The following is a 288358-nucleotide window of genomic DNA, read 5'->3' on the forward strand; positions in this document are numbered from 1 at the left end:
GGTGGCAGGCGCCTGTAGTCCCGGCTACTCAGGAGGCTGAGGCAGGAGAATGGCGTGAACCTGGAAGGCGGAGCTTGCAGTGAGCAGAGATCGCGCCACTGCACTCCAGCCTGGGCAACAGAGCGAGACTCCGTCTCAAAAAAAAAAAAAAAATTAGCCAGGCGTGGTGGCTTGCACCTGTAGTCCCAGCTACTTGGGAGTTTGAGGCAGAAGAATAGCTTGAACCCGGAGGGCGGAGGTTGTAGTGAGCTGAGATCTTGCCACTGCACTCCAACCTGGGCGATAGAGTGAGACTCCATCTAAAAAAAAAAAAAAAGTTTATGTGGAGTTCAGTTTCCTCACCTGTAAAATTGGGCCAAAAATAATGCTCCAAACTCTGTGGGGCTCTTCATCAACTCTTTATTTCATGTCTAGCATCATCTATCTAAATTTACTGCAGGCAGGCACAGTGGCTTCGGCCTATAATCCCAACACTTTGGGAGGCTGAGGCGGGCAGACCACCTGTGGTCAGGAGTTTGAGACCAGGTTGACCAACGTGGTGAAACCCCGTCTCTACTAAAAATTCAAAAATTAGCTGGGCATGGTGGCGTATGCCTGTAATCCCAGCTACTCGGGAGGCTGAGGCAGGAGAATCACTTGAACCTGGGAGGCAGAGGTTGCAGTGAGCCGAGATAGCACCACTGCACTTTAGCCTGGGCCACAGAGCAAGACTGACTCCAAAAAAAAAAAACTGACTGCATAGCACTTTCTATCAAAACAATTCCTTCTTTGTGTGTGTGTGTGTGTGTGTGTGTGTGTGTGTGCACATGTGCTTTTCTACTGTTTTATAGTATCTTTATTAAGATATTCATATACCATGTATTTCACCAGTTTATTTTTAATTGACAAATAACTGTATTATGAGGTAACAGTGTGATGTTTAGATACATGTTTACAATGTGGAATGACTATGCTAATTAACAAATCCATCACCTCACATATTTGTCTTTTTTTTTTTGACGTAGTCTTGTTCTTGTTGCACAGGCTGGAGTGCAGTGGCACGATCTGAGCTCACTGCAACCTCTGCCTCCTGGGTTCAAGCGATTCTCCCGCCTCAGCCTCCCAAGTTACTGGGATTACAGGCGCCTGCCACCACGCCCAGCTAATTTTTGTAATTTTAGTAGAAATGGGGTTTCGCCATGTTGGCCAGGCTAGTCTCAAATTGCTGACCTCGTGATCTGCCCACCTTGGCCTCCGAAAGTGCTGGGATTACAGGCGTGAGCCACTGCGCCCCGAGCCACTGCGCCCCATCCACATGCTTCTCTTTTTTGTGGTGAAAACATTTAAGATCTACTCTGTTAACGATTCGGAAGTATACAGTGCATTATTATAGTCACCATTCTGTGCAGTAGGTCACTAATGCCTATTCCACCTAACTGAAACTTTCTACTCTGGAATCAACATCTCCCTTTTCCCCATCCACCCCCACCCCTTCACCAATTTACATTGTACAAGTCAATGGTTTTTAGTATATTTACTAAATATCAATAGTCAATTAATTTTAAAACATTTTTATCACCCTAAAAGAAACCCTGTACCTATTAGCAGTCACTCCCCATTTCATTCTATCCCCTACTTCACCCCAGCCCTAGGCGGCCACAAACCTTTCTCTTTTTTTTTTTGAGATGGAGTCTCCCTCTGTCACCCAGGCTAGAGTGCAGTGGCGCAATCTCAGCTCTCTGCAACCTTGCAGTTCAAGTGATTCTCCCACCTCGGCCTCCCGAGCAGCTGGGACTACAGGTGTGCACCACCATGCCCAGCTAATTTTTTGTATTTTTAGTAGAGATGGGGTTTCACCATGTTACTCAACCTTCCAGGCTCAAGCAATCCTCCCACCTCCCCCCGCCGCCCCCCCGCCACCCGCCGCCAACACACACAATACCCAGTAGCTGAGACTAACTTCATTCCTCTTTATGGACAATATTCCATTGTATGGATGTACCACATTTTGTTTATCCTTTCATCAGTTGGTGGTTATTTGGATTGTTTCCATTTTTTGGGTATTGGAATAAAGCTGCTATGAACATTCCTGTACAAGCTTTTGTGTAGCCATATGTTTTTAATTGTCTTGGATTTATACCTAGGAATGGAATTGCTTGGTCATATGGTAACCCTGTTTAACTTTCTGAAAAATTGGCAAATTGTTTCCAAAGTGGTTTTGACTTGATTTTCCTAACGGCTAATAATGTTGAGCATCTTTTTATGTACTTATAGGCCACTTGTATATCTATTTTGGAAAAATGTCTACTCAAGATACTTGCTCATTTTTTTTTTTTTTTTTTTTGAGATGAAGTCTTGCTCTGTACCCAGGCTGGAGTGCAGTGGCATGATCTTGGCTCATTGAAACCTCTGCTTCCCAGGTTTAAGTGATCCTCCCGCCTCAGCCTCCTGAGTGGCTGGGATTACGGATGCCTACCACCATGACTGGCTAATTTTTGTATTTTTAGTAGACACGGAGTTTTGCCATGTTGGCCAGGCTGGTCTTGAACTCCTGACCTCAAGTGATCTGGCCGCCTTGGCCTCCCAAAGTGCTGGGATTACAGGTGTGAACCACTACACCCAGCCTATTATAGGTTTTTTACTTTTGTGTGTGTGTGTGTGTGTGTGTGACGGAGTCTTGCTCTGTCACCCAGGGTGGAGTGCAGTGACGTGATTTTGGCTCACTGCAACCTCTGTCTCCTGAATTCAAGTGATTCTCCTACCTCAGCCTCCCAAGTAGCTGGGACACCAGGCACCTGCCACCACGCCTGGCTAATTTTTTCTCTTTTTTTTTTTTAGATGAAGTATCACTCTGTTGCCCAACCTAGAGTGCAGTGGTGCAATCATAGCTCACTGCAGCCTTGAACTCCTGGCTCAAGCAATCCTCCCACTTCAGTCTACCAAGTAGCTGGGTCTACAGGTGCACACCACCATGCCCAGCTAACTTAAAAAATTTCTTTTTGGGCTGGGCACGGTGGCTCACACCTGTAATCCCAGCACTTTGGGAGGCTGAGGTGGGTGGGATCACCTGAGGTCAGGAGTTCAAGACCAGCCTGGCCAACAGGGTGAAACTCTGTCTCTACTAAAAATACAAAATTAGCTGGACGTGGTGGCACGTGCCTGTAATCCCAGCTACTTGGGAGGCTGAGGCAGGAGAATCGCTTGAATCCGGAAGGCAGAGGTTGTGGTGAGCCAACATCTCGCCATTGTACTCCAGCCTGGGCAACAAGAGCGAAACTCCATCTCAAAAAAAAAAAATTCTTTTTGTAGAGATAGGGTGTTGTTATGTTGCCTAGGCTGATCTCGAACTACTGAGATCAAGTGATCCTCCTGCCTCAGCCTCCCAAAGTGCTGGGGTTACAGGTGTGAGCCACCACACCTGGCTTAACTTTCTTTTCTTTTTTTTTTTGTTTTAATTTTGGAGACAGGATCTTGCTCTGTTGCCCAGGCTGGAGTGCAATGGCACAATCTTGGCTCATGGCAGCCTTAACCTTCCAGGCTCAAATGATCTCACCTCAGCCTTTCTAGTAGCTGGGACTACAGCTGCATGCCACCATGCCTGGCTAATTTTCTTTATATTTTGTAGAGACAGGGTCTCACTATGCTGCCCAGGCTGGTCTTAAACTCTGGCCTCAAGTGATCCTCCCACCTCAGCCTCCCAAAGTGTTGGGATTACAAGCGTGAACCAATGCTCCTTGCTTAACCCTCTTGATAGTGTCTTTTGAAGCACAAAAGGTAGTTTCCTTTTTTTGTTTTTGTTTTTTGTTTTTTTTTTTTTTGGAGATGGGGGTCTCACTATGTTACCCAGGCTATACTCTGACTCCTGGGCCCAATCCATACTTCCACCTCAGCCTCCTGAAGAATTGGGACCACAGTCATGGACCACTGCACCAGCTGATTTTAATGAAGTCCATTTAACCTATTTTTTTCTTTGATTGCTTGTGCTTTGGGGCTCATAGCTAAGAAACCATTGTTGGCTGGGTGCAGTGGCCCGTGCCTATAACTCCAGCACTTTGGGAGGCAAAATGCCTTGAACCCCAGAGTTCAAGACCAGCGTGGACAACATAATGAGACCCTGTATCTACAAAAAAAATTTAAAGAATTAGCTAGGCATGGTGCTGTGTGCCTGTGGTCCCAGCTACTTGGGAGGCTGAGATGGGAGGATCACTTGAGAATGGAAGGTTGAAGCTTCAGTGAGCCATGATCATGCCATTGCACTCCAGCCTGGATGACAAAGCAATACACCATGTCCGAAAAAGAAAAAGAAAGAAAAACAAAAAGAAACCATTGTCTAAGGCCATGGAGATTTACACTCTAAGAGTTTTATACTTTTAGCACTTACATTTAGGTCTTTGATCTGTTTTGAATTAATATTTTTATTGTGGTAAAATACATATAACATGAAATAACTTATTTTTATTTTTTATAAATGTATTTGAACTAAAGATGGGACTTTGCTATGTTGCTTAAGCTGGTCTTGAACTTCTGGCCTCAAGCAATCCTCCCACCTTGGCCTCCCAAAGTTCTGGGATTAGAGGTGTGAGCTACTGCACCCAGCCTGACTTAATATTTATAAATGATGTAAAGTAGGGATCCAACTTCATTCTTTTGCATGTGGATTTCCAGTGTCCCAGCATCATTTGTTGAAAAGATTATTCTATCCACCCCCGCCCACCTTTTTTTTTTTTTTTTTTTGAGATGGAATTGTGCTCTTGTTGCCCAGGCTGGAATGCAATGGCACGATCTCGGCTCACTGCAACTTTCGCCTCCCAGGTTTGAGTAATTCTCCTGCCACAGCCCCCCAAGTAGCTGGGATTACAGGAATGCACCACCATGCCCAGCTAATTTTGTATTTTTAGTAGAGACAGGGTTTCACCATGTTGGCCAGGCTGGTCTCGAACTCCTGACCTCGAGTGATCCACCCACTTTGGCCCCCCAAAGTGCTGGGATTACAGGCGTGAGCCACCACCTCCGGCCATCCTTTCCCCATTGAATTGTCTTGATGCCCTTGTCAAAAATCAATTGACCATAAATGTTAGAGTTTATTTCTGACTGTCAGTTTTATTTCATTGATCTTTTATGTCCTGATTATGCGAGTACTACACTGTCTTAATTACTGTAGTTTTACAGTAAGTTTTGAAGCTGGGAAATTCAAGGTTGTATTGTCCTCTTTATGTACTGTTGGATTCTATTTGCTAACTTTTTTTTTCAGAATCGTAAACAGCTCTTTTATTTCTATATTAAAATGATTTTTGTGGCATATTTAGCAATTTAAAAAAATTGTTATTTTAGGTTTGGGGGTACATGTGCAGGTCTGTTACGTAGGTAAACACGTGTCATAGGGGTTTGTTGTACATATTATTACGTCACCCAGGTATTAAGCCCAGTACCCACTAGTTAGCTTTTCTGCTCCTCCCCCTCCTCCCACTCTCCCTCCTCCAGTAGACCTGTGTCTGTTGTTTCCTCCTTTTTTTTCTTTCTTTCTTTTTTTTGAGACAGCGTCTTGCTCTGTCACCCCTGGAGTGCAGTGGCATGATCTCAGCTCACTGCAAACTCCGCCTCCCAGGTGCAAGTGATTCTCCTGCCTCAGCCTCCTGAGTAGCTGGGATTATAAGTGCTCACCATCACGCCCGGCTAATTTTTGTATTTTTAGTAGAGATGGGGTTTCACCATGTTGGCCAGGCTGGTCTCAAACTCCTGACCTCAGGTGATCCGCCCGCCTCGGCCTCCCAAAGTGTTGGGATTACAGGCTGAGCCACCGTGCCTGGCCTGTTTCCTTCTTTTGTTTCCTTCTTTGTGTTCATAAGCTCTTACCATTTAGCCCTTATAACATTTTGTTCTAAATTATTGCATCTCTGGTTATGAATATTTGCCTATAATTTTTTTTTTGAGACGTAGTTTCGCTCTTGTTGCTTGAACCGCCTCCCAGGTTCAAGCGCTTCTCCTGTCTCAGCCTCCCAAGTAGCTGGGATTACAGGCATGAGCTACCATGCCTGACTTTTTTTTTTTTTTTTTGAGACAGAGTCTCGCTCTGTCACCCAGGCTGGAGTGCAGTGGCATGATCTCGGCTCACTGCTCGGCTCACTGCAACCTCTGCCTCCCGGGTTCGGGCAATTCTGCTGCCTCAGCCTCCCGAGTAGCTGGGATTACAGGCATGTGCCACCAAGCCTGGCTAATTTTTGCATTTTTAGTAGAGACAGGGTTTCACCATGTTAGCCAGGATGGTCTCGATCTCCTGACCTCATGATCTGCCCACCTTGGCCTCCCAAAGTGCTGGGATTACAGGTGTGAGCCACCGCACCTGGCCCTAATTTTGTATTTTTAGTAGAGACAGGGTTTCTTCATGTTGGTCAGGCTGGTCTCGAACTCCCGACCTCAGGTGATCCACCACCTCGGCCTCCGAAAGTGCTGGGATTACAGGCGTGAGCCATTGCACCCAGTGTCTATAGTTCTTTTTTTCCTTAAAGGTCTTTGTCCACTTTTTGTATCAGGTATTATTTTGATTTTATGGAAGAGAAAAGGAAACTCTAAAGAACGGAGGAATGCAAATAAGCAGCAGCAGCAACCCTAGGGCTGAAACAGTGCACTTAAGGAAGAGGCCCCTCTAGGGCTGAGAGCCAGTGCCGCATTGCTGGAGGGGATATGGCCTTGGCTTGGTGAATGGCAGAGAAGTTCCTCTTGTGCCACACCAGTGGAAGTTGCTGGAAATCCCTTCTCTAGGACTTGCTGATAATATGCCCTGTAATGCTGAAAGGCTGTTTATAGGAGGTACCCCACTTAGAGCCATTCTGCTGTGAAACTACCGGATACTACGAAGTACCTGGAGAAATTGCTCATTGCTAGGTGGTGTAGGCTTCTGCATATTGCAGGATCTGGGCCTTGGAGAAGCTGCCCACCACCTCAGGAGCCTGGTGCTGGAGCAACATATATACTGAAGGAGCTATGCTAGAGAAGCTTGTTTGTGCCGCAAAAGCTGGCCACTTAGAAAGGCTGCACACAGCGCAGGAACCTGGCACTGGAGAAGCCACCCAGGCCGTGGAAACCTACTGAGTGAGTGAGCCTCCTGCAGTGTCTCTCCAGTGCCCTCTACTGTCAAAGCTAAACATTGTGCCAGCTGGCAAAGAAACAATATTTAAAGGGCCCATATTCATTTTCACAGAGCAGGCAATGAAGATTGAGTTTGCATCTGAGATTCTACAATTTGATAACTGGCATAATGTTCTACCTGCAAACTTTAAAACCTGTGCTTCACAACTCTTGGATATAGGGAATTATAGAAATTAAAGAATTGCTACAAATCCAAATCTATGGGATATATGTAAAGCACATATCCCCAGAAAAACTCATATATCAAAAGAAAATTCATAGCCCTGTTAAATTTTTTAGACAAATTACATTAAAGCAGAATTTATTTAAGCAAAGAATAATTCATGAATTAGGCAACCCTCAAAACCAGAGCAGGTTGAAAGATTTGTAGCCTGCAATGTGGGCAGGCAGCACTTATGAATACTTCAGGTGATTACAGCTCAGCATTTGCTTTATTTGAATATGCTCTAATCAGTTGCCCAACTGTGATTGACTGAGGCTTGGCTAGTGTGACCGGCTGAGACTCAGCTACTGTTACAAAAGTGTACTCCTAAGTTAGGCTTGTAGTTCGTTTATGTACTAAGTTTACAATTTGTTCCATAAGGACTCAAGTACAGAGGCATCCTCAAGCCAAATTTAGTTTAACAATTCCTCCATTTTGGTCAGCCTCTCAATTTTTGAGAGATTGACCTAAACCTTGAGCATTGATGCCACTCTCTGTCACCATTGCAAATGGACCTATTTGGTTTTAGTATGAAATTCACAAGTCACAAAGTCACAGCAGTTGAATAATTCTTGATGTTCTTGATGATCTAATTGAAGTGAGACCACTGAACACTCAATGGATGGCTTCATACAGACATTTAAGATGACATTTAAGATGGGCATGGTGGCTCACACCTGTAATTCCAGCACTTTGGGAGGCTGAGGCGGGTGGATCACCTGAGGTCAGGAGTTTGAGACCAGCCTGACCAACGTGGTGAAACCCTGTCCCTACTAAAAATACAAAAATTAGCCAGGCGTGGTGGCGCATGCCTGTAATCCCAGCTACTCGGGAGGCTAAGGCAGGAGAATCCCTTGAACCCGGGAGGCGGAGGTTGCAGTGAGCTGAGATCGCGCCATTGCACTCCAGCCTGGGTAACAAGAGAAAAACTCTGTCTCAAAAAAAACACAAAAAACAAAAAAACAAAAAAACAAGAGGATATAGTGTACTAGGGGGATTATTATGATGACTGTCAGGAGGATAATACCAAAAGACTGAAGAGTACTCTTCAATAGGAGTCCCTATGAACCAAACATCCAAATCAAACAAGTCAAAGTTCATACAATATAGGCATCTGAGTTCATTTGGTCATAGTCCTTGTTGAGGCACAATGGCAACTGAGGACCATAGTTCACTGTAGAGTGGTCTGATTTAAAGAGGTATCCAGTTTTGTTGTTAGCCTGTTAACACAAGTCATAGTAACCTGAAGACCCACTAGAAGAACATAAAGATTGGAAAACCTTGGAAAAGCCAAGCTTGCCATCCACCATTTAGGATGTCTGCAAGCCAACTGTTGTTTGCTCCTATAAATACATCATGTTTCCTTTTTCTTGAGACATTTCCTTAATGTATTTGGTGGCAATACCTAAAGAAACAGCAATATCAGCTGGGCAAGGTGGCTCACGCCTGTAATCCCAGCACTTTGGAGGGCCGAGGCAGGGGGATCACCTGAGGTCGGGAGTACGAGACCAGCCTGGCCAACATGGTGAACCTCGTCTCCACTAAAAATACAAAAATTAGCCGGGCATGGTGGCACTTGCCTGTAATCCCCGGGAGGCTGAGGCAGGAGAATTGCTTGAACCTGGGAGGCAGAGGTCACAGTGAGTTGAGATAGAGCCACTGCACTCTAGCCTGGGCGACAGAGCAAGACTGTCTCAAAAAACAAAACAAAACAAAAAATCCAGCAAATTTATTTTTAGAGATGCGGTCCTGCTAGGTTTCCTATGCTAGACTTGAACTCCTGAGCTCAAAGCTATCCTTCTGCCTCAGCCTACTGAATAGTTGAGACTACAGGTGTGTGCCATCATGCCCAGCTACCATCAACCACCTTTTAAATTAAGCTTTCTGTAGTAGCAAAATCAGGGGAAAGATAGGTACAAGATTCAGTTTTGTTTAGGACCATGCACAAGCCCTGAGCAAAAAGAAGAGCTAAAGCTGTTGATGTTCCTTAAGGGCTTGTTTTTTGTTGTTGTTGTTGTTGTTGTTTTGACAGAATCTCGCTCTGTCACCCAGGCTGGAGTGCAGTGGTGCAATCTTGGCTCACTGTAACCTCCGCCTCCTGGGTTCAAGCAATTCTTCTGCCTCAGCCTCCCGAGCAGCTGGGATTACAGGCACGTGCCACCACTCTTGGCTAATTTTTGTATTTTTAGTAGAGATGGGGTTTCACCGTATTGGCCAGGCTAGTCTTGAACTCCTGACCTCAAGTGATCCACCCACCTCGGCTTCCCAAAGTGCTAGGATTACAGGCATGAGCCACCGCACCCAGCCCCATTAAGTGCTTTTATTGAAAATGTATGTTGCCATCCACATTTCAGAGGGCGACTTCTACTTATCTGAACCCCTGGGAGGTCTGATTGGCCAAAAAGTCCAAGATTTTTCCCCAAGTTATGAATTAGCTTCAATTCGATACTAATAATACTCCACTATTATCAAGAGTGAGCCCCCAAGAACCCCATTGGAACTGTTCCTCAATGGAAACTAGCTTGTCTTCATATACCCAACAATTGCTCTGTTTTTTTGTTGGAGCATGAACCTTAGCTAAAGCCATCCACAAATTATGGTCCCATGGATTTTCCTGGAGAGAAAAGGAAAGGATTAGGGCAGCAGGAAAGAGGGGGTCAGGGGAGGATAAGGCTTTCATGATGCAAAGAAGTCTTGACCCATGACCTTGGGAAAGAGTCCACATCTAGAATGCCTTCTGCTTCTGGAGGGAAAAGTTCCCTCATCAGCTTTACCTGAAAGTCTCCCACAGGTATACAGCTTCAGGAGTCTCGAATCCCACAGGTGTACGGCTTCAGGAGTCTCGAATCCCACGGGTGTACGGCTTCAGGAGTCTCGAATCCCACGGGTGTACGGCTTCAGGAGTCTCGAATCCCACGGGTGTACGGCTTCAGGAGTCTCGAATCCCACGGGTGTACGGCTTCAGGAGTCTCGAATCCCACGGGTGTACGGCTTCAGGAGTCTCGAATCCCACGGGTGTACGGCTTCAGGAGTCTCGAATCCCACGGGTGTACGGCTTCAGGAGTCTCGAATCCCACGGGTGTACGGCTTCAGGAGTCTCGAATCCCACGGGTGTACGGCTTCAGGAGTCTTGAGGGGCTCCTTTGAGTTGAGAGTTGTGGATTCAAGTCTCAGAGCACTGAAGTTTTGTGGCAGAGAAGAACTTGTTATGGTCCCTTCCAATAGAGTTCAAGGACAGTCTTTCTCTGGTGTCATTTCCAAAAGACCCAATCGCTGAGTTTTGGACTCTGAGAAATCTGGTTGTCATCTGCTGGTGGGTCATGAAGGCCCCCCTTTTTTTCTTTTTCTTTTTCTTTTTTTTTTTTTTTTGAGACAGAGTCTCACTTGATCACCCAGGCTAGAGTGCAGTGGCGTGATCTTGACTCACTGCAACTTCTGCCACCCAGGTTCAAGCGATTCTCCTGCCTCAGCCTCCTAAGTAGCTGGGATTACAGGCGCCTGCCACCATACCTGGCTAATTTTTGTATTTTTAGTAGAGATGGGATTTCGTCATCTTGGCCAGGCTGGTCTTGAACTCCTGACCTCGTGATCCGCCTGCCTCAGCCTCCCAAAGTGCTGGGATTATAGGCGTGAGCCACCGCTCCCGGCCTGCCTTTTTTTTTTTTTTTTTTTTTTTTTTTTTAACCTAGTGAAAGTATGCTTTGGCATAATGCATTAAAGCCTTGCACTATTGAATCATAGCAGAGTTTATAAGAGTAGAAGATACATGAGGTTCTATTCTTAGGGGCATAGGCCTTCCAGTGACTGTTTCTTTTCTTTCTTTTTTTTTTGAGATGGAGTCTCGCTCTGTCGCCAGGACTGGAGTGCAGTGACACGATCCCGGCTCACTGCAACCTCCGCCTCCCAGGTTCAAGCAATTCTCCTTCCTCAGCCTCCCGAGTAGCTGGGACTACAGGCGCATGCCACGACACCCAGCTGATTTTTTATTTTTAATAGAGATGGGGTTGAAACCCCCATGTTGGCCAGGCTGGTCTCAAACTCCTGACCTCAGGTGTTCTGCCCTCCTCGGCCTCCCAAAGTGCTGGGATTACAGGCATGAGCCACCATGCCCGGCCCAGTGACTGTTTCATAAGGGGTCAAGTTACATTTTCCACTGAGAGGGGAATCTGATTGCCATCAAGGCCAATGGTAATACTGTTAGCCAAGGCAATCCAGTCAATTCACTTAACTTTGCCAGTTTCAGTTCCAAGATGCCATTTGTCCTTTCAACCTTTCCAGAAGACTAAAGGTGATAGCAACAATGGTAATGCCATTGTGTTTGTAACACTTTATTTTATTGCTTTATAACTTTCCGAGTAAAATTGGTATCTCTGTCAGTGGAGCTTTCTTTTCTCCAAGAATGCCCCATAAAGGAAACACATTTTTGAATAAACTTTTAGCTACTGTGATAGTATTGGCCTTCCTCCATGGAAAGCTTCTATTCAGCCAAAGAACATAGACTATTACAAGAACATACTTATATCCCATTGAAGGTGGCAATTGAATAAAATCCCTCTGAAAATGTTCAAATGGCCCATCAAGTAGCAGAAATGAAGCAAAACCTGAAGTTTTGTCTTTACAGAATTGTGGGTTTAACAAACCAAACATTGGTTACCACATCAATATTTTTTCTGTAATTTATATCATTTTTTTCTACTCCATGGTGAGCTATGGCAGGCATAACTTTTAATGATGGAAACTTTTGGCCGGGCGCAGTGGCTCACACCTATAATCGCTCCTTTGGGAGGCCTAGGCAGGCGGATCACCTGAGGTCAGGAGTTCGAGACCAGCCTGACCAACGTGGTGAAACCCCGTTTCTACTAAAAATACAAAAATTACAGGTGGCAGGCACCGTAATCCCAGCTACTTGGGAGGCTGAGGCAGGAGAATCTCTTGAACCCAGGAGGCAGAGGTTGCAGCAAGCTGAGATTGCACCCTTGCACTCCAGCCTGGGCAACAAGAGTGAAACTCCGTCTCAAAAAAAAAAAAAAAACAGGAAACTTTTTGAGATAGGGTCTCACTCTGTCACTCAGGCTGGAGTACAGTGGCATGATCTCAGCTCACTGCAGCTTCAACCTCCTGGGTTCAAGTGATCCTCCCACCTCAGCGCCAAGTAGCTGGGACTTACAGGCATGTACCACCAGATCCAGCAAATTTTTTTTTTTTTTTTTTGGTATTTTTTGTAGAGATAGGGTTTTTCCATGTTGCCCAGGCTGGTCTTGAGCTCCTGGACTCCAGCAATCTGCCTGTCTCAGCCTCCCAAAGTGCTGGAATTACGGGCGTGAGCCACCATGCCTGGCCTAATGATGGAAGATTTAAGGACTCAGGAATTACCAGGCAGCCATCCAGCCTTTTCGTGGGTCCAGGCTTCACATTGGATTTACACCCTCTTAAACACCAATCTTATTTCTTTAATTCAGGAAAGTACCAGAGTAAACAATCATTTGTGAGTTACAAAGATTAACCATTTGTGAATGGTTAAAGATCTGATTAAAGTTAATTACAATGTTAATACAATTCACAACGAAATTTGATTATTTCTCTTGCATGCAACATTTTAAAATAATAGCTAAAATTATGAATGATAACATTCTACCAGGACTATTTGATTTCTATAAATTTCATATAATTTCTAAAACACACATTAATAACACATCCATACAAATATAATTCAAAGAAGGTTTACTATTACTTATCATTTGGCAATGCTTCCCATATAATTTAATATATTTAATAGGCTCAATTCATGTGATATCTCTCTTTTTATAAGGAAAGGTATCATTCTGAGATATTCCAAAGGCCCACCTGGAAAAATTCAAAGTTAATTCAAGGTCAAGAAAAAGACTTCATTTAGATTTTGATTTTGGGGGAGTTTGTCAAACATATCAAAGATTTAAAACATTTGATCAAAATAGGATCACAGGTCACTGTGAACAATAGTCATTCATTTAACCAAAGTGACAATTAAAAGGCTTCAAAGGCAAATACAGAAAGTTACATAGCTGTAAAAAAAAAAAAAAAAAAACCTCAGCTCAAGTGTATAAAACATTTATACACTTAGCTTGGAGCTAAGGTTTTTTTTGACAACCATGTAACTTTCTGTATTTAGTCAACTTTCTGATCACTCAGTTTTCTTAAGTGACCGAAAACCCAATAAAGACAACACGAGGCTGGTTGCAGTGACTCATGCCTGTAATCTCAACAGCTTGGGAAACTGAAGTGGGAGGATCAGTTGAGGCCAGGAGTTCAAGACAAGCCTGGCGAGCATAGGGAGACCCATCTTTACAAAATAAAAAAGTAGCCAGGTGTGGCAGTGAGCACCTGTAGTTCTAACTACTTGGGAAGCTGAGGCATGGGGATGGCTTGAGCCCAGGAGTTCAAGGCTGCAATGAGCTATGATTATGCCACTGTACTCCACCCTGGGCAAAAGAGTGAGACCCTGTCTCTTAAAAAAAAAACTGAAGCACAGGAAAATTTCTTGGTAAGACACAGAATCTTTTTTTCCCCTAGGCCAATTACCTAAAAGGTAAAGAAAAATTGTTAACAATTTTCTGTTAAGATCAGAGGCCAATACTCTAAGAAAACCCTGTTGTTTTAACAGAGAGGGCCAAATTCTAGTTTTGCTATTAATGCTCAGTTTTTTAGGAAAAACATTCTAAATAATTCCCTACATCACACATAAAATTTATATCACAAGATTCATCTTCCACACACCTACAACCTTCTTATCCATTCAGGTTTTGCTCCTATACTTTTTCTCTTCTCATTTGGAACAACTAACCATTCTACTTCAGGAGAAAATTACTCTCTTTTATGCAGCCAAAAGACACATGAAAAAATGCTCATCATCACTGGCCATCAGAGAAATGCAAATCAAAACCACAATGAGATACCATCTCACACCAGTTAGAATGGCAATCATTAAAAAGTCAGGAAACAACAGGCGCTGGAGAGGATGTGGAGAAATAGGAACACTTTTACACTGTTGGTGGGACTGTAAACTAGTTCAACCATTGTGGAAGTCAGTGTGGCGATTCCTCAGGGATCTAGAACTAGAAATACTATTTGACCCAGCCATCCCATTACTGGGTATATACCCAAAGGACTATAAATCATGCTGTTATAAAGACACATGCACACATATGTTTATTGCGGCACTATTCACAATAGCAAAGACTTGGAACCAACCCAAATGTCCAACAATGATAGACTGGATTAAGAAAATGTGGCACATATACACCATGGAATACTATGCAGCCATAAAAAATGATGAGTTCATGTCCTTTGTAGGGACATGGATGAAATTGGAAATCATCATTCTCAGTAAACTATCGCAGGGACAAAAAACCAAACACCGCATGTTCTCACTCATAGATGGGAATTGAACAATGAGAACACATGGACACAGGAAGGGGAAAATCACACTCTCAGGCTGGTCTCAAATTCCTGACCTGAAGTGATCTGCCCTCCTCAGACTCGCAAAATGCTGGGATTACAGGTGTGAGCCACCGCGCCTGGCCTCTTTTTTTTTTTTTTTTTTGAGACATAGTCTCATTCTGTCGCCCAGGCTAGAGTGTAGTGGTGCGATCTCTAGGAACCTCTGCCTCCTGGGTTCAGGTTCAAGTGATTTTCATACCTCAGCCTCCCAAGTAGCTGGGATTACAGTGCATGCCACCATGCCCTGCTTAATTCTTATATTTTTAGTAGAGATGGGGTTTTGTCATTTCGGCCAGGTTGGTCTCAAACTCCTGTCCTTAAGTGATCCAGCCGCCTCGGCCTCCCAAAGTGCTGGGATTACAGGCATGAGCCACAGCACCCGCACATAATATATTTTATAGTAAACTGGTATATGTAAATAAAGTGTATCCCTGAGTTCTGTGAGCTGTTCCAGCAAATTATCAAACCTGAGGAGAGGGGTTGTGGGAACTCCAATTTTATTTTATTTTTTTTGAGACAGAGTCTTGCTCTGTGGCCCAGGCTGGAGTGCAGTGGTGCGATCTCGGCTCACTGCAACCTCCGCCTCCTGGGTTCAAGTGATTCCCATGCCTCAGCCTCCCACACAGCTGGGATTACAAGCATGCACCACTACACGCACTAATTTTTGCATTTTTAGTAGAGCTGGGGTTTCGCCACGTTTGCCAGGCTGATCTCAAACTTCTGCCCTCAAGGGATCAGCCTGCCTCAGCCTCCCAAGCTGGGATCACAGATGTGAGCCATCACACTCTGCCAATGGAGGTTTACTTTGGATCCCACTTCTGATGCCAATCTGTTAAAAGAAAAACTTCAAAGTAGATTTAGCAGAGTTTATTTGAGCAAAAAACAATTCACAAATGAGGCAATCCTCAAAACCAAAACAGGTTCAGAGAGCTCTAGCCTGCAATATGGTCAGGCAGCATTTATGGACAGAAAATGGAGGTACCGAGACAGCTCTATTGATTACAGCTGGGCATTTGCCTTATTTGAACATGGTCTCCTCGGCTGGGGGCTGCGACTGACTGAAGCTGGGCTGCTATGATTGGCTGAGACTCAGATATTAGCTCCAAAAGTATACTCCTAAGTTAGGCTTTTAGTTAACTTATGTACTAAGTTAGGTTGCAGTTTGTTCCATAAGGACTCAAGTATGGAGGCATCCTTAGGCCAAATTTAGTTTAACAGATAAAACACCCATGTCAATAAAAATTAAACAATGAGTTGGGTTTAAATTAATTACATTTCCAATTCAAGTTATAAAAAACAAAAGAAAACACAAGGAAGAAAAGAATAAAGACAAAACTAAAAAGCAATAAAGCCAAGAACTGAAAAACAGCAGATCAAAATAAAACAAAATACGGATTCTTTGAATAAAGTCAGAAAATAGTCAAGCCATGATCTAATTTAATTAAAAAATACGTGGGGAGGAGAAAGCACAAATATGCAGAGTAAGAAATGGCAAGGGAAAGAGACTATTACTACAGAGGAAGCCAGACAGTCATAAAAGACTCCTGTGCACACATACCTCTTAGCCCATTTTGGCTGCTATAACAAAATACCATAAACTGGGTAGCTTACAAACAACAGAATTTATTTCACACAGTTCTGAAGGCTGGGAGCCTAAGATCAAGGCAAGCAGATTTGGTATCTGGTGAAGACCTGTTTTCTGATTCATAGATGGTGGCTTCTACCTGTGCCCTCACATGGTGGAAGAGGTGACAGAGCTCCTTTGAGCTGACTTTATAAGGGCACTAATCCCTGTGAATATTGTCAGAATCAAAATGGAGTCACTTGTGTTAAAAAAAAAAAAAATCCCGAAATTCAGAGCCGGGAAGGCCATGAAGGCCTGATAACAAAAGCTATCACAAAAGACTGCAAAACCCATGACCGTGCAAAAGGCACAACCTTACACAAAATAATTCTGCGAGGACATCTGCCCAGCAACTGCCTGTCCAAACTTGGACTGACGCCACCCTTGTTATTGATCCTTTTAGCCAAAGATAATTATCTCAAAAGAATTATGTAATCCCTCTCATTTTTTCTTTAAAAACCTTTGTCTTCCTTTACCTCCCTCAATATGCATGTAGTTTACTATTGTGGGTATATTCCCATTGCAACACCCATTTCCAAATATGATTTAGAGAGTCTCCCTCTCTGTTTGTTATTTAGGATGACATAACATTCATGGGGCTCCACCCTCATGACTTAATCATTTCCCAAGCTCCACTTCTTAATACCATCACCTCAGGGGTTAGAATTTCAACATAAGAATTTGGGAAGGGACACAAATATTCAGACCATACCACACCTCTATGCAAAGAAATTTGAAAACCTAATGAAATGGATAATATCTCAGTAAAGTATAGTTGAACAAAATCGACCTCACTGAAAAGTTAAATCAATTTCAAGGAAGAAATACGGCATGCTATCAAGGAGCTAACTCACATCAGCATCAAGCTCAGATGGTTTCACAAGAGGATTTTATAAAAATGGTTAACAAATAAATAGGGCTATTACTACATAAATTATTCCAGAGAAGAGAAAATGAAGGTGATTTTTTTTTTGTATCCTTGACCAAATGAAGGGAAATTTCTAAATTCTATGAAGCAGGTTGACATTGATATCCTAAGCTGATAAAGAGAGCAGACACAGTATCATTTTAAAAAATGCTAAATATTGGCTGGGTGCAGTGGCTCATGCCTGTAATCCCAATACATTGGGAGGCCGAGGTGGGTGGATCACCTGAGGTCAGGAATTTGAGGCCAGCCTGACCAACATGGTGAAACTCCACCTCTACTAAAAATACAAAATTAGCCAGACATGGCAGGGCATGCCTGTAATCCCAGCTACTTGGGAGGCTGAGGGAGGAGAATCCCTTGAACCCGGAAGGCAGAGTTTGCAGTGAGCTGAGGTTGTGCTATTGCATTCCAGCCTGGGCAACAAGAGAAAAATTCTGTCTCAAAAAAAAAAAAAAAAATGCTAAATATCACCTCCTTTGAGAATAAAAATAAATAATGTTAAATAAAATGTTAGCAAACAGATTCAAATACCACATTAAGAAAATGATAAACCATGACCAAGTGGAGTTAATAATGAAAATGTGAGATGAGTCCAATATTGCAAAATCATTTTTTTTTTTCCCAGAGTTTTGCTGTTGTTGCCCAGGCTGGAGTGCAATGGCACAATCTCAGCTCACCGCAACCTCTACTTCCTGGGTTCAAGTGATTCTCCTTCCTCAGCCTCCCGAGTAGCTGGGATTACAGGTATGAGCCACCACTCTGGCTAATTTTGTATTTTTAGTAGAGATGGGTTTTCTGCATGTTGGTCATGCTGGTCTTGAACTCCTGACCTCAGGTGATCTGCCCGCCTCAGCCTCCCAAAGTGCTGGGATTACAGGCGTGAGCCACCATGCCCAGCAGCAAAATCTTTTAATATAATTAAACATATTTATAGATCTAAGAAGGAAAATCATATGATCATTCCCACATGTACTTAAAAAGCTTTGACAAAACTGGCCAGGTGCGGTGGCTCACACCTGTAATCCCAGCACTTTGGGAGGCTGAGGCTAGCGGATCACTTGAGGCTAGGAGTTCAAGACCAGCCTGGCTAACATGGTGAAATCGCATCTCTACTAAAATTACAAAAATTAGCCAGGCATGGTGGCATGAGCCTGTAATCCTAGCTACTTGGGAGACTGAGGCAGGAGAAGTGCTTGAGCCTGGGAGGCAGAGGTTGCAGTGAGCCAAGATCGAGCCACTGCACTACAGCCTGGGTGACAAGATCAAAACTCCATCTCAAAAAAAAAAAAAAAAAAAAAAGAAGAAAATGTTTTGAGAATCTGTATCAAAACAAACAAACAAAAAACAAACAAAAAACAAACAAACAAAAAAAGCTTTGACAAAAGCCAGCATCCATTGTGAAAAAGTAACAAACAAAAACCAAACAACAAAAAACTCTTGAAAAACATGATAAAAACTTATATACGTTAGTCCTAAAGCCAGTATCTTACTTAAGGGAAAACACTAAAGATCAGGAATAAGACAAGGAAACTCATTAGTTTCACTACTATCTAACATTGTCCTGGAGGTATAAGCCAATGCAATTAGACAAGAAAAGTCAAGGTAGGCATAAGAATTGGAAAAAATATATAATAAGTATCTCTGTATGCCAAAGGTATGATAGCATACCTGGTAAATCCCAGAGATTCATTGATAATGTTCAAACAGTAATAGCATTCTGCAGGTATAGTATATAAAATTAATATATAAAATTTAATAGCTTTCATACAAACAATAATTAGAGCATAATCTTGCAGGAAAAATCATTTACAATGATGACAAGGAAGATAAAACATTTAGGAATAATGTTAACAAGAAATGCACAACATGTGTATGGGAAAACTTTGAAACATAAGAAGTAGACTTGAAGCTGGTGCATGCCTCTAGTCCCAGCTACTTGGGAGGCTGAGGTGGGAGGATTGCTTGAGCCCAGGGTTTTGAGTCTAGCCTCTTGGGAAAAAAAAAAAGCAGACTGGAATGAATGGTAAAACGTTCCTTGCTCTTTGATAGAGTGATTCAACTTACTCCCCAAATTCATTTATGATATTAAACTGGGCCCCATAAAAATACCAAAAAATTTTGTTTTAATGGTATGGACAAGTTGGTATTAACTTCAGGTGGAAAATATGGAATTTTTTTTTTTTTTTTTTGAGATGGAGTTTTGCTCTTGTTGCCCAGGTTGGAGTGCAATGGCACCATCTTGGCTCACTGCAGCCTCTGCCTCCCAGGGTCAAGTGATTCTCCTGTCTCAGCCTCCCAAGTAGCTGGAATTACAGGCGCCTGCCACCACACCTGGCTAATTTTTGTATTTTTAGTAGAGACGGGGTTTCATCATATTGGTTAGGCTGGTGTCGAACTCCTGACCTCAGGTGATCCACCCGTTTTGGCTTCCCAAAGTGCTGGGATTACAGGCGTGAGCCACTGCTCCTGGCCTGGAATTTTTAATAAGTAGTATTGGGGCAACTGAAAAACCATTTGGAAAAGATAATAAAATTAGATTCATTCCTAATCCCACACACAAGAATAAACTCAAAATAGATCAGAGTTTTAAACATAAAATATGAAACTGTATGTCTAGACAAGAACTAGATGAAAATATGGGTAAATTCTATAACTTAGATGCAGGGAAAGGCTTTTAAATTGCGTCTCAAAATCCAGATACAATACAAGAAAAATAGATTCATTTAACTGTATAAAAATAAAACGTTTTGCATGACAAAAACACCCAAGCAAAGTCAAAAGATGAATAACCAACAAGGAGAAAATATTTGCAGTTTGCATCACAGTTTTAAAAAGTCAAAATATATGAAGAAAAAAAGATCAAAAAACATCCTGTGGAAAATTTGACAAAAGGCATGACTAGACAACTCACACACACAAAAGTTATCCAATGGCCCTTAAACATATATAAATATGTTCAACAACTCATAATAAAAGAAATAAAAATTAAAACTACACTGAGTATTGAATGTCATAAGTAAATGCTTTTATTTATCAATTGATTTCCCACAAAGGTGCCAAGGCAATTCAATGGGAAAAAAATAGTCTTTCAACAAATAGTACTAGGACAACTGGATATCCACATGAAAAAGAATGAAATTGGACTCTTGCTTCACATCCTGTAACAAAATTAACTCAAAATGAATCAAAGACCTAAATATAAGAGCTAAAACTATAAAATTTTTAGGAGAAAACCTTGAAAACATTATGCTAAGTGATAGAAGTCAGTTGAAAAAGGCCACTTACTGTCTGATTGCATTTATATGAAATGTCCATAATTGGCAAATCTATGCAGACAGAAAGTAGGGCTGGGTGCGGTGGCTAACACCTATAATCCCAGCACTTTGGGAGGCTGAGGTAGGTGGATCCCTTGAGGTCAAGAGTTTTAGACCAGCCTGATCAGCATGGTGAAACCCTGTGTCTACTAAAAATTCAAACATTAGCCAGGTATGGTGGCATATGCCTGTAATCCCAGCTACTTGGGAGTCTGAGTCAGGAGAATCCTTGGGCCTGGGGGGAGGCAGGGGTTGCAGTGAGCTGAGATGGCGCCATTGAACTCTAGCCTGGGCAACAAAGTGAAACTCCATCTCAAACAAACAAACAAACAACAACAACCAAAAAAAAAACAAGAAAACAAGAAAGTAGATTAGTGCTGTCCGGGGGAGGGGAAAAGTGACTTTAGTGTGTATGAGGTTTCTTTTTGGGGTGATGAAAATATTCTAAAATTAGATTATAGGGATGCAAAACATAACTCTGTGAAGATACTAAAAAACATGGCCAGGTATGGTGGCTCACGCCTGTAATCCCAGCACTTTGGGAGGCCGAGGCAGGTGGATCACCTGAGGTTTGGAATTTGAGACCAGCCTGGCCAACATGGAGAAACCCCATCTCTACTAAAGTACAAAAATTAGCCGGGCATGGTGGCTCGTGCCTGTAATCACAGCCACTTGGGAGACTGAGGCAGGAGAATTGCTTGAACTTGGGAGGTGGAGGTTGCAGTGAGCCGAGATCATGCCACTGCACCCATAGCCTAGGTGACAGAGCGAGACTCTGTCTTAAAATAAATAAAAACAACAACAACCAACAAAACAAAAAAATTACATTGTACACTTTAAATGGGTGGATTTTATGGCATGTAAATTATATATCAAAAAATTGTTTTTAAAAAACTACACTGAGATATCATTTCTCACCTGCCAGCTTGGCAAGAATTCAAAATCCTGACAGTTCACTGTATTGGTGAGTCCACAGGGAAACCAGCACTCTCCTATGGTCCAACCACCAGAGAAGGGAATTTGGCAATACCTAACAAAACCACATATGCACTTACCCTTTAACCCAATATTCCCACTAACATTCCCACTTACAGTGACTTACCCAAAAGATAACACTTCCTACAGTAGAAAACTACATATGCAGAAGTGGGGCCAGGTGCGCTCATGTCTATAATCCCAGCACACTGGGAGGCTGATGCGGGAGGATTGCTTGAGTCCAGGAGTTCAAGACTAGCCTGAGCAACATAGTGAGACCCCCGTCTCTGCAAATAATAAAAAATTAGCCAGGCATGGTGGTGCAAACCTGTGGTCCCAGCTACTTGGGAGGCTGAGGCCAGAGAATTGCTTGAGCCCAGGAAGTCGAGGCTGCAGCTAGCTGGGATAGTGCCACAGCTCTCAGCTTGAGCAACAGAGTGAGACCCTGTCTAAAAAAAAAAAAAAAAATGCAGAAAAGTTTTCATTGCTGTATTGTTTATAATTGCAAAACACTGAAAATGATCTCAATATCTAAATATAGGAAATAGGTTGAATAAACTATGATACCTACAAGGGATACTCTGCAGCTGCACAAAGAAAGAGGACAGTCTTATGTCCTCTTGTCATATGGAGTGCTTCCCAAGATATTTTGTTCAGTGAAACAAGCAAAATGTATATTTAGAAAGAGGGAAAATATGAAAACAGACATATATCTGTTTACCTTTACTGAAAGAAACATGGAAAGTATATAACAGAAAATAATGAAGTTGGTTATCTACAATCTATTGGGCATTGGGAGTGGAGAATGAGCAGAAGGAATATGGAAAGGAGTGCCTTTCTCTGTCTCTTTGTTTTTTTTTTTTTTTTTTTTTTTTTTTTTTGGTGAGACAGACAGTCTCGTTCTGTCACCCAGGCTGGAGTGCAGTGGTGCAATCTCAGCTCACTGCAAACTCCGCCTCCTGACTTCAAGTGATTCTCTGCCTCAGCCTCCCAAGTAGCTGGGATTACAGGAAGGTGCCACCACGCCTGGGGTATTTTTTGTATTTTTAGTAGAGAAGAGGTTTCAACATGTTGGCCAGGCTGGTCTTGATCTCGTGACTTCAAGTGATCCAACCACTTCGGCTTCCCAAAGTGCTGGGATTACAGGCGTGAGCTGCTGCACCTGGTCCCTTTCTCTGATTATACTTTTTTTTGGTATGGTTTTTCTTTTAGAAGCATTCTAATATTCCATATATTCAAAAATAAAATTAAGGCTGGGCTCAGTGGCTCACGCCTGTAATCCTAGCATTTTGGGTGGCCAAGGCAGGCAGATCACCTGAGGTCCGGAGTTTAAGACCAGCCTGGCCAACATGGTGAAACCCCATCTCTACTAAAAATACAAAAAAATTTAGCCGGGCATTGTGGCGGGCGCTTATAATCTCAGCTACTCAGGAGGCTGAGGCAAGAGAATTGCTTGAACCTGGGAGGCGGAGGTTTGTAGTGAGCCGAGATTGCACCATTGCACTCCAGCCTGGGGGACAAGAGCGAAACTCCTTCTCAAAAAGAAAATAATAAATAAATAAAATTAAATCAACAAGAATGCGGATACCCGAAACACCTAAAACTAAAACAAATTGATTTAACAACATTTCTGATGAATAATATAACCACATTGAAGGAAAGAAAAGAACTAATCCGAGTAACTCGGGAGCACACTATTTGTATACACGTCCTTGGTTTTTGTCAGGGTTGGGGTTGGGCGGCAAATTGCAAACAAACCCTGAATTCCTTTTTGTTAGATTTCATTTTTGTACTGAAATAAGCAAAACAACACAAAAACTATCTTAGGTATATTACAAGATTGAGCAAATGAATGGATACATTTCTATTATTGGGAGCCAGGGTTCTCATTGCGGGGGAAGGGAGATCTAAGGATGGGGGAAAGCCAAGAAATCAGTGGAGATGGGCTAAAACGGAATGTTTTAGTGTTAGCTCACACTTTCTAAAATATATATAAAAATGTTTTAGCCAAGTGTGATGGTTCATGCCTGTAGCTCCAGCTACTCAGGCTGAGGCAGGAGGATTACTTGAGCCCAGGAGGTCGAGGCTGCGGTGAGTTATAATAGTGCCACTGTACTCCAGCCTAGGCGACAAAGTGAGACCCTGTTTCAAAACAAAGAAAAAAAAAAAAAGACTGGTTCAGGGAAAATCATCAATGGATGCTAAATTTATGAAGGAAATTTTAATGTAGCACTTGATATTTATTTGACTATCTTAAAATATCTTGCCGTAGATTGCTTATTTGTTGCAAGAGAAAAAAATAGTAACTGTAGAGAAGAAAAAAATTGACAACACCTTGACCAAATGATCAAAATTAACATCACCAAAGTGGGGTAGATGGACACCTTGTGCCTTCGAATGGGATACCCTGAGAGTGATGGAGCACCACGTGTATGATGTTCAGACTGGGGATGCATAGCCTGAATGGAATCATGAGGAAATAACAGTCAAATGCAAGTGGAGGGACATTCTGTAATAAACATGAGGGCTCTATTTTTAAAAAGGTCAATGTCATTAAAGTTAAAGAACAGCTGAGAAACTGTTTCAGATTACAGGAGATTAAAGAGACACAATTCAATAAAGGACATGATTGGGTCAATGGATAAAACTGGAATATAAATGGTAGGTTAGATAAATATATTGTATTGGTGTGAAATTTCCTGAAGTTAACAACCGCTCTGTGATTACATAATAAAAGAGAATGTTCTTATTCTTAGGCAAAACATGCTGATGTATTTAGGGGAAGAAATGCATGATATATGCAACTTATTCTCAAATGTTTCCTCCCCAAAATTTACATACAAGAGAACCAGTGGAGCTGGGCTGGGTGGCTCACACCTCTAATCCCAGCACTTTGGGAGGCCAAGGGCTGGGGGTGGTGGGGGGATCACTTGAGCCAGGAGTTTGAGACAAGCCTGGTTAACATGGTGAAACCCCATTTCTACTAAAAATACACATACACAAAATTAGCTGGGCGTGGTGGCGCGCACCTGTAGTTTTAGCTACTAGGGAGGCTGAGGCAGGAGAATCGCTTGAACCTGGGAAGCAGAGGTTGCAGTGAGCCAAGATCTCGCCACTGCACTCTAGCCTGGGTGACAGAGTGAGGCTCTGTCTCAAAAAAAATTGAAAAAAAAAAAAAAAGAGAGAGAGAGAACCAACGGGATAAAATGTTAACAATAATTGCAAACAATATGTTGAAATTCAGACAAATTTTTTGAAATTATTTCCAAATAATTTATGCTACCGCATGTGTCTTCAGGTCAGCTGAGGCTAATTAATCAGTTGGATTTCGCTCCAGCAGAGGGTTGCGTCCAGGCCCACCTCAGGTGTCTCTCATCTTCCTTGAACCACTGGGCTAGGCAGGATATAGTCCTCTCATGATTAAGGCACTAGTACAAGAAAGGAGGCACAGCCAACTGCAGAAACACAGGTGGGGCCCACTGCTGTGTCACATCTGGCAACATCCCACTGACCAAAGCAAGTCACATGGCCAAGCCCAAAGTCAGAGTGGGGAAGTACATTCTGTCTTTAAAAGCAAACTAAAACAAATTGATTTAACAGCATTTCCAATGAATAATATAACCACATTGAAGGAAAGAAAAGAACAAATCCGTATGAGGACACTATATATTTGTCCTTGGTTTTGGTCAGGTTGGGGTTGGGAAGCAAATTGCAAACAAACCCTGAATTCTGTTTTATTAGATTTGATTTTTGTACTGAAATGGGCAAAACAACACAAAAATTATCTTTGGTATATTATAGGATTGAGCAAATGAGTAGATTTGATAGTAGACATTGATATTATTGGAGGCCAGGGTTCTCACTGTGGAGGAAGGGAGATGTAAGGATGGGGGAAGGCCAGGAAGTACTTAGTGGGAGAGAGCGCAAAGTCCCAGGCAAGAGGTGTGGACACATGGAGGGGTGAAAAACTGGGACCAATAATAAATAGTTCAACCTACCACAGGTGGCCAATGTGAATACATGGTAGCTATTTAGAAAAATATTTGTTAAATTACAGCAAGCCAGGAATCTAAGTTAGTAGGGATGAAAATATTGCTTTTGGCTCTGAAAGGGCAATGTCTCAGCTAACAAGTAGCAAAGAGAGAGGCTGATTCCCCCAGCCTGCCTAATTATTGAGGCATCATCTCTACTTACTGAAAAACCACGGCAAGGAGGCTGTCCAAGTTCAAGTGCCTGATTTGATCTTTCCATGGGAGGAGCAAGCTCAGGGAGATGACAAAGAACAGATAGATGCATATGATGGAATTCCACATTGTTCATTTATGCTGGGGAAATTAACCACCCACTCAGTCCTGGTCACTTGTGCCAGGGTCTTCCTTCTGATGTGGCAGGTGGGACCTTTCAAGACACCCAAGTATGGTTTTTTTTTTTTTTTTTTTTTTTTTTTTTGAGGTGGAGTCTTGCTCTGTCACCCAGGCTGGAGTGCAATGGTGTGATCTCGGCTCGCTGCAACCTCCACCTCCCAGGTTCAAGTGATTCTCCTGCCTCAGCCTCCCGAGTACCTGGGATTACAGGCGCCCACCACCACGCCCGGCTAATTTTTGTATTTTTAGTAGAGACAGGGTTTCGCCATGTTGGCCAGGCTGGTCTCAAACTCCTGACCTCAAGTGATCAGCCAGCCTCGGCCTCTCAAAGTGCTGGGATTACAGGCATGACCCACCGCGCCTGGCCCCAACTATAGTTTAGACGGTTGCTGGTTAAGCAAATAATTCGAGCAGATGGAATTGGATCTTCCTAAGGAATGTTCCTATTATCTTGTGACTTTTCTTTCTCTAGTCTACAAATAAGAAGATAAACTTTTCTCTGGATAACTGGAAGGAATCCTAGAAATCAGAGTATTGTGCCCTTTGAAAAATATTGAAGAGACTCTACAAAGTCTTGCTCTTCAACACAGTTTTTTGGATTCCATACAGAACACTCTGTATTATGACCAGACAATGGACTTACTGCCACAGTGGAATAAAGGTTAGATTTTAATCTGTGTAGTTTGTGCCTGCCCAGTATTCGTTCATTCTTCCTCCAGTAGTGATGGCCAGAATTCCCTCTGAAGAGCCAGTTCCTCCCATCTATGACTCTTAGTCCATCTGATTCTGGTGGAGCCCACTTCTTCCCCACTCCAGCGTGGTCCCAAGTCTCAGACTCAAGCCAATCAGTGCATCCCAAACCCAGGATTGCTCTAGGATGGTCATGTGATTCAACTAAGCTAAGAAGAGGCAGATCCAGGACTTTAAAAAACAAACAATAAACTCCTGAAACAACTCCCCAAATAACCAATAAATTGTTGGTTTTTTTGTTTTTTTTGTTTTGTTTTGTTTTGTTTTTTGAGACTGAGTCTCACTCTGTTGCCTAGACTGGAGTGCAGTGGCACGATCTTGGCTCACTCCAACCTCTGTTTCTCGGGTCCAAGCAATTCTTCTGCCTCAGCCTCCCGAGTAGCTGGGATTACAGGCACCTGCCACCACACCCAGCTAATTTTTGTATTTTTAGTAGAGACAGGGTTTCACCATGTTGGCCAGGCTGGCCTTAAACTCCTGACCTTAAGTGATCCACCTGCCTCGGCCTCCAAAGTGCTGGGATTACAGGTATGAGCCACCATGCCCTGCCAACCAATTGTTTAGAAGAGTCTTTTCTTCTGCCCATGAGTTTTGGAGGAAGTAAACTTGCAGCTGCTTGGAGTCCCTCAAAGGGAAAAAATTGGGGCTGCTCTCCAATTGGCGAGAGCCTACCCAAGCGGGGCACTAACAGAGGAAAATACAGCTGAGAAAGAGGAAGAATCCAACCCCTGAGAAATAATCTGAGCCAAATCCAGCAATGCTTGAATCTACCCCGTGGAATTTTCAGTTTCGTAAGTCAGTAGTTTTAAATTTTATTTCCTGTAAGTCTCAGTTGAGTTTCTCTCACTTGAGGGTAGGAAAGGTTTTATTTATCTTTGTCTCCCAAGTACCCAGTGTTAACTCATAAGGAAGCATCCTTGTGTGCCATATTAGAAGACTTAGGGCTGGGCGAGGTGGCTCAATCCTGTAATCCCAGCACTGGAGGCTGAGGCAGGCGAATCACTTGAGGTCAGGAGTTTGAGACCAGGCTGTCCAACATGGTGAAACCTTGTCTCTATTAAAGATACAAAAATTAGCTGGGTGTGGTGTCAGGTGCCTGTAATCCCTTTTACTCGGAAGGCTTAGATGAGAGAATCGCTTGAACCCCGGGAGGCAGAGGTTGCGGTGAACCAAGATCGCGCTGCTGCACTCCAGCCTGGAGTACAGAGTGAGACGCCATCTCAAAAAAAGAAAAAAGTGAGGAGTAACTGAGGGGCTGTAAGCAGCAAAGCTATATGAAGCGTTTCATGCATTGGAGCTATGGGTGGGTAGACCTTTCAAAAGCAAGCAGTGACGTGAACCTGGGAAGCGGAGCTTGCAGTGAGCCGAGATCGCGTCACTGCACTCCAGTCTGGGCGACAGAGCGAGACTCCGTCTCGGAAAAAAAAAAAAAAAAAAGCCAAGCAGTGGCAGACATGAAATCTTTACCTCATAGCCCCACCCAGCTGAAATTACACACCCTCTGACAACAGGAGGCCAGGGCCCAAACTGAGTTGTACACTCCCTGTACAGGTATGTAAGAGATAGGGCTTCTGTTCTCCCCATTCCTCCCTCTCACCATACCTGGACTGCTTTTGGAAGGAAACTTCTAGGGGTCCATGAGGCAGGCCTGCACACATTCCAAGCAGGCAGTAAAGCACATTTCATTCTGCATGGTGTCATCAGGCATTCGTTAAAGGAATATATGACCTGTGGGTGATTAAAATCTAATGAAAACAGGCATTCTCAGAATGACTTCCAGAATCCAGGCAAGAGAGCACTGTTAAATGTCTGGAAATTATTGTACAGTTAAAGCACCCACACTCCCTTCTCTCCCAGACAACCCTGGGTCAGAATTGATCTTCCCTGTCTTTGTTTTTCTACTGTGCTCATAATCTCTCAAGTGCAACACGGATCGTGATATTGTCAGAGGTGTGTGAACCAGAACAACTCTGTCTTGAATAGGGGCTGAGTAAAGTGAGGCTAAGACCTGCTGGGCTTCATTCCCAGACTGTTAAGGCATCCTGAGTCACAGGATGAGATAGGAGGTCAGCACAAACACAGGTCATAAAGACCTTGCTGATAAAACAGGCTGCAGTGAAGAAGCCGGCAAAACCCCACCAAAACCAAGAAGGCCACGCGAGTGATCTCTGGTCATCCTCACTACTACACTCCCATCAGCATCATGACAGTTTACAAATGCCATGGCAATGTCAGGGAGTTACCCTATATGGTCTAAAAATGGGAGGCATGAATAATCCACTCCTTGTTTAGCATATCATCAGGGAATAGCCATAAAAATGGGCAAACAGCAGCCCTCGGGGCTGCTCTGTCTATAGAGTAGCCATTCTTTCATTCCTTTACTTTCCTAATACACTTGCTTTCACTCTACTCTATGGACTTGCCCTGAATTCTTTCTTGCGTGAGATCCGAGAACCCTCTCTTGGGGACCGAGACCCGTTTCCGGTAACAGCATGACTGTAAAGTGGAGTTGCTTTGTCTATATTCCCTTCTAGAGGTGAACCTTGAGGGCAAGGACGGTCTTACTCATCTTTATGGTCCACTGCACACCCCCACAATGCCCTTAATACCCAGTTGTTCAATGGACTTGGTGAAATTTGTAATCTCTAAATAGGCCTTGTGAAACCAAACTACATATGGCCTGAGAAGGATTCTGTACGTCTTTATTTGAGTCTTTGTGGACAAACTGCAACCTAACTTAGTAAGTAGACAAGATTGAAAACCTAACTTAGGAGTATGCACCTGTAACAATAGCCGAGTCCTGGCCAATCCCAGTGGCCATCCTTCAACCACTCATACACTGCTGAGTGTTCAAACTGTATTCAAATAAGGCAAACGCCAACCTGTAACCAATCCGGCTGTTTCTGTACCTCACTTCTGATTTCTGTATGTCGCTTCCCTTTTTTTGTCTATAAATTTGTTCTGACCATGAGGCATCCCTGGAGTCTCTCTGAATCTACTGTGATTCTGGGGCTGCCCGATTGGTGAATTGTTTTTTGCTCAATTAAACTCTCTTAAATTTAATTCTGCTCAAGTTTTTCCTTTAACAGCCTGACTTTATTTTATTTTATATATATATATATTTTGAGGTGGAGTTTTGCTTTAGTTGCCCAGGCTGGAGTGCAATGGCGCCATCTCGGCTCACCGTAACCTCCGCCTCCCGAGTTCACGCGATTCTCCAGCCTCAGCCTCCTGAGCAGCTGGGATTACAGGCATACGCCACCATGCCTGGCTGATTTAGTATTTTTAGTAGAGATGGGGTTTCTCCATGTTGGTCAGGCTGGTCTCAAACTCCCAACCTCAGGTGATCTGCCCACCTCGGCCTCCCAAAGAGTTGGGATTATAGGCACAAGCCACTGTGCCCGGCAACAGCCTGGTTTAAAAAAAAAAAAAAATTGGGCCGGGCATGGTGGCTCACGCCTGTAATCCCTAGGCTTTGTTCTCCTGCAAGCGCTGCGCTTGAGATGACCAGTATGGTTACTAGCATCTGTAGGCTAAATTCAGCCAGCTTGGCAAGTACAGTAGAAAAGAGCTCCCCAAGGTCGGGCACGGTGGCTCACAGCTGTAATCCCAGCACTTTGGGAGGCGGAGTGGGGGAGAGGTGGTGGATCACCTGAGGTCAGGAGTTCGAGACCAGTCTGGCCAACATGGTGAAACCCCATCTCTACTAAAAATACAAAAAATTAACCGGTCGTGATGTCTCACGCCTGTAATCCCAGCTACTTGGGAGGCTGAGGCAGAAGAATCGGGTGAACCCAGGAGGCAGAGGTTGCAGTGAGCCGAGATCGTGCATTGCACTCCAGCCTGGGCAATAAGAGTGAAACTCCGTCTCAAAAAAAAAAGAGCTCCTCTTCCTCAGAATCTCCAGCAAAGGTCTAAGGATCAAGTCTTATTGGTTTGGCTTGGGTCATCTGTCCATGACTGAGCCACGTGTTGTAGCCAGGAGACTGGGCTGTACTGGTTGGTGAGGTCTGGTTCACATGCCCATTCTTGGACCAAGGAGTGAGGCTAGCCCCATCTAAATCACATGGATTGAGAGTAGAGGGAAAAGAGGTTCCTCAAAGGAAAATGAGGGCAATACCACCTGAAGAAAGGAAAATAGATTACGGATGGCTAAAATCACAAATGTCCACCATATATAAGTATTTGATAATTCATGTGTGTGTCTGTCTGTGTATATGTATGCAGACATGTAATTAATATATGTAAGCAAAAGCTAATTATATACAAATGAATTTTATTAAAATTATGTCAATAACAGTGATAATGATAGGCTACTATCAACCGAAGTTTACTTCAGTGCTAGCACTTTCTAGCTACTTTACATCCATTAACTCATGTAATCCTTATACTACCCCATGAGGCAGGTGCTACTATGTCTTCACGTTAAGGGCAAAAATTCAGATCTGCCGAAACTCAAATTGGTTACCATATTACATTGTCTCACATTTAGAAAACATAAATCAGAAGTGTACTAGGGACTGGGCATGGTGGCTCACACCTGTAATCCCAGCACTTTGTGAGGCCGAGGCAGGCAGATCACCTAAGGTCAGGAGTTCGAGACCAGCTTGGCCAACGTGGTGAAACCCTGTCTCTACTAAAAATACAAAAATTAGCTGGGCATGGTGGTGGGTGCCTGTATTCCCAGCTGTTAGAGAGGCTGAGGCAGGAGAATTGCTTGAACCCAGGAGGCGGAGGTTGCAGTGAGTCGAGATCTTGCCACTGCACTCCAGCCTGGGAGATAAGAGCAAAATTCCAGCTATTAAAAAAAAAAAAAAGAAATGTACTAGGGTATTTGATAATTTTCTTCCCCTCCTACTACCCTACTGGGTGGACTCATTCATGCAGCAAACACCAAGCATTATAATGTGTTAAGTCTTCTATCAGGTACTCCGGAGACAGAAAAGTAACATGAGATACCTGCCTGGAGGGTTCCAGTCTGGTGGGGTAGACAGACACATAAACACAGGATTACAGGGCAGTGTGGTAAGTTTTACAGCAACAGTCTCTTTTTAAAAAATTTTTAAATTAAAACAAATTTTTTTTTTTGAGACAGAGTCTCGCTCTGTTGCCCAGGCTAGAGTGCAGTGGCACGATCTCGGCTCACTGCAACCTCAGCCTCCTGGGTTCAAGGGATTCTCCTACCTCAGCCTCTCAAGTAGCTGGGATTACAGGCGTCCACCACCACGCCTGGCTAAGTTTTGTATTTTTTTTAGTAGAGATGGGGTTTCGCCATGTTGGCCAGGCTGGTCTTGAACTCCTGACCTCGTGATCCGCCCACCCTGGCCTCCCAAAGTGCTGGGATTACAGGCATGAGCTACCGTGCCCGGCCTATAGCAACAGTCTCTATGTGGAATTCTCCCTTTTGTTTCCCTTCCACACAAAATGTTCAAAACCATCTTACTGTAATTCAGTAGTGTTATGAAAAGAAGATAAAAGAATTTCAGTTGAAATAAAAAATTATTTCTGCCATAGACTTCATTGAGCATTATTAAATCCAGAAAAGGGTGATCAAATGGGGTGGTTCTGTTTAGATTTCACTTCACGATTATGAAAATGTACTTAATTCTCCCTGGCTGCCAGCTTCTAAGTACCATGTCCACTTATTCACATTTCCCATCATGTCTGTGTTCTGGTTAAATAGTCCTGGGTCTTCTAGACCTAACAAAAGTATTAAAATTAATCCAGGGATTTTAAAGTGTGGGAGAGGTGATTTGGGTGATTTTAAAGTGTGGGAAAGGTGAAATGACACTGGGTTACAATGTGCAAGTTATTACCATTTACAGTAGTCTTGCCATTATTTTGTTTTATTAAAACAAAAAAGTATAAAGTCTTAGTCTAGTGTTAGCTTGTCTTTAACATCTCCTTAAAACATGCTCATCTCTCTAGAGAGAAAAGGCCTCAGAGTCAGAACTTTTTAAATAGGCAGCTATACTTAGCTGGAACTCAATGATACCATTTCACTTTCATTTTACTTACTTTTACAGTTACCTTCTAATTATGGAACACTATAAAAGTTTTCCAATTATTTACACAGATATAAAGCTTGCTTTTAAAGAAACATATTTACCTTTTGAGTTAATCTATTTAACAGGAAATATTAAGTAAATGCTGGTAAGGTTGGGCTGTGGATACAGCAATATTTGCGATGGTGCTGCTCAACCAGCTCCCGTTTGGGAAACAGTGTCCTCACCTACTGGGTCCCATAGTTTTGGCCTTTCAGGCAGCTTTTCACAACCTTCACACCCAGCCAGATTTTCCTTTTTTGCTCTGTACCCCTTGGACATTTCGTGCCAATGTTCTCATAACTCTCCCCAGAGTCTCCCGTGGCTATTAGTAGGCGTCTTCCTGGCTAGACTGTGGACTTCTCTTATTCATTTCTTCAACTTGCCAGAAACAAGCCTGGCCCAGAGTGGGTTCCAGAAATAGGTTAGTTGTTCTTGTGTTCTTGTTCATGAAGATGGAGGTTTCACGGTTGTCCAGACAGGCTCTAGACTCAGTTTCCTCATTCTGTTTGTTTGTTTGTTTGAGATAGAATTTCACTGTTTTTGCCCAGGCTGGAGTGCAATGGTGTGATCTCGGATCACTGCAACCTCTGCCTCCCAGGTTCAAGTGATTCTCCTGCCTCAGCCTCCCGAGTAGCTGGGATTACAGATGCGTGCCACCATACCTGGCTAATTTTGTATTTTTAGTAGAGATGGGGTTTCACCATGTTGGCCAGGCTGGTCTCAAACTCCATAGCTCACTGCAGCCTGGAACTCCTGGCCTCAAGTGATCCACCCGCCTCACCCTCCCTAAGTGCTGGGATTACAGGTGTGAGCCACTGTGCCTGGCCTATTTATTTTGAGACAGAATGTCCCTCTGTTGCCCACGCTGGAGTGCAGTGGCACGATCTCAGCTCACTCCAACTTCTGCCTCCTGGGCTCAAATGATCCTCCCCAGCTTCCCAAGTAGCTGGGACTACAAGTATGCACCACCAGGCCCAGCTAATTTTTGTATCTTTTGTAGAGATGGGGTTTCACCATGTTGCACAGTGTCAAACTCTTGGGCTCAAGCCAGTATTTGCTTTTACAAACAAATGTTTTTATTTTATTTATTTATTTTTTGAGACGGAGTCTTGCTCTGTCACCCAGGCTGGAGTGCAGTGGCGCGATCTCAGCTCACTGCAAGCTCCGCCTTGGGTTCACGTCATTCTCCTGCCTCAGCTTCCCGAGTAGCTGGGACGACAGGCGCCCACCACCATGCCTGACTAATTTTGTTTTTGTATTTTTAGTAGAGACGGGGTTTCACCGTGTTAGCCAGGATGGTCTCGATCTCCTGACCTCGTGATCCGCCCACCTCGGCCTCCCAAAGTGCTGGGATTACAGGCATGAGCCACCGCGCCCGGCCCAAACCCTTTTATTTTAAGTTCCGGAATACCCGTGCAGGACGTGCAGGTTTGTTACATAGGTTAACGTGTGTCATGGTGGTTTGCTGCACCTGTCAACCCATCACCTAGGTATTAAGCCCCGCATGCATTAGGTATTTATCCTGATGCTCTCCCTCCCCTTGCCCCACTACAGGCCCCAGGGTGTGTTGTTCCCTTCCCTGTGTCCATCCAGGTGTTCTCATTGTTCAGTTCCCACTCATAAGTAATATGTAGTGACAAATAAACCCTTTCTTCCTTTACTTACAGCACTAGCAAAGAGTGGATTTGAGAGTTTCTCTCTTCCTGAGAATCTCTACAGCTGATTCCCCACAGGGCATCTGGTTTAGACTGATAATAAGCCCACAGAGTAGAGTACACCTGGAAAGAGAAAGTCTCCTAATTGTGTTTACCCTATTTGCCAATGGCAGGACTTAATCACTTAATTTCTCAAACTTGACTAACTCAAGTTCCCTCAGGGGCCAGGGGCCTGGGCCCTGGGGCCTGGCCTGATGCAGCCCGCTGCAGTCAACATTTCTTTCAAGTCTGAAGTTTTATCTTAAAACTTCAGGTGAGGTTTGAATTCTACTGCATAATATACTCTTGTTTGTTTTAATATGAAAATATCGAAAATAACTTACTGGTTAAATTGCTTAAATCTCTATTCCCCATTTTTTTTTTCCTATTGCCAATTTTTGGGTAAAAATGAAGTTTTCCACGAGCAGCTTTAGGTATCTCTTAACACACTGCTGCTGTGTGCTTCTGGGAGCCAGCCCCATGTGAAAGTGAGTCCCTGGGTGATCACAGCAGTTTCTGAATGACTTCCAGAATACACACAAAGCTCTGGACACACTCCATGCATGGACAGGCTCCAACAGGAAGTGGGGAGGCTGGTGGCAAAGAGATTTTTCAACCAGAGAGCACCTGCCTATTCATCCCAGAGTCTGGCAGAGTTAAAGGAAAGTTTAGGATTAAATAGGACGATAGAGTTTCTCTCTCTTTTATTTCACTGCCTTCCTCCCTCTCTCTCTCCTTCCTTCCTTCCTTCCTCCCTCCCTCCTTTTCCTCCTTCCTTTCCTTCCTTCCCCTCCTCTTCCTTCTTCTTTCTTTCTCTTTCTCTCTCTTTCTCTTCCTTCCTTCTTCTTTCTTCTCTTTTTCTTTCTTTCTTTCCTTCTTTCCTTCTTTCTTTCTTTCTTTTTCTTTCTTTCTTTCTTTCTTTCTTTCTTTCTTTCTTTCTTTCTCTTTCTTTCTCTCTCTCTCTTCCTTCCTTCCTTCCTTTCTCTCTTCTTTCTTCTCTCTTCTTTCCCTCCCTCCCACCCTTCCTTTCTTCCTCTCTCCCTCTCTTTCTCTGTTTTTTAGAGATGGAACTTCGCTCTGTCACCCAGGCTGAAGTGCAGTGACATGATCATAGCTCACTGCAGCCTGGCACTCCCGGGCCCAAGCGATCCTCCCGCCTCAGTGCCCATTGATTACAGGCATGCACCACCACGCCTGGCCCATAGTGTTTCTTAAGTTGGATATAAAACCTCCCTATGAGAATAAATTTTTTAAAAAATGGAAAAAACCCTTCTCTACAAGAATGTTTAAATTCTGAGTTTCCATTTCAATGACATTTTAAAAAAGATAGATTGGTAAAAGCCTGAATTTAACACTATGCAATGTATCCATGTAATAAAATTACACTTGTACCTCATACATTTATAAAAACAAAATAAGTAAAAGATGGATAGGTGTATTCTGGAGAATCTGAACGTTGGCCCCAACAACTGATTTCTGCTGGCAAGTGAATTAGGGTCTCAGGCTACGACTTCAAATTTCATGAGCTAAGGAGAAAAGAATCAAGTCCGACTTCATAGGTTAGTGATATATTTGTGCCAAATGAGTGTTGAATGCACCACGATATGCTGCTTTAACAAAGGTTTTCCTAGTATTTCCATTATAGAAAAATGAGTCATCACAATACTCAGAATATATAGGCAGATTGATTCCAAAAAACCTATTCCAATGCGGTTGCCTCCATCCTGTCAGTGTGAGTGGAGATATAATTTCAGCAAAGCTGAAAAAAATCAGTATATGTATGTGTGTGTGTGTGTGTGTGTGTGTGTGTGTGTGTGTATATGAATTAAAAATAAAAAGCGCCATCAGGTCTCCTGTTAATGTTAAGGTAAACTCTGTTGGTTTTGTGTTTAACCTGTAAAAGTATTCTTTTTTTTTTTGAGACAGAGTCTTGCTCTGTCTCTCAGGCTGGCGTGCAGTGGCGTCATCTCGGCTCACTGCAACCTCCGCCTTCCAGGTTTAAGGGATTCTCCTGCCTCAGCTTCCAAAGTAGCTGGGGATACAGGCATGCGCCACCACACCTGGCTAATTTTTGTAGTTTTCGTAGAGAAGGGGTTTCATCATTTTGGCCAGGCTGGTTTCGAACTCCTGACCTCAGGCGATCCGCCCACCTCGGCCTCCCAAAGTGCTGGGACTACAGGCGTGAGCCACTGCGCCTGGCCCAGTATTCATTTTTTACCTGCATAGTAGCTACAAGGCAACATGTTTATGTCTGGCTTATGTATATAATATACATTAATTTAAAATCATTTAAGTCTAAACACTGGGAGTCTATAAGAATTTTGTTATCTTTAAGATGGGTGGGTACAAACTCAAATTTGAAAAACTGTTGTCTTAGTCCATTTTGTGTTGCTATAACAGAATACCACAGGCTGGGTAATTGATAAAGAATAGGGATTTATTTCTCACAGTTGTGGAGGCTCGGAAGTCCAAGGTCAAGGGGCTTCAATCTGGCCAGGGCCTTCTTGCTGTATCATCCTGTGGCAGAAGCAGAAGGGCAAGAGAGACACGTGCAAGAAAGGGAAGGATCCCTCATGTCTTGGTGCTGTCGTTGAGTGACTGAGTTCTCATGAGATCCAGTTGCTTAAAACTGTGTGGCACCTCCCACCCACTCTCTCTCTTGCTCCTGCTTTTGCTATGTGAAACACCGCCTCCCCCTTTGCCTTCCGCCATGATTGCAAGCTTCCTGAGGCCTCCCCAGAAGCTGAGCAGATGCCTGGCACCATGTTTCCTGTACAGCCTGCAGAACTGTGAGCCAATTAAACCTCTTTTCTTTATAAATTACCTAGTTTCACATATTCCTTTATAGCAATGCAAGAATGGCTTAACACAGCGGTCTAAAGAGACAATGGAATATTACTGAGCCTTAAAAAGGAAGGAAATTCTGACTCATGCTACAAAATGGATGGACCTTGAGGACATTATGCTAAGGGAAATAAGCCAGTCACAAAAGGACATACACTTATATGAGGTACCTAGAGTAGTCAAACTTATAGAGCCAGAAAGTAAAATGGGCTGGGCGCGGTGGCTCATGCCTGTAATCCCAGCATTTTGGGAAGCTGAGGCGGGTGAATCATCTGAAGTCAGGAGTTTGAGACCACCCTGGTCAACATGGTGAAACCTCATCTCTACTAAAAATACAAAATTACTCGGGTGTGGGGGCTCATGCCTGTAATCCCAGCAACTTGGGAGGCTGAGACAGGAGAATCACTTGAACCTGGGAGGTGGAGGTTGCAGTGAGCCGAGATCGTACCACTGCGTTCCAGCCCGAGCAACAAGAGCGAAACTCCATCTCAAAAAAAAAAAAAAAAAAAAAAAAAGAAAGTAAAATGACGATTGCCAGGGATCTGGGGGGAGAGGAGAGGAGAATTGTGGGGTTAGTGTTTAATGGGCACACAGTTTCATTTTGGGAAGATGAAAAAAGTCTGAAGATGGATGGTGGTGGTGGTTGTCCAACAATGTGTGCGTAACACTACTGAAGTATATACTAAAAATGACTGAAATGGTAAGTTTTGTATTACGCATATTTTACCATGACAAAAAAAAATACAGTAAAAGCAGTTTAGCAAATTCATGTTCACAGCAGCAAGGACATGACGTGGTTCTCACATCTCCATGGAAGCCCCCACGTGCTTCCCAAGTGCTGTCCGCATCTTGATTCTTCTAAGAGGGACTTCCACAGGGCTCTCCAAGTGAACATTCTTATGATCCTAGATGAATGCAGGGAGAAAAATCAGCAAATCTTCAGTTCTTTCCAAACGAAAGACTAACGTGGCCTGGGACTTTGTTTGTCTATAACAGCATACCACAGACTGAGTAATTTATAAAGAACAGGGATTTATTTCTCACAGTTCTAGGGTCTAGGAAGACCATGATCAAGGCCTTGGCATGTGGTGATGGCCTTCTCGCTGGGTCCTCACGTGGTGAAAGGCGGAAGGGCAAATGGGGGATGATTGCTGTGTCCTGGCAGGGCAGAAGAGCAGCTGAAACACACTTCCTCTGTCAAGCCCCTTTACGAGGGCAACTAATTCCATTCATGAGGGAGGGGCCCTCCTGGCCTAGTCACTGCTTAAAGGCCCTGCCTGGTTTTTTTGTTTGTTTGTTTTTTTTTTTTGAGACGTTTCGCTGTTGTTGCCCAGGCTGGAGTGCAAGTGCAATAACGCGATCTCCGCTCACCGCAACCTCCGCCTCCCGGGTTCAAGCGATTCTCCTGCCTCAGCCTCCCTAGTAGCTGGGATTACAGGCATACGCCACAAGGCCTGGCTAATTTTGTATTTGTAGTAGAGACAGGGTTTCTCCATGTTGGTCAGGCTGGTCTCGAGCTCCCGACCTCAGGTGATCCGCCTGCCTCAGCCTCCCGAAGTGTTGGGATTACAGGCGTGAGCCACTGCGCCCGGCTGGCGGCCCTGCCTCTTAATACTTAAAGGCCAATGTCACATTGGCAACATCTGAATTTAGGAGAGGACACATTTGAACCATAGCAGCCTGGTTACTCCGCTGAGGATAGTAACTAACATGCACCACCCAACCCAGATTCCTCATATTTATTCACTGTAAGGAATAAACTAAATTTAATATAGTGAAGTTCTGAATAATGCTTAAAATGTAGGATCTACAGCAGCATACATGCCAAAGTATGTTCTGTGGGATGTTCATAAACGTTACATGTAGAAGAGGATTCTGTTGTCAAAGATATTTTGGAAATAACTGGATTGAACTAGGTTAAACAGCTTGTTAATTGAAGGCTTCGGAGTCTTTAATGTGCTGGTGTGTGGCCCTCCAAGGAGGGAGATTTGGAGGATATTCAGACAAGTGTTTGTCAAGTGGATTCAGCCACAGAACAGCTTTTCATGATCATGTTGAAGGAGGGTGTTCCATAAACATACTTTGGAAAGATGTCCATTTTGAGAAAAATAATAAAATAGAAGATAAATATATACTAGGCCGGGGTTGTCAAGCTCTGTAGTCCTTGGGCCTAACCCATCCAGCCGCATGTTTCTTTTCACATGGTTTGTACATTTTCAGACGGTTGTATTTTGAATAGTTATGTAAATACTTGTGTAACATTCTGGTTTTGCCCTTTGGTTTGCAAAGCCCCAAATATTTACTATCTGACCCTTTAAGAAAAAGTTTGCCAACTCCTGTAGTAGGCAATGAAAACGTCTCAAGATTTTTTTTTTTTTTTTTTTTTTTGGGACAGAGTCTCACTCTGTCGCCCAAGCTGGTGTGAAGTGGCACGATCTTGGCTCACTGCAACCTCTGCGTCCTGGGTTCAAGCGATTCTCCTGCCTCAGCCTCCTGAGTAGCTGGGATTACAGGTGCCTGCCACCACCAAGCCTGGCTAATTTTTGTATTTTTAGTAGAGACAAGGTTTCACCATGTTGGCCACACTGGTCTCGAACTCCTGACCTCAGGTGATCCGCCCGCCACGGCCTCCCAAAGTGTTGGGATTACAGGCATGAACCACCGCGCCTGGCCTGAAGACTGTTAATCTGAATATTCTACTCTTCATAGAAACAATAAAAATTATTATGCGCTATTAGAAGGGCCTACTATGTACTAGGTATGCATCATTTCCATTAATCTTCACAACAATTCTGTGAGAAAGGCACTATTGTCCCTATTTTATAAATGAGGACATCGTTTTCGAGAGGTAAAATGCATGTCAGAGCCAGAACTCAAACCCAGGTCTAACCCTAAAGCCCAGAATTGTTCCTTTGTCAGTGGTCTACAAAGTGGATTCCATGAATCCCAGCGGGTATATAAGACAAGCCACTGGGGCACACTGAACCATTGCTCTTTTCATTGTGTATTTTTTAGCATATCCTTCAGGCACGCTCAATTTTGCATATGTATTTTATTACAATACATAACAAATCAACTAAAATTGGCCTAACCAGTAGCCAATAGACAGTTTATTTATTTTAGAGGCAGGGTCTCACTGTCAACCAGACTGGAGTACAGTGGTATGATTATAACTCACTGTAGTGTCAATCTCCTGGGCTCAAGGGACCCTCCTGTCTCAGCCTTCTGAGTATCTGGAACTACAGGTGCATACCACTGTAACTGGATTTTTTTTTTTTTTTTTTGAGATGGAGTCTTACTCTGTCACCCAGGCTGGAGTGCAGTGGCATAATCTTGGCTCACTGCAACCTCTGCCTCCCAGGTTCAAGCAATTCTCCTGCCTCAGCCTCCCGAGTAGCTGGGATTACAAGCATGTGGCATCATGCCCAGCTACTTTTTGTACTTTTAGTAAAGATAGAGTTTCACCATGTTGGCCAGGCTAGTCTTGAACTCCTGACTTCAAGTGATCCACCCCGCTTCGGTTTCCCAAAGTGCTGGGATTATAGGCATGAGCCACCACGCCCAGCTGTAACTGCCTAATTTTTGTAATTTTTATAGACATGGGATCTCGCTACTTTGCCTAGTAGGCTGATTTTTTTTTTTTGAGATGGAGTCTCACTCTCTCACTCTGTCACTCAGGCTGGAGTGCAATGGCGTGGTCTCAGCTCACTGCAACCTCTGCCTCACCTCAGCCTCCCGAGTAGCTGGGACTACAGGCGTGTGCCACCATGCCTGGCTAATTTTTGCATTTTTAGTAGAGATGGGGTTTCACTATATTGGCCAGGCTGGTCTCGAACTCCTGACCTCATGATCCGTCTGCCTCAGCCTCCCAAAGTGCTGGGATTACAGGTGTGAGCCACTGCACCCAGCCACCTAGGCTGATTTTAAACTACTGGCCTCAAATGATCCTCATGCCTTGGCCTCCCAAAGTGTTGGGATTACAAGTGTTAGCCACCACTTCCATCCTCAGTAGACAGTTTTTAAGAATCCTAATAAATAGCTTCCTGTTCTCCTCCCCTGAGTTCAGAATTAATTGAGAGAGTGGGATCCGAGAGATAGAGAACAAAATGTTAGCTTTATTCTTGAGAGGGCCGTGGGAGAATCTGGCTTAGGTGTGGTGCCTGGCAGTCACGGTGTCTCAAGCTTGAATCCAAGAATTAAGACACGCTCACTGACCCAGGCACAGGCCTCCTCCCACAGCTAGGGGCCCAGTGGAATATGTATCCCTGGGCTATCTGATCCCTAGTAGGAGAGAGGCTGAGCTGTGCATACCTGCTTCCTGCTCCCCTAAATATCAGTCACTCTTTCCCAGGGAGAGAGAGAGCTGGAGCCTTACTGTGATTGCAGCTCCATTCACATGGAAGGGAACAAACCAAGCATGGGTGTATGTAAGAGATTCCCACGTAACAATATTGTACATGACATTTATTTATTAATCCATGTATTTTGTACATGTTAACATGTATAGATACACACATATATACATATACATATATACATATACGTACATATACATATATGTATGTGTGTGTGTGTATATATATATATATATATTTTTTTTTTTTTTTTGAGATGGAGTCTCGCTCTGTTGTCCAGGCTGGAGTGCAGTGGTGCTACCTCAGCTCACTGCAACCTCCACCTTCCCGGTTCAAATGATTCTCCTGACTCAGCCTCCTGAGTAGCTGGGACTACAGGCACGTGCCACCATGCCCAGCTAAGTTTTTTTGTATTTTTAGTAGAGATGAGGTTTCGCCATGTTGCTCAGGCTAGTCACGAACCTCTCACCTCAAGTGATCCGATCACCTCAGCCTCCCAAAGTACTGGGATTACAGGCATGAGCCACTGCACCTGGTCACATATTAACATTTTTATTGAGGGGTATGCAATGAAAACTGAAGTTCACTATTCTGTACTATACTGTAGAAGTATTGGAGGCCAAGTTTCACGCAGCTGAAAGGGAATGAGGACATAGTTTATTGTAGGATCTGGGCCTCCTGGATCTTTGTTATTTATTTATTTATTTTTTTTTTTGAGATGGAGTCTTGCTCTGTCACCCAGGCTGGAGTGCAGTGGCGCGATCTCGGCTCACTGCAAGCTCCGCCTCCCGGGTTCAAGCAATTCTCCTGCCTCAGCCTCTCAAGTAGATGGGACTACAGGCGCCCGCCACCACGCCCGGCTAATTTTTTGTATTTTTAGTAGAGACAGGGTTTCACCGTGTTACCCAGGATGGTCTCGATCTCCTGACCTCGTGATCCGCCCGCCTCGGCCCCCCAAAGTGTTGGGATTACAGGCGTGAGCCACTGCGCCCGGCCAGCCTCCTGGATCTTAAGAGGAGATGAACCTGGGCCTTATTAATGAAACATGTATGTTCTGTACACTGCCATTAATTTACAAGTCTCTAAAGGAAAACGTGTTTAGGAGATAGAAAAATTCCCTGCTTGGTGGCTGTTTTCTGAAATTTCCTATATGTGGCAATCTCACTGCGGGTTGAGTTGCCCTTATCCAAAATGCTTAGGACCAGAAGTGTTCTGGGTATCAATTTTTTTCAGATTTTGGAATACTTGCAGAATACACACCGGTTGAGCGCGCCTAATCAAAAAATCTGTAATCTGGGTGCTTCACTGAGGATTTCCTTTGAACGTCATGCCATTGCTTCAGATGTTGGAGTATTTCAATTTTGGGTTTTTATATTTTGGGATGCTCAATTTGTATGGGAAAATCCTTACAGACAACTCCAAGGTAGAGCAATAGCAAGTAGGAAAACTTGAAGTCAGTGAGCAGCTCTCTGTTGCAGTGAGTTACAAACAGAATTTGGGTGAAGGATGTGGCTAAGGTTAGACAGGCATTATGGTTCAGATAGAATGCAAGGCAGAGCTGAAATTTAAAATTGGACATTTTCCAGAGTTTATTACATGAAACATTACTCCTGATAGATGCTCTGTGAATGGTATCACAGTCAAATACATTTGAGAAACCCAATGTAAGTAAACCCCCTCTCAGACATTCACATTGCACACTAGTATGTAAGAGGCTGATTATGCTTACATAAGAAGTCCTGCAATAGACTTTAAACAGCAGTTCTCAAACTAATGTATCTTCAGAACACTTATTTCCAAATTCCTATCGACATTTGTTCTGAAAAACATTTTGGGAAATGCTAAGTGGGAAGATTATAGATTCGGGAACTTATGGTAAGGGGCTCAGATGCCCAAGTTCATCCTCTTACTAGCTGTGGCCATGGGTAAATTAATCTCTCAGACTGTTAACTTCCTCACCCATAAAATGGATATAATATTTCCTATCTGTAAGAACTGTAGTGAAGATTAAAAGAGATAACATCTATAAACTTCTCAACTATTAGCATGTACTCAGTAAAAGTTAGATCCTGGCTGGGCGCAGTGGCTCACGCCTGCAATCCCAGCACTTTGGGAGGCCAAGGTGGGTGGATCACTTGACGACCAGAGTTCATGACCAGCCTGGCCAACATGGTGAAACCCTGTCTCTACTAAAAATACAAAAATTAGCTTGGCATGGTGGCCCACGCCTGTAATCCCAGCTACTCAGGAGGCTGAGGCAGGAGAATCGCTTGAACCCGGGAGGCGGAGGCTGCAGTGAGCCATGACTGCATCGCTGCGCTCCAGCTTGGGCAACAGAGCGAGACTCTTGTCCAAAAAAATAAAAATAAAAATAAATGGTAATAATAATAATAGCACAGAATATAATTTTTGAACATGTAGACTATACCAGGTAAGGTGCAAAGCCCGGCCATTTCTCAGGGTGGAGCATGCAGATTATTTCCTCAGAATGGATTTTTCAGGATGCTGATTCCTGCTGAGTTTGACTTTTAGGGAGTGAAGCTGAGGAATCTGTCTTTCGACAAGCTCCCTGGTGAATCATTAAGGTCATTAAAATTTGAGAGCCATTGATTAGGAAGCGTGAGTTGCAAGACGCCGAAGAATCCCATGTGGCCCAAATGATACTGAATGACAGAAGGAATGGACATTGAAGACCAAGGACTTGGAGAAGCGTGCCCCCGTGACGGTAATCTTGGACTCAGAAACTCACCTTAGATGAGGGAGTGTTTGCAGGTATGAGAGGGTGAGACAGCTGGATCATGTTTGGCGTAGTTAAAACAGTATGACGGGGCTGGGCACGGTGGCTCATGCCTGTAATCCCAGCATTTTGGGAGGCCAAGGCGGGCGGATCACCTGAGGTCAGGAGTTCGAGACCAGCCTGGCCAACATGGTGAAACCCTGTCTCCATAAAAAATACAAAAGTTAGCTGGCAGTACACACCTGTAATCCCAGCTACTCAGGAGGCTGAGATACAAGAATCGCTTGAGCCTGGGAGGTGGAGGTTGCAGTGAGCCAAGATTGCGCCATTGCACTCCAGCCTGGGTGACAAGAGTGAAACTCCGTCTCAAAAAACAAAACAAAACAAAAAACAATATGATAGGGAATGGCGAGTGTGACACTTCCAGGTGAGACCTGAAGGAAGGTCACGGGGCAGAAATGTAGTGAGAGGGCATGTAGCCTGCAAAGAGAAAGCCAGGTTTGGTCCCTGATCATGGTCCCATTGCCGTCCCATCCCATGAGGCAGATGCCCCTCCAGCCCCAGCCGGAAAGCCCATACCATTGCCAGTCCTGTTATGATTAAGCACTCTTGGTTTGCAAGAACTTGGGTGAACCTGCTCCTATGGGGGCCCAGAACACCGCATGACTTTTTCCTTTCTTTTTTTTTTGTGACACAGTCTTGCTCTGTCATCCAGGCTGGAGCATAGTGGTGCAATCGCAGCTCACTGCAGCATTGAACTCCTGGGCTCAAGCAATCCTCCCACTTCAGCCTCCCAAGTAGCTGGGACTGTAGGTGTGCACCACCACACCCGGCTACTTTTTTTTTTTTTTAAACTTTGAGTAGAGGAAAGGTCTTGCTATGTTGCCCAGCCTGGTCTCAAACTCTTGGGTTCAACAGATCCTCCTGCCTTGGCCTCCCAAAGTGCTGGGATTACGGGTGAGCCACCACATCTTCTGTTTTTCTCCTTCTAATAGGGACACAGATTAATATGTTAATGACCATTATTCCTAAGCAAGGTCTGCAAGAAGGTCGTTATATTGTTTCCTCTAAAGAAGCATGAATATTGCATGTATATCCCTTCCCTCCAAGTTCTTTTGTTCAGGGACTCTGCTGGTTTTCTTCTCTCCTTAGGAAGGTGGGGTGGTGGTGTCCTGTTAGTCACCTGGGAACAAGGGGGCTCCACACTGGGGTTGATTTTGCTTGGGCACTGCCTTTGGGAAAGTAGTAAAACGTTAGGCAGTGCGCTCCACCTCCCAGGAGCAGATGGCTTGGGCAGTCTCTGCGGCCCAAATGTGGCTGCATTTCCCACCCCAAACCCCCACTGCACAATTTTTTTTTTTTTTTGAGACCGAGTCTCACTCTGTCACCCAGGCTGGAGTGCAGTGACGTGATCTCGACTCACTGCAACCTCCGCCTCCCGGGTTCAAACGATTCTCCTGCCTCAGCCTCCCAAGTAGCTGGGGTTACAGGCGCCCGACACCACGCCCGGCGAATTTTTGTATTTTTAGTAGAGATGGGGTTTCACCATATCGGCCAGGCTGGTCTCGAACTCCTGACCTCAGGTGATCGGCCTGCCTCGGCCTCCCAAAGTGCTGGGATTACAGGTGTGAGCCACTGGGCCTGGACCTCCATAGCACACTCTTGACCATCAGGAGGCAACGCTGGCAAGAGGTTCACCATCCTTTGGACATAAAGGAAGCTTTCCCTTGGTTTGTGGACATTGTAGTTAAGAGAATGAAGGTGCACTATGGCCCAGAGAGGGGTCGCCCCTATTTCTCCACAGTTTCCAAACATAGCTGGCATAGGTTTCTGTTCTTTGATCCCGAAGATCCCAGGCCACAAAGCTATGTACCCTTTCTCCTGCCAAATAAAATCCATAGACACTGCATCTTCACGATGAAGCTTGAAACCAGTCAAGCACTTTTTTTATTTAAAAAAAAAAAAAAAAAAAAGGAAAAAGTCTAATGGTAAAGTATATAGCCTATACATGCTACAGCTAGTTGTTCTCACCCCTCCCCTCACATCCTATATACTCATTTATTTAATGTGTTAAAGGAAACAAAAACCACCACCGGAATGCCAATTTGCCAAGAGGGTAGAGTAAGTGTGGGGATCTCCAGCGTCATCCTATGAGCAGACATGAAGTGGTGGGTGGTGCCCACTGTTCCTGGAGGGAGGTAAGAAATGGCCTGTTACTTGCTCCCCAAAGCAGGAAATGTGGGTTGTAATCAAGGTGGCCACAGTTTATTATCACCCCTCTAAGTGAAAGGGGCGCTAACAATAATTACACGGGCACAAAGGCATACATGGGCACACACTGGGGTAAAATGTGGACACCATCGTTGCATTAGAATTGCTTATTGCTGATGTAAGCCTGGTGGGGGCACCTTCTTTTTTACATGAATAGGACATCTGAAAGTGAAGGCTACCGACTGTGGCACTGTATTTGGCCTCTTTGAGGAAAGAAGAGGTTGAGCCCCTCATCCCTGATTGGAGCTAAGAAGGCTTACTTTGGAGTCGAGGATAGAAACGGGAAGATGGAATGTTGAAACATGAGGAGGAGCTCGATAACTTGGCAGAATAGCACCAGAAACCAGATGCCACCCCACGGAGCTGGGCAGTCCAGTCTGTAGAAAGGTGCTCTGAAGGAGGTCCATGAGCAGGCAAGGACTGTGGAGCCTCCGGTTCCAGCTCTGCAGCTCTGCCTGGGACCCTCGTGGAAACTTATTCTAGTTAAGAGCAATTCCTCCAGGCCAAGGGAGGGTGCCCTGCACCCTCAGGCCTCGATGCATGCTGCTCTACCTCTCATCAGCCCACAGTCTGACACGAGGTCATCTTTGGTCTGTGGTGAGGTATGGGTGTCTGCAGTCTACACAACAGCCCTGCAGAACGGGCCTGGACAACCCTTGGGGGATAAGACAGCCACACATGGCTCAGGCTGTTAGGTGTCCACTGTCACAGTCCAAAGAGAAAGGTACGGCCTCCAAGGGGGCAGCTTAAGCCAACATGTAAGACTTGGGCACGATGAAAGGACGGGGGTCCAGCTACGAATGTTTTTGTTCTTGATGTCAAGTTGCCAGCTACTGGAAGGCAGGAGCAGTTTCTTCTTTTTCCCACTCTGTGCTGGGTACTTGGGAGAGGCGAAATAAATACCAGACTGTCCACTCCTCAGCTAAGGTTCTTCTCAAGTCCTGGCACACTCAGCACTTGCTCTTTTAACGTGGCATATGTTCCCCCATCTTCCACCTGGTAATGAAATCCTCAGTGGGCGCAAACATTTTAGGGCCAAGAACATTGCCTTGGAAATTGATTCTATGGCGTGGCCTCGTGGCAGAGGTTTAAAATGACTGCTGTAACCTGGCATGGGCTCCAGCAATCCCCCAGTAGGGAAGGGCCATTAAAAGCGGTTTAAGCTGGAGCTCAGCTCTCCCACAGTCTCAGCTGGGACGACATACACCCAAAAATGGCAAAGAAAGATTCTGAGCAGAAAATGTGAGCAAAGGCCTCTTTTATCAAGAGGTGGCCTTAGACTCAGGATTTTCCAAATTTTTGGAGGTACCACAAGCTGTCCATTTGCCCTGGGATGTAAGGTAAAGTAGTCGTCACAATTGTGTTAATAAGCAGGGGTGAGGGGAAGAAAAAAAAATCTCTGCCCACCTTCTGGGCTGCCATTTGGCCTGTGACCTACTGAAATGTGTGAGCAAGGGGTGGGGGGAAGAGACACCGAAATTCAGAGGGAGGGTCACTTGATTCCCTGGAAGCCCTCCGCACACTTCCCTGCTAATGGCAGAGAAAAAGTCATGGACACAAGGGAAACAACAACAATAAAACCAAACAAACCAAAACTTGAGATCTGAGTCCCAGCTTGGCCACTACTCGGACCTTCTCCCTCTGAACCTTAATTTTCTCACTATAGATCAGGGCTGGTCCTAACCGCCTCACAGGCTTGCCGTAAGGATTAAAGGAGCGTGTGTGTTTAGGCACTGGTCACCAGCCCGGTGCTTGGCACCGTTGTCACGATGGGCCTGGACACTTTCTAGAGCCATGACTCCAGGGGAGTTCTGCATATGTGCCATCAATCGCTCACAGAATAGCGACCACAGTCCTGGATGGGGTAAATCTAAGTCCCCAGGCAAGGACAGCTAGGAGAGTGACTGGCCACCCCGACCCACCCACTGCCTGGGGAAGTGTCTACCATTGTAGGAAAAGGAGCTGGATACAGACGTCCTCAGGCCATAGATACGACTCAAGGAGAGAACAGTAAACAGAGAGGAATGTGGCTTCAGTACCCGCGGGTCATGTCAGAATAATAATTATCATCATAGCAAAAGAGAATGGCAGATTCTTTCATTTGCAGGAAAACTTTCTGCCTAGAGGAAGGCAGGGCAAGTCTGCTCCTACCCAGCTGACCCCCGGGAGGAAAGAATGAAGCAAGAGAGAAACTCCTTCAGTGAAGTCAGCAGACAGGACTCAAAGCTCTTCCAGCCAGGGATGAAGCCACACACAGCCCAGTCTACTCAGCACCTAGCACAGAGTAGACACTCACAAAATATCTGAAAATGTCGCTGAAAGGCAAAGAGCAAATCAGAAAAAAACATGTGAGTTTTGTCTTTTCAAATGTAGTCAAATCTCACATAGCTTCACAAAAGCTGTTTAAATCAAAGTGGATCAAGAACTCAGGAAAACTGCCATAGGGCCTCCTCTCAAGGGAGGGGACCCTCAAGCGGTGGCGGCCCTTCCCCACCTCCCTTCTTCCCCTGGCCGCCATCTGCCCCCAACGCTCTGGGCACAGGGCCAAGTGGCAAGTGGGCCCTGCCCAAGCCTCTCTGGGAAATGGGATTTGCAGGCCGACTGGACGAAGGGACTGAAGATGCTACAGGTGATCAGAGGAAGCTCCTCATGCAGAGCAGCCAGCGCCCACATGATAGGGGGTGGAGCTGGGAGGCGGGGCAGAAGAGGGCTGTTCAAGCAAAACTTTGGCACTGCAGGTAGACACTGAGCATCCCCCCAAAAAACTGGCTTTGTGGGTCCAAAAGTATCTCGCCTGATGAACACTGTGAACTGGAGATCTCTGGGGCAGGGCAGGGCGGGGAGGGGCGGGGCAGGGCAGGGCAGGGCAGGGCAGGGCAGGGCTGCCTCGGTCGGGTAGAATGGGAAGGGGTTCTGCTCTGCTCTCTTACTCTGGGCTGGGAGCTAGAAATGCTGGGTCCTGATTTTGCTTCTGCAGTGATTTAGTCATGCCTCTCCAGACCTCAGTTTGACAGATGACCACATCTGCCCTGGGTTTCTTCAAGGGAGAAAACAGATTTGGCAGTGCGTGAAAAAAGAAAAAAACATTACAAATGCCGGAGAGGCACAGGAAGCAGCTCTGCCTGGCCCTTGGTTACCTGCCTCCCTATGGGACCGCTGCATGCTATGCTCAGAGCCCTCCAGGCTGGCCCTCGAGGCCACCTCAGCTCCCGTTGCTCCATAAGCTCTATTCCCCAGGGGGCAACAGCTTAGAAGCAGGGAACAGGGCTCTGTGCCAACCACCAGGACCCTGGCATTCTCCTGTCATGGAGACGCAGCTGTTGAGTCCAGGGCAGCCTTTGGTATAGGCTGCTGTGGGCTGGAGGGATGGTGGGTGTGGGAGCAGCCACAAATGCCCCCTCACCCCCATCACAATGAAGCCACTTGGCCACCACTTAGCCAGCTTCTATCTCTTCCCTGCCTGGTTTGTCTTTTACAGAGGGGAGGGCACAGGCACTGAAGTCAGGCAGGCCTGGACTCAAATCCTCTTCCCTCTTCCTCCTGGCTGGTGTGTCCTTGGGCACATGGAGCGTGAGTTTCCTCATCTATAAAGGGAGGTTGTGAGGGTCAAAGCATGAATGCAAAGCGCCAAGTACAGTGTTTGGCACCCACGGGGCACTCAGCAAAGGGGTGCTCACAAGGGCACGACTTGTGAATGGGCCTCTTATTCAAACAAACTTTGAGATTCTTGCTTTAGGTAGGCAAAAATGAAATGCTCCAAGTTGGGGTGAGAATTCTCATTGAAAAGCCCTGGAGGGACCGGAGCCTGCAGCAGCAAAGTGCAGCATACGCGGGGCTGGAACCACCCTTCAGGGCTGACCATGGTCCCAAGATAGAAGGTGGGAGGCAGGGCAGCTGAGCGGACCTCCAGGCCCACTCCTGGGGGAGCCACATCCAGTGGAACCTCAGAGGCCCACGGGCCTGAGGCTTTGGGGAAGGGGACACTTTCCCTGGGACTGGTAATGGAATGCATTTCTTCAGGATGAAGTTCCTTCTGGTAGCAGGCAATTTAGGAGGAGTGAATAAAGCCACTGGGCTTTTAGAAACATGAAGAAGTTGGAGCAAAAGTCATCATGGACTGGGTTGGCTGCCCCTTACTGTGCCATGTCCAAGCCATGAGAGACCCTTGCTGGAGTTTCTCCAGGCAATGGGATCCCGTCCTGGAGGTCTTGGCGAGTCTTGGTCCCACTGCTGGGTGGCAATGCCATTGGCCAGGAGGAGTTCTCTTAAGGCAGGGATGCTGACATGGACAGAAAGCAAAGGCTGTGGGTTCTGAGCCTCCAGTGATGCTGTGATAGGAGGGATCAGGCCCAGGGGCGCCCGAGGTGTCCGAAACTCACTCTCCACCCATGGGAGGGAGGCAAGAAGTCACAGTACCCCAGAGTCTGTCTGCCTTGGAAGCTGCGTGGAGAATGATAAATTAAGAGGCGTATTAAATACGTGGGTAAAGCCAGCAAGGACCAGCGGGCCCTCTAGGCAGAAAGGGAGTCGGCTACGGCTTCTTTCTGAGATAGTTGGAAGGAATCCACCCTTCCCAGGAAGGGGCTCCGCTCAGGACCTGGCAGAACCACCAGCCACTGCTGTTCTTCTCCCGGACTTCAAACACTGTCCCTTCCTGGAAGCTGCTGGTGTCTTTGTCTCCTTCAAAGTCGGCCACGGCCACATACAAAGAGTCCTTCAGGCCGTCGGCATTGGGGACAGAGGCTGCAGCTGCTTTCTCCCTGTTTTCTCCAATCTTGCCGGTCCCCCGTGGCCCCAGGCTGCCTTTGCCTCGCGTGTCATCCTGACCCCCCAAAGAGTTGGAGAGAAAAGGTTTGGCTTTTGGAGGGACGAGGAGAGCACGGCCTGGGGTGGGAGCTGCCCTGCTTTCGTGGCCTTCACACTGTGGACCTCTGATCTCTGGGAGGGGCCTGGATGACGAAGAGGTTTTCTTTGGGGGAGGTGGTCTGCGGGGTGGGACCACAGGTCTCTGCTGGGGAGCCTCTTGGAGAGGAACAGGCACGCTCTTAGACACAGGATCTGTGGTCTTGGCTGGCCTCGGAGGGGCTCTGCAGGAAATCTCTTTTGGGCTGAGACCATCCTGTTTGCCCGTCCTGTCCTGGGCGCGGCCAGGCCCCTCTCCTGGGAGGAAGCTTCGGCTGAAGGCCACGTCTTGGCCCCCTACTGCCTGGGGGCCCTCCCCATCCAACAAGGACTTGTCTTGGGACTTGGCAGGCCTGAGCTTACTCCTGAGGTTGCAGATGTCGACTTGGTCTTCGCCCTGAGGTGGCTCCGTTTTGGGGGAAGGAGCTGGTTTTGGCCTAACCTGAGGTCTGGACTTCAAGAAGGGATTCTGGGGAGTGGCATCTGGCTTCTCCTCCGGCAGGTCAGTTTTGGATTTGGAGATGGGCCGGAGGTTGGGCTTCTTCACTTCCTTGGCCAAGACCTTGTGGCCACACTCCAGCCCCATGTCATTTTTCAGCTGGAACAGTTTGCTTTTGTCAGGTTTGGGCTCTGGCCTCCTGCTGTCCCGGGCTGGAGGGGTGTGTTTGGCTGGCATCATTGGCAAAATCATGCCTGGAGGCTTGGGGGTGGGGCCCCGGAGCTGCTCCGTCCTCTGCCGCTCCCGCTCCCGCTCCAGCAGCTCCCCCTCCGACTTGATGATGGATTCTTTCCGCGGAGGGAGGCTGGGCTTCTCCTCCATGTCAGGGTCTGAGATCTCCTCGTAGCCTGCTGATGCAGACATGTCTGAAGATGCCTTCCTCAGGACATCCTTACTGCCCTTCCAGTCTTTAGACCATGGCAACCCCGAGTCCATGACACCATGCGGTGCATCAGGCAGGGGCCGGGAGGGGCCCGTGGCTTCGCTGCCCGTGTTGTTCTCCAGCGCTGCTGCTTCCCCCAGCCGGAGCTGGGTCACCTCGTGGGGCAGGGGAGCCAGAAAGTTGGGTCTCAACGCGTTGCTGGTCTTCTTGTACTTGTCAATGAAGGTTGCCGGGGCCCACCCTTCCTTATCTTCAATCTGAATGTACCACCAGCCACTCAAGTTTTTCTCGATCACCTGCAAGGGAGGATAGAGAAAGGCACTTGGGTACGATGCCAGGGCCAGCAGATGGAATGGTTTGGCAGAACCCATGTGCAACTGGAGCTCTAGAAGCTGTCACTGTGTACTCAGCAGCTCCTCTGACAAGGTCTACAGGGACCACCAATGGAGATGTTACCATGTTCCGGGAATATCTTACATGGTGGGAGATTCTTGTCATATTGGACTCCCCCTAAAGCAGTCCATGAGATGTGGCCTTGGGTATAGGTACTTAATTTGAGAGTTGGTCTTAGGAAATACAAGTAAGGAAGTAGACAGAGAAAGAAGGGAAAGGGAGAGGCCAATTATGAGCAAGTTATTGCTCGGGGCCATGGGGCTTGATCTGCCAGGGACCCTCTGAGAGACCACAAAGACAGTGCCTCAGAACGGGTCCCTCTGGGGATGCATGCATTTATCTATTGACTCTCAGCTCCTCCCTACCCAGGGTATTAACTCCTCTCCCCTTCTGGGAAGCTGTCGGCTTGCAGGGACCTGTGTGTAGGCGCAGGTGAATTCAGGTGGATCAGAGGCACCGGCAGCGTCTGCTACAATTCTAAAGACAAGGCAGAAGTCAAAGCTACCCTTGATCCTGGCTTCTTTGGCTGAGCATCGGATGAAGAAGTTAGCTGGCATTTATAGAGGCCACAACACATGAAAGATACCTACCTTTTTTTTGAGACAGAGTCTTGCTCTGTCACCCAGGCTGAAGTGCAGTGGCATGATCTCGGCTTACTGCAACCTCCGCCTCCCAGGTTCAAGCTATTCTCATGCCTTAGTCTCCCAAGTAGCTGGGATTACAGGCATGTACCACCACACCTGGCTAATTTTTGTATTTTTAGTAGAGATGGGGTTTTACCATGTTGGCCAGGCTGATCTCGAACTCCTGGTCTCTAGCGATCTGCCTGCCTCGGCCTCCCAAAGTTCTGGGATTACAGGTGTGAGCCACTGTGTCTGGCCTGAGAAATACCTATCTTTGAACACAGGAATCACAGTCAGCTCAAAGAGATGCTCGTGTTTATATACAGGGGACCTGGAGCTGGTGGAGTAGAGTAGATTTTCATCGTGTCCCTACTTCCCTGTGGGATACACGCCTGTTGGATGGAATGGTGGGTGGAATCACTCATGTTGTCTAAGATCTTGTTCTCTGTCTCTTTTTTGTCCAGCACTGCGTGGCTGAATTCACACAGGTGAAAGGTGTGCTCGCTATTATGGGCTGAATTGTGTCCCCCTACCCAAATTCGTATGTTGAAGCCCTAACCCCCAATACCTCCAACTGTGACTGTACTTGGAAATAGGGCCTTTAAAGAGGTGGTTAAGGTTAAAATGGATCATTAAGGTGGGCTGAGTTTGGATGTATGTCCCCACCCAAGTCTCATGTTGAAATGTGATCCCCAATGATGGAGGTGGGGCCTGGTGGGAGGTGTTTGGGTCACGGGGGCAGATCCCTCATGAATGGCTTGGTGTCCTTCCCTTGGTAATGAGTTCCCATGGGATCTGGTTGTTTAAAAGTGTGTGGTGTCTCCTTGCCACTCTCGCTTGCTCCTGTTCTTGCTATGTGATGTGCCTACTCCTGCTTTGCCTTCCACCCTGAGTAAAAGCTCCCTGAGCCTCCCCAGAAGGCAAGCAGATGCTGGCACCATGCTTTCTGTACAGCATGCCCAACTATGAGTCAAGTAAACCTCTTTTCTTTATAAATTACCCAGTCTCAGGTATTTCTTTTTTTTTTTTTTTTTGCGCGACAGAGTCTCACTCTGTTGCCCAGGCTGGAGTACAGTGGCACGATCTCGGCTCACTGCAGGCTCCGCCTCCTGGGTTCACGCCATTCTCCTGCCTCAGCCTCCCAAGTAGCTGGGACTACAGGCACCTGCCACCGTGCCCGGCTTATTTTTTTTTTTTTTTTGTATTTTTAATAGAGATGGGGTTTCACCGTGTTAGCCAGGATGGGCTTGATTTCCTGACCTCGTGATCTGCCCACCTCGGCCTCCCAAAGTGCTGGGATTACAGGCGTGAGCCACCGTGCCCAGCCAGGTATTTCTTTATAGCAATGCAGGAATGGCCTAATACATGGGCCCTAGTTCAATATGACTGATGTCCAAATAAGAAGAGGGGATTAGAAAACACACAGGGACTGAGGGATGACCACGTGAGAAACAGTGAGAAGGTGTCCATATGGAAGCCAGGGAGAGAGGACACAGGAGAAACCAAACCTGCTGACACCTTGATCTTGAACTTCTGGCTTCCCAAACTGTGAGACAATAAACTGCAGTTGTTTAAGCCACCCAGTCTGGTATTTTGTTATGGCAGCCATCACAGATGTACACTGCAATTCCCTGGTAGGCTGTCTCTGGACTCGGAAGATCTGATGAACGCTCATGACACCCTGTGAGTTGGGAACTGTCACCTCATTTTACGCATGCAGAATGGAGCCTCAGGAGAGCTGAGGAACACACAGCGGGTCCTGTAGAAGGCCCGTCGATCGGAGGAGAGTCAAAGGCAGCGGGGTGGGCTTCAGAGTCACCTAATCTTGCCTCTCAGAAAAGAAACCCCTGGCCGGGCGCGGTGGCTCACACCTGTAATCCCAGCACTTTGGGAGGCCAAGGCGGGTGGATCACCTGGGTCAGGAGTTTGAGACCAGCCTGGCCAACATGGTGAAACCCTGCGTCTACTAAAAATACAAAAAATTAGCTGGGTGTGGTGGCATGCGCCTGTAATCCCAGCTACTCGGGAGGCTGAGGCAGGAGAAACGCTTGAACCTGGGAGGCAGAGGTTGCAGTGAGCCGAGATCGTGCCATTGCACTCCAGCCTGGGCGACAGAGCAAGACTCTGTCTCGAAAAAAAAAAAAGACCCTGCTTGGAGAAGGGCTGTGTCCGGGGTAAGAAATTGCAGAAGGAGCAAAGATGGCTGCGGGCACTTTGTGGCCCTTCTGGGAGAGGGATGGCAGCCACAGACTCAGCGCCAGGATGCAAATGCTGGGCTCCTGGGCCTGCAGTCTTGGCTCTGCCACTTACTGCCTGAGTGGCCTGGGGCAAGCCACGTGCCTCAGATTCCACATCACAGAAGGAAAATGGTAAGAACAATTTAACACCCACTTGTAGAATTTTTGCAGCCACAAGAGCTAATGCATACAACAGCACTTGGTAAATGCTGCTGCGATTAAATTAGAGTGGAGGTCACTGGGCCAGCGGGATGCACCTGACAGGCAGCACTTAATGAGTCCCACTGGAATCTCCAGGAAAGGCCACTGATAAATGTAAGCTGTTTATGTAAGGATGACCGGCATCTTATCAACACTTGATAGCTCTGGTAAAAATTACAGGCCACACTGGGCATACGAGTCATCGTCAGCACATCCATGAATTCAACAACACTAATACTTAAGTCTGTATGTGAGGAACTGAAAATAGGGTAATCAATATTAGATGTATCAGTAAGATTTGTCAAGCTTACACTCTTCGCAAAGTATTGTGGTAGAAGCTCTGAACATGTGTGTTCTGAACCATGATGAATGGGCGTTTTCATTTACTAGAGGGAAGCCAAGAACTACTAGGAATAAAAGCAAATGCAAGATCAGAAGCCGGGTGCGGTGGCTCACGCCTGCAATCCCACCGCTTTGGGAGGCTTAGGCGGGCGGATCACCTGAGGTCAGGAGTTCGGGACTAGCCTGGCCACCATGGTGAAACCCCGTCTCTACTAAGAATACAAAAAAAAATTAGCCAGGTGTGATGGCAGGCACCTGTAATCCCAGCTACTTGGGAGGCTGAGGCAAGAGAATTGTCTGAACCTGGGAGGTGGAGGTTGCAGCGAGCTAAGATCATGCCATTACACTCCAGCCTGGGTGACAGAGCAAGGTTCCGTCTCAAAGAAAAAAAAAAAAGATCACAAGAATGAGGGGAAAGAAAAGAGTGTGGGCTTTAAAACCAGAAAGACCTGGTTTCACAACTCCATTGCTTACTAGCTGTGTTACTAGAGGCAATTAATTTACCTAACCCCTCTGAGTCTCATCTATAAAACATGCTGATAGAAAAAAAAAAAAGAAAAACAAACTAACCAACCAACCCCATGATGCTGGTATTTTGACCTCTTGGGACTTCTGTGAAGATCAGTTATCAAGGAGGTAAGGTACCTGACACAGAAGAGGTGCCTATATCATCATCACCATCATCATCATCATCATCATCGTCATCATCATCATAACACATCCTGAAGATAAATAGCCTAGACAAGTAACTAAGGTGTTACTGGTAGCCCTACTGCTAGAATGCTGTGATTCCATTAATGAATTTTGAAGGCTAAGATAATGTTGCAATGAGCCAGGAAGCAAAACTGGAGAAGAGAAAAACAGAGCATATGGATCTATCATAAGAAAACAACATCTAGCCAGGTGCAGTGGCTCACGCCTGTAATGCCAGAACTTTGGGAGGCCGAGGTGGGCAGATCACCTGAGGTCAGGAGTTCGAGACCAGCCTGGCCAACATGGCAAAACCCTGTTTCTACTTAAAATACAAAAATCAGCCGGGCGTCATGGTGGGCGCCTGTAATCCCAGTTACTAGAGAGGCAGGAGAATCACTTGAACCTGGGAGGCGGAGGTTGCAGTGAGCTGAGATTGAGCCATTGCACTCCAGCCTGGGCAACAGAGGAGCGAGGCTCTGTCAAAAAAAAAAAAAAAAAAAAAAAAAAAAAAAAAAAAAAAGGAGGCACTCAATACATGTGTATACAATGAAAGAGTATGAAGGGGCAGATTTTTCTATAATGGATTAAAACACAATTCAGACTTTTCCCAAATCTCATCCCTTTAGCCCTTCACTCAGATAATAGCAAAGTGAAAACACAAAAGGATTTCCTTCTAGTGAAACATGAAGATACTTCAATGCCTCTGGAAGCAGGGGCCAGAGGATGCAGAATTAGCCTCTCGACTGTAGTACACAGCAAGGCCTGGGCCAGATGTGCCTGGTGGAGCTGCTGGCAAGCTGGAGTAAGGGAAAAGGAAGGAGGAGGATGGAAGAAAGGAAGGAAGGAGGATGGAGGAAAGGAAGGAAGGAGGGAGAGAAAGAAGGAAGGAGGAAGGAGGGAGGAAGGAGAGAAGGAGGGAAAGGAGGGAGGGAAGGAGGAAAGGAAGAAGGGAAGGAAAACAAAGGAAGGAGGGAGGAGGAAGGAAGGAGGGAGGGAAGGAAAGAAGGAGGGAAGGAGGGAGGGAAGGGAGGAGGGAAGGAAGGAAGGAAGGCGCGCAGGCAGGCAGGCTATAGTCCTTCCTGGAATATAGCCAGGAAGGAAGGGAGGGGCCCTAAAGAGGTATGCTGGAGTGAACTGATCAATGGTGTCTACTGCCCTGTGCCATCAGACAGTGCTCTGTGCCAGGAACAGAGCTGTGTTCTTTAAAGGAAAGAGGATGGTGACGACAACTCTTCAGGGCCTAGAAAAGCAGCCGCCACACACAACCATAGTAGGAGATCCAGGAGTATTTTATTTGCTGCAGAGATGAATAAATTGAACCTTGGCCTCCCAAGGTGAGGTGGGGGGGGGGTCTGACCAACTCTTACACATGACAGAGTGAATTTGGTGATACCTGTGATTGGCTCACCTGCTTTTGAAAGTGTCTCAAGAACCATCTTTGCCAAAGGTTTCCCCCTGGCCCTAGCTGCCATCCCCTTACTTACAGGTTTTCTTGCAAATATGAGAAAGAAATATCTTGAAGCTCTAACCCCATGAGGAAAGGAAAGAGAAATGCAGGAAGAGAATCTGGGGAACAAAGTAGACAAACAGAGGGAGTGGGAAGAAAAGGAGAGAGGAGAAGCAAGAACGGAGGTGGGAGGTGGTAAAGAAAGGCATACAGCCAGTCACACAAGACCACATACTGTGGGATTTCATCTATATGAAATGTCTAAAACAGGCACATCTATGGAGACAGAAAGTGGATTGGTGGCTGCCTAGGGGCTGGCAGGTTGAGGGGAAATGGAGGATGACCGTTGATGGGTAAGGAGTTTCTTTTTGTTCTGGAATTAGACAGTGGTGAGGGTTGTGCAACCCTGTGAATATCATAAGCCGCTGAATTTTACACTTCAAATTGTAAACTGTATGGTATGTGAACTATAAAGCTGTTAATCTCCGCCCCACCTCCACCCACCCAGTGAAGTAGGAGGTGACAGGGGAGAAGTAGGAGGTGATGCCTGGAATCAGGAATCACAAGCAGGCAAAGGAACACCAGGGCCACTCACCTCGACCTTCAGGCCTGCCTGGAAGCTGATGCCGTCTGGGATGGTTGTCTGGAATTCGGCGATGGTGTAATACTCTTCCTCCACTTGGGGCGGGATGGGCGGCTTCGGCAGGTTGAGGCCTCGAGGCTGGTACAATCACACACAGGGTTATCTCCAAGGCTAAGTGCACTCCTGCGACCCTGTGTCAGGGGAAGTCTAAGGGCCTGGGGCACGCAATCACCCTTAAGGGGGTGCTGGGGACCTAGTTGGATTCTAAGGGACAACACAAATAGGACCATGCAGTTTGTCACTCCTCGGTGAGACCTCACTGGCCCATCAGCTTTAGGGTGATGGGAAGAAACATGGGACATTTGGGTACAATCATGAGAATTTGGAGCAAGACAATATTCTCTGAAATAAGAGGCAGTGAGGGTTGTGGAGGGAGCTTAAGTTTGTTAGTAGATCTATCTGGGTTGGAAACACTGATTGATAGTGGCAGTGTCCTTGGGCAAATCACCCCCTTTTGGAGCCTCAGTTTTCTCTCCTGCAGAGTGGGCATAACAGTGTCTACCTGGTGGGGTTGCTTCAAGTATTAAATTAGTTAATGTTGTGAGGCACTCGGCACACTGCATGGCACGCAACAGGTGCTTGATAAAGAGCAGACATTAAAAAAATACAACCCCAACAGAGCAAGATCCCATCTCAAAAACCAATGCAAACAAATAAAAAAAACCCCAAAACCCAACAACAACCCATTGGGTTCAAAGTATTGGCTAAAAAGGTACCTAGAGAATTTTACATAATGGAGTATGAGCGCAGAATATCAGAATTTGTGTCTCATCTCAGCTTGGGCCTCAAGTCACCTGAGAAGACTGATCTACGACTAAGAGAAGGGCCCAGGGAGCAGAAAGCAGGTCCCGAGGCCAAACTGTCACGGGAGCACTCTGGCCCCGTGGGCAAACTGTTTCACCTGCCTGCACCTCTGTCTTTCCACCTGGGAGTGGGACTAGCATTTCTACAGCCTGCTTCACAAGGCTGTTGTGTGGACTGGAAAGAGAGCATTTCTGGAAGGGCGAGGGGTGTGTGAGGGGCTAGTGGACACCCCTCACAACCCTCAAGTCAGTGGCCACTCCCCAGTAGCGAGGGTCCACTTACAATGGTCATGTCCCGGCGAGGAGGGGGTCTCTGCCTCATCTTTGGTGATCCTATGGAGAAATGAGAGCTTATTACACCATGTGCTACAGATGAGATTCCTGAGCTGGGTGCCAGGCCGGGTCTATTTTCTCCTGCAGAAGACTGAACACAGGCGCCTGCATGCTGCTGCAACCCTCCCTGTGAGAACAGCCTGGGCAGGAAGGAGCTGCTCACGCGTGGCTCCTAGTTGGCTCAGGACTCTCTCAACGTAGCTTTTCTTGGATCTTTTCTACACAGGAATGAAAGGGGATGGTGCTGGATCCTCAAGTCATGGAAATTCTCCAGAAAGGGCAAAAAGCAAAAGTCTTCAGAATAACACAGAGATGGGTCCCAATCCAGCTCTGAGGCTCACAGCTGCTGGCATTGGACAGATGATTGGATTCTCCGAGCCACAAGGCCCTCATCTGTAGAACTGGCATAATGTGTGTCACCCAGGGCAGCGGTGAGGATGAAAGGAAACATCTGTGAAGCTCTTGGCATGTGGCAGGCATGCAGCGAATGTTAACTGCACCTGGTTTTGTGCTCTAGAACAACCCAAACGCAACAATACACAAACACACTGAACCAAACACACTTGGGCTGATGACTCAGGGGTTTATACTCTGGAGGCAGCTGCCCTGGCTCTGGGTCTCAGGGCCAGGAGGATGAGGACTTTGCAGTGGTCCAAGGCTCCTGGCTAAAGGCAGAATGTTGGCCAGGTTCAGCACGGGTCCATACAGAAGGGTAGTTTGGCGTTGGGGTGCGGAGGAGACTGCTAATCCCTTAAATTCCCATTTACCTGTCTTCTGTTAGAATAAATAGCAACAGAGTATTGGCCAAGACACTTAGCTGTCTATATAGACTTCATTTTCCAGTCACCCTTGCAGCCAGGTATTGCCACGTGACTTAGTTCTGGCAGTGGGATGTAAGACAAAGTAGAAAGAGTGTAGCTTCTGAGCTGTGCACACAGTAGCCAGTGTGACCACTGTGAGATAGCAGAAAGAATGCAACCTGGGATAGGAAAGCAACGCCTTTTTTTTTTTAAATGGAGTTTCGCTCTTGTCACCCAGGCTGGAGTGCAATGCACTGCTTTTCATTGGCTGGACTAGTAGTGAGCCGTTCTGGACCGGGGGATGAGGGCAACAAGATAGATGCAGAGTAATAAGACTCTTGATTGCCCGGAGCTGCCATATTAACCCTGAACATATACACAGACTGTTTTGTGAGAAAGAAATACATATCTAGATTGTTTATTGGATGTGTGTATATGTGTATATTCAGTGGTGGTAGGGGGTGTCTTTGTTTTAGCATCTGAATCTATCTATCTATCTATCTATCTATCTATCTATCTATCTATCTATCTATCTATTTTTGAGGGACAGGGTCTCGCTCTATTGCCCAGGCTGGAATGCAGTGGAGCAATCACAGCTCACTGTAGCCTCAATCTCCTGGGTTCAAGTGATCCTCCCGCCTCAGCCACCCTAGTAGCTGGGACTACAGGTATGTGCCACCACGCCCAGCTAATTAAAAAAAATTTTTTTTTGTAGATGGGGGGTCTCACTATGTTGCCCAGGCTTGTCTCAAACTCCTGGCCTCAAGTGATCCTCCAGCCTCAGCCTCCCAAAGCACTGGGATTACAGTTGTGAGCCACTGTGCCCAGCCTGAACCTATATACTAACAAAGACATTAAGGCTGCAGATTTTCATTTGCTCCTCTAGAGTTAATGGGAATACACCTAACCTCTTGGCCATGATTGACAGATTAGAATCACACAAACTTGGGGATGGCCAGAACCTCTGCCATAGCATGTGACAAAACATGATCAGTGACTTCTCAGGGCAGCTGAGCAAAGTACGAAACTTGGTTGACGGACTCAAGAAGTTCACTGCCACTTAAAAACAGCCGGAGAAGCCCCTGGTGGCCTCATCTCTGTGGGTAGCTGGAAGTCCTTTCTCAACAGAGTTCACCTGCCCTGCACGGCCAAGACAGGATCATGGGCATTGTGTGTAAGTCCTGGGCACCAGCGTGCCCATGCAGACATGGTATGGTAGCCAGTGTGACCAGGCCGACAACAGTAATGAACTCTACTCTCAGGTGTGTTGGGAACATTAAATGGTAAAATATACACGAGGAGGCTTTGAAAAGCAAGATGGGAGAGGCACTGTGTTGGACTAGAGCCCACAAGGTCATCTTCTTCCTCTGGCTTAGAAACGAGGCCACATGGAGCAATAGAGAGCACAGCACTCCCCAGGTTCAAGTCCCCGCCCCTGCTGTCTACTAGCTGGGGGCCTTGGGCACACCCTCTCACCCTTCAGACTCCCAATCTGTAAAACAGAAAAAGTAGTAATTCCCTCAAAGGTAGTTATGAGGAGTCAATTAGACTAATTAGAAGGTTTCTGGCATGTAGCAGGTGCTTGAAAAAGAGTAGCCAGTGTGACCACTGTGAGATAGCAGAAAGAATGCAACCTGGGATGGGAAAGCAACGCCTCCCTTTTTTTTTTTTTTTTTAAATGGAGTTTCACTCTTGTCGCCCAGGCTGGAGTGCAATGGTGCAATCTCGGCTCACTGCAGCCTCTGCCTCCCGGGTTCAAGCGATTCTCCTATCTCAGCCTCCCAAGTAGCTGGGATTACAGGCACCTGCCACCACGCCTGGCTAATTTTTGTATTTTTAGTAGAGACGGGGTTTCACCATGTTGGCCAGGCTGGTCTTGAACTCCTGACCTCAGGTGATCCACCCACCTCGGCCTCCCAAAGTGCTGGGATTACAGGTGTGAGCCACTGCGCCCGGCCAGCAATGCCTCTTGACTCAGATTCTGCAATTCACGGGCTGAATGATCTGGAACAAGTTACCCGGGGTTTCTGGGCCTCTGTTTTCTTATCTGGAGGATGGGGGAGCAGCTGGGCTGCTGTGAGGATGAGGGACGATGTGAGAAGCCTTGAGCACAGAGCTGGCACACAGGGGCCCTGATTATCAGGAGCTTGGGCGGGTGTCACTCACTCTGCTTGGCGTCACCGTCGGGCACTGGGCGGCCTTCAAACCGCCCGTCCCTCTGGCTGCTGAGCAGCTCCTTCTCCCTGCCCACCGCGTTCTGCTGCCGGGAAACACCATCCAAGTCAAGGGCACCCGGGTGGGAGGGTGAGCCAGGGCCTGGCTTCGGGGGCAAGGGCTCCCCACTGTTCTTCTTTAGGTAGGAGGCGGGGGCCCAGCCTTCTTTGCCCTGGTACCTGTGAGGAGGAGGAAGGATGCTGTCAAACGGCTCCGCCAGGCCCAAGGGAAGAAGCCTTGCTCCTACTGGGAATCACATGACAGGTCCCAGGGAGCAGGAACGACAGGTTGTGACTGCCCAGGGCAAGAGGTTGGCACACTGTGCATTTCCTCTTGATGATGCCTAAGCCCTGAGCTTGGTATTTTCAAGGCCTTTCCAACCCGGCCTCTACTTGCCCCTCTCAGAGCACCTACCACGTCCCACCCAGCCAGCAGGGCACCAGCCTGGGCTCTGAATCTCTGTGCTTTGCTGCCTCTTCCCAGCAGCCCCAGCTCTGGGGCCAAAGCCTGGCATAGACAGATGGAGATCTGTTCACGCTGATGAACATGGAGATTAAACATGCTTTCATATGGGATTAGCAGGTTGAGGGCTGGGTCCAGGGCTTGCCAAGTGTCAGTTGGCCATCACTAAACCGCAGAGTGATTGAGACCCTGACAGATCAGCTCAGTGTCCTCCCAAAAGGGAATTCAATGAGTGTCATCATCTCTTAATCCTCTGCAGGAGACATTCAGTTTTTGAGATAGGGACTCCCTGTCACCCAGGCCAGAGTGCAGTGGTTCGATCATAGCTCACTGCAGCCTTGAACTCCTGGGCTCAAGCGATTCTCCCATCTCAGTCTCCTACATAGCTGGAATTACAGGTACACACCACCATGCCCAGCTATTTATTATTTCTTGTAGAGATGGGGTGTTGCTATGTTGCTCAGGCTGGTCTTGAGCTCCTAGACTCAAGTGATCTTCCTGTCTTGGCCTCCCAAAGTGTTGGGATTACAGGCGTGAGCCACCACGCTTGGCCAGAATTCAGTTTAACAGCAATGACCAGAGGGGCCAATCTAGACCAGGGGTGTGCTGCAGTCAGTCACACCAGCTGTGACAGCCAGTTGGGCACATCTCTCCCAATCTCTACATTTAGTGACATCACATTGATAGCTTGAAATTGACCATGGTGGCAGTATTGGCAACCGGCAAACACTGTAACTCAGAGTATTCTTCCTTGGAGAGCTGGTTGTTAAATATTTACCAGCACCCACAAAACAGGTGGCCAGACCTTTGGGGAAAGTTGAACAGACCCAATGGCAGGGCTGAATCTCTCGTCAAGAATTAATTTAAGAACTAAATAGCACTGGGTTTTAATGCAAAAAAAAGGTCTTTCTTGACTGGAAGCAAATTTAAAAGGAGGTAGAAGTCTGCAGTTTAGTGTCTATCAATCTTAAAATATGCTCTGAGAGGGAATATCCTAATTAGAAAGTGCTAGGTTGTATATAACCCACACCCTCAGTTTGACACAGTTCATTGTTTGGGGACACAGAGCCGTAAGATGGGAGGCGATGTGCAGTGCTGACCGGGCTCTGGGGTGAGAAGGGAATGGGCTGAAATCCTGACGGTCACTTTCTAGTGTCAATCAAATCTTGAGATGACTGCAGCCCTTACTGACATCCTAACTATAACCTCGGGAGAGACCTTGAGTCATTAAGCCACTGCTGAATTCCAGAGCCACTAACTTTTGGGACAATTTATTATGCAGCAAGATAACATACTATTCAATATATGTTTGTTATCCTTTTTTAAAAAGTTTAAAAAAATTAATGTCTTTAAATTTTAGAGACAGGGTCTTGTTGTGCTGCCTAGGCTGGAGTGGCACCATCATAGCTCATCACAGCCTCAAACTCTTGGGCTCGAGTGATCCTCCTGCCTCAGCCTCCTGGGTAGCTGGGACTACAGGCATGCATCACCATGCCTGGCTAATTTAAAAGATTTTTATGTAGAGATGGGATCATGCTATGTTGCCCGGGCTGGTCTTGAATTCCTGGCCTCAAGTGATCCTCCTGCCTTACCTCCTAAAGTACTGGGATTACAGGCATGAGCCACCGTGCCAGGCCCATGTCTGCTATTTGATATGGTTTGGCTGTGTCCCCATCGAAATCTTGACTTGAATTGTATCTCCCAGAATTCCCACATGTTGTGGGAGGGACTCAGGAGGAGGTAACTGAATCATGGGGGCCAGTCTTTCCCATGCTATTCTCGTGATAGTGAATAAGTCTCACAAGATCTGATGGATTTATCAGGGGTTTCCACTTTTGCTTCTTCCTCATTTTCTCTTGCCGATGCTATGTAAGAAATGCTTTTCACCTCCCGCCATGATTCTGAGGCCTTCCCAGCCATGTGGAACTGTAAATCCAGTTAAACCGCTTTTTCTTCCCAGTCTGGGGTATATCTTTATCAGCAGCATGAAAATAGACTAATACACTATTACTATCATTATCCGTCTTCAAATTTAGGTTCTGAGATCTCCCTCAGGAAGCCTTCCTGACCCCCAGGCTGAGGAGCCCCTCTTCTGTGTACCAAAGTCCCCATGCATCCCTCCAACACGGCCAACCCCCTGCTCTATCACCGTTTATGAGTTTGTCTTCTGTACCAGGTGGTGTGAGCTATTGTATCTTGCTCACTGTTGACTCCTCAGCTCCCAGAACAGGGCTGGGCCCAACAGAGATTCTTGGTGTGTGTTTGTTGAATGAATGAATGAATGCAGTGCTACATGCTCAGCCTCCTGGAAATGGCCTGAATGTCCTGCCATACATCACAGCGCAGACACTAGATCGCAGGGACCTCGGCTTCCTCTCTTGCCCTAATTTCCCGTGGTCACACCCTGCCTATTGGGGGTGATCAAGGAGGGATTCCCAGGACTTTCATTACTAAAACTGGGCAAGACCCAGGCAAGGCAGGACGAGCTGGCCACCCTGCCTGCCTGTGAGGCTCTGATTTCATCACATAGGTGAAAGGGCTGTGAAAGGTGTTTGGAATGCAGACGCCCTGCTTTTACCATTGGACTTTGAGAGACGAGGGCAGATTATCAGCCTAGGATGAATTACAGTCCATGAGTGTTTATGCACCATCTTGTTCTCAGAATGGGGCGGGAGGGCGCTGTCACTCACATGGGGCAGCTTTGGCCTCCAACTCCTCATTATGAGAAACATCTGGAGGTGGAAACCAGCCTTGCTTAATGGGGTTGCTGCTATCTGTGATTCAGTGTGTTTGGAGAAAGTTTTGCTTACCATGGACTTTCAGGGAAGGATATGGGTAGGGAGGGAGGCCACACAACACAGAGGAGAAGTATCCTTTCATGGTTCAGGCCGAAACTTTACCCAGATGTGATCACTTACCGACCTCTGTGAGGCCAGAGCCCACGTGACCCCAAACCCACCCAGCGTGACCCCAAACCCACCCAGCGTGACCCCAAACCCACCCAGCAACAGTGGGGGGCAGTGGCTGGTACCTGATCTTCCACCAGCCTTCCAGGTTTTTCTGGATGACCTCCACCACAGCCCCTCTCTCCAGGTTCATTTCATCCTGGTCCCGAGCTGTGTACGGGTAGATGACTGTGTACTTCTCCTCTGTGGGGACAAAAGGAAGCTGGGGTCAGAAGAGGACACCAAGAGGCTTGGGATGCCGTAATCCCCGTGATGCCCTTGCCCGTCGGAGGGAGGATTTCCTTCAGAGAAGGAATCCTAGCCCTAGATAGCCCTGTGCAAGCAGCAACAGAACACAGGACAAAGGGTAGATCTCGATCCCTCTGAAACTCCCCAGCGCCACACACTCAGCCTCACCTGCTTCAATCTGTGCTTCGAGTTCACCTTCCTTGACCACCTTATACAGTATTTCCATGCATGGCATTCTCATGCCCCTTATCCCGGTTTATTGCCCCCCACCCATACCAGGAATTACCTTGTAACACGACATGTATTTGGCTTATTTATTGTGTTTCGTTCAGTGTGTGTCTGTTTCCTCTGCTGGAATATGAGCTCCAGGAAGGCAGGGCTTTGTCTGTCTTGTTCATTCCTGTGTCTCCAGCACTGGGCATGGTGCTTGGAATGTTTAGCAAATCAGTCAATATGCAGTAAATGAGCAAGACCTGAAGGCCGGGTGGGAGCCACCTTGCTCACACAGAGGAGGTTAAGCTGTCTGTGGCTCCTTACTAGCTCTTGCAGGTGGAGAGTTCAGGGAGAAGCTGAACTTTGGCAGTGGAGGGTTTCAGGCTGAAATCACTACTGCGGACACGGTGCACAATTTTCATTACCTTGCCGGCAGCTGATCTTCACTTTTTATTAATCATGTTCAAGTCTTTGAATCCAACCGTGCTCGAAGCTTCAACTTTCATTCGTGTGACTGGGATGTCTTCTACCACACTCTGCAGTCCCCCGACCCCTGAAACTGTGGGACCATCCTTATGGCCTCACCCTCCTCCCTGAGAGCTGCCCCTAGCTGCGTCCCTCCCACAGTAGCCCTGGAGGGCCTGGGCTCGGCAGGGCAGGTTGCTCATCGTTGCACTCTGGCAGGGTGTCCCACAGAGCTAGAACAGCTCCCACCCCCAGTGTTATCTGCTCTGGCAGCTGAAATGGAGAAAAATGGATGTGTGTCTCAAGGGAGCCCAGCAAGGCGAGGAGAGGGCTCTCCTGTTTTGGTTACATTTCCGCCCCTGGTGAGTGCCTGAGCCAGCTGTGGCCTGGTGTCATGGTTAATATGCTGCTGCAGTCGCTATCTCTTTGGGAAAATACCACATGCCGTCCGCGGCCTGCCCAGCTGGTGCAGAGGGAGGCGGAAAACACATAGGGCGTTTATTTATTTATTGATCTAGCCTGCTGACCTGCTCGGCGGGGGCCGAGCTGACTCAAGCTGCACATATCCTGTGCTCAGCACAGTCCGCCGTTCCCCTCCTTCACGGAAGCTGCAGGCTAGGCTGCTGGGCTGGGAGGGGTGGAGGGAAGAATCCAACTCCAGATGCACAGAAGTTCTGTTTGGTCCTGGTGGGAAAGGGTGCCACCTGGGTCCCAGAACGAGTGCAGTCAGTTCTCTGAGCCTGGACTCCTGGGGTCCTGCATCCTTCAGCTGAGTTGCATGGATGGATTTTCTTTTTTTTTTTTTTTTTTGAGATGGAGTCTCGCTCTGTTTCCCAGGCTGGAGTGCAGTGGTGCGATCTCCACTCACTGCAAGCTCCGCCTTCCGGGTTCAGGCCATTCTCCTGCCTCAGCCTCCCGAGTAGCTGGGACTACAGGTGCCCGCCACCACGCCTGGCTAATTTTTTGTATTTTTAGTAGAGACGGGGTTTCACCATGTTAGCCAGGATGGTCTCGATCTCCTGACCTCGTGATCCGCCCGCCTTGGCCTCCCAAAGTGCTGGGACTATAGGTGTGAGCCACTGCGCCCAGCCATGGATGGATTTTCTATCACCCGAGTCCCTCTCTGGGATCCATGGATTGCTCAGTGATTGCACACACAGCAGAGGGTGGAAGACCCTGTAGACTGCAGGCCTGCAGGGGCTTCCTCCCTAGCGTGCATTTGCTCTTCCTCTGGTGGTGCTACCAGCCTTTGTCCCCATGGCTTAGGTGAGGCCAAGCTCACCACCTCCTGGAGGGAAGGAGTAGGTGTCGGACCCTGGCCTGGCCAAAGTGTTGCAACTCCCGGCCACCGTGACTGGTTTTATGGATGGCAAGTGACCCTACTGGGTCAGTTGGAAACAATCCTAGGACTTGTGTTGAAGGAGAAGCTCTTTCTTTGGTGATGTCCCTTAAAGGTACTTGGAACTGCTGTCATCACGAGAGAATGGTGCCAACAAGCAGAGAGGTGGTGAGAGAGTCCCAGGTCCTGATGACAGTTTCAAACCCCCAGATCCAGCTCTGCTTGAAGCTAGCCCTACCCTGGGCTTTTAGTGATATAAGTCAATACACTTCCCCTTTTGCTTAACCCGGTTTACATGGATTTCTTTCCCTTGCAACTCAAATGAGCCTGAATGAAGGAACAGGTCACTGGTTCAGCCTTATAGAAACCCACAGGCATCATTTTTAACCTGAGAAACTTTAAATCCCCAAGGCCAAGAAATATCCAAGGCTCACTCCTCCCAAACCCACATGCCAACAACATACATGTCACACAAGACAGACGAGATCACTGTTTCTCACATGCAACAGGCACGGGCGGTCCCAGAGCAGGGAGGCTCATGCAGGTGCAGGGACCTGGCTCCAAACACCACACGGGGAAGAAAACTCCAAAGTAGGCACCTTGACGCCAGCTGATGGCATACAAGTCCCCTAGAGTCCGGCGGCGGCCCACGGGCCGGGGCAGAGACCAATACCTCCATGAGACTGGATAGGCAGCATGTGGGAGGAAGGGCAGAGGGCAGAGGTGAGAAGAAAGCACCACAATGTGTACAGGCAAAGGTGGCACCAAGCACATGTCCCCATCCAGGAGAGCATTACCTCTGAGTCTAATCCAAGCCCCAGGCATCTTAGGAAGACCAAGTTCCTGAGTATTAACCGTGAACTTGGGTGAAGAGGCTTCTAGTAGACATAATTCCATTCCTAGCATGATTATAAAGAGGTGTTAGGCTGAGGTGGGAGGATCACTTGAGCCCAGGAATTCAAGGCTGCAGTGAGCCGTGTTCATGCCACTGCACTCCAGCCTGAGTGACAGAGTGAGACCCCATCTCAAAAAAAAAAAAAAAAAAAAAAAAAAAGGGCCAGGTGCAGTTGCTCATCCCTGTAATCCCAGCATTTTGAGAGGACAAGGTGGGCAGATCACTTGAGGTCAGGAGTTCGAGATCAGCCTGGCCAACATGGCGAAACCCCGTTTCTACTAAAAATACGAAAACTAGCTGGGCGTGGTGGTGCATGCCTGTAATCCCAGCTACTCGAGAGGCTGAGGCAGGAGAATCACTTGAATCCAGAAGGCGGAGGTCACAGTGAGCTGAGATCATGCCACTGTACTCCAGCCTGGGAGACAGAGCAAGATTCTGTCTCAAAAAAAAAAAAGAAAGTACTACCTGTGGTCGAGGGAAGAAAATAAATGTACAAACTCAGGAAAATGTGGTCTCACTCCCATCTTCTAGCTGTGTGACCCTGGGCGAGTCTCCCGACCTCTCAGACCCTGTTTCCTCATCTGTAAAATGGGGACAGCAATGAGTGCCTGACAGAGGCGCTCTCACGGTGGTCATCATTCACCATCTCAGGGGCTCTAGTTTCCACGCACTACATCACGACCCCTTAATCTGAGTTGATTCTGATGGTAACCCCATGTTACCCCCCACAGTGCCTGGCGGGCCTCACAAACACAGAGCAAACCAACAGATGTTTTACTGAGGGGCGTTAGCTGTAATACAACTGAATGCAAAACCATATGTCAATGCTTTGCTAACCTTTGAGCACAGAAATTTCCCCCTTCTCCTCATCCTCTTTTCTGATAAAGATATGCTTTATGTGGCTCCATGCTTTCTCTTAACAGTCAACTAAAAGCCAAACAAACTCAACTCTAGGTCAGGTATTGCTGATACAATAATAACTGTTACTGGTCATTTATTGTTCTAGGTTCTTTGCATGTGGATCTCATTTAATTTTTTCAAAAATCCTATGATATAGATATCATTGTTTCCATTTTTAGATGAGAGGCTGAGGCTTAGAGAGGTTAAATTACTGGCCCAAGGCCACTCAACCAGGAAGTGGTACAGCTGAGATTAAAATTCAGGTGTGTCTGATTCCTAAGCCCCTGCTGATGAGTGAAGTGAACTCACTAACTGCCCTAGTTTTAGGAATGTTTCTAGCGGGGAAAGGGAGTTGGCTGGGACTTAGCATTTATGGCATGGCAGGAGTCACCATTCAGGACATGCGTAGGGAAGGTTCTCTGGGAAACAACGGAAGTGTGTCTGTGGGTGAGTGGAGGGGGACCCCTGGTCAGGACCACTTAAACCCACAGAGAAAGCAGAGGTTTTTAAACAGATGGGGTCAAATGTCTTGCAAATGAGCTGAAGCAGCTCCAGCACCTTGGCCGCCAGAATAATTCGAGGGAGGAATAGTGAACTGTTTTTGGCGATCAGGCTGGGGCCCTCCTGGGGTCCCATGAAAGCGTTAGGGCTCGAGCTCTGGCCAGGCTCACCTAGGTTGCTACCAAAGGCCCCTAAGAGAGGGCGGGCTTGCCCTTCATCTCTAATACCATGGCCTGGTTTCTGGTTCACAGGCCATGGAGCCTCAGCCAGTGAGCTGCTGAGACGCAGAGGCAGAGGCCAAAAGAAGAGATTGGGTGAAAAGGCAACCCAGTATAGGCGATGACTGCACAGGTCCTCCCCAGCGAGCAGAGGCTCGAGCTCCTCCCTACCTTCTTCAGGCTGCAGAGAAAACTCATCCTGCACCCCATCCTGGCCTTCGAGACACGTTGCAGGGACCCAGCCTTGCTCCTCGGCAGTGCTGACGAACCACCAACCTGGGGAAGCGAGAGTGCAGAATGATGTTAGTTGTGTCAAGCATGAGGCCGGGGGTCAGAACACAATAATCTATTCAGCCACTGTACCAGTCAATGCACAGGGTAAGGCTAAAGTTACCATTTTATTGGTAGAACACAACTACCAATGTTACCTGCTAACTGCTAAAAGCAGGTCCAGAAACTTGCTCCTGAGCCTGGGACAGGGAAGAGTAAAGTCATCCTAAACGACAACAATAAAGAGGCAGGGCACGGTGGCTCATGCCTGTAATCCCAGCACTTTGGGTGGATTGCTTGAGTTCAGGAGTTCAAGACCAGCTTGGGCAACATGACAAAACCCTGTCTGTACGAAAAATTTAAAAATTAGCCAGGCATGGTGGTGCATGCTTGTAGTCCCAGCTACTCGGGAGGCTGAGTTGGGAGGATCACCTGAGCCCAGGAGGTCAAGGCTGCAGTGAGCTATGATTGTGCCACTGCACTCCAGCCCGGGCGACAGAGTGAGACCCCCATCTCAAAAAAACAAAAACAAAAACAAAAAAAAAGTATAAAGAACATTCACTTTCACTAAGATGTGTGATGCACCCATCATTTCACTTGCATTAAATACAATCTTCACATTATCATCCCAACTGCACACATGAGGAAACTGAGGCTCAAAGAGGCAAACCGACTTGTCCAAGTTCACGTGGCTTGCGGTAGAGCTGTGATGTGTGCACGGGGCTGTTTGACTGTAAAGGCCCTTAGATGCGATTTAGCATCTGCTTCAAAGGCCTCTCACCCCGGCTCAGACATTCCCCAACGAGAAGGGCCTGCATGGGGCCTGTGGGAGGGAGAATAATGACCCCCTCCCCACAAAGATGTCTGTGTCCGAATCCCTCAAACCTGTAAATATATGAAGTTACGTGGCACTAGGGAATTAAGGTTGCTAATCTGCTGACCTTAAAACAGGGAGTTTATCCCAGGTTCTCTGGGTGGGCCTAATGTAATCCCAGGGGTCCTTAATATGCAAGAAGGAGGCACAAGTCATGGGGAGATGTGGCTGTTGAGGAAAGACACAGAGAGCTGCAACATTGCTGGCGCTGAAGAAGGAAGAAAGGGCCATGAGCCAAGGCGGCTTCCAGGATCTGGAAAAGGCAAGGAAACAGATCCTATTCGGAACCTAAAGAAAGCAATGGGGACCTGTCGATCCCTTGATTTTAGGCCAGTGAGACCATGCTGAACTTCTGACCCACAGACTATTAGATAATAAATATGTGCTGTCGGCCGGGCACGGTGGCTCATGCATGGTGGTTCTACGATTTTCTAAAGATTTGTATTTGTAAATATTTGTATGAAGATAAGGAAACTGTCATAACACAAGGATAGCAATGGCAACAGTGATGTGTCAGATACTGTCCCGAGTGCTGCACGTCCACTCCTAGCTTGCTAGATCCTCACCACAGCCTTATGAGGTGTGTATTATTATTGCTGCCATTTTACAGATGGGGAAGCCGAGGCTCAGCAACTCTCTCAAAGTCACGAAGACAGAAAGCAGCAGCGCCAGGATTCAAACCCAGGCGGTCTCTGAGCTCTTAACCATTTTCACTAATGCCTCACACACTGCTGGAGGGAGGATAAATCAAAACAGCCACTGTTTTGGAAGCAGACAAGTTGGTGGTATCTTAAAATTTAAAATATGTGTGTCCTGGCTAGGTACAGTGGCTCACGCCTGTAATCCCAGCAGTTTGGGAGGCTGAGGCGGGTGGATCACCTGAGGTCAGGAGTTCGAGACCAGCCTGACCAATATGGTGAAACCCTGTCTCTACTAAAAATACAAAACTTGGCCAGGCATGGTGACATGTGCCTGTAGTCCCAGCTACTTGGGAGGCTGAGACAGGAGACTCACTTGAACCCGGGAGGTGGAGGCTGCAGTGAGCCGAGATCGTGCCACTGTACGCCAGCCAGGGCAACAGAGCGAGTCTCCGTCTCCAAAAAAACTAAATAAGTAAAATAAAATATGTGTATCTTAGGGTCCAGCTGTTTCACTTCTTGGAATCTAACCTAAAGAAACACTGACGTGCACACAGACATGTTCACACGGGAGTACGAATACGAATATATGAACATGGCTCACTCGGGCATTGAATACTACGCAGATGTGAAAAAGTATCAGAGGAGCTAGATAGTAACTAAAAAAAGTTGCAGATCAAAATGTATACAATGACACCACTGGGTTTTTAAAAAACCCACAAAAATACATATATATACATACAAAATATGATGTGTTTGTGTATATGTACAAGTATATATGTATGAATGAGTACCTGTGTATGTGTGAGTGTATATATTCACATGTACACACACGCACACATACACACATGTGTATATAACATTTTCAAGAAAGATTCATACCTAATGGATAGAAGGGCTATCTAGGGTTCAGAAAGGGGGTTAGGGTTGAAGCTGGTAGAAAAAATAGATTTTAGTTTCATCATTAATCTTCTAAGAATAATGTATCCATGTATTACTTGGATAAGTACAATATAATTAAAAATAAATGTCATCAGTGTGTTGGCTACTTGAAGATGTACCCACTCACCCTCTCCTTCTTGCTGCCCTCTGGACATACCAACACTCTTCCTGGCCCCCACACTTCTTCCCAGTCACCCAAGCTTCCTGACTTCCTGCAAGCTGGGGGCCCAGGGCAGTGGGTGCTCCTGTCTTTACGTCCCCATGGTTGTGTCCTAGCCACATCATACAGTCTGCACACACTCATTCTCAGCAACTGGAAAGTCACATGGCCTTAGGGGCTGCTGGAGTTGGTTTCGAATTCTGGCTCTGCAGGCTGTTGTGAGATGTGGGGTGAGTGACTGAGTCATTTGGAGTCATGGTTGCATCAGCTGTGAAGCAGGGATGGCAACTCCTATGTTGAGTAACCAAGGAAGTTTGGCTGGCTGGCGCTGGTCTCATGACTAATGCCACCACCATCCAGATGATGTTAGAAACATCATCTTTCTCCTCTTCTTTGGACCTCAACTAGCCATTGGGCTGTCACAGAGACTGACCCACTAATGATAGGATTAGCTAATGTCACATGTTAGCCACAACAAACCCAGTGGTTTCCACTGCATTTTCCCAGGGAGGATCTGCTTATTTCCTGCTCTTTGCCTTCAATGGGGTGCAATGGCTGCTTTGTAGCTAAGGAAGGCAAAGGGGAAGGAAACCCACATTTTTTTGAGCATCTACTGTGTGCTAAGCCCAAGTTTAAGCACTCTTTGTATCTTATCTCACTTAATCTTTACAATCACTCTTTAGAGCCGAAGTTTTTATTTTGTAAATAAGAAAACTAACAGTCAGAGAATGAAGGCACCTGAGCCACTGTGAAATGTGGAATTCTGATGGAAATCCAGGTTAAGTGTCTCAGTCACACCACATTCTGTCCCAGACCCAGCCAGTGTCCACGACCAGTGGTCCCTGTGATGGGCAGGTAGGCTAAGGAGACAGGGAATGTGTCTGTCCCATTAGAGCCCAGAGCAATGGAGCCTTCTCGGAGACTCCCATGGGTAAGCAAAGGCAAATCAACAGAGCACATTTCCAGTGAATGCTGGACTTTGTCTGCCAGTGCTTTAGAACCAGAAGGAATGTTTATAAAATGTCAATGTCAGAAGAAATCGGTACCATCTGAGCCAAAAGGATAATGGTGAGTGGTGGCCAGGTGGGATATTCAAGCACAGTGATCAAACAGGGGCCTCTTTCTAGGAGACCCTCAGCCAGATCTATGGGAATTGGCCAGTCTGGACTGGCCATTTCAGTTTCTGAGTTTCCAAATGTTTCATGTCCTAGGGGCTCGGTGGCAGGGTAGTGGGAGAGGGAGATGGTCTAGGTCCCCACCTGACTCATTCTTCTCGATGATGTCCACCACCTGCCCCACGCTGAGGCTGATCTCCGAACTCTCCTGCTTCTGGTAGTTGGCTACCACCACATACTGCTCCAGGACCATGGGGTCCACTGAGGTTTGGTCACCCCCTGTGGATAGGAAACAGACATGACATCTGGCCACCACTCATGCATGAAAGAGCAGGAGTCAGAGCAGTAGGGCGGGTCAAGAGGACGTTCCAAATAAAAAAGCAGCAGTTACAGGACTCGTCTCAAGGGTGACTTCATCCATTCATTGTTCTATTCATGTGCTTACTCAACCACCAAAATTGACCAAGTGCTATTTGCAGGCACTGGGGGTTCAGAGTTGATTAAGATATGGTACCTGCCCTGAAGATGTTGACAGCCTAGAGGGAAAGCTCATTCATTCATACTTAGCCATCCCTCCATCCATCTGTCCATCCATCCATCCATCCATCCTCCATTATCCATCCATCCAAACATTCATCTATCTGCCGTCCATTCAACCATCTATCCACTCATGATATATCCAATTAAACACCATCATCCATCAACCATCTCATCACCCATCCAAAATCACTCGCCTATTAATCTATGAAATCACCAGTGATGTTCCAGATACTCTAAAGAGTACAACGGTGAATGAAGCAGCTATGACTCCCAGCCTCAAGTAACTCAATCTAGTCACAGAGAGAGACATGTACATAAGTATATATAAGTAATAAGATATAGAATTATGTAAGCATTAGTTTATGATAAATTGCTGGAAACAACCAGGATGCTGGGACAGAGAATGAAGGGGAAAGACAATGCTACATTAAACGGGGTGGCTGGCAAGACCTCCCAAAGGAGGTGACATAACGCAGGGACCCGAGAGAGGAGGAGGGGTCATGAGGAGAATGGGGGAAGAGCAGCGTAGGCACACTCTGAGATGGGAAAGGACTTGGGGTCTTCGGGACTGGAAGGAGGCTAGGTGAGGAAGTGCATGGGAAGAGTGGTTCTGAGTGAGGTCCCCGAGGCAAGCATGGGTCAGATCAGGCAGGGCCTTTGGGTTGCTTTTAACCTTGAAGTAGAAAGTCAATTAAGGGCTTTGAGAAAGGAATGACAAGAGTTACATCTTTAAAAAGATAATTCTGGCTGCCATGTGGAGAATGGATCAGAGGTTGGCAAGAAAGAAAGCAGGAGACTAGCTGGTAGACATGAAGTTGTCAAGGAAGAGGTGAAGGTGGCCTGAACCAGGCAGTGGCCTGAACCAGGGCAGTGGCAGCAGGAGGGAATGAAGTAGAGAGGTGCTCCAGGGAGGCTGTGCCATGGATTCAGGGTGGACAGCTTCCTGGGAGTCGTGTGGCCCTGGTTAAGTGCTAAGACATATCTGACAAATAAATGAAAAGATAATGCAGAATACAGGTGATTTAAATAGCAAGGACATCTGAGTTCAGAGACCCCAGAGAGAAGCGGGCAGCTGGGTGACTTTTAGAGCAGCAGGCTAAATGTGGGGGAAGGGCAGCCAGACATTTGTGGTCACAGGAGGGCCCTGGTATTCTAAAAGTCCTGATTCAAAATAGTCTTTCCTATTGTTCCTATAAATCATTAAAATATCCAGGAAACCCCACATTTTTGTGTCAAAATACACCCAATTGGCCAGGCGTGGTGGCTCATGTCTGTAATCCCAGCACTTTGGGAAGCCGAGGAGGGTGGATCACCTGAGGTCAGGAGTTCAAGACCAGCCTGGCCAACATAGCGAAACCCCGTCTCTACTAAAAATACAAAAAGGAGCTGGGCATGCTGGCACGCGCCTGTAGTCCCAGCTACTCAGGAGGCTGAGCCATGAGAATCTCTTGAACCCGGGAGGCAGAGGTTGCAGTGACCTGAGATCGCACCACTGCACTCCAGCCTGGGTGACAGAACAAAACTCCGTCCTCCGCTCCCCGCCCAAAAAAACCAAAAAACCAAACTAAACAAAACCAAAACCACCCAATTGTGGAGCAGTGTGGGACAGCCAGCGCACAGAGCTGACTTTGTGCATCTCTCCCCACTCTGTTGGGTGGTGTCTTGTTGGTAGCTCGAAATTGGCCATGGTGGGAGTATTTACACCACAGAAATTGGCAAATGCTACAAAGCAGGGCTTCTCCACTGGAGAGCTGGTAGTTAAGCATCCACCAGCACACCACTGCACTCCAGCCTCTGCAACCTGAAGCAGCACAGAAGCCCCTTGTTAGAACCATGTGGTCTGGATTTTTGATGTGAAAAAGCAGAATAGGGCATTGTAGCTGGGTGAAGGGTACTGCTTCTTGGCTCTGTGCCCATGCTCTGGCCACTCCCCCTCCCTGCCTGAGGGTAACAGGGAAATGGGAGGGCCTTTGGGCTGGGGACAACCCTGCTGCTTGCACTCTGCATAGAGAAAGCATGAGGAGAACAGAGGAAGAGAGAGCAGGAAAGAAACAGAAGATGCAGGCTGATGGTTCAGAAGATCGGGCAGGAAGCAGCCTCAATGAGGGTCTATCACAGCCTGCAGACAGCACAGAAACCATCCCAACACAGCTGCCCTGCAAGCTGGGTACTGCCACCCCCATTTTGTGGGCAGGAACACAGACGCTCAGAGATGTTAAGTGACTTTCTCTGGATCACACAGCTGGCTATGGACAAAGCTGGACTCTGTCCACTTGACTCCAGGCTCTTCTGGGTGTTGGGGCACGACGGTGAGAAAAGATAAGATGACGGAGGAAGAAGGGTGGTCTGAGGCCTGCGGGCTCTCCTTCCCCAAGGGCCTGGTCAGGCTCAGTCTGACATCTCTGGGTGTCCCAAGGCTTGTCTGCTATTTCCAGCCCTCTCCTCATCCTCCACTTCCCCCGAGGTCAGGTGGCAGGGCCGACTTTTTCTAGACTCAAGATGACAGTTCTCCCAAGCCAGCCCAGCCACGTGAGCAGTGGCCTGAGAGTGGGCCGCTTCACGCCCCCTTCCTGCTGGCCCCATTAACAATGAGCTTCTTGAGGGCAGTGGCCTTGACTGCCTCTGAACCACCTGGCACTTACTAGCTCTTTGAAGGTGCTGTCCAGTGAATGAATGAATGTAGGATGCTGGCTTTTGAAGGTTCTTGACTACCTGTGTCCTGGTCACTAGACTCACTCTTCTCTGAATCCAATCCAGCATCTACCCCAGGATACAGCCTACCCGAGGGCTCAAAACCCCAGGAGTGCAGTTTCCCTTCTGTCTGGGCCCTCAGGTGAGCTGGACCAGGTAAGTGTGTTTCCCTGTGCCTCAGCTTGAGAGAAAGAACTGGAAAGGAAAGAGAAAAAGCGCCCACTTCACAGCCAGGTTGGTGCCTGCACCTGCTGCCCAGGTTAATGCTCAAAGAGACATGCCCACGTCTTCCAGGCAGGCAGTCGTTGGCTGGTGTGGGGTCAGGGAGTGGCTGTGAGGATTTCCTCACAGAGCCGCAGGTTTCACACAGGAGATTCTCTGTGCAGTGCTCCATCACCTGGCTTCACCATGTCCTCATGGAGCCACACCCTCTGCCCCAAGGTCTGAGAGGGGCTTCCCTGGGGCCAGGGGAGGGGAGGGGAGGCAGATGCTGTAACTGGTCTCTGTCCTGCCCCTCCAGTCTGCCCTCCATACAGCAGCCAGAATGCTTGCTCAAAAATGCTACTCTGATCATGCCACTCCCTGCTCAGCACCTGCCATGGGCTCGGCTTGCCTTCTGATCTTGTCTTTTGGCCACTTCATCCCTGGTGCACCTGCAAAGCACAAAGGTGCCTTTGCAGAGGCTATTTTCTCTGCCTGGGATGTCTCAACCTCTCCTTCTTATTTCAATGCGAACCACCTACTCTTAGCCTCCTAACTGGTCCCTGGTACCAGCCTTGACCCTGCAATTTATTTATTTATTTATTTTATTTTATTTTATTTTTTTTTGAGACGAAGTCTTGCTCTGTTGCCAGGCTGGAGTGCAGTGGTGCAATCTCGGCTCACTGCAATCTCTGTCTCCTGGGTGCAAGTGATTTTCCTGCCTCAGCCTCCTGAGTAGCTGGGACTACACGCACATGCCACCACACCTGGCTAATTTTTTTGTATTTTAGTAGAGATGGGGTTTCACCATGTTGGCAAGGATGGTCTTGATCTCCTGACCTGGAGATCTGCCCGCTGTGGCCTCCCAAAGTGCTGGGATTATAGGTGTGAGCCACCGTGCCTGGCCATTTTTTTTTTTTTTTTGGGACAGAGTCTTGCCCCATCGCCCAGGCTGGAGTGCAGTGGCACGATCTCAGCTCACTGCAACCTCTGCCCCCAGGGCTCAGGCGATTCTCTCGCCTCAGCCTCCCGAGTAACTGGGACTACAGGCATGCACCACCACACGCAGCTAATTTTCGTATTTTTAGTAGAGATGGGGGTCTCACCCATGTTGGCCAGGCTGGTCTCAAACTCTTGACCTTAAGTGATCCGCCTGCCTCGGCCTCCCAAAGTGCTGGGATTACAGGTTTGAGCCACTGCACCCGGCTGCCATCTGTTTTCAATATAGCAGCTAGAGTGATCCTTTTAAAAGATGTGTCAGAACATGTTTCTCAAAGGTGAAGTCCCTGTGATGGTCCTTACCTCACTTGTGAAAACCCTCTGTGGCCTACAGGGCCCTGTCTAATCCCCCTCTGATCAGTTTTTTTTTTTTCAAATAGATTTGGGGTTTCACCATGTTGCCCGGACTGGTCTTGAACTCCTGGGCTCAACCAATCCACTTGCCTCAGCCTCCCAAAGTGCTGGGATTACAGTTGTGAGCCACTGCGCCTGGCCTTTTGATACCTTATTAGACCTTATCTCCTTCACTCTCCCCAATGTGGCACAGATGGCTACTTATCCCCCATCCTCTATTTCTTCTATAGTAATAGAATTCCTGAGTTTTGGCAGGGCACAGGGCCACTTGGAATAAGACTCCTTTATAGTTGGGAGTGGTCATGTAACTAAGCCCCAGACAATAGGATATAAGTGTGGAATTGTGCACATGTGCTTGGTAAGAGTCCTTACAGGAGGTAACTGGCTCTGCATCACCCTTTCCTCATTACTACTGGCTGAAACATCAATGTGATGGCTGGTGCTGCAGCAGCCATCTTGGGTCATAAGCAACCTTGGGAATGCTGGTGTTGCATGGCAGAGCAGCAAGATGGGGGCCTGGGTCCCTGCTACCATTGAACACTCTATCACTCCTGGACTATCTCTGGGATTTGAACTAAGAAGAAAAAAGTTCAATTGTTTAAGTCACAATTATTTTGGATTTTCTGCTACTTGCAGTCAAACCTAATTCACTTATATCTTTGGTTGCTAGGCTCTGACCAGTAGCATCCTTGCCAGTCCTTCTCATGCAAAGCCTGTTTCTACTGCAGGGAATTTTGCATTTGCTGTTCCCTCTGCTGGGGACAGTCTTCTCCAGATATGTGCATAGCCTTTGCTCTCCTTTCCTTCAGGTTCCTGCTCAAGTGGCATCTTATCAATGAGACCTTCCCTGCCTGCCTTGCACTGCCTCATTCAGTTTTATTTCTTCCACAGTGCTTTCAAAAACTGTCATAGGTTCTGTATATTTACTTGTCTCCTTGTTTACTTTTCTACTCTAGAATAGAAGTGCCACAAGGGCAGGGACAGTCTCTTGTTCACTGCTATATTCATACTGCCTAACGGCTCGTAGGCCCGCGATGTGTTTCGGTGCAAGGGGAGCTAAGAATGCTTATATATATATATATTCAATATATATATAATATACATATATATTTAATATATATAATATACATATATATTTAATATATAATATACATATATAATATGTATATTAAATATATTAAATACATTTTTATAATATATATTATATATACTATATATAATATATATTTTTAAATATATAATATTAAAAAAATATATATATTTTTTGAGATGGAGTTTTGCTTTTGTTGCCCAGGCTGGAGTACAATGGTGCAATCTCGGTTCACTGCAACCACCGCCTCCTGGGTTCAAGCAATTCTCCTGCCTCAGCCTCCTGAGTAGCTGGGATTACAGGCATGCACCACCATGCCTGGCTAATTTTTGTATTTTTAGTAGAGACAGGGTTTCGCCATGTTTGCCAGGCTGGTCTCGAACTCCTGACCTCAGGTGATCTGCCCACCTTGGCCTCCCAAACTGCTGGGATTACAGGTGTAAATCACCACACCTGGTTGAATGTTTTTATGTATTTTGTTTTGTTTTGTTTTTAAATATTTTTTAAGAGCTGTAAAGAAGGAGAAGAGGAATGAGAAAATGAGAAAGAATTATTGTTATTATTGGTGGTAGTAGTGATAGAGACTGTATGTGGCCTAAAAAGGCTAACATATTCACTATCTGACCCTTTAGGGAAAGTTTGTCAACCCCTGGCCTAGAACATGGATGGCTTCTTACTAGGGCTCAGTAAGTGTCTGAATGAAGGAAGGAACAGTTTAAAACTCAGCTTTGCTGGGCGCAGTGGCTCACGCCTGTAATCCCAGCACTTTGGGAGGCCGAGGTGGGCGGATTGTGAGGTCAGGAGTTTGAGACCAGCCTGGCCAACATACTGAAATCCCATCTGTACTAAACATGCAAAAATTAGCCAGGCATGGTGGTGTGTGCCTGTAGTCCCAGCTACTCGGGAGGCTGAGGCAGGAGAATTGCTTGAACCCGGGAGGTGGAGGTTGCAGTGAGCCGAGATCACGCCACTGCACTCCAGCTTGGGCAACAGAGTGAGACTCCATCTCAAAAAACAAACAAACTAACAAAAAAACCCCAACCCCTCCCCACCCCGCCCCAGCTTTAATGACTTCCTATCTCAGGGAGCATTCAAATGCCTTCCTTCACATTTCATTTTGTTTATACAGGTCTCTTTTCTACCAGACTGTGAGAATGGTTTCCACCTGGGGACCTAGAGCGCTACCAGGTACAGAGAGTTACTCATTTAGTATTTATTAAGCACCTAGTAGGTGTTTAAATAAATTATAAATTAATTATACATTAAATAAATATTGAATGAATAACTGTACCTGTCTTGTTCATTCAGCATCCAGCACAGGTGTACAACAGACATTTGTGGGGTGAATGAACACAGGATAAATGAAGACTTCTAGAAACCCTTCCTCCTCTACACAAGGCTCCAGGCATCCTTATACATTTATAATCTTATAAATTAAAGATGACTCCTTCTTGCCTACAAGTAGAAAGAAGGCTTCAGTTAAGTGAAGATCCAGTTAAGTCAGGTTTACTCTGTCCAAAAAGCTCAACTTTTGCCACCCAGTTTTAACACCTGATGGTGGCACAGTTGCACCACATACAATTTTCAGGACTCTGATGAATGCGCTGGGAGTTTCTGCACTAACCCTCCTAACCAGTGTGCCAATGGGATTTGGCAAAACTATGAGCAGTGACAGAATGACAGAACCAAGGAATCATGAGATTTGCTATAAGCAAGACAGAGAGCCAGGAAATGAGGAGGGGAGAGCGCTCTGGGCTGTGACTCTGGATTGGCTGGAGCACACCCCGGACTGGCATAGGGCTCAGGGCTGGCACTTCCTCCAAGACTTGCTCTGGGGCCAGGTCCAAGACTACAATCTCCTTGCTGTTTTTGCATGGCAGTAGCTTAGACTGCAGTTCTCTGCCATGAAGTGGTTCAGAGAATGCATGGAGTTGCTTTTTCAGCACCAGTTCTTTCAGAGCAAGTTGCTTCATTTCACTCAGAGCACTCAACTTATTGAAACTGATGAAAAAAAGTTCATTCATTTGATCTACCAGGAGTCTCAAATTAGGCTTCAGGACGTTTAGTTGTTAAGTGAAGACACCTACTGGTGGAGGGTGATATTGCAGCCAAGCTCTATAATGCCATAATAATTGCAATCTCTAAATGTTGCAGCAGGCAACTAAAGCTAAATTCTAGGAGTTGCCAAGTGTGAAATCAAAGAATTCCTAGGCAAGGATTATCACTTTTGTGGCCCAGCAGGAAATATGAGAGAAGAGGGGATGAGAAAGAGGAAAGTCTGACATTGGAAGGGTGATTTTTATTATCAAGTGTTATAAAATATTCTCAAGATGTACAGTGCCTAATCTACCACAGCAGTTTTCTGCTTGGGCATATTTTTTCTTCATGATGACATGTCTTGAATTTTTAAGATGAAGGGTAAAGGGGATTTTCCTTCCAAAAATTCACTATACTGTCAATCTTGCTGAAAGAGTCAGTAAACAAAGAATGCTTTTAAGTAAAGGTTAGAAAAATCAGGAAGAAATATGTTCCTCAAATAACTGCATGATCTCTTGACTTTTAGTGAGAAGATTCATTTTCTGCAGGATGAGCAGAATTTGAGACCACATTAGCCAAAGTCTGCAGGAGCCAGCCAGCCAGCCATGACTGGGAAATGCCAGAGGCAGATAAGCCTTTTCCAAAGCAGAGTTTTGGTGTAGAAATCTCAGGAGTTAGTCTGTCAATGTTAGATCCCTTTAAAATTCAATCCAAAAGGCTTATTCTAAAATAAAGGAAGTGTTCAAAGGTCACATAAGATATAAGGCTAATCCCAGCTTGGGTTCTTAGTTTGAATGAAGAAAGATGCTATTTTCCAACCAGTTGAACTATAAATAAATCCATCCCCATCATTTCAGGTGAATGATGTAACAGCAGTCACCACAAATTAGAGCTTTTTCTCCCTTTTCCAGACAAATCCTCTCATCAAGCCCGTTCCGACTGGACATTTGTGTTTGTCACAAACCAGAGCTGTCTCTTTCCTCTCTTCTCTACCCTCCCACACCCATTCCTTCTAGGGAAAGTCTCTGCATACTCGAAACCAGAAACTCTGCCAGCCCAAGAGTGGCAGCTCCTCTTCTCTCTGCTCTTTTCTAAGAAACATATAATTATCCCCGGGGCTTGGGAACTATTTGCAGCTTTAGCAGGATGCCATGGCTCTGGCCAGTACCTATTAAACTAGAAAGAGGAGCTATAAATGGACTGGTTGGGAAAAGGCTGAAGTTAATTCTCGACGCCATTCCTTGAGGCAGAGAGAATGACTGTGGGACCTGTGAAGTTGACCACAGGGCCCGTACCCAGGGGCAGCAAAGGTACTGGAGCTTTTGAATTTGGAATTTCTACTTGATACGGTTTGGATCTGCGTCCCCACCCAAATCTCATGTCGAACTGTAATCCCCAATGTTGGAGGTGGGGGCTGGTGGGAGGTGATTGGATCATGGGGGTGGGTCCTTCATGAATGGTTCAGCTCCATCCCTTTGGTGCTGTCTCGAGATGGAGTTCTCAGGAGATCTAGTTGTTTAAAAGTGTGTAGCACTGCCCCTCTCTCTCTTGGTCCTGCTCCTGCCATATAAAAACTGCTTGCTCCACCTTTGCCTTCCACCATGATGGAAAGCTCCCAGAGGCCTCCCCAGAAGCTGAGCAGAAGCCACTGTGCTTCCCGTACAGCCTGCAGAACCATGAGCCAATGAAACCTCTTTTCTTTATAAATTATCCAGTCACAGGTATTTCTTTATAGAAGTGTGAGAATGAACTAATACACTACTGCTGGTCAGGGGCACCCATGTATTTTAAGTAACAGTAGTAGTAATAAAAACGGCATCAAGCATACATTACTGACAATGTCCCAGGCACTGTTCTAGGTGCCTTACAAATATGATTATAAATCCTATAATAATCCCACAAGGCAGATTGCTATATCAACCCCAGTTTACAGATAAGGAAACTGAGGCCCATGAGAGGGGGTATCCTTTTTCACTTCTAGGATCTCTGTTTGCACCCCTGATCCTCATCAACCCCTTCAAACCTCCTGGCACCCTAGGAAATTAAAGAGCGCTGGATTCTGGAAGTTCTGAAGTCCACATTGGCTCCAGGTAAGGTATGGGCCGGGGCCTTTGCAGATGTGGAGGATGATCTTGGGTGGCAGGAAGAAAAAGTTGGGTCACTGTTTATATAAATGTATAAACCCCAGGGGAGAGCTCAATTATTCCTCTGTGCATACGCAATTTCCCACCTTCTCTCTCCATAATTGCTTCTGAGAGAAGAGTTGTGTTATCCAGGAAATGGAAAGCTTATTAGGAGGGAATATAATGTATTTTAGGGAGAATGGCAATAGGGACAGGAGTCGCTTGACACTGCATCTGTCATTGCCCAAAAAGGGCTGGGGTCTGGTGCCAAGGATGTCAAATGGATATGGCCCAAATCTACCGCACATTCCTGCTTCCCAGCCTGTGCCTGGCGATCCCCTCAGCCTGGGATGCCCCTCATTCTATGGAAACCTTCTGATCCTTCATCAAGACCCACGGTTCCTCCTTTCCGATCCCTTATCACACCTGAGAAGAATGCTCTTAGCTCTCAGCTACCACGTTGCTCTGTATAAAGTGGAACAAAGGCATTTAACTCCCGATAGCATGGCTAGGAAGAAGTCTGCCTCCCCTTCTCCATGAAGGCATTCTCTGAGAAAGACTCCAAGTCTCAACCACTTGGCAGTTTTTTGGTGTATTGGATGAAACAACCTCAAATACTATTTCTGGGAAATGGGATGGGGTATCAACCAATCAATCAAGCATCCATCCATCCATCCATCCATCCCTCCACCAGTTCAACCACCCCTCCTTCCCTTCCCTCCCTCCTGCCAACCATCCACCCATCCACATGACTGTATCCTCAGCATGGAACCCAGGGCCTGGTGCACAGTAGGTGCTCAGCTGGAGTTTGCCGAAAACTGAACGAAGAGAAGAAAATAGAAAATATTCTTACCAGATTTCTTTTTCCCAATGTGCTCCCTGTACAGGAAAGAAAGGGGGTGGGAAAGAGTAATGAGTCAGTACTTGCCATGTATTGACATGAGTTATTCTGCTAGGAAACTGAGATTCTCCACCCCCCACAACATCATCAGTGAATGAATAAACTCCAGGCCAACTAGAGGGACCCTGACTTCTTCAAAGAGAAAGAACTTCTCTTAATTTTCCCCCTTTGCCTGATAAGTGCTCTGGTGCCCTGGGGACCAGTGTCTCCATTTATTTGTAGACTGGAAGCCCTGGGGAGGAGCTGAAGGGGATTGCAGTTTGAAAATAGGAGTTAGGTCCTCACACTGCACTGAGCCTGATGCCTACCTCATCAGGCACAGCAGAGGTCCCTGCCCCATTTCTTGGGGTCCCCTAAGCCATAGACATGGGGCAGAAAGTGCTTGGCAGTAAGTGTACAGGGAACACATTAAAACTGGGCAGAAGTTTGGACAGCAGTGAACACAGTGCACCTCCCAAGTGGTGAGAGGGGATGCTACTATGGGCTAGAATTCACAGGGAATAATGAATAGTGAGTCCCTTACCGTCGTCACCCATGTCAGAGTTTATAAATGCAACTGTATCGGCCAGGCATGGTGCTTCACGCCTGTAATCCCAGCACTTTGGGAGGCTGAGGCGGGTGGATCACCTGAGGTCAGGAGTTTGAGACCAGCCTGGCCAACATGGTGAAATCCCATCTCTACTAAAAATACAAAAATTAGCTGGGCATGATGGCACATGCCTGTGGTCCCAGCTACTCGGGAAGCTGAGACAGGAGAATCAATTGAACCTGGGAGGTGGAGGTGCAGTGAGCCGAGACCGTGCCACTGCACTCTAGCCTGGGTGACAGAGCAAGACTCCATCTTGGTGGGGGGAGCGGGGAAAGCAACTGTATCACAAATGCAGCATTACAAATTAGGGCTTACAAAGTACTTTAAAGTAAGTTATCTCATGAGTAATAAAGTTTGCAGTGGTTGGGTTGGGATGGACATTGTGGCAACAGTAGCATTAGCTAATATTATTAAATGGTACTAGACCCAGTGGCGGCACCCTGCTGGCATTTGTAGTTCACTCATTCAATACTCACAACGATCCCAGGAAATAAGTATTATTCTTATTCCCATTTTACAGACAAGGAACAGAGAGGCTAAGTAATTTGCTCAAGGTCACACAGCTAGCAAGTAGTACAGCTAGAATTGGAACCCAGATCGAACTAACTTTTAAAAAACAGATATAATTGACAAACCATAAAACTCATCCTTTAGGCCAGGAGTGGTGGTTCACGCCTGTAATCCCAGCACTTTGGGAGGCCTGGGGCAGGCAGATCACCTGAGGTCAGGAGTTGGAGACCAGCCTGGCCAACATGGCAAAACCTCATCTCTACTAAAAATACAAAAATGAGCCAGGTGTGGTGGTGGGCACCTGTAATCCCAGCTACTCAGGAGGCTGAGGCAGGAGAATCGCTTGAACCTGGGAGGTGGAGGCTGCGGTGAGCCGAGATCATGCCACTGCACTCCAGCCTGGGAGACAGAGCGAGACTCTGTCTCAAAAACAAAACAAAACAAACAAACAAAACCCATCCTTTTAAGGTATACAATTTACTGGTTTTTAGTATATTCACAAGGTTGTCCAACCATCACCAGACCACTTTCATCACTCCAAAAAGAAGCCCTATACCTGTTATTAGTCACTTCCCATTCCCCCTCCTCCAGCCCTTGGCAACCACAAATCCTGCTTGCTGTCTCTAACGATTTGCCTATTCTGGATGTTTCATATAAATAGAATCATATAATGTGTGGCCTTTTGTGTCTGGCTTCTTTCATTTGGCATAATGTCTTTGAGGTTCATCTGTGTTATGGTATGTATCAGCACTTCATTCCTTTTTGTTGCTAAGTAATACTCCATTGTCTGGATAAACCACAATTTGTTTACTCATCACTAAGTTGCTTGACATTTGGGTTGTTTCCACTCTTTGGCTATTTTGAATAATGTTTCTGTGAACATCTGTGTACAAGTTTTTGTATGGACATGTATTTTTATTTCTCTTGGTTATATACCTAAGAGGGGAATTGCTAGGTCATATGGTAACTCCAGGTTTAACTTCTTGAGGAAGTGCCACACAGATGTCCACAGTGACTGCAACATTTTATATTCCCACCAGCAACGTATGAAGGTTCCAACCTCTTCATATCCTTGACAATACTTGTCATGTATCTTCTTTTTTGTTTTTTTGAGGTGGAGTCTCGCTCTGTTGCGCAGGCTGGAGTGCAGTGGCGTGATCTTGGCTCACTGCAACCTCTGCCTCCCAGGTTCAAACGATTCTCCTGCCTCAGCCTCCCATGTAGCTGGGATTATAGACGCCCACCACCATGCCTGGCTATTTTTGTATTTTTAGTAGAGATGGGGTTTTGCTATGTTGGCCAGGCTGGTCTTGAACTCCTGATCTCAGGTGATTTGCCCGCTTTGGCCTCTCAAACTGCTGGGATTACACATATGAGCCACCATGCCTGGCCTATCTTCTTGATTACAGCCATTCTAGTGGGTGTGAATTGGATCTAATGATATTTCACTGTAGCTTGGATTTGCATTTCCTGATGGATAATGATGCCAGGATCTTCTCATATGCTTACTGGCTATTTGTGCATTTTCTTTGGAGAAATGTCTACTCAATGTCTGGGTTTTTAACCACCATGTAATAATGCTTCAGAGCAACCTGGGAAGGAGCAGCGAGGGAGCCAAGCCCAAGAGCAGGGGCTACAGTCCTCCTGTATGTCTGGGAGGCGCAGCAGAGTCTGGCCAGGTCGGGCTGGGCTGGTGGTGATGTCCTCCCTCCAGGGATAACATCACTGAGGTTGACCTTCACAGCGCCCATGCAGAGAAGGGTGAGGGTCAGAGTGGAATGTCCTAGCTCACCTTCACTGGCATTCACTGGGTCCTGGTCAGAAAGCTACACTTGGACTGCCTCACTGCGTCCTCATACATCCTTTTGAGGGTTACTCCATTTTGCAGATGAAGATACTGACGCCCAGAGAGGTGAGGTACCAGGCCCAGGACTGGAACCCAGGAAGTCTGGCTGGAGCCCACTCTCCTGACCACCACCCGGACCATCCAGTGACTGAAGCTCCCCTCTTAGCTGCTGCATCAAGACACACTAACGAAGGTGCCACCAGCTGCTTCTACAGAAAGCACCAGCTGCCGGAGTTGCCATCCAGGCCCGTGACCTGAGCCGTGGTCTGGGCTTAAGACCCGGGCTCCTGCTGAGCCATGCACCCCTGCTTCCACTGTCCCAGCCAGAGCAGAGGAGTGGGGGCGGCAGGGGACTCTTGGGTTCAGGCGGCCACAGCATGCATTTACTCAAGCAGGTGGGTCATCTTCTTGGTGTGACATGCTTGGGGTGTTCCCAAGTTTTCCTACTCATGGCGGCCAAAACCCTCCTCCAATAGCACCAGCGGGCTAGGAAAGACCCCCAAAGTCCATGTCAAGCCCTAACATGGGTTGACCTTCAGGATCCTGACCAACAGACCAACCCCAATGGGTATAACCCTCAAGTTCACCATCCCTAAACCAACAACCAGGACCAAGCTGAGACTGCGTGCTGTGGCCCCAGAACCATCCCTTGGGCCCTCGGCAACCTCGCCATCTTCCTTCCTTTTCAAATCCTGGCTTAAAGACAGGAAGGCATCACTAGGTAAGCACCTGCCCTGTGCCAGACACCATCCTTTATGGGCAGGGTCTTGCTTAGTCCTCACAACCAAGCTGTGAGCCAGGGTAGTGACGCCCGCTTTACTGATGAGAAAATAAGCTCAGAGAAGTCAAGTCATTTGTCCAAGGTCACACAGCTGGGAAGGGACAAAGAGATTTGAACCTTCCCTTTCTTTTCAGGAAGGCTCTCAGAACCAGATACATATACTCCAGCATGATGGACGTATATAAGATATGAGATAAGCATGCTAGCTTATCTCAGCTGTTACTTGGTGCTTTCTTTGGTACAGTCTAGGCTGTGTTTTGTATTTTCAGTGGATGTTCTATTTGTGTATGCATGGGTGCCTGTGTACCCACATGTTCACGCAGCTTTTCCCACCACTGTGAAAGTCAGCAGGCCCTCTCTATCTGGCTGATGAATGAACAATGCCAGTGCCCTTGGCTGGATGCAGCATGGGCTGAGAGCTCCTGTCCTGCGCTATTTCTACAAGCCCAAGCCAGCAAGCTAGTAAGGCTGCCTCTGCCACCAAAGAGAGGAAGCCAGAGAGTGCCACAAAGCCATCATGCAGCCTCCGGGACTTCCCACCTCCTCTCGAGGGCTGGCTCACACCCCTTGTCCCCGAGTGTCCTTCCTTCTTGAATGAAGATGACCAGACTCCTCCCAAGCACAGCAGCTGCCCCTGGCCTGGCCCTCTCCCCTCTGTGTGTCTAAGTTGGTCTGATGCTTGCTCAGAGGCTGGGGCCACTGCAACCACCCTTGCCAGGGAGAGGGCAGAGGCATCCCAGCACTAACATTGGGAAGAGCCACCAGGGTGGGGCTTCTTCACCTCAGGTCCATGTACAGGATTCTGCACAAATAACGACCTCCTGAAACTGCAGGTGCTCTTCCAGGAAGAGGGAAGAAAGCTTTTGTTGGAATCTCTAAGTGGTCCAAGATGCTCCCCAAAGTTAAAGTAGAAGAAAATCTGGCTATCATTGAATTCACGGGCCCAAGGAATGCACACCAATGTCAATACTACCCTCGTGGCTGCTGTCTGCTCCTTCCTCTGCTTGGGCAATATGGTCTGCAGAGCAGTTCCAAGTGATTTTCTCCACATCTTCTAATTTGATTCCCCAAGCAACGCTGTGAGGGAGGTGTCATCAGGCCCATCTTACATAAGAGGAGACTGAGGCAAGGGGCAGAAAAACCTGCCCAATCTCACCCAGCTTGAAAGTGGCTCCTATAGGCCGGGTGTGGTGGCTCATGCCTGTAATCCCAACACTTTGGGAGGCCAAGACAGGTGGATCATGAGGCCAGGAGATCGAGACCATCCTGGCTAACACGGTGAAACCCCGTCTCTACTAAAAATACAAAAAATTAGCCGGGCGTGCTGGCGGGCACCTGTAGTCCCAGCTACTTGGGAGGCTGAGGCAGGAGAATGGTGTGAACCTGGGAGGCGGAGCTTGCAGTGAGCCAAGATTGCACCACTGCATTCCAGCCTGGGTGACAGAGCAAGACTCTGTCTCAAAAAAAAAAAAAAAAAAAAGGAAAGTGGCTTCTGTAAACTGAATTCATATATTGAAACACTAACCCCAGTGTGATGGTGCTTGGAGATGGAGGCTTTAGGGGTAATTAGGTCATAAACGTGCAGCCCCCCGGATGGGATTAGCGCCTTTATGAGAAGACACAAAGGTAAGAGGACCGCTTGAGCCCAGGAGTTTCAGACCAGCCTGGACAACATAGCCAGACCCTGTCTCTACAAAAAATAAAAAAAAAAAAAAAGAAGAGACATAAGAGAGCTGGCTTTCTCTCTCTCTCTCTCCCATGTGGGGACACATCTGCAAACCAGGAAGTGGCCTTCACCAGGCACTGAAATAGCTGGCACCTTGATCTTGGATTTCCAGCCTCCAGAAAGTGAGAAATACATTTCTGTTGAAGCCACCCAGTCTGTGATATTTTTGTCATAGCAGGTGGAACAGACTAAGACAGTAGTCAGGCAATTTTCCCTGCTGAGGGTATATCAGGCTGGGCATCTTGATCAACTCTTAAGAGACAGCGCTGGAATAAAGACAGCAATGTCTGATCATTCCAAGAGGGGCACTACCATGAGCCGCCACTTCCTGGGCAGCTGGCATAGTCTTAGAGTTTTTCCCTGTGGCAGTCACTCAGTCCTCAACATTACCCTAAAAAGTACAGCTACTCCCATTTCACAATAGAGCAAGTGGAAGCCCAGAAGCAAAGTGAGGGAGGCCATGGCCACAAAGCCCAGGAGTGGCAGAGGCAGGATTCGAACCTGGGTGTACTAGATTCCAAACTCAGGCTCTTTTCTGTCAAGTGAGCCTCTTGTGTGGGACTGAGCTTAGGTTCAGACTCAGGCTGACCTGCGGAAAATTCACCTTCACCTCTTCCAAACTGTGCCTCTCTTTCATTATTATTTTGTTAAAAGTCCCTTTTATTATTCTGAACCTCAGCTTCCTCATCTGTAAGAGAGGGATGACAGGTTTTTTTGTTTTTGTTTTTGAGACAGAGGCTCCCTCTGTCACCCAGGCTGGAGTGCAGTGGCGGCGATCACTGCTCACTGCAGCCTCAACCTCCTTGGCCCGAGCAATTCTCCCATCTCAGCTTCCTGAGTATCTGGGACTACAGGCACGTACCACTATGCCCGGCTAATTTTTTTTTATTTTTAGTAGAGACAGGGTCTGACTATGTTGCTCAGGCTGGTCTTGAACTCCTGTGCTCGAGCAATCCTTCCGCCTCGGCCTCCTAAAGTGCTGGGATTACAGGCGTGAGGGAATGACAGTTTTTATCGGGCAGTTTTGTGAGAAAATGAAGTGGAAAGGGAACACAGTAAGCTCTGTATCCTTTGATTTACCTTGTGTAGAAATTATAATTGAAGCCAGAGGCTATGAGCCTGAATGGCAGTTCAATCCTGTAAGCCCAGGAGGACTGGAGACAAAGGTGCTTTGAGACTATTTCCCCATATTTCATGATGGCGACACAAATTGGGAAATGCTTACCAGACACCAACGCCAAAGACACTAAGAACAAAAACATTAGCCAGCACGAGCGAAACACCCCAAATTATCAGATTTATATTATTCTGTATCTTTATGATTATCTTTAAATTTATGAAACTGTGTCTTGGCTCCCGTGTTGGTAAGGCATTCCCTTGTGACATCTGATTCAAAGGTTTACTGTTGCCTCTTACAGTCTCCCTTCACTCCAAAACCACGCACTTCTGTGCGCTCACTATGAGAAGCTGTGTTTACTCGCTCCGTGCTCGTCACAGGAAATGGTGCATGTTGGGATATATTTATTGCAGAAACTTAGGTCTACTCATCTGTGTGCTAGCAAACCATCAGTCCTGAGTGGTGCACTTGGAAGTCTGTGAACTCGATTTTGGAGGTCGCTGTGTGTGTGTATAAATATAAATGGCCTGACTTCACTTGTTAGAACACTTTCATGCTTTCTCCTCACAAGTCTATTTAAAAAATTTTTGTGATTCCAGCAGATCATTTCCAAAAGGGAGCATGTGCCTTTCTCGATACACATACAGTGCTTGGCACACTGCCCGCCACGCTGGCTGCTCAGCAAACTCAGCCTTGGTTACGGCTGCTGCCTGGGGCATCCAGCGAACGCAGCGCCAAGAGCAGCAGCGTCTACTTCTGGAACAGAGCCTGGCTGGTACTTTTCAGCCCTTCTCGAATGTGCCCAGACGGACCCCAAACTCTGCCCGCTCTTGCTCCTGTGACCCCAGGACACTCCCAGCACCTTGGGCTGATCTCTTTTCCCCACTGCTATTTCTCCGTTAGCCAGATCCCTTCCTGCTTTCCCCCAAAGCACCCGGGCCGGCCAGAGTGTTGGTGCGTAAGTGCGGGTAAGCAGGCGGTGCTCGAGTTTTATGTGGTGTGCACTGTGTGGCTGGGGCTGCTGGCTGTGTAGTGACAGGCATCTGGGCAAGTGGCCTGTACACTGCAGGGAGAAGCGACAGGGAGGCAGGGCTGTGGGGGGCATTTTGGAGAGCTTCGGAGCCTGGCTGGTCAGGATGAAATCCCGGCCCCGTTGCTCACCGGCAGTGGGGTCTTCGTTGGTTTGGGTTGCTCCCGCATTCACATCCCTGGCAGTTCCCGAGCACACCCACCTCCACCTCTGTGGACAGAAGCTAGATGAATCTATGGCTCAGCCCCTGCCTCACGGGCTCAGTCTGCTCAGTTCCGACACACCTCGATAAGTGCTGTGGGCAGGTGGAGAGTATGATGCGATGACAGGAGTGGCACTCAGCCAGTTTCCTTCACCTGTCAAACGGGACGATTACTACCCACTTACAGCAACTCTGAAGGCTAAGTGAAGTGCGGTCTCACAGGGGCTCAGCCAACGAAACCCACTTTTGGCTGCACTTTGCTTTACTTGGGGGTGGCTGGACTGGCAGAAGGGAGGGCTGTGGGGCTCCAACTGGGGAAGCCCACAAACAAACTTACTCTTTGGGGGGATTCAGGTCCTCAGGTCTTGTCTCAAAGAACTGCAGCACCTCATCACACTGAGAGATGTAGGGGGGCAGCTGGATGAGGGCCTGGAGAAGAGAGACGCAGGTGAGTGCAAAGGAGGAGAGGGGGCTGAGCATGGTGGCACGCGCCTATAACCCCAGCTGCTCGGGAGGCTGAGGCAAGATAATTGTTTGAACCTGGGAGGCGGAGGTTGCAGTGAGCTGAGATCGCACCACTGCACTCCAGACTGGGTGACAGAGCGAGACTGTCTCAAACACACACACATACAAACACAAAAGCAAAACCAAAAAGCAAAGGAAGGAGACGGGTGTTAGGAATGCCATATACCACCAGTGGCTCTCAAACTCGGGAAGGCACCAGAATCACTTGGAGGGCTTATTAAAACACAGATCGTGGAGCCCCACCCGAGTTTCTGATTCAGTAGTTCTGCGGAGGGGGCTGAGGATGTGCATTTCTAAAAAAGTTTCCTGGTGATGCTGCTGGTTTGGAGAACAACACACACACACAATGTATGATATACACGCATATATTATAGGCATATTTGTTCAAGTAATATGTCCATATTTAGGCAAAATCAGACCATACTGTACATGCTATTTAGTAAACCTACGCTTTCACTTAGCTATAAATTGTCAACTTCATGCCATTTCATTATTCTTATTTATTTATGTTGAGACAGGATCTTGCTCTGTCACTCAGGCTGCAGTGCAGTGGTGCAGCCTCGGCTCACCACAACCTCTGCCTCCTGGGTTCAAGCGATTTTTGTGCCCTAGTCTCCTGAGTAGCTGGGATTATAGGCATGTGCTACCATGCCTGGCTAATTTTTTTTTTTTTTGTATTTTTAGTAGAGACAGGGTTTCGGCATGTTGGCCAGGCTGGTCTCGAACTCCTGGCCTCAAGTGATCCACCCACTTCAGCCTCCCAAAGTGCTGGGATTACAGGTGTTTGAGCCACTGCACCTGGCTCATTTCATTATTCTTCTACAACATCATCTATACCGGATACTGGATTTTGTACAGCTGTGTCATACTTTATTCAACTCATCTACTGGTGAATCTTTTGGTTATTTCCAACATGCTCACATATATGTCTTAACTCACGAATCTGAAGCATTAAAGTGAAGGGACTGTTTTATGATTTGGATAGAGGTTCAAAGTCTCCAAGTTGATGAGGGGTTGAAATAGATCTTCCACTGGCCAAATTCCACATTAATCTGCCCCAGTGACTCACCGGCTGTGTAGCCCTCCACAAAGCTGGTTTATCTACTAACCTCCACAAAGCTGGTTTATCTACTAACAGGTATTCATTCAATGATTCAATGAGCATTTTCTTTGTGCTCAGCACTGCACTAGTTTCTGTGCCAAATACAACAGAAGTGCAGGGTACACTCTGCTCATTAAAGGATTTGAAACTCAGACATGGCCATCATGAATGAACAGCTCAGTTTAACAAATATTTACTTAAGCCTCCTTCGGCCCGGGCCCTGGACCAGGGTAATGAGGATGCAGATCTGAGGGTGGTTCAGGTGGTTCACACATACATTTTGTTGCACGCACCTGTGCAGAGAACACGTGTGCATATGCATGAATTGCACAGGTGATTCTGCCAGCCAAGCTGCCCAAGCAGTGCGTGCTCTGCATAAGGCTGGACTCTGTTCTCTCCTAGAGGGCCTCAGTTCCCTGGTGCCTCTCATGAGCCTTCTCACCATGCTGAGCCTGAGTCTGGGGTCTGGGCTAGAAGAGATATGTCTTGCATTTCCTTTTTTTTTTTTTTTTTTTTTTTTGAGACGGAGTCTTGCTCTGTCACCAGGCTGGAGTGCTGTGGTGCTATCTTAGCACACTGCAACCTCTGCCTCCCGGGTTCAAGTGATTCCCCGGCCTCAGCCTCCCCAGTAGCTGGGATTACAGGCGCACGCCACCACGCCCGGCTAATATTTTTTTTTTTTATATTTTAGTAGAGATGGGGTTTCACCATGTTGGCCAGGATAGTCTCGATCTCCTGACCTCGTGATCCACCCATCTCGGCTCCCAAAGTGCTGGGATTACAGGCGTGAGCCACTGCGCCCGGCCTGTGTCTTGCATTTTCTATATAACCAGCCCTTAATAGCTCACCACCCAACTCCCAAAGTGATGTGCCAACGCTGCAGCAGTACTGGGCTCTCGTGGACCAACGGAGAGATGAATGGAGGCCTCCAGTGTGGCACCTTTTACAGGGCTTTGGGGATATGTTGACCCTACACAATTATTTCTCCCATTAAAAAAATTAAATTGTGGCAAAATACACACAGTAAAAAGCTTACCATCTCACCCATTTTCAAGTGTACTGTACAGTGCATTAAGTATTTAATGCATTCACACTGCTGTGCTACCAGCACCGCCATCCATCCACAGAACTCTATTCATCTTGCAAAACTGAAACTCTGTACCCATTAAACAACAACTACCCTTCCACCCTCCCCCAGCAACCACCATTCTACTTCTGTCTCTAGGGATTGATGATTCCAGGTAGCTCATATAAGTGGAATCATACAGTGTTTGTCTTTTTGAGTCTGGCTGATGTCATTTAGCATGCTCATCCATTCAAGGTTCATGCTTGCAGCAGGCGTAAACACTCCCTTCCTTTTAAAGGCTGAGTAATATTCCATTGTATGGATACACTGCATTTTGCTTATCATTCACCTGTTGACCGACACTTGGGTTGCCAACCCTACATTACTTTGAGTCAGGCTCTAACTTTAAGCCCCCGAGCTGCAATCTGCTCCAGACTCAAAATGGATAAACACATCATGAGGGACGTGGATGGTCTAGTAGGGGACCTTCCCTGGTCACTGTCCACCCTTCCACCCTTCTGAGGGGTGACTAAAGGGCTCACCGATTTTCAAAATCAGCCTTTAAGTAGCTCCTGCTCTGCAGCAAATCCTTAAGGACTGTTTCCAGAGTTGAATCAGGGAGTCCCAGAGACAGGAGCAGGCCCTTCCCTCCCTCACCTCCTGTTTCTGGTCCCCCTTCTTTTTCTGGTTCCAAGCAGTGAGTGGTCATTCTCCTGGCCTGGATGAGCTGCTGTCTGCTCCCCCCTCCCCATGGGCCTCTTTTTCCTCTGAAATCCTGCAGCCCTTGCAGTTGGAGCCACATAATGAAGGAGCTGATTATATGCTGGACTGTGGTGTGTCCTGGCTGCTTTGTGTGCAAATATCTTGCGGCTTCCCCCCAAGACTGCAATAACGGCACTCCTCGACCTTGGCTCAGCACTGGGGGGCTCCTGAAACGTGTTCATCTGTGTCACTTTATGTAACCCTGGGAAGGCTGGCCCATTTAAGAGATGGGGAAATGGAGGCTCTGTTGAGGTGGCTTGGTCTAGAGAGTCCAGGAAAGGCTGACTGCAAACCTCTACCTTAAATCCACAAAAGGTGGCAGGGTGGCAGCTGTTCCTCCTCCACCTTCCCTACGTGCCTAAACAGTGCTGGGGAGACCCTAAATAACACGAGGGAACAGCCCGGAGCTGGCCATGTGTCTCTGTTAGAGGAGAGCTGGGTGGGTGTGGGGCATGGCCCCTGGAGGTGGTCACTGTCTCTGCCTGGAGGGGGCCTCCCAGGATGGGCAGAGGCCCCAAATGGACCAGAAGGGGAAGGGACAACGAGGCCCATGAAAACCTCCTGATGATGCCAAGTTCTCTTCTGGTTTTCAGCTATGCCTAGGAAGTAAAAGCCAAACCAAACCCCTAAACCATAAAAGAAGTCAAGTTACTAATAAAAGGCACGGCTGAATGCTTTGATGTTGGCCCATTTCGTTCGGGATGGACTTGGCTACCAGTAAAAAATGACCCGGGGCTGAGAAACCATTCTGCTTCTGAAAGACTCCAGGATAGTCCTAAGTCCTGTCAGTAGTGACAAAGAACCACAGCTCCAGCAAACTCAGTCCTGTTCTGGAAGGGATCCTGGCGCTTTGGACAGATGTGGCTGATGCAGGCACGAGAGAGGAGAGCAAGTCCTGCTTGCAGAGGGCAACAATAAAGGTCAGAGAGAACCAGCTCCTGACTCTGGCCTCGTCACTTCCTGGCTGTGAGATTCTGGCCAAGTCTCACTGCCTCTCTGAGCCTCAGTCTACTCATCTGCAAAGCGGAAATAAAGAACACCCATCTTGGAGGGCTGTGCTATAGAGTAAGTGAGGAGGTGGTTGTATGGTTTCCATCATATATTAGCTGCTTGATGGACACTGGATAACCCTGTTGGCTCTCTATACTGTCCCAGGTACAAGAATATAGTGTTTCCAAAGGCGATTTCAGAGGCAGCCAGATGATTATGTTAAATGACAATATCTTGGCTAGGGAGAAGGTTCATGTTTTCTCAATTCTCTTTCAACCTTCTTTAATTTAAAAAAGAATGCCCCAGAGAAGTAACACTTGTCTAACTCGCTTCCTGAGAGCAGGGCGGGCTCTGCAGAGCCTCCGGTAGGCAGGTAACAGCAGTTAGCTAGATTTAAAAACGTTTTCTGTTGTTGTTCTTGTTTTATTGTTTTTATTTTTTACTTTTATGGCAGGCACATGATACCCATTTGTTTTGTTTTGTTTTGTTTTGTTTGCTTGTTTTTGAGACAGGGTCTGGCTCTGTGGCCCAGGCTGCAGCACGGGGTGGGATCTCAGCTCACTGCAGTCTCCACCTCCTGGGCTCGAGATCCTCCCATCTCAGCCTCCTGAGTAGCTGGGGTTACAGGTGTGCACCACCATGCCTGGCTAATTTTTGTATTTTTAGTAGAAACAGAGTTTCACCACGTTGCCCAGGCTGGTCTCAAACTGCTGGGCTCAAGCGATCCACCTGCCTCGGCCTTCCAAAGTGTTGGGATTACAGGCGTGAGCCACTGTGCCCAGCCGATACCAGTTTTATGTTATGGTTGTGATATAAAGTTTTCTCAAAGACATATTGTTTTCAGAAGTTCAAAAAGTCAGGAAGCCCTCTTAGCATGCAAGTCAGTCTCATAATCTGAAGAAGTTCAAAAAGTGAGTTGAAGAAAAATATGAACAATAATATAGGTGGGTGGTGTACGACAGAATTCCAGAAGGGAAGTCTCAAGTGACTGGAGCCTGGTAAATACTACTGTTATGTTGCCCATAGTTTAAAATGCCACAGCATGGGCACACACACTCACAAGTGTGTACGTTTGCATGTGTGTTCGATTTAAGCTACACTGTATGATGCTTAGTTACTACCTGAAGTCCCCTCATTGAGAATGAACATTGGTGCAAGTGAAGACTCTAATCAGAAGTCCACACTTCAGAAAAGGCTGCTTCAGGACTTTAGCTGTCTTCATTGTGGATCAATGCCACAGGTCTTATTCATTAGCTTAACTGTTGTTAGAAAGAATTTTTTTTTTCTACTGGTGAAATGCTCCTAGAAATATTCTCAGACACTCTGGCCCTTGCACAAACAGAACCTGGTGAGCCCAGTATGGTACACCCTTCAGAACGGGGCCCTGGGTCTAGGATTTAGGGTTCAGCCTCTTCTTGAGGATTTTACTGTCAGACCACGGTTAGGATGAGCTGATCCTGCCTCTAGAATGTGGTTGCATCTGCCTTGAGGAAGCATTCATGCAAAGAGATGTCAGACAGACAACTGGGATTTCAAGGAGCTTCCAGAAAAACTTGAGTGGCTATTTATGAGGTGGCTTGATAATAAATACTTGTATGTGTGACAGGATTCAGCTAAGTCATATTTTCATTGTGTCTTTTGATGAACAGAAGTTCTTAAATTTAATGTATTCAAATAAACCAATCTTTTTGTGCTTGGTATCCTTTTTGTATCTTTAGAAATCCTATACCTAGAGATTATAAATATATTTTCCTAATGTTATCTCCTAAAACATTTTGTAATACTGCCTCTTACATTTATGTCTTTAATTTTCTTGGAAATGATTTCATGTGTGGTGTGAGGCAGGGATAAGTTATCTTTTTTGTTTTTTTCCCATGTGGATACCCATTTATTGAGGAATGATCTGCAAGGCTGCCTTTGTCAGTATCACAGTGCCCATCCAAATACACATGGATCTGTTTCTGGGTTTTCTATTTGTTTCAAGAGTTTGTCTATCCTTGTGCTAATACTGCACTATGTTAATTACTGTAACTTTACAATAGGTCTGGTAGAGCAGAAAGTTTCTTCCATTGTAATATAAACTTGGTAGCTAGCTTTGGGATATCATCTATAGCTCTCATCTATCTCTATTAGAGACCTTCATTTTCTACTAAAATAAAGCTAGGTATGATAGATCAAATTGGCTTCAGTTGGTTCACAACAATGTCAGTAACAGATACCCAAATGTCATGTAACAGCCTATGTAGTCTATAAAAGAAAGGGATCATTTCATCAGTTCCCTTGAAGCTGAGCCCAGGGAATCTGGCCAAAAAACTCCAAATATCCACTCTATTTATTATGTTTCATTAATAGCAGGGGGTAGTAACTTCCACGTGGCTCATTTAACATAAGCAGTTCCCTCCCTGTGGTTAGTCCAAGTGAATTCATTATCTCTGTACCATTTCAAGCATCAGGCTGCTGCTATCCTGTATTACTCTCGGATTTTAAATTTCCTTTTCAAAACCAAAAGTCCAGGAGTTGGTGAAGCCCTGGGTGCAAGGAAAGTCTGACTCTGGAGAGAAGTCAGGTGGGCTGGGCAAGAAGCAGAATAGGTTGATTTGGGCTGAGGGACAACAGATTCTGGGGAAGGTATGAACTGGAACTTCCCGGCTAGGCAAGGTGACCCTATAGTCCTTGCCAGCAGGGCCTGGACAAAAGAAGATCATCTCCAGAATTGGAATTTCAGGCTCTAGAGGTTTGGAAAGTGAAAAGGAAGAGCCGAACCTTCTTCTGAGGGCTGGGAGGCAACAGCAGCGCTGATGGCTGCCCCTTAGCCCTGGCCCTTCCTTTGTCATGAGGTACTTAGAAGACAGAAGAGTCTGGGTTTATCTGGCTCTAAGAAACACACATTTGAATACCTTGGCCTTTTGCATTTTTACTTTTTTTTTTTTTTTTTTTTTGAGACTGAGTCTCACTCTGTCACCCAGGCTGGAGTGTAATGGCATGATCTTGGCTCACTGCAACCTCTGCCTCCTGGGTTCAAGCAATTCTCCTGCCTCAGCCTCCTGAGTAGCTGGGATTACAGGTGCCGACCACCACACCTGGATAATTTTTATATTTTTAGTAGAGACGGGGTTTCACCACATTGGTCAGGCTGGTCTCAAACTCCTGACCTCGTGATCTGCCTGCTTTGGCCTCCCAAAATGCTGGAATTACAGCCATGAGCCACCGCGCCCGGCCTTGCATTTTTACTTTCTTAGAGGCCATAAGTGGTATGTGAGTGTGGAGGTGTAAAAGGCTTGAGTCCAACTCTCTAACACTCAAACCTAAAATCTTATTGTAAGTAACTTTGTTGGGCCTCCACCTCCTCATCTACACGATGGGAATAATAAAACTTACTCCTGCCTAGGAATTCGAGACCAGCCTGGACAACATAGTGAAACCTCATCTCTACCAAAAAAAAAAAAAAAAAAAAAAAAAAAAAAAAAAAAAATTGGTATGTGCTGGTAGTTCCAGCTACTCAGGAGGCTGAGGTGGGAGGTTCACTTGAGCCTAGGAGACTGAGGTTGCAGTGAACCAAGGTCACCCTACTGTATCCAGCCTGGGAGACAGAGCAAGACCTTGTCTCAAAATAATAAAAATAAAGCCTACTTCTCAAAGTGGTTGGAGAGATAAGACAAGGTCCCATCTGGCAAAGAGCAGACGCCAGTCAGGAGAGGTTTTCTGACCTTCTTTGATATCTCCTGCCAAGAGAGGGATCATTTGTCCCCACACTGCCCCCTTCTGTTCAACACTTTTTTTGTAGAGATGGGGGTCTCACTATGTTGCCCAGGCTGGTCTCAAACTCCTGGCCTGAAGCAGTCTTCCCACCTTAGCCTCCCAAACTGCTGGGATTACAGGCATGAGCCACTGCGCCTGGACTAATACTTTTTTAACAGATTTACTGTGGCATAAATTACATACCATAAAATTTACCCATTATAAGTGCACAATATCAATGTTATTTGGTAAATTACAGAGTTGTGCAACAATCACCACAATCTAGTTTCAAAACTTTTCCATCACTTCAAAAATGTCCCCCAACCTAATTTACAGGTCATCTCTGTTTCTTCTACCACCCCCAGGTCTGGGAAACCACTGATCTGCTTTTTGCCTCCATAAATTTGCCTTTTCTGCAGATTTCATATAAACAGAATCATACAATATGTAGTTGTACACATCTGGCTTCTTTCACTTAGCATTATGCTTTGGAGATTCATCCAGCTTGTAGCATTTACCAGTGTTTCATTGCTTAATTTATTTATTTAGAGCTGGAGTCTTGCTCTGTCACCCAGGCTGGAGTACAGTAGCGCTATCAAGGCTCATGGCAGCCTCCAACTCCTGGACTCAAGCAATCCTCCTGCCTCAGCCTTCTGTGTCCTGGGAGTGCAGGCTCAAGCCACTGTGGCACCCTCCCAGTGCCTTTTATTGCCAAATAAAAAGATATGTCTATTGTATGGATATTACGCATTTTGTGTATCCATGCACCAGCTGATGGACTTGTGGATCACTTCCAGTTGTTGGCTATTATGAATTAATGTTGCTATGAACACTTGCAGCCAAGTCTTTGTGTGGACATAAGTTTTCAATTCTCTTGAGTATATACCTAAGAGTGGTCATATGACAAGTTTAACTTTTGAGGAAACTGCCAAACTCTCTTCCAAAGTAGCTTCCCATCTTTTTGTGTGTGTGTGTGTGTGTGTGAGACAGAGTTTTGCCCTTGTTGCCCAGGATGGAGTGCAATGACACGATCTCGGCTCACTGCAATCTCCACTTCCCAGGTTCAAGCGATTCTCCTGCCTCAGCCTCCTGAGTACCTGGGATTACAGGCATGCGCCACCTCGCCTGGCTAATTTTGTATTTTTAGTAGAGATGGGGTTTCTCCATGTTGGTCAGGCTGGTCTCGAACTCCCGACCTCAGGTGATCCACCCGCCTCAGCCTCCCAAAGTACTGGGATTACAGCCGTGAGCCACCACGCCCGGCTTGCAGCTTCCTATCTTAAGGGCTCCAGTTACTCTCTGTTCTCACCATCACTTGGTATTGTCCTGTCTTGTTGATTATAAGCAACTCTAGTGGCTGTGTAAGTATCTCGTTATGGTTTTGTTTTGCATTCCCATAATGACTAATGATATTGAGCATCTATTCATGTGTTTACTAGTCATTCCTATGCCTTCTTGGGTAAAATTTGTATTGAAGTCTTTAAAATCGGGTTGTCTTACTATTATTGAGTTCTTTGTGTATGTTCAATACAAATCCTTTATCAGATATACGATTAACAAATATTTTCTCCCAGTCCATAGCTTGCCATTTCTTTCTCTTTTTTTGAGATGGAGTCTCACTCTGTTGCCCAGGCTGGAGTGCAGTGGCACGATCTTGGCTCACTGCAACCTCCACCTCCTGGATTCAAGCCATCCTCCCACTTCAGCCTCCCACGTAGCAGGGACTACAAGCATGTGCCACTACACCCGGCTAGTTTTTGTATTTTTAGTAGAGATGAGGTTTCACCAAGTTGGCCAGGCTGGTCTCAAACCCTGGACCTCTGTCTGCCTTGTGATCTGTCTGCCTTGGCACTCCAAAGTGCTGGAATTATAGGCATGAGCCACTGGCCTGGCCATTTTGTTAATGGTACTTTTTGAGATACAGAAGTCTATAAGTCAATTTAATTAAATTCAATTTTTATCAGTTTTTCTTTAAAGGCTCACACTTTTAGAGTCATAGCTAAAAACTCTGCCCAACTCAAGGTCATGATGAGTTTCTCCTATGTTTTCTTCTAGAAGTTTTACAGTTTTAGCTCTTATATTTAGGGTTATGATCCACTTTGAGTTGATTTTCATGCATGGTATGAGATAAGGATCTAACTTCATTTTGAGATAAGGGTCTAACTTCATTTTTTTTTAATTTGCATATGTATAGCTGTTGTGGGTTATAGTGTTTTGCTCTCCACCCCCTATTTATGTATTAAAGTCCTAACCCCCAAGCCCCTAGAATATGAATATATTTGGAGATGGGATCTTTAAAGAGGTAATTTAAAGTAAAATGAAGTCACTAGGGATGTGCCTTAATCCAATATAACTGTGTCTTTACAGGAAGAGGAGATTAGGACATAGAAAGGTACAGAAAAGACCTTGTAAAGACACAGGGAGAAGAGGCATCTCATCTATAAACCAATGAGAGAGGTTAGAAGGCCCTGCTGCCTAGACTTCCAGCCTCCAAAACTGTGAGAAACTAAATGTTGTAACCCACCCAGTTTGTGGTATTTTGCTATGAAGCCCTAGGAAACGAATGCAACAGGTGACTATCTCAACTGTTTGTTAAAAAGACTATCCTTTTCGGCCTGGCATGAGGGCTCATGCCTGTAATCCCAGCACATTGGGAGGCTGAAGTGGGTGGATCACTTGAGGTCAGGAGTCCGAGACCAGCCTGGCCAACATATAGTGTAACCCCGTCTCTACTAAAAATACAAAAAAAAAAAAAAAAAAAAAAAAAATTAGCCAGGCATGGTGGTGGGTGCCTGTAATCCCAGCGACTCAGGAGGCTAAGGCAGGAGAATCCCTTGAACCCAGGAGGCGGAGGTTGTAGTGAGCCGAGAGGGTGCCACGGCACTCCAGCCTGGGCAACAGAGCAAGACTCCATCTCAAAAACAAAAACAAAAACAAATAAACAAACAAAAACTATCCTTTTGCCAGTGAATTGTCTTGGCACCTTTGTGGAATATCAACTGATCAAACATTTTGTAGGATTTTATTTCTGGACTCTCAATGTTGTTCCGCTGATCTACATGCCTATTTTTGTCAGTACCATACTATCCTGATTACTGCACCTTGTAGGGAGTTTTCAAAATGGGTAATATGGCTCATCTAACGTTGTTCTATTTCAAAAGTGTTTTGACTATTCTGGATCCTTTATATTTCCACATACACTTGAGGATTGGTTTGTCAATTTCTATAAAAAAGCCTATAGAAAAGATTTTGACAGGGATTGTATTGAATATGTAGATTCATTCTGGGAGGAGTTCCATTTTAACAATATTGAGTCTTCCAATCCACAAGTATGGAATATCTCTCCATGCATTTAGATCTTCTTTAATTTTCATTGAAATGTTTTGTATAAATCCTGCACTTTTTTTGTTAAATTTATTTCTAAGTATTTTATTCTTTTTGATGCTATTGGGAGTGGGACTGTTTTCTTAATTTCATTTCTGGATTATTTGTTCCTAGGATTTAGAAATACAATTGTTTTCTGTATATTGAGCTTTTATCCTGATCTTACTAAACTCATTTATTTGTCCTAACATTTTTTTGATGGATCTCTTATGATTTTCTGCATAGAGAATCGTGTCATCTGTGAGTCAAGAGTCAATACTCTTTCCTTCCCTATCTGGATGGCTTTTCTTTCTTTTTTGTGTGCTTACACTGGCTAGTCCCCTAGTAAAATGAAGAACAGACATGTAAGGGTAAACATACTTGCTTTGCTCCTGATCTGAGGGGGAGATTGTTCACTGCTCCATTTAAAAAACATTTCTTGCTATTCCTACCCCTCTCCCATCAGAATCGCTAGTGATTTTAACTTGGAGAAACAAATACCAAGGAAAAGCTGCTAAACAAAATAAAAATATGCTCCTTTCCTGACTATAGCTTCAAGTCAAATGAAATATAACCAAAAGGCAGGTCTCTTGTTGTTTAGGACGTTCAAGGGACAGGAAGCTGCTGCACCATCAAACAACAGGGATTGGCTAAATAACTTTGGAAGCACGAATGTATAATGGAATACTACGTGGTCATTAAAAGTAGGCTTAAGAGGATTTTTTTTTTTTTTGAGACAGAGTCTCACTCTGTTGCCCAGGTGGGAGTGTAGTGTGCCATCTCAGCTCACTGCAACCTCCACCTCCCAGGTTCAAGCGATTCTCCTGCCTCAGCCTCCCGAGTAGCTGGGACTACAGGTGTGTCCCACCACACCTGGCTAATTTTTGCATTTTTAGTACAGATGGGGTTTCAACATGTTTGGTCAGGCTGGTCTCGAACTCCTGACTTCAAGTGATCCACCTGCCTCGGCCTCCCAAAGTGCTGGGACTATAGGCATGAGCCATTGTACCCAGTCAAGAGGATGTTTTAATAGTAGGGAAATTCTCACATAATAATTACGGCGAAAGAGAAAGAGCAACAAAATAACACACACAGAATGGTCTCAACATCATTAAGAAATGCACATAAAGAAAAGGTGGAAAGGAAATATGTAAAACCCTTAATAACTGTTGCCTCTAAGTTGAATGATAATGAATGATTTTCCCCCTAATTTCTTTACATTCCTTTGAATTGCATAAATTTTTATTGTTGAGCATCTTGTAGCCAGAAAAAGAAAAGAAAACAGAATACACCTACAGGGAAGACTGCGTGGGCATTTCTCAGCCTTACCTTACAGTATTCATCAATTGGTATCAGGCGTTTGACAGCCACGTCCCGGATGTGGCTTCGTCTGAAGAGAATCTTACCTGCAGAAGATGAGAGCAAAGACAGTGTTGTCAGGGAACAGGGACAAGCTCTCAGCAACCTGAGAGGGTGTGGACATGGCAGTTCCTAGGGTAGGTCTGAGTGGTGCCAAAATTCCTGGCTGCGATCAAGGTACCCCCACTGGACTTCCGTGAGGCTTGGATAAGCCCATGTGAGGTCCCCCTAAACCCTGTTCACAGCTTTAACGCAAGGGCTTGGGGGAATGGGACCCACGGAATAAGTTTTGGTGAGATAAGGGAGGCTGGAAGCAACTGTGGAAGGAAGCCGCTCCTACCTGATGAAGAAAGAAGGTTGGACCCGAGCATGTGAGGTCCTGTCCAACTCCAGGATTCTGGCTGGGTGAACAGTACAGTGGACAAACAGACATGCCCTCAGCAATAGTTCAGTCTCCTCCCTTCTCCTCATTCACCCTCTGCCTTTTCCTCATGTTCCCTAAACCCCCATGCTCTACCATTCTGAGCCCTCCCCTCTGCCTGGACACCTCCCCATGCATCCCCACCACCATCCCTCACAGGGGTTAAGAGTTCCTGGCTCTTTCTGACTGCACACATTATTTATTTTTACAGCACTTCTTCTGTCCTACCAGTCATGTGCTCTGCACCAATAGGAACTGACTGCGTCTCAGTCCATTTTGTGACAATAATGTTTGATAAATGTATGAATGTGGCTTCCACCTGCAAAGATGACAGATCCTTCCAGTTCCTTCCCCAGTTAGTGTTCGTAAGAGAAGGGTTTTGAGTTCTCTTATTTCACCAAATATTAACTGAGAGTCCATGACCTGCTTCACAGCATCCAAAACTCTGGGGCATGGGGCTATGAACCACCAATATGACACATGGGTAGAGAATGTGGGTCACAGGAAAACACGGGTATATACGTGATGCCACTGAAGATCTCTGGAAACATCCAAGACATTGAAATGTCATGGGAGATGCCTGTTTAAAGCAAATCAGTGGGTTCTCAGAGAGTTTAGACAGGATATCCTCTCTTGGGGAGATGGTGGCGAAGCATATGCACTAAGGGTTAAGACCACATGACTCACCATTCTGAATCTACCACACAGTCAGGGGTGGGGGAAATCAGAAATAAGATACAAAGGAGGGCCAAAGACATGGGAGATGGAGATAAGCACCTCTACCAAGCTCGTGCAGAGCAACTGGGGGTATCTATGGGTAGGTCAAGGGGAAGGTGTGGGAGGACCAAAGCTGCTCTGGAGAGCAGAGCATGGAGACCTACTAGGAGCTCTCTCTTTCTGGTCCTAGGAGGTTGGTTAAAAAGAGGAATTTGGGTCAAGAGCCTGGCAAGGTGAAGAGAGATTACTATTGATCTAAGATGGTTTCTAGTGAGATGGCTATCTCCACAGATCAAGCTCGGGCAGGCAGGGATAGGATGGCATAGAAAAGTCTAGTAAGGATTGGGCATGGTGACTCACGCCTGTAATCCCAGCACTTTGGGAGGCCGAGGTGGGTGGATCACTTGAGGTCAGGAGTTTGAGACCAACCTGGCCAACATGGCAAAACCCTGTCTCTACTAAAAATACAAAAAAAAAAAAAAAAAAAAAAAAATTCAGCCAGGTGTGGTAGCATGTGCCTGTAGTCCCAGCTACTCAGGAGGCTAAGGCAGGAGAAATCACTCGCATCTGGGAGGCAGAGGATGCAGTGATCCAAGATCATACCACAGCACTCCAGCCTGGGTGACAGAATAAGTGAGACTCCGTCTCAAAAAAAAAAAAAGAGGCTAGTATAGTAAGAATTTTCATATGACAGAACTGGAAGGAATGTTGAAAAACAACCCTACTGACTTTTAAAGATTTGCAATGCAAAGTGGTAAAGGAGATTTGCACCCTAAAAGACCATGTAGCTAATCCAACATTTTAAACAACTGGACAACTTGCTCTGGTGCAAAAGGACACTATTTGGAAACTAGGTAGACAAGGTAAATTTAAAAAAAGAGAGAAAGCCTTTTTTTTTTTTTTTTTTTGCTCATTTTCACCAATTAAAAAAATATCTAGGCTGGGTGCGGTGGCTCACGCCTGTAATCCCCACACTTTGGGAAGTCGAGGCAGGTGGACAACCTGAGGTCAGGAATTTGAGACTAGCTTGGCCAACGTGGTAAAACCCCGTCTCTACTAAAAATACAAAAATTAGCTGGTGGCACATGCCTGTAATTCCAGCTACTCGGGAGACTGAGGTAGAATCGCTGGAACCCAGGAGATGGAGGTTGCAGTGAGCTGAGATCATGCCATTGCACTCCAGCCTGGGTGACAAGAGCAAAACTCTGTCTCAAAAAAAAAAAAAAGAAAAAAATGTAGATGAATACGTATCACAAAGCATCACAAGGGAGATAATCTTTAGGTCTGGCTGCCTGAGAGCCAGGCGGAACAGAGCCATATTTCTCTTCTTTCAAAAGCAAATAGGAGAAATATCGCTGAATTCTTTTTCTCAGCAAGGAACAGCCCTGAGAAAGAGAATGCATTCCTAGGGGGAGGTCTCTGAAATGGCCGCTCTGGGAACGTCTGTCTTTTATGGTTGAAGATAAGGGATGAAATAAGCCCTGGTCTCCTGTAGTGCTCCCAGTCCTATTAGGATGAGGAAATTCCCGCCTAATAAATTTTGGTCAGACCGTTGTCTGCTCTCAAACCCTGTCTCCTGATAAGATGTTATCAATGACAATGCATGCCCGAAACTTCATTAGCAATTTTAATTTTGCCCCAGTCCTGTGATCTCGCCCTGCCTCCATTTGCCTTGTAATATTTTATTACCTTGTGAAGCACATGATCTCTGTGACCCACACCCTACTCGTACACTCCCTCCCCTTTTGAAAATCACTAATAAAAACTTGCTGGTTTTGCAGCTTGGGGGGCATCACAGAACCTGCCGACATGTGATGTCTCCCCCGGACACCCAGCTTTAAAATTTCTCTCTTTTGTACTCTTTCCCTTTATTTCTCAGACCGGCCGACACTTAGGGAAATAGAAAAGAACCTACGTGAAATAACATTGAATTACTGGGGGCAGGTTCCCCTGATATCTGGCACCCAACGTGGTCTTTTCTCCTAAGTGCATGTGGGAACCCGATTCCCTTTGGTAGAGATTTACTGGCACAATGGGGGGCTGAAATTAATATTCCACGTAACTCTCATTGTGCTCCCAGTCAGCATATGATGGAAAACATGGGGTTTGTTCCTGGGCTCGGTCTCGGTTCAAAGCATGAAAGGATTACTAAACCGCTCCCAGTTACTGTAAAAGAAAACAGGGCGGGTTTAGGTTATCCTTTTTAGTGGCGGCCGCTGCCACGCCTCCTGATCCTATCCCTTTACAATGGAAATCTGACACACCTGTTTGGATTCAGCAGTGGCCGCTCTCTAAAGAAAAACTGGAGGCTTTAACTCACTTGGTTTCTGAACAGTTACAACTTGGAAATGTGGAACCTTCTCCTTCCCCCTGGAATTCTCCTGTGTTTCTGGTAAAAAAGAAATCAGGCAAGTGGCGGATGGTAACCAATTTAAGGGCCATTAACACTGTAATTAAAACTATGGGGGCTGTCAAACCCAGCATGCCTGCTCCTGCTTTAATACCTAAAAATTGGCCTCTCATAGTTATTGATCTTAAAGATTGTTTTTTTCATATTCCTTTACATAAATCGGATTGTGAAAAATTTGCTTTTACTGTACCATCTATCAATAATCAGGAGCCTGCAGCTCATTATCAATGGAAAGTACTTCCTCAGGGAATGCTAAATAGCCCTACAATCTTCCAGCTTTATGTTGAGCAAGTGCTTTCACCAGTTTGAGCCCCATTTCCCCAGGCCTATATTCTTCATAATGATATTGATGATATTTTAATTGCTGCCCCCACTGATAAAGAATTAATTGACTGTTATCAAAGTTTGAGCCGCTGTGTTACAGAGGCTGGATTACACATCACTCAGGATAAACTTCAACAGACCACTCCTGTTCAATATTTAGGAATGGTGGTCGATAAACAACGTATTCAACCTCAAAAAGTTCAAATTAGGAAAGATTCTTTGAAAACTTTAAATGACTTCCAAAAACTTTTGGGTAACATTAATTATTTAAGACCTACTTTAGGTATTCCGAACTATGTGCTGTCTAACTTGTTTTCTACGCCGTGGGGAGATTCCAATCTCCGCAGTCCCAGGACTTTGACCCCTGAGGCTTCACTAGAACTGGAATTCGTAGAGGAAATTCCAGTTATCTAGAGTACAGCCGTTTCAGCCTTTTCAGCTTCTGGTTTTTGCTTCATTACACTCCCTTACTGGACTAATAGTTCAACATAATGATTTAGTGGAGTGGTGTTTTCTTCCTCATTCTGTGTCAAAAATTTGTCTGTTTATCTAGATCAAATGGCCACCTTAATTGGACAGGCTCAGTGTAGAATACTTAAAATTTCCAGATTTGATCTGAATTTAACTGAAGTTCCTTTATATCAGCTTGAAGTTCAAGTCGCCTTTCAACATTCCGTACTATGGCAAATTCACTTGGCTGATTTTATTGGCATTATTGACAATCATTATCCAAAGAACAAACTGTTTGATTTTATAAAAATGACGTCTTGGGTGGTCCCTCGATTAACCAAAGATCAGCCCATTCCTGAGGCCGTTACAGTGTTCACTGATGGCTCCAGCAATGTAAATGCTGGTTATGTAGGTCCTACAAACAAGCTTATTTCTACCCCTTATACCTCTGCTCAAAAGGCTGAGTTAATTGCTATAAATACTGCCTTACAGGATTTCCCCAAACCTTTAAATATTGTCTCTTATTCTACTTAACATGGGAAAGAGGATATGCTTGTGTTTCACCAGGAGATCATCAAAAGAAAACCACAGGGAAAAGACGTCCGCGTCAGAGACTGCCCTCAGATGTGGTGAGATCTGTGCCAACTCCTTAGAAGCTGGCACACCAAATCACAATGGGTCTGATTCAATCCTCCTTGATGGCAATGGAGACCCATCTAACTAATCCCACTTCTCCCGACTGCCTTTCTTTTTCTCCTTACAAACCTAAAAATCTCACCACTTCTATTAGCCTGACAATAACATCCCTCTGTTCTTCTCTTCCTCCTTCAGCACTCAATCTCGCTTACACTGGGTTTTATTTAATTATTCTCCTCCTTATACTTTCTGTCTCACCAGTTTCCTCTCACACTGATTTACCTGCTACACAAAATTATTCTTATTGGGCTTATGTGCCTTTTCCTGCACTTATTCGACCTCTCACCTGGATAGATGTTCCTGCAGAAATCTACACTAATGATAGTGTGTGGATGCCTGGAGCTACAGATGACTGTTGCCCTGCTCAACCAGGAGAAGAAGGCACTGCATTTAATGTTACCACGGGTGATAAATACCCCCTCTGTGCCTCGAACATGCATCTGGTTGTATCCATCTAGAAACTCAAGTCTGGGCTACTTATCTTCCAGAGAGATCAGCTACAGAGGAACTGGGACATTTGGTCTCCGGCCTCTCCCTTTCTCTGTTGAAACAAATGAAAGGGGGAGTAATGGGAGATACCCCATACTTTCAATATAAACCTGAGGAAAACCATGCCCTAAAAATTTTGAGGGCCCATCTAAAACTTTAATTTGGGAAGATTGTGTTAACTCACATGCAGTAATATTAAAAAATGACTCATATGGTTTAGTAATAGACTGGGCACCAAAGGGCTATTTAAAAAACAATTGCTCCTCTGGCAGAAGGGAATGCCTGGAGGCTACTTATTTTATTTCTTATCGGGAGAACGAGAATCATCATTCTACTTTGCATAGGAGGTTCAGCTTGTTCTTTCCCTTAAAATGGGAAGATAAAGGCATTACCCCCCTGAGGCCTCATATGATACTCCCCATTCTGAGCCCAGAACACCCAGAACTTTGGGAATTGGCTCTTGCCATGTCTGGATTGCAAGTATGGGAAGGGAAAACTATTCTGTCTGTTGTCCCCACTACCGTCCCCCTCTCTCAGTATCACCACAGATCCAGACATTCTGCTTTACTTATCTCCAACCTGACTGTTCCCACACAGAGTTGTGTTAAGCTTCCTTACATGCTGTTAGTAGGAAATATCAAAATTTGGACGAACAATCAAACTGTCCAATGCATTAATTGTCATTTATACACTTGTATTAACTCCCATTTTGACTCCAGGAAAAGTGTAATGTTGGTTCGGGCTCGAGAAGGAATCTGGATTCTGGTAACTTTGCCCAGACCTTGGGAATCCTCCCCCTCAATACATTTAATTAATGAAGTGTTACAGCAAATTCTAAAAAGATCTAAGAGATTTGTTTTCACTTTAAGCGCTGTGATCATAGGCCTAATTATAGTCACTGCACTGGCCACCACTGCTGGAATGGCGTTACATCAATCTATTCAAATGGCTCATTTTGTTAACGATTGGCAAGCCAATTCCACCCAAATGTGGAATTCTCAACAAGGCATTGATCAAAAATTGGCTAATCAAATTAATGATTTAAGACAGTCTGTTATTTGGCTTGGAGATTGGGTGGTGAGTCTCGAACATCACATTCAAATGCAGTGCGATTGGAATACTTCGGATTTCTGTATCACCCCGTATTCCTACAATGAGACTGACCATTCATGGGAAATGGTCAAAGGACACCTTCTAGGTAGGGAAGATAATTTATCATTGGACATAACTAAATTAAAGAAACAAATTTTTGAAGCCTCTCAAGCTCATTTATCCATTGTGCCTGGAGCTGAGGCGTTAGATCAGGTGGCAGAAAATCTTTCTGGATTAAACCCCACGACTTGGATTAAGTCTATTGGGGGCTCCACTGTAGCAAATCTTAGAATTATGTTTCTCTGTTTAATTGGCATATCTTTAGTGTGCCGGACCAGTCAAAGAATCCTGCATCAAAATTGAGAGAACGAACAAGCCTTCATCGCCATGGCACATTTATATAAAAAGAAAGGGAGAGATGCTGTAGGAAGTCAGGGACCCTAAACGAAGGGACCAGCTGAAGCCATGGCAGAAGAACATAAATTGTGAAGATTTCATGGACATTTATTAGTTCCCCAAATTAATACTTTCATAATTTCTTACGCCTGTCCTTACTGCAATCTCTGAACATACAGAACAACAAATGTCCATGAAGATTTCATGGACACGTATCACTTCCCCAATCAATATTCTTCTGATTTCCTATGCCTGTCTTTACTTTAATCTCTTAACCCCGTCATCTTCGTAAGCTGAGGATGTATGTCGCCTCAGGACCCTGTGATGATTGTGTTAACTGCGCAAATTGTTTAAACAACATGAAATCTGGGCACCTTGGAAAAAGAACAGGATAACAGCAATGTTGAGGGAACAAGGGAGATAACCATTAGGTCTGGCTGCCTGAGAGCTGGGCGGAACAGAGCCATATTTCTCTTCTTTCAAAAGCAAATAGGAGAAATATCACTGAATTCTTTTTCTCAGCAAGGAACAGCCCTGAGAAAGAGAATGCTTTCCTAGGCGGAGGTATCCGAAATGGCCACTCTGGGACCGTCTTGTCTTTTACGGTTGCAGGTAAGGGATGAAATAAGCCCCGGTCTCCTGTAGTGCTCCCAGGCTTATTAGGATAAGGAAATTCCTGCCTCATAAATTTTGGTCAGACCGTTGTCTGCTCTCAAACCCTGTCTCCTGATAAGATGTTATCAATGACAATGCATGCCCAAAACTTCATTAGCAATTTTAATTTTGCCCTGGTCCTGTGATCTCGCCCTGCCTCCATTTGCCTTGTAATATTTTATTACCTTGTGAAGCACATGATCTCTGTGACCCACACCCTATTCATACACTCCCTCCCCTTTTGAAAATCACTAATAAAAACTTGCTGGTTTTGCGGCTTGCAGGGCATCACGGAACCTGCCGACATGTGATGTCGCCCCCAGACACCAGCTTTAAAATTTCTCTCTTCTGTACTCTTTCCCTTTATTTCTCAGACCGGCTGACACTTAGGGAAAATAGAAAAGGACCCACATTGAATTATCGGGGGTGGGTTCCTCCAATAGGGGGAATTTTGGGGAAGGCATTTACCTCCTGGAGCCTCAGTCTCCTCATCTGTGAAATGGGACAGCAGCCCCTAGCTCTTAGAAGCTGTCTCCATGACACCCAGCACAGGGGTGGCCCTTAGTAGGTGCTTGCAAAGGGGCAATTACTTTAGACTTTAGATGATTCATGCACTCTGCGATTCAGAGTGCACGTTCTTTCCTCAACTCCCAGCTTTCTTAAACCTGCCTCCAGCGGGCCAATTTGTCATTTACCCACAGCAGAGCCTGAGTTGTGGCTCAGGCCCTGGCTGTGGGGCAGAACCGTGAGGCCAGCGGTAGGCATGGAAGCCAGCACCTCCTTGGCCAGGGCCTCCCTGGTGAGGTGCCACGGGCAGCGGCCCTGGCCTGTGCCTGACATGAGGCGTTTCTGTGTGCATCTCAGGGAAGGAGGGTGAGCCGGCTGCCTTCCTGGAGTGGAAAGGGTGTTCAGAGGCGAGCACAGCCTTCGGTGGGAATGGTCGGCTTTTGTTTTCCACTGTGGAGGAAGGCCAGACTGTAATTCCTATTTTTCAGGCAGCATCCTCTGCCAAGTTGGCTTCCCCAGCTCCTGCTGGGATGGAAAACTGTGCAGGCTGCTCTCCCCTCCCCCGCCTTTGTGCTAACATGAGACTTGCTTTTGTTCTGCTGACGCGGCAGTCTTGGCAGAAAACTGACCCCTAGGAGAGGGGGCGCTTCTTTCGTGCTTCCCTGCCTTGGCCTCACCCTCAGCCTTGAGGAAAAGCTAAGAGGTGGCTCAGAAGGGGTGGTGCGGGGTCCTGGGGCCCAGCGGGGTCCTGGGGTCCAGCAGGACCTCTCCAAGCCACAAGTGGGTGCCTTGAGAAGGGACCAAGTCCCTGGGAACGGCATTTTCATTAATTCTTTGGTGGAGATGGATTACGTAACCATGAAAGCTTTTAAGAGCTTGGGAGAGGGTCGGCTCAAGTTCTTCTCTGTCTTGGGTAGTTTTCCAGAGCTGGGTTTGTCTTTTATCCAGTAAAGAGTTAGAACTCACTGCCTTCCTTTCCTTTCTTGATGTAAAAAACCTACATTTGGAGTCCAGTTTACCTTGAATATCCAGAATGGTCATTTAAGGGGGACTCTAACATGTGAAACCAAGAGATTCCAAAGGCATGTCCCAGGACCCTGTTTCTGCCTTTACCAAGAATCTACTATGTGCCAGGAACTGGACCTTGTGAAGCAGGGGTCACTGTCCCGTTTTTAACAGATATGGAAACTGAGGCTCAGAGGGGGATGTCGCTTGCTTGAGGTCACAGGCTAGTCTGTTTGACTCTGAAGCACATGCTTTGGAGCACTGACATTTGGCTGCCGCAGCTGGCCAGCGGGGTTTTCTCCAGCAGGAAAGAAAATTCCAGCATGGTTGTACACTTTGCCAGTGGAGAAACTACAAATGTTAGCTTTTTTAGGTAAAGGATTCTCCCAGTGGAGGAGGCCTGGCAAACACATGCGCCCTGTCTCTAAACCCATTCAGTGACAGTAATACCTGAAGAACCCACTATGTTCTGGACTAGGGGGTTGGGAGACTGGCACTTGTGTGACCCAGGGAGTCCCCCCGATCTCTAGACCTGTTCCCTTTGCTGAAAAAAGATACTTTTTTTCTTTTTTTTTGAGATAGAGTTTCGCTCTTTCACCCAGGCTGAAGTGGTGCAATCTTGGCTCACTGCAACCTCCACTCCCTGGGTTCAAGCCTCAGCCTCCCAAGTAGCTGGGATTATAGATGCCCGCCACCACGCCCAGCTAATTTTTATGTTTTTAGTAGAGAAGGGGTTTTGCCATGTTGGCCAGCCTGGTCTCAAACTCCTAGCCTCAGATAATCCACTCACCTTGGCTTCCCAAAGTGCTAGGATTACAGGTGTGAGCCACCATGCCTGGCCTTGAAAAAGGATATAAAGGGCCCGTCCAGCTCTAAATACCTGTGACTTAGGGTGATTGTCAGATTGCTGATTTTCAGTACATAAAAATCATCATAGTAAGTGCTTGATAGCTGTTAGCGACCTGCCAGGCATTTACAGAATCATCATAACAACTTCATCATTTTAGTACCATTATTATCTCCAATTTGCAAATGAAGTCATCTACCCAAGGTGACAGAGTTGGTGAGGGGGGCATGCTGGGATTGGAACCCAGGTTGTCTGACTCCAGGCACGAATTTTGGAGCCAGCCATACCTGTGTCTGAATTCCAGTTCTGCCATCTGTGCAAGTGCCCATAGGTTCCCTGAGCCTCAATTTTCCTCATCTGTGAAATGGGTGCAGTAATGCCTATGCCGCAGGGCTGCTCTGAGGAGCAAACGAGGTAATGAAAGTAAAGCACTGAGTGACTGGCCCACAGTAGGGAGCTATTATTACACTTGAAGCAGTAACACTGGTTTGGGTAACCCCTCTCTTTGAGCTGAAGCTGTGATAGTATTCTTTGGTAAGAATTTGGGGGGATGGAGACTGACTGCCTTGGGAACAGAGACTAGGCATAATTGCATTAAATGTTGCACAGCAGCTGGTGTGCTGCCTGGTAGCCATGTGAGGTAGGTTCATAAACTTTCTAAAATATGCCCCAAGGATGTGCCGCCCTAATCCCCAAAGCTTGTATATGTGACGAGCTATTATATGCCTTCCGTTGACTTTGGAAGAGGGAGATTATCCTGGATTAGTCAGGTAATAATTGTATGAGTCCTTAAAAGCAGACAGCTTTCCCTGACCGGTGGCAGAAGGCAAAGTCAGAGGGATCTGAAGCCCTAGTCAGATTTGCTGCCCCACTGTTGGCTGGGAGAGGGAGAGGGCTCCTGTGATGAGGGATGTGGGAAGCTTTTAGAGGATGAGAGGGTGACAGCCAGCAAGGAAACAGATCTTGGTCCTATAGCTGTGACGAACTGAACTCTGCCAACAATCTACGTGGAGGCTGGAAGTAGACTTTTCTGTAGGTCCTCCAGATAAGAGCTTGGCACAGCTGACATCTTGACTTCAGCCTCATGAGACCTTGAGCAGAACCCAGTTGGGCCAAAAACCCTGCCTGGATTTTTGGCCCACAGATCTGTGAGGTAACACATGGGTGTTTTAAGCTATTAAATTGGTGGTAATTTGTTATGCAAGAATAGAAAACGAATACCATAGTTATAGAAACAGAAAGCACTCACTAGAAAAACTTTCTGAGTTCGAATTATTCCCATTTTAGAGATGGGAGAAACTGAGGATCCCAGAGGCAAAGGGTCTTCTCAAAGTCATTCATCAGCTAGTAAACGGTGTAGCATCTAATGCCAAAACCCAAGTACTCAGTCATTAAGCCACTTATGCCTAGTGTTCCATTATCGGAATGCTAAGCCTGTGGGAATTATTTATATATATTACTGCTCAAGGTCACTGCCAAGGTCTGATTTTTCACTCATGTAAAAATACAAAAAATTGCAACCTCTGGCATAAATGGGTTAATTTCTACAAATGGCTGAGATTCTGGTCAGTGGGATGGTGTCCCCTGATAAAGGAAGACAAGCTGATAAACTGTCCCAAGGGCTCTGGGAACTGTAACAGAGCCCCCAGTGTCCCAGTCTGAGAGCACCCATCTCACCTACCTGGCAGAAAGGGGATGATCCGCTGCTTGGGGTCCTTCTGTCCTCCTTCCATGGGAAATTTGTCCAACATCTGCATCTAAGTGGGGGGCGAATACCAAAAACAAAAACCTTTCATAATGCAATAAACATCATCTAGGACATTTTAAAGGAATTACGTGAAATATGTGATGTGATATACTAAAAGTTCACTGCGTTCAGCTTTCCAGAAACCCAAACTAATGGGAAAGGCAATTTCAGTTGGACCTAGAAACCCCATGAAAACAATGTTTATATCCACAGCCGCCAGATTTGTGAAGGTTCAGAGTTAGGAGAGACCATTCCCGGCTTTCCTGGGGTTCTCCATCCACAGGATCTGAAACGTGAACAATACTCTCAGGGCAACCAGGATTTCATGGACAGCAGGTCATCCTGCTCCTAAGTATTTCTGGGTTGAGGTAAGGAATAAATCATTAGCATCCAATCAATGTGGTTCGGTTCATGCTTATGAGGGCACTATATTCCCCTGACCCAGGAAGAATCCTCCAGGTCGGCTCAACAGATAGCTTTGGGCCTGGCTCTGTGCTAGAAGAACAGGAGACAGCGAGGAAAAGATTCATAATCTAGAGAGGGGACTAAGAGAACTGATCATTAAAAGGTGGTGCAAAGAGAGGGAGGTGTAGGCTGCTGTGGGGGTAGAGGTACAAGAGGGCAGAGTCCCCAAAACAAAAACCTTTCACAGTACCATAAACGTATCTCTGAAAGCTTCAGGGGCTTCATGTGAAATATCGGATTTGGCATACAAAATCACGAGGATCTGCTTCTTACTCCCCATGGGGTCTTAGGAAAGTGACAAAACCTTTTAGGACCTCATCTTTAAGTCTGCCATAAGGACACTGACTTGCAGCGTTATTTTATGGATTAAAGCTGGGCTGCGGAAGTCATTAACGCTGTTGTCAAATATTTCTGGTTCTTCTTCTGAGCACATGGTAGATTTGTACTTTCCCCAGTCCCTTGAAGTAGGATGTGGCCATTCCATGTGAGCTGGAGACATGTGTCACTTCAGGGTGGAAGATGATGACTGGTGGATGCTTTCCCACTTGCTATTTCCCTCTTCCATGGGGATTGGCCACTCTCCAGAGCCTGGCTTCTCTGCTGGCCGCGGTCATGGGATGAGGTCCAAAGACCCCAGTGACCTCTGCTGGACATGTGGCCTGAGTGAGCTATGCCAAGATGCTCTGGTTATATAGTGAGGTTATCTGCGTAAGCAGCATCTTAACCTACCCTGTTTAGTACACGGGTCAAGGAATCAAAGCAGACGGGGAGGGAGAAAGTCCCAAGCCTTGTGGAGTAATGGCTGGAATGTGAAAAGCCTGCCCACAGGAAAGTCACTCTGGCACTTAAGATCTGTCCCTCTCATGGAATAAAAGAAACTTTGAAAAGTCCAGGAGAAATACACCAGCTATTGTGTAGGCATTTGGGGAGGAAGGGGAGGACCTGAAGTGGGAGAGAACAGAGATACGTATATGAAACACCTACTATCTGCCAGACATGGGCTAGATTCTTTAGAAACATTCCCTCATTAAATCCTCGATCATTGCTTTAAGGTGGACATGACTGTCCAGGAAACTGAAGGCCTGTAGCCAACAAAGCGGAGGGGCCAGAGACTGAAGACCACTTGCTTCTTTATCATCAAATCACCCCGCCTCTGAAATGCTACAAAGACAATTAAAAAGGCCAGGGCTGCTTTCCCAGGCTGGAGCTCCCGGCCTCTTTGGTGCTGTTCTACACGATGCCCTGGGCAGGTGAGTCAGCCTCAGCTTGGCTGCGCATCCTGGAAGCTGCTGGGATGCACGGCCTTGCCCCAGAAGTCTTTAAACTTTTAAACTGTGGGTTTTTTTTTTCCTTCTCTCTTTTTTCCCTTGGTCGCTAGCTACAGGTTTATTAATCTTTATCGTTTCAAAGAACTTGCTTTTAGTTTCACTGATTTTCTTTATTCTTTTTCTGTTCTCAATTTCTTTTCTTTTTTGAGACAGGGTCTTGCTCTGTCACCCAGGCTGGAGTGCGGTGGCACAATCATGGCTCACTGCAGCCTCAATCTCCCTGGGCTCAGGTGATCCTCCCATCTCAGCCTCCAGAGCAGCTGGGACTATAGGCATGTGCCACCATGCTCAGCTAATTTTTTTGTATTTTGTACAGATGGCTTTTGCCATGTTGCTCAGGCTGTCAATTTCTTATCTTAATTACTGCCTTTCTTTTGTGTGCTTTGGGTTATCACTTTTTTTTTTTTTTGAGATGGAGTTTCCCTCTTGTTGCCCAGGCTGGGGTGCAATGGCGTGGTCTTGGTTCACTGCAACCTCCACCTCCCAGGTTCAAGAAATTCTCCTGCCTCAGCCTCCCAAGTAGCTGGGATTATAGGCGCCTGCCTAACTTTATTTTTAGTAGAGACGGGGTTTTACCATATTGACCAGGCTGGTCTTGAACTCCTAACCTCAGATGATCTGCCTGCCTCGGCCTCTCAAAGTGCTGGGATTACAGACATGAGCCACCACGCCTGGCCTGGGTTTTCACTTTCTAGTTTATTTTAATTTTTTAAATTTCTAAAATTTAATTTTTAATTGACACATAATAATTGTATATATTCATGGGGTACATTAGTAATGTTGATTCACATAATATGTAGTGATCAGATCAGCATATTTACACATTCATCATCTCAAACATGTATCATTTATTTGTGTTAGAAATATCCAATGTTTTCTTTCCAGCTATCTGAAACTATATAATACGCTATTGTTAACTACAGTCATCCCACAGTACTATAAAACACTAGCACTGGCCAGGCGCGGTGGCTCACACCTGTAACCTCAGCACTCTGAGAGGCCGAGGTGGGTGGATGGCCTGAGGTCAGGAGATTGGGACCAGACTGACTAACAGTGAAACCCCCTCTCCACTAAAAATACAAAAAAATTAGCTGGGCGTGGTGGCGGGCACCTGTAATCCCAGCTACTAGGGAGACTGAGGCAGGAGAATCGCTTGAACCTGGGAGGTGGAGGTTGCAGCGAGCCGAGACTGCACCATTGCACTATAGCCTGGACAACAAGAGCAAAACTCCGTCTCAAAACAAAAACAAAGCCAAAAACACCCAAAACACTAGAACTTACTCCTCCTATTTAGCTGTGATTTTGTTTCCTTTTACAAATCTCTCCCTATCTCCCCACTTCCCCCTACCCTCCCCAGCCTCTAGTTATCCTCTGTGCTACTTTTCACTTCATGAGATCAACTTTTTTAGCTTCCACATGTAAGTGAGAACTTTATGCTCCTGGCTTATTTCACTTAACATAATGTCCTCCAGTGGCATCTACGTTGCTGCAAATGACAGGATTTCCTTATTTTTGATGGCTGAATAGTATTCAATTGTGTATGCATACCACATTTTCTTTTTTTCTTTTCTTTTTTTTGAGACAGAATTTCGCTCTTGTTGCCCAGGCTGGAGTGCAATGGCGTGATCTTGGCTCACTGCAGCCTCCGCCTCCTGGGTTCAAGCGATTCTCTTGCCTCAGCCTCCCCAGTAGCTGAGATTACAGGCATGGGTCACCACACCTGGCTAATTTTTGTATTTTTAGTACAGACGGGGTTTCACCATGTTGGTCAGGCTAGTCTCGAACTCCTGACCTCAGGTGATCCACCTGCCCCGGCCTCCCAAAGTACTGGGATTACAGGCATGAGCCACTGTGCCCGGCCCATACCACAATTTCTTTATCCATTCATCTGCTGATGGGTACTTAGGCTGATTCCACACCTTGGCTGCTGTGACTAGAGCTGCAATCAACATGGGATGTATTATCTCTTAGATATACTGATTTCCTTTCCTTTGGATAAATGCCTAGTGGTGGGATTGCTGGATCATATGGTAGTTCTCTTTGCAGTGTTTTGAGGAACCTCTACATTGTTTCCCATGGTGGCTATACTAGTTTACGTTCCCACCAACTATGTATAAGAGTTCCCTTTTCTCTACATCCTTGCCAGTATTTTAAACATGTGGTTTTATTTGTGGTTTTGAGTCATTGTCCCCTGTTCTGTTGCCTGGTGAGGTGGAAATGCTTGGTCCACTGTCATTCAGAGACAGGTGAGGCCACAGTGGGGCCTTGCTGGAAAAGGCAGCCTTCCTTTTGTGAATCTAAGAGCTCTTCAATGCCAGCACATAGTAGATGCTCAATAAAAACGGGCTGAACTTGATGTCGATGAAGAGAGGTTGCGAGTGGCGAGGACAAGGGGCTATGCTATGTACTTTCCAGTCAATTTTTCTGAGAACCTAAAACTTCTCTAAAAACTAAAGTTTATTGATTAAAAAAAAATTGGCTGAACCAATGAATGCAACTGAGCAAACGCTTTGGGAGGCAACTTCAGGAGATGTTTGCCAAGTAACTCTGAGGAATAATATTCACATTACTAATACTAAATAATAATTAGTAATCACAACTAACACGTGTATAACAGTTCACAGTGAACATGTCCTCTCATATACGATTTCATGTGACCTTGACAGTAACTCTGTGACATAAATGTTACATTCCCCTTGTCACAGATGAGGTAACTGAGAAGCAGAGAGGGCAGTGAACTTGCCTGAAGTCACACAGCTAAGTGGTGTGTCCAGCCAGTCCATGCATCTTTGTCTAAATTCCATTCTTTTTGCCTAAGACCACTCTTTGAGGCAGCTTCAGAGTGTCATGTGAACACAAAAGTCAGCCTGAGATGAGGTAAGTTTAATATTCTGTGCACATGTCAACAGCATGCTTTCTTTTCGAAAGCAGAGCCATTAATCAGTCTCAGCTGTGGAGTATGTTAGAGATTTATAGGTTTTTGCCTAATACTATCTACTTTTTCCCTTCTCAATTTTGTTAAGACAATGAAACACCATTAAAGGGAACTTTTTTTTCTTTAAAGAATGCACCAGTAATCTGTTCACCCTAACACGACTATTTCCAATCTCCAGGTTCCTTTGGAGTCCCTGCCTGAATGTACATGTCAGCCAATGAGTCCCTGCCACTGCTGTGTTTTTCAGTCCTCAGAGGGGTCTCTACTGCCTGGTCTTAAGAAGCTGCTCTCTTGCCCTTTGTCCTGACTTGATTTTACCCAGATTAGCATGGCCCAAGGAGCTGAAAGGCTTCCCTTTGTGTTATTTATTTGTTGGAGTGGCAGATCTGGGTTTAAATACTGCATAGCCTAACCACAGACATGACTGCTGGGGACCCAACAGCCCCGGGGTTCAATCCTGATGCTTCCTCATGCCAGCTGTGTGTCCTTGGCCAGACACTTCATCCCCTGAGCCTGTTTGGCTGTCTGCAGGATGAGGGACGCAGCCTGCTCCGCGGCGGGGCTGGGTAAACGAGTGCTATGTGGAAACTCTGGGGAGCACACCAGATGCTCAGCAAGAAATCCCCGCTCCTTACACTCTGCCCATATTGAATATGTTATTTTGAAAGTTATTTGGGGATAATTTTTGGTAGTCTGTAAGGCTGTGTGGTTTTTTTTTTAATCGTGTTAAATATACACAAGAGAAGATTTACCATTTCAACCACACTTGAGTGTACAGTTCAGTGGCATTCAGCACATTCACAATGTTGTGTAAACATCACCACCATCCCTCTCCGGAACCTCCTCATCATCCAAAACTGAAACTGTGACTCCCCCCTCTCCCTCCCCCTGGGTCCTGGCAACCACTACTCTGCTTTCTGCCTCTATGAATCTGACTGTTGTAGCTACCTCCAATAAGTGGATGACACAGTATTTGCCCTTTTGGGACTGGCATATTTCACTTAGCATAAGGTCCTCAAGCTCCATCCATTTTATAGCATGTGGCAGAATTTCCTTCTTTTTTAAGGCTGAATAATATTTGATTGTGAGGCTGTGTTTTAAGGTTGGCAAAAAACCCCTCAGGACTGCCCGGGTGGCCCTGTGGCTGTAGCAGGGCTGTCTGCTGGCACTTTCTGCCATGATGGAGGTGTTCTACATCTTGCTGTCCAATCCAGTGGCCACTAGCCTCCTGGTAGCTATTGAGCAGGTGAAATGCTGCTCCTGCAACTCAGGAGCTCAATTTAAAAATTTTCTTTAATTGACTTGAATTTACATTTAAATACCCTCATGTGACTAGTGGCTGCCATCCCGGACAGTGCAGGGCTGGACTATCACAATATCCTCCTATTTAAACCACATCCAATTTGGTTTCATTTTCTTCATCACTGTGTCCAATGTCAACGGCCATCTGTGAGTTTGCTAGTTGCAAAGACTAGGACTCAGGATAAGATGCTGGGGGATTAGAGCCCTGCAAGCTTTCCTTGACGAGCTGGTCTTGGTGTGTCCAGGTTTACGGCCACCAATTGTGTCTATGCAGAGAACTGTAACACTAGGCATCCAAAGGCCTTGAAGTAGGTTCTCCAAGGGACCAGGCCCAGGCTGTCTGCAGCAGCAGGAGCAGAGGCATGCTCCTCAAAGCCTAACCAATGTCATCCTTGGTAATGAGAAAACCCACTACCCACGCTCCCCCCAGATAACAAAAGAAGTGGCGCTCAGGGCGAGGAGGACTGGAAACTGAAGAGGAAGATGAGTCATTTGGGGAGTAGGAAGGGAGAAGGAGTCACATCAAGTTGCCACATCACAGGCTTCCAAGAAGAAAGAGAGAACACTCCATCAGCAGTTTTCAAGACATCAGCTTGCGGTAGAGGGAATGCGAGACACGCTGTCCAAAGAACACGCCATGGAAGCTGGCCACCGCACGTGGTTTGCGTTAGCAGCAGCCATTGAGGCTGGACTTGGGAGGGGTTTACCCCCTCAATATCACAAAAGCCCCAAGTCCCAGCGGAGCCGGAGCAGGAAGTGGAGAAAGGCCTGGGGCCATCATGCGCAGCTGCAGGCTGGCAGAAAGCCACAAGGTCCTGGGGCAGGGCTTTCAGGGCCCTGAACACAACGGTGTCCCTGGGCCTAGTCTACCATCTGTGGTTTGTTGTCTTTGAGGATTCTGGCCCCTCCACGAGCTGGTCTAAATATCATTGTGTCTGGTGTCCTGATGGACGTGCCGCATGGAGGCTGCCACCACCTCCGGTCTGTCCGCTTCTCTCCATACTTACTGCTCCCCCTAAGTCCAGGCCTGTATTTTCTCAGTTCAACCCCCTTACTACTGTTTGCCCTCTCTTCTGCCCCACTACCTCCTCACTGGTACACGGCAGGCACCTGTTAGATATTTGTGCAAAGAACAAATGAGTAAATGAATTAATGAATGAATGAAAAAACAAATGAGAAAAAGTGGTTAACTGGTTTGGTCAGCCACTCTCTGGGAAAGGAAAAATTACATACCAGGTGGCAGCAACAGGGCCTGGACCTGAGTTTAGCTGCAACTGCCCAAGATAATCATGCCTCTTACTATTTTAGAAATAAAGAATTGCTAACTGTGTGGAAAAAGGCAACTACGGTATTTTCCCAGTGACACACCTTCCATACGGTAATAGCTTTTAGTGGGAAGGGAAAACTATTCCATTTAAGTATGCACAACACGTTGGAGGCATAGTCCAATTCCAGAAGATAATGTCTGGGAGAAAAAGTGTGTCTGAGGATGGAGTAAAGGCAGTATTTGGATAAATATGGTTGGTGGAGTCTTGGGCCAGATGTTGGCTGGGATCTTGCTGGGAAGGCTTCCCGGCCAGGCAATGCCTGCCTAGGGAGTGAAAACTCTTCAGTTCTGCCATCCCCTAGACCTGTCCTCAGAAAAGCTAGAAGAAAACCCTCCCTTCCCTTTGGCCTCTGCAGTGGAGCATGGGGGCTTATGGGCAGATAGTCTTAAAAAGTACACTTGGGGCTGTTAAACTCCCAAGAGGGCCGAGGTGGAAGGACCAGGATCTTAGAAGGAGACAGGTCAAGGCCGGGCGCAGTGGCTCACGCCTGTAATCCCAGCACTTTGGGAGGCTGAGGCGGGTGGATTGCTTGAGGCCAGGAGTTCAATACTGGCCTGACCAACATGGCAAAACCCCATCTCTACTAAAAATACAAAAATTAGCCAGGCACGGTAGCGCGTGCCTGTAATCCCAGCTACTCCGGAGGCTGAGGTGGGGGAATCGTTTGAACCCGGGAAGTGGAGGTGGCCGTGAGCCGAGATCGCGCCACTGCACTCCAGAGCAAGACTCCATCTTAAAAAAAAAAAAAAAAAAAAAAGAAGAAGGGGATAGGTCAGTCCTAGCTCAATGGAAACTGGAAACAAGTGGTTTCTGCTGCATTACTTGGGACAGTCTCTGGAGAGACAAAGGCATAGACGGAGATGCAGCCTCCACCTGTGACTTGATGCGTCCAAGAACTGCTCGAGCCGCAAGCCCCTGTGCCTAGCAGCAACCTTCCAGCACAGCGTGCGGAGCAGGAGAGGAGCCAGAAAAGCTTCTCTGGATCTCTGCAGCATGAACTTCCCCGTAGGGAGTGTTCCTTCTTACAGATGAGGCTGGCATTTCTCCCGAGGGCTCCTTCATGGGCAGAGTGACTCAGCTGGCTCTGTGCCCCCCCTGCCAATGTTGGAATTCTGGAAGATGCCCAGCTAAGACTCCTGCTCCATTGCACTTCTGCACCTTTGCACATGAGGTGTCCTCTGCATGCAATGCCCTCCCCCATTCGGTGGAGGGGCCACTCCTTATTCATTGTCAAGACCCTGCTCAGATGTCACCTCCTCCAGGAAGTGAGCCCTGTCTGAGCTCCCTGGCTAGGAGGGAGGTCCCTCTGTGAACACCTGGGTTTCTCTCTATCTGAAATAACGTGCCAATTCCCACTACCCTGGAGGCTTATGGAAAGCAGAGATCCATCTGGGTCCCTTGTGGCAGCTCGAGGTCTAGGTTAGCAAATGTTTAACTGTGCCTTCTGTGAGGGAAGCCCTGGCTCCAGTGATGTCCATGACCCTTGGCCTGGGGGACACAATGAACCAGTGGGAACTCAGAAGACAAAGGTTGCACAGTACAGTGTAGAGGGGCTCATGTTTTGGTCAGAACTGCCCTCTGCGGGATAGACTCTGCCTGTATCTTAGAGGGAGGAGCCAAATGGGCCTTAAAAAGGGGCAGCCATAGGCAGGACTCTATGTGGGTAAATCTGTCTTTCAGTAGGCAGATTGAAAGGCAATCCCAGGGCCCAAGGAGGCAGGGAGGTTAGGAGTGCAAGTTTCAGATCCAGCCACACCTGGGCTTGAATCCCAGCCATGCTGCTTTCTGGGCATGTGACTCTGCCTTTCTGAGCTTCAGTTTCCCCACCTGTGAAATGGATACAATACTGACCTCATGCCTGTGAGGACAGAATGAGATGGCGTATAAGATGGGCATCTGGCACATTCCAGTTAGTGACTGCCGATATTGTTACTACGTGGCTCAACCCAGCCACATTTCTGCTAGGCACTACCCTCAGTTCTCTGGGCACTCCAGTCATCCCCAGTGCTCTGCCTGGATGCCAACTTCCTTTGCCACACTGATGGACTCTCCAGGGTAGTCCCAAGCCAGGGCAGAAAGGGAGAATGAGAGAGGCTGGGTGACCATCCCAAGGCCGCACAGCTGGTAAGACAGAGGGAAGGACCCGACACCAGGTATTCTTATTTCAAGCCCAGGGCTCTATCCCATCTCCTGCACCCTCAGGTGAATGAGACGCGTGGTCAGATGTCAAGTAAGAGCATCAGGCATCACTATCAGGCCCTTCTAAGGTAAGCAAGTCAGGAAACCAAGTTGGAAAGTGAATCTTCATAAAGGGGAACTTCCGGCCGGGCGCGGTGGCTCAGGCCTGTAATCCCAGCACTTTGGGAGGCCGAGGTGGGTGGGTGACTTGAGTCCAGGAGATTGAGACCAGTCGGGGCAACAAAGCAAGACTCCGTCTCTACAAACATTTAAAAAATTAGTCAGGCGTGGTGGCACACACCTGTAGTCTCAGCTACTCAGGAGGCTAAGGTGGGTGGATCACTTGAACCTGGGAGTTTGGGGCTGCAAGTGAGCTGTGATGGCGCCACTGCACTCCAGCCTGAGTGACAAAGTGAGACCCTGTCTCTACCTTTTTTTTTTTTTGAGACGGAGTTTCGCTCTTGTTGCCTAAGCTGGAGTGCAATGCACGATCTCGGCTTACTGTAACCTCTGCCTCCCGGGTTCAAATGATTCTCCTGCCTCAGCCTCCTGAGTAGCTGGGATTACAGGTGCCCACAACCACGCCCAGCTAATTTTTGTATTTTTAGTAGAGACGGGGTTTCACCATCTTGGCCAGGCTGGTATCGAACTCCTGACCTTGTGATCCGCCCACCTCGGCCTCCCAAAGTGCTGGGATTACAGGCGTGAGCCACTGCGCCCGGCCTCTACTTTTTTTTTTTTTAAAAGGACCTTTTCATAGAGACTGTGAGTCTCTCTCTCTCTTTTTTTTTTTTTTTTTTTTTTTTTTGGAGGCAGGGTCTTGCTCTGTTGCCTAGGCTAGAGTGCAGTGGCACAATCTCAGCTCACTGCAGCCTTGACCTGCTAGGCTCAAGGGATCCTCCCACCTCAGCCTCCCAAGTAGCCTGGGCTACAGGTGCGCACCGTCACACCTGGCTAATTTCTAAATTTTTTGTAGAGATGGGATCTTGTTTTGTTGGCCAGGCTGGTCTTGAATTTCTGGGCTTAAGTGATCTGTCTGCCTCAGCCTCCCAAAGTGGTGGGATTACAGGTGTGAGCCATCACACTCGGTGACTGTGAGTCTCTTTTCCCACAAGGGAGCCTGGGTCATGCTCCAACTCCTGAGTGGCCTCTCTGCAGACTGTTTCCTCTGCCTGAATGTCCTGCCCCGTTGGAGGGGGCATATTGTTTTCTATCACCTACAGGCTATTTCCATGATGTCCTCCAGGGAATCTGCCACTGCTCTGTTAGTCTCCATGCACTGGCAGGACACTGATTCTACTTTCAGTCCCCAGGCTGGTCCTGAATAGCCTGGTCATGTGACCCAAGATGAGCCAATGAGACTTTTGCTTTAACCGTTGGGGTGTTCTCTTTCCCCGAAGTCACTGGGCTATCTGTGGGATGCAGCCTGGGGCTGTGGCTGCCACCAGCTGGACACCACCTGGCCTGGACACAAAGAAAGCTACGAAGTGAAGAAAGTCAAGTCCTCATTGACGTGTGGTGCCTCGATCCAGCCACACCTGAAGCCAATTTCCTTAGACTTCTCAGTTACACTCAGCTAATCAATGCTCTGTTTGAATAATCCATCTTGACTGGGCTTCTGTCATTTGTACCTAAAAGAGTTCTGATGAAAACAAGATCTCATGGCCAGCAAGTGGCAGAATGTGGATCAAAGCCCAGCCCTGTCTAATCCCAAAGCCCAGGATCTTCACCACTCTATTAACTGGCATCATCTCCTCCTTTAATCTTTATGCCAATTCCTAGCAGCACCCATGCCCATCAATAATCCTAATAGCTGACATTTGCTTGGTGCTCGACAGCCTAGAAACTGCTCTGGCACTCGCCATCCCTTTTACACTGAGATATACTTCACATACCATAAAAGTCACCCTTTTAGAGTGTTCAATGTAGTGGCTTCCAGTATATTCATAAGGTTATGCCTCCATGACCACTAAATCACTCTAGAACATCTTCATCACCCCTAAAAGGTACCCAGTACCCATTAGCAGTATCTTCCCGTTTTCCCCTAGCCTCTGGCAGCCACGAACCTGCTTTCTGTCTATGAATCTGCCTCTTTTGGACACAGATGATGTTTTAACTCACGAGAACCTTGTGAAGCAGCCACTACAGAGACGAGCCCCAGAAAAGCAGAGCGGCTAAAAGTGTGGATACTGGGGTCGCCTGCCAGCTTCCAATCTGAGCTCTGAGGCTCACTAGCTGTGTGACTTCGCGTGAACCACTTAACCTCTCTGAGCCTGGGTTTCTTCATTTGCGTAACTGGATAAGCTTGTCTGAAGGACTGAATGAGTCACTACATCTAGATGTTTAGCAGGATGGGGGCCCACATTCAGTGTCCCAGAAATGCCAGCTGTTTCTATTGTTTTCACCCCATGTCACCAATGAGGGCTCTCAGGCACAGAGGGGTTAAGGGGTGTGCCCAAGGCCACACAGCTGGAGGGTGGCTGGGCCCCAGGTCTCCTGACTGAGTCCTCTGCTTTTTCCATTACGCCACACTGGCCTTGCTGCTCCTCCACCAAGGCTCGGCTCTCCCCACACTGTTTGGGCCAAGTTACTTCTGAAAAAACCAAGGCTGCTTGCCAGACAGGAGGGAGGGGAGGGTGGAATCATGAAATCATCTAACTCCAGGGTGTTGCAGGCCCGCAAGGGCTGGTGTGATCCTGCCCTAACCTCTTCCAGCTTTCCCTGCTGGGGTGTGTGTGGGGGAGGAGGCGGCCGGTTCCACGATGCTTCCAGGATAAGCAGGACCCTCTGGAATTCCATGACTTTCCCACTCCAGCTGTCCATCTGGGACTCTGAGCCTGGATGAAGTCCTGCCTTAGACAACTTTGTTACAGGAGGGAAGCCTGTTGCGGCAACCCCCCAGTTACTACCGATTATGCTGAGCATGGAGGAAAACCTTAAGTTCTGGTAGAAATAAGAAAGTTGAGTCGGAACAGGAGAGTGGAAGGAGCATTGGCCTTGGGACAGGAAGACCCGTGATCAAACCCTGGCTCAAGCATTCCCAAAGGGTATCAGCTTGGGCAAGTCACACCTGTGCAGAGGGACGGCTGATAGCTAACGTGCTTACTGAGCCAGGTGCGTCCGCTTAACCGGCACAATAAATGCACGAGGAAGGCACTTTCATTCCTACCATGCAGATGAGGAGGCTGAGGCTCAGAAACATACAGCGGTGACCCCAAGCTGAGCCCTGAACAGGCAAAGCTGAGATTTGCACCCAGGTCTGTCTGACTGAAAGCCAAGGTCTTAAGCCTTAGGCTGCGCTGGAATAGGGAACTCAGAGAACCCAGTCCACCTTGCACAGGGCCTGGCCGCATGCCTCGACATGTCAGCAATGAACAACATTTGCATAAGCACTTCCAGGGCCCCCTTCCCACTCCGCTTCTCATTAAATCTCTTCCAGATGACTCTACGTCCCCACCTCCTCGGCAACAACTGACAGGCTCAGCAGTGAACTATGATCCAGGGCCCTTAGGACAATCAGATTCTCCCTTCTGGAGACTGGAATCAGCATCCAGAAACTCTAGTGCTTTGACAATAGGGAAGCACACGGCAGCTCCAGGTGGAAGGTGCTCACTGGGGGTTGCTCTTGGGGGATGTGGGCCAGTGGGCAACTGCAGGAAGTGGTCCAGAACAGGCTCCATGGGAGATCCTGAGGCCACAAGGACAGATGGCCCGGGAGCTGCCAGCTGGTTCCTGGCCCCTGCGAGGCTGGCTGCATTTTCTGCTCTGGGTTTCAGGGAACAATATATCCAACCCCACCCCTCTCTTCGTGCCCAAGCTAGCTGAGTGGGCTTTGCCTGGTGGATGTAAATAATTCCTGGGATAACAATCAGGTGTTATTGTTCCGTACCTCCTCTTCTGCTCCTTGGAGGTGTCAGGCAGGCAAGAGGCCTCTGAAAGCAAAATACAGGTAGCCCTCCCTATCTAGACCCTCACTGCACAAAAAGTCAGTCTAGCAACTTGCAAACATGTTTACCTAACACTCACTCTTTGAAGACCTACTATAGTGAATCTGCATAAATCACCACAGATCTGGGTAAAGAATGTGGAGGGTCCTCCATTTGTATCTCATTCATTCTCAGCCAGGACTGTGCCTCCTGCCCATGGCATCAAAAGATGCTGGCCATCACCACTGTGATCCTCCCTTCCTCTTCCCCAGGGTTTAGATCTTTCTTCCCCTGCCCCAGTGTTTGCTCCTGTCAAGTTCACTTTAGATGGTATCTTAGCATCTTTAACTTATAGCTGCTTTGTTTATTTACATTGTTTGCTGCAGAGCAGAAACAAAAATATAATTTGTTTATGATACTGTTTGATATTATTGCATACTGAACACAAAACATCACTAATGAATTCATTACATTTTAAATAATTAGGTAACTGGTGTCTCACTTGCTTTATATTATGCAATGACTCTTGGCAGTTTGTTATGTAGGCGTTTCGGGAAACCAGTTAGGAACACATTATTTCCCCTCCCCCTACAAAATAATGAAACACAAGCTCTGAAAATTCTCTATTTGGCACTGTCAGGAGCAGATTAGGTCAGAATAATGAAGGATGCCAACCTTCTGAGAGAAACTGTGTGGCAAAAAGACAGGATGATGTACAAAGGACAGAGGCAGTCTTCTGACGGCCAGGAAATGTTGACTTTACCTCTGTTCGTGGCAGTTTGTGAAACTACCTCTCTTCAGGTGTCAGTCTCCACCCTTATTGACTTCTGGGGTGGAGCAGGGACCCCGGCAAGCCCATTGGCTGCGACATTTCTCACGCATATTGATTGGCGTCGAGTTGAGCCTATGACACACAATAATGTGTTTGCTGGGATTTCTGACAAGTGACTTTTACCCTTTCCTGCTGGGTGTGAGCCCAGAGCTGTTGTATCATTGTGCAATCATGTGGGATCCGAGGATAAAGCCAGCACCATGGAAGTAGGGATTGGAATGAGAGGAAGAAGCCAGATCAGGTGGCACCAAAAAAACCCTGGATTGAGATGTGCCTGAAGCCTGGGAGATATATTCTCCTAGGACGTTCAGTTACATCCACGAAAAAACCTCCTGTTTACTTCAGCCAGCTTCAGTTGGGTTTCTGTCACTTGCAACAGAAGCATTCTGACTGAAAAGAAGACTGTCACGTCAGGATGGAGACTTGTGTTGGCCTGAGAGGTGACATAGCCCCTTACCAGGAGGCTGGGAGAAGACACATGTTCAGAAAGCCGGGCAAGTTCCCAATGTCTCCCGAGGGTTTTCTAAATAACTCTGTTACATCCTATGAGGAGGAACCATGACTACCTCTCACACTTGCTGTTACACGCCATTAGTGACATCAAGAAGAAACTACTAACCCACTGGTTAGACTTGTTTTACCCTAATGGGGATGTGCTTATACCGAGCTGTTCACATTCTGCCTGGCTCCCTATAAGACTGGTAGTATACGTGGTGTTCGTTCATTCATTCATTCATTCATTCATTCACCAAACACTGACTGGACATATACTGTGTGTTAGGCCTTGAATAAACTATTAAGGACAGACAGGAAGAGAAAGATGTGGTTCTGGCCCACGATAGTCACAGTCTAGGCAGGGAGACAGACAAGCAGACAGCTTCAATACAGAGAGACACACAGAGCTGTAGGGGCACAGAATGGGTGGCCCTCGCTGGCCAGGGAACAAAGGCAAGGTTTCCCAGGGGGTGAGAGCCCTGAAGGGCAGAAGGGGTTACTGGAGCCATGAGTGAGCCGGGAAGACACAGGAGTGTGTGGGGAGGGCAAAGGCCTGTGGAGAGAGGCCAAGGTGAGGCAGGAGATGCAGGTCTGTCTTCAGAGCTGAATGGCCCCAAAAGTCTAGACACACTCAACAAACCCAGCTCACCAGCAAACACGATTATCGTTTAAAACTTAAGTTCAAACATTGCATGCCAAAGCCATTTGGAAATGATTTCCAGATTACCCTCCATTCTGGAGCAGTTAACAGGTACCCTTTCTCTTATGGAGGAAATATGAAATATCAAAGCATAAAGCAACAAAGCACATTATTTGTGTCTCAAAAGTAATGGATGTCATTTTTTTTTTGAGATGGAGTTTTGCTCTTGTTGCCCAGGCTGGAGTGCAATGGCACGATCTCGGCTCACTGCAACCTCTGCCTCCCGGGTTCAAGCAATTCTCCTGCCTCAGCCTTCCGAGTAGCTGGGATTACAGGCACCCGTCACCACACCTGGCTAATGTTTGTATTTTTTGTAGAGACGGGGTTTCACCATGTTGGCCGGGCTGGTCTCAAACTTCTAACCTCGAGTGATCCACCCACCTCCGCCTCCCAAAGTGCTGGGATTACAGGTGTGAGCCACCACGCCCAGCCATGGATGTCATTTTTAAGTCTGGGAAATTAAAAAAATTCTGGACTCTAAAGTTGTAGTGGAATGTAAGTCCAATTAAACTCTTTCCAATTCTGCAGCTCACCAGAGACCTCAAATCCTTACCTGGAGGTCAAAAAACTTGCTGTAGCGCCGGTAAATGGCCTCGGTGGAGCCGCTGGACCACGTGACCCGGATGATGTAGACCTGCGGGAGCAACAGAGGAGATGGGTGTTAACACCAGAAGGTGGTCTCCCAATCTCTGGGACCCAGGGGGAGCACAAGACTCAGAGTCAGAAAGACGTGGGGTTCAGCCTTAGCTCTGCCAATGACTGGCTGGACAAGTTGCTTGCTGTAAGCCTCATCTCCCTCCTCAATAAAATGAGTGTAATAACCCCCAACAGAGTTGTGCAAAGGATGAATGACATCAAGTATGGGGATGCACTGGCACCACATCAGCTCAGGAGAAGCTGCTGTTTTCAGCATTGCCAGGATTCCTCGCTACCCGCTCAGTTCAGTGAGAGACAGGCTGGCTATCTTGCCAGTCATTCCTAAAACCTTGACTTTCATCAGGAGAAGTCACGGAGACATGCAGCTCTTGGCCATCTTATATTTTCCACAGGCCAGCCCATCATGCTGTCTCCACCGACGAGGACCTAGGCCAAGTTATTTTTTCCCCGAGTCCCAGTTTCTCCTGTGAATGGGGCTAACAGCACCTGCTTCCTCTGCCTCCTCTGCCTCCCAGGATAGATGTGAGGTGCTGATGAAATTAAGGATGAAGGACCATTTTATAAACCAGTGGGCTGTGCTTCCAACCTGTGTCACACGTCACGGCACACACAGAAAACAGTACATTGATAACAAACCCGGGCAAACTGAGGTGACTATTAGAGGTCAGAGGTGCGTGGCTGGGGCCTTTGGTGGCCCCGGACACACCAGGTAGACACCTAAGGGCTAAGGGATCAGCATACTTGTGACCCATTCCTGGACTGCATAAACTATCTGTTGCTATAGGGTAGTTGTGACAATTAAAATATATGCACACGTGAAAGCTGTTTGGAAACAGCAATGTCACAGAAACACAAGGCGCTCAGTGCTGTTAGAAGCCCTGGGGTTTCACAGGCAGTGTCCCTGTCCTCCATGAGGTGAGGGTTAGAAGGAGAGACAACGCATACATAAGTGAAGATGACTGACTCCTGGAATCCTCCTTCCCTACCTTCAGCTCACCCACTTGGATACGGGGTGGGGGGGGGGGGGGAGACGCACATTCTCTGTTCATGGTGATTGGTTGAAGGGAGAACATGTGACTTGAGCTGGGCCAATCACAGCCAGTAGGAGTCTGCCCTGGGACTTTTTTGTTTTGGTTTTTTTTTTTTTTTTTTTGGAGAGGGAGTCTAGCTCTGTCACCCAGGCTGGAGTGCAGTGGCACAATCTCGGCTCACTGCCTCCCGGGTTCAAGAGATTCTCGTGCTTTAGCCTCCCGAGTAGCTAGGGTTACAGGCGAGCGCTACCGTGCCCGGCTAATTTTTGTATTTTTAGTAGAGACGGGGTTTTGTCATGTTGCTCAGGCTGGTCTCGAACTCTTGACCTCAAGTGATCCGCCTATGTCGGCCTCCCAAAGTGTTGGGATTACATGCTTGAGCCACCGCGCCTGGCCCGCCCTGGGACTTTTGCTCCAACTCTGGAGAAAGCCAAGCTCTTCTCCTGAGGTTGACAGGCTGTCAGGATGTGGAGCTGCTGGGGGCTACCTATCCTCACTGGGGGTGCGGGGGAGCCTGCCTGAGAAAGGAGCCACCATCCCGATGACACAATCTAAGCTTACATCCAGCTCTGCCTGAAGCTAAATTTATTCCTGGACTGTCCAGTTTCCTGGGCCAATAATTACATCTTGGGCCACATCCACTGTCTTGAATAACTTTTGCAGCCAGTTCAAGTTGGGTTTCTGACCCACGTAATCCAGTCCAGGCTGATACCGGAAGGGGGCAGGAGAGAGATCTCTGAAGCCTGGAGCCACCACAGTGTAACTGATGGTCATGTAGGATTTAGACAGGAGAGGAAGGCAGTGGCTGTGGGTAGAGGGGAATGAGGGTAGAACAAAGACCAGCTCAGGGTGAAGCCACACTGTGCCTGGCAGCGGTTTCCACAGTGGTTTTAGCCAGAGTCTCTTTTCAAATGAGTTATTAGGAGAACATTCACATTCCAAACAGAAAAAGATAGAACAACTTTAGGGGCTGGGGCCAGACACCAGTGTGAATATCATGGACTTATAGGAGAAGGTTCTTCAGGTGAGAAGAGACGAAAAACGTTAGGATAAATCAGGACAAGGTTGGAGGTGACCTTGAATGCCACGCTAAGGAGTTCACCTGGCATGGCCTCATCAAACTCAACACAGATTATATTTCAAAACAGGGCAGAAATGGGGGAGCTTGGGCTCTAGAGTCAAGAAGCTCTGGACTCACACAATTTCCTAACTCCTGGAGCCTCAGCTTTCTTATCTGGTAAAATGGGGTCATCAAGCATACAGAGTTGTGATTAGCACAAGAGGAAAAGCTCTGAGCACCTTGCCAGGAAGACAGAAAAAGTTCATGAAACCTCAGCACCTTGCTCTCAGACCACCCAATGCCTACCCCATCCCTGGTCATAAAAACAGGCTCCTTTGACACCAAGGATTTGGGCATCCAGCCCACCCTTCTTCCTTGTTTGCGCTCCCCGTTCCTAGGTAACTCATGGAGCCAGGGAAGGGGCCATGGCATCCTTTGGGAGGTAAGAGTCAGTCATCATCTCAGAAAGGCGACTTTGTGATGTGAAAAAACGCTCAACAGTCCTGGTGTTTTACTTAACAAGAAGACTTCAAATCTGTTTCTTACCTTTCCACCCTGCTTCACCAAGACTCCAGCATGGAGATTTTGAATGGTTTCCATTCATTCACTCATTCACTCTTCAACATCTATTAAGCACCGACTGCATGCCAGGCCTTCTGCTAGGGGTTGAGATACTATGGGGAGCAAGGCAGACCCAGACCCTGCCCTTGTTAAGTGGAGATGGGCAATAAACCAGCAAACCTGCCAACATGCTGGGCAGGACCCCGAAGTCTGCATGAGGGTGGTAGGTGGGGGGGGCTGGCTACTTGGATAAGGGGGCCTTGGAAGGGAAGCCTATCTGAGGAGGCAACCTTTGAACTGAGATCTGAAGGGTGAGGAGCTGGTTGAGAGCTGAGGAAAGGGTGTACAGGGAAAAAGAAAAGTGGGAACGAAGATGTGGCAGGAAAATGCTTGCCTGTGTGAGGAACAGGAGAGTATGACAGCCGACAGTGCTGTGGGAGGAAGGGGCTGAGCCGGGGAGGAGGCAGCAGCTGATGACGAGGGGCTTGCAGGCCACAGAGAAGCGTCTGGATTTCATTCTATTGAAGAGCTTGAAGGGGTGGGGGAGGCGTGCGACAGGATCCAGGGTACGTGTTTAAAAATATCCATAGGTATCCCTCCAGCTGCTGTGTGGAAACGGCTTGAAGAGGGGCAGGGACACCAGTAAGGCATCTTTTGCACCACTGACAGGAAGTTAGAGCTGGAGCGGACCAAAGAATGCAGCTCATTGAAGGGCTGCACCTGCCAGATGGGTAAACTGAGGGTCAGAAAGGGAAAATACTGTACCAAAGGTCCCCACCACTGGGGATGCTTAAGCTAGGTTTGAATGACTGTCAAGGACACTGCCAACGGGGATTAAAAAACAAGGAAAAATTGTCAAAGAATGGATTTTTTTTTCTTAAAACCAACAAAAAGCACACTCCCATAAATGGAAAAAAAAATTCTGCTTACACAATTCATCCTTGATCTCTTGTTTACAATTTTTAAAGTTCTGAACATACAGTACAAGGACTCTGCAGCAAGCCTAATTGGTTTATTGGAATCAACCCCTGAACACAATGTGATGTCTGCATTTTTAGGCAGAGACCTAATTTTTTAACGAGAGCTGCCCTAGCGTAGGGCTTTGTCCCCATCCTGGGTTTGGGGGCTGGTGAGAGAGCACACACCCTGGGTCACAGAGCCAGCTCTGCTGCTAGAGAAACTCACAAGGCATTCACCTCTCTGGCCACCCACCCTTCTCTCTAAAACGAGGACAATAATCTCCCTTGAGGGGTAAGCCACAATAGCTAACGGAGATGGGGCCAACACCTGGCACGCACTAGGAGTGCAAGGTTGAGCTTCCCTCACAGTGGTCATTCCATGTTCCTGCTTGTCTAGTACCTTCCCCTCCCTTTGGTAACAGAATCCTGATTTCCCACGGGGAATCCCTCCTCTGGTCTTCATGAGGGGAGTGGGCATGTCTCCCTCCCAGGCCCAGCCAACCACAGCCCTGCTGATGAATGATGGCTCAGGGATGGGCACAAGACGGATGAGACCCAATTCCAGGACTTTTGATGGCACTCTCAGGGAACAGACCATTTTGCCCACTCAGTGGCTGCTGGGAGAACCTACATCAGGAATTTCCCATGGAAAGCGCCTGTCACACAGAAGAAAGCAGAGCCAGAGGGAGAGAGGAGGGCTCAGACCCCATGGCAACATTTGAACCCCTGGATCCAGCCTGAATCCGGGACATTTCCCAGATGCAAGACAAAACAGTCCTTTTCTTGTTCACACCAGTTTGATTTGGTGTCTGTTACTTGCAACCAGTGCAATCCTAACACACTAGACCTTTCCTTTTTTACATCCCCAACCCAGGTAATACTTAGTGGCTTGGTGCTGAGGAATTAAAGACTTCCTCATAGTGGTAGTATTCACAAGAGGCCAAAGATGGAAACAACCCAAGTATCCACTGATGGATGCGTGCATAAAGAAAATGTGGTTTAGACATAAAATGGGACATCATTCAGCTCTAAAAAGAGAAAATTCTGACACATGCTACCCTATGAATGAACCTTGAAGATATTAGGCTATGTGAAATAAGCCGGTCACAATAGAACAAATACTGTATGATTACAGGAGGTACCTGGAGTAGTTAAATTTATAGACACAGAAAGGAGGATGGTGGTTGCCAGAACGGGTAGAATGGGGAGTGGTTATTTTTCATTTTTCTGAGATGAGGTCTCGCTCTGTCACCCAGGGTGGAGTATGGTGGTGTGATCATAGCTCACTGCAACTTCAAATTCCTGGACTCAAGCAATCCTCCCACCTCAGCCTCCGAAGTAGCTGGGACTACAGGCATGTGCCATTATGCCTGGTTAATTTTATTATTATTATTTTTTGTAGAGACAGGGTCTTGCTTTGTTGCCTAGGCTGTTATCGAACTCCTGGCTCAAGTGATCTTCCCGCCTCAGTATCTCAAAGTATTGGGATTACAGCCGTGAGCCACCGTGCCTGGCTGGGAGTTGTTGTTTAATGGGTGCAGAGTTTCAGTCTAGGGAGATGAAAAAGGTTCTGGCGATGGATGGTGGTGATGGTTGCTAGGAAATGGCTGAAATGTTAAGTTTTATGTTGTGTGTGTTACCACGATTTTTTTTTTTTTTTTTTTTTTTTGAGATGGAGTCTTGCCCTGTCACCCAGGCTGGAGTGCAGTGGGGTGATCTCGGCTCACCGCAACCTCTGCCTCCCGGGTTCAAGCAATTCTCTGCCTCAGCCTCCCAAGCAGCTGGGATTACAGGCACCTGCCACCATGCTCGGCTAATTTTTTGTATTTTTAGTAAAGACGGGGTTTCACTATCTTGGCCAGGCTGGTCTTGAACTCCTGACCTCGTGATCCACCCACCTCGGCCTCCCAAAGTGCTGGGATTACAGGCATGAGCCACCGCACCCGGCCAAAGAAACAATTTTTTAAAGCAGATTTCCTGCAGAGATTTACATACTGCATGTCATGTGCCCTGGAAATGACACTAAAACTTTCTCCATGGCACAGCCTTCAAAACATGAGCTGCACATCTGAGAAACAACTTCTATGCAGAATACATTTCTTGAAGTCTTGGTTGTAAGGAAACAACCAACCAGATTACAAGATGGACAAAACTTAAAGAGACACTTCATCCAAGAGGACATATGGAGGGCAAGGAAGCACATGAAATACGGTCACTGCCACTAGCGAGGCAAAGTGAAACCAGGAGGAGATGCCGCTACTCATCTATCGGAATGGCTACGATTAAAAAATAGCGACAATAACAAGTGCTGATGAAAATGCACAGCAACTGGAGCCCTCATGCATTGCTGGTGGGGAAGCAAAATGCCACAGCCACTCTGGGAAGATCCTCAGTGGGTGCTGAACCACCGGGTGAAAGGCTGTTGAACAGGACACTCACACGGTGTCAAAGTATAACCCCATGATTACTTTTCCAGCCAGGGGAAAAATGTGTAACTCTACAACTTAACCAGGTGACCAAACCTAGCCTCATGGATAGAGGGACAGTCCAGTTACTGTGTGGCCCTCGAGGTGATGCAATGTGAAGTATACACAATCTGCTGTTGGTATTGTTGCCAACAATGTTTAACTTGAGCTCAAGCTCTTGACCTAGGTTCTAATTTACAACAAATATAGGAGGCAGAGGAACAAGATAAATGACATCATAAGGAAGCAGACAGATCTGGAATGGGCAATGTTCTACAAGTCAACTAGCAGGGCACAGCTCAGATGCTACTGCCTCCAGAAAGCCCTCTGTGACTGCTCCCTGCCCACCAGTATGAGGTTGGGTGCCCCTGCTATAGGTCTCCTTAGCACCCACTTTCCCATCACAAAGCCAATGAACGCTTTACTGAAATTGCTCAAGTGTCTGATTTCCTGCTGGGTTCTAAGTTTCACGCGAGCAAGGACCTGGCCTGTCTTGTTAATGGACTGCTGTATGCCCAGCACTGGGCAGGGTGGAAAAATCTAGGCTTCGTGAATAAATGGGGAAGAAAATGAGATGCCAGGAGGCCAAGACCTCACAGAGAGGAGCGCCTCTCCTCGGCAGGCCTTTGGTCTGTAGAAAGGGACCCTGGCCATGTTGCTGAGGTGGTCCTGCCCCCTTGCTTTTCCTCTCTGTCCCCTGTGCTGCTTCACCACAATCTGCAAACACCCCCGCCCCTTGGGAGCAACATGTTTTGGGGAGCAGCTGGGACTGCTTCCCTCTGCTCAAGGAACAAGGAAGCACAGAAACCACAACTGGGGTTAGAGAGTCACGGAGGTTTTCTTCTGTTCCCAGACAGGATTTGAGCCGGAATCATCCACCCTTTAAATCTCTTCTTACACAATCTCAGCAGCAGGGCCTGTGTGATCTAACCAAGTCCAGACTCTCCAACCTGATTGCAAACCCAGTTTCACCAGGAACAGAAGTCCCAGGTTTCCTCACTTCCTCTAAGTCAGCGAGAAGCCGAACTGGTGGTGAAGGGAGGGTGGGAGGAATTGGGGTGGGGTGTGCTGAGCCAGGATCCTTTTGCAGGTGGGTAGATGGCTGAACTTGGTCTCTTCCAAGTCCCCGAGCCAGCAGGCCAGGCTAACACTTCCCATGTTTTCCCAGCCAGGGACGGAGGCTCAGAAGTACAGTGCCTACAGTTGCACGGCTATGACGTGCAGAGCAGGGACTCTAACCTAGGTCACCTCTAATCCTGCCATGCCATGCCCCAGCTTGGCTGCAGCTGGAGCGTGGGCCAGCAGGGAGATGTCTGCTCACCCTCCTAACTGTCAGAGTGACCAGTACATCATCGTACTGTTCTGCGAGGCTGTGGAGTTCTAGGGTCACAATGGCCTCGATTTATATCCTGCTTCCTTCTCAACTAGCTTTGTGCTCTTGGGAAAGTGGCTTAACCCCCATGACTCAGTTTCCTCATTTGTAAAAAATGAGGTCTGCAATACTACTAACTGCAAAGTTGGGGCGAGGATGAAATGAGAACATGCATGTAGATTCTTTCGCTTGGTGCCTGGATATGGTAAATGTTCCATAAAGAGAAACTGTCAGCAGCAGCATCATTGTGAGCAGAAGGTCACAAAGGTGAGGGAACCCTTGTCCCTGCTCCTTCTCCCTACAAATGAACTTCCCACAGCCCGTCCCACCTCTCTCCATCCCACACCCCATCTCCCTGGGCTCTGCCCTCTCCACCTGTCCTTTCTGTTCTCTGGGTCCCACAGGGGTGCAGGGGGATGGCCCCCATAGTCCTGGGAACACAGGCCCACCGTGCCTGAGCCTGGGGCACAGGTCTCCCAGCTGCCAGAGAGTCAGGGCTTTGTCCCTCCCCATGGGTGCCTGTGGGGAAGGCCCTGACACCCCCACCCACCCTGGGCCTCAGTCTGAATGGAAGGGAGCCATTATCTGACCCAAATACCAACTGCCACACACTTGAGAGCCTGACTGGCGCCCGGGCTTCATCTTTCCTGGCTTTCCTCCTCCACTTACGGTTGAGAACTGTCCCAGGTCAGCCCAACCTTGCCAGGAGCTGACATTGAGAGGAAGAGTGACACTGCTCATGGATGGTGTTAGGTGTTTTGTGGCCTGGGCCAGAATAACCCTCTTCCTCTGAGGACCAACCTGTGCCACGGCCTCCAAAAGCCACTTTTCTTAAACTTGACCACTTTGAAAAGGCAGGAAAGAAAACCAAACCCCTGGCCAACGCCCCACTTGAGACCTGTTCTTTCTTTCTTTTTTTTTTTTTTTTGAGATGGAGTCTCGTTCTGTCACTCGGGCTGGAGTGCAGTGGTGCGATCTCGGCTCAACGCAACCTCCACATCCTGGGTTCAAGCGATTCTCATTCTTCAGCCTTCCAAGTAGCTGGGATTACAGGCGCCCATCACCACTCCTGGCTAATTTTTGTATTTTTAATAGAGACGGGGTTTCACCATGTTCCCAAGGCTGGTCTCGAACTTCTGGTCTCAGGTGACCCACCCGCCTCGGCCTCCCAAAGTGCTGGGATTACAGGCGTGAGCCACCACGCCCAGGCTGTAACCACCTGTTCTGCCTAACCCCCATGGCCACAGCTGACTGGCTCATGGACACCATCACGTGATCCAAGCCCGGCCAATCAGGTTCTTTCTTTTTCAGAAATCTGGGATCAGCCCTGAGCATGCCAGCTCCATCCAGAAGAGCTGCAACCCGGAGCCGTGCTCCAAACACTAGGTCTGCAGAGAGGATAAGTGAAGGAGAGGTGTGGGGAGAAGAGCGATGGGGAGAGCCTGGCTTGGCTTCGGGCAGTACTCCAGTTCCTGCTTCCCAGGCCTGCCCGCCCACCGGAGGCTACTATGACGCACAACAGGGGCCTGGGCCTTTCAGCTAATTCTCCTTTTGGCATGATGAGGGTTTTTGTGCAACTAAAACAATTCCATGAATTACAGGGGAAAAGTTCAGGCATTATCTTAGGTAAAAAGAACAAGCTAAAACAATGTAATCTCAATCTCAAAAAAATTCTGTCATGATATCAACTGTATATAAATGCGTGTGGGTGTTTATATACACAGACACCCATTGCGCACACACACACACAGTTGATGCTCATTGTTTGCGGTAGTTACGTTCTGTAAAGTCACTGAGAACACTGATTTAGCAAATACTCTTAAGAGAAATACAGGGTTAGGGTCTTTCAAGCCTATGTTTTGTTTTTGTCAAGTGACCAATACATAACTTTGTTGCGTGTGTGTTTCTCTTTAAAGATACCTTATTTAGGCCGGGCGCAGTGGCTTGTAATCCTAGATTACGCGTGTAGTCCTAGCACTTTGAGAGGCCAAGGTGAGCGGATCACCTGAGGTCAGGGGTTCGAGACCAGCCTGGCCAATATGGTGAAACCCCATCTCTACTAAAAATACAAAAATCACCCAGGCGGGTGGGCGCCTGTAATCCCAGCTACTGGAGAGGCTGAGGCAGGAGAATCGCTTGAACCTGGGAGGTGGAGGTTGTAGTGAGCTGAGATTGTGCTACTGCCCTCCAGCCTGGACAACAGAGTGAGACTCCGTCTCAAACAAACAAAGAAATAAACAACCTTATTTAATATGCATGGTTAATTCATCAACGCTGAACTCACAGTCAACAGCACTGCAACTCGTGCCTGAATGAAGCTTCTCCATAGGCACATCACAGCCATCTTGCGTTTAGGCTCACCAGACGGCATGTTAGCACAGCATTTGTGGGCCATACTAAACAGCAAAATCAACAAAAAGCACAAAAGCAGCACTCATAGACTAGGACAAGGATTCTTGTTAAGAGTATGGGAGCTGAAATGAGGGAGGAGTGTTGCTCATTCAACCTCAGCTGGGAACGTGCATGTTGGGTGACTCAAATTTTTCACCACTCTGCAGGTGCCCATGTCCGAAAATGCCCACAAAAGTGCTTCGAGTATCGCTTTTGAGTTACAAATAAATTTTAGCAAGTAGGCAAATTCGCAAACACGAAATCTATGAATAATGAGGACTGACTGGCTGGGTGCGGTCCGCCTGTAATCCCAGCATTTTGGGAGGCCGAGGCAGATGGATCACCTGAGGTTAGGAGTTCAAGACCAGCCTGGCTGGTGAACCTCCGTTTCTACTAATAATACAAAAATTAGCCAGGCATGGTGGTGCATGCCTGTAATTCCAGCTACGCGGGAGGCTGAGGGAGAAGACTCACTTGAATCTGGGAGGCGGAGATTGTAGTGAGCTGAGGTTGTGCTTTGCACTCCAGCCTGGTCAACAAGAGCGAAACTCTGTCTCAAAAAAAAAGGGGGAGGGGGGGAAGAATTGACTGTACCATATCTAAATGTATGTGCGTTTGTGTGTCTGTACACACACACACACACAGTTACGCACCACCTAACGTTTTCCAATGACAGACCACATATACAACAGTGGTCCCGTAAGATTATAACACGGTATTTTTACAAAACCTTTTCTATGTAACACAATGGCGAGTATTTGTATATTCTACTCAAATACTCACCATTGTGTTACAATTGCCTACAGTATTCAGTACAGTAACACAGTGTACAGGTTTGTAGCCCAGGAGCCGTGAGCTATACCACAGAGCCTAGGTGTGTAGTAGACTATACCATCTAGGTTTGTGTAAGTACGCACTGTGATATTCACGTGATGAAACTGCCTAGCAACACATTTCTCACAACTATCCCTGTCGTTAAATGACACATGACCATGCATATATATGTCAGTGGTTCGCTTTGGGGTGGTATGAATATGGGGGACTTTAAAAATTCTGTTCTTGATGCTCGTATATTCCAGATTTTTTACACTTTATTTTCTTTTACAATCAGAAAAAAAGATGTCACGTTCTAGGAGCACTGAAAGAAACCTGTCTGTGGGGCACTTTCTTGTCTTGAACCCCAGGCCAGCATCTTCTCCGTTACCCTGGCTCAGTCCTAGGGCCACCAAGGAGCCCCTGCCGGGTGCCAGCCCAGCCGATGGCACAGGGATGCCCAGAGTGGGGGTGGGAGGACACTGGCTCACCAGCCGGGAAGCCAGCAGATGGGCCCCAACCCGGAACTTACTATGGGAGTGAGGTTAAGTCCTTGACCTCTTACAGCCTCTCTGTTATCTGAAAAATAGAGATAAGGTCCATCCTACACCTTGCAAGCTAAGCTCTCCAGAAATGGAGAGATCTCTAGAAAGGAATCCATGTTGGTTGGTTGGAATCTCTGCTCATGGTGGGACTTGAGGGCAAATGTTCACTGAATGTTGCCCAACCCTTCACCTCCTTGCGGGGTCTAACTCCAGTCTAAGGGGATGGGGACTCCCAGTGTCCAGAGGGCCCCCATTAAGCATGCAAGAATTTGGGCACCATTTCCAAGCAGTAACAGCCAAGGAGTCAGCTCTTCCATGAATAAAGTGCTAACATTCAATAGCAGAGTAGACTAACTACAGTTAACAACAGTGTATTGTGTATTTCAAAATAGCTAGAAGAGAGGACTTGAAATGCTCTCAACACATAGAAATGACAAATATTTGAGGGGACGGATACCCCAAATGCCCTGACTTGATCATTACACACTCTATGCATGCAACAAAATATCATAAATGTCCCATGAAAATGGACAAATATTATGTATCAATAAAATATAAAAAGATTTAAGCCAGTATCAAGCTTAGAGGCTCTTGAAAAACAACAGGGCCAGGCTATAAACAGGCCAAGATACCTCTGCAAGCCCCCGGCACCCCTGGGTTAGCTGACATCCTCATCCTTGCCGACCCACTGGCCCAGATCTCTGCACGGGGCTGCAGCTCTTAGAAAGGCCCCAGAACTCCATCGATACGCTGTCCCCAGGGTCGGATGATGTGAAACAGCTGCCGCCCTGCTTCCCCTGCCTCCGGAGCTCTGTGAGCTCCCAAGTGTTCACCATGTGAACTGGAAAACAAGGTAAAAAGTTTTTGCCCTGCTAGTAAAATCTCTGAGGCATGGGGGAATGTCCTCCAGTCTTACTTTCCTTTGCAAATCTATTTGGTGGGGTTTTTAGGGTTGTCAAAGAATCCAGCTGAAATTCCTGGCTGGCATTAATTACAAGGGCTGGGGCTGCCGCACTGGTCCCATGACAAAGTTATTACATTTTGGTTCTGGGATGCAGTGGCCAATGGTTTTTTTTTTTTTTTTTTTTTCAGATAGAGTCTCGCTCTCTTGCCCAGGATGGAGTGCAGTGGCACGATCTCGGCTCATTGCAACCTCCACCTCCCAGGTTCAAGTGATTCTCATGCCTCAGTCTCCCAAGTAGCTGGGATTACAGGCATGCACCACCATGCCCAGCTAATTTTTTGTATTTTTAGTAGAGATGGGGTTTCGCCATGTTGCTCAGGCTGGTCTCAAACTTCTGAGCTCAGGCAATCCACCCTCCTTGGCTTCCCAAAGTGCTGGGATTACAGACGTGAGCCACCACACACAGCAGGTCTGCTTTCTTAAAGAAGGAACAGAAGACCTCAGAACAGGCGACACTAGCCAGGAAGAACTTAACACATTGATTTTTCTCTTTCTTTTGAATTTCATTTCCTTCTATTTTTAGCAAGTGCTACTACTGGTTTTCCCCAGGTATAGTAGACAGCTAAAATTTCCATTTAAAAGTAATTTAAGTAAAAATGTGAGTCAATTTGAAGAATACTGTATTAGGAATATATACTGTAGGGAGTTTGTGGATATGTCAAAAATTATGATGGTGCTGGTAAGATTGAGAATGAGGATCGTCCTGTGTTAGTGGAATTCCTTGCCATTCTCACTGTATCTGGAGGTATTTGTTTGTTTGTTTGTTTGAGACAGGGTCTTGCTCCCTCTGTCATCCAGGTTGGAGTACAGTGGTGTAATCACAGCAGCCTCGAATTCCCAGGCTCAAACAATTCTCCAGCCTCAGCCTCCCGAGTAGGTGGAATTACAGGCATGCACCACCATGCCTGGCTAATAAACAAATTTTTTTGTAGAGATGGGATCTCAGTATGCTGACCAGCATGGTCTGGAACTCCTGGCCTCAAGCGATCTACCTGCCTCGGCCTCCCAAAGTGCTGGAATTGTAGGTGCGAGCCATCACGCACAGCCAAGTTTTGTTTTTTTTATAGATCAACAGCTACAACCTTTCTGAAGTCAGAGCCCTCTCCTGGCTCTGCAAGCCTGGTGGATAGCCAGGAACAAATTGAGTGACTGAAGACAACATCTCAAGAGAAGGCACAAATGGGGCCGGGGCTGTTTCCTTGCAGGGGCTGTGAGAAAGCAGCATCCGCGAGACAGAACTCTGTGGTCCATTAGCAATGTCTGCCAGGGGCAGGGGCTGAGGGCTAGTGAGATGGGTGCTACCTACTTGGCATCCCTGGTCTAGATCAATCCCTCCATTTTACAAATGAAGATAGGGAGGTGCTGGCCAAGAGGTGCAGTGACTTGCTTAGGGTTACACACTCAGCTGTGGACTCTTTCTGCTCCCATGACAGTGTCTGAATTTCCTTGCAGGTTCCTTGAGCCCCTCTGGGCCTCTTACATAAGAGACTTGCCCAGAGAGCTTTAATCTGGAGGGCTCTTAGAAGTGACTCAGGCCAGCAGTGAAAACTGGCCTCCAAGAAGCCCCAGGATCCTGGAGAGGCCCCGTGGGTGCGCTTTTGGGCCATCCACCCCAGTTTCCATAGCGCAGTGCCACTTTTGGCTCTTCTCTATATGCTACAGGGTATAACCCAGCAGCCTGCTGCCAAATCACCACCAGAACTGCCTCTATACAGGGCCTGGGCTCCTTCACTGGCCACAGCCCTATTCTGCCTGCTTCAGGCAGACAACAAAGGGTTCCAGGCCTTTAAAACATTTGAAAACCCTCTTCTAGACTATCCTTTGTTCTATAGTTAAGGATATGAGGCCAGAGGGGAAAGGGACTTGCCCAAGGCCCTGTATCCAGCAGGAAAGCTGGAACCAGAAGCCAGGGCTACCATCGGGAGGTGCTGAGAATACCGGCCCTCTGCTCCAGACTGCTGTTTCTCATACCTACGAAACAGTAGAAGCCTGTGGAGATGAAGGGAGCAAATATGCTGTCTCTCATGCAGTGCACGGAGGGGCTAGGGCTTCCGCTCACAGGCTACACAGCTTCTGCAGCGGGTCATCAGGCTGTGATTGCTAAAGCCGTCCTGCTCTACAGCCAGAGCAAGCTTAAATGCCAAAGCACATGCAGCTCTGGGCTCGAGGAGTAGTGCTGGCTTCAAGATCCAGGTGAATTCATTTCCTGTAGAGAAGGGTTCAGGACTATGTCCGAGGGTCCCTAGGAATCCACAGACCCCAGTTTCAGAAGGCAGCTGTAAGAAGGGGGTTGGATTCCCTCCATCAAGCTCCCACACTGGCTAGGTTCCCAGGTGGCAGATCCTGGGAAGAGCTTGGGAGTTAGTGACTGGCTGGGTTGCAGATGGCTTGCTCTGGGAATATGCTGTCTTGGTCACACAGGCCAAAGGTGGTTAAGTATGGTCCTCGTGGGTGCCGGGGAAGGGAAAGCAACAAGGGCAAGGGAGAGATGGACAGCGAGGAGAGGGCAGGGCGGTCGGATGGAGCTCCACGGGCTTGACTAATGGGAAACCTGACTCTGCCACTCTTCGTGGACACCTTGGGTTCCCTTCGGTTCTGATCTGTTGACTGTCCCCAGCTTTGTGTCCAACATCTGGCCTATATAGGTCAGCACCTCCAACCTCTTTTTGGAACTGCAGCACCCAAAGTTTGTTTGATTTCCCAACACCCCAGGGCAGCATCACCACCAGAAGTGCTGAAGGGGGAGAGGAGGAAACCGAGGCACACAGCCATGCTGCGCCTGAGGTCGAGAGGCTGGGAAGTGGGTGGCGTGAGAGCCAATCCCAGCCCTGCCAGCCTCCAAAGCCTCTTTACTTTCTTCTCCCAGCATCCCAAGGCCTTGGGTCTCCTGGCCCCAGGCCAGAGCTTTCCGGTCCCCACGTCAGCGCCAGGAATCACCAAGCTCAGGCTCTGCAGCAAGTGACACACTGGAGGTGGCAGGCTGCCAATATTTTTTTCCCCCAATTTTTTCAATTAAGTGAATGCTTGGATTAGGGCCAAAATACAAGTGCTTGTGGTGTCTTGCGTCAGATGAGACGCTTAGGGCTGTGTTCCTACTGCACTCTGTCCACAGGGCACGCAGCGAAGGCTCAGGTGGGTGGTTGAGCTGAGGGCTCCGCTTATCCCTGTGTGCAGAAGTGTGCCAAATGGGGAAATGGGGGCAGGAGTAGGGGGAGAGGAGCAGCCTCCAAAGTGGGAATCTGATCTCTCTCCCCCTGCCTCAAACTCTTCAGCTCATTCATTCATTCATTTGGCATATACACAGAGACCTACTGTGCACCAAGCTCTGCTCGAAGGGCCTCAATCGAGAAAGAAAACACATCACACAGGCACGTGGGGCTTAGGGGCCTCTGCAGTCTGCCCCTCCTCTGCTCCAGCCTGGCTGGCTTTCTCTTGCCTCCAGGACTCAATGCCTGCTACTGCCTCTGGCGGGAACATTTCCTCTCCCTGCCTTGCTCAGCTCCTCTTCATTTCTCCAGCATCAGCCTAGAAGTCACCTCTCCTTGGAAGCCTTCCTGGACACCCCAAGTCTCAGTCTAGCTCCCACTCTCTGAGTTCCCACAGGGCTAGGGCCACCCTCTCTCAGAGCCTGTTCCTCTAGGGGTGCTGGTCTCTTTGCATTACTGCACCCCCACTGCCCTGGGGGCCCTCGGGACAGGGCCGGGTTTGTCTATTCACCATGGTCCCCCCAGTGCCTGGCGACAATGAGCTCTCAGGAAATGCCCAGTAAAAGAGACAAAAAAGCCGAAACAGGGCCACACAGTCAAAAACCAAGGTGACCTCACTCAAGGCTCTCTGTGTCCAGAGATTAACAATGCTCGTGAAATAGCTGAATGAACAGCTCTATTGCCAAGGGTACCAGAAACAGAGCTGGCTTTGTCACAGAGGGAATGCAGGCATGGGACCCAACCCAAAAAGGGAAGTCCACGTTCCACCCCAGAGTTTCTCTGAAGAGGTAATGGCAAAAAACAGAATACCCAGGAGCGATTTAAACTCCAGGGGGAATGCCTCATCCCATTGTATGTCAGAGACAGTAAAGCTGAGGGAATTCTTTGAGGTGTTGGAATTGTTCTGCAGTGGAGGTTACAGGAACCTGCACATCATAACATGGCACACCAAAAAACAAAATTTTACTGCATTACACCACAAAAGGGAATTTTACAGCATCCACGTAAAGTAAAAAATTAAAAATAACAATCATGCTTTAATGTCATTAAAAAAAAAAAAAAAGATGGCAGGGCGTGGTGGTTCATGCCTGTAATCCCAGCACTTTGGGAGGCCAAGGCGGGCAGATCACCTGAGGTTGGGAGTTCGAGACCAGCCTGACCAATGCAGTGAAACCCCGTCTCTACTAAAAATACAAAAATTAGCCGGCCTGTGGTGGTGCACACCTGTAGTCCCAGCTACTCAGGAGGCTGAGGCGGGAGAATCACTTGAACCCTGGAGGTGGAGGCTGCAGTGAGGCAAGATCACGCCACTGCACTCTAGCCTGGGCCACAGAAACAGAAAAAACAGAAAAAAAACCCCCCCAAAAAAACCCCCAAAAAAACCCACAGGCATCGGCTTTAGAATACCTGACTATGAATCCTGCCTCTATAGCCTGATGCTGCTGTGACTTTGCAAATCACCTCACAGCTCTGAGCTTCCATTTCTTCACACCTGGAAAATGGAGAGAACAGTACCTACTTTATAGGGTTGGCTGAGGGCTAAAGGCGCTAATGCATGTCAGGTGCTTGGCACACCATCTGGTCACAGACAGCTTCCAGGGCCATCACTAATAACCCGTTATGGAGATTAGACACTGGAGGCCCCAACCAACTGAGTAGCCATCTTCCTTGGGCCAACTCAAATCTTGCAAAGTGAGATATGTTAAGAGGAAAAGTCGGGAATGTCAAGCTGTAAAAACCAGGTATGTGTGTGCACGCGTGCACACACACACACACACACACACACACACACACACACACACACACACAGCTGCCCACCCTCTGGGCTCCCCTAACTCATGGAATCTTATCCAGCGGCATGGGCAGCAGGAACTATTTCCAGGGTTGGCCAGGCCAGGCATCTCCACTCTTGCCGACTGAGACACTGGGCTGGTGGAAACACTCGCTGCTCCAGGCGTGCAGCTCCAGCCCAGGCCTCTGGCTGCCAGCTCACGCACTGCTACTCGCACACATCTGGCCCGAGACGGCATGGGGAACTTTCCAATGGCAAGCAGAGGTGCTGGCAGCTGGAGCCCAGGCTCAGCCGGAACCAACCTGAAGGCTGGCTTTCTAGGAAAGTCTCCAGGGCAAGCACTTAGGGCTTGTTGAGATCTCCAAGGCTGCCAGGCCTCAGAGGAGCCTGGGCAATGAAGGAAACAGACCTGGGTGAAAGATTTCAAGTGAGGGCCTCTCTCGTGTTGACAGAGCTGTCCAGAGTGAATGGAGCCGCCAACAACAGCACCCACTATGCGCAAGGCAGTAGCATCAAAGCTGTCTTCAAGGAGCACGCGGTCGAGATGGCAAAGTAGCAATCCTGCACGTCCTCCTACACAATCACCCGCCTGGGTTTCTGCCACCCCACCGCGCATCCCCCAGGTCTGACCTCCTGCCTCCAGCAGCCATTTTGGCCCTGCCTCGATGGGGCTGTGGGCAAGGGTGAGACCTGGGGATGCTGTGCCTGTTTCAGGAGTCTAGGTGTCGGGACTTGCATTTAACGAGCGGGCAGGAGAGCTCAGGAAGAACATCCCCAAAGTGCAGAAGGAGAATTGACACATGTCATCCTCTCACCTTTCAGCCCCACAACCAAAGCCAAAAATGTCAGAGCAGAAAACTGCAGAAGTCAAGACAGTTCAAACCCAAGCTCCCACTTAGGGCTGGAAACTGGGGCTCCGACTGGCTGCATCATGGGGAATCTCAGTAGGGAGCCACCAGGTCCCGGGCCGGGGCGTCCTAGAGAATGTCCAGGGCTCTTCCAGCTGCGAGGCAAGGCCATGCCACACGCAAAAGGAAACCAAGTCTCAAGACAGCAATGGTGGAAGCGACAGACTCTGAACTGGACAGACCTGGGTTCAATCCCAGCTACAAGACTTAAGTGGGGGTCCTAGAGAAGCTAGTTAGGAGGCTCAGTTTTCCCATCTGTAAAAGGGGGGTGCTAAGAACCTGTCTCTCGGGGGCTGCTGTGAAGTATAAATGGGATTGTGCCTGTAACACCCCTGGTACAGTGGTGGCTTATAACCCCCTTCCATGTAAGCAAGAGTGAGCTCCACAGGCCCAAATCAATCCTAAAACATTACGATGAACCAAGTGAAATTGCCATTTTTATAGGCCAAATATTGACAATTTCATATGGTTCAACCTAACAGCATCCCAGGGGCTAGAGGATCTCATCTGTGTCCACTGAACTAGACTAAGAGTTAGTACTCTTCACTTCAGGATCAGGCACAGCGATGACCCTCCTTCCCCCTCATTTAGAGACGAAGAAGATACTGAGGTTCTGAGAGGTTAAGTAACGTGGCCCAAATCATATAACTGGAAAGTGACAAAGCCAGGGTTTGTACTCGGGCCTGGCTGCCTCCAAAGCCTGCAGCTTAAACACGATGACACACTGACTGCTCGGCCTGGGGCCAGCAGGGCGTTATCACATGTGATTCTGTCTCAGCACCAAGGACGTCAGTGGCTGTTGCCTTAGAATCATGGGACCTTGGGACTGTGAGGGTACAAGCAGTTAATGGCTTTGTTCAAGAAACACACTTGGGCTGGGCATTTATTCCAGGCCAGGCCCTGAACACAAAATGGGGGGGTTCACACCCTAGACGATGATGAACTCAGTGTGTACGTGTCATGATAGGATTGGTCCACTGGGGCCTCAACATTAAAGCTGGGTACCCTGGTGAGGTAACGGAAGGGTTGCCCAGAAACAGGCCAACTAGGCTGGTCTAGGATACCCTCTTGTCAATGCCCCAACCGAATCCAGCCTCATCCTCCCTTCCCACTGAGCTTGGGGTCAGGACAAGGAGAAGATAACTAGATAGGAATGTAAAGGGAGTATGCTCTCAGACCCTGGGGACAGCCACCTTTTAGGGGTGTCATAGGGGAGGAGAAGGGATTCCTCCATGAAATCACATGTGGTTTCTGAAGGCCAGATTCTGTGGGTACCCTTGGCCACTCCTGGACCCCTCCCTTGTTGGGCTCCTGATCTGCCAGAGACTAATCCCTGCCCCTGTCCCAATGTGAGCCCTGTGTGGACTTCTTTGCCATCCTACACTGTCCTCTCTCCTGTAGAGAAAACTTGGATAGTAAATAAAATGTAGGCAATTTACCATAATCACTAACAACATTTAAGAGTCTAGAATGTGCTTAATGTGCTCTATCTTAGCAATCCTATGAGGTCACACTATCCTATCATTTCCATTCTGCAGTGGAGAAATGTAAGGCCCAAAGAGGTTGGGTAACTTGTTCAACCTAGGACTCAAACAGGCTGACCGCACGGTCAGAGGTCTTAAAAACTGCCCATGTTTCCACCATCAGAGATGATGCTTTGGGCATGCTTCTTCTCGGACCCTTTTCCTATGCATAGAAATATTTTTCAAAATTATGATCACACTATATATATGATTTGGTTTTTTTCATTTGCATGAGATGGCGGTCATTTCTCCATTTCATCAAACATCCTTTGGACAAACCACTTTTAAAGATGCCTTTATAGTTCATTGTAAGGCTATATATATCATTTATTTAATCATGCCTCCAGTGACAAACATTTAGGCTACTTTGAACATTGTTTAAATTACCATACTGCTGAATATCCAAATATATAAATCTTTGGGAGAAAACAGCTACAAATTTTAAGGAGTACATCCTTAATTAGAGTCTGTTTCTTAATATGTGGTCATTCCAGATGGCCCATGTCACATCATTTGAGGTTGCTTACTCAAAATGCACATCACTAGTCAGATAAATGATGATGATGAAGATGATGATGATGGTAAAGATAATAATAACAGGTAATTTATTCAGCACTTCTACATGCCAGGAAGGGCTCTAAACCCTCTACATGAATAATCCACAGTGGATACTCTTGTTAGCCTCATTTTGTAGAAGAGGAAACTGAAGCACGGAGAGGTTCAGTCACTGACTCAAGATCACACACGGCAGAGCCAGGTCCAACCCATGCCATCTGGCTCCCAAGTTCCACCTCTTCCACCCAGAGGGGTCTTTCATCTTTTTTCGGAGCCATGAATCTCTTTGGCATCTGAGGAAACCCACGGACCCCTTCTCAGAATGACTTAAAATGAGTAAAACACATAGATCCCAAATGAAACTAATGATACTGAATTATAGCTATCAAAATGTTTCAAAAAACAAAATTATGACTATATGTACATTTTTATTAAAACCACAAATAACAGAACCTCGTGGTGGGTCTAATGACACCGTAACTTGGAAATAGTAAGGAGTATAGATGCTCTCCAGGCATCCATGCAATGACTGTCAAGTAAGATGAAAATAAGGGAATCGCTATTGGTGATAAAGTCACATATATTACTAGTATCACCACGAGTTGCTGCCTTCATTCATCATAGAAGGCAATGCTAAATTTCAGTTGGAGGTTAGTGAAAATTAAGATGTAATTCTTCCCCTTCTACGTTCAAGGACCCTCTGAATTCCACCCATGTAAAGAACCCCACTGCTAGTCGGCTTTCCCAGCCCCTGAACACCCCTTTGCTTTTGAACCCAGCTGACAGTGCACCTCTCTGTCCCAGCAGGAACGGGTACTCCAGGCCCTGTCGCAGCCCTTATCCTGTGGAGATGCATTCTGAACAGACGGTGACCTCTGTGAGGACAAGACTGTGCTTGGTCATCTTAGCCTCTCTCTGGCTCTGGGCCAGACCTGGCCCAGGGCAGACAATAAACCGACATCTGTGGAACTGATTGGAAGCCAACAGTGGCCTGAAGCCACAGGCTGCTGATTCACACCTTGGCTGAGGAGGAGGAAATGGTGACGCCAACGCGTGGGTTCTAGCTTTCTTTGCCAGCACAGCGGGCGGGGGGCCATGCAATTCTGCTTAATTAAACAAAACAGAAAATACCATGCTTATGTGCTTGAAGGCAACTTTTCCATTCAGGACGGAGGTGGGGGCTGGGAAAGTGACTATTCCCTTATTACCAGTCAGTGATAGGCAGGGGAGCCAAGAGTGATCCTGGCAAACTGCTTCACCTTTCTAAGCCTCAGTTTCCACATTTGTGAAATGGGCTAATAACAGCATCCATGTAGCAGACATGCATTGTTTTTGCCTGTCCAAGCTCCATGCCCCCTTCTCCCAGCAACAGCGCCCTGAATCTCCTTCCACAACTATCCCTCTCACTACCAGTGATTTCAGTGGGACCGTCGATCTTAATATCCCACTTACACCTGGCCCATAGGGTCAGGTAATCTGGCTGGGCCAGTCAGAGTCTCTCCTGGAACTGGACTCTTAAGTGGCTAAAAGGTCTGAAAATGGATGGATCAGCTGCCTGCCTGGTGATGTCCTAATACCTACTGGAGTTCCCACTCCCTGGATGGCTCCAGCTGCCCACGTTCTTTCCAAGACTGGGTGCTGAGCTTTCCCCCTGATTCTGACAGCCCCACCTTTCCAATACATTCTGTTTGGCTTAAGTTAGCCAGGTCTGTTTCTGTCACATGCAATCCCAGAATCCTGACTAATACTCCTTATCTCACAGAGCTGCTATGTGGATTCAAAGACATAAAGCGTGAAAAGCCTTGAGCACATCGTAAGCGCTTAGATAAATGATAGCTCTTCTATACTGTTAATAATAAAAAATTACTATTGAATCTTGAGAACAAAACAAATTTGGAGTTATTTAATTGCCCTGGAATTTCAGGATTACTACTGGCTTGCAGAGTCCCCTCTAATAACCTTCCCTCTCTCTTTCCCTCTCTCCCTCCATCTCCACTGTCTGCACATGGCTCATTTGGACAGGGGCTCCTGGGTCTGTCTGTGCTCTGCTCCCTGGATTCACCCATGAAGGGCTCTTCTACCCACCCCTCAAGATGGGGAAGTGCTTCTGAGCACCAGCTCCTCCCGCTACTCCAGTGACTGCCTCTGGCCCCGAGCCCTGGCCTCAGCCTTCGTGTGCTGTACTGGAGCTATGGCCTTCCTGAGGGGGACCCATGCCTTCTCTCCTGTGGTTCTCAGGTCAGCCAGGAGCCCCCAGGTCCTTCTGGCCCCTCTACCCACAGAGCTTCATCTCCATTATTCGAACCTCTTCTGCTTTTTCAAACACGCCATGTGCCAGGGTTTCCATTTCTTTGCCCTCCTGTTCTCTCTACCTGTAACTCCTTCACCCTTGCCCACTTGGCAGCATCCCTCCCATGCTTTGTGACTGGCCTCAGGTCACCTCTGCAGTGCTGCCTTCCCCAGGACCAGGCCCCCCAGAAGCCCAGCGCACCTGTCTGCCTGTCAGGACACTGACCTTCTTGAGGTCTCAATCCCTGCTTTGTCTATCCACATGTCATCTCTGTCGCCCAGGCTGGAGTGCAGTGGCGCAAACATGGCTCACTGCAGCCTCCATCTCCTGGGCTCAAGCGATCTTCCTGCCTCAGCCTCTCAAGTAGCTGGGACTGCAGGTGAGAATCATCACACCCAGCTAATTTTGTGGATTTTTAGTAGAGATGAGGTCTCACTATGTTCCCCAGGCTGGTACTGAACTTCTGGGCTCAAGTGATCTTCTCGCCTCAGCCTCCCAAGATGCTGGGATTACAGGCGTGAACTCCCATGCCCAGCCCTTATAATGAAGCCTTCCTGGTGGTGGTTGCTGTTTTTCCAAAGTGGTAGCTCTGGCAGCTTTGCCAGATAAAGAATAGGACGCCCAGTAAAATCTGAATTTCGGATAAACAACGAATAATTGTTTCTCATAAATATGTCCCAAATATTGCATGTTTATTTGAAACCGAAATTGAACTGGGCATTCTGCATTTTCATTTGCTAACTCTGGCCACCCTCAGCCCTGGGAAAGCCTGAGACAGGGCTGCAGAAACAGGCAGGTGAGCTCTGCCCACAGCCCCTCCTCCCTTTACCACCTGAAGAAGACCCTGGGCTGAGAGTCATGCCCGCCTGCAGGTGTGCATCTGGGCCAGCAAATAAGGGAGGAGAAAGTCCTGCAGTTTGGAGAATGGGGCAGAGGCCGATGGCTTGTGGTGGAGCTCAGGTCCGCAGGCTTCTGCAGAGGCAGAGTCCGGAGCAGGCAGCCACACGAGCCCTGCCCCCGGCTCACTGCTGGAGGCACTGAGCCTCCTGAGTCTGTCATGTCAGCTGGTTCCCGTGTCACGTCAGTGGGCAAAGGATGCCAGCTCCACCCAGGGGCCAGCTGACCCCCCCAACAAGGGCTCTAGGATAGGGACCACAGAGCCTCGGCTTCTGGGCATTACCCAGGCCAGCAGCACTCCTCCTCAGGCATTCTGCATAAAAGCTCATTGGATCTCCCCAACAAAGCCCCCTACTGCCCAGAGAAGGCTCAGGGCCAACAGTGAGTGAATGACAGAACCAAATTAGAACCCAGGCCCTGCCTGCAGAAGCCACATGGCCTTCTCAATAAACCTGTCTTCTCTTTTGGCCACTTGTGGGTGCTCACAACTCCCTGGTTGAACCCACCAGACTAACAGGCTGCTCGGGGGGCAGTGGCTCCCTTTCCTGCAGCTGCAGGGACCCACAGCTGGCTTCATCGCCAAGGGGAAGGGGAAAACTGAGTCATGCAAAGCAAGACTGCTCCCCTGACATTCCCGCTACCACAGCTCTTTCTCCGAGGAAAAAAGGATGCGCAATTTGCAAGCAGGACGTGAGTGTCACGGCAGGAACGGCACGGTCCCTCTAGCCTTCCTTGTTTGGCAGTGTGACAACTGGGCTGCTTACCGACTCGCCTGCACCTCCGGTGGGAGGCAAGAGGATGCATGAAACGCCCAGGGAAGTGGGCTGTAGGGCACATCTCTAACCTGGATGACGTTTCTGGTGCCCTGTGACCTTAGGGTACAGACCATGCTGGATCTGCAGAACTTGAGCCTACAATTCTTCCCAACCCTATTTGGCTGCAAGCACGATGGGGAAGGGCCTGGACTTGCTGAGCAAGGAGCATTTTAACTAGGAAAGCATCTGCCCAGGCCTTCCCTCGTGGTATTTTAAACTCATCGCTTTCTATTTCTCTAGCTCACGGACTGGAAAGCCACATCCAGAGACCTCCCTCTGTGGCAGGAGTGGGGAAAGAGCCTCTGAAGGCTAGTGCCTGCCTCGGGAGGACAGGAGAATCTTTTGGGACAGGATGGGGCAGCAGGATGTGGGGATCTGGCTGGAGCTGCCCCAGCTTGACACAGCTTCTTTTTAAAAATGAGCATTTGCTGTTTTTTTATTTTTACTAAAAACAAGAATATGTGTTCATTGCAGAACATTCGGAAAACAGAAAAGCACAGACAAGCAGAAAAAAAAAAAGGAATGACATTTTATCAGCTGTATTTCTGAGCTTACACAGACTCATATTTTCATCCTTCGTTTGTAATCAGGTGAAAATCAGCCTGAGCATGCTATTTTGCAAACCAGCTTTAGCTATTTAATATTCTTGTGATAGAAGATGGAACACAGTTTTACCATCTTGATGGTATTCTAGCTCATGGATATAACACGTTTTATCTTTGCATCTCTACTGATGCACTTTTAAGTGGTTACCAACCTTTTATGATCATAAATGATACTAGGTTTGTACACTCCTAATATAGTTTACCATTATCAAACCTCAATTACATGCTAGGCCCCTTTAACTCTCACATTAGCCTTATGAAATTGGAACTATTTTTATCCTCATTTTATAGATGAGGAAACTGAGGCACAGAGGCTTGTCTGAGGTCACACAGTTGGTAGGTGGCAGAGCAGGGATTTGAACCCAAGCTGTCTGATGTACTTTCTCAGCCCACTAGAGGCGCAGAATGGCATTGATTCAAAGTCTGAACTAAAGTGACATTTAAATAATGTGAAGATATGACTGCTCCACCTCCTTTGACCCTGAGACACCTGCAGCAGCACAGAGTGCACCAGAGCAGGCTGGGACTTCTCCCATTGAGGATGACCGGCCAGGTGAGCTGAGGGGCTGGTGCATTGCACCTATGGGGTGGGGTGGGGGATGGGATGGGGGAGCATGGTTGACCAGGTCCCTAGCAGAGCATCCCAGAAAGATAGCATCAACACAGAAATGCCCTCTGCTTGCCACTCACTTGGCACACATAGCTTGCCTGTGTGACAAGCACCTACTTTTTCCCAATCCAAAGAAAGCAATAGTCGTTAAAGAAAAACCTACCCAAGGGGCCTTAAGAGGGCCCTAACTCTTGTGACACAGACACAGTAGAGGACAAGAACCCCCCTGTGCAATAGGTAGGAATGGCTCTGCCTTGCTCCCGGGGGCCTATCCCAGCAGCAGCATGGGCCCAGCCTGGGGCAGGTATCCCCCAGAATGCCTCTTGAATGAAAAGACAATGAAAACTGCATAGTGTGCCTTCTGGGCAGCAGGCCGGAAAGCGGTGCAGAAATTTAGATCACGACTATTATTATCATCAATAGTACTTTTCATGACTACCATTTATTGAGTACCTTTATTTTATTTTTGCCGACAGAGTCTCCCTTTGTCACCCAGGCTGGAGTGAAGTGGCGTGATCTCGGCTCACTGCAACCTCCACCTCCCAGGTTCAAGTGATTTACTGAGTGCCTTTTATACCCGTGAGGCTCAGCATTGTGTGCTAGGTACTATGACTATTCCCATTTTACAGATCCTCACATAGTGCAAGGTCACCCCGCTCAGGAGCGCTTGAAGAGAATTCAAAGCCAGGTCTTTTCATCATGAAGGTAACGGTGGGTTGGAAAGACATGTGCTAGCAGTTTTATTCTTCCCAGCAGCAGGGGTGGAGCACAGATTCCGTGCATACATCACCAAAAGCCTGCACAACCATCCCAGAAGGAAGTCACTGCACCTATTTTACAAATGTAAAAACTAAGGGGGGGCATTCGGCCAGTTGTCCAAGGCCAGGAAGAACTTGAACCCAGATGTTTACCTCTAACACCTGAGTTCTTTCCACTCAACTTTGCTGCCCTGCCCTCTGTGTTCCCACAAAACAGGTGCCAGGGATAGGAGGAGAGGGAGGAAACTGGGGGCTGGAGAAGATAATGAAGCTAATTTGGGCAGCAGATCCATGGTTTGTTCTAGACCATTGGGCTCACCTGCTGGAGGCCCCTTAAGGGGCTGAGAATGCCAGTAATGCCTACTAAGGGCGCAATCTACTCTTCCAAACTCAGCTGCTCAGCACAGTGACCCCTAGGCTTCCGGAGCCTGGCAAATCAAATAGGGAGGTTTCAGGGCTGGCAGCACAGAGCCTGCAGAGCCATCACTCCAGGGGCACCATCTACCCAGAGCTTCCTGGGGTGAGAATGACTAAGGGCTGGCGGTGGCTTGCACTTCTTCAGTTGGGGCTGAATAAATGGTGAGATCAGAGAAGGGCCTGGGACGGCCCCAGTATCTCATATAAGGGGAAACCGGGGTCCAGAAGCCTAAGTGACCCATCCAAGGTCAGTCAGCTCCGTGGTGGAATCACAGGATCCCCCTATGTTTCTCCCAGACACAAGGGCATGTAGCCCAACTCCCACGCAGACACTCCTTGCTGTGTGACCTCAGGCACATGCCTCCACCTCTCTGAATCTGCAGACTCCTCCAGGGGAAAACAAAAAACTAATGTAATTACCTGAAGGATTAGTATCCCAAATGTATAAATAAATCCCGCCAATCAATAAAAGACAAATAACCCAATATATTGAAAAACAGGCAAAGGATAAAAACTGGTAATTCACAGAAGAGGAAACTCAGCCGATAAAGGTATGAAAAGCTGCTCAACCTTACTGGTGTGAACAAGCACCACTTTTGCACCTATTGGATTGGCAAAGACTGAAAAGTCTGATGATACGGAGTGTTAGCAAGAACAGAGAGCAAAGGGAACCCTGGGGATGTAAGTGCAAAGTTGAAAACGCACAAACCCCAAGACCCAGCAATTCTACCGTGGGACCCTGTGCAAGGAGGCAGCTGTAAGAAAGTCAACTGCTGGAAACATCCTAACAGTTCCCGGCACGAGCTTGAAAAAACAGGGGCATATTCATCAATGCCATAGTAAACGACAGTTAAAACGAACTGGAGCTAGCTGGATCGACATAGATCTCAAAAGTGTAATGCTTATTTATAGTTTTAAAACATTCACGACAATACAAGATTTTAGGGAATGTTAAAAAGGGAAAAACATTAAAAGGTCCATGGGCTGCGGTGGGAAGGGGATTGATGGCAAATGGGCGTGGGGGATCTTTCTGGGGATGATGGAAATGTTACAATACTGCATTGTGGTGATGGTTGCATAGCTCTGCAAATGTACTTTAAAAAGTGAATTGCACACGTACAATGGGTGAATTTTATGGTATGTAAATTATACCTCAAGAAAGCTGTTTAAAAAAAAATCCTATCTATTAGTCTATTTTTTGTAAGTGCATGGGAATGATCAACATCAAATGCAGGATAGTGGTTTTATGGGGGAGGAGCAGCATCGGGGAGGGCGTCCGGGGGGTTTGCATCTGCAATGCTTTATTTCTTAAAAATAAAAACAAAAAAGTTTTGAAACAAATTGGCAAAATATAGAGATGTGAAGACTTGGAAGGTATATAGATATAGATAGCTATTTTATTGTATGTATCTATATATGTGCAGAATATTGTATTACTATATTGAAAATATACCCATTTGAAAGGGACCCAGTGCCCCGCTCAGGTTACCGAGGACACTTTGACCACAGTTATTCTTGCTGCCATAAATATTCCGACCATCCTGCTCCTCTTAACATTTAAAGATCTTGAGACAGAGCAGGCCAGCATCTCCAGGCCCCTGCTGCCGAGACACTAATGCTTCTGTACATCCCTCTCCAGTGCGGGAAATGGGGTGATCCAAATAAAACCCACAAATCCCACCTGGAGCTCTTCTTCCTCCCCTCAAGCTGAAGACAAGCTAGCTGGGGAGCGTCTCCCAGGATGTCACCCTCAAAAGCCCCTCTCCATTCATCCCCAAGCCCTCGGGCTCTAGTGCAGGAAAGATGCTGGCAGAGAAAGGCAGCAGCTCCCCAAATCTTCATCTCCCTGCTTCCAACAGAGGGCAGTGGCTCCAGGGAAACGCTCTCCAAACAATATCATGGTTCACTGTCATCAGCCTCTCAGGATCTCACAGGCCCTGCATTCTCCAGACCTGGCCTGTGGCTCTGCCCCGGGCCCATGGATGATGTCTCTGCCTGCGGGTGACTGAGGCTGGGGCTGGAGAGGACGCCATTCTGATCATGGAGAAGGCACCATTTCAGAGGGAGCAGGTGGCCCAGCCCTGATGGGCAGCCCTGAACTCCGGGTGCAGTTTTCCAATGACATCTACAGCACCTGTGACCCTGTCCCTCACAGGCAAGTGAGTGATGAGCAGGTGGTGGCCGAGATGGCTGCAAATGGGGAGAGGGGTAGTGGGAAATTAGGGGGCGTAGTGAAGAGGACTCTCAAAAACTGACTTTATATTCTATGGTGCAGTGGCTCGGGTGTGATGTGTGTGGTGCTGCCCCCCAGAGGACATGCAGCAATCAATGCCTGGAGGCCTTTTGGGTGTCACAATTGGGAAGGGGGATGACTAGTTGGGTAGAAGCCAGGGATGCCGCTAAACATCCTGCAATCCACAGGACAGCCCTATAACAAAGAATGATCCAGCCCCAAATGTCAAAAGTGTTGAGTTTGAGAAACTCTGCCCTTGAGGGATGTAGCAGTATTTACACAGAAGCTAGAGCTCAGAGAGGCAAACCAACCAGTCCGAGGTTACACAGCAGAAAAGTTCAACTCCCCAGCTGATGCTGTCTCTCCAGGGTGGCTTCAGAAAGAGGGATACCAAATGGGAGTCAAAGCCCAGGCCCACCAATAGCTGCCTTCATGCCCGCTCTTTCCAGATTGTGTGAGGGGTTAGGGTGGAGCTTGGGAACAGCAGCGGTCGCCCACCACAGGGATCTGTTTCCATTGGGTTCGGCCCCCCTGCCATCAAGGCAGTAAATGTTCTCTGTTCCTGTGGATGACTCAGGCTTCAGTTCAGCCCATTGCCCCTCCTCATCTGATGAACCCAGAAGCCTGGGCTAGAAGGGAGAGAGCCCCTTGAATCACATGAGTGACTAAAGCCACATGCAGAAAAACAAGTTCTTGATGAATCCCCCTACCATGTGACTTTGGCATGTTCCCAATCAGTGACAAGATACCTCAGGACAGGCAGGCAGGGAGCTATGCCTTTAGGGCATTTAGGAATGCCCTAAGGCAGCCTGTCATGTGGCTGCTACCCCTAGGAAATGGACACCACCATCCCCATTACACAGATGAAAAAACTGAGGCTGAGGTGACACAGCTACAAGCTGGGAGGCCAAGATCTGAATCCCAATCTATGTTTTAACATAGAAACTTGTCTCAGGGGGCCCCCAAAAAGTGGCTGAAAGCTTCAAAAGACGGTTCTCAAAGCGCAAAACCTTCAAAAAACTGGCAAAGATGGAGCTGACAGAGCAGAGAATGAAAAGCTTCCAGGTTTTCACTAATGATATGAGAGATTTCCCAGTTTTTCAGAGGACTTTGCTCAGAGAAACTATAGGGGTACCGGATGTGGGAAGTGGTGTGGTCCTTTTGGGGTCCAGCGGGCCTGGATCTACATCCCTGCTTGGCTCTTGACTGTGACCTTAGGCGTGGGACCTCACTTTGCTGAGCCCTGGTTTCCTCATCTGTCAAATGGGCTTAAGGCCCTCTGCCTGATATGGGTGTGATAGGAGAGGCCAGAAGAGGGCGCGTGGACGATGATGGCCGGTCCTCGGTGGCGGTATCTATTCTCGTTTTTGCCAGCTCACAGACCTGGTGGGAGGTGGCATGGAGAATTCCAGACTTCCTCCAGTTGCCATGTTGGTGAAAACTGTCTTCATGCCAAAGAGGCAAACTCACTTACACGCTAACAGGCTCAAACAAGAAACTAAGATTTGGCAGCATTTGAAAACAGTTAACAAAAAATAAAAAAAGGAAGAAAAAAAAAGACAATTTAGCTCAGCTCTGGAATCAAGGGAAACTTCACTCTATATAAAGATGCCACAGGTCCAGGAAATAGCTTCCCACCGCCTGGCTAAGGGCTGAATAACTGGCTGCCCAGCCAATAACAATACAGACTCACACAGCACACCCTTTCTTGTGGAGAGCGCGGAGTGGGTTCCCGGCTATCTCCTTTCAGAATTTCATAGGCTATTCATGGAAGGCATGCAGATCTACTTTGTAATAATTAGTTCTTAAAAAAAAAAAAAGATCTGAAGACGACTTCCAGGGAGGCCAAGGAGCTTAATTTAGCCAGCCAACGCCCTTTTCTATTCATTGTTCTATACTTCTTTGTTAGGATTTTTTCCCTCCCTCTTACTCTTTTTCCCTTCCTGGTTAACTTCTCTGCAGCCAGGCTCCGCCACTGCCCACTTCTCACCGCCAGAGACACTATAGCCCCCTTCCCTGCTGTAATGAGGCCCTCCCCAAGGCCTCATGTGGGCCCATCACCCCACATCCCCTTTATCTCCACCTAGAACCTGCGAGGTGGTCCCAGGGCCTCCTGAATCTGCAGACGTGTCCCCTAGGTTGCTGCGGAAGCCACTTTCCACCTGCAGGTCACCGTCAGCCCCAGGCACCCCTGCTGGAGGGAGGGAAGCCCGAATGCAGCTCTATGTTCCAGGACCTGCAACCTCTGAGCCTCAGCCTTCCTATCTGCAAAACGACGCTACTGTCCCATTTTCTCAAGTCCTTGCCAGCTCCAAACAAGATTCCCATGTTCCAGAGGGAGATGCCAGGAGAAAACTTTCGTACATTTTAAAACAGAAGTTACTGGAGAGAGGGGGCAGGGGATGTTTTTAACTCTTTAAAGGCGTAGCCACTCAAATGATCCATTCCCAGAGATCTCCTCCATCGCCCAGGCCGGCTCTTGCCAAAGAACGGAGTCAAATTCGGCGATCCCTAGAGGGGCTACCTGTGGCTGGGGACTGCGGGTCTGCGCGCCTCTGGACAAGGAGGGGCAAGGCGGGCGGCCTGAGAACAGGCACTTCTCTCTCTCCCGCTTTCTGTCTCAGGCCCCTCACCGGCTGGGGCCAGACTTTCCCACAGATGAGCAGGACGGGAGTTGGGGGGACACGGAGGAGACGGAAAGGGGTACAGGAGCCGCAGGGAGGCGAGTAGGGGGGCGAGGCGGGAGGAAGGGATGGAGGGGGAGAACGAGGCAAAAGCGGGGAGGGGAGCGGAGGGAGGGAGGAGGAGTCGGGAGGGACCCGGGCAGCGCCGCCGCAGGGCCGAGGGGAGAGCAGGGGAGGAGGGGACGGGAAGCGCTGGAGGCAGAAGTTTTCCGAGCCGGGGGCCCTCGGTCGCCCCCGACGGGGCGCGGGCTCAAGGGGGCGTGGGGGCCGCGCCGCACTCACATAATGCTTGTTGGGCACCCGCCGCTTCTGCACGTCTAGCACCTTCACCTCCACGATGCTGCGCCGCGGCGGCATGGCCGCTCCTCCGCCCGCAGCGGGCCGAGCGCGGGTGCTGGGGGCGCGGGGTGCAGGGAGCGCTGGGGGCGCGCCGCCGCGGGCAGGGAACCTGGAGCTGAGCGCAATCGCAGCCGGGGCCGAGCACGAGCCGCCGCCGCCACCGCCGCCGCCCTTCGCTCGGCGCGCACTCCAGCCGGGCCCAGCCGCCGCCGCCCGCCCCCGGCCCGCCCCCCGCACCGCCCCCCGCACCGCCCCCCGCGCCGCCGGCCCGCCCCCCTTAAAGGGCCCGGCCCCGACCCCCGCCCACCGCCCGCGAACCCCGCCGGCCACGTCCGGCCCCCGCCCGGCCTTTGTCCCGGTGCTGAGCCGCCGCGCCGGGGGAGGGGACTGGACTGACCCCGTCGCCCGTTCACTGATTGACGTGTCGATTCATTCCAGCACTCTCGCTCCGGCAGCCGCCATCCACCGCCAGTTTGGAGAGCCGGACACCCGGGTTCGAATCCCGGCTTTGCCGCTTTTCCACTCTGTGCCTTCGGCAAGTTGCTTAACCTCTCTGGGTTGGGTCTCTTCGTCTAAACTATGAGCCTAGTAGTACAAGCACCATGTTTGTCTTTTTGTGTCTGGCTTATTTCACTCGGCATAATGTCCTCAAGGCTCATCCATGTTGTAGCATGTGTCAGTAGTACCGCCTGCCTGCCGGTGCTGCGCCCAGGATTAAGTGCATGTGAAGCCATTCCGCAGTGCAGTTCATGGTATAAGTGCTGGCATTCCTAAACCCACCCCAAGCCCTGGTGATTCAGGAGGAGCAAGAGACCGTGACCAGGTTCCCCCAGCCTCAGTCTGGGACATGGGGAGTGAGGGAGAGAAAAACTGCAACAAATGCGCATATGTGCAATGTAATTGCGATGGAAGCAACAAAAGGGGATAAAAGGGTGGTGACTATGTGTGAGGGGCACCTGGGTGCTTGTTAGCAAGGCCATCGATTTCCAGTTGCGGAGCAGTTAACTGCTCGCTGGGCCCCGTGGCCCCTGCTTTTCACAAATGCTGTCTTTGCATCCTCAGGCAGACTCTAGGAGGAAAAGGTGTTTTTACAGAGGACGGCCTCCAGACATTTGGACATTTCCAATGAGGCCTGAGGACCCTCTGACTTGGGAACTGTACTTCAGAAGAATGTGCCTTACAGGAATTACATCAGTGAAGGTCCAGAGTCAGGGAGCCGGTGGATGGAGCCCGTCACTGCCTGGCTCTAGGTGGATCTCACACGTTGAAGCTACCGTGGCTGGGGCAGCTCCTCGTTTCTTCATCTAGTGCCTCCTAGCACTGGCTGGGCACTGAGTCACTTTCAGGAGATGTTGGCTGAATGAATGGATAAATGAATATATAATGCATGGATGGGAGGTTTAGGCCCCTGGCCAGTGTTTTCACAGCCAGTAAGTGGGGGCTCTTTTCAACAAACCGTACGACTCTTCTCCATGCCACGACAGAGCTACTTCCCACCCCGGTCCAGGATCAGCCTTTGGAAGAGGGTGGGCTTATCCAGGGGAGGACGGCTCTCAGCCACCCTGGCCAGGCCACGTGGATGATTTGAGCTGATTCACTTTGGATCCGCCCCTCCGTTTGCTCCTCTGACTTCCTTGCCAGACTTTACCATCCTCCTCCGGCCCCAGAGGCTGGCCTGTGTGGATTTCACTGACAGCTCTCTGTCCTGGTCTTCCTGTTTGGCTTGGCCAGTGGAAGGGCCTGGCAGGAGATTGAGGGCAAGAGGAGAGAGGGAGGTCTGGGTATTTAATCCCTAAGCCCCTCCTCCCCGATTGTTTTTACCAAAGGTGCCCTTTCTCACGTGGTCTCTCTCAGGGTTCCCGAAGCCGCTTTTCTGCTCAGGACAGTGACAGTCTTGCTGTTGCAAGCCCTGGGTACTACGCCATCTTCGGTGCTTCCTTAGCCCCGCCCACACCTGTATACATTGACCCTTTACTAAACTGTCTTCATGGACCCAGCTTGAGGGTGGCATCTGTTCGGTGCCAGGACCCTCACTCATGTAATTCCTGTAAGGCACATTCTTCTGAAGTACAGTCCCAAGCCAGAGGGTCCTGAGGCCTCATTGGAAATGTCCAAAGAAGTGAAGATCTGCTTTTCTGTCCCTGCCACATCGTGCATTGCCTTATTAGGAGCCAAGCCTTCCTAATAAGGCAGAAGCTAGAGGCCCTCTCTGAATCAGCCAGCTTCCTGGGTTTTTCCGGAGAGGCAGAGAGACCTGCCCCCAGCCACACCATGGGCGGCAGAGGTGGGTCCTGCTGGCTGTGTCCGTCTCCTCTGTCTGGGGAAGACAAAGCTCCCCCCACAACCACCAGTAGCAGAAGATGCTATCCCTGCATCTTTCCGTATCTTTCCTTTGCCTTACTTTTTTATTGTAGTAAAAAATACATAACATAAAATTTAACATTTCAACCATGTTTAAAGCATACAGTTGAGTGGCATTAAGTACACTCACATTGTTGTGCAACCATCATCACCATCCCTCTCCAGAACTTTCTCATCTTCCTAAACTGGAGCTCTGTCCCTATTAAACACTGAGTCCCCGCCCCCCCCCCACTGCCCCCCAACCTCCTCCAGGCCTTGGCAACCATTGTTCTACTTTCCATCTCTATGAGTTTGACTACGCTAGGTACTTCATATGAGTGGACTCACACAATGTTTGTCTTTTTGTGTCTGGCTTATTTCACTCGGCATAATGTCCTCAAAGCTCATCCATGTTGTAGCATGTGTCAGAATTTCCTTTTTATGGCTGAATAATATTCCATTATATGTATATAGCACTTTTTCTTTATCCATTCATCTGTCAACAGTCGCTTGGGTTGTTTTCATCTTTTGGCTATTCTGAATAATGCTGCTGTGAACATTGGTATAAAAATATCTGTTCAAGTCCCTGGTTTCAATTCTTTTGTGCATATACCAAGAAATGGAATTGCTGGATCGTATGATAATTCTATGTTTAATTTTTTTTTTGAGGAGCCCCTAAACTGTCTTCCACAGGGGCTGTGGCATTTCGCATTCCCTCAGCAATGCACAAAGTTTCCAATTTCTCTACATCCTTGCCAACACTTGTTATTATCTGTTTTGTTTGTTTGTTTTGTTTTGTTTTGTTTGAGAAAGAGTCTTGCTCTGTCTCCCAGGCTGGAGTGCAGTGGCGCAATCTCAGCTCACTGTAACCCCTGCCTCCTGGGTTCAAGCAGTTCTCCTGTCTCAGCCTCCCGAGTAGCTGGGACTATAGGCGCCCGCCATGCCTGGCTAATTTTTGTATTTTTAGTAGAGATGGGGTTTCACCATATTGGTCAGGCTGGTCTCAAACTCCTGACCTCAGGTGATCCACCCCCCTCAACCTCCCAAAGTGCTGGGATTACAGGCATGAGCCACCGCCCCCAGCCTTGTTTTGTTTTTTAAGAGAGGGTCTCATCCTGTCACCCAGGCTGGAGTGCAGTGATTTTGATCGTGGCTCACTGCAGCCTTGATCTCCTGGGCTCAAGGGATCCTCTGCCTCCGCCTCCCTGGTAGCTGGGACTATAGGCACCCACCAGCACATCTGGCTATTTTTAAAATTTTCCTTTTGTAGAGACAGAATCCCACGATGTTGACCAGTCTGGTTTTGGACTTCTGGCCTCAAGTGATCTTCCTGCATTGGCCTCCCAAAGTGCTGGGATTACAGGCATGAGCCGCTGTGTCTGGCCTGTTTTTATTTCTTTATTCGTTCATTTGTTTTTGATAATAACCATTCTAATGGATGTGAAATGGAATCTCATTGTGGTTTCAAGTTGCATTTCTCTAATGATGAGTGATGTTCAGCATCTTTTCATGTGCTTGTTGGCCATCTGTTTATCTTCTTTGGAGAAGTGTCTATTCAAGTCCTTTGTGCGTTTTAAAATTGTGTTATTGGTTTTTTTCTTCTTACCTTTCTATATCACCCATTTACCTCCTAGACAACTTGGGCTTTTCTGAGTGTCCACCATAGTTTTTGGAGAACTGGGCTGGCGATGCAGTTTAGGCTGGCTGTTCAGACTGGAAAGATCCATTTAGGCTCTGCTTGGGAGAACTGAAGATTATCTGCTGATAAAAATCTCAACCCAGATGGTCACTACAATTCACTGGAACTGGACTAGTTCCTTGTCACAAACACAAAACACTTCTGCAAATTCGAGTTCATCAGGGAGCCCAAACCTAAGGGAGAACGCGAATGGAAGAGAAATCCCACTTGGAATTCAAATAGGATTCCAAGTGGGATTTCTCTTCCATTCGCGTTCTCCCTTAGGTTTGGACAAGGAACTAGTCCAGTTCCAGTGAATTGTAGTGACCATCTGGGTTGAGATTTTTATCAGCAGATAATCTTCGGTTCTCCGAAGCAGAGCCTAAATGGATGATATAGAAAGGCAAGAAGATATAGAAAGGCAAGAAGATATAGAAAGCCAAGTTGTCTAGGAGGTAAATGGGTGATATAGAAAGGCACCCCAGTGATATTTCTTGCGGTTTGCTGATGGGCTTTGTCCTGGGTTACGGTGCTTTATATACATGACCTGAATGATTGTAACAGCCCTGCAAGTTGGATGCCATCCTTTTCAGTTGCTGGTGGGAAACAGAATCTGAGTGAAGTGAAAGAGTCTAAGGCCCCAAAGCTGGTCCGGAGCAGGCATCTGGAGCCAGCCTGACTCCAGGCTTTGTGTTCATTTGGGAATCTGTGTCTAGTAGTCGCTCAGCCACTTGCCAGGTGTGTGATCTTGGGAAGCCACTTGACCTCTCTGTGCCCCAGTCTCTTTATCTGTAAGACAGGGATAAGACCTGTAGGCTTGTTCGGGCGTCTAAATTAGATCATATATTGAAAGTCCCACGTGTTTTTTATTATTTTGCTACTGGCCAAATTGACAGTTAAACATCTCCCTTTAACCTGCATCTTTATCCATTTGGATGGATACCCATTCAAATCCCAAGGCTGATTCTAATCCTAGGGCCGCCCTGAACCACATTCACTCTTTTCTCAGCTGGACCCTCTTTATAGTCCCTGGCTATGTGTCCAGATTCACCTACTACCAGTCACCTCCCTTTCTCCATGTCCCAAAAGTAGACATAACTTGTCATCTCTAGAAGAAAATAGATTCGGTTTTTTCCCACTATCAGAGGCGTGTGAACCAGAGCAACTCCATCTTGAATAGGGACTGGGTAAAATAAGGCGGAGATCTACTGGGCTGCATTCCCAGGAGGTTAAGGCATTCTTAGTCACAGAATGAGATAGGAGGTCCACACAAGACACAGGTCACAAAGACCTTGCTGATAAAACAGAATGCTGTAAAGAAGCCGGCCAAAACCCGCCAAAACTAGGATGGCAATGAAAGAGATCTCTGGTTGTCCTCACTGCTCATTATATTAGTTATAATCCATTAGCGCGCTAAGAGACATTCCCACCAGCACCATGACAGTTTACAAATGCCATAGCGATGTCTGGAAGTTACTCTATATAGTCTAAAAAGAGGAGGGACCCTTAGTTCCAGAAATCCCTGCCCCTTTCTTGGAAAAGTCGTGAATAATCCACCGCTTGTTTAGCACGTGATCAAGAAATAACCATAAGTATACTTAGACTCGAGCATCCCATGCCAGGGCTCTGCCTATGGGGTAGCCACTCTTTATTCCTTTACTATCTTAATCAACTTGCTTTCACTTTAGTCTATGGACTTGCCCCAGATTATTTCTTGCATGAGGTCCAGGAACCCTCCCTTGAGGTTTTAATCGAGACCTTTTCCGGTAACATCACCGACATGCCTTGGCATAAGCTGCTCATTTCCCCACCTTGTCTGCTGGTGAACTCTCATTCAGCCTTCAAAGTCCATGCTGAATGTCACTAATATCACTTCCTGTAGGAAGCCCTGACTCCCAGATGGGTAATTGTCTCTCCCCCACCCGGCTGCCACTGTGCCTTGTCCCAGCTGTCATTCTGGGCTGTGATTGTTTTCTTAATATCCAACTCCTTTGCCAGACTCCAAGCTCCCAAGGAGCCGGAATGGCCTTATTTGTCTCAAATTTCCCACCTTTGGCACAGAATTAGCAAAGAGAGGCCCCAAAGAGATGCTGTGGGCTGAATGAACTCATCTCTATCTCATGAACTCTAACCTAAGTCCTCAGGGACATTAATTGAACCTCCAGGGCCAGGCTTGCTGTTGCCCCTGCCCATTCCCCAGACCTCTTCACGCCATTTCCCTGTTTCACACTGTTCTGGGAGCACTGACACTTCCCCTGATTGAGGTGTGGAGTGTAGAAGGTGGAAAAGGAGGTAAATATTCCACCTTAGCTGACTTCATTCCTCTACATTTCTGTTCTAGAAGTGCATTTTGCAGGCTCGAGAGCTGTAGACCATAGAAAATCAATGCTGGAGCCAACGGACCGCAGAATTCCACATGGCAGGTTTATTTGTGATCAGGGCCACGTGTTCAAGGGGCATTGAGTCCATCGACCTGAATCAGCTTCTGCTCTTTTCGTGATTTCGGCGTCTGCCTGGCTGGCAGGCTGCACTTCTCCCAAATCCCAAGTCCCCAGGACAGATAGCCAGACCCAGGGAGCTGAGGTCTGCTCCTTCTTTTCCTTTCTCCATCCACAGTCTCTGGGAAGAAGCTGGGCTTGGAAAGAGATTCCCTCCGTGACTGTTGTCTGATTAGCTGGCATTGCAGGGTGGTCATAGCTAATGTGGCCACGCTTTCTAATGCTCAGTGGCCCGGCACACGTGGTCCTGTGAAACAGACCACAGGCTATAAGAAAGCAGGCCTTATGGCAAAATTCCAGGTGCCCAGGTTGCAGGGCAGAGCCTTGCGGGTGGGGAGGAGGTTGAGTGATGTGATAGCTCAGGGACAGGGAGAAAGAGACCTCAGCCTCCTTCATTCCATCTTCTCTCTCTTTCCTGGCTGCCAATTGTATCTTCCTAAAGGGAAGCTCTGTGGATCCTCCCCTGCTCAGAAACTCTCACTTTGCTCCTACCACTCACACGTGTTCATGAGCTTTAGGTTGGCATTCAGGGTTTCCATGACCTTGTTCCTTCTGTACTCCCGTCATGTGTACCTACTTTGTGTTTATAAGTTGTGCATCTTGGCTGGGCGCGGTGGCTCACGCCTATAATCCTAGCACTTTGGGAGGCGGGTGGATCATGAGGTCAGGAGATCGAGACCATCCTGGCTAACACAGTGAAACCCTGTCTCTACTGAAAATACAAAACATTAGCTGGGCGTGGTGGCACGCACCTGTAGTTCCAGCTACTCTGGAGGCTGAGGCAGGAGAATCACTTGAACCTGGGAGGCAGAGGTTGCAGTGAGCTGAGACTGTGCCACTGCACTCCAGCCTAGGCGACAGAGCGAGACTCTGTCTCAAAAAAATAAAAAAAAAGTGTGCATCTCTCTCTCTTTTCCCCACTTCTCAAAGGGATGTGAGTGTTGTAGTATAGCTTTTCTTGAGCATGAACCAATCGCTGTCTATAGCACCACATAGTTTATATCCGTTTCTGTATCTAATATGCCCAAGAAGTCTGCAGTGTGCATAGTATTTTTCCCATTCCAGTGAGAAAATCGAAGCTTAGAGAAGTTGCCCAAGGTTGTAACACAGGAAAATTGTGGAGCTGGGATTTGAACTCAGATCTGTCTGGCTGCTTGACTTATGTTCTTTCCATGGAGGCAAGATTTCCCTTGAGGACAGGGACTAGTGTCCACTGTCCTCCATGATGTAGGTGGGAACGAATACAAAACTAGGAAGACACCAGCCCCTGTCCTCTAAGCTGTTCTCTATCACTAGCCAGATGGGTCTTTCGAAAAGGCAAGTCAGATCATATTCCCCACCCCCACCCCACCTTTGCTTAAAATGCTCCAGTGACTTCCCGTTGCACTTAGAATAAAGAGAAAGTCCTCACCACAGCTTGCAAGGCCCAGCAGGAACTAGCCTCTGGTGACCTGTTGACCTCATAACATCCTGCTCCCTGGCACACTCCCCTGTAGCTACTCTGACCTTCTCTCCATTCTTTTTTTTTTTTTCTTTGAGATGGAGTCTCGCTCTGTTGCCCAGGCTGGAGTGCAGTGGCACGATTTCGGCTCACTGCAACCTCTGCCTTCCAGGCTCAAGCAATTCTCCTGCCTCAGCCTCCCGAGTTGGGACTACAGGCACCCGCCACCATGCCTGGCTAATTTTTGTATTTTTAGTAGAGACGGGGTTTCGCCATGTTGGCCAGGCTGGCCTCGAGCTCCTGACCTCAGGTGATCCATCTGCCTTGGTCTCCCAAAGTGCTAGGATTACAGGCATGAGCCACCACACCCGGCCGTTCTCTCTATTCTTAAAACACACATCTCTTTCCACATGCTGTTCTCTCCTCCTGGAATGCGTTCCCACCAACACTCTATCTTTCAAGCTTTCCTTTAAATGTCAGCTCTTCTGAGGCCTTCCCTAAAGTAGCTCCCCGACCTCCCTGTGTATTTCCTTCACAGCACTTATTGCTGTTGTCATCCTTTTCTTGTTTCTCTCCCAACTAGAACTCCCCCTGAGGGCAGACCAGTCTGTCTCATTAGTTTTTATCACCCAATGCCAGCACAGTGCCAGCAGGCTCTTAGTAAATAGTTGTTGAATACGTGGATGGGTGTCTTTTCCACAAGAAGGGCAGGGACCCTTCTATCCCACAGTGTCTGGTTCCTGGTGTGCTCAGCAAATCTTTGTTGAATGGATGGATGGGTGAAAGAATGAATGAGAAAATCATGAATGGACGTGTGCACGTATGAAAGATCATATTGATCACAAAAGAGTTTTGGCTTATGTTTCATGTCAATGGGCATATACTCCAGTAGTCTCTGCGGTGTCCAAGCCTGGTGACTCTCATCTTGTTCACAGAAGCCTGGAGATACCTGCAGAAAGACTAAGGGTGCTTGAAAGATGGAGGTAACCAACACAAAAAGTTAGCCGGGCGTGGTGTCGGGCGCCTGTAGTCCCAGCTGTTCAGGAGGCTGAGGCAGGAGAATGGCGTGAACCCAGAAGGCGGAGCTCGCAGTGAGCCGAGATCGCGCCACTGCACTCCAGCCTGGGCGACACAGCGAGACTCCGTCTCAAAAAAAAAAAAAAAAGATACAGGTTACCAACCTTTGAGCGGCTTGGGTGCATTTCCTTATTCAGCCACAAGGTGGCAGCCTGCCATGGCCGCCATGGCACCGCCTCCCGCAAGGAGCAACAATTAATGTTTAATAATTGCTCCCCAGTGCTTCCCATGCCCCGCATTCCCTGGGGAATCTAACTGCTTTGTTACCCCATGAGTTTGTTCCGTTGACTATAAAGGTTATGGTTCAGCCTTTCCTACTCAGAGAAAGTGCTTCGGAACATGATCCAAAAGTGCAGTTATTATGTTCGCCAGGTTAGCAAGTCTTTACAGAGTGCCTGATGCGTGCCAGGCACTGTGCTGTGTGAGGTGCTTGGGATACATCAGTGAACTAAACAGGTGAAGATTCATTTTCTTGTGGCACTCACATTTTAACAGGGAAGTCAGGCAATAAGCGATAAATATAACCCATAAGGAAATTGAACAGCCTGTTAAAAGGTGATGAACACGATACCGCTGTGAACGCAACAAACACGACGCAGGGATAAGGGGGACGGGGAGGCTGGGGTGGGGAGAATAGGAGGCAGCTTAAAATAGGGTAGAAGGTGACATTTGAGTAAAGACTAGAAGGAGGTGAGGGAGTGAGCCGAGCAGGCGCCTGGGGGAAGAGCCTTCCAGAAGGCAGGAACAGTCAGTGCAGAGGCTCAAAGGTGGGAATGTGGCTGGCAGGTCTGAGGAAGAAAAAGGAGGTCAGTGTGGCTGGAGTGGAGTGACAAGAGGAAAGAGAAGCAGGACATACGGGGACAGAGAGGCACCAGGGCACGTGGAACTTTGCAGGGATCGAGGGAACGCTGGCTTTGACTCTGAGGGAATTGGAGCGCGAGGAGCAGGACGACCTAACTTCTGTTTTGGAGAGCTCGCTCCGTCTAGAAGGATAGATGCCAGCTCTCCTGGGCATGGGCCCGGATCGCAGTCTTCCACCCCCTACCGCTCTGAGTAGGTCCTGTGACTTGCTTGGCCATTGAAATGTGAAGAGAAACAAAGTGCTTCCCCTCCAGGCAGGAGGACCCAATGGGCAACTTTGCCTCTATTCTGTGCCTGGCAGTGCTCCAGATGGCATCAGTCTGGGTCTTGGAGGGACAATGAGGAACAGAAGCCCCCTGCAGACATGTGCCGAATGTGTGAGCAAAACCTTTGTTGGCTCAGTGACTGGGCTTTTGATATTATTTTTTACTGCAGCCTAGCCTATCCTGTCCTGATTGCTAGAAGCAAGGGTAGAACGGGGCAGCCTGCTAGGGGGTTACTGCAGTGGTCCAGATGAGAGATGATGGTGGCCCAGACCAGGCATTAGCAGTGGAGATGCTGAGATGGGGCTGGATTCTAGATATGGCGAATTTTACCTCATTGGGTGCTGGATATTTTTATAGTCATATAAATATTCTCGAGCTTTGTTCTGGAATGCAGTAAAGCTATTTGGAAATGGCTTGATTCTTTCGGATCTTCTCTTTATATTTTGTTAGGCAAGATGAGAGCTGCATTTAATCTAGGGTCAACTTTTCCCCACTACTGAGGCAAGATCCTTCTGAGAAATCTGACTGATGCCCTGTGAGTTATGAGTTATGACCTTCCCATTCTTGCCGTAGGAGAGAACCACTATTCCTGGCCAAGTGTGAGCTTTTTGAGGATTTGGCTGTAATCTTTAAAGGTGGTTCTTTCCCTGGCATGCTGAAATTGATAAAATACACTGAAGTTGATAAAATACACTGTTTCATAGTTTTTCTGAGAATTCCAACTTCTGGAATTCTATAGGTCTGTTTCTAATGTCTATTGTTTCTGCCGTTTCTAATTCATTTTGTCTTATCTTCTATCTTTTTTTTTCCTGGATACTTTATTGAAAAAGCATTTATTGAAGTAGTTTGAGGCCTAATGACATTATCTTCCCTCAGAAAGGGTTTTGGGACCCTATGGCCTAAGTTCCAGGGTTGATGCTATAAAACCAAACCACAGTCTATTCCATGGCTGGCTTCTTTCTGATTTGCCCTTATTTCTAGAAGGCAGCCTGCCAGAGTCCCAGCCCAAAAGGTGGAGGTGGTTTACTATCTCAGCCCTTGACAGTCCCTAGTTCTAAATTGTGCCCACCTAGCACTTTGAGGCTGACAAGAGGGCAGTTCAGCCTCTCAAGTGGTCAGATTGACAAATGCCTCCAGCGAAAACTGGTCCTGAGTTCTTTGGTCACCAATTAGGGTTCCTTGCCTGGGGACACAAATGTGAGTTTTTTGATGATTTGGGGACATTAAAAAATATCTTTCAGCCTTTTTACTTATTTTACTATATAACCTACCATTAGTGTCATATATGCATTTTTATTTATTTGCTTATTTATTTTAGTTTTTAGAAACAGGTTCTCACTCTGTCACCCCGGCTGGTCTCAAACTCTTGGCCTCAAGTGATCCTCCTGCCTTGTCCTCCCAAAGTGTTGGGATTACAGACATGAGCCGCTGCACCCAGCCTTATTTGCTTATTTAAACAGATACTATGTTGCACTTACCCTGTGCCTGGGCCAGATACTTCTAAGCACTCTACATATAACCACTCAATCCTCACAACAGGGCTATCAGGTAGGTACTATTTTTTCCCCCCATTTTGCAGACAAGGAAATGAAGTACAGAGAGATTCAATACTCACGAAAGCTGGTAAGTGGCAGAACCAGGATTTGAACCAAAGCAGTCTGCAGAGTTCACGCACTTGTGTCCCTGGCTGTTTATAAACTTATGTTCACAACCTGTGATGGGTGCTGTGAAGGCATGGGAGGCCAGTCCGGCCTGTTGGCTGCCCTGAAAAGGTCATATTTAAGTGGAGAACTGATGGGTAAGTGTGACTGACTTAATCATGGGATTGGGTGGCAGATCAAGGGAACAGCATGTGCAAAGGTCCTGAGGTGGCCATTCAAGGAATGGTGAGAAGGCCTCAGAGGAGGAGTGTGGTGTAAGATAAGGCAGGGGTGTAATGGAGGTGGGCTTTATTCAGTGTTTTGGATTTTATCCTAAGGTCCCTGAGAAGCCTTTAGAGGATTTTTTTTTTTTTTTTTTTTGAGACAGAGTCTCGCTTTGTCACCCAGGCTGGAGTGCAGTGGCATGATCTTGGCTCACTGCAATCTCCACCTCCCAGGTTCAAGCAGTTCTCCTGTCTCAGCCTCTTGAGTATCTGGGATTACAGGCACGCACCACCACGCCTGGCTAACTTTTTGTATTTTCAGTAGAGACGGGGTTTTGCCATGTTGCCCAGGCTGGTCTCAAACTCCTGAGCTCAGGCAATCCACCCGCCTTGGCCTCCCGAAGTGCTAGGATTATAGGCGTGAGGCACCGCGCCTGGCCAATTTTAGAGGATTTTTAAGAGAGGAGTGATGGTCAGATAAATAGGCCCACACTGTGTATGCCTAGGCCTTAAAGCAGAATTAAATCCCTGGGGTAAAAGAGGTTTGTGACTCTTAGTTCACCATCACCCCAGGTCACACCAGAGAAAGCTTAAGATCACTGAGGTGAGGATTTCTTTGAAGAGAGTTTTTGGGGTGATACATTTCTCTTTTTCTTCTCTTGGTTCTCTCCCTCCCTCTTGCAGATCAAAAAAGGGGTGGCCTTCAAGACAACTGCTCGTAGAAAGTAGGGAGTCAGCCAGCAGGGAAACTGACACTTTCATCATTGCCCTCCAATCCACCCCACGTTCGTTGAGTTACAGACCCTGGAGGGCTCCAGTAGCGTGGATGCTCATTGCGGGGGAGGGGGGAATTGGGGGCGGGGGTGGAGCCAAAGCCACTGGATTCCGTCTGTGCTCTGGAAAAGGGAGGGCCATGGTGGGCTGGAGCCACCCATGAGGGCACAGCCAAGTGAGAGGACTCAGAAGACAGTGGCCTCACTTCCAGAATCTGGCCAGGCAAAAGTGCCAGCAGTTCCTTTGGGTCAAGTGCGGGCTGGGAATGTGGCTGGGCTGGAGCCACCTGGAAGCACATGGCCGGAAGACAAGTGCCCTCCAAGGGCTCTGTGCCTGGCCATGCCTGTTGGAAAGAGGCCAAGAAGTGGACCTTCAGAGCAGGGTATAAGGGGAAGCATAGAGACAGATGCCGGGGAGTGGGTAGGACAGGGCCTTAGTAGGGGACAGAGTCTGGAAGGCCTTACAAAGCTTCAGGGAGAAAGAGCTACAGATTTTCCAGAGACCTGACAGTGGCTTTGAAGACAGTGGTGGAGTCAAATCCTGCTTGTACCCTAATAAGTCTCTGCTCCTTTAATATTCAGGTACAGGCAGCCAGCTCAGGTCAGAGCAAAAAGTGAGGTGGGTGCAGCCAGATATCACTCTCTTTTTCCTTGGAGTAAATTTCCATAGCTTGCTGTCTTCTACTTGCGCTCATTTCCCTGCAAGAGGGAAGGTCTATTGCAAAATTTCTGCTCAGTATCCCCAGATTTCTAACTACTTCTTCAGTCTCATTTCCCATTAGAATCTTTCAGTTCAAGAATACTGAAATATCTTTAGAGTCTGGTAAGTTTTGTACCTATTTAAGAAACTGCCAACTGTTTTCCAGAATGGCTACACCATTTTCCATTCCCACTAGCAATGTATGAGAAATCAAATTTCTCTCCATCCTCACCAGTGTTTGATATTGCCACTATTTTTAATTTAGCTGTTCTCATAGGTGTGTGGTGATATTCCACTGTGTGGCTATAACGTTGTGAATGTTTAGTCACTCAGAAGTTGATGGCCATTTGGGTTGTTTTCACCTTTTGGCAATTGTGAATAGTGCCACTATGAATATTTGTGTCTAAGTCTTAGTTTGAATACCTATTTTCAATTCTTTACGAGTGGAATTGTCGAGTCACGTGGTCATTCATTAATTAACGTATTGAGGAACTGTCAAATAGTTTTCCACAGTGGATGTGTCGTGTAACAGGTCCATCAGCAATGTATGAGGGTTCCAGTTTCTCCATTTCCTTGCAAACACTTACTGTTTTGTTTTTTTTGTTTTGTTTTGTTTTGTTTTGATATGGCCATCCTAATGGGTATGAAGTGGTATCGCAGTGTGGTTTTAACTTGCATTTCCCTAATGACTAATTATGTTGAGCATCTTTTCATGTGCTTGCTGGCCATTTATATATCTTCTTTGGAGAAGGGTTTATTCGGGTCCTTTGCCCATTTTTGAATTAGGTTGTTTGTCTTCTTGGTATGGAGTGTAAGAGTTCTTTTTTATTCTAGTTACAAGTCTCTTAGCAGATTATGATTTGCAAATATTTTCTCACATTGTGTAGGTTGGTTTTTTCACTTTCTTGATAGTGTCCTATAAAGCATAAAAGTCTTCAATTTTGATGAAGCCCAATTTATCTACTTTTTCTTTTGTTGCTGCTTTTGGTGTTTTATCTAAGGATCCTTTGCCAAACTCAAGGTCATAAAAACTTATTTCTGTGTTTTCTTCTAAGAGTTTTATAGTTTTACTCCTTATATTTAGGCATTTGATTCATCTCGAATTAATTTTTTGTATGCGGTATGAGGTAAGAGGCCAGTTTCATTCTTTCACACGTGGTTATCCAGCTGTCTCAGACCCAAGTGTTGAAAAGAATATCTATAATGTTTTTGAGTGTATAACTTCGTACACCTCATTTTAGTGGTTGTTCTAGGCATTATATATTCAAAGCTTATCAAAGTCTACTGGTGTTAACATTTTATAAGTTCAAATGAAGTATAGAAACATTATCTCCCTTTATGTCCCCTCTCCTCCCCTACTTATAATAGCCTTAAATACTTCCTCTTCATACACTGAGAATCATATTAGACAGTGTTATAATGTTTGTTTCACAGTCAAACATAATTCAGAAAACTCAAAAGAAGAAGGAAAGTCTATCTTATTTACCTATATATTTGCTGTTTCCATGCTATTTTTTTTAAAATTCCTGATGTTCCAAGATTCTATCTTTTGTCACTTCCTATGTTTAGAAAACTTCTTTTAGCCATTCTTTTAGGGTAGGTCTGCTGGTGACAAATTCTCCTGGTATTCCTTCATCTGAGAATGTCTTGATTTCTCCTTTATTCCTGAAGGATTTTTTTTATTTGCTGGACCTACAATTCTAGGTTGGCAGTTTTCGCATCTGAAAAATGTTTTGCCACTTCTTTCTGGTCTCCATGGTATCTGATGATAAAGAAGTTGTCATTTGAATTCCCTCCCGCCCCCCCACTGGCAATGTGTTGCTTCTCTTTGGCTGCTTTCAAGACTGTCTTAGCTTTCAGAAGGTTGACCATGTGTGTCTTCTCGTGGATTTCTTTGGATTGATCCTATTTGGGGTTTTCTCAACTTCTTAAATCTGTAGACTTTTTTTTTTTTTTCCCAAAGTTGAAACATTTTCAAATCCTTTTTCAGCACAACCTTCTTTATCCTTTCCTTTCCGTTTCTTTCTCTTTTCCCTCCAGAACTCCAATGGCATGAGTGTTAGCTCTTCTGTTACAGTTGTACATGTACCTGAGGCTCTGTTCATTTTTTTCCCAATTTATTTCTTCTCTGTTGTTCAGGTTGGGTCATTTCTTTTGTTCCATCATCAAGTTTACTAATCCTTTCCTTTGTCATATCCATTCTGGTGTTGAGATATCCATTGAGTTCTTAATTTTGGTTACTGTATTTTTTTAGTTCCCAAATTTCTACTTGTTTTTTTTATATCTTCAACTTTTTTGCTGAGACTTTCTAATTTATCCTTGATTTTAAATGTGTTCTTAATTGTTTGTTGAAGCATTTTTAGGATTTCTGCTTTAAAATCCGTGTCAGATGATTCGAACATCTGTGTCATCTTGATGTTGGTATCTGTTGATTGTCTTTTCTCGTTTTATTTAAGATCTTCCTGGTTCTTGGTATGATAAGTGATTTTGATTTTTTTTTTTTTTTTTTTGACAGAGGCTGACTTTGTTTCCCAGGCTGGAGTGCAGTGATGCAACCTTGGCTTGTTGCAACCTCCACCTGCCGGGTTCAAGAGATTCCCCTGCCTCGGCCTCCCAAGTAGCTGGGAGGGACTACAGTCATGCACCACCATGCCTGACTAATTTTTTTTTTTTAGTAGAGATGGGGTTTCACTATGTTGGTCAGGCTGGTCTCGAACTCCTGACCTCAAATGATTCACCTGCCTTGACTTCTAAAGTGCTGGGTATTACAGGTGTGAGCCACTGTGCCCGGCCTGATAAGTGATTTTTGATTGAAGCTTGGACATTTTGGGTATCATAAGACTCTGGATCTTATTTAAATCGTAGGTTTTAGCAGGCATTTTCTGACGTTGTTGTAGAGGATGTAGGGGCCTCTTCCTTGTTACTGCCAAGTGAGGGTGGAAGTCCAGGTTTTCCACTTGGCTTATGTTTATGCCTGAAGCAGGGGGCTTCTTGTTACTGCTGGGCAGGGTGGGAATTCCATTTTCCCATGTGGCCTCCACTGCCACTGTGTATATGGGGTGGTCTCGTCATTGCTGAGTAGTGGTGAATGTCCTGACTCTCCTCAGGTCTCCTCTGACACCACCCCGGTAGGGAGGTCGAGGGGCACCTTGTTACCACGGGTGGGCTGGATGGAGTCCAGGCTCCCCCATAGTCTCCACTGACACAATGGAGGAGGCCTCAGGACCACCGGCTTCCTTCTGGGTCTCTCCGACACTGCCCTGGTGGTGCAGTAGGGGAGGCTTGCTACAGCTTGGCCAGGGTGGAAGGCCAGACCCATCCCTTGGCCTTCGCGGGCGTGGGCAGTGTTTTCTGTGGAGCTGGGCTAGAGCAGAGTGGTTATTATCTAAACGTTTCCTGTCTTGCCAAGCTGCCCCTTGTCTGGTCTTCTAGTTAGAGAGTGCAGACTCTTCTTGGAGCTTCTTCAGTCGACCCATTGACGTTTCTGGGTTTCTAGCTTGTCTAGTATTCAGTTTGGGAACAACCCAGAGAGCCCACCACCCTGCTGTTAGTTGGGTCCTAACATTCCAGCTGGTCTGCCTTCTTCTCTCCACCTTCCAGAGTCTTCTTACGTTTGTTTTACATCAAATATCTAGGATTTTTTTTTTGTATTTAGTGGGAAGAAGAGGGAAAAACATATTTATTCCATTTTTCTGGAAATTCTAGAACAAGGTTCTTTTCATTTTGTACCTGTTGAAACCCTCAAATGATTACTTCCCCATACTGCTGGGTTCTTGGGAGGATTCAAGATGAGGCACAGAAAGTGTAGAGCAAACAGTAAGTGCTCAAATAAAGGTCAAGAGGAGAAAGAGATGTTGCAATTCTCTCTCTCTCTTTTTTTTCTTCCAGAGTCTTGCTCTGTTGCTCAGGCAATGGTGCAATGGTGCAATCTCGGCTCACTGCAACCTCCACCTCCTGGGTTCAAATGATTCTCCTGCCTCAGCCTCCTGAGTACCTGGGACCACAGGCATGTGCCACCATGCCTGGCTATTTTTTTTTTTTTTAAATTTTTAGTAGAGACAAGGTTTCACCTTGTTGGCCAGGCTGGTCTCGAACTCCTGGCCTCAAGTGATTCGCCCACCTCGACCTCCCAAAATGCTGGAATTACAGCTGTGAGCCGCCACGCTCGGCCCAGCATTCTTATTCTTACTGTTTTGTTATTTTGGAAGCACTAGTAGTTAATTCCCTGTTCATTCAAGCTACTGCTAGATAACAGTAGGTCTGAGGTTTTGAATTATTGATAAGTACTATTTTATCTTCCCTGACATAAACTTGTTTGAGCTTTCTGTCTGATTTCTCTTCCTGTCCCGCCCGCTCATGTAAATGACAACCATTTTGATTGAGCACCTTCTGTGTGCCAAATGTGTACTCCAGCCTTGCTTCCATCTCTCATACACGCAGAAACCCTGAACCGTTAGGAGGGACTTGTTAGATCTTGGGCTGTGTTGGGGGATTTGGGAGAGGAGTCAAAGAGGTGGGGTTTTGCTCTGGATGGGCTGCTGTCAGGAAGCAGGGATAATTCAGAGTCTAGTAATACTTTTTATCTAGGAGGCAGGGGGAAAAGAGCCCAATTGCTCCGCTTGGGCGGGAGGGGAATACGTGCTGTTTAGGGCATTGCCCAGGGTCTTGGTTTTTGTCTCTGCAGGGCACAATTAAGGAGTGGTCTTTTTTTGTTCTGTTTCCTCACCTTCACAGTGTCCTCATCTGACATTGCTATTCTGTGAAACTGTGTGTGTTCAGGATGGCGTGGCACAGCCTGGCTGGAAGCAGGAGGCCAGCTACCAGCTTTTGGTGTCAGGACTGCTTCTTTCTCTTTCTCTCTCTCTCTTTTTTTTTTTTGAGACAGATTCTCCCTCTTGTTGCCCAGGCTGGAGTGAAGTGGCGCCATCTCAGCTCACTGCAACCTCTGCCTCCTGGGTTCAAGCGATTCTCCTGCCTCAGCCTCCCAAGTAGCTGGGATTACAGGCTCCTGCCACCATGCCTGGCTAATTTTTGTATTTTTAGTAAGGACAGGGCTTCACCGTGTTGGCCAGGCTGGTCGTGAACTCCTGACCTCAGGTGATCTGCCCTCCTTGGCCTCCCAAAGTGCTGAGATTACAGGCGTGAGCCACTGCGCCTGGCCAGGACTGCTTTTTTCTTTTACTTTCTTCTTTAAATCCTGCTCTCCTCAGGGGGCTTAGGTTTAAGAAGGAAAAGTCTTGCTTCAAATCTCCCAGGTGCAGGGAAGCCCAGAGTCAGCTCTCTGGTTGAATGTGGGGAGAAAAATATTTCTGCTAAGAGGAAACAGGAACTCAGGTGTAGACATGTGTTTCTGGCCTCATGGGCTTAGATGGTTTCTGCTAAGCCTAACCAGGGCCTTAATGTCAGGAATGGGAGAACTTACTAGAGAACCAAGGTTCAGAGAAGGGAAATGTGTGGTCCCAGGTAACACAGCCAGCGAGGGCTAAACCTGGATTCCAAAACATAGTTATTTAGTTTAGGAGAGTCATTTTATGCTGAGAAGGAGGATAGTATCATTTATACTGATGCTGTGAGTCAGTCACAGGCCTTTCTGTGCTAAAAAACAGTGCAACAAAATAGGCAAAGCAGAAGAAAGACATGGAAATAAACCTAAGAGGGGGGCGGCTTGCTAAACCTCCATCCCATTCTTTGCTAAATAGAGAAGAAATAAATCCAAGCATGGAGCAATGTTCTTGGCCATTTTAGAGCAGTGAATGAGCTCAGTGGGCCCTGCTCTGCCCAGCGTACATCTGCAGGTCTGTCAGTCTTTTGCACACAACTGGGATGTTCATTACACTGCCATGAGCTCCATGGATCTCAAGGGAAGAGCCCCTGAAATGGAGGACTTTAATTATAAACTAGCCCAAGCTTAGGAATCAGAGTTAAATTGAAATCCAAGCCCCATGCCTCTGGTTGTGTGACTGTAGGCAAGTTATTGAACATCTCTGAGCCTTAGTTTCCTTATCAGTAAAAAGAGGATCACAAAAGACATATTTTGCAGGGTCCCGGGGACTGAATGAGAGAATTCATGGAAAGGGCTCAGCATAGATCCGTGTACACAGCAAGCCCTCAGTGGATGGTGGCTGTTACCATTGGAGCTATAAGGTGGAGTTAAGGGACACACATTCAATTTTGTACTTTGCAAATAAAGAATAAATTTTTTTTTTTTTTTTTTTTTTTTGAGACAGAGTCTCGCTCTGTTGCCCAGGCTGGAGTGCAGTGTCGCGATCTCGGCTCACTGCAAGCTCCACCTCCCAGGTTCACGCCATTCTCCTGCCTCAGCCTCCCGTGTAGCTGGGACTACAAGCGCCCGCCACCACGCCCGGCTAATTTTTTTTGTATTTTTAGTAGAGACGGGGTTTCACCGTGTTAGCCAGGATGATCTCGATCTCCTGACCTCATGATCCGCCCCCCTTGGCCTCCCAAAGTGCTGGGATTACAGGCGTGAGCCACCGCGCCCGGCAAGAATAAATCTTTATGGTGCCCACGGGCCAGGTGCAAAGATGGACTCTATCTGAAGCCACTAAGAAAAGTCAAATTAAATACAAAAGGCAGAAAGTGTATTGTCCATGTCCATTGACCACAAAGCAATGAAATCAAGATATGAATACCATGGTTTAAGTTGAAAGCAAAAAACCCATCTACTTAGGAATGAAAAACAACAGCAACGTCAAAAGCATTCTTCTAAATGGATCTTGGACCCAAGAGGAAATCAGTAAATGTACTCTTATTGTAATTAAGAAGCTGTTGGCATTTCTGCTAAGGATCCCAGGACCTAGAGGTCCCTCTGTTCACTGGCATCTGGCTGCCCTAGGGCCGTCTTCTTTTCTTAGCAGAGTTAAGGACAGATGTGAAGGTTCCTGCAGGTGCTGAGATGTGCAGGAGGATCTGGGGATGAAGTCCAAAGCAGAGGGGCTGCCTGGGCGTGGGGCCAGGAGCGACAGTGACTGTGGCTGTGGCAGTGGCCCTCATTGTGAAGTTGATCAAAAGGAAAGTGGATCCAGGAAGATACAGGCTTTACAAATGGATGCGTGAAATGGAACTGGGGATAACTGGGAAGTCCTAAATGGAAATGGAGATCAATATGTGTTGCTTTGATTTGAATGGGCCAGGAGACCAGAGAATAGAATCAGGCATAGAACATCAAGATACAGAATGGAAAGCAAGTAGAAAAGGCATAAAAAATGGAAGAAAAAGAATTAATATGTTAGAGTAAAAGGGAAAAGGAACAATTTAATAAGAGAAAGATTAATCGTTAAGCTGTTTTTTATTTAATTAATTAATTAATTAATTTTTATTTTTATTTAGTTTTTTGAGACGGAGTCTTACTGTCGCCCAGGCTGGAGTGCAATGGTGCGATCTTGGCTCACTGCAACCTCTGCTTCCGGTATTCAAGCGATTCTTCTGCCCCAGCCTCCCGAGTAGCTGGGATTACAGGCGCCCGCGACCATGCCCAGCTGATTTTTGTATTTTTAGCAGAGATGGGGTTTCACCATGTTGACCAGACTGGTCTTGAACTCCTGATCTCGGGTGATCCACCCTCCTCGGCCTCCCAAAGTGATTAAACTGTATTTTAAAGCAAGCTAGCACAGGCAGACAATGTAACAAATCGAATGAAGAGTTGAAAGATGGATGACTGAGTTAAAAGGTGGTAAGTAACGAGGGAGGCAGGACTGCCCCGCACTGCTTAGGTTTTCACACTGGCAGGAAATGTAAGTAGTGGAAAGAACATTTGTGTAAATGTCTTTTGTGAGTTAGACTGAATGTAGAGGAAAGCAGGCAGTGAAGGCCGTGTTGACAGGCAATTGAGATGCATTTGTAACTGAAGTCCAGACAGGGATCCCGGAGTAGCAGAGAGCTTGCAGGAAGAGGCGAGATGTAATCGTGGCCAGCGATAATGGGGTTTTACAAGAATGCTGAATGATTGGAGTGAGGAACTTTTTATCCTTCATAAAACAACTGTGAGATTACATTGGAAACAAATTATTGTGGGGCAAAAAGAAACATCAAGTACATGGTATTTCCTAGAGAATTATGGCAAAATCTTGTTTGATGTGATGATTATAAGAGATCTGAACCAACTCTTAGGCAGGCAGTAGCTATTGTAGCTTTCATTTGTTGTCCAACGTTAACTGTGTGCTATGTGCCTGGCATGATGGCCATCATAATAATAGATAATACTTAACTAGCACCTGCTGAGCTCTGATTGAAGCTCTGTACATATCTTAGCTTATTTACATTGTCAGGGAGGTGCTATTATTCCTCCCATTTCACAGATGGGGAAACTGAGGCATAAAAGAGTTAAATAATTGCACAAGGCAGGGCCAGGATTAAGGTGAGCTGAGTAAGGTATTTGTCTCAGATGCAAAATTAAAAGGGGTGCCCCCCTAAGACTCTAATTAAGATAAAAAATGCAGTAAGGTTATATATATATATATATTTTTTTTTTTTTTTTTTTTTTTGAGATGAAGTCTTGCTCTGTCACCCAGGCTGGAGTGCAGTGAGAGCTCACTGCAACCTCTGCCTCCCGGGTTCAAGAGATTCTCCTGCCTCAGCCTCCAGAGTAGCTGGGATTACAGGCATCTGCTACCATGCCTGGCTGATTTTTGTATTTTTAGTAAAGATGGGGTTTCGTCATGTTGGCCAGGCTGGTCTGGAACTCCTGATCTCAGGTGATCCACCTGCCTCGGCCTCTCAAAGTGCTGGGATTACGGGTATGAGCCACCATGTCTGGCGCAGAATAATTTTATAATGTGATACCATCTATGCAAAGAAACCTCCAAGAATAAATAGAAGTTTATACCTGCATGGGGAAAGGTCTGGAGGAGGAAGACCAAGCTCTAGGAGGGCTCCAGGAGGGTTAGGAGGTTGGAGGGCAGTGAGAGAGGCCTTCAGCCTTGCATGCAATGTTCAACTTTTAAAAAACAAAGATGAGAGTTGTGTTTACTTGAGTAATTCAAATTTAATGAAAAAATAAATTTGAGAGGATTTCTATGAGCCGAATGGAGTTGTTTCCAAAATATATTTTTAAGTGCAAAAAAGTTCCTTTTTTTTTTGTAAAACCATTACAATTTATAAAAATGGAATGTGGGAAGAGTAAGTCCAGAAATAATGAAAATGATTACCTATGATAGTAATAAATGGGGAGAAAAGAGTAGAGATGAAAGAGTCACTATCTTTTTACAGTTTTTGAGTTTTGAGCCATATAAATGATTTACAGAATAAAAAATTAAATAAAAATGATAGGAGGCGACAGGCTCACGCCTGTAATCCCAGCACTTTGAGAGGCCAAGGTGGGCGGATCACGAGGTCAGGAGTTCATGACCAGCCTGGCCAACGTGGTGAAACCCCGTCTCTACTAAAAATACAAAAAATCAGCCAGGCATGGTGGCACGCGCCTATAATCCCGGCTACTCAGGAGGCTGAGACAGGAGAATCACTTGAACCCGGGAGGTTGCAGTGAGCCAAGATGGCGCCACTGCACTCCAGCCTGGGTGACAGAGCAAGACTCTGTCTCAAAAAAGAGAAGAACAAAATGATGGGAAAAGCAATAGAAACAAACGAACCTGCCTGTCAAATTGATAGCAACCACACAGACAGTGGAAGTAATTCCAGGACTGTGCGTGCACACTCTTAGTGGGCTATATTTTAAGGATGAAATAACCGCCACTAAACCATGAACTTGGTAGAGCAGTTGTTGGTAGTGGCATTGGTGTAGTTATTCGTTTGCACTGTGAAGTGGAGTTAATATATGGATGTTACTGTCAGCCAGAGTTCTCACTGTGGAAGAAGAGAGGTTCAAGTATGGCATAGGGGGCCGGGCATGGTGGCTCACACCTGTAATCCCAGCACTTTGGGAGGCCCAGACGGGAGGATCATGAGGTTAGGAGATCGAGACCATCCTGGCTAACACGGTGAAACCCCGTCTCTACTAAAAATACAAAAAAATTAGCCGGGCATAGTGGTGGGCACCTGTAATCCCAGCTACTTGGGAGGCTGAGGCAGGAGAATGGCGTGAACCCAGGAGGCGGAGCTTGCAGTGAGCCGAGATCACGCCACTGCACTCCAGTGTGGGTGACTGAGCAAGACTATGTCTCAAAAAAAAAAAAAAAAAGTATGGCATAAGGAAAGCGTGGGAGAAACCTGGGGTGTTGAATTTGATTTGGAACAATCATTGTAAGCTAATAATTAAAATTTAACTAAAACAGCAGTGAGGACACCTTTCCCCAGATCTTGGTTTCTAAAGACCATTCCTCGCCAACTCCTCAAAGAAATGGACAGGGAACATACAAGGTGGGTCTGGAGCAAAAGGAAGGGCTCAAAGACTGATGTGGACAAACTATTAATAAAAGGACAAACAGGACACAGGATCTGTTGGACGGGGCTCCGATGGTCTACTCAGGAACAACTGAAATATTGAAAGAAGAGTGATGGGAATGGCTTATCACATAGTAAATGAAAAACTCCATGAGTTTATGGTGACACTAAAAAAGGCAGGAGGGAGTTCTGTCTTACAGAACAACAGAACTAATGCATTCGAAAGCCATGAAAGAATCAGAAAATCATCATCTTGCAACCTATAATTGGTTCAAAGATCATATCAGTAAATGCTAAAACCAATAGACAGATAGGTTGTTGGAGTATAGAATATTCACATGGTCTCAAAGAATTGTCCCATGCATGAGATCAATCACAATAGGTATAGGGTACAATGGAGTGGCCGGGTGGTCTGGTGGATGCCACCTACACCAAGCATGACAGCTACCAAGGTGCTCTGTTCAGCTCTCCCTTCAAGAGGACCCACTGTGGGAAGCACATTTGATGGACAGTTCAGTGGCCGTAACTTTTAACCCACCAGTGGTCTACTCTGCTGTCACACTTAACACAGCCACAACTGAACACAGTGGGAATACTAGAACCAGGCCATTCCTGCCCTATGTGGGATTCCTCTATCAGCGCCTTGACTTGGGAACTCCCTATCAGCCTGGCCAAGACATTCCCGGAATTCTCCTGCTGTCTGGCGCTCTTCCTCCCCAGTCCTTCCCTCTTGCTCTCCTTTCCTAGGTGTTAAATGTGCACAGCACCCAAACTCTCCCTGCTGCCTTCTGCTCCCTCTCTGTCCTACACAGGTGTTTCCACCAATACATCTCTTTCTCTTGCACATTGAATCCTATCTTGGCATCCGCTTCCTGGAGGACCTGAACTGGCACACCACATGATCACACTTAGCATTGCCAGTAATTTCTGTCTGCCGGATCTGCCCCTTACATACACAGGCTCTGGCTTCTGGGTGGGTTACTTATCTTCCCTGTGTCTCATTTCTAAATCAGGATATGTATTGTACTTACTTTGCAGGGTTATTGTGAGGATTAATGAAAACCAGTGGTTTGGGTAATGCCCTCAGACACTGCATGCCTGGCACACAGTAAGCACTCGGTAAGTGTGGGCTGCTCTTATCATGAGGGCCATGCTATCTGCTGTCATATCAGCTCAGGCTGCCGTAACAAAATACCATAGACTGCATGACTGGAACAACAGACATTTATTTCTCAAAGTTCTGGAGGCTAGAAATTCAAGTTGGAGGTGCTGGCCAATTCAGATCCTGGTGAGGACTCTCTTCCTGACGTGCAGACAGCCACCTTCTTACTGTGTCCTCACAAGATGGAGAATGAGAGGGAGCTCTCTGGTATCTTTTCTTATAAGGGTGTTAATTCCATCACAAGGGTGTTAATTCCTTGCCCTCATGATGTCGTCTAACCCTCATTACCTTCCAAAGGCCCATCTCCAAGTACCATCACATGGGGTGTTAGGGATTCAACATGAATTTTGGGGGGTCACTATTCAGTCCATAGAAGTGGGACACAGATGATGCTCAATAAATGTTATTTTCATTCTTTTCGTCTCTCCTTCTCCCTCTGGCAAATAAAGCCTGGACCCTGAGTTTGACTGTGGTTGTGCTATGGAATAACCGAGTGACCTTGGCCAGAGCAGTAAACCCCTCGGAGCCTCAGTTTTCTTTTCTGTAAAATGGGGCTTCGTGGGGGTGATTGTGAGGATTAAATGAGATAGCATATGAAAAGAGCCTGGCACACAGTAGGTGCTCATTAAACCTGCTATGATGTCACCTTGGGGCTGTTGTCATTCCTCTAGGATCTTTTATCAGGAGTCCTACATTCTTGACTCCTGCCAGATGGGGGCACTCACTGCCTTCTTATTCCTCATGTGCTCAGTGGCCGTCCCTGAGAAGCGGGCTGACTCGCCACCAGAGGGCTTTGTCACCGCCCTTCAAACGATCCTCAGGCAGACAGACAGACAGACAGACAGAGGGAGTCCTGGATGAATGGCAAACCCTTCAGATTCTAATTTGTTTCTCAATCAGTTGCTTCCTCGTGTGAAATGAGGGGACAGACAGCTGATTTTTCTGAGCTGCCCATGGCTGGGACCACTGCCTCCATTCCCAACACCCTGCTGGGGACCCCGCCTTCCAAAGAACATGCCCCAGGCACACAGGTGAGCTCCTGCCATGCACTCCCCGTGAAAGGGAAGCCGTCCGGAGGCGGTGTGGCACCTGAATACACTGGAGCTGCTGCTGTCAGGGACACACGCCCTGCCCATTCATCTGCCTTCTGCGCCGGGAGCCCCCGCAGATGCGGAAGATGCAGGGAATGATTCAGCCCCAGCCTTAGTAAGTCAATTTCCACTCATTCACAACTTACGATGGTTTCACACAGGGTGCTGGATTGATGCTTCGTGTTACTCAGCAAGGCTTGCTTCTGCGAGAGGGAGGAGCAGTGGTGGTGGGGGGAACCCTTCCTCGGTGAGGCCTACTTGTCCAGCACAGTGCTCAGGGCCCTGCAAGAGTCCCAGCAGGAGAGTGACTTGCTCAAGGTCACATAGCTCAAGGGGCAAACTGGATTTGAACCCAGACTGTGGGGCTCCAGGGAACCATGGTGGGGTGCACCCCTCCCACCGCCACCAGTCTTAGATTGGCAGCCTTTTGTGGAGTGTCCATGCTGTGCCCAGGCCTGTGCGGGAAGCCTCTGGAAGACGCAGGGAGAGTGGCCGGCCTTGTGGCAAGATAGGACACATGTATTGCTATTATTGTTTATTACCACCCTCTCTAACTCTGATCCTTAGAAAAAAAGAGGCACTGAAGAAAACGAGTAAAGAGGAGCAGAGTTTCTTTTTTCCTCCCAAGTGAATGATTGAAAGAAGTAAGTTTCCCTTCAATTTACATTTCAGTTTGGGCCTTTAAAAGCAGTTCTTTTTTTAGTTGTTTGACTAAATATATCTCTCAGTGAACATTTGCACCGATTTTTGGTTGTCTTGTAATTTTTTTCCTGATGACTGGTGTTGTGGTTAGAGTCTGGGTTCTAGAGTCCTGTTGACCTGGGTATGAATTCGGACTCTGTTGCCACATGAGCTGTGTGACTTTGGACAAATAACTTAACCTCTCTGAGACTCCATTCTCATCTGAAAAACAGGGAAATTAGAGTATCTTTCTTATGTGTTCTTTGAAGAACTTTTTAAATATGCTTTTTTTTTTTTTTTTTTTTTTTTAAAGATGAGATCTGGCTATGTTGCCCAGGCTGGAGTACAGCGGCTAATCACAGGCATGATCCTCACACACTGTAGCCTCGCACTCCTGGCTTCAAGTGATTCTCCTGCCTCAGCCTCCCAAGTAGCTGGGACTACAGGTGTGTACCACTGCACCTGGCTAATACACTCTTTTTTTTTTGGTGAGACAGAGTCTCACTCTGTCACTCAGGCTGGAGGGCTGTGGTGTGATCAAGCTCACTGCAGTCTCTGCCTCCCAGGCTCAAGCAATCCTCCGGTCTCAGCCTCCCAAGTAGCTGGGACTGCAGATGTGCACCACCATGCCTGGCTAATTTTATTTTTATTTTTATTTTTTTAGTAGAGACGAGGTCTTGCTATATTGCTCAGGCTGGTCTCAGACTCCTGAACTCAAGCAGTCCTCCCACCTCAGCCTCCCAAAGTGCTGAGATTACAGGCATAAGCCTCCACACCTGGCCTAATATACTTTTTATGATGAAAAATTTCAAAAACAAATAAAAACATAGAGAATAATATAATTTGAAGTCCAGTGTACTGATCTTGCAGCTATGTCTTCAACTTCTGGCCACTCTTGTTTCATCAATTTTACTTGTAACTATTATAATATGTATCTCTAAAACAGGGGGCCCCAACCCTAGGGCCATGGACTGGTGTGGGTCTGTGGCCTGTTAGAAACCAGGCCGCATAGCAGGAGGTGAGCAGTGGGTAAGTGAGTGAGGGAAACTTCATCTGTATTTACAGTTGCTCCCCATCGCTCACATTACCCTTGAACTCTGCCTCCTGTCAGAGCAGTGGCAACATTAGATTTGAATAGGAGCACAAACCCTATTGTGAGCTGCGCATGTGAGGGATGTGGGTTGCGGCTCCTTATAAGAATCTAATGCCTGATGATCTGTCACTGTCTCCCATCACCCCTAGATAGGACCGTCTAGTTGCAGGAAAACAAGCTCAGGGCTCCCACTACTCTACATGATGGTGAGTTGTGTAATTATTTCATTATACATTACAATGTAATAATAATAGAAATAAAGTGCACAATACATGTAATGTGCTTGAATCATCCCAAAACCATCCCCTGCCCTCCCCGCCCTGTCCATGGTTTTGGACCGTGTATTTTGTCTTCCACAAAACCAGTCCCTTGTCCCAAAAGGGTTGGGGATGGCTGCTCCGCATGGTAAGGTTTTTCTTTTACAACATAACTGTTGTAATCAGGATTATAATTGTAATCCTGATGATCATTTGTGGAGGACTTACCATGTGCTGAGCCACACTTTTACAGCCCTTTGAGGTAACAGTGACTATCTTCGTCTGTAGGTGAGCACAAAGAGGCACAGAGAGGTTGAGGATTTTTCCAGGTCACACAGCAGCAAGCAGTGGAGCTGGAGTTTGAAATGAAAGCCTGTCTGACTCCGGAGCCTGTGCCCTTTGCTCTGTGTGTGCTATTATCATCAGCCTTCTGTGTGGCTTGTCTGTTTTGATTATAAACTGTTCAAGGTTAGGGCCCCACCTTAGCTTTCTGTATTTTCACAATCTCCAGCTGTTCGATGATTGTCAGACTGATCATCATCATCATCATCATCATCATTGGTTTGCACGACCAGCAAGTGCTTGTTAAATACCCAGCTGGAGGACTGCACTCAGACCCTGTGCATGTAAAAGTCACAGTCTCTGCCCTCTAAGTTTCTTATATAATCTGCCAGAGATCAGTTTAGACATAACAGCAAGATGGGAAAACTGATGGGTATCTTCCTGCTGATGAGGCTGATTTCTTCTCTGTCTGAGTGGCCTCAGATTCCACATGAAGATGAAGATGTGGGCATGAGCTGAACAGACATTCCTCTGTGTCCACTGTTGTGCCATGAGGAGTACTAGAATCTGGGGATAGTGGAGGAAATACGATGTGGGGCCTTTGAGGCCAGGGAGGGAATTTGGATTTTACTCTTAGTGTGATGGGAAACCAGTGGATGGTTTTAAAGCGTGATGCAATCCCACTTTGCCACACTCTAGCAAGTGAAATCCCTCCTTTCAGCCTCTTGGGTGGTGGGGCCGGTGCGTCCAGCCAGGTCCTGGGTGCTGCCTGGTGTTCACCCCTTGGCAGCCAGCCACGCTGCTGGCCTGGGACAGGTCCACGCATGCAGCAGACCCAGGCCCTGCTTTCCTTCTGCCTCCGGCTTCCCCGGCATCTCCATGCTGCCTCCAGAGAGGTCCTTCCAGAGGGCTTCGCCACATTCCTCTTTGTGGCTTCCATCACCTTCTAGGTAAAGTCAGGCCACTGTAGCCTGCCTGCTTGCCTGATGGGTCCCTCATGACCCGGATCCTACTCACCCTCCCGCATCGCCTCTTCCTGCTGCTGCTCAAGCTCATATGTCTTATGCTCCGGAAGCGGCAGCCCCTGTTCTTCCAGACTTCTGGGTCTTTGTCATGCTCTTCCCACTGTCTGCAGTGCTTTCCACCCTGGTTGACCTGGTGAACTCCTAATTATTCATCAAGGCCCAACCTAAAGATGACTCTTCTCAAAGCCTTCCCTGACTTCCCCATGCTTGGGGAGGTGCCTGTTTCTATTGGTGTGCTTTTGGCAGTATGTAACAGACCCCTCAACTAAAAGAAGCTTAAGCAATGAGAAATTGATCATTTCATTTAACAAGCAACCTAGAGGTAGGACAGTTCCAAGATTGTTTGATTCAGGGACAACCAGGTCTTTCTTTTTTTTTTTTTTTTGAGATGGAGTCTTGCTTAGTCCCCCAGGTTGGAGTGCAATGGTGTGATCTCGGCTCACTGCAACCTCTGCCTCCCAGGATCAAGTGATTCTCCTGCCTCAGCCTCCTGAGTAGCTGGGATTACAGGCACCCGCCATGATGCCTGACTACTTTTTGTATTTTTGTAGAGATGGTGTTTTCACCATGTTGGCCAGGCTGGTCTTGAACTCCTGACCTCAGGTGATCAGTCCGCATCAGCATCCCAAAGTGCTGGGATTACAGGCATGAGCCACCACACCCAGCCACAACCAGGTCTTTCTGCTTTGCCATCTAGGTTGTTGGTGATGACTCCCCTCATGATGACAAAATGGCTGCCACAGCTCCAGACAAATCTGCGTATGACATCCAGAGAGGGGTGGTACTTTGTTTTCCGTAGCGGGGAGGAAAAGCTTTCTCAGGAGCACCTCTGCAGACTTCCCCTCAGGTTCCCATGGCCAGGATTGGGTCATTGGCACATTCTAAACTAATTCCAGATAAGGAATATGGGATCACATGATTCACTCAAACCAATCAGTTTCTCTCTTTGGAGATAAAGAGGAATCATCTGATCAAAATTGGGGTTTTATTAGCAAGAGAGAAGGGGGAAAGGTTATTAGTTAGTGTGGTCGTTGGCCTCCAGGATGGCCCCCAGCAATTCCACCTGCTGCGATGCCCAGCCTTGTATTGCTACCTCTCACCTTGCACTGGGTTGGTTTGTGTGACCAATAGCATGGGGCGGAGGTGATGGTATTTTGCTTTTGAGATGAGGTTGTAAGCGCTGTGGTTTCCATCTTGGCTTCTCTCTTGCTAACTCGTGTGCTCTCTCTTCTCCTTGGGTTGCTTATTCTGGGGGAGGCCGTGTCTTGAGCAGAGAGGCCCATGTGGCCAGGAGCTGAAGCCCACAGCCATACTAGCATGCCTGGGAGCAGATCCCCAGCCCCTTCAGAGGCTGTGGCCCTGGCTGAGAGCTTGACTGCCACCCCCTCCGAGAGACCATGAGCCAGAGGCACGCAGCTGAGTGCTTCTGGATTCCTGACCCTTAGAACCACATGAAATGTTGGACATCTATTGTTTTGGACTGCTAAGTTTGGGGGTAACTTGTTATGTGGCAGTAGATAACTAATACAGCTGGCAAACAACAGTGGCTGCTGAGGTGCACTCCAATACCCCCTGAAATTGCCAACAGAGCATTGTTTCATAGTCTGTGTTCGTCTGTTCCCTCTACAAGCTTGTGAGTGGCTTGATTTTCCACTTCCTTGTGCACGGGGGTCTGGAGTGTGCATGTGTGCATGCTTGTGTGTGTATGTGTGCATGCTCGTGCGTGTGTGCATGCATGTGTGAGTGCATGCTTGTATGTGCATGTGTGTGCTGTGTGCATGTGTGTGCTGTGTGCATGCTCATGTATGTGCATGTGTGCACTGTGTGCATGCTTGTATGTGCATGTGTGTGCTGTGTGCATGCTCATGTGTGTACTGTGTGCATGCTTGTGTGTGTGCACGTATGTGCTGTGTGCATGCTCGTGTGTGTGCATGTGTGGGCTGTGTGCATGCTCGTGTGTGTGCATATGTGTGCTGTGTGCATGCTCGTGTGTGTGTGCCTGTGTGTGCTGTGTGCATGCTCGTGTGTATGTGCATGTGTGTGCTGTGTGCCTGCTCGTGTGTGTGTGCATGTGTGTGCTGTGTGCATGCTCGTGCATGTGTGCATGCTTGCGTGTGTGAGTGCATGCTTGTATGTGCATGTGTGTGCTGTGTGCATGCTTGTGTGTGTGTGCATGTGTGTGCTGTGTGCATGCGCGTGCGTGTGTGCATGTGTGTGTTGTGTGCATGCTCATGTATGTGCATGTGTGTGCTGTGTGCATGCTTGTATGTGCATGTGTGTGCTGTGTGCATGCTTGTGCGCATGTGCATGTGTGTGCTGTGTGCATGCTCGTGTGTGTGTGCATGTGTGTGCCGTGTGCATGCTCGTGTGTGTGTGCATGTGTGTGCTGTGTGCATGCTTGTGTGTGTGTGCATGTGTGTGCTGTGTGCATGCTTGTGTGTATGTGCATGTGTGTGGGGGATCAAGTCCACCAATCTTCTTTGAGACTCCTTCCTACTGGGTTGTCCATGGATTCAAGACAGTGTCTAATTTCCTCTGTATCTCTGAGACCTGGCATGGGGCTTGTCACAGAGTGGCCTCAGGGAATTTGGTGGAATCAAGAAAATGAATAGGATCCTGGGGTGGGTGAGAACCCGGTTGGCTGCTATGACAACTGTAGCATGGAGGACTCAGAGCAGCCTGGGTCCTGTTGATGATCTGGGAGGTTTTGCAGTAATTTTTCTGTGAAATGGCTTGGGGAGTGGAAGGCAGTTTCCATTCTCACCATCTTGGAAAGACGGTGCCCAGAAGCATGGAGCAGGGTGTGAGGAGGTGACAAGAGTGCTCTCCCAGGAACAGAGTTCTCCCACTTCCATGTCCTCAACTGTGCATTGCCATAACTACTCCAAGTCTGCATTTGTTTACTGAAGTCCTACTATGTGCCAGTCTCTTGGCTGAGCACTTTCCAATCAGCTGTGGTCCATAAGCCTCTCCAGGGTGGGAGCTGTGTCTATCTTGTCAATAACACAATGCCAGGCACATAGAAGGTGCATAATACATACTTTGTGAGTGAGTGAATGAATGAACAAATGAATGAATGAAATGAGTGAGTGAGTGACTCTGGCTGCTGCCTCACATAAAAGATAAAAGGAAGTTAGCCTTGGAAAAGTTAGGCAAAGGGAGGATAGGCAGAAGGGTGAGTAGGATGGGAAGAATGTTCCAGGCACAGGAAGCCACATATGCAAAGGCCCCGTGGTGAGAAGAAGCTTGCAATTGGAACCCAGGCTCCATAAATGGCTCTTTCATCATACCCCATGGTCCTCTGAGGTAAGTCCTTTTATTACCACCACTCTCAATTTGAAAAGTCCTTTCCATCCCTCCAAAGGGTTATGGAGAACATACAGAATAGTGAATTGGAGTACAGACTGCCTGGGCCTGGGCCCGGCTCTGCCCCTGAATAGCTGTGTTTACCTGAGGTACTTGTTTCAGTGTTTTTATCTGCCAAGTAGAGGCAACAGCAGAACCTACCTCATGGGGTTTTTGTGTCACTAAATGGGCTCATAGAATATATTATTATCTCGTGGGAAGCAGAGCTGTGCTGAGTCAAACCCAAACTCAGTGCCTTGGTTAGACAACCCTCCTTGGGGGGCAGAAGGACAAGAGCGTTGGCCATCCCCTGCTGGAGGTGGGAGCGTGCAGTCAGGCCTGTTCCAGCCTCTCTCTTCTGCCTGAGTCCCCCGCCCCTTGGTGTTGATCAGAAAGGACATTGGGGCAGAAGATTTGTCCTTTGTATGAGGCCTCCATGTTCTGAGAGTTGGTGACGGTGATGGGCCCATTGTCTCTGTTTCCAGACAGTTCCAGACAGGACCAAGCGTGGCTGCGTCAGAAAAGCATGGAGTGAGACAAAGCTGCTATTTTAAGGCAGCTGCAGGAGCTCGGAGGGTGCGCCTGTGTTCTCCTGTCACAGGCTTGTCAGAGTTGCTGGAGTGAGCTTGGAAGTCAGGGCAGAGGGGGCAGGACAAGGAGAGGAGGGGTCCTCGGCTGACTCACAGACAGACTTGGGAAAGCCAGGGTCCCAGAGGAAACCAGACACAGCAGGGGGAACTTCAACAGGGGCATCTGTATGGGGCAGAGAAAATGTTTATAATCACAGGCTGTGCAAATGGCCATAGAGATCATTTAGGCAAATGCCCCCATTTCGTAGGTGAGAAAACTGAGGTGAGAGACGCAAGTGTGGTGGAGGGGCAGAGGCTTCTTTTCTTTGTAAATCAGTGAAGCATTTTGTTTTAGATAATCACCGTATTAAATAGTTAAATAAGGTATGGCACATTAATACTATAGTCCTTTGTCATATTTAAAAAAACAAAAAAGATCTGTGTGAACCAACTTAGATTTCTAAGACTTGTTAAGAGAAAAAGAAGTTGTGAGAGAACGTGTACAGCATGTACTTATTAAAAAACAGAGGCAAAGCAAGATTTCCTATTTCAGTAGGTCCAGGTATGGCTATCAAGGCTTTGAGAAAGTTCTGGAAGGGTGTTAGCCAAATGGAGTAGGATGGTCAACCTTCAGAGGGGACGGGATGGGGAGTGTGGGGCAGGGGACCTTCACTTCATCAGGATTGTTCCAATTGTTAAGAGAACCTTTTCATGTGTTACTTTTGTCATTAAAACACAGGATACATAATATTTTTTAAAAATTGTTTTCCAAAGGCTTGTTTGGCCTTGAGGCTGGATTTGTCCAGAAAGCATTTCTCTCCTGGGTATCAAACCCTATGAAACCCTGGCCTCTCCTCTCTGAAGCCTCACCCTGCTCCCGCTCCCCCACCACACACTGGATTTTATAAAATACAGAAAAATGATAAAAATGCTAATTAAAAGACATCCACTCAACTCCTTCTGCCCGAAGGAAGGCCATGAGAAGATGCTTTTTCTCATGATGGCTCAGGCTTCCAGGAAATTCCCGAGCCCTGGGGGCAAGGCCTGTGGGGGTGCACCACCTCCCAGAGAAGCGATCAGAGGTAGGGATGGAGCCCCTGCATCCCTCTTCAGAGCGTGGGGTGCTTCCCCTTCGTCACTTCCCACTCTTTGTCTTGAGATAAGCAGTCAGCACCCTGGACATGCTCTTCCCAGAAAAACGCACAGTTTTCATTATTTAACAATGTTTGCATATTTGCTAGTTTTTCAAAATTAATTTTTAGGAGCATGAATAAAATAAGAATACATTCTCCATGATGGGAAAGGGAGTTCAGGAAGAAAAGCAAGCACCGTAGATGGGCTAAAGTCGCTTTGAACAGCCCCCCTCTCCAGGGGTAACCACTGTTAACAGTTTGGTGCAGATCCTTCCAAACCTTTTCCTAGGCATTTACATGGAGTTACTTGGACTCATAGAACTCTGTGATGTTGGTGTGTGTGGAGGAGGGTTAAACATGACCGCAGCCAGTTGTATGCATGGGGTGATGACAGTTTGCGGTTGCTGGGCTGTAAACTCCGCGTGGTGATTCCATCTTTGTCCTGTTCCTCATGGTTTCCCCCTGCCTGGTGCATGGCAGGTGTCTGCGAGGTTCCCACTCTGCCTGGCTTCCATCTCCAGGCATGGCCTCATGACTGGCACTCTGTTGCGGTGTCAGACGCCTGAACGAGCCTCTGTTCCTAACAGTGCCTCAGACGGGAGGCTTGGGGGTACGACCGAGAGGGGAGTGGCCAATCAGAGGCACTCCTGGGAGGGACAGCCCTGGAGATCGGAGCCTTGTTGGGTGGCCATGTGGCCCCAGAGAGAAGAGAAGCGGGAGGAGAAGGTTTTGTGGAAATCCAGAGGGGAGAGGGCAGGGCTGGGACTCCTCAGAACTTCCCTTGGGAAGAAATGGCGAGCTGTGATGTGGGAGTGGGCCTTCGAGGGTCCTCAGTGGGGAGGCCCATGTTGGGGGCTTGGATCACAGCCACTGGGAAGCTGCTGATGCCCTCCCCAACAGAAGTCTATCAGACATCCCAACCATGTGGAGAAAGTAGACTTGGTGACCAGTCTGGAAGGGAAAAAGAGACCATCTTTAGATATGAATAGGCCTCTTGACCAAACGAGATAGGAAAACCCACTTCCCGTGCTTCTGTGGAATTATGCTCAGATTAGCGTGGGCCCCAGTCTGAGGCTCAACACTTCCTGACTCTGAGCACTTCATGTTTCCCACCCGGCAGTAGCAGGCTGTGTCCTGAGCACACTGCAGGATCTTAGCCAGCCTCAGCTCACCTGCTCTTCAAGGGCCCTACCACATGTAAGATGGTGGTATTGAGTTCTGGAATAAACTTCATTGATTCATATGTGTTGATCATCTGCATGTGTCTTAGTCCATTTTCGCACTGCTATAAAGAAATACATGAAACTGGGTAATTTATAAAGAGAAGAGGTCTAATTGGCTCACGGTTCTGCAGGCTGTACAGAAAGCATGGCTGGGGGGAGGCCTCAGGAAACTTATAATCATGGCAGAAGGTGAAGAGGAAGGAGGTGCATCATCCTAGGGCCGGAGCAGGAGGAAGAGAGGGAAGGGGGGGTACCACACACTTGTAAACAACCAGATCTCAGGAGAACTCACTCACTTTCATGAGAACAGCAAGAGGGAATCCACCCGCATGATCCAATCACCTCACACCAGGCCCCTCCTCCAACATTGGGGATTACAGTTTAACATGAGATTTGGGCAGGGACACAAATCCCAACCATATCAGTCAGTATCAGGGTTCTTTGGTTGCAAATGACAGAGTAAAAGCTCATGTGCTCTGCTGTCCAAGGCAGCATCCTCCAGGACTTCTCAGTTTCTCTCCATTTCAGGGGTTGGCTTCTTCAGCAAGGCCCCTGTGGTTGGGTTGACCTTCCCTCTGGTCCCAAGACAGCTGCCAGCAGCACCCAGAGCTACATCTTCCTTCATTCACATCGAGTGGGAAGAACAGGCACCTCTCTGCAGCATTCCCAGCAAAGCCTGGAGTTTCCTTCTGATGGGTCATCTAGGGTCACAGGCTCTCCCTGGAGCGGGTCAGCTCAGCTGGGGCATAGGCACTTGAGGTGGCCAGGCCAGTCACAAGTCCACTGTGGAGTGGGGTCAGTCAATTTTCCTGACTGCCTCAAGGACAGTGGGCGGCAAAAGCCCTGCGCCCCTGAGGCAACAGGAACATGGAGCCTTCTCTGTGTGCCCGTGAGGTTGGAAGATGAAGCGGGTGTCAGATCATAGGTGAGGATGGAGGCTCCTGCGTCCACACACACCCCACAGTCGGGCTACCTGACCCGGGGGGAGAGGTGCAACTACCCCAGTGCTTTAAATATCACCCTGTGGTGGCCGGGTGTGGTAGCTCATGGCTGTATTCCAAGCACTTTAGGAGGCCGAGGCAGGCGGATCACTTGAGGTCAGGAGTTCGAGACCAGCCTGGCCAACATGGTGAAACCCCGTCTCTACTAAAAATAAAAAAATTAGCTGGGCATGGGGGCGGCGCCAGTAATCCCAGCTACTTGGGAGGCTGAGGCAGGAGAATCACTTGAACCCGGGAGGTGGAGGTTGCAGTGAGCCGAGATTGTGCCACTGCACTCCAGCCTGGGCAAAGAGAGCAAGACTCCATCTCAACAACAAACAACAACAAAAAAGATAAAAATAAAAATCACCCCACGGGGATTGTTGCTTTTAGAACCTAGATTTCCCAAGAGAGAATATCAAAATCTATCATTTTATGAGCGAGGAAACAGGAAAGTTATGACTTGTCCAGGTCACACAGCATCTCGGGGCCAGAGCTGATGGCAGAATTCAGGGGTTTTGACTCCCAGGGGAGTGCTCAGCTTAGGGGAGTGATCAGCCAGGCGTGTGATTCATTGCAAGAGGCAGGGGTAAATAAATGCTCCTAAGTGGAGGTGGGTGAACTATGGGCCATGGCGGGGGTCGTTCCTGCAATGTCTCTTCTGTGTTCTGGGGTGGGCGGTGGGGGCTGCCAAGGAACTAGCTGGGCCCTCGCTAGTCGAGCGTGACTCTAGGCCCTGGCCTGATAGAGTGGGCAATCCCAGAAGCTCTCTCGAAATGTGTGGCATGTCTCCCTGCTGATATGGAGCCAGAGAGATCTGCCACTTGCCAGCTGTGTGACTTTAGGCAAGTTACTTCACCTCTCTGTTGCCTCATCAGGTGTGTAATGAGACCAACCACCCTGCTTCTCTAGGGGGCTGGGGGGAAGGAATGAGACAAGACGTGAAGCGTCCAACACGGTGGCTGTCCCTGGTCAGTACCCAGGAACTGTGCATGGCTCCCCACAGGGGCACAGACGGTCCATCCTTAGGCACATGTGTTTCCTCAGGTAGCTCCTGGCTTAGTCTCAGGACTGGGCCTGAGGGTGCCTGGGAAGGAATGGGCATTCTGCCTGGCATCTGCAGGTGAGCAGGAATTGCTTCTAGAATGCCAGGCCAGCTTGGGCATGCTGCTCCTGAGGCCCGGCTGCCCACTGGCCACCCACACTCTGGGGAGGCTCTTTTCCTGGCCCTGCTTCTGGGGTTCCAAGGGGAGGCCTCGGGTCATCTGCTGGGAGCAGCTGCAGGATGAAGACAGGGTGACTCACCTGCAGACAGGGAGGCCAAGTCAAGGGATCAAAATAAGACAGAGACTTCTTTTCTTCCCTAGGGACTATGAGAAGATCGGAAAGGGACCCACGCATCATCAGTTATTCATGAGGTCTGCAGGAACCCGTGCAAAAAGCCCAGCTGGGGAGCAGGGTGGGGTGATGGTGAGAAGCCCTTCTGGACAGGTTCCCTCCCCGAGCTAAGCAAAAGCGTTGAGGTGACATGTGTCACCCGTTCCTAGAGGATCTGCACTGAAGGCGGGGCAAGCAGGACCTGCTGTACACAGCACAGGGCCTTTCTTCCCACAGCTGCGTCCTGCAGTGGTGACACTCTTGCATATAAGGGGTGGTTAGCCACATTGTATGAATAAGAACACTGAGAGGCAGGGAGAAGTGACTTTTCCAAGGTCTCACTGCTATGAAATGGCCAAACTAGGGATGAATGAAAGGCATGTGGTCATCTGAAGGGGAGTCAGGAGTTTTGGGCATCCACTGCTGCTCTGTGTGCTGTGGGTACCGCAGTGAACAAAGCACAGCTTTTGCCCTTGCGGGGCTTATATTTTATTTCTGAGGTAACAGACAATTAACAAGCATGTAAATAGATGCATGAAATAATTTTAGGGAAGGATAAGTGCTAACGGATGGGCTGAGGGAAAAGAGAAGATAAGAGACGAGATGGCATGCAGGGCCATGGGCACTGTAAGTGGCTAGGCCTGTCACAGGTCATCCCCGCAATGGGGTCTGTCAACTTACCTGACTGCTGTGCAGTCTAGGGTTGGGGACAGTGGGCAGAAAAACCCCTGTAGCAGGGACGGGCTGCTAGTTTAGATGGGGTGGCCAGGAAGGGCCTCTCTGAAGAGGTGACATTTGAGCTGAGGCCTAAATGAAGCAAGGTCCAGGAAGAACATTCTAGGCAGGATCACAGCAAGTGCAAAGGCCCGGAGACTGGAGGCTGCTTGGTGTGTTCAAAGTGCGGCAAGGAGGCTGGTCTGGTGTAGGGCATGCAGAGTGGTAGGAGATGGGGTTAGACTGGGGCTCGGGGCCAGAGGTGGGGGCCCTTGGAGGCCACAGTAAGGAAAGAGACTTTGGGAGGAATATGAGATGCTGAGGCCGCAGAGTGCCCGAGATGGCCTCCTTCCCTTCCAGGTCAGATCATTCCAGATTTCCTGGTCTCCTTCCCTCCTGAAGAACCACTGGAGGAACAAGGACTCCCAGCCCGTGGAAGGAAAGGGTGAGGGGCCCACAAGTCTGTCTTCACACACCTGAAGAGCTGCTGCCACCGCTCTCTGCCTCATCCCTGTCATTTCTTTCTCTTTTATTTTTTTGAGACTGAGTTTCGCTCTGTCGCCCAGACTGGAGTGCAGTGGTGCAATCTCAGCTCACTGCAACCTCCGCCTCCTGGGTTCAAGCGATTCTCCTGCCTCAGCCTCCCGAGTAGCAGTAGCAGGGATTACAGGTGCACGCCACCATGCCCAGCTAATTTTTGTATTTTTAGTAGAGATGGGGGTTCACCCTGTTGGCCAGGATGGTCTCAAACGCCCGACCTCAGGTGATCCACCTGCCTTGGCCTCCTAAAGTGCTGGGATTACAGGCATGAGCCATCGCGCCTGGCCTCCTGTCATTCCTTCAGTGTGATGCCCTGTGCCTGGCCTGAGAGATATGCACATGATCTTGTTTACCGTATGCCCCTCCACAGCCCTGGGAGGAGGCACACATACTGTCATCCTACATGACAGATGAGAAAACTGAGGCTCAGCCAGGCCAGGCTTACTGAAGTCCACACAGCTGGAAGCAGAGCAGACCGGAGCCAGATGTTGAGACAATGCTCTTAGCCCAGGGCAGGTCTTTGAGGACTATCACATGTCTGCAGCTGGGACCCCCTCCAGACCACGAGCCTCTCAACCCCTCCCTGAAGAGGCAGTGGTGTGCTTTATCCAGGGATGCTTGTGTCTCCAGCTTTATCCACGGATGCTTGCGTCTCCAGCTTTATCCACGGATGCTTGCGTCTCCAGCTTCCCTTCTTCTGCAGTCCGATGCTCTACCCCTGAGCTATACCCCCGCGCCTTCCCTTCTTCTGGCTTCTGGGTCTTCCAGGAACCTTGGACAACCTGTGAAGCCATTAGCACTATCAGCCTATAATAGGGAACTACGAGCCCTTCTGACCAGGGAGTCTCTGGTGAGAAATTGCATTCTAGCACCTTCTTGACTCCTTACTAGATGAGCACCCGTGAGAATGGAAAAGGGGATTCTTTAAAGTGAGAATGAAGTTGGAGCCATTTAGAACTAGATGTTAGGCGGCTATTGTGGCTGAAGTCTGTAATCCCAGCTACTCGGAGGCTGAGGTGGGAGGATCACTTGAGCCCAGGAGCTCAAAGCTGAACTCAGGGCTGAGTTTCAAAATAGGGGTTCTAGTTTGCTTCAAGGTCTGGCCACTTCTTGGATTTGGGAGCTCAGGCAAGTCATGTTTGCTCCTTGGACCTCAGTTTCTGTGTCTAAAATCCAACGGAAATCTGCTTTGCCGCCTCACAGGGAGGCTGTGAGGATCCAAAGAAAAAAGGTTTGTAAATGGGACAAGATGGGATGGGGTGTGTACTGGCAGAGAAAAAGGAGAAGGGCTGGGTGCAGTGGCTCACGCCTGAAATCCCAGCACTTGAGGAGGCCAAGGCGGGTGGATCACCTGAGATCAGGAGTTTGACACCAGCCTGGCCAACATGGCGAAACTAAAAATGGCATCTACTAAAAATACAAAAGTTATCCGGGCCTGGCGGCGGGTGCCTGTAATCCCAGTTACTTGGGAGGCTGAGACAGGAGAATTGGTTGAACCTGGGAGGCGGAGGTTGCAGTGAGCCGAAATCGCACCACTGCATTCCATCCTGGGCGACATGAGTGAGACTCTGTCTCAAAAAAAAAAAAAAAAAAACCAAAGGGGGGAAAAAAAAAAAAAAACAAAGAAGAAGGACATGCACCATCCAGACAACAGGAGTAAGATAGAGAGGTGGACACACCACCTGTTTCCCCCAGGCTGATGAGTACCAACATTCTAATGACAGGATCCATTTTTGGGCTCTGATCCTGTGCCAGGCTCTGGAAGAGGTGCTGGGGCCAGAGGAGCAACAGAAGTGACATAGCTCTGGGCTACATGGAGCTTAGGAGCAGGGACTGCAGTTTAGATAATCAAAGTGGTGTTCTGAAGGGGACACTTGTTTTTGGAGCAGTAACAGGGACATGAGCCAGTCTGAAGTCAGGAAGGACTTCCTGGAGGAGGTGACCCTAAGCTGAGAGCCAAGCATGAGGGAGGTCACAGGCAGTAGAGGACAAGCACTCTGAGCAGAGAGGGCCCAGCTGGGGAAGCCAGTGCAGACTGGAAAACCACGTGCTAACATTGCCAGAGGGATCACAGCCCCATGGAAAGCAAGGCACTGCTGCCTAGGGACATTCTCTTCTTAGGGCCTCTGGAGGAGCCAATGAAATAGGGGATCTTGCCCTCCTGGAGCTCTGGGACTCAGAGAGTTTGAGTGCTTCGCCTAAGGGCATTCAGCCTACAAGATAGTCAAGGGAAGGTTCAGATTTAGGGGAAGGAGTCTTGAGAATATACCCCGAGGACAATGAGGATACAGTTGGAGGGCTGAGGTGGATTTGTTCCTCCAGGCAATGGGGAGCCAAAGATGTTTTAGAGCACAGCAGGTTCCCAGCACCCATGAGAGCCATTTAGCTCCAGTGTCAGAAAGCTCAGGACAGTTGCTGGGGACAACATGCCATGGTCTGCCACGCCACATGCCACATTTAGTTATGGTCAGCAGTAAACCTCAGCCTTCTTTCAAGGCAGTAAGTGATGGTAGGGATGGCATCTGAGTGTAATTGGAGGTTGTTGCTTGTTGCTGTGGTTGCTCTGCCCTTTGGAGGAGGAAGGCCAGCTTCTTCCCGTGAGTAGCCTGTTCTGGGAGGGACTGGGGTGGAAGAGGGGAGCTAACATTTCCATTTCTGAGCACCAACCAGGAGTCAGGAAGGGGTGGGAAGGGGACCCAGGGCAGGTCAGGTCAGCAGGTCAGTGAAATCAGGTCTTTAAACACCCGTTTAACACTCTTTTGCAGCTGCAAAGCCCGACTTTTGGCTTCTCTGTATTTATTTTCATGGTTACCTGTTATTTACAGTGAATGTGCCTGGTCTTCTTTTTATGGTAGTGATAGGAAATTTCATTTCAATACATATATTTGAATAATAAATCTTAGTCTATTTAAAGAAGAAAAAGTCATTAGTGAATAACACAGGGGAGCTGAAAACTGGCCTGCAATGCAGGAATGGTGGAGATCCAGGAAGCCTTACCTCCTGTGGTCTTCACGGCAGCTCTGAAGCAAGGACCGTCATCCCCATTTTACAGCTGGAAAAGCTGAGTCCCCAAGAAAGTAACTTGCCCTCTGCCCCAAGCCAAGTCTGGAAGCTAAGAACCTTCCCCCCTCACCCTCCCACCTTCACCAGTGAATGAGCTTCCAGACACTCCTCGGCAGTTCAGAAATCTCCTGATATCAGGGGTTCTAATCCAGGCCCTGGTGCCACCATTGACAAACTGTGGCTTTGTACAGTTGTCTAACTCTTTGTCCTTGGTTGGTGATATGGTTTGGCTGTGTCTCCATCCAAATCTCATTTTGAACTGTAGCTCCTATGTGTCATGGGAGGGACCTGATGAGGGGTAATTGAATCACGAGGGTGGGTCTTTCCTGTGTTGTTCTAGTGATACTGAATAAGTCTCATAAGATCAGATGGTTTTATAAAGGGGAGTTCCCCTGCACATGCTCTCTTGCCTGCCACCATGTAAGACGTGACTGCTCCTCATTCGCCCTCCACCATGATTGAGAGGCCTCCCCAGCCATGTGGAGCGTGAGTCAATTAAAACTTTTTCCTTTATAAATTACCCATTCTCGGGTATGTCTTTATTAGCAGCGTGAGAACAGACTAATACAGTTACTCATCTTAAAATGGGAATAATATGTGTACCTCAGAGGACTGTTAAAAGGATTTAACGATATGATATCTGTTATTTTCCCCAATTTAAAATGAGACAATAGAATCCCAGAACCCTGAAGCCACTTGGCCAAGGTCACAGAGGTGGAAAAAGGAGGAGCTGGACGCCAGTGTAGGTAGGTCCAAAAGGCTTCCACACGGCTGTTTTTAATGATCCCATGGCACTGCCTCCCTTCTACAGAAAGCTGCCTCGTGCCCAGGTTGGGAGCTTGAGAATGTCTCCAAAGCCCAGTGGATAGAAAAGAGACCTGAACAGCATGCCCATGGGGAAGGGGCTTGGTTTTCTTCAGGCCAGAGCCTGTGGACTCTGCCAAGGTCCCCAGAAGCAGCAAGTCGGGAGTGTGGGAGGGCACTTTCCTGTGGGAAAATGTAGGGCGCTTCCACTTATAGCCTGATAATTGGGCCCAGCGAGGTCTGAGCTCAGATGATGTCATTCATTCTCTGTGGTCTTTGGGGCTGAGGAAGCCTCTAGGGAAAGAGGGGGGTGGGGGAGGAAGGGCTGGAGAACAGAGAACCTGGAAAGAATGACAGATAAAAACAGGAATCAGAGTTTTGGGCATGCATGGACTGTGGCCAAGGGAGCTTTAGAGCCGTTGTAGCAGGACAGCCCATGGCAGGAAGTGCTCATAGAATCAAGGGCAGATGGCCGGAGCCCAGTGCTGGCAGGCAGTGCTGGGGGTGAAGGAATGAAAGAGCCGGGATGCGTGAGTGAATGGTTGGCTTTAGTGTAATGCTGAGGAGATCAGTTCCTGGAAGGCAGCTGAGTCCGGGGAAGGGGTGCACAGACAACATTGGACAGAGTTTAAACCCCGGTAGAAATGTATCAGCTGTGTCACTTGGGCTAATATCTGACCTCTCTGAGCCTCCATGGAGCAGATGCTGTCAAATTCCAACCCGATACCCATTTCCCAAGTCATCCTTGCCTACAGAACCCTGATTCTACTCAGGGTGGTGATGCAGACAGCCTGGGGCCCTCTGTATTCCCAGCCTCCTTTATAGCCAGGGGTGGCTTGGGTGAGAGCCTCAGTCTCTTCATCTCGGAATGAAAATGATTATACCCCTTCTGCAGGGATTTGGGGAGGATTTAGGCTGGTACGTGCTGGGTGAGCATTGCTGAGAGCATGGCCAACTTCTGCTGCTGATGGCGGGTCTGAATTTCTGTCTCCAGCATTCGCGTCTCCAAGTGCTACTGACCCCTCTACCTCGGTTGTTCCCATTGCCTGAAATTCAACAAAGCAATCTAAACCCTGCCCAGCCATCCCAGCATCCCCATGTTCACCCCCAGCCCCCTGTCACCCCCCTCATCTCTGGAGCCAGTGGTGTGGACTTGAATCTCAGCCCACCACTTCTAGCTTTGCGTGGCTTTTCAATGACCCGACAGGGATGCTAATAGCACCTACCTCCTATGAGAGCAGGGGTGAAAATCAGCAATTCCTGTGAGGCCTATTCAGTGTCGTGCCTAGCACATAGTGAGTGCTTGTGCAAGCTGTGTTACTGTGGAGAGGAAGGCCGACTCCTTGGCCTGGCCCACCACGCCGGAGTGACCGGGTCCCTCAGCCCTCTCTAGCCGCAGCACTTGGCCCCCCATCACGCCAGTTCCCTGCCTCTCTCACACCTCCAAGGCTTAGTGCTTGCTGGTCTGCCTGGAATGTTCCTCTATTCTTTTGCCCTTTCTTCTTTCTTCACTTGGCTAATTCTGCTTTATTTATTTATTTATTGAGACAGAGGCTCGCTCCATCACCCAGGCTGGAGTGCAGTGGTGCAGTCTTGGCTCACTGCAACCTCTGCCTCCCAGGTTCAAGCGATTCTCCTGCCTCAGCCTCCCGAGTAGCTGGGATTACAGGCATGCGCCACCATGCCTGGCTAATTTTTTGTATTTTTTTTAGTAGAGATGGGTTTCACTGTATTAGCCAGGATGGTCTCGATCTGATCTCGTGATCCGCCCACCTTGGCTTCCCAAAGTGCTGGGATTACAGGCATGAGCCACTGTGCCCCACCTGCTTTATTTATTTTTAAAATAATTTAAAACAAGTCATTTTTGTACCCTTCTCTGAGAAGCCATCCCTCGCTCACCTCTTACTGGCTGGGGTTCCAGAGGCTTCTGCGCGCTGTCCAGTCAGAGGCATTCTCTCAGTGTTGCCACAGTCTGTGGTCTGAGTTTCTGCGTTTCTGTCCCTCTCAGCCCCTCCTCTGAGCTCTTCAGGGGCTCATACCCTGACCTCATCACCTCTGTCCCTCCAGGGCCTGGCTCAGGGCACCCTGTGTAACTGCTCTCATGCCTCCTCAAACACAGAAACACCCCATGGTAGCGCAGTGAACAATATGGCAGCTAGCACTCAATTTCATTGACTGCATCCGTTTCCATGCTGTCCCCAACCCTCTTCTCACCACTTTCCTGTGGGGTATGACTGCTGTGATGGTTTTGTCACCTTGGTTAGTCTACTGCGCCCAGTGGTTTGGTCCACTGCTAGTCTAGATATTGCTGTGAAGCCAGGAGTTTGAGACTATAGTGAGCTATGATCGTGCCACTGGACTCCAGCCTGGGTGACAGAGTGAGACCTGATTAGCATCTATAATCAGTTGACTTTAAGTAAAAAATATTACCCTTGATAATGTGAGTAGGCCTCACCTAGTCAGGTGAAGGCCTTAAGAGCAAACACCAAGGTTTCCCGAAGAAGGAACAATTTTCCCTCAACTGTAGTAAGGAAATCCTCCCTGAGTTTCCAGCCTGCTGGGCCACCCTATGGATTTTGGACTTACCAGCCCCCACAACCACATGAGCCAATTCCTTAAAATAAGTCTACATTTCTATCCATTACCTCCTATCAGCTCTATTTCTCTGGAAAACCCTGACGAATACAACAATCATTCCCATTTTACAGATGGGGAAGCTGAGGCTCAGAGAAATTTGGTCTCATGGCCAGTGTCATATGCCACTCAGTGGCAGGGCCTGGACTGGAACCCAGGCAGCCTCTCTAGGACCAGCATTACAGATCACCTAGCTGATGCTGGGATCCAGGTCTTTTCACCTTCTTCAGGTATTTCCAGGTGCCCAGAGCCAGCTTCCTTAGCCAGGGAAGCTGATGAGTGAAACAGCCCCTTTTCAAAGTGTACTCTTGTGTGCATTGTGTTTTCCAGAGAGACTTGGGGAAGCTTCTCTAGGTGTGAAAAGAAAAGAGGAGGGGAGGGCTGGACGCCGTGGCTCATGCTTGTAATTCCAGCACTTCAGGAGGCCAACGCAGGAGGAGCTCTTGAGCCCAGAAGTTCAAGACCAGCCTGGGAGACAGCAAAACTTTGTCTCCACAAAAAAAGATTTCAAAAAATTAGCTGGGTGTGGTGGCATATGCCTATTATAGTCCTGGCTACTGGGGAAACTGAGGTGGGAGGATCACTTGAAGCCAGGAGTTCAAGGTCATAGTGAGCTATGATCATGCCACTGCACTCCAGCCTGGGTGACAGAATGAGACCCTGTTTCTACAGAGACAGAGAGAGAGAGAGAGAGACAGAGAGAGGGAGAGAGAGAAGGGCAGGACCTGGGGACCTGGGAGTAAGTCCTTCTTTTCACTTCCTGTCTGTGTGACCTTGAGCAAGTAGCTTTGCCTCTCTGAGCTTTGGTTCCTACAGCCTAAAATTACCTCCAGACAGTGGGGCAAAGTCAAGAGATTCTCTGTGTATTGATATAGAAAGACCTTTAAGATAAAATGTAGAGGGAAAAGTGCAAAGTGTAGGACAGTGTTTCCCTTTTGTATAAGTAAAGGGGGAACTTTTTTTTTGAGGCAGGGTCTTGCTCTGTTGCCCAGGCTGGAGTGCAGTGGCATGATCATAGGTCACTGTAGCCTCGACCTCTTGGGCTCAAGCAATCCTCTCACCTCAGACCCCTAAATAGTTGGGATTACAGGTGTGCACCACCATGCCTGGCTGATTTTTAAATTTTTTGTAGCAACAAGGTCTCACTGTGTCACCCAGGCTGGCCTAAAACTCCTGGGCTCAAGCGATCCTCCTGCCTCTGCCTCCCAAAGTGCTGGGATTATAGATGTCAGCAACCACGCCCAGCCAGAAAAGGGGGATTTAAGAATATATTCTGGTATTTACATAAACAGACTCTCGGGGAATACACTAGAAACTAATAAAAATGATTCTTTAAACGAGGAGAATAGGAGCAGGATGAGACTTCTCACTGTGTTCCTTTAATTTTTGAAACATTAAATTATGTAGTAGAAAATAAATATTAATAGTTTTTAAAATGATGATAATGAGAGTACCTCCTTCAAACTGTTGTATAGTTAAGCTTAAATGTAAAAATAAATGTGAAATGCAAAGCACATAGTAGGTGCTTAAAAATGGGAGCTGGTCATCTTGCCACAGTGACCCTCCGGGGTGTTTCTCCAGGAAAGGGCAAGATGATCATAATGATGCTTTGATTTCCCGCTTGAACCCAATACATGCTTTCTGCTGAGCTGGGTCCTCTGGGTGACAGAGGAAATAGTCCCCATAGGTCCTTGCTTTCAAGGCTTTAATAATCCACCTGGAGATCCCGGACTAACAGTCATGGGCTGTGCAGTGCTCACCATTCATTCATCAAAGATTTGAAAGGTAAGAAGGGTCGCTAATGGGCAAGGGGAGGGGCTTTTTCGGATGGGAACAAACATTCGTTGAGCTGTACTGGGTGTTCCTACATACACTCCTCCTGTAATCCTCATATCAACTCTGGGAGGAGCAGTGATTGTGTCCATTTCACAGAGAAGGAAACTGAGGCCCAGAAACTTGAGCTAGGGTGTGCAAGAACACACAGCTAGGAATTGGCAGAGTCAGGCTCTGAGGCCATGGCTCTCCAGTTGCAGGTCTCCTTGTCTTCCCACTACACCACAATGCCTGGCCAGGCTCTAGAAGGATCTGGCGGGTTAAGTGAATCGTGGGTAGATGGTGGGATGGGAGCGTGGTGCAGCAGCTGAGAGTGATCCCAGGATCCCCTCTGAGGACCATTTAAACTTGCCAACAACCCTACTAGACAAGCAGAAGACATAATGCTATCTTCCCCATTCCCTCACGGATTCATTCATTCATTCATTCATTCATTTCTCCATATAGCCAGTCATTAACATTTTAGTGAGAACTAGTCCTTCCCAGGCCTTATGCTGAGGACTACGGACATCAAAATGAGTGGGTCACAGTATCTGCACCCAAGGAGCTTACAGTCTAGCAAGAGAGAAAGACCCACAAACTGAGGTAGACAACTGAATGCTGGGATTGAAGATGAACATGGAGCCTAGAGCCCAGAGGAGGTGACATTGTAGGGCAGGGGAGTCTCGGAACATGTGTGGGCATTTTCCATGTGTGGATTGGGGCTGAAAGGAACAGCACGTGGTAAGGACCAAGGGGAAGAAAGCACAGTGGGTTTGGATAACAGCTAGGGCTTGGAGTGATTGATGGGGTGCACGTGCAGAGGGAAGAGGTTATGGATGGAGAGATGGTTTGGGAAGAGTCAGACCATGAGGCATTGTGACAGAGACTGGACACCATCTTGTAAGCCACAGAATTAAGCAGGGCAGCAGAGTAGTCAGGCCGATCTGGACTTTGAAGCAACCACCCTGGGGGACCTGGGAGGAAGGTCGGGGACTGGAGAAAGAGGCCCTTCGTTCATCCTAGGGCACTCTCCAGTGCCTTGGGGTCTTCCAGGGTCTTGTTTGTGCCACTCCCCCCAACTTATTTTGTGTGTGTGTGTGTGTGAGACAGAGTCTTGCACTGTCGGCTGGGCTGGAGTGCAGTGGCGTGATCTTGGCTCACTGCAACCTCCGCTTCCCGCGTTCAAGTGATTCTCCTGCCTCAGCCTCTTGAATAACTGGAATTACAGGTGCCCACCACCACGCCCAGCTAATTTTTTGTATTTTTAGTAGAGACGGGATATCTCCATGTTGGCCGGGATGGTCTTGAACTCCTGACCTCATGATTCGCCCGCCTCGACCTCCTAAAGTGCTGGGATTACAGGCATGAGCCATCGTGCCCGGCCACTCCCCTACTTTTGTGTTGAAAAATTTTGAGATAATTGCAGATTCACAGTCATAAGAAATGACTCAGAGAGACTGCTTGTGCTTTATGCCTATTTCGCCCCAATGGTCACATTTTGTAAAATGATTCCTTTGCCGCTTTTGAGGAGGAGGAGGTGGTGGTGGGGGGTGGGGGGTGGGGGGTGGGGGGTGGGCACCAGTATGTTGAAGGAGAAATGCCCAGAGAGCTCTGGTGAGAGTTGCCTCCTTCCCCATCACCCTCCCTCTCTCTGTGAGCCAAGACTGTTTCATAGGTGTATCATGGAACAAGTTTGGGAAGCCTGGTATACGCAACTCACAAGTTCATCCTATCAACCCCTTACCAATCCCTTTGCCATCTTCTCACAGGAGCCCAGGCCACTTCCCTAGGGCACCACCCTTGACATGGCCCCATCCAACACACAGTGGATGTAGCTGAGAAGATCAACTGATCAACAGAGGGTCAAGTTCCCCTTACACCATCTGTCTGGTTGTGGCGCTGGCTGGTAGGTGCCTGTTCAGCCGAGAACTACATTTCCCAGTACTCCTTGCTTCCCATGTGACTAGTTTTCAGCACTGCAGTGTGAGCAGAGGGATCCAGGTGCTGTCAGGACGAGGGGTTAAGTAGTGGCTATGCCATCTTCTCTTTCTTCTCCCAGTTGGCTGTTTGGATGACACCAGGACAACCTTGGGGCCACAGGATGGTAGAGGATCCTCAAGATAGAAGCGGCCTGTGTCTCAGGGCAACCGTTGGAGGAAAACCACCCATGAGAGCCACGAGCCAGGAACACAGCATTAGACTTTGTATGAGGGAGAAATAAACATACGTAAAGGCTTCAAATATACAAAAGAAGCAGAGAGCACACTAGAATAACTCATCCTAGCCATCTATCATTCCGTTTCCAGAAATTATCAACATTTTTCCAAGTCTTCTTTAATATACCACTCAACTACCCCCACCCCCCTGCACTCTTTTGTTTGTTTGTTTTTTCGTTTTTGACAGAGTCTCGTTCTGTCGCCAGGCTGGAGTGCAGTGGCGCCATCTCGGCTCACTGCAACCTCCGCCTCCCGGGTTCAAGCGATTCTCCTGTCTCAGCCTCCCGAGTAGCTGGGATTACAGGCACGCACCACCATGCCCAGCTAATTTTTGTAGTTTTAGTAGAGACAGGGTTTCACCATGTTGGCCAGGATGGTCTCAATCTCTTGACCTTATGATCCTCTCACCTTGGCCTCCCAAAGTGCTGGGATTACAGGCGTGAGCCACCGCGCCTGGCCTCTGACCCCATTTTAAATTGTTTGCTGGAGTATTTTAAAGTAATTACCAGACATTGTGCACAAGGGCAAACAAAATCAAAAGGTAAATACCCTTTATCATGCTAAGCCACTGAGATGAGGGGCCGTTCACCACAGCAGTTAGACAGCCCTGACTGATGTGGTGGACTCTCTGTACCCAGCTGTGGAATTGGACATAACGGGCCTGTTCTCCTGGGCTGTGCAGTGTGCAGAGGAATGCATCTGGGCCCAAAGCAGCAAGGCTGCCAAGCCTTCCAGCCCTCTGAGAAGGAGTTCTCTTTGTTCTTCTGGCCCAGCTGCACCCAGCCCCTACCGCCCACGTCTTCCTCCTTCCAGGCTGGGGCTGCCCAGAGGAGAAGCAGACGCAAGGTGGGATGAGAAACAGAGTGTTTTGCAGACCAAGTCTGGCTTGGGATGGGCTGGGCTGGGTGTGGCGGGGTGAGGCTGTGCTAGAACACAGAGAGCAGGCAGAAGGCATGGATATTGGAAAGTCAGGGCCTAGAGCAGGGGCTGGAGCCAGGAGAGCAAAACCTTTTTTTGCCTTTTGGCTTGGCTTGTGTTCATGACCCTGAAGCTCAGAAGCTGGATGGAGCTTTGTGGTCAGAACCTCCAGAAAACTTGAGTCCATTGAAGAAGTCATTACTGAGCACCAGTAGGGCAGCTCTGTGCTGTGGGCTGAATGCTGGCTTAGCTACTCTTCCCAGCCTTGTGACCTCAGATAGGCCCCTTCAACCCTCTGAGCCACAGGCTCTCTGTATTGAAAGTGAGGATGAGAATATCAGTTTTACCTGGTCCTGGGGAAATTAGACTTGATGTACAGAGAAAGCCTGACACGCAGTAGGTTCTCAATGACTCATAGCCATTGCTATTGATCTCTGTTAACAACATGACACAAGTATAGGAGTGCAAATTTGCATCCATCCACAGAATGGACCAGGGCCCCAGGATGCTGGGCCTCACCCTCTTGGGAACTGTTTTCAGAGGAGGAGAAACAGAAAATGCATGGAGCCAAAGGGCTTGCCCTGGGAGCGGCCAGGTCTAGTTTTGTATGTCAGAGGAGCAAGGGTGGGTGGAATCCTGCAGTTCAGGGACTCTTTCCTGGAAGGGGCTGGATTGGCAACAAAAGACTCCCTCCCTTGGAAAGTAGCCTCACAGCTGTCAGGAAAAAACAGCTGTGTGGCTTCCTTTCAAAGAGGTGAGACCTCAGTCCTATGGGGAAACAGAGCAAGACATGATGGAAAACAGGAACTCCCAGGCCGGTTCTCTAGCAGGGGATGGATGTGGTTCAAAGCCCAGCTCTGCTGCTTGCTGGCTGTGTGACCTTGGGCAAGTCACTTCACCTCTCTGAGCCTTAGTAACATCATGTTTTAAATGGGATAATGATGCTCATCTCACAAGGCTATTGGGAGAAGAGGAAAAGATATTAAATCGAAAATGCCTTGCTCAGTGCCTGGTACCCTGGAAGCACTTAATAAATCATCATTGTAAATCACTCACCCCTAGGGCTTAAAATGAACCCCTGTTTCTTCTCTTAAGAGACTTTAAATATGGGAGACTCCATCGTCTCTTGTTTACCCTGCATCGACTCCCTAGATGGGCTTGTCCTCTTCCACAGCATTAAACACCGTTCCATGACATCGGCTCTGGAGATGGCATTTGAAACCAGACACCCTTGCCATTGCTGGTCACAGATTCTTGATATTACCCTAAACGGCACCCCCACCCCCAGCCCTTCCCATTTTGGGAAAGGACCTCCATTCAGCTGTAAGATCTTTTTTGTGTGTGTGTGAGTACATAGTAGATATATATATGTTGATGGGGTACAGGAGATGTTTTGATACAGGCATGCGATGTGAAATAACCACATCATGGGGAATGGGGTATCCATCCCCTCAAGCATTTATCCTTTGAGTTACAATTCAATTACACTCTAACTCATTCTAAAATGTGCAATTAAGTTACTACGGCTATAGTCACTCTATTGTGCTATCAGATAGTAGGTCTTATTCATCCTTTCTATTTTTGTTGTACCTGGTTAAAAGATCTTGATTATTGTCTTTCCCCCAAGCCCCCAAGTCCAACCCACCAGGAGGTCCTGATGGCTCCATCATCAGCATGTATCTCCCATCTCACCCATCCCCACCTCCACTGCCGCCGCAACGGTCCACCCCCGCCGCCAATGCTCCCGGCTCTCTGCTGCTCAGACCCCTCCCCACGCTCCCTGCTCTCACTCTCGCCCCTTCTACAGTCAGCTCTCCACACAGCAGCCTCACCTTTTTCTTTTAATTTTTAACAGAAATCCTAGACTTACAGAAAAATGGCAATAGTACAAAGCCTTCCCACACAGCCTTCCCTCTACTCCCTGCATTTGCTTGTCTCTTTCTATCTACAGATGTATTTTTTCTAGAACATTAGAGTCAGTTGCAAACATGATGCCCCTTTACCCCTAAATACTCTAGTGGGACATTTCGACACACAAAGACACTCACATGACTGCAGCACGGTGATCAAAAGCAGCGCTTGTGACATGGTCCTGGCAGCAGACCTGCAGCCCTGTTCACTGCTGCCTGTCTCCCAGAAGGAGCGTCTGGCTCACACATCACCTTCTGTCCTCCTGCCTCTTCAGTCTCCTTTACGTGGGAGCAGTACCTTCATCTGTCTTCACCTGTCACGACCTTGGCATTTTGAATACAGTCCAATGATTTTACAGCACTTCCCTCAATCTGGGCTTGTCTAATATTTCCTCACACAGTGAGCTTTTAAAAGGTATGGGGGTCAGGCATGGCAGCTCACGCCTGTAATCCCAGGACTTTGGGAAGCCGAGGCAGGTGGATCACTTGAGGTCAGCAGTTCGACACCAGCTTGGCTAACATGGTGAAACCCCGTCTCTACTAAAAATACAAAAAATTACCAGGCATGGTGGCACGTGCGTGTAATCCCAGCTACTCAGGAGGCTGAGGCAGGAGAATCGCTTGAGCTCAGGAGGTGGAGGTTGCAGTGAATCGAGATCGTGCCACTGCACTCTAGCCTGGGTGACAGAGCGAGACTTCATCTAAAAAAAAAAAAAAAGTAAAATAAATAAATAAATAAGGTATAGGAGATCTCCTCACTTGTCAGCTCTCAACCCTGCAATGGCTGGCTACCAAATCCTAAGAAAATTCCAACTCCCCACCAGGCCCTTCACCAGGAGGGCTTTGCCCAACTCTCTCCCTCTGCTCTCTCGACACCAACAATCTGACCTCTGCCTCAGTGCCCTGGCCCTGCCACTCCTCTCTGGGGACTGATGGGAGGTTTGAGGGGCTCCCTGTCTTCTCACTTTTCACTGACCATTGGCTCATATGAGTGCCCCCTCTCTCTAAGAAAGTATCTTAACCTGTCCCACGTGATATTGTAGAATTTGTCTTGAGCCCTGGTGTGTGACAAGGAAGATCCAGAAGGGACTTCTTTGTATGACACAGGTAGACCTGGGGTGTCATGCCCTGGTGTTACTTTTTAGCTGTGTGGCCTTGGACAAGTTACTTAACATCTCTGATCCTCTATTTCCTCATCTGGAAAGAGGGAATAAGAAGAAGATTTGAGATAGTGAACGTAAAAGTACCTGACACATAACAGGTTTGTCTTCTCTCCGGATGGTGAAATTAGACCCAGTACATCTTCTGGAGAAACTGGAAGGGGCCTGTAGTAGGTTGAATGGTGGCCGCCCCAGAAGATATGTCCTTGGAACCTGCTAATGAAACCTTACTTGAAAAAGGCATTTTCTGGCCGGGCACAGTGGCTCACACCTGTAATCCCAGCACTTTGCGAGGCCAAGGCCAGTGGATCACCTGAAGTCAGGAGTTCACCACCAGCCTGGCCAACATGGCGAAATCCCATCTCTACTAAAAATACAAAAGGTATCTGGGTGTGGTGGTGGGTGCCTGTAACCCCATCTACTCGGGAGCCTGAGGCAGGAGAATAACTTGAACCTGGGAGGCGGAGGTTGCAGTGAGCCGAGATTGCTTCACTTCACTCCAGCCTGGGTGATAGAGTAAGACTCTGTCTCAAAAAAAAAAAAAAAAAAAAGAGAGAAAAAGGCATCTTTGTCAACGTATTTAAGTTAAGGATCTTGAGATGAGATTATCCTGGGTTGTCCAGTGAACCCTGAATCCAGTGACAAGTGTCTTTAAAAGAGACACACAGAGGAGAAGACAGACACAAAGAGAGAAGGTGATGTGAAGATGAGGGCAGAGATTGGAGGGACACAGCCACAAGCCAAGAAAACCAAGGATTGCTGGCAGCCACCAGAGGCTGGGAGAGAGGCCTGGGTTGAGACGGCCTCAGAGCCTCCAGAGGGAGCCTGGTCCTGCCGACACCTCAGTTTTGGAGTTCTGACCTCCAGAACTATGAGAAAATAAATTTCTGTTGCTTCAAGCCACCGAGTTTGTGGTCACTTTTCATGGCAGACCTAGGAAACTAATACAGGAATGAACTTGGGGAAAACAACAGCGGGAAGGTCCTTGCCCAGTGGAGCCCTTCCTGGATGGCACTGTCCACACCCAGGGCTTCATTCCTTCTCCAAAGAGGCAGGAGTGGAGGGGGCCCTGAGGACTGAGAGTGGGAAATGGCCCAGTCTGAAGTCTTCTGAGCCAGAGGTCTCCCAACGTCCCTTCCTTCTCTCCCTGGAGTCTCCCTTTGAAAGGGCAAACATGAGAGAGAGTGGCTCAGTCCCTGGAGCATCACAGCTGCTTGGATCCAGGCGGAGTGGAGTTGGGGAGATGGCTGTTTGCAGAGGTTGTTTGGGGATGCTGACTGCCAGTACCCAGGGGCCTTGGGGATCTTGGGGGCCAGTGGGATGTTATAGTTCCCCTGCCGTGGTGGTGGGAAGACGGGGCCATTAATCTGTGGAAACAGGGTGGTCCTCCTGTAGCTCATTGCTTAGACAACATGGGATGAGATCCTGGGGTCCTTTTGAGACAGTTCTGCTCATGATACCCATCTGTCTCCAAATCTTCACCGTTTCCACCACATTACACACTCTCCCAGAGAACTCTTTCCCAGAGAACTCGGCATCATTAGCTCGAATCTAACACTTAGCTGCATGGCTTGGGCCTGGGATCGATAATTTCCTTGGCAGCTCCAAGAAGCAGATGCAGGCAGCATGGAGCCCATGGCCACAGGTCCTTGGTGTAATCTGTTGCCCAGGCTTAGGTTTACTGTCATACTGAGATGACCCCAGAGTCTCTGCAGTCCTCTAAAGAAAGGCTCCAAAGCTCTGTGTGAGTAGATCATAGGCGAGGTAGGGCTTGAGACCCCACTTCCTTTGCAATGTTCACTACCTGAGCTTTTTTACCCCTGAGAAAAGCCACTCCCCTCTTGGTACAAGTCAGCTGCGTCAGAAAGCGGGCTATGGCACCCACGCCAGCCTCAGATTCTCCCCACCGCACCCCCCACCTCCATCAGGGCCAGCTCAGGGGCTGCTGATGAATTTCCCTGCAAGGCTCACTCAGCGGTCAGGGAGAGGAAAGCTGCTCTGGGAATAGCAAACTCCAGGGAGCCAGGATCACAGGCACGTGGGGGAGGCAGCGGAGGTGGCTGTTTCACACTCTGTCACAATGGAGGTAGCAGTTTCCTTTTGAGGGACTGGAAATGTGACCTACTTCCTTGTAACAAGGATGCTGCGTCAGCACTTGGATGGAAAATGCAGGTGAAGGATGTGCTCCTCCCCAGACAGAACAAGAAAGAAAAAGGTCCGTGCCCTCGTTTTCGGCGTGCATTGTTCTCCCTGCCTGAAACACTCCTGCTCAACTTTTCCATCTGCAAAACCCCTCTTTGTGCTTTGTAAGCCAGATGGAGGAATTTCCCTAGGGAAGTCTCCCATGACCTGTCCGTGCTCTGCTGCCCATGCTGGGGCAAAGTCATAGCCTTTAGAGTTGGATACTGGGCTGTTTCGGCCGTCTGAGAAAGGGGCCATGTTTGCTCTGAATATGGCCCAGCCCCTAGCACTGTGGCCCGCACACAGCAGGTACTGAGTAATGCTTGCTTATCAGCTGTGGAAGGTGGGCAGGTAGATTAAACTCTCTGAGCCTTGGTGTTTTCATCTGACCACAGGACTAGTATATAATAGCTGCCTTTATCAAACTCTTTATATTGATGCATTTAGGAGGTAGGGGCTACTGTTAGTCGCATTGTGCAAAAATGCGAAATAACTTATCCAAGGTCTCACAGCTGGTAAGTGATCAGTATACCTCCTCATACCTTGAGGACCAAATGTGTGTGTGTATGTTTGTGTGTGTGGGTGTGTGTATCTAATTCAGAGTAGTCAGTGCTTGGTACATGGTAACTGCCCAATAGGTAGTTGTTTTTTTTATTACTGCTGCTGTCCTACTACTGCTCCCAGCACCTCCCCAAGCACTGATCACACCATATCATACAGTCTTATCCAATCCTCCCTGAGACAGGAAATCTCTGTGCACAGGTCTGCCCAGAGTAGATGCTAACTACATGCTAAAGGCATGAATACAATGAATAAGGAAGTGACTTTAAACCCAATTTCAACTCCTAAGCTAAAAATGTAGTTCCCAGTGAGTATCCAAGCCACTTCTATGAAAGGTCATTGTCATTGCTAAGTAAAATTTCATTGTAATCACCTCTGCAGTGTGCAGAGAATTTTTCACATTGGAAAATTCTTTCAAAACTGTAACGTCAGTTGATCCACCCAGATATGTGGCAGAGAAGGGCATTGTGCCTGTTTTGCAGATATAGTTGGCACCTGTTTTATGAAAGAGGTGGTTAATGGAACTTTTGCTAATTGATGTCCAATTCATGCTCTACCACATCCTCTGCGCAGTCTGGGGCAAGTCATTTCTCCATTCTGAGCCTTAGTTTCTACATCAACAAAATGTAAGTAATACTATGTACCCATGTCGACCTAAAGGAAGAAATTTAGGCAAAATTAATATAAGTAGAGAGTTTATTTGGGTTAAATTTGAGGACTGCAACCTGGAAAACACTTCCAAGTTACCTTGGGAAGTGCTCTAGAGAATAAAGGAGAGGCCCCAGCTTTGAAAGAAGACAGGGTTAATCAGGAGAGGGGGTGATAACAAAAGATGTTTCTCGGGAATTCTCATAGGTTAGCAGAAATAACATTGATTAGTAATTGGCTATACATTAGTATAGGCTATGAGTTATTATGTCCATGTGCAACATTGTTAGTTTAATTTATAGTTTCTTGGGGCGTTAGTGAGTCTAGAGTCCAAATAACAAGTGGCTTCAGGAGATGATTACTTAGCTCAAGGGAACGGGGTGGGATGTAACTGCTGTCTCATTCCAATGCCTCCCTGGGCCTGATAATTTAAAGGGGGCTCACATTCCTCATATAAAAAAGTTTCTTCGCTTTCTCACCCAATAGAACTGCCGTGAAGCTTGCATGAGACACTGTATGGGGGGCCGTTAATTAGGACCAAACCATCCAAAGAGGACAATGGGAAAAGCTATATGGAAAATAACATCTTAAATGTATCAAAGAGCTAATAAGAGAATAAAGAATTAGCTGACTAAAATCTAGTAAAAAATGAGAACCCAGAGAAGTAAACCTAGTATGCAAAGCTGTATTTTCCCTAAGGACATTTACTAATCCAGAAGAAACAGCTATGGTCTTGGTGGCCTCAGGAAAAAATATAAGGCCCAGAGTCTACCAAAAGTGGGGCCTGTGATAACTGTTCTCTTCCCTCCCTTTCGGCTGGGATCCCAAATGGCTATCTCTGAAAGTTATGATAAAGCATAAGTAAATGAATTCCCACAGACTTATAGGTTCTAGTCATCTAGGTCATCCAGAAAACAACAAGCCTTGAACTTGAATTAAGGTGGTTCCATGCTGGTAGAGTTTCCAGACTCTTGGTAAAAGCAAACAAAATTCCTTTGTGCAGAAAAATAGCACCATTTTAGGTAACAAATCATTCTTACAAATACTTTTTCAAATCAAATGTCTGGCACACAGTGAAAAATAGTCAGGTACTTAAGGAAATAAGAAACCTGAGTGAGAACAACAGAAGCACACACACAAAAACTTTAGTTATTAGAATTGTTAGACACAGAATATAAGGAAAATGTGTACTATGCTTAAAGAAATATTGGGGGACAAAAAAACTATGAGAAACTATATTGTACATTGAAAAAAACAAAATAAACTTTGAAAACTAAAAAATAAAAAATTAAGAACTCACAGTCTGTTTAATGGTACATTAGATACAGCTGAAGAGAAAATTAATTAACTGGAAGGCAGATCAGAAGAAAGTATCCAGAATGTATCCTGAGAGACAAAAAGACTAAATATATTTAAGAAAGAATGACAAAACACAGTGAGAACATCTAACTATTGTAATTGGAGTGGAGTTCTAGAAGGAAAGAGACATATAAAGAGATGATGGCTGAGAATTTTCAGATCTGTTGAAAAATACCAATTTCAATATTCATGAATTCAAGAAGCCCAAGTAGGATACAAAAAAAATCTATATCTTGGTATATCATAGTGAATCTGAAGAAAACAATCTTAAAAGAAGCTGGAGAAAAGGGATAGTATTTTCAAAGGAGTGATAGAACAGCTGACTTCTCAATAGCAATAATGGAAGTCAGAAAACAGCAAAATAACATCATTGATGTACTGGGGGAAATACCCCAAACCCCTAACTTAGTATACATGGAAATATCCTGTAGAAATGGAAGCAAAATAAATGCAATTTTTGCCCAAACACTCCCCAGATAAATGGTCACCAGTAGACACTCACTAAAGGTATTCTTCAGAAGAAAATAATTCCAGACGGAAGATCAGAAATGAAAGATGAGCAATAAAAGAAAAAATAGGTAAATTGGATTTCATAAAAATGAAAATATTTTGTGCTTCCAAGAACACTATAAAAAAAAGACAACCCACAGGATAGGAGAAAATATTTGCAAATCATATATCTTATAAAAATGTATATCTAGAATATATTAAAAACTCTTACAACTCAATAATAATAAAAAATAACCCAATTAAAAAATGAACAAAGGATCTGAATAGACATTTCTCCAAGGAAGATACATAAGTGGCCAATAAGCACATGGAAATATGTACAATTTTATCAGTCATCAGGGAAATACAAGTCAAAACCAGATACCTTTTCATACGCACTAGAATGGCTAAAATAAAGTAAAAGAATAACATGTTGGTGAAGATGTAGAGAAACTGGAATTTTCATACACTGCTAGTAGGAAAGTAAAATGGCACAGCTACTTCGGAAAAAGTTTGGCAATTCTTCAATAATTAAACATAGAATTACCATATGACTCAGCAATTCCACTCCTAGGTATATGCCCAAGAAATCAAAATATATGTTCTCCCAAAAACGTGTACACATATTTATAGCAGCATTATTTGTAATAGCCAAAAGGTAGAAACAACCCATATGTCCACCAATAGATGAATGGCTAAAAATGTGGTATATCCATACAATGGAATATTGTTTGGCCATAAAAAGAAGGAAGGGGACTTCTAGTTTCCAGCCCTTCATATAAGGAGCTTAGAAGTTGCCACTCTGTCTTAACAAGTAAAAAGCTGAACAAACTGAAAAATAACTTTTCTTGTATCTGTAAGAGAAGTGAGGTCACTGGGCAAACGGCTGCCCCCAAACTGGAGAGACAGATAGGTGAATATAGAGAATCACAACATACCAGAGCAGAAACCATGAGTAGAAACCTCTGTGAGAGTCAGTGCCAGGACAGGAAAACCTGAACTGTAACTGTGAATTGCTGGAGGCTTAGTGTGGAGGCTTAGTGTGGAGGCTTAGTTTGACAGTTAAAACTCCAGGGGGACCCAGTCATAGAAGGACCACCACACTTTTGTGAGTTTTATCTCCAGAAGCTCTACTAGGTCCTCACAGTGAAAAATCAGAGAGAAAATCCCCTTATGCTTCCAGCAGGGGAGGGGAAAATGAATCATTTTGAAATACCCCAGAGCAGGGGTCCCCAACCCCTGGGCTGTGGACCAGTACTGGTCCAGGGACTGTTAGGAACTGGGCCATACAGCAGGAGGTGAGTGGCAGGTGACCAAGCATTATGGCCTGAGCTCTGTTACCTGTCAGATGGGTGGCGGCATTGGATTCTCATAAGAGTGTGAACTCTATGGTGAACTGCTCATGCAAGGGATCTAGGTTGCATGCTCCTTATGAGAATGAAGGCCTGATGATCTGAGGTGGAACAGTTTCATCCCAAACTATCCCCTGCCCAACTCTGTCTGTGGAAAAATTGTCTTCCACGAAGTCTGTCCCAGGTGCCAAAAAGGTTGGGGACCACTGCCCCAGAGCATTATGTTCTTCTTAACAAGGGTTGCCTGCAGAAGAAACTATTTTACCAGACTCTAATCTGCTGGGATATATCAGAGACTGATTGACCTGTAGAAAGAGAAATACCCAGTTCCAGCCAGCGTTAGTCATCCTGTCACACATAGGGGGAAAAACAAAACTGAGACGCACTGATGAAGTTCACAGTCCAGAGGTACAGGTTCATCAAAAGACTGAGACATAGGCCAGGTGTGGTGGCTCACGCCTGTAATCACAGCACTTTGGGAGGCTGAGGTGGGTGGATCACCTGAGGTCAGGAGTTTGAAACCAGCCTGGCCAACATGGAGAAACCGTGTCTCTGCTAAAAACACAAAATTAGCTGGGCATGGTGGCACATGCCTGTAATCCCAGCTACTTGGGAGGCTGAGGCAGAAGAATTGCTTGAACCTGGGAGGTGGAAGTTGCAGTGAGCTGAGATCGTGCCACTGTACTCCAGCCTGGGTAACAAGAGTGAAAACAAAACAAAACAAAAAGATTGAGACTTAATTATAGAACTATAGAATGGTTCCCTCCCCCACACCTTACCACTACATTATTAAAGGCCGATTTACTGCAGTTACTTTTACCCAGTGCATCTCATCCACCTTTCAACAGGAAATTACAAGACATACTAAAAAGCAAAAACACATTTTGAAGAGACTGGACAAACATCAGGACAGGAGTCAGGTAAGGCTGGAATGTTAGAATTATAAGACCAATAATTTTTAAAAAAATATGATTATTATGCTAAGGGCTCTAATGAAAAAGGTAGAAGGCATATAATAACAAATGGATAATGTAAGCAGAAGAATGGAAATTCTAAGAAAGAATAAAAAAGAAATTCTAGGCATCAAAAACAGTGTAACAGAAATGAAGAATGGTTTTGATCAGCTTATTAGTAGACTGGAGATGGCTGAGGAAAGAATCTCTGATCTGAAGGTATGACAGTAGAGACTTCCAAAACTGAAAAGCAAAGAGAAAAAAAAGACCAATCCCCACCCCGCACCCACCCGGAACACACTAACCAAGAACAGACTATGAAGAACTTACAAAAGGGTGTAACATACATGTAATGGGAATATCAGGAGAAGAAAGAGTCAGAAGCAGAAGCAATATTTGAAGCAACAATGACTAAGAATTTCCCTCAAATTAATGCCAGACACTAAACAACAGATTACATAAAGCTCACAGAACACCAAGCAAGATAAACGTCAGAAAAATGGCACCTAGGATATAATATTCAATCTTCAGAAAATCAACAATAAAGAAAAAATCTTAAAAAAAAAAAAAGAGGGGGAAAATGCCTTACCCATAGAGAAGCAAAGATAAGAATTACATCTGACTTCTCCTCAGAAACCATGCAAGCAAGAAGAGAGTGGAATGGAATATTTAAAGTGTTAAGAGAAAAAACCCACCAACCTAGAACTTTTTACCCTATGAAATTATTCTTCAAAAGTGAAAAAAATAAAAACTTTCTCAAATAAAAATTGAGGGAATTTGTTGCCAGTAGACCCGCCTTGCAGGAAATGTTAAAAAAAGTTCTCCAGAGAGAAAGAAAACATGTAGGTTGGAAACTGGATCTACATAAAGAAAGGAAGAGCATCAGAGAATGAATAAGTGAAGGTAAAATGAAAAAAACTGGTTTTTCTTAGTCATAACTGATCTAAGAGATAACAGTTTGTCCAAAATAATAATAGCAACAATGTACTTAGATATATGTGTATATATATATATATGCTTATGTATGATTATATATAAATGACATGAATGACAGCTATGGTATCAGTGACAGGAAGACAGAATCAGGAATATTTTATTACTATATAGTACTTGCACTATCCGTGAGGCAGTATATTTTTATTTGAAAGTGGACATGGATTAGCTGTAAATGTATATTGCAAACTCTAGGGCAATCACTAAAAGAGGTAAACAAAAAAGTATAACTGATATGCTAAGAAAGGAGAGAAAATGGAATTATATAAAATGCTCAATTAAAATCACAAAAGGCAGAAAAAAGGTGGAAGACTAAAGTAGGAACAAAGAACAAGGGCAACAAATAGGAAACAGTAACAAACACGGTAGATATAATTCAACTAGATCAATAATCACTTTAAACATAAAAATTGGTCTAAGTACACCAATGAAAAGACAGATTGTCAGAGTGGACCAAAAACAAGACCTGAATATATATTTTCTATAAGAAAACCACTTTAAATATAAACACACACAGGTTAAAAGTAAAGGGATGGCGAAATATATATCATGCTCACACTCATCAAAAGAAAGTGGGAGTAGGTATTTTAATTTCAGACAGAGCAGACTTCAGAGCAAGGAAAATTATTAAGGATAAAGAGGGGTATTACATAATGATAAGAGGGCCAATAATCCAAGAAGACAGGAATCTTTAATGTGTATGCAACTAACAACAAAGTGTTAAAATACATGAGACAAAAACTGATAGAGCTGCAAAGAGAAATAGATGAAACATTATTACAGTTGGAGATTTAAACACCAGAAATGGATAGATCCATCAGGTAGAAAATCAGTAAGGACATACTTGAATTCAATAGCACTATCAATCAACTGGATATAACAGACATCTACAGACTGCTTCATCCAACAACTGCAGATTAAACCTTCTCCTCAAGATCACATGAAACATTCACCAAGATAGATTCTGAGCCACAAAACACACTTGAACAAATTTGGAAGAATGGAAATCACACAATATCTTCTCTCAAACCACAGTGGAATTAAACTAGAAATGAATAACAAAAAGATAACTAGAAAATTTCCCCCAAAACTTGGAGATTAAACAAGAAACTTCTAAATAACACATGGGTCAAAGAAAACTTCATGAGAAATTGATTATTTGATTGATTGACTGATTGATAAGGTCTTAGTCTATCAGGTTGGAGTGCAGTGGCACCATCATGGTTCACTACAGCCTCGGCTTCCTGGGCTCCATTGATCCTTCTGCCTCAGCCTCCTGAGTAGCTGGGACTACAGGGGCACACCACCATACCTGGCTAATTTTTGTATTTTTTTTGTAGAGGTGGGGTCTTTTCATGTTGCCCAGGCTGGTCTCAAGCTCCTGGGCTCAAGTGATATGCCCACTGTGGCCTCCCAAAATGCTGGGATTATAGGCATGAGCCACCATGCCTGGCTTTCATGAGAAATTTACAAAATATTTTGGACGAAATGAAAAGGAACATAGAACTTATCAAACCTTGTGGAATACAGTAAAAGCAACGCTTAGAAGAAAATTTATCACATTGAATACATACACTAGAAAAGAAGACCTAAAATCAATGATGAAAGCTTCCACCTTAAAAAACTTGAAAAAGAGCATATTAAATCCAAAGTAAGCAGAAGAAATAATAAAAATTATAGTAGAAATCAATGAAGTTAAAAACAGAAAATCAATAGAGAAAATCAAAATCAAAAGCTGGTTCTTTGAAAAGATCAATGAGGTTTATAGACCTCTGGCCAGGCTAACTAAGAAAAAAAGACAGAAGATACTTGTTAATATCAGAAATATAGGAGGGGACATTACTCCAGATATCATGGACATTTAAAAGATAATAAAAGATATTATGAAAAACTATACCAACCAATTTGACAACTTAGATGAAATGACCAGTTCTTTGAAAGATAAAATCTACCACAACTTACATGAGCAAAAAAGGACAATCTGAATAGGACTATATCTGTTAATGAAATTCAATCAATTATTAATAACATTGCAAAGCAGAAAGCACCAAGTCCAGATGGGTTCACTGGTGAATTCTACCAAACATTTAAGGAATAAATTATACAAATTATCTACTACCTTCTTCAGAAGATAAAACTAGACAGAATACTTCGTAACTCTCTCACTCACTCTATGTGGTCAGCATGACCTTAATACCAAAACCAGACAAAGACATTATGAGAAAACTACAGACTAGTATATCTCATGAACGTAAATGCAAAAATCATCAACAAAACATCAGCAAATTGAATAAAAAATATATAAAAATTAAATTTATAGCCCACCACCAGTGGAATTTACCCTAGGTATTCAAGGCTGGTTCAACATTCAAAAAAAAAACAATTAATGTAATCCACCAATCAACAGGCTAAAGAGGAATATCACATGATCATATCAATAGGTGCAGAAAAAGCATTTGACAAAATTCAACACCCATTCATGGTAAAAAACTCTCAAAAAACTAGGAATAAAGAGAAATTTACTGAACATTTACAAAAAAACCCTACAGCTAATATCATATGTAATGGTGAGAAACTAGACACTTTTCTTCTAAGATGAGGAAGAAGGCAAGAGTATCCCCTCTCCTTTTCAATATCATACTGGAAGTCCTATCTAATTCAATAAGATAAAAAAGGAAATAAAAGGTATATGCACTGGGAAGGAAGAAATAAAATTATCTTAGTTCATAGATGATGTGATCATTTATATAGAAAATCCTCCCTCCCAAAATTGGCAACAAAATTCCTGAAACTAATAAGCAATTATACCAAGGTGGAAAGATACAAAGTTAATATACAAAAGTCCATTGCTTTTTTATATTGAGCAAAAAACAAGTGGAATTTGAAATTTTAAAAATTACTATATGCATTAGCACCAAGAAAAATGAAATGCTTTGATATAAATCTAACAAAATATGTACAAGATCTATATGAGAAAAATTAGAAAACTCTGATGAAAGATATCAAAGAAGTAAATAAAGGTAAAGATATTCTATGTTCATGGATAAAAAGACATAATATTGTCAAGATGTCAGTTCTCCCCGATTTGATCTGTAGATTCAATGCAATCCCAGCCAAAATCCCAGCAAATTATTTTGTGGATATTAACAAACTGATTCTCAAGTTTATATGGAGAGGCAAAAGACCCAGAATAGCCAACTTGTTATTGAAAGAGAAGAACCCCATCAGAGAACTGAAACTATTTGACTTTAAGACTTGTGATAAAGCTACAGCAATCAATACAGTGTGATATTGGTGAAAGATTAGGCAAATAGGTCAATGAAACAGGTTAGAGAGCCCAGAAATAGACCCACATAAAAAGTGTCAACTGATATTTGACAAAGGAGCAAAGGCAATACACTGGAGCAAAGATAGTCTTTTCCATAAATTGTGCTGGAACAACTGAACATCCACACGCTACAAAATGAATTTAGACATAAGTCTTACATCTTCCACAAAAACTAATTCAAAAGGATCGTAGATGTAAATATAAAACACAAAACTACAAAAATCCTAGAGGATAATATAGGAGAAAAATCTAGGTGACTTTGGGTATGGCAATGACTTTTAGGTACAACACCAAAAACATAATTCATGAGAGAAATAATAAGTTGAACTGTATTAAAATTAAAAACTTCTACTCTCCAAAAGATAATGCCAAGAGAATGAGAAGACAAGCCACAGACTAGAAGAAAATATTTGCAAAACACATCTGATAAATGACTTATTCAAAATATACAAAGAACTCTTGAAACTCAACAATAAAACATAAACAACCCAATTTAAAAATGGGCAAAAGACCTGAACAGACATCTCAACAAAGAAGATATATAGATAGCAAGTAAGCATATGAAAAGGTGTTCCATATCATGTCATTACAAAAATGCAAATTAAGACAATACTACCACTACGTACCTAATAGAACAGCCAAAATGCAAAACACTGACGATACCAAATGCTGATGAGGATGTAGAACAATAGGAACTCTTATTCATTACTGGTGGGAAAACGAAAGGGTACGGTCATTTTTGGAAGACAATGTGGCAGTTTCTCACAGAACTAAATACACTTTTACCATACAATTCAGAAATCACACTTCTTGGTACATCCTCAAATGAATTGAAAAGTTATATCCACCCAAAATCTGCACATAGAAGTTTATGGTAGCTCCTATACATGGAAGTTTATGGTAGTTTTATTCATAATTGCTAAAACTAGGAAGCAACCAAGATGTCCTTTGGGAGGTGAATGGATATATAAACTGCTATATATCTAGACAGTGGGATACTTACTAAACACTAAAAGAATTGAGCTATCAAGTCATTAAAAGACATGAAAGAAACTTAAATGCATATTACCAAGTAAAAGAAACCAATCTGAAAATGCTATATATTTTATGGATCCAACTACATGACATTCTGGAAAAGACAAGGTTATGGAGTCCATAAAAAGATTAGTGACTGCCAAGGGCCTGTACGGAGGGATGGATGAATAGCGGAGCACAAAGGACCTTTTAAGGGCAGTTGAAACTACTATGTATACTGCAATGGTGGATATATGTCATTTTACATTTGTCAAAACCTATAGAATGTACAACTTCAAGAGTGAATCCTAATATAAACTATGAACTTTGGGTGATAATTATGTGCTAACGTAGGTTCATAAATTGTAACAAATACACCATGGTGGTGTGGGATGTTGCTAGGTGGGGAAATTTTGCATGACTGAGAACAGGCAGTGTACAGAAATCTGGGAAGAATTTCTATACTTTCTGCTCCACTTTTCTGTGAACTCAAAACTGCTCTAAAAATAAAGTTTATTATTTTTTAAAAAAGAAATAAAGTATTGATACTTGCTACAACATGAATGTACCTTGAAATGGTTTTGCTAAGTGAAAGAAGTCCATTATCGGAGTTCACATATTATATGATTCCATTCATATGATAGTCCAGAGTAGGGAAATCTATGGAAACAGAAGAGAGTAGTGGAGAATAGTGGGTAAGAGCTAATGGGCACAAAGGTTGTTTTTTTTTTTGAGGTGATTAAATGTACTAAAATTGGCTGTAGTGATGGTTGCACACTAAAATCTACTGAATTGTACACTTTAAGTGGGTGAATTTTATGGTATGTAAATGACAACTCAATAAGTTGTTTTAAAAAGGTAAGCATAACCTTAACACTAGCAAAACAAAAAGGAAATGAAAGAAAGAATGAACAGCAAAGAAAGTGGTAAATTTAAACGAACACCAATGGAGCCTTAAAAATATATGTAGAATTAAAATACACAGCAACTATAATACAAAAGTCAGGAGGGGGATAAATGGTGTTAACATGTTCTAAAGTCTTTCTATTTGTGAGGAAGATAAATATACAAATCAATTAGACACTGATGAGTCAAGGATGCATGGGTAAGCACTAAAAAGTAAATGACTTCCAAATTAGAAGAGAAAAAAAATCCCAAAGAAGTCAATACATAAGAGAAAATGAAACAGTTATAGGCAGAAAAAGAACTATTAGCAATTATATTAAATGTAAATGGACTAAATTATTCTCTTAAAAGATTAACACTGTCAGACTCGGGGGGAAAATACGAAACCTAACTATATGCTATTTATAAGGGTCACATCTAAAACATAAGAATACAGAATGGTTAAAAATAAAAAAGATAGAAAACGAAATACTATAGAAGTGCTGAGCAAGGGAAAACTGATGTAGCTGTGTTAAATTCCTATAAAATAGGCTTTAAGAACACACAAGTGTTCACAGCATAATTTGTAATACCCAAATATGAAACCATCCAAATATTCATTGAGAGTACAATGGATAAATTGTAGTGTATTCATACAATGCAAATGAATGAACTACTCACAACCTTGGTTCTTAAAAATATAATGTTGAGCAAATTGGAGTAAGGCACAAAAGAATACATACAGTATGAATCCATTTTTAAAAGCATTTAAAAAACAGGCAAAACTAACAATTTTATTTAGGGAGGAATAACTAGGTGTCTATGAAGGCCCCATTCAGCCTGTCCACATTAAGGGTTCTTCCTGCAGAAATACAGGGAGATTTTTGGCAGGCTCTATATCTGGATGGGCTCTGCCCATGGTAATGAAGGGCCAGGGCAAGGTGGGGAAATTTAGAGGCCAGGATGAGCCTAACAACCACATAAAAATTGAGGCTTCTTTGACCACTTCTTGCTAAGGGCAGAGAAGGTTCCAAGGGAAGGGATGATAATGGTGGAGCCACAGAGGAGAGAACAGAGCCCTTCTTATCTTCCTGGCCTGTACTGTCTGGCCCCTAGGTGCCAGTACCGGCTGCCTTCTTGGGCCACCTTTTGGGCTGGTGTGGCCATATTTAGTATCACATGACTCTTATTCCCAGCTGACTCATCCACTGCAAGCTTGGGATCCTGGACTCCACAGCATGTAGAATTAAAGGCGCTTAGGCCAATTTCCCCTCTAATGCATTGAACAAGGGAGGTCTCAATACCTGAATTGCAGGAGCAATTAGGATAATATAATCTCAGGCTATTTCTATAGTTAGGTTGGCTCAGAGTGGGGTTTCAGTAGGAACAGGGTTTTCCAACAGTGGCTTCAGCTCAGTACCCCAAAGCTGATCTTTTCCCTTATCTCCTGTGTCTGATTTGGCCACATCTGCAGCTGGTTGGGGAGCCTGCATAAGTGAGTGCTTGCACTCAGACCATCTGATGCTTCAAGTGGCAAAAGTAGAAACTGCTGGTGACGTTTTACTTGACTTAGTGATTCTTTTTTTTTTTTTTTTTTGGGACGGAGTCTTGCTCTGTCGCCCAGGCTGGAGTGCAGTGGCGCCATCTCGGCTCACTGCAAGCTCCGCCTCCCAGGTTCACGCCATTCTCCTGCCTCAGCGTCTCCGAGAGGCTGGGACTACAGGCACCGGCCACCATGCCCTGCTAATTTTTTGTATTTTTAGTAGAGACGGGGTTTCACCTTGGTCTCGATCTCCTGACCTCGTGATCCGCCCGCCTCGGCCTCCCAAAGTGCTGAGATTACAAGCGTGAGCCACCGCGCCTGGCAGACGTAGTGATTCTTACAGGGTGAAAGTAATGCATGGCTTCCCTCCCTCCTGCTCTCCTGCATTATCTTCTTTCTTCCTGCCCTCTCTTCTTTTTTTACTCTTGATTAGCATTAGGATCTTAGTTGCATATTTGCAACTGTTATTACAGAAATCAATCTGGACTTGTGCAAAAAAAGGGTTTATTGCAAGGATCCTGGCTTGGCAGCTTGTAGAAGGACTGAGGGAGAGGCTGGTGGGCCAAGGACACACAGAGACGTCATCCTCAGATCTGATTAGAACACTGCTACTGCTGTCCTGGCTGCCACTGGCCACTGGTCCACTGGACTTGCAACTCCATTCTGCTGCAGCCCAGTACTCAAGGTCCCAGATGCCACCAACTTTGTGATGAAATAGGAAGGATTTCTGCTTCTCTCTGTCTTGCATACATGTTTGTGTCCCAGATGGAGTCACTGGACAGGCTGGCTGAATTTCAGGGGCCAGGAAAACATATGTCTGGCCTGTTTGGCTTCCGTAGAGAGAGGTGGGGCTCAATAGGACTCACACAGTGGCTGTTTCTTCAAACCCAGGAAGGGGCTCTGATGTTGGGCACACAAAAAAGTGATGAGCACAGACTGCAGTGTCGTACTTCCAGTGCTGGGCACCGAGGGTGAGAGGAGAGTCAGGCACAGCCCCTACCACCAGATGGGATACAGATGCATGATAAATTGCAACATGGGGATCAAAGGGCCACCAAGTTAGCACAAAGGACAGGGAATCCAGCCTCAGTTTCCCCATCTGTAAAATGAGAGTAGTAGTCATAGTGCTTGTCTCCTATGGCTGTTGTGAGGAATAAAAATAGTATATGTAAAGTACCTTCTATTGCATGGGCACGTGTGGGGCACTGGACTAATGGCAGGTGTTGGCATTAAAGAGGCAGTTCAGCACAGTGGTCGGGAATGTTGTCATTCTCGCTTTGGGGCCCCATGGCCCTTCTTCAGATACAGAATGGTGAAGTGGTAAAGACCATAGGCTCTGGAGCCAGATTGAAACCCAGTTCTCACTCATACTAGTTACGGGGCTTTGGCTGACTTACTTTAAGTGGCCACACCTCAGTTTCCCTATCTGTAACCTGGGAGTGGTCATGATATCTCATACAGCTGCTGTGAGGATTACACAAGTAATAGCTTTAAAAGGTCTCTGAGGCTGGGCACGGTGGCTCACGCCTGTAATCCCAGCACTTCGGGAGGCAGAGGTGGGTGGATCACGAGGTCAGGAATTCAAGACCAGCCTGACCAATATGGTGAAACCCCATCTCTACTAAAAATACAAAAATTAGCCAGGTGTGGTGCTGCATGCCTGTAGTCCCAGCTACTTGGGAGGCTGAGGCAGGAGAATCGCTTAAACCTGGGAAGTGGAGGTTGCAGTGAGCCGAGATCGTGCCACTGCACTCCAGCCTGGGCAACAGAACGAGACTCCTTTCCAAAAAAAAAAAAGTCTCTGAATAGTGCCTGGCATGTGGTTACAATCTTAAATAAATGCTAGTAATTTTTATTTTTCAGAGACCTATTGTGGGCACAAAGCCCTGACAAACTCCAGACAGCCCTGTTTTTGATGGAGACAACAATCGCACATGACAACTAAAGAGGAGTAAGGCATGGAGCTAGTGAAGGCTGAGCGTGCTGTTCCGACTCTGTGTCAGCAGCCTCAAGCCTCCGGGGCACAGCCCATGTGTGTCTGCAGCCTCCCAGATGCTGCCAGCTCCCACCAAGTTCCTACTGATCCCCTACCAGCCTGTTCTGCACCCAAGCCTTCCATCTTGGTTTGGCCTTATCACAATTTTCACAGCACACCTGTCTTGCTCAGGATTCTCAGGATTTTGAACTCCACCAAAGACTTGAGGGGTAATAGAGTCAAGTGCCATCTGGCCCTCTGCCATCTTGCTCAATCCCATTCCCCAGACTGCCCCGGGCTCCTTCCTTGTTAGTTGCAGGGCAATGTGGTCTAATCTTTCTTTCCAAGTCTTTTCTTGGGAGCAGCCTTGTCATCTAGTCTGCCTTCTCCTTACTCTAGGACAGTGGTTCTCAATCAGGGATGATCTTGTATTCCAGGGACATTTGGCAGTGTCCAGAAACGTTTTTTATTGTCACAATGGGGGCTGGAGTTAGGGAAGTGCCACTGGTATTTGCAGGTAGAAATTGGGGATGCTGCTAAACATCCTATAATATGCACAGGGCAGTCTCCTACGAGGAAGAATTTTCCAATCCCAAGGCTAAGAAGCTGCTTTCTAGGAACCGTGCTGAATGAAATGGTCTATATCTTGTTACAGTACAAAAGTATAAAGAGGAAGGCAAAAATGCCCCCCAGCCGTACTATCCAGAGACAACTAGTCTTCATTTTGGTATCATCCCTCCAATCTGCATATTTACATGTAGATTTATAGATGTGCATAATTTGACAGAAACATGCTCATGCTATATGTGCTATTTTGCAACCCATTTTTTTTTCACTCAACAACATATGATGGGTATCTTCCACTGTCAACAAAAGTAAATTTGCAACATCTTTTTTAGAAGGCCGCATGGCATTCCATAGTAGGGATGTAACACTTTATTTAGACAATCCCTTATTGATGGATATTTAGATCATTTCCAGTATTTTGCTGTTATAAACAACACTGTGATGAATATCCTTGTATATACATCTTAGTGCACTTGTCTGAGTAAATCCTTAAGATAAATTCTAAGAGTGGAATTGCTGGCCAAAGAATAACATGCCCTTTTTGGACTTTTGATACTCAATGCGGAACTGCCACTTTAAGGCATATTAACTTACACAACTCCAGCAGGGCACTGGGGTACCTATCTCTCTGCTCCTTCTTCCACCCTGGATATTATAAATAGTCTTAATATGCAAAAGCAATTGTTTAAAGCATTCTAGGTCCCTAGAAACAGGAGGCATCGCACGCCGTACAAGGCCACATGGGGAAGCGCCAAGGTTCAGCAGGAGGTAGAAGGAGTGAGGGAAGGGGTTGTCCAAAAGTCTTGATTGTGGTTTCCATGGGAAAAAATGGGTGAGACAGGTTAAGCAGGTTTAGGACTGGCCGGTTTGAATAATTTCAGTGGGCTCCCAGGTGTAGGGACTGCCTCTCGTAGTCTGATACTCGGCCCTGGATTGATTAGGGCAGGAGGATATGGGAAGAAGGGGCTTGATATGGGAAGAAGGGGCTTGATATGGGAAGAAGGGGCTTGATATGGGAAGAGTTTGATGGGTAGTTGGAAAAAAGATAAAGTCCAGTTGGGCTACATTGATTGACATGCATATGGAAGGGACGCTTGTAAGGAAGGCACACTTGTTTGCTATTTCTAAAAACTGGCTAGCCCTGGGAAGGGCAGTCTCTCCTCACTCAGTGGGGCCACAGATGCCAGAGCATCAAGCATACAGAAAATAAGAAAATACACACCTCCCAACTCTGTGGTGCTGGACTGAACCTGTCTCAGGTCAGCCTGTGCACTTTTCTGCTCCCCACACCCATTCTGTGTGTCTGGGATAGCTTTCCTAGAGAGAAACCTTCTCTCCAAATGACCTCCACATATTGAGAGTCTCCTGGGGTGTAACGCATCAGTGTGCTATTTTGCTTCATCCTGGTAATGACTCTGGAAGGAAGCAGTCATTATTCCTGTTTTTCCGGTGAGTTCTGAAGAGGGGAAGTGGTTGGATCCAGGGCACGCAACTGAGCTGGACCAGGTGTCCTCACTCCAGGGCTTCTGCTCAAAGAGAAGGAGCTTGCAATAGGAAAGAGGGGAAGGTATTTAAGAAAGTTACCCTGCACATTTATCACACCTGCTGGTAGAGGAGCTGGTTTTAGCTGATGGAACTTCTTGCTGTTTGGCTTTGAGGTTCTCACAAATAAAAGCCTGTAGAGAGGCTGCTTGGTTTGTCCCTGGTCTTGTCCACTCCTCCAGCCCTGTCCCCCCTCAAGCCCATGCCTGATATCTTCCCTTTCTCCTAAATTTATCTGTCCAATGTTCTGCCATTTCAGGAGCTTGTGTCAGTAGGAGCCAACTGATGTGAGGTTGTTTGCAAGGAACAGAAACCAAACTCAAATGGGATTACGCCAAAAGATATTATTGGCTCCTCATAGCCAGTCTGAGGAAAGGCTGGGAATGGAGCTGGTCTTAGGGCCTCATGTGCCACTCGCTACTCCCAACTTTGCCCTTTTCTCTGGCTTTGGCTCTAGCTCTGGGCTCTGTGGCTTCATACCCTTCCAGGTCCATGGCCCAAGGGACAAGAAGAGTTTCTCCTGCAAATCTTGTCAGAAAAAAAATCCCAGAGAAGATCTCTGATTGGCCCACTTTGGGTCACATGTCCTTCTCTGGACCAGTCAGTGGCCAGGGGAATGGAATGCTAAGATTGGTCCAGACTGAATCACGTGCTGCCTTTATGGGAAACAGGGCTAAGATCTGTTACCAGGAGAAGAAGTTCCTGGGGGAATATTTTGGACAATTGAAGACAATATGCTTTTGACTGTCTTATCAAGTAACATGTTCACACTTTCATAAGGGACTTCTGAGGATAGAATGCCCTAATGCAAGGAGATGGAATGGTGGGAATTTCAGGCACTATGACAGGAATTTAATGGAAATATTTTTGGCTTAGGAGAAACTTGGCTTCTAAGCTTGAAAATGACTCCATCTTTTTTTTTTTTTTTTTTTTTTTTTGCCAGCAGTGCCCCACCAGCAAATTCCCAGAGTGAAAACTAGTATGTATATACTGTATTTTAGAATGGTGTGGGAGTTTATGTTTCTGAAATTAGAATGCATCTTATAATTGAAGTGCATATTTAATGTGTTACCAGGCAATAGACTGTATTAGTTAAAAATGAGAGATCTTTCACTGGATGAATTTAGTTCAAATCTTGGTTCTACCAGTTCCAAGCTGTAGAAAAGTTAAATCAAATGACTTAACTTTGCAGCAACCTCCATTTTGTGTATGCAACATGGTGCTGGTAATAATATCTACCTCACCTAGTTATTGTGAGGAATAAATTAAAAAACAGGTATGATTGAGCATAGTGCCAGACACACAGAAAAGCCTCAGCAAATATTAGCTATTATTTTATTTATCTAATATTTGTAAACCTGCAAGCCAAAATTGTAAACCTATAAGCTAAAATCAAATTAATGGTTTAGAGTAAGGGTTCTTGATTGGAAGCTGCAGAAATTGACTTTTAAAGAGAAAGGGGACTTTTAGAAGGCATATCAGGGCTCATAGAATTGATGGGAGGCTGTAGACTCAGGCTTGATAAGTGGGCAGAACAAAATAGATCTAGGGGGGATCAAGAATCAGGAAACACAATAACAGAATCAGAAACCACTCTAGATATTTCAAACGGTAGGTATTTAATACAGGGAATTCATTACAAAGATGTTGGAAGGGCTGACAAGCAAAAGAGAGAAGACTCACAAGGAAGAATAAGGCTGTTTTCTACAGGACAGGAAGCTGCCACCAGTCCCTGGGCTGGAGCCTGAGAGCCCACATGCCCCACTGAGCTGCTGGAGGTGTCACTGCTCCTGCTGTTAAAACCTCCTTACTGTAGCTGGGTAGGAATCCCAGGGCCATACTCCTGCAGATGCAGCTACATCGATGCTACTGGAAGTCCCCTGCAGTTATGCTCAGTTGTTTGCTGCTGCTGCTGAAAGCCATTGCCAGAAACCTGAAACAAATGGCTTCTCCCTTCTTCTACCTTCTAACTTCCTGTGAATGTGTCCCATTGGCAGACCCTAATAAAAGGTCATTGCAAGGGAAACTGGGAGAGAAAGTTTGCAGACTCCCAACCCTGATGGTACAGAGGAGGTAGCATGGGGGAGTGAGGAGGTGAGAGGCATGGACACCACTTAGTTTTTGTCCTTATCAGGAATAGGGTGGCCTAGGCACTTTTGCCCTGACCATGGGTATCCCTCTGGCACTTGGCACTTTGAATGCCAAGCTCTACGTAGGAGCACTTCACACACCCTGGTCAACAGGGAGTGGTGAGAGGGAGAGTAGATCCCCATTTCGATTTGGGGGAGGCCTGGGGGCCCTGAATCTTCCAGGAGCATACACAGTGTCAGGGGGTTCACAAACTGAGGTGATGGGCATGGTGCTGAGAAGCCTCCAAAAGGACAAATATTCAACTTGATGAAGTACCTCACAATCAACAGAGACTTAATGAAAACACTAGGGATGGTGCTGCCATTTTTACTAGAAGGACAAGGTAGTGACAAGACATTGGGTGAATGTCAAGAGGCAGGAGATGGCTAGTGACCCCCTAGGAAAGTGGCGAGGGTTAGAACTGACAGTACACAAGTCCTTCAAACCTGCATCTGGCTTCACTCTATGTTCAGAGTGCTGAAGGAGGGGCCAGAGGAGCTGGGTCTGCTGATGCCCACTCCAGAGGCAGGCTCAGGGCAGGCCCATCAGCACCACAGCAGGAGACAACAGCGAGCCCTCGGCAGGCACCAGGCCAATGCTTCCCACGTAGTCCTCAGGTAATCCTCGCAGAACACGTCAAGCACACACTATTAGCATCTCATTTTACAGAAGTGGAAACTGAGGCACAGAGTCGTAAGATAAGTTATCTACAATCACACAACCGTTAAGAGGAGAAGCCAGAAGTCACCTATAGAATCTGGAATCTGTTTGATTCCAGAGCCTGTTTACTGATTTTAAAGTCTGAGAAGTAACTCCTTTAGGATTTTCTAACCTATAGGTGGAGAAACGTGGACATCTTGGTGGGGGTGGGGAAATTCAGCCTACTGATCCCCAAAATGTGTTCGAGTCCTTTATTCATTCAAGTAGTAAGTGAAACTGAAAATTTCAGAGGAAGCTCCATGGCACAATAAATATCAGAAACTAAATTACATGTTGAGATGAGTTCCCCTGGGCACTTGTGAAATGATTTACCCAGCCTCTGGTGACCTGACTCTTCAGCCCCTCACTCACGTGGAGGCTGTAAAAAGGAAGCGAATGAAGCTTGGGAGAGGAGCTGGGGCCAGGAGCCCCACCCTATCCCAAGAGTGCTTTTTCTTTTACTTCAGGTCAAGAGAGAGGAATTTCAATAGAACACTTGGAGGGCTTCATCCCTGTCCCTTGCAGTCAGGGGATACAGTAGTGGGCAGTGTCTGGCTCTCGCTTGGAAAATCAACAAGATAAGACCATCTTAGTGATTTCACTGACTGCCCCAACAGCAGACGTGAAAGAGAGGTTGTGGCCGCACTGGGATTGGCCACCTTCTCGAGTTTCTTGGGGAAGGCATACATGGACATTTCCCATGGATTAGATGAGGGCCACAGGGCAAAAGGGCTGGAATGAGACCATCCAAGGTCTGTCCAAAAGGCCCCCTCCCCAGGAGAAGGTGAGCTCTTAGCAGCTGGAAGCTGGAGGGGGCAGCTGATTCCGAAAGGCTATCGATAGAGGAAGCAATGAGACTCAAGAGATGACATCACCCACATTGAGGGCCTAGCACTGGGGGGGTCTCTGAAGAACTCACAAAAGCACCCACAAGAATCAGCTTTATGCTTGCAAGCAGAGGACAGTATAAGGCAGTCCCCATCAAGTGGAACCTCTCCTGTCCCCTTTTACCTCCCCTACATTCTCCCTGCCATCCCCATCCAAGTGCAGAACAGTCATAGCAGCTTGCAAGTGAGAAAAGGGGTGAGTGGGAAGGAAGAAACTGGCCTACCTTACCTTCTTCACAGAAGGCAGGCAGTCTTCCTGCAGCAAGAGGTGGCTTTCACTCAAGCATCCTCTAAGCATTTCCAGGGCACCTGCTTGACACCAGGCCTTGCTTGGGCGTGAAGGCAGTAGGGTCATGGGTGAAAGTGAAACGAAGCTGTGACTCCAGCAGAGCCCCTGCCATCTATAAGCTCCCATTCTAGCCTAAGAGGCTGGCATAGAAAAGGTACTTACAAAATGGTGGGATGCATAATAACAAAGGCTCATCTTCATTGAGTATCTACTCTGTGTGCTAGGCACTTTGCCTGAATGCTTGCTCAATCCTCCTAACAACCTCGAGATGAGTACTGTTGTGCCCATTTTACAAACGAAAAACTTGGAGCTCCAAGAGGTTATGTGGATTTGAACTCAGTGCTATCTGACTCCAAATGTGAAGTTTTGTTTGTTTGTTTTGTTTTGTTTTTTTGAGGCAGAGTCTCACTCTTCACCCAGGCTGGAGTACAGTGGTGCAATCTCAGCTCACTGCAACGTCCGCCTCCCCAGGTTCAACCAATTCTCCTTCCTCAGCCTCCCAAGTAGCTACGATTACAGGTGCCCGCCACCACGCCTAGCTAATTTTTTGTATTTTTAGTAGAGACAGGGTTTTGCCATGTTGGCCAGGCTGGTCTTGAACTCCTGACCTCAGGTGATCCACCCACCTTGGCCTCCCAAAGCGCTGGGATTACAGGCGTGAGCCACCGTGCCCGGTCCAAGTGGCATGTTTTTAACCACTCTGCTGTAACAGTACACAGAGGAGGCACCCAGGGTGGGTGGCGTGTGGAAGAATGGGGTTTGGGGGGATGTGCTGATAAGAGAGAGAAGTGCATTCCAGAAAAGTGAATCAGCATTTTCAAAGGCTGTGTATTTGTGTGGGTGCAAGACACTGTTTGTGTAGCTGCTAATTAGCATTGATTGAGCACTTACTGCATTTCAGGCACTTTCCTTGTATTTAATCCTCACAGCTTGCTGTGTATTCTCACCGGCATTTTTAATAAAGGAGGGATCTTAGCCTCGGGGAGTTGTAGCCCAGAGACCCACAGACAGTAGAGAAGAGAAACCAGAACTAGCACTCAGGTCTGTTTCAGACTAGCCGTGTTCTCTCCACTACACCAGCCATGTGGCTGGAAATTAGCATTAATAGGAAAGGACACGGATAGTCGACTTTTGAGGGGTGTTCTGGCTGCCCCATCCAACCCCTTTTTTGGAAGTGGCCCCGTAATTTCTTTTTTAGGAAACCATAGCTCCCCAATCGTCCATCTTCTTGCTTTGAGTGGGACCCACCCTGCTCCCTGCCAGTCAATATACTGACTACCCTGGCCACAGGATTCATCGGTTCAGAGATGGGCACGTGATCCCAGCTGGTCCAATCACAGGGAGCTCGGGGGCTTGAAAAGGTGCTTCCGGTCGGAGGCTTTCTTCCTGCCTGCCCTGAACTGGGAGGGCTGGGCATGAGGTTCTTCTTCTTCTTTTTAGTTTGCAAGCATTGATTTTATTCTATTCACACTGTACTGTTATTATACAACCTGCAAAAAGTACAAAAGACTAATCCATGTTTACATGCTGGGTCAGAGCCAAGTTGCAAAAAAGGAAGACAGCACAGACAGATACAAAAAGAGCTCAGGTGTCCCGTACAAGCCACAAGCCTCACTGTCTCGTGAAGTATTTAAAGCTGTATATATCGCCACAGGAGAATCTCTGGTCTTTGCAGCAACCACACAGAGGTAGGGGTAGGAGGAGGACTAGGCTACAGCCCAACTGGTGTGAAGAGTCGGGGAGGGGGAGCCCAGGAGTGGGGGCAGAATCCTGGGCCCTAACGTGGGCATCTAGTGGGCAGCAGGGCCCCTGATTGAACCCAGCAGGCAGAGCCACTGTGGGGAGACCACGTGTTCTCGTTAAGCCGACAGACCATGCTATAAATGAAACTAGAGAGAGTCAGGGACTACTTGTACTTTCTCTAATAACCGCCCACCAGACTCACAGACACAGTGTGTCCCAGGTGGGTCATCAGGCAACTGCACTTCATGTCACAGTAATAAATAGGAGGCTGAGATTACAGTGAAAAATTCAGTGTGGACGTTTCTGTGGGATGCCACAGTGCTTATCACTCTGAATAATGAGGCATTCCTTTCAGTATCTCGAAATGCCAAGTTCCCTCCAGCCTGGGGCTTTGGCACACCCAGTTTTTGCCTGGACTGTTTGTTCTTGCACCATGTCTTCACCCAGATCCCATTATCCAGATCCTGCATGAATTCTGCTTTTCCCTGGAGCCTCCCTGGACCCCTGAGGCTTGGCTGGCAGCCCTTGCCCCTGGGTTCCCATTGTTCCTGGCTACAAAGCAGAGGTCAGCCTGCCTTGTAGCCAGCCTGTGAGCTTTTTAAGAGTGGGGACAGTTTTCCTAGTGGTCTCTCCTCTGTCTTCAGTGCCTAGCCTAAGTGCCTGACACATGCTTGTTGCCTGATGACATAAACAGAGGGCAAGAATTGTGTCTGATTCATCTCTGGTTGGGCATCACCCAGGGCTGGATTCATGGGCTTGCGACCAGTGCCATCACATAAGGCCCTAGAAAGATGGCGCCTTGGTCACCACGTGTGATGTCACCATCGTTGTCTTGAAATTTTTAATAATTTTTTTTTGAATTTGTGTTTCATAAGTGAAGTCTGATGGGACCCCTAAGCATGCTTTAGGGACTTGGAGCCTCAGCTCTCGCACAGTCCTGCCTTCCATCACCTCCCCAGGGTGGGTCAGATACCCATCCCTCCACCTCCACCCCCTGCCCCTGCCCTATGACTGCTGCTGTCCTCCACCCAGCAGGCACGCAGAGGATTAGGGGTAGGCATGCACGCTTGGTGGCATCTTTCGGTAGGGCATGGCCCAGGGTTAAGCACCACAGTGCATCTGGTGGGTGGCCAGCTGGAGGCTGTGTCTCAACCAGGTCCAGCCTTTCGCCCACCCCTGATCCAGGTACCCAGAGCATGTTGGCTTAGAGCGTTAAACATTCCCAAGGATCCCTGTCTGCGGTGGGTTGGAGAACAGGCTGTGGGAAGAGGTAGGCTTGGCTCAGCTTCCCCAGACCCCGCCCTAGCCAGGGCAGGTCTTGTCAGTCCAGTCACTGGCTGAGGGTGAACCCAGCTGCCCTCAGACTCAAGCAAGCATGCGTGTCCCGTGTTGCAGGGTAAGGCCCCAGGCACTTGCGAACTTCTGTCCTCTCCCTGCTAGTATCCCCCATACCAGAGAGAGTATCCCTGTACCCAGGAATGCTCCAGCAGCTGGCTCTGTGTCAGGTGTGTGTGTATGTGTATATGTACATATGTATGGGTGTGTGTGTGTGTGTTGTGTGTGTGTGTGTGTTCCTCTCCTCCTCTTTTCAGCCTTCTTGTGTCTGGCTTGTTTGTCTCTTGCGGCCACTTAAGGCACTCCCATAGGGTTGAGCCACATAATACAAACTGTAATTTCAGTGATTTTGATAATGCATTAAATGCTCGCTCTTTTGCATTTGAAACTGGAATTTCAGAATATAAAGCTGAACAGTAAATTCATGCCAGTAATAAAAAATTTTATTTTTTCTTTACTTAGAACATCAAATAGCAAATGAATAGCATCATAAGAAGTCAAGAGAAAGACCATGGAAGAAAGAAGAAACTTTAACAGCGCTTTTTTCATGATCTTTGAACAAGGAGCTCTAAATTATCATTTTGCACTGGCTCTGTCCCAGCTCATGTTTGTTGAGTGAACAAATAAATAAATAAATGCATACATACATATTTATTAGTACGTGGAACACACTGATTATCTTCCATTTCCTAACAACACTGTATGTAATCAGGATTGCAGGCATGTTATGAAATACTAGAATAGCTGAATATTAAAATTATTCTGGAATCATGTATGCTTATTGTTGGGGTTATTTGTGACATCTCCAAAGTCATCACAGTTTTCTCAGCATCAATGTCCTCATCTCACCCCAGTCCTAGTTCTAGTCTTAGTGGAATAGATTGTATCAGACTAATCCTCTGACAGAAAACAATGATCAACTGTGGATGAAATTTTAAAACAACTATTTAAAAATGCCAGAGAGCAAACAAAAGCAGACAAGTTAGAGGGACTTCAACCCATGAAATCAATAAACGTACTGACTGAGACTCATGCACACACATATTACAGAGGGACAGAAGCTCTATGAGAGGAGGACCCTTATCTATTTTGTTGATGGCACATAGTATATGTTCAATAAATTTTTGTTGTCAAATGAATGTTTTGTTTGGCCGACCTCATTTATTGTTTTTTCAGTTTTACTGAGGGATGATTTATGTAAAATAAAATTCACACTTTTTAATTGTACCATTTTATGAGTTTCACAAACGTATACAGTTGTATATCTGCCACTATGATCAAGATGTAGAGTATTTCCATCGCCATAGAAAGTTCCTTTATGCCCCTTTGCAGTTTATCCATTCCCCAGCCCCAGCACCTGGCAATCGCTGACCTGATTTCTATAGCTTTGCCTTTTCCAGAAAGTTGAATAAATGGAATCACACTAAATGTAGCCTTTTGTGTCTTGCTTCTTTCTTTTCTTTTTTAAAAATTATTATTTTTTGAGACAGAGTCTCGCCGTGTCACCCAGGCTGGAGTGCAGTGGGGTGATCTTGGCTCACTGCAACCTCTGCCTCATGAGTTCAAACAATTCTCGTGCCTCAACCACCTCAGTAGCTGGAATTACAGATGTGCGCCACCACACCTGGCTAATCTTTGTATTTTTAGTAGAGACGGGTTTTCTCCATGTTGCCCAGGCTGGTCTCAAACTCCTGGCCTCAAGTGATCCACCTGCCTTGGCCTCCTAAAGTGCTGGGATTTCAGGCATGAGCCACTGTGCCTGGCCTGTGCCTGGCTTCTTTCTTTCACTTGTATAATACCTTTGAGATCCATCCATGTTGTTTCTGTGTATTAATAAATTACTTCTATTATGGCTGAGCAGTATTCCATTGTGTGGATATAACTCAAATTGTGGATTTTTGGGTTGTTTCTAGTTTTAGCAATGATGGATTAAGCTACTATATTTGCATGTTCGTCTTTGTGTGAACAGATTTTCTTTTCTAGGAGTGGCATAGCTGGGTCATATTGGTAAGTGGATACTTAACTTGGTAAGACACTGCCAAACTGCTTTCAAAATGGCTGTACCAGCCACGTAATGAGAGTTCCAGTTGCTCCACATCCTCACCAACACTTAGCATCGTCAGCATTTAAAGAGTTTTTTAGCCATTCTAATAGTATGTAGTGTAATCTCATTGTGGTTTTAATGTGCATTTACCTAATGATTAATGACGTCAAGCATTTTTCATGTTCTTATTATCTACATCTCTTTTTTGATGAAGTTATGTGTTCAACTCCTTTGCCAATTTTAAAAATTGAATTGTTTATTTTCTTATTACTGAACTGTGAGAGCACTTTATATACTTGGGATACGAGTCTTTTATCAAATCTGTATTTTGCAAATATTTTCTCCAGCCTGTGACTTGTCTTTTTGTTCCCTTAATAATGTGTTTTTTGTTTTTTGGGGGTTTTCTGGTTTTTTTTTTTCTTTTTTTTTTTGAGACCAGGTCTCACTCCGTCACCCAGACTCACTGCAGCCTTGACTTCCCGGGATCCCGCAATTCTCCCACCTCAGCCTCCTGAGTAGTTGGAACTAAGGCACTCACCACCACACCCGACTAATTTCTTGTAGAAACGGGGTTTCACCAGGTTGCTCAGGCAGGTCTCGAACTCCTGGGCTCAAGTCGTCCATCAGCCTTGGCCTCCCAGAGTGCTGGGATTACAGGCACCTTAATAACATCTTTTGAAGAGCAAAATTTTAAAATTTGATAAAGTCCTATTTATCAATTTTTTTCTTTTCTAGTTTGTGCTTTTTGTGCCCTAAGAAATCTTTGCCTAACCCAAAGTCACAAAGATTGTTCTCCTGTGTTTTCTTCAAGAAGTTTTAGGGTTTTAGGTTTTATATATTTAGGTCTATGATTAATTTCAAGTGTTTTTTAATATATAGTATGAGATAGGGGTTAAGGTACTTGTTTTTTTTTTTGCATTTGTATGTGTAGCTGTTTCAACATCATTTGCTGAAAAGACTATTCTTTCTCCATTGAATTGCCTTTGGAACTTTGTTCAAAAATCAATTGGCCAGCTGAGCATGGTGGCTCACATCTATAATCTCAGCACTTTGGGAGGCCGAGGCAGGTGGATCATCTGAGGTCAGGAGTTTGAGACATGCCTGGCCAACATGGTGAAACCCCATCTCTACTAAAAACACAAAAATTAGCCAGGCATGGTGGCACATGCCTGTAGTCCCAGATATTCGGGAGGCTGAGGCAGGAGAATTGCTTGAACCTGGGAGGCAGAGGTTGCAGTGAGCCAAGATCGTACCACTGCACTCCAGCCTGGGCGACAGAGCAGACTCCATCTCGAAAAACAAAACAAAACAACAGAAAAAACAATTGGCCATATATCTGTGGATCTGCTTCTGGATTCCAATCTGTTCCATTGATCTATGGGTTCATCCTTTTGCTAGTCCCACGTTGTCTTGATTACTGCAGCTTTATAAGAAGTCCTAAAATCAAGTAACACGGTCCTCCAATTTTGTTCTTCTTTTTCAAAATTGTTTTGGCTGTTCTAGTTCCTTGGCCTTTTTATATGAATCTTAATTTATCAATTTCTATCAGAAAAGGCCGATTTGGATTTTAAATGCTATTGTATTGAATTTTTGGATCAATTCAAGGAGAACTGACATCTCAAGTATATTGAGTCTTCCAATCCATGAACACAGTATATTTCTCTGTTTAGGTCTTCTTTGTTACCTCTCAGTGATTTATAGTTAGATAGTTTTCAGTATGTAGATCTTGCACATATTTTATTAGATTTATCTCTAAGTATTTCATGTGTTTTTGATACTTTGCAAATTGAACTTTAAAAAATTTTTCAAATTCCAATCATTCATTTTTGGAGTATAGAAGTTAAATCGATTTTTATGTATTGACTTTGTATGCTGTGACCTGGCTAAATTCACCGGTTAGTTCAAGTTGCTTTTTCATGGATACTTTGGAATTTTCCACAGAGCCACTGTGGCACTGCAAATCAGGATGTTGAACCCTTATATTTCTGTATATCCTTGTATTTGCAGGACTGTCATCATAAAGTGTAGCTGTGGAGAGCACGGTTTTGCAGTCAGACATGGGTTGGATTTTGGTCCTCCATTTCCCAGCTGTGTGACTATGGCCTAGTTATTTGGCCTCTCTGAGCCTCCATCCCATCACTTGTAAAATGGGAAAAAAATCACCCCCTCTAAGATTACATTAGAGAATCGTTAGTTTTCAGAAGTGGAATTGCAGGTTAGCAGGCAGTCACAATTTAAGGTTCTTGGTATCTATCGCCAAAATGTTTGAATTGGAGTGCAACTCTTCACCAACCCCAGTAACATTGCCACTGCTATAGTCTGAAGGTTTGTGTCCCCCAAAACTCATACGTTGAACTCATAACCCCCTACGATGATGGTATTTGGAGGGGGGGCTTTAGGAGGTGATTAGATGATGAGGGTGGAGCCCTCATGAACAGGATTAGTGTCCCTATAAAAGAAGCCCTAGAGAGCTCCCTTGCCCCTTCTGCCATGTGATGACACAGGGAATAGACAGCCATCTACGAAATAGGAACCCTCATAAAACACTGAATCTCATAAAACACAAACCTTCAGACTATAGCAGTGGCAATGTTGCTGGGGTTGGTGAAGAGCTGCACTCCAATTCAAACATTTTGGCAATAGATACCAAGAGCCTTAAATTGTGACTGCCTGCTAACCTGCAATCCCACTTCTGAAAACTAACGATTCTCTAATTATAATCTTAGAGGGGGCGATTTTTTCCCCATTTTACAAGTGATGGGATGGAGGCTCAGAGGGGCTGAATAACTAGGCCACAGTCACACAGCTGGGAAATGGAAGGACCAGAATCCAATTCACCTTGATTTTGGACTTCCCAGCCTCCACAACTGAGAGAAATAAATTTCTGTTGTTTATAAACCACCCAGTCTATGATATTTTGTTACAGCAGCCCAAATGGACTAAGACATACATTTATAATTATGTGTGCTTTAAAAGATTTGGAGAATAATGTATACATATATCAAAACATCATGTTGTACACTATAAGTATATACATTTTTTTATCTGTCAACTTAAAAATTAATTAACCAATTAATTTTAAAAAGAGAGAGAGACTCGGAGAGACATTCTTACCCTGTGTGCTCATAATTGTCAGCCAATCAATCTTCTTATATTTCCCGTCTGTTGTTTCTGGCCCATAGATGGCCATCACTATTGGTTTATACATGTTATTCTTTGATGTTTGAAGTGTTTTCCTTTTCAAACTGGAAACTTGATAACCACAAGAGCAAAAAGGGTTGACCTTCAGGGAGCACTTCCTCCGCGCCAGGCTGCGCTTCTCAGATATTAACTAATCCCCATGACAACCCTATGTAGTCTCTTTTTACCTCTATTTTGCAGGTGAGAAACTTGAGGTGAGAAGTCACTTGCTCAAGGGCACAGCTAGAGGGTAGCAGAGCTGGGATTTTTGCCCCCTGCCGCCCCCCACCTCATTCAGTAAACCTAGAGTCTGAGCAAACTGGCCAGGGCTGAGACCAATTCCTGTCCTCATGAACTGGGTACCCATGAGCTAAGCTCTCAGCCCCTCTGACCCAGCTGGCCCTCTGCTCACAAAATTTTGATGAGTCTTCTGTGTCAGGCTCTCTGTTAAGTTCTAAGCCTCAGTTTCCTCATCTATAAAATGGGCCAAATCGTTATGTCTATGGCACTTGCCTGTTGTGAAGACTGGATAAGGTGCTGGGGCTGCAAAGGTTTGTTGATGAGCTTATGGAGGTTGGATTCTCGGAAGTTCCTGGCCATGAGTGGGGACCTTTGAGACATGATCAGGCTCCTTGACCTTGGTCTGTGCCTGGCTTGTCTCTCCACCTTCTGTTAGTATAAAAATGCCAGCTCCGTTCTTTTCAATTCTCACCTTGTGAGAAAAGAAAAGTAGTCTAAGTTTCTCTTCTTTGTCCTGAACTGGGAGGGCAGGAGGGCTACCTCAAGCAAGAGGCCGTAGTCAGGAGACCCAGGTTCTCATCCTTGCCCCACCCTTCAAAATCAGCCTGGCTTTAATCCAGTGACTGCCTGTCTCTGAACTTCCGTTTCCTCTGCTGCAAACTGAGGAAGATTCTTCTGTCCCCCGCACCAGGGCCGAGTGAGTTAAATGAGATAATGAGTGGGAACACTCATTGTAAACTACAGGCTAAATGTGTTTTTATCATGGGTCTGCTTTGTGTCTCAGGGGCTACGTGTGGTCGGAAGACAACGGGCTCTCGTCTGGTTTGGCTCAGGGCTCTGTTACTTATCAGCTGGGAGCCTGGCTTTCCCCTTCTATAGTGCTGGGATAATATTGGGGTAGTCTGCTCGTGGGGCTCTCTGCCTCCTGTGTACACGATAGGATTACACGTGCTGGCCTCCCTGTGATTGAGTGGGGCCACATGACTAGCTGTGAGTAAAAGTGACATGTGTCACTTCCAGGGGAAACATTTAACTGCTTGAATTGAATCTTCCCTTTGTGTGTTCTGGTAAATCTGCACATAAATGGGGCCTCAATCTGGGCCTCTGAGTGAAGCCCCTTAGGTAAAATATGTATCGTCAGCAAAAAAGTAAATATGCAAATAAATGCAAGCTTTAAAATTTGAAGCTATTAAAATTAAAATGATTGGTTATCACAGCATAACTGTGCCTATCCTGGCTGAGACAGTCTCTCCTTCCCGAGGTGGCTGTGAAACTTCAATGTGAGGATACAGGTAACACTCTTGGTTAAAAGCCTGACAGGTAGTAAGCGCCCATTGAATGGGAACGGTAATTATTACTGTGGTAAGAATACAGCAAGAAATCGTTGGATTCAAATCCCAGCTTTGCTCTTAGCCGCCTGGGTGACCCTGGACAGAGAACTTAACTCTATACAATTTGGGGCTCAGTTGGGGGATCACAGGAGCTGAGCTGAGAGCCAGGGTTGCCTTGTAGTTTTAGGGCCCTGGGGCCAGACTGCCTGGCTTCAAATCCTGCTGTGACCATTCATTAGCTGCTGTATGACCTTGGGCAAGTCACTTAATCTCTTTGTATCCCAGTTGCCTCATCTATAAAATGGTGATAATAGAAGTACCTACTGTAAAGGGCTATGGGGAGAATTAAATAGGTTAACGAATGCAAAATGCTCAAAAGATTTCCTGACACATGGAAGCACTCCAGAAATTTGAGAGCTTATTTATTGTTGTCCATTGGACAATATGGAACAGTGTTTGGGAGCCCTAGCTGGATCCAGCCCTGGCTGGATCCCAAACCTGTGTTTCATCAGCTGTGTGATCTTGGGGCTGTCAGATTACTTCTCTGAGTTTCACTTTCCTCACTCATGGAACAAGGGTGGTAATACCTACTCATAGCCATTTTGGGAGGGTTAAGTGAGATAATGTATGGCACTGGTAATGTATGCAGTGCCTGGCCCTGAAAGAGCTCAATCGGGACCAGCTGTGATGATTAACACAGGAATGAACACCCAGCACCTAGTAGGTGCCTGGTCAATATTTGTCCTTCCACCATCCCTCATCTCGGACCATCTCTCCAAGGGAAAAACAAGGCTCACCCAGGCAAAGCAACAGCTTCCTGACTCAGGCGTGCTGGTGACCATGCTGGGGCAGAGCTCCAGTCTCTGCACCCCCACATCCCCCACCCCAGCTGGAGAGGCCACCATCCTGCTGGCGCCCCGGCAGGCCCACTGCTGCCCACCTGTGCTTTGCAGTGGGATGGTGAGTGGCAGCTGGACTCTGAGGGCCAGGTGGCAGAGGGGCGGGTCTCTCCCCTGGGCATTGCAGCCACTCTAGTTACCCTCTTGGATTTCCTCACTCTCCAGGCTGCACGCTGGGTGGGCCTTTAGGGGCTAGTGAAGTGTTCAGCATCTTCCCCGTACCTTGCTGTTTCTGAGGACCAGGGGTGCTGCCGGAGCTGGGTCCTTTACCAGGGCCACCATGCAGCGAGCAGGTCCCCAGAGAACCTCTCCCCACATGCCGTGTGGGGGTTGCGAGACCCTGTCCCTGCGGAGTGAGCTGAAGGCCGGGAGCTGCCAGCAGCTGCAAGGTAGGGAAAGCCTCCCAGGCCCAGCAGAGAGCTGTCCCCAACATACATGCCTGGGTGCTCCCACCTTGGGCGGAGACTTGGGGGGAATGAGAGGGACCACTGGTTTCTCTCAACCTACCCAAAAATGCACATGGATCGAACCCTGACTTGGACCTGGCTCAGAGCACAGCTACAAACCCAGGGCCCCTGCAAACTCAGGGCAGAAGAATGAGGGATGCTGAGGAGGAAGGGCTATTGGAACCTTCAAAATCCTCTTAAAAATTTCTTTATTGGTGTATAATAGTAGTGCATATTTTGGGGGTTCATGTGATATTTTGATACACTCATACCATATGTAATGATCACATCAGGGTATTAAGGATAGCCATCATCTCCAACATTGATCTTTTCTTTGTGTTGGAACATTATAACTCTTCTTTTCTAGCTACAAAAATTCTCTTTTTAAAAATAGTGTGCACCAAACTAGATCTGTGCAGCACAACAAAAATGTATTGAGCACTGTATTAGTCAGCTCCGGCTGTCACCACCAATTACCATGGACTGGGTGGCTCAAACAACAGAAATGTATTTTTGCACAGTTCTGAAGGCTGGAAGTCTCAGGTCAAGGTCTGGGCTGGGTTCTGGTGAGGGCTCCCTTCCTGGCTTGCAGACGGCCACCTTCTGGCAATGTCCTCACTTGGACTCTTCTCTGTGCACGCATGGAGGGAGGGCAGTGAGCTCTCTGGTGTCTCTGCTGTTGAAGACACTAATCCTATTGGATCAGGACCCCACCCTCGTGACCTCATTCAACCTTACCTACTTACTAAAGGCCCTGTCTCCAAATATGCTCACCATGGGTGTTAAGGCTTCAGCATGAGTTTGGGGGAGGGGCATAGGCATTCAGTCAGTAACAAGCACGTATTTGAGTCACGTGCCAGTGACAAGACATGCGAGTGCTCATTAGCATGGAGCTTATGCTCCTGAGGGGTGTGTGTGTAGGTGTGTGCACACGTGTACACAGCATGTATGTGTGAACAATTACCAGCCAGATAAATAAGCACATGAGTTCATGGGCAAGCTGTGGCCAGGCCTCTGGTTTGCAGTGCCTGAGCAGAGTGGTGAATAGTGCAACGTCTTGAGCTGGAAGGACCAGGTTCACTCATCTCCTGGGTCTGTCACTTCAAAGCTGCGTGTCCTTGGGCTTTCACTCTCTTTATGTCGGCTTCCTTATCTGTGAAGTAAGATTAGCAATACCCACAACAGAAGGCTGTTGACATGACTTAGAATACTGGCTAGTAAATGCTCGGTACAGGGTTTGGAAGGTGGGTTATGAATAATAGATGGTTATTATCATCATGAACAAGGAGATTACCTCTAATTGAGGTGGAGGCTTTGAGCTAGAGGCAAACTGACCTTTGAGGTCATATGTTAGAAGGTCTTAGCTACAGAGTGGAGTATATCAGGGAGAATAGGCACTATTTGGGTCTGATATGTGATGCTCTTCTTGGGTACATGCCATTCATTCATTCACTCATTCATCATATTTTCATCAAATTTACCCACTATCCCCACAAAGCCATTTACCCACTACCCTCCCAAAGCCACCAAAATCAGCTGAGACCTTGTCACACTGATCTGGCTCAGATTCTTACAGGTCAGGCAGGGGCTGAGAAGTTTTATTAGTGCAGCTGGCTGCCCACCAGATGCAGACAGATGGAACCTACTTGACACCCATGGCATTGTTCTTGGCAACGCCAGGAGGCTCTGAAGAGGATGCCAACTGCCTGATGGGGCGACTGAGCCCACTGTGAATTCAGGGTTAGCACGCAGATGTCTGGGCAGGAGAAGAATTGTCATGCCTTCCAACCCAAACTCTTTAAATATCCATTCAACATATTGAGCAGACTGTGTTCCCTGTGTCGTGGAAGGCAGGGCCCTTCTGGTGGCTGCCATAGCCTCTCCTGTACTGCGGTTGGCATTTGGGCTCCAGCTCCCACTTGGACACCCAGCCACAAAACAAAGCCCCATTGTTCACCTGCTGTCCCTGGTCCCTTCAGAAAGCCTCTCTGTGGTTACAGAGGCTCTCATCTTGAGGACCTAGGCTAGATGGGGTCTAACCTCCAACCAGAGGAGTTTGTAGAAGGATTCTTCCCAATCCTTCCAGTCCCTGCCTGAGAGGAGGTCTGTGCTCCCCTGTCCCCATCTCATCACATCCCCAGGGCTGCCTGAGCACCCCTTGGAGACCAGCGCCTCAGGGCCCAGCCTCTCAACCTTTCCTACCTGATCTGGGGCCCCTGAGCATTTACAGGGCAGCCTGGTGCCTGGGAGGGGTGGTTGGGCTCGATGGACCTGCAAGTTCCTTTCCTCTCGGCTGTTCTGAGGTTCTAAACACCTACCCTCTGCCCTTGTCTGGGCTTCTTGGTGGGAATTCAGGGAGGGACCAGGCTTGAGCCTGCCCATGGGAAAAGCACAGCATCGTGTGCCCTTAGCCCACAGTGGAACTGTCCCCGCTTCAATTTTCATCATCTGTAACATGAGGATGACCACAATAGCGCCTGCCTTCCAGAGCTGTGCTGAGGATTAAATGAGTTAATTCATGTGCAGGGCATAGACTAGTCCTGGCACATGGGGCCAGGACGTAGAGCTAACACAGCTGTTAGCTCTACACCTGGTCTGGGATTGAGCCCATCCAGCAACCAGCGGTGGAGCAAGATGGGGGCAGTAACATTCCAAATCCTATTGGCGATTGCATTTTCACCTTCGGATTGAGATCTTCCAGCCAATGTGCTGGGGGAGTTTTGGGATCAACACAGTATACAATGGCTAGAGTTCAATCCTTTTAGAGCTTGAGAGTCTGGGTCACACAGATGCATCCATCTACAAGTATTTATTGGCATACCTACTACATGTCAGGCACTGATTTCAGCACTGGGAATACAGCAGTGAAAAGAATTACTGCTCTTGAAAAACTTACAAGCTAGTAGGGAGGCAAATAGCCAATAAACCTATCTCAGAGGGTGACGATGATTAAAAACAAAAGTAAAGCAGAATGGGGGGACAGAGAGGGATAGGGGCTACAGGAGGCTTTATTTTTTAGAGAGGCCTAGGAAGTTCTCACTGCGATGATGTCACTTGAGTAGAGGCTGGAGTGATAGAGGCACTGAGCCATGAGGGCACTGGGGGGAAGTGCATTCTGGGCAGAGGGGACTGCCACTCCTGTGGCAGGAGTGTATCTGGCATAGATGAGGCACAGCAAAGAGGCTGGCATGACCCGAGCAGAGTGAGCGAGGGCAGGGGGGCAGGATTTGAAGTCAGAGAGGCGTGGGATTCAGAGGGCTTTGAGGGCTGTTGTAAGGTTCTAGCTTTTACTCTGAGATGGAGGGCTTCCGGGGTGGGGGATGAGCAGAGGAGAGACAGAACCCAATGTACATTTTAAGTAGGCTGAAAAATGCACCCCTAAGAAGTCTACAGCCAATCTCCAGACTGTGAATATGGCTAAAAGAACTTTGCAGACGTGATGAAGGTCAAAGTCCCTGAGATGGGAAGATTACCCACTGATGTAACCACAGGTGTCCTTATTAGAGGGGAGCAAAGGAGATGCTGGTCCAGAGGAGGAGGGGAGGTGATGGCAGAAGCAAGACATGGAGAGACGTGAGCTGAGGCAGGTGGTCTCCAGAAGCTAGACAGAGCAAGGACCAGATTCTCTCTAGAGCCACTGGAAGAAACCAACTCTGCTGATGTCTTGACCTTATTCAGTGAATCTGCTTTTGGGCTTTGACCTTCCAGAGCTGTAAGAGAATAAATGTGTGTTGTTTCAGACCATCAAGTTTGTGTTAATTTGTTACAGCAGCCACAGGAAATTAATACAGATCCCTGTAGCTCCTCTGCACAGAACTAAAAGTAGTCTTGGGAAGAAGAAGAAAGACCTGTCGGGAGGCTTTTCAACCATCCCCCAGGAAGGCAAGGGGGCTTGGGCAGCATGGCAGGTGTGAAAAGGTGGTGTCAAGTAGCTGGATTCTGGCTCCATGTTGAAGGTAGAGCCAAGGAGAATTAGATACAGGGTGGCCATGGAAAATCAAAGATGGTCTCAAGATTTTTGGCCAGAGTAACTGGCAGAGCAGGCACCGTTTCCTGAGATGGGGAGGGGCAAAAGAGGGGCAAGTTTGGAGGGGGTGGGGGCAAAATCAAGAAATCAACCTTGTGCGTATCAAGTGTGAGTCCAGGAGATCATCAGATACGTGAGTCCATTTCTGGGGCAAGGTCCAGGATAGCGACATAGATGTGGGTGTCTTCAATCCAAGTTCTCGCTGTCTGCCTGAGACAAAGCTGCGCTTTTCACTGAAGATGGGCTTTGGGCAGTGGTCCTAAAGAGCTGCGTTCATCTGATGACTGCCCTGCTCCAGGCCCTTTGCACATTATGTCGTCTGTCCCCACCAAGCCTTCGAGGCACTGTTATCACAATTCCCATGCTACAGGTGCAGACATGGAGGCTCAGCAATGCAACGTGAACTATGTGAACTGCCCACAGTCATCAGGGAGGAAGGGGCAGAGCTGGGATTTGAACCCAGGTCTGCAGGGACACCAGGGAACCTTCAAGGGTTAAGCTGGAGACTGGCCGCTTAATTTCCTCCCCCTGCAGCCTGGGAAGGTGAATGCCTTTCCAAATTGTGTCGGCAGCATGATACCCCCCGCGAAGGGAGCCAGGCTTGGAGTGTTTGTCAGGAACCACCAGGAGGAAAAGAGAAGTTGCATCGCCAAAAAACCTTGAACTTGCTGAAGCCCGGATATTTCTGTAACTTTTGCCTTAGGCATCCCAAAAATTGATCACTCAGGGGAAACTGAGGCAGCACATCAGCCTTGTGCTCCTCGAAAGCTGGGCCCAGGTCAGCTCCATCTCTGCCTTCCTCCTGGCACTTAACGTGCAGTCCCTTACCTGCAAGAGGTGGAGGGCTTGGTTCTATGGAGCCGCTTGTACTATATTTGGGAAGGGGAGTTGGTCCTCCAGCCCTTCTCTTCTTTGTCCCCTGGTACCCTCACTGTCTGGGCCTTGCCAGCTGTCAAGCTGCTGCACACACCGGCCCTCTGATGCCCTCACACCTGAGCAGGGTAAGCCAACAGTGTGTGTGAGTAGCTTCAGAGAGAGTGTGGTGAGTGGGAAGTACGATGAGAACTTCGCTATCCAGATCCTGTGTCTTGCACAGATGCATGAGCCACGGCTATCCACCGAGGATGCCTGTCATCTCCTCCAAGAGCTAAGCTGCCGCCCAGCCTCTGACAGCTAGAAAGAACCTTTTGTTTCTTCTGTGCCTGGAGGAAGGCCTTGTATTGTCTGTTTGTTCAGCGAATAGGCTCTGCCTGATTGTGGGCCATTAATAAATGCATCTGTTTGGATTTCACAAGTATATTTGAATTCCCAAGTCTTCCACGGCATACCAGGAAGCAAACACAGCCAACACTTTCAGAACTAATACCCCAGCAGGACACGTGCAGGATTAAACTGGAAACTGCCAGAATGGAAGTATGCAGAGAAAGCACCTGGCACATAGCGAGGACCTGCTGTGTGTTGGGTGAGGTGGGCAGAGCTGGGCTGTGGACTCAGACAGATCGGGGTTTCAAACCTGCATCTGCCATTGACCAGCTGTGTGACCGTGCAAGGGACTGGCCTGCCTGAGCCTCAGTTTCTTTGTGTGCAGCTGAGAATTTCAATCCCTAATTGCATGGATTGTGTGGTATAACATGTGTAGAGTGATTGCACCGTTGCCTTATTTATTCCTTACTCTCTAAGGCAGGTATTAGGCATTCCCACTTTGCAGACGAGAACACTGAGTCTCAGAGAGGAAATCAATTGCCCCAAGTCCTACAGCCAAGAATGCCCTGTTGGGTTACAAAGTCACTGCTGACTGCTAGTCTCTGCCTTGGACTAGCCAGTTAGCTCTTTAGTTTTTGTAAAACTATGCAGGGATTGGAGCTGTGGGATGATCTTGTCCAGGCCTCCTTATGGACCAGGCTGGTGGCTGCTGGTGGGCTGGGTTAGGGACTGCCTGGCCTTCCCCTGGACCCCAGGACTTCCCAAAGGGCGGCTTTGGGCCTGATGGCAGCTCGGCCAGTTGTTTCAACACGGCCTGTCTGCTCTCAGCTTCTTGGTCGCAGTTTGAATTGTTCGGTTCCTCCTGATACTGGGCGCTTGCTGGGGGCTTCTTGCCTGCCTCTGGGGTGGCCCATCCTGGTGGATGTGGATTTCCATGTATGGACTCAACACGGCTTTTCCCAGACCCTGCATTGACTTCGCACAACGATTTTTTTTTTTTTCCTCTCTTGTAGCTTCCTGGGAGATGGCCTGTTTGATTTTTACAGGAGCTGTCACTGTAATTAACCTGCACTGAGTTCTGCGTGGAGGCTGACTCAGGCTTTGTCCGGGAAGGAAGGGTGAAGGAGTGAAGTGTCTTATTTCTGCCTCTCACTTGCTGAATGATCACCTTACATGAGGGGATTTTGCCCCCCTGAGCCTCAGTTTCCTCCTCTGTGAAATGAGCACAAGGAAACTCAAAGGAGCCAACGAGATAACATTAACTTCATGTTTGCTAGGAGGACGGAGATGGCCTGCACACAGGCCGGCACAGCGAGAGGCACACCCGTGGGTGAGCGCAAACCCCATGAGGGCAGGGCCCGGGTCAGCCTTGCTGTCGGCTGCATCCACAGTGCCCAGGGCACTTCTGAGCTCCTAACGGGGCTGGGGAACGTGTGTTGAATGAGTAGTTATTGCTGTCACCTGTCTCTAGGGGCTTCCACTTAGAGCTTCATAGTCTCAGGAGAGCGCTAGGAGAGACGGCAGCTGGAACAGCTCACAGGCAGAGATGCCTGCGAGGGGGAAAGGGTGTAATTAAATCGCTGTTTAAGGAGCAGCTCATCCGCATGCTGGGAGAGCATCCGTGCCTGGGTATGGGTGCACACGGCGGGCAGTGGGGCAGAGGCCTGGTGCCCCCTGCATGCCGGGTGCCATGCGAGGCAATTCATGCACCTTAACTCATTGAATGCTTTCAAGCATTCCTCACAGGTGGGAGGTCACCCTGTTTTGCTAATTAAGAAATTGAGGTTCAGGACAGGAAGCGACTGGTCCAAGGTCACATGGCAAAGAGGAGGGGGGCCAGGAAGCCCGATTAAGTCCCTGGAGAGTGTGTCTTTATGTTTCTGCCCATTGGCCTCTCCTCCCTTTGGGGAAACACCTTCCTCTGCTCCATGACCCAGGCTTGGCCACTCAGAGCCCCTCCGGAGGCTAGGACAGAGGGCTCTATCTGCTGGGGTGGCTGAGCTGGCACAGTGGGGTCTCGGGTGCTGCTGCCAGCCATCTTGCCCCTGTGGGGAGGGCCTCCTGAGACGAGAACCCCACAGAGAGCAGAGCCACACGCAAAGAGGCCCTTCCGGACAACACAGTAGAGCCCCTGAGGCCAGCTCTGCCCTTGGCCTTTTCAGTCCTGGGAGCAAATAAAGGCCCATTTGGGCTAAAGCTAGCTGGAGTTGGACTTCTGCCACTTGCAACCAAAACAGTCCTGGCTTGTGTCATCTGGGGTGGGAGACCGGATAAGCTCTGTGAACAGAAAAACATGGAGGGCATGGCCTCATGTGCTGGACTGGAGAGGAGCTTCCTCGGTGGGAAAGGATTTCAACCGTGCATCCAAGATCTAGGGGAATCCAACCAACACAAGTGGTGCTGGCTTTGGTTCTCTGTCTCTCATTGGGGCAGAATCTGATTGTCATGGACAGTTGGGTGAGAGTCTTTTCCTTGACTGACTGTTAAGCCCACCAAGGTAACACCCTATGAGTAGACCCTATGAGTAGACTCACTCAGAGCTTTGGGAGAAAAAAATTACATCTTCTTGGCATGAGCTGAGGATTCCATCAACTTGCCGGCTTCCTCCCGCCTCTGCCTGCCCGGCACTGCCTTGCTCTTTGAGAAGAGACTGGGCAAGCTGACTTCCCTGTGACTGGGCCCCAGAGTCCCCAGCAGGGAGATGTGATATCTGGGGAGACACCCCACTCCCAGCCCTTCCTTCCCAGAGTCCCCAGCAGGGAGATGTGATACCTGGGGAGACCCCCCCACTCCCAGCCCTTCCTTCCCAGGGTCCCCAGCCAAGAGCAGGGAGAGTGAGTAACAGCTCAGAACACCTCGGCCGATACCAGGGCTCACTCCCGCCGGGGAGAGCTTGCTCCCTGGAGCCCAGGAAATGCCAGGGCAGCATTCTTGGCCAGCAACCTTCCCCTCTACCCCTCCAGGCTTCCCTCATTCTTCAGCCTCTTCTTCCCCATCACTCAGAGGCCAGAGCAGCGGTTCTCAGAGTGTGGTCCCTGCACCAGCAGCATCAGTGTCATTCACATGCTTGTCAGAAATGCAACATTCCAGCCCCCATGCCAGACCCACTGCAATAATTTGCTAGGGCTGCCATAACAAAGTCCCGTAGTTTGGGTGGCTTAAACAACAGAGACTTCTTTTCTCTTCGTTCTGGAGGTTAAAAGTATGAGACCAAGGTGCTGCCCAGGTTGGTTTCTTTCTTTCTTTCTTTTTGAGACAGAATCTTGCTCTGTCACCAGGCTGGAGTGTAGTGGCACTATCTTGGCTCACTATAACCTCCACCTCCCGGGTTCAAGTGATTCCCCTGCCTCAGCCTCCCAAGTAGCTGGGACTACAGGCGTGCGCCACCATGCCTGGCTAATTTTTTTGTGTGTTTTAGTAGAGACGAGGTTTCACCATATTGGTCAGGATGGTCTCGATATCCTGACCTCATGATCCACCCATCTTGGCCTTCCAGAGTGCTGGGATTACAGGCATGAGCCACCGCACCCAGCCCAGGTTGGTTTCTTCTGAGGCCTCTCTGCTTGGCCTGCAGATGGCCACCTTCCTGCTGTGTCTCAGGTGGTCATCCCTCTGTGTGTTGTGGCTCACTGTGTCCTGATCTCCTCTCCTTATAACAACACCAGTCATATTGGATTAGGGCCCACCCCAGCGACTTCAGTTTACCTCATTTACTTCTTTAAAGGCCCTATGTCCAAATACAATCACATGCTGAGGTACTGGAGGTTAGGGCTTCAACATGCGAATTTTTTGGGGGGGGATGCAATTCGGCCCACAACACCTACCGGGTCGGAAACCGTGGGGAGGGACCTGGCAGTCTGTGTGGTAAGGAGCCCTGGTGATTGTGCTGCCTGCTCAGGTGTGAAAACCACTGGACTAGAGGTTAGATCGCCCGTGAGGTACCAAGCCCTGTGCTAGTCGCCTAATCAGTCAACAAATGGTGTTGGCTCCTGGTTGATGGGTGCTGGGTCACACCTAAAACCACCCCCAGCCTCATCCTCCTGGAGGGCACACACAGTCTGGACAGGGGGACAGATGCAACAATTGATTTAAAAGACTCCATTAAATGATTACGAGAGAGACCAGGGCTGGAAGATACTCAGGGTGCCCTGGAGCAGAGGAGGCTTCTTGGAAGAAGCGAGGTGACCACCTGGATCTGAAGGAAGAATGATGGTTACCGAGGTCGGAAGCAGTGGCTTCAGACAGGTGCCCCAGCCTAGGGATAGCATAGACCAGGAGCCTCGAATGTGACCATGGGCACCCCAGGGAATGTGCAAGGTAATTCCCTGGGGTACAGGAAGAAATCACTAAATTTTTAAAAATCTTGATAAACATTCAATAAAAGGATCAAAATGAGGATCCACCAATGAGGATCAGTGGTTCTCACACTGGGTTCCTTGGGACCCTGGAATTCTGTGGAGATGCCCCAGGGGGAGTGGTGGACTGAGCATTTTCATTTTCATTTGCCTTATATGTCTATTTTTCATCTTGCCTTTCATTCATTTCAACTACTGAAGTATACTTTAAATGTATGCAACATGTTAGCACAGAAGTACAGGTAGCTACTTTTGATGATAAAAAGTGTACCAGTATTGGGGGTGTGCTGAAAATAATTCTATGAATGTGGTGCTTGTCAACAAAATGTGGAGACCACTGTTGTATATATACAAAGGCGGGGAGGCTGGAAAGAACCAGGAAGGCTGCTGTGGCTGGAATCCAGAAAGGAGTGGGGCAGTACATTGACATGAGGCTGGAGAGGTATCTTAAGGGGCAGTGGGGAGCCACTGAAGGTGCTTGAGCAGGAGAGGGGCTCCATACCATATTTGTGGTTTTATTTTTATTTTTTTATTTTTGAGATGGAGTTTTGCTCTTGTTGCCCAGGCTGGAGTACAAGGGCACGATCTTGGCTGACTACAACCTCCACCTTCCGGGTTCAAGTGATTCTCCTGCCTCAGCCTCCTGAGTAGCTGGGATTACAGGTGCACACCACCACACCTGGCTAATTTTCTGTATTTTTAGTAGAGACGGGGTTTCACCATGTTGGCCAGGCTGGTCTCGAACTCCTGACCTCAGGTGATCCACCGGCCTCGGCCTCCCAAAATGCTGGGATTACAGGCGTGAGCCACCGCGCCCAGCCAGATTTGTGTTTTAAAAACAACAGTCTGGCTTCTCTGGGGAGGAGGAAGTGAAGCAGGCAAGAGCAACTCCAACTTAGAACCTCTGTGCTCTTGGGGGTAGCAGTCTGGAGGGGTAGGGAAAGGATGTGTTCTGGAGCCCCTCGGTCTTGTTTCCAGTTCCCTCTCTACTTCTTTTAGTTGTGTGACCTCATTTACAGTGTTCAATCTCTCTGTTCTTTGTTTCCTCACCCTAAAAACAGGAGTCACCACAGGGCTGTAGTGAGGATGAAGCTACATCATGCAAATCAAGGACTGAAAACAGAGCCCAGCACAGAGAAAGCGCTCTGCGTGTGTTCGGTGTTTTTACCGCTGTTGTTTCCGCAATTTGCCTGGGCCCTCCTCCAAGGCAGGAGACTTATCTGTCCACCCTGAGCCCTCGGCAGCCCAGGCTGCTCCTGGTAATGCCACCGACTCACTGTGTGCCTTGGGGCAAGTCCTATCTCTCTATTTGGAGACTCAGTTTCTCCTTATGCAAAATGAGGACCAAAATGAGGATCCACCAATGAGGGTCAGTGGCTCTCACACTGGGTCCCTTGGGGCCCTGGAATTCTGTGGAGATGCCCCGGGGGAGTGGTGGACTGAGCATTTTCATTTTCATTTGTCTTATATGTTTGGATCATGTAAAAAATTTCATTTGAACAAATAAATCTGTTGCTTCTAACAACCTTTTAAAAGCTTGAATACAAATGGATGAGATGTTCCGTAAAGGTCTTCCAGGTCCAGAGTTGATGAATCTTGTTGCAAAATCATAATGGGCTAGCAGCTTAAGTCGCCCGTTATAAATGTCTCCCCGGCACAGAGTTCAAGTTTCTCACGTATAATCCCTGCCCCCATTAGGCCCGGTAATGCCTGTGCACAAGGATGTATAATACCTCTCCCCTGTTGGCTGCCAGCTGGCCCTCAAGATTTATGTGTGGCTCCTGTTTTTCCTCATGCAAACGCTGCCCGTCGGTTCCTTCCATCTTTCCTAATAAGTCATCTTCCTCACCCTTGGTAATCTCTCTCACTTTTCCCTGGACCGCCTCCAGCCGGCCTTCGTTTGTGCAGCTGGCAGATGCCAGTTGGCAGCATCCAGGGGCTCCAGTGTGTGAAACTTCGGTGAACTTCGGTGAACATCAGAATCTCCTGGCAATGCAGTTTTCTAGGCTTCAGGTCTTCTGACCAGAGGCTGCCATGGAGTCCAGGAATCTGAACACTTATCGAGCCACGTGTGGGCTTCTGAGGCAGTGTTCTTGAGAGTGTTCTAGGGGTCTAGGCCTCAGTGTTCTAGAGACGATGTCTTCAGATTAAGTTGAAAACCACTCCCCTTTTCACTCACATCCCTCCTCCATTCATTCATCCAGCCAGTCGGCAAACCCTCACTGAGCACCCACCTATAGCCAGTGTTGCACTGAGAATAAAAAGATAAGCCAGAGCCCGACTCTCCCCTTGCCAAATGCATGGTACAATTTGGGAGCTTACAACTTTATGTCTAATAGAATGAGGCATGAAAGCAGCAGGTTAAAGAGGAGATGACCCAGGCTCTGGAATGAGATGGGCCGCTCACTAACTTACTGGCTGCGATGGTTAATACTGAGTGTCAACTTGACTGGATTGAAGAATACAAAGTATTGATCCTTGGTGTGTCTGTGAGGGTGTTGCCAAAGGAGATTAACACTGGAGTCAGTGGGCTGGGAAAAGCAGACCCACTCTTTATCTGGGTGGGCACCATCTAATCAGCTGCTAGTGCGGCTAGAATATAAGCAGGCAAAAAAATGCGAAAAGAGAGACTGGCCTAGCCTCCCAGCCTGTATCTTTCTCCCATGCTGGATGCTTCCTGCCCTCGAACACCGGACTCCAAGTTCTTCAGTTTTGGAACTCGGACTGGCTCTCAGCCTGCAGACGGCCTATTGTGGGACCTTGTGATCATGTGACTTAATACGTAATAAACTCCCCTTTATATGTATATCTATTCCATTAGTTCTGTGCCTCTAGAGAACCCTGACTAATACAGCGACCCTAGGAAAACAGCTAGGGCTTCCTCTGCCATGCTATTATTACAATGGTAATAATAACAGAATGTGCTGCTGGGGGTTATCAGGAAGATTAAACAGGGTCATGGACGGGAAGCTCTTGGCCGATGCCTGGCACACAGCGGTTTTCAATAAACAGTGGTAATTCCATTTTAGGTGGAATTTGCTTTCTTTCTTTTTTTTGAGATGGAGTCAAGCTCTGTCGCCAGGCTGGAGTGCAGTGGCGCGATCTCGGCTCACTGCAACCTCCGCCTCCCGGATTTTCCTGCCTCAGCCTCCCGAGTAGCTGGGACTACAGGCGTGTGCCACCATGCCCAGCTAATTTTTGTATTTTTAGTAGAGACGGGGTTTCAGGCTGGTCTCGTTCTCCTGACCTCATGATCTGCCCGCCTTAGCCTCCCAAAGTGCTGGATTACAGGCGTGAGCCACTGCGCCTGGCTGGAATTTGCTTTCAATATTTAGGATATTTAGCTTCCTCTTTAATCATCCAAGTCATCTCACTGTTAGAAAAAAATTTTCTTTTTTGCCTTCTTGCAATGAATCGGAGCCCTGAATGAAGGCAGGGAGAAGGCAAAAAGTATTTATTTTCAGATCAAGGGTCCCTTTTCCTAGGATGCCTTGGGCTGGGGCGTGACTAATCCTTCTCTAAACAAGTCCATGGCCATGTCCTCTCTTGGGAGAGTGGCTGAGAGCTCAGGCCCTGATGCCAGGTGAGTTTGAATCTGGTTCCAGCTGTGTGGCCATGGGCAAGCCACTTCACCTCTCTGAGCCTAAGGACAGTATGTACAGCATGGTACTGTTGAGGTGTTATATACAGTGAGATCTACAAAGCTTATCTAGGCACATATTCAGCAGTTGTAAACTATTAGCAACAATTCGTCATTCACTGAATAGATACTTATTGAGCACCTAGAATCTGCCACATGTTGGACTTTACACCACAGACATAGCAGTTCATTCAAAAACAGACCCAACAATAAGTAAACAAATACAGACATAGATATGACAGGGTGCTGAGCACCATGAAGAAAAATAAAGCAGGGGAAGGGATAGAGTACGATGGGGGCATGGGTGGGGGTATTTAACTAGGACACTGCAGGAAGTCCTATTGCAAATGGGCTGTTTGAGCAGAGCCCTGAATGAAGGGGGGAGAAGGGAGCCTGTCTGTGATGTCTCCTGACCAGGGTCTGGTGGCGGCAGAGACTGGGACTGCAGCCCCGCATTGGCAGCAGGTCTTCCACGATGGGGTGTTCCTCCCAGCTCCCCGCCTCCCTCCTCCTGCTTCTGCTCCCTTTTGGCAACCCCAAGAGGCTGAGAATGTCCTTGGCCACGCTGCTCCCTGGGGCCAGGGTTGTCTCCCCAAGAAGGAGTCCAGTCTTCCCTGTGGAGCTCATGACAGTATTCCCTGGGAACACAAGCTGCGGAGAGGAGACGCCCCATGAGTTAACAAAGGCACTGAACTATTTAGCTTAATCTCTGACTTCTCTCTCTTGACCTCTCCTCCAACCAAGTAGATAAATGGCCTCGCTCTGTTCAGTGCTTGGCTCGGGTCACAATAAATCAGCTGGCTGTGTATGCGTGCACGCTCACTCTCCCAAGCTGAGGCCAGCCTTCCTGTGATAAACCACCAGTATTTATTCCAGTCTGTCCTGTGTGTGTCCTGGAAACAGAAATAATTTGGGGTTGGGGTGTGTTTTCAGGTTCATGCTCTGCTCTTCTTATCCCATAGAGTTTGACAGAGCTAAGCCAAGCCAGAGTTACGCTGACACACAAAAATGGCACAGGCTAAATCACAAACCCTGCAAAGGCTGCTGAGTTTCATCATCCCCGTCCCAAAGGCAAGCCCCTCTTCCCTTGAGTAAGGATACCTAATGTGTGTCAGGGGATTCACCAGATGCAGACAGGAACCAAGCCCCATCCTGCCCTAGAAGAGCCTGCAGGCCAGTGAGGAGGGCAGACAACTTTCACCCAGGACAAAAGTTGCTAAGAGAATAAAGAGACATCACATTTTCTTGAGTACTCACTATGCACCAGGAGTGGTTCCAAGATCCCAATTAGCAGTAACGCATTTAAACCTCAGAGCAGCTCAACATGGTAGAGGTGTGTTCCCATCCACAGCACTGCACTGACACCAGACAGCCTGGGAGGGCTGTGGGAGCCAGACTGGGTATGACTCTGTGGCCTGGGGTCAGATGTCTGCAGCTTCCCAGAGAAGAACACACTTGATTGAGCCTTGTTGGGGTGAAGAAGCACCTGACAAGTGGAAAATAATTCCAGGCAGAAGGACCAGTGTGGGCCACGAAAGGCACATGTGGTCCTGTGGTGTACTCTCAACCTCCCAGGTCCTATTATCATGCCCATTTTCAGAGATCAGTGAGGTTGAGCAAGTTGCCCAGGGACACACAGGAGACTGTTCAGATTTTCACTCCTGGTCACCAACTACTGGGTCTTCTGCCTCCAGACAATGCAGGTCACAGGGGCACATCATATGGGACCTCCTGGAGGGCTCGTTCAGAGATCAGTGAAGTTGAGCAAGTTGCCCAGGGACACACAGGAGACTGTTCAGATTTTCACTCCTGGTCATCAACTACTGGGTCTACTGCCTCCAGACAATGCAGGTCACAGGGGCACATCATATGGGACCTCCTGGAGGGCTCGTTCTCATCTCAGATGTCAGGAGGCACGGCCCAGAACGTGCAGGGCCCTGAGATCTGTGCTCAGCGGCTTGGACTGGAGGCTGAGTAGACCAGTTGTGAGCAGGCTCTGGAGGCTATGGCCCCAGTAGCCCTAGTGGCTTAGCAGGAAGACCACAGCCTGCACCAGCCACTCACTTTCACACCCCACACCAGGGGCCCCTGAAAGGGGGCAGGATGTGCCTCTGGACTTGCAGACACCCACGCCCCAAGACAGTCCTTCAGGGGCCCATCAATCCCCACAGCCTTTCCTTCTTCTTCAAGGGCCTCCGCCCTCGAGAGGGACTTTTTCGTGAGAAAACAGAGGTGCCTTACCCCACCCAGTTCCCCTTCCACACTGGGAAGGCAGGGCTCGGAAGGCAGGGCTCAGACCGCAGGGAGGGATGGAGAAGGGGGAGCTCGGAGGCTGCTGGAGTGAACTGGGCTGGGGGTGGGAGGCATTCCTGTAAAGGAGGACTCGAGGCCTCCAGGGGCTGGGGCGGGAGGCAGTCAGGCTGCTCGAGATTCTGGCCACTTGGCGCAGCCATATTTCAGAGCCTCGGCTTCCTCACCTGTAACCTGGGGACAGTGGTAGTTCCTTGAGGCACGCCAGGAGGGGAGAATGAAGCGGAATATGGAAAGGGCCTCCCCTTTAGTAGCTGTTCCCGGCACAAGGAGTTTGGGTGGTGGGTCCCCGGGAGGACCTATTTATTGTTAGTATGAGCCATGACGGCAATCATCTAGCAATGCCTGCTGCGGCACGAGACCAGAATGGCGGACACGGTGGAGAAAGGCAGCCCTGGTTGTACTCAGCCGCACCGGGCTATTTTCCTTCTGCTGGTGGCTGCGGCTGGGGGGTGGAGGGGGCGGGTGGGGGCTGAGCTCAGCTCTTAGCTGGAGATGTCTCAGCATCTGATGTGACACTGCTGTTGTTTTTGGCTTCACATCCAAGACTCTTTCGCGGCTAATTACTCACTGTCTTGGGAGACTGGCCCAGGAGCCTGAGAAAGGAGAGAGGAGAGAGAGTGCCGGTTTCTGTTTTGCAACCAGTTAAGGAGGCAGCAGTGCTGGGACCCATGGACCTGGCTGGAAGGAATAAAGTCTTTTGCACGCTCTCAGCTTTATTGAGATATAATCTACGTACAATAAAATTCACAGTTTGGATAAACCTACTAAAAACCTACAAAACCCATAAAACCAAAAAATCATCACCCCCATCAAGATTTAGAATCTCTCCAATAACATTTCCTCTTGCCCCATCTGTCAATACCCACTCTGCCCTAACTAATCACTAATCTGCCTTCTGTCACTATGTGTTGGTTTCACCTTTTCTAAAATTTTATATGAATGAAATCACCTAGGATGGACTCTTTGGCATCAGGCTATTTTCATGCCACGAAATGTTTCTGAGATTCACCTACATTGCCGAGGGAATCACAGGTCCATTCCTTTTTTTTTTTTCTTTCGAGATGGAGTCTTGCTTTGTCGCCCAGTCTGGAGTGCAGTGGCGCGATCTCGACTCACTGCAACCTCCGCCTCCCAGGTTCAAGCAATTCTCCTGCCTCAGCCTCCCGAGTCGCTGGGATTATAGGGACCCACCACCACGCCTGGCTAATTTTTGTATTTTTAGTAGCTGGGACTACAGGCGTGCACCCCTACACGCGGTTAATTTTTGTATTCTTAGTAGAGATAGGGTTTCACCATATTGGCCAGGCTGGTCTCGAACTCCCAACCTCAAGTGATCCACCCCCCCTGGGCCTCCCAAAGTGCTGAGATAACAGGCGTGAGCCATCACACCCGGCCAGGTCCATTCCTTTTTAGTGCCAAGTTGTATTTCATTTATGTGGACAAGACACAATTAATTTACTCATTCATTTACTAATAACCATTTTAGGTTGTTTCCAGTCTTTGGGTGAACATATGCTCTCATTTCTCTTGAGTAAATACCAGGAGAGTAAATATCAGTGGAGTTATTGGTGCATATTATAAATGTATGTTTAGTTTTATAAGGAACTTCCAGACCTTTTCCCAAAGAGGCTGTACATTTTACACTCCCATCAGCAATGTCTAAGAGTTCTAGTTACTCCATATCGTTGCCATCACTTGATATTGGAAATCTTTTAAATTTTAGCCATGTTGTTAGTAGGGGTTAGTAGGTATCTTACTGTGGTTTCAATTTGCATTTCTCCGGTGATTAATAATGTTAAGTATCTTTTCACAGGCTTGCATCTCATATGGGATTTTGAAAATGAAATGTGGGGAGTCTTGAACCAAGGCCTTGACACTCCCATGAGAAGACCTTGGAAATTTGGGAGGGATTAGAGGATCATGTGCCATTATCCCTACCTCTCCTAACCAACTTTTAAAACTGGAATGGTTTATTACATGAGTAATATACATAAATGTATTCATCTTGCAAGAATAGGAAAAATGTCTTATGTAAGACTTGAGACTCCCATGACTGCACTGAGGGATCCCTTTATAACCCCTTGTTTCTTCTCAGAGATCCTTCTTTATTTTTAGTTTTTTGAGACAGGGTCTTGCTTTATGGCCTAAGCTGGAGTGCAGTGGTGCGATCACAGCTCACTGCAACTTCCAGCTCCCAGGCTCAAGCGATCCTCCCACCTCAGCCTCCCAAGCAGTTGGGACCACAGATGCGTGCCCTATGTCCAACTAATTTAATTTTTTTTTTTTTTTTTTTTTTTTTTTGTGGAGACAGGGTTTTGCCATGTTGCCCAGGCTAGTCTTGAACTCCTGAGCTCAAGCGATCTGCCTGTCTTGGCCTCCCAACATGCTGGGATTACAGGCGTGAGCTACCACGCCCAGCCCCTTCTTTATATTTGCAGACATGTCCCCCCCATCACAAATATCCAGTATATGTTTTTATGGGTGTGTTCTTACATGCATGATAAAATGCTGTACAAATCATTCTTCAGCTTGCTTTTCCCAATCATCAAACTCTCTTAGAGGTCTTGCCGTGTCAGTACATGTTGATCTGCCTTGTTCTTTTTGTTGGTTAGAATTCCATTGTAAGGATGAATCATAGTTTATGAATCAATTTTCCTACTGCTGGATACTTAGGTTTGCTTGTGGTGTTTTGTTGTTGCAATGGTGCAGCAAACATCCTTGTCCTTGCTTTCTTTGCTGATATGTGTGTGTTTCTCAAGGCAGATTCCAAGGAGTGGAACCGTCAAGGTTTTGTATCAGTTATCTATTGCCACAACAATACTGTGTAACAAACAACTCAAGATTTAATGGCTTAAAACAACAATCGTTTATTCTCATCAGTCAACTGGTTGTTGGTTGGGTAGTTCTGCTGATCTGACCTCAGCTTAACTGATCACAGCTGAGTGTTACTTACGTGTTCAGGGCTGGCTGGTGGGTCAGCTGGGGGCTAGCTGGTCTTGGATGGTCTTAGCTGGGAAACTCATCTCTGCTTTATGTGGCCTCTCTTCCTCAATCAGACTGGCTTGGGTTCATTCTCGTGGTGGGGACAGGGGCCTGAGAGAGAGTGGAATTACTCAGGGCTTCTTGAAGTCTGGGCTTAGAACTGGCTCACCATCACTCATGCTCCATTCTATCAGCCAAAGCAGATCAGGAGACCCCACAGATTCAACAGATGGGAAAATAAAATCCACTACAGTCTGCCTCCTGGGCTCAAGTGATCCTCCCACCCCAACCTCCCGAGTAGCTGGGACTACAGGTGCTCACCACCACACTTGGCTAATTTTTAAATTTTTTGTAGAGTGGAGGTCTCATTATTGCTCAGACTGGAAAACTCACTTCTTGATAGGAAGAGTGGCAAGTCACATTGCAAAGGGTATGAACACAGGGAGGGGAGGAATTGGGGCCATTTTTTGCAGTCTACTATGGTTTTTGAATATGTACATTTTCCATTTTATTGGATATGCCGAATTGCTCTCCTAAATGGTTGGTTCAGTCTACACCCCATGGGCAGTGGGCAGGAGAGACCGTTTCCCTATAACGTGTCATGCATAGAGTCTGTGCACTTTGCCAGCATGCGGGCCAGATCTGTGATTCTCCAACAAAGTGCAAGAGCTTACAAGGCTACAGGAGAAGCGAAATGCACCCTCCAAGAGGCTTCGTTTTACTCATCTTTATGGAGGCAAAAACCCATTTCTAAAAATTGAAACAAACATGGAGATAATGCATGACCGTGCAAAATTCATGTGACGTTTAAAGATAAACCATAAGATTTCAAAGAAACGTCTTGCTAGCAAGGCCAGCTACTTCAGACTTGACACTGTACACTCAGATCTTCTGCATTTGCTCATTTGTGTGCCCAGTGAATATTTAGAGATTGCCTCCGGCATACCATGCATGGTTCCTCGTACGGGGTCATAGCAGTAGTTGTGAGAGTCAAGGCCTCCGTCATACTGGAGTTAAACATATAGGGGGAGGAAAGAGATTCTAAACATTAATAATTTCCGAAAGTAATAAATGCCATGAAGAAAATAAAACAGGGTGATATGATAGAGAGCCACCAGGGCTGGCGGCTGTGACCTTAGTCTGGGAGGTCAGGGAAGGTGATTTGAGTAGGTGACATTTGAGTTGAGCCCTAAGTGACAAGAAGGAGACAGCAGACTTGAAGAGCTGAGCTTGGAAGTGTGTACCAGCCTGAGGAAACACAATGCAAAGGCCCTGGGGTAGGAACAAGCTTGGTGCTGCCTAGCAACAGTGGGGAGGCCAGTGAGGCGGAAGCCCAGGGAGCCCAGGAGAGAAAGGCAGGAGAGGAAGACATAAAGGGTGGCAGAGGCCAGATGGCTATTGAGCACTCACTTGTGCCAAGCACTGTGTTAGCTACCTTCACAGTCTTCTGCCCTTGGGGCAGAGAAGAAGTCAGTGCACCCTCTGCAGGTCTGCTATGAGCTGGTTAAAATGGATTTACATCACAAGCAGCAAGAACCAGGGGAGGGTTGGCAGTGCTCACACTGACAAAATGGTGGTGATCTCCTGCCAGCATTGACAGGGCAGAGGGTGGACTTCAGGTCATGGTTTGGTCCATGGAACTGGAAAGAAAAGGGATGGGTTCAAAAGCAAGCAAGGGGGCTCCAGGAACAGCACCAAAGGCCACTGGGAAGGGGCTGGCTGTGGGGACCCAATGCCAGGTGAACCTGGGAGTGAGGCCAAGCCACCCGGACTCCACCAGCCAAGCACACATGCCCGCACTTGACCATTTGGGGAACAGAAAGGAGAGCCCCCGGCCAGCATAGGCCACCCCCAGCAGCAGCACATCCCAGGCAAGCCCACACCCCCAGGTGCTGTCCAGGAGAGACCTGCCTTCCAAGACTCTGCTACCACAGCCCAGTGGCTCTGGGACCCTAGGCAAGTTGCCTCACCTCCCAGCTTTGGTTTTCTTAGTATGCTAAGCCTCAGTAAGAAAACTGTCTCCAACCACAAAGGTATCCTACTGCAACTCTCCTAGAGGTCTCTGTTCAAATTTTGCCTCGGATCAGTCAGTAAGCCCTTCTTTCTGTCCAGCCATGTTCCCTCTTGTGGGATCAGAAGCCCTGGGCTTGCATGCTGCCTTGGTTTCTCATTAGCTGTGACTGCCTTTCTTGGGCCTCAGTATCCCCATCTACCAACTAAGGAAATTTCCGACTCCCAGATCCCATCAGACAGGAGACCAGCTACCCTCCCAATGAGATTCTGGAGAAGTGGGGACAAAGATGAGCTGATGACAACCTCCTCCCCGTCCCCTCCCATCATGCACAGGGTGGAGTGGGGGGAACAGAGCCAGCAGATGAACATCCCAGAAGGTTATAAGCCAAATAAACAAGCAAAGAAAACACCACAAGCTTTGTATACCCAGCCCAGAACCATGCCAAAGGGCTCCTTTGAGGTTTGTATTGGGACCGCTGCTGCCAGGTAGGTCTTGCCCCTGCAAGACACGGCCTGGGAGGCCCCTCACCATTCCTGAGAGATAAGATCCCTTTCCTAATCGATTGCCTGAGTAAATGCACGCTAAGCAGCATGGGTGGGTGAACCAACACGAGCAGCGCTCACATAGATACACACGGTCTTAGGCAAACACTCGACTTGTTTGTTCAGGCTCAGACGCTGGCTGAGCACCTGCCATGCGCCGGGGGCTTTCACCTGCATTGTTTCATTTGATCCGCTCTGTGAAAGCTGGGGAGCAGCTTGGCAGCAGGAGATACTCCTGGTTTGTTTGTAAATTCCAACCAGTGACCAGGCAGCAACATATGCGTTTCCTCATTCAAGTCTTCCAACAGCTCTTGGAGGTGAGGATTTCCATCCCCACTGTACAGATGAGGACATGACGTGCGGTGCTAAGCACAATAGTGCGTCCTCCTTTCATTTGCTCCCCTCAATGGCCCTGTGAAGTGTGTACTCTAATTACCCCTGTCATACCAATAAGGTAATGAGGACTCAGAGTGACAATGACTTAGCCAGGGCCACCCAGCTAGCAGAAGCAAAAACAGGATTTGAACCCAGCTCTATGGACATCAGACTTGGTGGCTGACTACCCAACTGGGGCTGAGTTTGGGGAAGGAGCTGGCAAGAGCAGACTGGGAGAAATAAAGGGTGCAGAGCCCACTGAAGACACACCATTTCTCTTAAGACCTCTCTCTCTGCAGAGGAATAGGGGCATGTCGCTTGTGGCCCAGGGGCTTTGCAGGAAGTGAAATCCAGGGATGAGGCAGGCAGCCAGTCTCAGCCTAATGGGCCCTGCTACGCTGATGGCAGCTGGTGGCTTTTCTCAGGCAGTACCTGGCTCTGGGAGGGCTTTAGGAGGACTCAGTACACAAGCTGTGGGCAACTTCCCAGGGAACAAGGACAGCTCTGCCTGGATTGCCACTGTCATGCCCCCTGGAAAACAGGAGAGCATGGTGGTTCTATCTTTGGCCCGGAATAAGAGGGAATTGGATCTGAATCCCAGCTCTGCCACACCCTAGACAAAGACCTCTCTTCCTGTTTTCCCATCTGTAAAATGGGAACCCCTCTAAGGTTGGCAGGAAGACTGAATGAGGACTGAATGAGGATGCTGGGGACTGCCACAGCCTCTGTCTGGCCTGGAAGACTTGCTCTCTCTGGGACCTCCTTGTCTCCTGTGGTCTGCCAGGGAACATTCAGAAATGGGGTGGGAAAACCCAGATTGCTGGCAAAGAAGGCCTGCCCCTCGCAGAGAAGGCAGCTCTCTCCTGCTGAGTGCTTGCGGAGAAGCACAAGTTTATGAGGGCTGCTGTAGCAACATGTGACATGCTGGGGGCCCTAAACTGCACAAGTGCATTGTCTCACTGCTCTGGAGGCCAGAAGTCCGGGATCGGGGTGCTGCCAGGATTGGTTCCTTCTGAGGCTGTGAGGCAGGACCTGTTCCCTGCCTCTCCCTGAGCTTCTGGCGGTTTGCTGGCACTTGGTGTTCCTTGGCTTGTGGGCATGTCACCCGATCTTGGCCTTTATCTTCACATCTCCCTGTGTCTGTCTCTCTGTGTCCGCATTTTGTGTTTTTATAAGGACACCAGTCATATTGGAGTATAGCCCACCCTAAATACCTCATTTTAATTTGATGGCCTCTGTGAAGAACCTATCTCCAAATAAGGTCCCATTTAGGGATACTGGGGGTTAGGACTCCAACGTGTAAATTTGGGGATGACACAGTTCAGTTCCTGACAGCTGGGGAGGGAAGGAAATGGCCTCTTCCACCTGCTGTCCTTGGGAAGCTGCAGCAAGGCCAGGCTCCCGTCTGTAGCACCATCGCCCAGAGGCACCCTCTCCCCATTAAGGGGAAGGTGAGGCACTCGGAGAGGTAGGAGGGGGCTGCCCCACGGCACCAGTGCAGGAAGGTGGGGCCAACAGAGCTGGGCTGGGACACTCCACCTCTCTGTAGACATCGCCACTTGGCTTAGCATCTTTGGAAGTTTGTCAAAAGGGGTAGGCAGGGTTTTCTGAAACACCTTTCCAAGAAAAAGGCCACCAAATTCTCCTCAAGGTCACCTCCCTCCACAAGGAACACCTCTAGGGAAAGGCCTAGACCTCATTCACATGTGAATCGACACCGACTGGCACAGGGCCTTGCTGGTGAGTGTGAGGAGCTCTGGCCTTAAGTGCCTGTCCTACCTCTTCCTTGCTGTGTGGCCTTGGGCAAGCTGCTTGGGCTCTCTGAGCTTCAGTTTCACAACTAATAAAGTGGAGGTAGGAACTGTACCTACCTTCCAATGTTATCATAAAGATTAGCTGAGAGAGTGTGTGAGAAAGCCTCAGCGCAGGGCTGGGCACACAGTAACCACTCGAAAAACATTGGCTCTTCTTATAACCGATTATTGCACTGGATGGATGGATGGATGGATGGATGCATGGATGGATGGATGGATGGATGGATGGATGCATGGATGGATGGATGGATGGATGCATGGATGGATGGATGGATGGATGGATGGATGGATGGATGGATGGAATGGTTCTTAAGTTGATTGGTTTCCTGGACATTCTCTCCGTTGAGAACTCATGAAACCTGCTTCTGGCATCAGATCCAAATACCAGCCCCATCACCTATTAGATGTGGTCTTGAGCAGTTACTACCACCTGACCCTCAGCTGCCCATCTATAAAACAGGGAGAAGAAGAGGCCACTCACAGAGAGTTGATGTGAGAATAAAATAACATGATGATGTCTGGAATGAGCTTAACCCAGTGCCTGGCATGTGGGTGCTCTTGGAAAACGCTCACTCTATCTTGGTGGCCGAACAGGCATTCAGACGAAAGCCGCTTTCACCCATAGGCGGGCGCAGAAGGCCACGCCTCCACGCCTCCTCCTGCAATAGTGTTTCCATGGCAGGCCCAGGCACCTTCTATTTTCAGATGACACTCAGTGACATCTTAACAATGCTGAAGCTAGATAGGACCCGCCGAAACAATTGTTTCCCACCAACATCAGAGCCCTGATGGACAGGGAGGGAGGGAGGTGTCCCCGGTCCTGGTGCAGTCCTGAGCTGGGTTCTAGCAGAACAACAGAGTTCGGGCCCTGTGGTCTCTGCAGATGACCTCCTTGACCTCTACTCTCCCTGTGTGGCTCTGGACTCACTTTCCACTCAGCTCCCTGACCTGAGCCCCTGGAAGCCAACCTCCATGGCCTCTATAGTAGCTCCATTGCATGGTGACTTCTAGCTGGGTCCAGATGACAAGAGTGTGGCAAGGGCCATGGCACCGTTGCTGCAGCTGCGTCCCTATAGGGCCTCTGCGGGCTGGCTTCCGCCCAGGCAACACTGACTGCAGCCTGGGGCATGACTAGCTTCCCCATTGCCCAGCTCTGGGCTTGTACTATGCCATGCTGATTTCCCTACACTCTGCCCACCCCTTTGAAAATAACTCTTCAGATTACCAGATTGAGTATACTTAGGTTATCTTCCAAATCCTATCTGATGCATTACCTTCATTCACCGCTTCCTTCCTCCCTTCCTCTCCTCCCGTCCTTCCCTGCCACCTCCCCTCCCTTCCCCCTCCTTTCCTCTTTCCTTCTGCCATAAATATTGATGGAGCATCTACCCTGTGTCATTATCTGTTCCAGGTGGCACAACAGTGAATGGGCAAGGTCCCTGTTGCCCCCATGGAGTTGACATTCTAGTGGGGAGACAGGTGAAACCAGCAAATAAAGAAACAATTTCACAGAGTGATGTGTGCTAAGAAGAAATCAAGCAGAGGGGTGGCCAGAGAGGGATGTGGGGCAGGAGAGGTGCTGGAGCGGGTGGCCAGGGAAGGCCTCTCTGAGGAGATGCAAGCTGGACCAGGAGCAGGCTCCGGCCACGGGAGGCTCTGGAGGGAGGGCCTTTTAGGCGGAGGAACAGCAAGTGCAAATGGGCTGAGGCAGGCTTGAGCTCAGTGAATCTGAGAACAGAATAAAGGCCAGTGTGGCCTTCACAAAGAGCCACGCCCCTTCCTCTGCTGGGTCTTTGCCTGAACCATTCCCTGGGTTTCCCTTCCTCCAGGCCAGATAAATGCTGACCAATCCTCCATCCCCAGCTCCAACATCCACCCCTTCAGAAGTGGGGGGGGGGGGCTCTCTCTCCTCTTGTCAACAGCCTCAGGGTCCTCTGCCACTAAGTCCTGGACTGTACTGTCTGCACTGTCACATCACAAGCCATGGATGCCCGTCTCCCACAACAGGACAGGGCGGGAGCTCCTTCCAGTCCAGCCTAGACCGAGTTGCCTTTGTGTCTTGAGTCCAATAAGATGCCCTGGGCCTGGCCCAGGGTGGATGCACAGTAAACATTTATTGGGTTAAATAAATGTACTGTTGGAAAAAGTCCAGGGATTTCAAAGGACAAGATGGTCACAAGGAGCAGAAGCAGTCAGGGAAGCCTTCCTGGAGAAGGTGGGGCTGGACCTGGGCCTTGAAGGAGGGTATGGAAGGGACCAGTGAGGGAGTTCCCAGCAGTGGGGATATTCCCAGCAGGGAGTTTCCAGCAGTGAGGGAGTTCCCAGCAGCAGGGGTGGCATGTGCAAAGGCCCAGAGGATGGATCAGGGGCCAGTCAATGGCTCTATCAGACCCCAGGAGAAGCTCGGGAGATAAGTTAGAAGGAGAAGGTAAGCCCCTTCTAAGCCTCAGTTTCTCCATTTGGAAATGGGGATAATAATCTTGCCTGCATTAAATGAGATTGTACATACGAGGCACTTGGTGTGTTATAGGCCAGGCCCATGGGAGTTTATCAGCAAATAACATGGGGTGAGCTGGTATCACCCCAGCAAGTGTAGGACCCCAGGTCCTGGGGCACTACATATGCCCGAGTCAGACTCTTGCTTCTCGGGAACTTGGACTGCCGGGCTTCCTGGATCTGACTGAGCTCAAAACCAGCAGGCTCCTGATCCTCCTGCCCTCATCCAGCCCCCATTCACACTCCCAGAAATTCCCAGCCTCCAAGCCCCATCCTTTTGTGGGGAAGTGCTGATCTCGACAAGGCTTCCCCGTAAATACTTAGCAGGAGAGAGGTTCTCCTGGGCACTGTATAGCACTTAGAACCCACCAGACTTGCAGGGGCCACAAAAATGTTCTGATTTACTGTAAAATCACAAGAAAAAATGAATATAATGTACTCTGGATATATTCATCTCTATACCAATGCATTCATAATTATCAATATTTTTTTCTGGAATAAGGGGCCATAGAGACAAATGGCCTAGGGCCCACACATGTCCTAACGGAGCCCTGCCCATTGGAAGGTGTGGGTGAACCATGGGGGGACATGGAAACTGAGGCTCAGACCTGGATGGCCCAAGGTCACACAGCGTCTTAGTGTTGGATTTGAACCCAGGGCAACCTGGCTCCTAAAATCTTTGATGGTTGTTTTTCTTCAGATGGCCTATCAAACCTACATGTTCCAGTCTTCTTTGAGGCCTCAGATTTTCTGACTGCAGTGCTCAGGAGGCGGTAGACATCCCTTCCTCACCACCCACACATGCACACAGGGGGTCGCCCCCCTCACGCCACAGGCATCCTAATGGGGAGAGCTAGGAAGAGTCCTTCTGGATCATCTGGTCTACCTGGCTCACCACACAGCTGGGACTCCGAGGCTCCATGTGGGGATGTGCTCTCGTGGTGCTGGGGATGGGGTGGGATGGAGATTACCCATCACCCAGTGCTCCCTTCCACTCCCCACCACCTCGTTTACATTGAGTCTGAGTTAGACAAGAATCTGATGTTGTCCAGATGGAAAAGTCCCCCTGATTTTGGCTGAAAAGCTCCTTGCTGAGGGAACTATTCAAGGCAGGTGTACTACAGCCTAAACCCTGCTGGAAACACTCACCCGGGTCGGAGATCTGCTTTCTCTCCTGCCCCCGCCCCGCCCCGCCCCGCCCCGTCCCACCTGTGTCTGTCAGAACAACAGGAGCCGGCCAAGAGGCCAAGCCCCGTCAGTCCTGTTCTTCTGAGGGAAGGTGGTGGGTTAACTGTGTTCATTTAAGGGCAGGCTGTCATCCTGGGCAGTGACTGGGGAGGCTTCTCAGCGGCACCCTGGCCTGAAGACATCCCCCTCTTGAGTGCCTAAAATCCCACCATCTGGGCTCGATTCAAAGCAGAAAGGTTGTTTACTGGGCATTTCCTTTAAAGGCAAAGAAGTGAGTGACTCTGTCAAGATCCTCTTTCCCTGTGGCCATGCGCCTGGGCAGCATGGGGACTCTGAGGTTCTGGCTGGGAATCTGGAGAGGGGGAGGGGATGTCATCACCACTTTAGCCCTATATGGCCTTTTAGAGTCAACAACTTTGACCTGTCATGTCCAGGGAGGCAGGAGAGCTTTGTAGTTAAGAATACAGGCCGACCTGGTCACAGTCCTCACTGTGTAGCTCTGAGTCCCTCCCATCTGTCAGATGGAGATGAGAATTTTTTAGGAATATTTTGAAAATATTAAGCCAATACATTTTCTTCTCTCTTCCCTGTTAAAGGGAGGAAGGAAGGAGGGAAAGATGGAAGGAAGAAGGGAGGGATGGAAGGAAGGAGGGAAAGGAGGGAAGGAAGGACGAAGGGAGGGAGGGAAGAATGGAAGGAAGAAGGGAGGGACGGAAGGAAGGAGGGAAAGGGGGGAAAAGGAAGGAGGAAGGGAGGAAGGGAAGGAGGGAAGGATGAAAGGAAGAAGGGAGGGATGGAAAAAAGGAAGGAGGGAGGGTGAAAGGAAGACAGAGAAGGAAGAAAAGATCCAGGAAGGAGGGAGAGAAAGAAGGAGGGAAACAGGGAAGGAAGGAGGGAAGGAGGGAAGGAAGGAGGGAAGGAGGGAATGAAGGAGGGAAGGAGGGAGGGAAGGAGGGAAGGAAGGAAGGAGGGAAGGAGGGAAGGAAGGAAGGAGGGAGGGAGGGAAAGGGAAGGGAAGGGAGGAAGAAAAAATCCCCAAACATGGAGTTTGTCCCTGGCTCCTAGGGAGGAAGGAGGATTTAAGAGAATGACCCAATTTAACAGGAAGCAGAGGGAGAAGCCCCCTCCGTTCCAAGCTGGTTGAACATTTGTGAGTGAGGGACATTTCCTAAACATTTGAGGTGAGGGATCAGGAGGGGTTTACTCACAGAAATACAGATGTGGTGCAGTGTTGGAGTCCCCTCCTGAAAGGGACTTTCAGCCAGCACTGCAGCCCTTCCTCCCTGGCCCTCGTACTCTCTGGCTTTCTCCCTGCATTTCTTTCTGTCTGTTCCCTGCCCGTCTCTTTCCTTCTCCCCTTGCAGAGCCCAGCACCTCTGAGCTGTGTCTCCAGGCACAGTGCATGTTTCTGCCTGGTGGCTGCCTCTACACCTGCACCTTCAGAGTCTCACTCAGTGCACTGTGAGGTCACCTTGTGAGAGCCACACCACATCCCTTCCAGGAGGGCACTGCTGCTATCTGCATCCTGCAGATGAGGATTCCAGGGCTCAGAAAGGGGAAGTCAGTTCTTCCTGGCCTACCTTCTTCTTGCCCAGGGGGCCAGGGTTCTGGGAAGGAAGCTTGGAAAACCCTAGGACTCAAGGGTTTCCATGAGAAGGGAGCCATCTTGAGTTCCGCGTGCCTTGCAGCTGAGAGGTAGCTCATTGTGGTGGAAAGCAACTATTGTTGAGCCAGGATTTACACTCAAGTTGGAGCTAACAGTCCCCCTGTGGCGGATCTCAGTTCATCTCAGTTAAGTGAAACGCGTTGTCTTAATCATAAAGCTAGCGAGGAACGGAGCCAGAATCTGAAGTCACATCTGTGTAACATCAAAGTTTGTGCTCAACCACAAACGTGTTCAAATCGCAGCTCTTCCTCTTGTAGGCTGTGTGGCCTTGGACAAGTCACTTGACCTCTCTGTTCCTTAGATTTGCCAACTGTTAAATAATGATAGTAATGTTTCTGATGCTTATGCTTATCTAGAGGATTAAATGAGATAGTGTCTAAAGTTGTGTCCCTGTGGGAATTCTGGGGGTTACCAGCCATGTCTCGGCTCCCATGAAAGCTGACATTTGACAGGCACCACTTCACTTTCTCCTCACCACAACCCTATAAGATGCTGTTATTCTCCCCATCTCTAGATGAGAGAACTGAGGCACAGAGAGGGAGGGTCATTTGCCCAGGGGTCACAGAAGTCACACCAGCCAGAGGCCTGGGTGTTCTGTGTGCTTAGCCCCACGTGAAGCTGTCTTCCTACATTAAAAAATAAATAAATAAAATGTGAATGAAGTTAACCCTTTAAAAGATGCAGCATTAGAAGTAGAGGATTTCAGCCCTTGCCGAGAAACAGAGTCAGAGGCAGCCCGGCCATGACGAAATGCATGTTGTCTGCCAGGCTCCCTGCTAGGACCTGCTGTCTTAGAATTTCCAGCTGGGTGGGAGGGAGCGAGGCTGAGGACAGACAACATGCCGAGACCCAGAGGCACAAGAATGGGGCCAGGACAGGGGGCTGGGGAGGGGTGTTGTATGAGGCCAGGGCAGGGAGGCATAGATTCTGCCAGGGTGAGGGGCCAGCCTTATGCATGTTTTTGTTGGGGAGGGGGATGTTGAGAGTCACAGGAAACTGAGGTGAGGAAGGTAACAGGTCAGCCCAGTTGGTGGACAAAGAGGTGGTCACTAGCAAAGGCACAGTAACCAGAGAGCTCATGCAGTGTTTAGGGAACAGCTTGCTGGGGACACAGGCTGCTGGGGTAGGGATGATGGTGATAGGGGGTCAGAATGGAGCCTAGGAATCTGTTTTTATTCAGCACCAGGTGCTTCCCATGGGCGTTGTCCAAGGATTACGCTTTGGGAATCGCAGGCTACACCCAGACAACCTGTCCTGGGGCCGCTACTCCAGAGTTGGGAAGGAAAGATGGTGTAGCTCAGCCAGGAGTCAGGAAGGCCTGGGGGTCAGCCCTGCTCTGGCATTGCTGGCTGTGTGCCCTTAGGCGAGTCATTTGCTCTCTGTGCCCCAGGCTTCTTGCAGGTAATATTACGCTAATATTGAATTTCCAAGAAGGCCGTGAAGATTAGCTCTGAAAAAGATCTGCAAGTCACTGGCATGGTGCTGATTCATAGCAGGTGCAGGAAGCAGCCTTCCTTTCTTTCTCCTTCAGAAGGCGCTACTGTCCCCTCATGTGAGCAAAATCACAGTGACCATCTGAATTAGTCAGGTTGGTTCTACTGTCGGGGACAGAAGCCAACTCAAATTGGCTTAAAAGAAAACTGAAGAGGCTCCCGTCAAAGGGCCCAGCAGCAAAGGAAGCATGTGGGTGCCCATCAGTCAACATTCTGTCTGTCTCTGCTTCTTTTTGCCGTCGGCCTTCTTTCTCCTCCTGTTGCTGTGCTGCCTCCAGGAGGTCAAGACTGAGGCTCTCAGAAGCCCCGGCTCAGCAAGCCAGAGGAGGGAGAGCCGCTGTCTGCCGATATCTGTAGCTTAGTCCCAGGGAAGGCTCTGATTGGTTGTGCTTGGGTCATGTGCCCATTCCTTGAGCCAATCACGCTGGCCGAGGATGCAGTATTTTAAGTGGCCAGGCCTCTGACCAGAGGAGTGCCATCTAGGACCAGGGGAATAAGCAGCGCTCCCTGGCCAGAAAAAAGCCCAAGCGAAACAACTGAAAACCCAGAACCAGCTCAGATGCTTCTTCGTTTCTGTGCGTAACCTACCTTGCACAGGCATATGCATGTTCCAAGCTGCCTCTGGATTATTTGTCTCCACATCCTCTTCCCCCAAATGCGAGTTTCTCCAGATAGGACTAGACCCCACATCTCCACGGCCCCGATGCCTGCTATGGGGCTGGTCACAGAGCATGGGCTGACACGTCTTTACAGCCAGCGTCCAGTGTCCTCTCCACGGCCTCCATCTGAACCCACCCTCTGCTCTCTGCCTGCCTGTGCCCTGCCTTCTTCTAGGCACTGCTCCTGGGACTGCTGTGTCCTCTGGCAGGTAGGCAGACGCCAGCCCTTCCTTCCTTCTGAGTCCCCGAGGTCAGGCTGGAATCCCAGAGGCTGGCATCCCAAGTCACATGGTTACTTGGCTTCATGGTTGATCCTTCCTTCCTTTCTTCCATCTTTCCTTTCCTTCCTTCCTTCTTTCCTTCCTTCCTTCCATGTTTCCTTTCCTTCCTTCCTTCCATCTTTCTTGTCCTTCCTTCCCTCCTTCTTTCTATCTTTCCTTCCCTTCCTTCCTTCCTTCTTTCCATCTATCCTTCCCTCCCTCCCTTCCTTCTTTCCTTCCTTCCATCCTTCCTCTCCTTCCCCTCCCTCCCTCCCTCCCTCCCTTCCTTCCTTTCTTTCTTTTCTTCTCCCTCTCTCCCTTTCCCTTGCTTGTTCACTTGGAAGCTCAGTGGTCCTTCACAAAATGAGTGGACTATTTTATGTTCTTCTCCAACTCTGGCCACGAAGCTGAGGAAGGGAAGGCTGCTGCTGTTTCTGTGTGGGTTAGGCTGACCCCACTCACAGCCCCTCTTCCTCCTTGTGGCCTGAGTATCCTGAAGCCCAGTTGGCTACACCAGAGAAAAAGAGCTGCTGCTTTTCTCCAAGATCAGTTCCCTGCAGATACCACTGGGGATTTGTTGTCCCCTCTCCCCTCCCCCAGTGGCCGATGCCTCCTTCCAAAGAGACGTTCTTTCTTTTCTTCTTTCCTTTTTCTTTCCTTTTTTTGGGCACTGTTTAAAAGCGAGTAATATAAGTCTCAGATCCCCTCACATCATGTTAATGTTAAAGTACGACTAAAAATAAATTGTGGGTTGCCATAGGAACCCTGGCTGTTGCTAGGTTTAGTCTGTGGGGGATTGGGAGCCCTGCTTTTTCTGGCCCTGCTGGAAGGCGGTCTCTGTGGCTGCCAGAGCACCTGGGAGGGGCCCCCAGGGCACCACCCCACCCCCCAAACCCCTTGAAAGGTGGCCTCAGAGTCAGTGCTCCACTGGGAGCACTGAGATCACCCTGGAAGGAGGACTGGGTCTCTGCAAAGCCTCTGAAAAGGAATTTCCAAGAAGGGGGTTGGAGAGGGAGAAAATAAAGGAAGGGAGGTAAAGGGAGAGAAGAAAGGGAGGGAGGGAGAATGGACATAGAGAGGGAAGGAAGGGAGAGGGCACAGGCTTGGCCAGGCCTGTCCTCCAGCCAGACCCCCTCCAGGTACTTTTGGACAGAGGTGCTGGTCCCCCACAACTTTCCTGCCGTGCAGATGTTGAAGCAGAGGCAGCGAGATGGGAGGTAACGTGCCCAGTGGCACACAGCTGGAAAGAGGCACAACTGGACCCCAGATCACAGGCTTTCTGACCCAGCCTGGGCCACAGGGCCTTTTCTGTCCACCCTTTCCCCCTAAGCCCTCTCTGCAGCTGGACCTCTGCTTATCCAGTGGGCCTTGGGCCACTCGGGCTCTGTCCATCCCTGCCCCACAAGTAGACTTCTCAACCTCTGTCCCCTAATCGGGACGCACTGAGGACACTGTACGCCAGTCCCTAGCTGTCGCCCATGCACAGTGGGAAGTGCCTATGTCCCTTCTCAGTCAGCCCCATTTGCAGCACAGCATGGGATCAAGAGGCCTGACTTGAGAATCAGGCAGACAGGAGTTCAAACCCATCCTCAGTGCTTGCTGCTGTGTGACTTTGAGCAGTCTCCCTGCCTCTCTGAACTTCAGTTTCCTCATCAGCATGGATTCCTCCCTTGAGGGGTTGCTGTGAGAACATGTGAGAAGATGGCTGTGGGCCCTGGGCCTGGCACGTTTGAAGAGCTGGCTGCCGCTGTTATCTGGATGATCTCGCAAAGATGCCCTGTGTTTGCAGCCACAGCACATGACACTAGCCCCACAGGGGGTATGTCCCCCAGACATGTGACCCAGGAACGCAGTGGGACACTTGAGCGTTGTGCAAGCAATGCTGAAGAGGTGGGGGACTCAGGCGCAGGCCCCAGGCCGTGGCCCCCACGTGCATTTCTAGAACTGGCCAGAGTGCTGCCCAAGGGAGTCCCTTGCAAATAAAGTAAATGGCAACCAGAGATGAAAGAAGGCTGGCCATCATGCAGATGCCATTGTTACCAGACTTCTCTCCCTCCCTTCCACAGACATTTTCTGATTGGATCCTCAGTGCTGGACACAGTGCCAGGGCTCCAGAAAGTGAGAGGAACACT

The 288358-nt window shown here is 47.4% G+C and overlaps 1 protein-coding gene and 2 long non-coding RNA genes across 5 annotated transcripts; 1 reads left to right on the plus strand and 2 right to left on the minus strand.

Moving 5' to 3' along the window:
- Window positions 1-46346: 46346 nt before the first annotated feature.
- Window positions 46347-166936, minus strand: SH3PXD2B (SH3 and PX domains 2B). Of its 3 annotated transcripts, XM_031011296.3 has the most exons (14): window positions 166684-166936; window positions 134844-134924; window positions 118736-118811; window positions 107017-107093; window positions 94479-94570; window positions 86293-86318; window positions 75549-75683; window positions 71577-71681; window positions 69491-69574; window positions 66712-66829; window positions 63171-63397; window positions 60155-60204; window positions 59021-59146; window positions 46347-52785 (listed from the first exon to the last, which is right to left on the minus strand). In XM_031011296.3, exons 1-14 carry the CDS (start codon window positions 166756-166758, stop codon window positions 51238-51240), a joined length of 2820 nt encoding a protein of 939 aa, XP_030867156.2. In that variant the 5' UTR covers window positions 166759-166936; the 3' UTR covers window positions 46347-51237. The 3 variants fall into 3 exon arrangements, with proteins under 3 accessions (XP_030867156.2, XP_030867157.2, XP_063563030.1); XM_031011297.3 differs by lacking the exon at window positions 69491-69574; XM_063706960.1 differs by lacking the exons at window positions 86293-86318; window positions 94479-94570; window positions 107017-107093; ... (1 more) ...; window positions 134844-134924; window positions 166684-166936 and adding an exon at window positions 82571-82672.
- LOC134758612 (uncharacterized) lies at window positions 142333-144141 on the plus strand. The gene is made up of 2 exons (XR_010133995.1): window positions 142333-142662; window positions 143707-144141. It is a non-coding gene; the product is annotated as an uncharacterized lncRNA (long non-coding RNA).
- Window positions 166937-268539: 101603 nt separating the features above from the next.
- On the minus strand, window positions 268540-270977 carry LOC115934565 (uncharacterized). Its single transcript, XR_004070341.3, has 3 exons — window positions 270902-270977; window positions 269682-269910; window positions 268540-269317 (listed from the first exon to the last, which is right to left on the minus strand). It is a non-coding gene; the product is annotated as an uncharacterized lncRNA (long non-coding RNA).
- Between the last annotated feature and the right edge of the window lie 17381 nt (window positions 270978-288358).

This window comes from Gorilla gorilla, chromosome 4 (genome assembly GCF_029281585.2).
Source record: "Gorilla gorilla gorilla isolate KB3781 chromosome 4, NHGRI_mGorGor1-v2.1_pri, whole genome shotgun sequence".
Lineage (NCBI taxonomy): Eukaryota > Metazoa > Chordata > Mammalia > Primates > Hominidae > Gorilla > Gorilla gorilla.

What these genes read in the sequence shown, in the direction of transcription:
- SH3PXD2B (XM_031011296.3), bottom strand. Translation starts at nt 166,758, where the DNA reads ATGCCGCCGCGGCGCAGCATCGTGGAGGTGAAGGTGCTAGACGTGCAG. An exon ending in GATCATCCCCTTTCTGCCAG is followed by an intron (nt 107,094 to 118,735) that starts GTAGGTGAGATG and finishes CATCTTCTGCAG; the next exon opens with GTAAGATTCTCTTCAGACGA. An exon ending in CATCGAGAAGAATGAGTCAG is followed by an intron (nt 71,682 to 75,548) that starts GTGGGGACCTAG and finishes TCGCTTCCCCAG; the next exon opens with GTTGGTGGTTCGTCAGCACT.